This window comes from Pseudophryne corroboree, chromosome 2 (genome assembly GCF_028390025.1).
Source record: "Pseudophryne corroboree isolate aPseCor3 chromosome 2, aPseCor3.hap2, whole genome shotgun sequence".
NCBI lineage: Eukaryota > Metazoa > Chordata > Amphibia > Anura > Myobatrachidae > Pseudophryne > Pseudophryne corroboree.
In genome coordinates, this window is record NC_086445.1 from 968,571,512 (window position 1) to 968,859,869 (window position 288,358).

Consider the following 288,358-nt stretch of genomic DNA (forward strand, 5'->3'; position numbering starts at 1 on the left):
ATCTTACTCACACAGCTACCTCATTGCGCCTCTTTTTTTCTTTGTGTCATGTGCTGTTTGGGAAGGGTTTTTTGGAAGGGACATCCTGCGTGACACTGCAGTGCCACTCCTAGATGGGCCCGGTGTTTGTGTCGGCCACTAGGGTCGCTTATCTTACTCACACAGCTACCTCATTGCGCCTCTTTTTTTCTTTGCGTCATGTGCTGTTTGGGGAGGGTTTTTTGGAAGGGACATCCTGCGTGACACTGCAGTGCCACTCCTAGATGGGCCCGGTGTTTGTGTCGGCCACTAGGGTCGCTAATCTTACTCACACAGCTACCTCATTGCGCCTCTTTTTTTCTTTGCGTCATATGCTGTTTGTGGAGGGTTTTTTGGAAGGGACATCCTGCGTGACACTGCAGTGCCACTCCTAGATGGGCCAGGTGTTTGTGTCGGCCACTAGGGTCGCTTAGCTTAGTCATCCAGCGACCTCGGTGCAAATTTTAGGACTAAAAATAATATTGTGAGGTGTGAGGTATTCAGAATAGACTGAAAATGAGTGGAAATGATGGTTTTTGAGGTTAATAATACTTTGGGATCAAAATGACCCCCAAATTCTATGATTTAAGCTGTTTTTTAGGTTTTTTGGAAAAAAACACCCGAATCCAAAACACACCCGAATCCGACAAAAAAAATTCGGTTAGGTTTTGCCAAAATGCGGTCGAACCCAAAACACGGCCGCGGAACCGAACCCAAAACCAAAACACAAAACCCGAAAAATTTCCGGCGCTCATCTCTACTTTATACTCATTGAGCAACCCAAGTTAATCAACCATATTGACCCTCTTTGATCCTAGAATGCTCCTTCAATACTCGATCAAATCATATTATAAAAAATAGTCTCAAAATGCTAGAATTAGAGATGTGCACCGGACATTTTTTGGGTTTCGTGTTTTGGTTTTGGATTCGGTTTCGCGGCCATGTTTTGGATTCGGACGCGTTTTGGCAAAACCTCCCTGAAAATTTTCGGGTGTGTTTTGGATTCAGCGCTGGCTGAACAAAATAATGAAAAAGATGGTTTGCTCTATGTAAAAAATTGTTATGTTATTGTGATATGTCAATAAATTGTTGCTTTTTAACATAGAGCAAACCATCTTTTTCATTATTTTGTTCAGCCAGCGCTGGTATACATTTTCTTTCAACTATTTCGTTTTGAGGAATTGACCTTCCTCCTACCTGCTGCTGTTGGTCGCGCACCTGCTTATTTATTATTTGTGTTTTGGATTCGGGTGTTTTTTTTCAAAAACCCATCAAAAACAGCTTAAATCATGGAATTTGGGGGTAATTTTGATCCTATAGTATTATTAACCTCAATAACCACAATTTCCACTCATTTCTAGTCTATTCTGAACACCTCACACCTCACAATACTATTTTTAGTCCTAAAATTTGCACCGAGGTCACTGGATCACTAAGCAAAGCGACCCAAGAGGGCGGCACAAACACCTGGCACATCTAGGAGTGGCACTGCAGTGTCAGACAGGATGGCACTTAAAAAAATTGGCCCCAAACAGCACATGATGCAAAGAAAAGAGAAAAAGAGGTGCACTGTGGTCGCTGGACGGCTAAGCTAAGCGACACAAACACCTCAATATCACAGGAATTATTCGTTCTTCTAATCAATGGTATTATTGGTCCAAATCACTGGAAGAAAATGACAAAATCACTGGAATTATTTGTTCTAATCAATGATATTATGGGTCCAAATCACTGGAAGAAAATTACAAAATCACTGGAATTATTTGTTCTAATCAATGGTATTATTGGTCCAAATCACTGGAAGAAAATGACAAAATCACAGGAATTATTCATTCTAATCAATGGTATTATTGGTCCAAATCACTGGAAGAAAATGACAAAATCACAGGAATTATTCGTTCTAATCAATGGTATTATTGGTCTAAATCACTGGAAGAAGACTGACGTTTTTGGGATTATGGAGACATAATGTTTTTGAATATAAATCCTAAAGCAGGTGGTGTATTAGAGCAAAAGAGTGTAAGAGACCAGCCATGCAGTTTCTGAAATATTATGACAAAATGTTATTGTATTTCATAAGCACTCATTCCTATCTCTGCTAAGTACTGTTTGGTATACTGTATCTGTCTTCCATGAGGTAGTTGTCCATTATTTCAATTTCCATTGTCCTTTTTGAAAGCTGTAGAAGTTATCGATTCTTTTTTTTATTTTTATTTTCCCCTATTTTTAATTATCTCCTGCATAGCCCAGTAAAATGTTGCACTGTTAAGTATTGACTTGTGCCATCTGGGGGTCCACTTCTTCACCAAACCCAGCCAAATCTCATCCTAACCCTCTGTCCCACGTTCTCTATGTACCCCATCTATGTCACCCATGTCTGTCTACCCTTCCCCTTTAGATTGTAAGCTCTCACGAGTAGGGCCCTCTTCCCTCATGTGCTTATATACTGCTGGTCACCAAAATGCTGCACTGTAATACTATATATACTGCTCACAAAAATGCCGCACAGATATGGAATGGATACTTGCAGTGACACAGAGCTGCAAGATACAGCAATGGCCTACTGTACAACTATATACTGTTAGTCACCTAAATGCTGCACTGTAATACTATATATACTGCTCACAAAAATGCCGCACAGATATGGAATGGATACTTGCAGTGACACAGAGATGCAAGATACAGCAATGGCCTACTGTACAACTATATACTGTTAGTCACCTAAATGCTGCACTGTAATACTATATATACTGCTCACAAAAATTCCGCACAGATATGGAATGGATACTTGCAGTGACACAGAGCTGCAAGATACAGCAATGGCCTACTGTACAACTATATACTGTTAGTCACCTAAATGCTGCACTGTAATACTATATATACTGCTCACAAAAATGCCGCACAGATATGGAATGGACACTTGCAGTGACACAGAGCTGCAAGATACAGCAATGGCCTACTGTACTGTACTACTATAATTATTATATACTGGTGGTCCCCAGTCCCCACAATGCAGCACACTGATCAGATATTTGCAGCACACTGAGCACAGATATGGAGCGTTTTCAGGCAGAGCACAGATTATTTGCAGCACACTGAGCACAGATATTTGCAGCACACTGAGCACAGATTTTGAAACTTTTCAGGGAGAGAACGCTGCCACGTCCTCTCCGTTCAATCTCCAATGCACGAGTGAAAATGGCGGCGACGCACGGCTCCTTATATAGAATACGAATCTCGCGAGAATCCGACAGCGGGATGATGACGTTCGGGCGCGTTCTGGTTAACCGAGCAAGGCGGGAAGATCCGAGGCTGCCTCGGAACCGTGTAAAATAGGTGAAGTTCGTGGGGGTTCGGATTCCGAGGAACCGAACCCGCTCATCTCTAGCTAGAATTACATTTTTATTAAAGCTTAATACAGTAATTATGGAAATACTGTAAATAGTACGTGATGGAACTTTTTTTGCATGTTTTCTGAAAGTAGCACCCAAAAACCTTTAATAACAACTATTTTCCAGTGCAGGCCTGTGTTATCCATGATCTGATGCACTGTTGCCCATTGGTGATATTAAAAAAATCTGCCCATTCTCCGTTCCGCTTGGCTTCCAGTACCCATTTACGAGCACAGACCTTGCATTGCTCTTGAACAATACACCAGTGCAGCCATACTGCTAATGCTCGCATCACTCACACGCTCTTTAACACCAAAGAAGCCTATACAGGTCATAGTAATCGGTGCAGTACTTCTTTTTGGACTGGTTTGACGCTGTTTTTTAACTTCTATTTTCCTTCGGCTTTGAACTGAAAGATCATGTAGAGCAGTTAAAAATGACTAACATTGGGATCAGGTTTCAATTTAAGCTAAAACCAGAAGGATGATAAATAGTTGTTTCGTAGAAATCAAAACAATGTTGAAGTCCCTTGGTTCTAAACCTAAACCAATGGTTAGTAAACTTACCCCACAGTGTCCAATTACTTTTTAAATGAACATTCCACTATAAAACATGATGAAAACAAACTGACTGGCACACCTTTCATTTTTAATAAAAAAAAACAGCATTGACACCGATCGTCTTCTCTGCAGCACTAAAGGATAACTGTCTCTAGAGAGTTGTGCTTTTGTTGTAAAAAAGCAAAAACTTGTCCTGACTGCTGTGAAAATATTTTGTAGTACAGAGGAAATAAGAGGTCAGTCTGCTAGCTTCTCAAACTGATTGACGCAAGACACTGATTAGGAATGGCATAGGAGAAATAAACACAGCTTTGAGCATTGTTAGTATTGTCTAAGTGAGGGGAAATAGGTAAAGAAAAAAATAGTTTTAACAATGTGTTAAGCTTCAACAAGGAAGTGACTTTTTGGGGAATACTTGATATTTGAAGATTAAGAAATAATTTAATAAAAGTAGAGACTTGGTGAAGAAAATAAGTGCAGCAGAATCTCAAAGAAAGGAAAAGAAAATGTTGATATAGGATTAAAAAAAAGTTTGTTTTTAGAGAATAAAATGTATTAGTATAATTGTTCAAGGAGACAACTTAATGTCCTTATGTCCTTCTGACAATGTTGCTTTTAAACTCCTGGCAAACTCCTGGCAATGTTCCTCCTATAGTCTCACCCAGTGGAAATGACCTCCTATCCATCACGACGGGCTTTCTCCCATTTCTATGACATCCTTGGCTTCTCAAACATTGTCTTCCTGCTCTCTGACTGTCCACAACATCCTCTTCTTCTTCCACATCATGCCTCTTGCACAACCATCTGCATCCAAATCTGTGCACACACACACACACACACCAACTCTCATACAGACTTGTCCTGATCCTCTTCTTGGTCTCATTTGAACTGCTCACCTACCTCTACTCTTTCTAACCTGTCCCCCACTAATGCTGCCGTATTATTTTACACCATTGCAGCCCTACATAACACTGGCACTCAAACAGACCCTCAAATTGCAAAATTGCTTCCATACAGCTGAAACCCAGTGGAAAAAATATTGTTCTTATCTTACATTACAAATGTATCCTGTCTTCTTACTATGATTCCCTCTCTCATGCCAAACAAACCTTCAATTTGTTTGTCTGCCAACAAACACAGCTCATTCCCTCCGTTCCCACTGATCATGATGTCACTCATCATTTTTGAATTCTCTGTTGGTTTTTAAATAGTCAATCACCTTATTGACCCCTCTTCTTCTATGTTATCCCAAGTATCTCCTTCAGGAAGCTCTCTAAAGCTCAAAATGTCCAAAGCAGAGCTCATCATAGTCCACCCCCATGTGTCATTACCCTTTCTTTTACCTATCTGTGGTTGAGAACACTCTCCTGTTTTCCTCAGGCCCACTGCCTTGGTGTCAGTGCCCTTAGATTTACTAATCACATGCAGTTCCTTGTACTGTCTTGTTTGAATATTTGGCAAAATATGCCAAAAGTCTCACTCAGGACTAATGCAGAAAGAGTGGGTTCCAAAAGCTTGACGATCCATCCCCACCCTCTCTGAGCATCACTTCAAGACCATCCCAAACTAGAACATAGTTAAAAGGGCATAATCCCAGTGCACCAACCAGGCAACTCCCATAGTGGGGTTGACTGACATATAATAGGAAGCCAAGAAGACAGAGCAATACCAGTGGTCTGTGTGGGCAGGAAACAAGACCCAATACCCCCTAGCCACCTGATCCATATTGGAGTGTTAAAGCTTACAGAGCAATGAATCTGGACTAGCCAGGGCATCCATTAGAAGCACAATTCAAAACAGGGGCATTCACAAGTGCAGAACGTCCCAGCATAAGCCTTCACAAAAGCGAGGCTGAAAAGTGTGGACTTAAAATCATAAACCACCACAGCTGCCACCCTTTCAATCAATGCAGTCAGAAGCGGAATGCAAATGGGCTGCCACCTATCCGGCAATGGAGGGAGAAACCTTCAGGACTGCATACAGTTGTGTTCCCCATAAAGCTGTGGAAAAACTGCTATACCAGCCAACACTTTCAAGATTGCAATTCAGCACTTGCCACACTCATGCAGCCACCATAGAGAGGCAAGCATTGTCTCACACCCGCTCTTACCTTTGTGGCGACCGGAGTCCCTAGAGGACATCCAACCACACCAAGCAGCCCTGTAGGATTGCAGGGTATCTGGGGCAAATGCTTTCTACTCCAGATCCTCTATCCTTGCCTCTACATGCTACCAATAAACAAAACACTTGAATCCCTGAAGTGGGCAGTGTGAGGGACAAGCAAAGTGAGAAAGCATTCATAATGCAGTTATCTACACCAGTGACATGCTTATACAAGACGATGATGTTAAGACTCAAGCAGCGCAAGACTTAGTGCGCAAGCAGCAAGACAGCAAGGAGCAAAGAAGCTTTCTGTTGGTTGATTGATTGATTGATTGATTGGACAACACCCAAGTTGTCATACCAGAAGAAAATAACATTATCAAACAGCACTGCAAACCACCAACAGATGGGAAAATTTCAAGCAATAATTTTTTTTTTGTAAAACCATATGCCACCCAAGATGCTGTCCAAGGGGCAGTACACCAACTAACTTCCAAAAAAGCACCAAATTCCTATGAACCAGCTGCATGAACAACTAAAGCTGACCACTGGACCTTGGAGTGGAGCCCCAAATACGCACTCTAATGAATTCCACACTCTCAAATCCTACAGCAGCTCAGCAGGGAGACAAATTAAGTAGTAAAACCACATTACCCCCACCATTGCTCACTCCAGTTTGCTGTAAAGTATATGCCCCATGGGTATACACTTTGAGCAGATGCAGAATAGACTTAGTCTGGCACAGAGACACAGGGCCAGATTAACAATGGGGTGGATGGAGCGCCAGCTCCAGGCCTCCACATAAAAATAGGCCCATCATCATGGCAGCATTATGGTTACTAGCCACCAGCTGGCCACATGGTTGGCTATAAATCATATTTATTAAGATTGCATTTGTATTTTTTTTACAAATTTATGCAATTTTTTAGTATTTTTACATATTTAGGGAGACATTGGATCCGATAGTGTAGGTGATGTACACACCCACATGGCTCTGGCCACACTCACACAGTACTGATCACACCTCCCCTGTTTCTCACAATAGGTCCTTGAATATTTTCAGCTCCAGTCTCATGTGGCCCTTAATCTGACCCTGCTTGTCAGGATACACAAAATGAAGCAAACTGTGTCCTAAGCTTCAGTATCATTGTGACCGGCAAGTGGCAGCACCCAGTATGGATCTTGATCAAAAGACAGGTGAAACTGGTGGAAGGCCCTTCAGCATTTTACTGTGCAAAGGGAACACAGAAATGCCGGAAAAGGGACTGCACTAAAAAAGCCACTACGCACAACGTTCAGAGCCGCAGAGTGCCACCCACAAGAAATCGTCCATGTAATGCACCAAACTACACTTCCCTGTCCAGGGAATGATGCAAAACTGCAGGAAGAAACTGAAGCATTTGAGGAAAGTTAGAAATACAATGGGGATTAACCCCTGATGTCCCCCAGTACACAAAGCTGTACCTGTACCAAGACATGAAAGACTATATAATAGAAATCCATAGGTCTTAGTTACATACAGTTTGCAAATGTATGATAAGCTACCAGGCCCCGACAAGGCTCCTCTGATGCTGGTGGTTCCTAACTCTAGGTTTGGGCCTGGGGCGTAGAGCCCCACAAACCAGCAAAGGCTAGCTACCCCAGGGCAGCGCAATGCGTGAAGGTAAAGTGTTAGTATGTGTTAATAAAAAGAAAGCAAAATCTATATACAAAAATGTATATACTAGTGAAGGTGCAATTAAAAGACCAGAAGGATTAATAAATGTGTTAAGGGGGTGCTAAATAGGATCTTGCAGTGTGCTACCCCAAAGCAGCCCAGCCCCACCAATCCAGGGGGAACCGCAGTCCAGACTTGCCCCATTTACTAATAAGAATAACAACCCTTCCGGGGTAATATAACATAATGCCAAATGATAATGGCATCTGAGCAAACGTATCCTCTTTGATAGCTAACCTACATGAAGATACCCCTGGGATCTCCAAATGGCACTACAGAGACCAGCATACCCTCCCAACACTGGTGCCATCCATGCCCCTCATACTAACAGAACCAAGTGTAAGTTGCTCAAATCAATTAGGAAATACAATTCAGATGCATGAAAATGAGGGGGTAGTCTAAGCTAGAAATACATTGGGGATTAACCCCTGGTGTCCCCCAGCACACTGAGCTGTACCTGTACCAAGACATGAAAGACTATATAATAGAAATCCATAGGTCTTAGTTACATACAGTTTGCAAATGTATGATAAGCCACCAGGCCCCGACAAGGTTCCTCTGATGCTGGTGGTTCCTAACTCTAGGTCTGGGGTGCAGAATCCTACAAAACAGCAAAGGCTAGCTACCCCAGGGCAGCACAATGCGAGAAGGTAAAGTGTTAGTATATACAAACTCCACACAGTTAGGGCCATGGTGGAAATCGAACCCAAGACCTCAGCGCTGTGAGGCAGTAATGCAAACCATTACACCATCCGTACTGCCCGTAACTGACTGTGCCCCTAGGATTTCAGATATTTATGGTCCCCTCCGGCACTTCAATCATTCATCCCACTACAGCTGATGTTTGGTAAGTAGACCTTATGCCACTATTTATACTTGCAGTATTCACACGGACACCAGTGCCCAGTTTAAATAAAGTCTGCTGTCCTCTTTTCTCACAGCGCACTTGTTCTTCCTTTTTCTTTCTCTTTTGAAATCTTGGCCTGCGCTTGTACATGTTGACTGCCATTTGTTTCATGTAAAATTTATAAATAATCGCTGTTTTGGCTGGTCACAATGGCCTATGGGAACATTTGAGCATCAATCAAGGTCATGACTAGACTGTGTTGCTCATGGAGGTGTAATAAGGATGGAGGAAGTGGCAGGATGTCACAACCTGAAGCTAGTGCCCCATTGTCTCAAAATAAACCTCAACTGACTACGAGTGAGCCTTCCTATGGTGCAGAGTGCAATGTGCCTTTAACCATTGGAACCCTAGGGCACATGTAAAACAGTATGGTTAGGGTGTGTTCCAGAACAGGTGCTCAGCAGCTATGGTATAGCAGACCTCATGAGATGTCACCACATCTCCAAAACAACAAATACTACCACAAAATCAGAGATCTGTGTTTATAACCACAGCGCTTTAACACAAAATTATAGACAAATAAAAATCACCATAACGTCCCTTAATGAAGGTTTCTGTGATGGAGTCCTCAAAGCTAATGTTCTGATGGAATTTCTCCAGAGTATAGTAACATGTAAGGGAATAAAAATAAAGACCAATGTGTAGTAGATTCCTTTTATGTATCCACAGTTCTTAGTGTATTTTTTGTATGATAAAGAGGTGGCTTAGGAGCGTACCCCACTCACACTTTGATTAAGAAGCTATAAGCCCAGAAACCTTGATGGGCTTATAGCTTCTTAATCAAAGTGTGAGTGGGATACGCTCCTAAGCCACCTCTTTATCATATAAAAAATACACTAAGAACTGTGGATACATAAAAGGAATCTACTACACATTGGTCTTTATTTTTATTCCCTTACATGTTACTATACTCTGAAGAAATTCCATCAGAACATTCGCATTGAGGACTCCATCACAGGAACCTTCATTAAGGGACGTTATGGTGATTTTTATTTGTCTATAATTTTGTGTTAAAGCGCTGTGGTTATAAACACAGATCTCTGATTTTGTGGTAGTCCTAGGGCACATGTAACCGTGCTTCAGCAAAAAATAAATAAATGATGGGCCCCTAGTCCCTGCGGCTTCAGCCTAGTCAGTCTTCTAAATAATACGGCCCTGGTGGTAGTATTGGGTTTGATTCACAGATGTCCTGTATTCAGACCCAATTTTTACGCATCTTTGTATGCAGCTGCTGGGATTTGCAAAGCCACTGGTGGGTATCTCAATACTTATCCAAGTGGCAGCAACAGTTGCATATTTTCACACAGTCACTGCTTACAAAGACACAGTGGCTGTTCGTCCATCCCTGAATGAGACAATTTGAATATTCACAGATCTAAGAAACTAGGCAAAAAGCCTTTACTCTGGTGCAATGGCATCAAACCAAATTTATTAGACAAAGAATCATTCAATTATGATCACAATGAGAGAAATAAACCAGCTATGTACTACCAGACTCTAATAACTAATCACACAGGAAATAATAGTTGGTCACCTATATACTGTATTGATTACATTAAAGAATAACTCTGATGGTGGAAAGGGGGAAGCAAGCAGATTTGGCCACCACTCTGAAGCCCTGCAATCCAGCAGCGGTCTCCAATACATCAAGCAGGTGACATCAAATGGTTACCACCTTCTCCCTATTATAAAGCCTAATGGATGACCTACCCAGCAAAATGGTGCAGCTTACCAACAGTTACGGTCTAAGTCAGTCAATGCCCATCGGAGAAAGAGAGTATAACACTGTTAGCAGTGCATCATTTCTGATCTGACACGCGCTACTGCCACCAGGAAACAACCATAAAAAAATTTAAGGAGGAAGGGTGGGAATGTCTTTAATGAGGGTCTGCAGTCAGGGGCACAGTCAGTAATATAGAATCCATAACTAAAACCACTTTCTCTATCGTCCTAGTGGATGCTGGGGTTCCTGAAAGGACCATGGGGAATAGCGGCTCCGCAGGAGACAGGGCACAAAAAGTAAAGCTTTAGGATCAGGTGGTGTGCACTGGCTCCTCCCCCTATGACCCTCCTCCAAGCCTCAGTTAGATTTTTGTGCCCGGCCGAGAAGGGTGCAATCTAGGTGGCTCTCCTAAAGAGCTGCTTAGAAAAGTTTAGCTTAGGTTTTTTATTTTACAGTGAGTCCTGCTGGCAACAGGATCACTGCAACGAGGGACTTAGGGGAGAAGAAGTGAACTCACCTGCGTGCAGGATGGATTGGCTTCTTGGCTACTGGACATTAGCTCCAGAGGGACGATCACAGGTACAGCCTGGATGGTCACCGGAGCCTCGCCGCCGGCCCCCTTGCAGATGCTGAAACGAGAAGAGGTCCAGAATCGGCGGCAGAAGACTGCTCAGTCTTCTTAAGGTAGCGCACAGCACTGCAGCTGTGCGCCATTTTCCTCTCAGCACACTTCACACGGCAGTCACTGAGGGTGCAGGGCGCTGGGAGGGGGGCGCCCTGGGAGGCAAATGAAAACCTTTTTTGGCTAAAAATACCTCACATATAGCCTCCGGGGGCTATATGGAGATATTTAACCCCTGCCAGAATCCGTTAAGAGCGGGAGACGAGGCCGCCGAAAAAGGGGCGGGGCCTATCTCCTCAGCACACAGCGCCATTTTCCCTCACAGAAGGCTGGAGGGAAGGCTCCCAGGCTCTCCCCTGCACTGCACTACAGAAACAGGGTTAAAACAGAGAGGGGGGGCACTAATTTGGCGTTAGAAATATATAAAAAAGATGCTATAAGGGAAAACACTTATATAAGGTTGTCCCTATATAATTATAGCGTTTTTGGTGTGTGCTGGCAAACTCTCCCTCTGTCTCTCCAAAGGGCTAGTGGGTCCTGTCCTCTATCAGAGCATTCCCTGTGTGTGTGCTGTGTGTCGGTACGTGTGTGTCGACATGTATGAGGACGATGTTGGTGAGGAGGCGGAGCAATTGCCTGTAATGGTGATGTCACTCTCTAGGGAGTCGACACCGGAATGGATGGCTTATTTAGGGAATTACGTGATAATGTCAACACGCGCCAAGGTCGGTTGACGACATGAGACGGCCGACAAACAATTAGTACCGGTCCAGACGTCTCAAAAACACCGTCAGGGGTTTTAAAACGCCCGTTTACTTTAGTCGGTCGACACAGACACAGACAGGGACACTGAATCCAGTGTCGACGGTGAATAAACAAACGTATTCCTTATTAGGGCCACACGTTAAGGGCAATGAAGGAGGTGTTACATATTTCTGATACTACAAGTACCACAAAAGAGGGTATTATGTGGGATGTGAAAAAACTACCGTAGTTTTTCCTGAATCAGATAAATTAAATGAAGTGTGTGATGATGCGTGGGTTCCCCCCGATAGAAAATATGGGCGGTATACCCTTTCCCGCCAGAAGTTAGGGCGCGTTGGGAAACACCCCTTAGGGTGGATAAGGCGCTCACACGCTTATCAGAACAAGTGGCGGTACCGTCTATAGATAGGGCCGTCCTCAAGGAGCCAGCTGACAGGAGGCTGGAAAAATATCATAAAAAGTATATACACACATACTGGTGTTATACTGCGACCAGCGATCGCCTCAGCCTGGATGTGCAGAGCTGGGGTGGCTTGGTCGGATTCCCTGACTAAAAATATTGATACCCTTGACAGGGACAGTATTTTATTGACTATAGAGCATTTAAAGGATGTATTTCTATATATGCGAGATGCACAGAGGGATATTTGCACTCTGGCATCAAGAGTAAGTGCGATGTCCATATCTGCCAGAAGATGTTTATGGACACGACAGTGGTCAGGTGATGCAGATTCCAAACGGCACAAAGGTGTATTGCCGTATAAAGGAAGAGGAGTTATTTGGGGTCGGTCCATCGGACCTGGTGGCCACGGCAACTGCTGGAAAATCCACCGTTTTTACCCTAAGTCACATCTCTGCAGAAAAAGACACCGTCTTTTCAGCTTCAGTCCTTTCGTCCCTATAAGAGTCATATCTGCCCAGGGATAGAGGAAAGGGAAGAAGACTGCAGCAGGCAGCCCATTCCCAGGAACAGAAGCGTTCCACCGCTTCTGACAAGCTCTCAGCATGACGCTGAGACCGTACAGGACCCCTGGATCCTACAAGTAGTATCCCAGGGGTACAGTTTGGAATGTCGAGACGTTTCCCCTGTGCAGGCTCCTGAAGTCTGCTTTACCAAGGTCTCCCTCCGACAAGGAGGCAGTATGGGAAAAAATTCACGAGCTGTATTCCCAGCAGGTGATAATTAAATTACCCCTCCTACAACAAGAAAAGGGGTATTATTCCACACTATATTGTGGTACTGAAGCCAGAAGGCTAGGTGAGACCTATTCTAAATCTAAAAAAATTTGAACACTTACAAAGGTTCAAATCAAGATGGAGTCACTCAGAGCAGTGATAACGAACCGGGAAGAAGGGGACTATCTGGTGTCCCGAGACATCAGGGATGCTTACCTCCATGTCCCAAATTTGCCCTTATCACTAAGGGTACCTCAGGTTCGTGGTACAGAACTGTCACTATCAGTTTCAGACGCTGCCGTTTGGATTGTCTACGGCACCCCGGGTCTTTACCAAGGTAATGGCCGAAATGATGGTTCTTCTTCGAAGAAAAGGCGTCTTAATTATCCCTTACTTGGACGATCTCCTGATAAGGGCAAAGTCCAGGGAACAGTTGGAGGTCGGAGTAGCACTATCTCGGATACTGTTACAACAGCAGGGGTGGATTCTAAATATTCCAAAATCGCAGCTGATCCCGACAACAAGTCTCCTGTGCTTAGGGATGATTCTGGACACAGTCCAGAAAAAGGTGTTTCTCCCGGAAGAGAAAGCCAGGGAGTTATCCGAGCTAGTCAGGAACCTCCTAAAATCAGTGCATCATTGCACAAGGGCCATGGTAAAAAAATGGTGACTTCCTTCGAAGCAATTCCAGTTGGCAGATTTCATGCAAGAACTTTTCAGTGGGATCTGCTGGACAAATGGTCCGGATCGCATCTTCAGATGCATCAGCGGATAACCCTATATCCAAGGACAAGGGTGTCTCTCCTGTGGTGGTTACAGAGTGCTCATCTTCTAGAGGGCCGCAGATTCGGCATTCAGTTTTGGATGTTGGTGACCACGGAGGCCAGCCCGAGAGGCTGGGGAGCAGTCACACAAGGAAAAAATTTCCAGGGAGTGTGATCAAGTCTGGAGATTTTTCTCCACATAAATATAGCTAAGGGTAAATTTATAATGCTCTAAGCTTAGCAAGACCTCTGCTTCAAGGTCAGCCGCTATTGATCCAGTGGGATAAAACATCACGGCAGTCGCCCACGTAAATAGACAGGGCGGCACAAGAAGCAGGAGGGCAGTGGCAAAAACTGCAAGGACTTTTCGCTGGGCGGAAAATCATGTGATAGCACTGTCAGCAGTGTTTCATTCCGGGAATGGAAACTGGGAAGCAGACTTCCTCAGTAGGCACGACCTCCACCCGGCAGAGTGGGAACTTCATGGGGAAGTTTTCCACATAATTGTAAACCGTTGGGAATTACCAAAGGTGGACATGATGGCGTCCCGTCTGAACAAAAAACGGGACAGGTATTGCGCCAGGTTAAGAGACCCACAGGCAATAGCTGTGGACGTTCTGGTAACACCGTGGGTGTACCAGTCGGTGTATGTGTTCCATCCTCTGCTTTTCATACCTAAGGTACTGAGAATTATAAGACGTAGAGGAGTAAGAACTATACTCATGGCTCCGGATTGGCCAAGAAGGACTTGGTACCCGGAACTTCAAGAGATGCTCACAGAGGACTTATGGCCTCTGCCGCTAAGAAGGGACTTGTTTCAGCAAGTACCATGTCTGTTCCAAGACTTACCGCAGCTGCGTTTGACGGCATGGCGGTGGAACGCCGGATCCTAAGGGAAAAGGCATTCAGGAAGAGGTCATTCCTACCCTGGTCAAAGCCAGAAAGGAGGTGACCGCACAACATTATCACCACATGTGGCGAAAATATGTTGCGTGGTGTGAGGCCAGGAAGGCCCCACGAAGAAATTTCAACTCGGTCGATTCTTGCATTTCTTGCAAACAGGAGTGTCTATGGGCCTCAAATTGGGGTCCATTAAGGTTCAAATTTCGGCCCTGTCGATTTTTCTTCCAGAAAGAATTGGCTTCAGTTCCTGAAGTCCAGAAGTTTGTCAAGGGAGTATTGCATATACAACCCCCTTTTGTGCCTCCAGTGGCACTGTGGGATCTCAACGTAGTTCTGGGATTCCTCAAAACACATTGGTTTAAAACCAGTCAAATCTGTGGATTTGAAGCATCTCACATGAAAAGTGAACATGCTCTTGGACCTGGCCTGGACCAGGCGAGTGTCAAATTGGTGGTTTTTTTCTCAAAAAAGCCCATATCTGTTTGTCCATTCGGACAGGGCAGAGCTGCGGACTCGTCCCCAGTTCTCTCCCTAAGGTGGTGTCAGTGTTTCACCTGAACCAGCTTATTGTGGTGTCTTGCGCCTACTAGGGACTTGGAGGACTCCAAGTTGCTAGATGTGGTCAGGGCCCTGAAAATATAGGTTCCAGGACGGCTGGAGTCAGGAAAACTGACTTGCTGTTATCCTGTATGCACCCAACAAACTGGGTGCTCTTGCTTTTAAGCAGACTTTTGCTAGTTGGATGTGTAATACAATTCAGCTTGCACATTCTGTGGCAGGCCTGCCACAGCCAAAATATGTAAATGCCCATTCCACAAGGAAGGTGGGCTCATCTTGGGCGGCTGCCCGAGGGGTCTCGGCTTTACAACTTTGCCGAGCGGCTATTTAGTCAGGGGCAAACACGTTTGTAAAATCCTACAAATTTGATACCCTGGCTAAGGAGGACCTGGAGTTCTCTCATTCGGTGCTGCAGAGTCATCCGCACTCTCCCGCCCGTTTGGGAGCTTTGGTATAATCCCCATGGTCCTTTCAGGAACCCCAGCATCCACTAGGACGATAGAGAAAATAAGAATTTACTTACCGATAATTCTATTTCTCGGAGTCCGTAGTGGATGCTGGGCGCCCATCCCAAGTGCGGATTATCTGCATTACTTGTACATAGTTACAAAAATCGGGTTATTATTGTTGTGAGCCATCCTTTCAGAGGCTCCGCTGTTATCATACTGTTAACTGGGTTCAGATCACAGGTTGTACAGTGTGATTGGTGTGGCTGGTATGAGTCTTACCCGGGATTCATAAATCCTTCCTTATTGTGTACGCTCGTCCGGGCACAGTACCTAACTGAGGCTTGGAGGAGGGTCATAGGGGGAGGAGCCAGTGCACACCACCTGATCCTAAAGCTTTACTTTTTGTGCCCTGTCTCCTGCGGAGCCGCTATTCCCCATGGTCCTTTCAGGAACCCCAGCATCCACTACGGACTCCGAGAAATAGAATTATCGGTAAGTAAATTCTTATTTACTCTCCCTGCTCCTCACCCTAATTGGTTAACTAATCTAGTAAAGCCCTTTGTGTGACTTGTACCCAGCCCTCAGGGTTTACCCCACATCAGACTGACTACCCTTCTGTCAGCCATTTAAAAGTTTACCTGGTATCTCCAGGTCCTACTGGATATATCCCAAATGAGAGGGTCGATAATCCACAGAAAGCTAGGGAAATCCAAATAGCAGTTCTAATCCTCACATGATGCAAATTCACCAGATGTACAAAACACCAATGAGATATATACTGTATCTATATTGTGATGAAAGCAGCAGGATTGTGTTTGAAGGCAGGTATGTATGTCCAAGGTTTCTGTCCTATAAGTTTAAAACCACAGGAAAAGGTCAGTTTCTGCAAAACAGACTTAATGAGGGATAGCTAATTGATGCTAACACCTCCATGGGTGTAATAAAAGGCTGTCAATCTGAATTGGAAGTTGCTCATTGCCTGGGGAGCAAGCTGCTGGTTTGCAGAGAGAGACACCATTACTGGCTGAAGTCGAGTGCTGAAGTGAGTGCCTTGAGTCCTGTTTGGCGAAAGAGCGCTATATAAATACAATTATTATTATTATTTAACTGCTGTTTTGTTCAGCTTGACAGTACTGTATGTATGAGCCGCTCATGCCAAAGAACATGTCATCCACCATAAACAATTATGAGTGCTACACTACATATGAAGAACTGTCCGCGATAATGGACCACTTGAAAATGGCAGCCCCCACACTTCTGGGCATTCATTGAATGGTGGGACTATAACTTTCGGTCATGGAACCACAACTTCCGGTCGTGGAGATTATTACTTCCGGCCACGGAGATCCTAAGTGCTACATTACATACAAAGAGCTGTCTGTCCTAATGGACTACTTGAAAATGGCCGCCGCCAGACTTCCGAGGATTCGTTAAAATGGCGGGACCACAACTTCTGGCCACGAGATCAAAACTTCCGATCACGGGGATAGTGACTTTCTGTCATGGAGAACGTGACAGCCGGGACCTTAACAGCAGCAGGGCTCCTTCATATTTACAAAAAGGTGGATTTATAATTTTATAACTTGCAAATCCAACACAGCACAGAGTTCCATAATAAGTTTAAAACACTTTTTATACCAGTTTCCGGGATCACAGCACTGATGACGTCACTTCCGGCCATGGAAACAGCAAGTCAACACCACATGACTCTTTCAGCTATAAAAGGACCAATACTGCACAGGGGAGCACAAGCCTTGAAAAAGAGACTTAATGTCTCAAAACGCGTTGGCGCACTCCACCTGTGGACAATAGAAACTTTGTCTGGACTAAACTGTGGAATGGAGAAACCACCCACCGGTATAAGCCTAGGAGCCAAATGCAAGGTATACCGGGTACTCTGCAGTCCTTTCCAAAGACACCTGTGGCTCCTTCACACCAGATGCGGTATGCCTCATCTCCTATGACTCATATGTCTTTTTAAAATTATTTTTAAAGACCGCAATTTCTTTTATTTGTTTACTTGTTGTGATTTATATTAAAGAAGGTATTTTTTATTATATCTTATGTGATTGATTTCTGAACAGTAAACATATTGGTTCACTGAGTAGCGCCATTTGCATGACACGACCATCCATTGTTTACATTTAGTACTGTATGTAGGTACTTCTCACACAGAGAGAGGAAACCTTTGTGCATAGGGCATCCGGTCTCTAGGTCGACAGTAACTATGTCGACACTATCTAGGTCGACCACTATTGGTTGACAGTAACTAGGTTGACAGGGTTTCTAGGTTGACAGGGTCTCTAGGTCGACATGTTATAGGTCGACAGGTCAAAAGGTCGACATGAGTTTTTCACAATTTCTTTCTTTTTTTGAACCTTGGAACGTGGACTACAATTGGGAACGGTCACCTGCCTTGCCCGAAGCATGGCGAGCAAAGCGAGCCATGCAAGGGGACACGGTGCACTAATTGGGGTTCCCGGTCACTCTTCGAAGAAAACGACACAAAAAAACCATTAAAAACTCAGGTCGACCTTTTGACCTGTCGACCTAGACCCTGTCAACCTAAAGACCCTGTCGACCTAGAGACCCTGTCGACCTAGTTACTGTCGACCAATAGTGGTCGACCTAGACTCTGTCGACCTAGTTACTATCTACCTTCCATACCACACCCTGCGCATAGTTAGTGCCCAGACAGGCTAGGATTTATGTTTATGTTTTGTTTTACTTTTGCTGCAAATACAAACAGCTGGGGCCATTTGCACCCTGGAATGGCGTGTCATTATATATATATATATATATATATATATATATATATAAATTTGTTATACATCCTTAGCAACTAAACGTTTTTTTTATAGTTGGGCTCTGTAATAGTGCTGCAATTACATTGAAACCAGCATGGAGACTATTATTAATTTTGTACAGTACATACAATTATTATTATTATTTTTTAAATCCTGCAATGAGTTATAGAATAGAATTCAGCTTCACACAGCTACTGATTGCAAGATTGGTACAATTTACATAGCAGAACAGAAAAACAAAAAAAAACATGTATCCTTAAAGTGTAGAAGAGAAAGATTCAGTCACCAATCACTGCACAGGTTATTAAAAACAAGTGTCAGCGAAATTGATATATTGTCATCTTCTGTCTACAGTTTTGCAAAAGAAAGTTTCTACTCTTGACAGCTAGATATCACTTCAATATCCTTTATGCATTTTCTTTCCACTATCATTTTTATTGGGAAACCTAGCGTAACCTTCCCTGTACTGATTACTTTCCCATATCTTATTATCTTGAAATATATCACTAGTTTTATTCTTTGACAACACTCCCAGAACTGAAAAAGAGATACCTAAAGTTATAATGTTCTAGAATATTGTACTGGAAAAAGACTTAGGGGTTCACATAGATAACAAATTAAGCAGCAGTACCCAAAGTAGGAGTGCAGCAAAGAAGGCTAATAAGATATTAGCATACATAAAATGGGGAATTGATGCAAGGGACGAGAGTATTATACTCCCATCATATAAATCACTAGTGAGGCCACATCTTGAATACTGTGTGCAATTTTGGGCACCATATTACAAAAAGGATATCCTGGAGCTAGAAAAGGTTTAGAGGCGGGTGACAAAACTAATCAAGGGCATGGAGACGCTGGAATACGAGGAAAGACTTGCAAGGCTAGGCATGTTTACATTGGAAAAGAGGAGACTAAGAGGTGACATGATCAACATCTACAAATATATAAGGGGTCAATACACAGAGCTTGGGAGGGACCTGTTTTCTATAAGATCAGCACAGAGGACACGTGGTCACTCGCTCAGGTTAAGGAGAGGAGTTTCTGCACATTGAGGCGAAAAGGTTTTTTCACAGTAAGGACGATACGTGTTTGGAATTCCCTGCCTGAGAGAGTAGTAATGGCGGACTCAGTCAACACCTTTAAGAATGGGTTAGATAAATTCCTATTGGATAAAGATATTCAGGGTTATGGTGCGTAGGAACGCATTATAGTTAATATAACTAGACATAACATAAAAATAACTAGTCCTATAATAAGACTGCACAGGAGACCATAAATAGGTTGAACTCGATGGACAATTGTCTTTTTTCAACCTTAGTTACTATGTTACTATGTTACTATGTGTCGATATTCTTGTAGGAGATCACATGGAGCCTTTTCCTTCTAGTCTCTCCAGCCCACCTGTGTCTCTCCAGCCCCCAGTGTCTCTCCAGCACCAGCCAGTCCCGGGGCCAGATGTACTAAGCCAGGAAAAGTGATACATTTCAAGCTAATACAGTGCCAGCCAATCAGCTCCTAACTGCCATGTCACAGGATGGGTTTGAAAAATGTCAGTTAGGAGCTGGTTGGTTGGTACTTTATTACTGTGAAATTTATCACTTTGCAAGGCTTACTTCCACTGGCCCCAGTAAATTTCCAGCTTCAGCTCCCAGAGTCTCTCTAGCTCCAGACACTAATCTTCTTCTGTGTCTTCTGCCCACTCCTCTTAGTGCCAACGGCTGTACCATTTTTGGCCATTTTTTATGGTCTGTCCCTCTGTCCCACCCACGGATCACAGTGTCCCTGCGGTGGGGGGTGGGGGTGGGGGGCAGTTGTGAAATACCCAGCTGTCACTCACTGCTCTGATCAGAGCAGCAGTGAATAGATGCTGTGCACATGCGAACAGCATCTATTCCCTGGCAGAAAGGGACAGTGGCACTGGCGTATCTATAATGGGTGCAGTGTGTGCTGTGTACACGGGCCCCTGGGTCCAGAGGGGGCCCACACCGCACACACTGCACCCATTTCTTCTATACTTTCCGGCGTTTATCGGTGACTGTGTGTGGGCCCCCTCCTCTCCCGTAGCCGTCACCGCCACTGCTAGTGCACTGAGCACTAGAGACTCTGGCACAGTGCCAGAGTCTACAGCGCATGGGCAGGACTCCGGAAAAATGGCGCTGCGGCCATTTATTTTGAGTCCTGTGCATGCGCTGTAGACTCTGGCACCGTGCCAGAGTCTCAGCGCTGAGAGCGCTAGCAGCGGCGGTGACGGCTACAGGAGAGGAGCGGGCCCACACACAGAGTCTGCACACGGGTCCCCTCCTCTCTAGAAACGCCACTGGACAGTGGGCATGGCCAGCAGCTCACTTAACACTGTTCATGCCCCCATACTGATGAAAATGGGGGCGTGGCTTGCGATCACAGCACTTGCCATGAGGCTATGCCCCCTAACTGTGAGGCCACACCCCCTATCCGCGAAGCCACCCCCTGAATTCTGGTGCACGCCTCAAGTGCGTGAAGATGTCCCACCCCGGCGCAGAAAGAATTTGGGAGGTATGACACTGTGTTGCAATAAACAAAAAAACTTTATTACACCAGCCACTGGCAAGACAGAAGATCAAGTGACAACGGCTCTCAAGACCCCACAGATAAATCCATCTTTAACTGCTGCCTGTGCAGCTGCACTTATCAACAGGGTGCAGGCAGTGGTTATGAATGCATTTATCTGGGGACCCCCCTCCTGCGCCCCTTGTACCCCGTATCCCCAGGCTTTGCATTTTTGCTTATAAATTAGGGTATTGAATTGGTGTGAAGAGCTAGGGTTGGTGAAGGAGTTAAGGCTAGTTTAGCTTTAATACTTACTAAAAATTATACTTGAATGCAAACTATTTAATTTAGAAAAATATGATTTCATTTGTATCTGGCTCTGGAAAGTCCACAAATCATTATATTGCTATGCAAGAATCTGTGAAAGTGCTTGTGCGGTGCTAGAAATAGCTGAGTAACAGCTTTCTTTATGTCTGAAACAGCAAGAATGATGTAGGAGGTGATTCTGGATCTTCCCCATATCACTGCAGTATGCAGTTTTTTACTTCAAAACCCTAGGTCCAGTTGACACTGCAGCACTCCAGGGTGGACCAAGATGGCTGACATCACCTGACCTAAAATGACATATTACACCAGCCTGAAAAAGTTACTTTGGCATTCAAGCTAATGTTCCTCTCAATTATCATTGTGTTCCTAATAAAATAGCTTAATTATATGGAAAATGCAACACTATTGAGAATAAAAGACAAAATAAAACACTTTGCTTTCTGACTTATTGCAAATGATCCTTCTCCTGCTAATGCTATGAAATAAAAATAATTACAGCAAAGCATTTTAGCCAGATAAATTTCCCATTTTGCAAAAAACCACACACTGAAGAATCACTACAGTTTCTGGCAATGGATTAGTTTCTGGCAGTGAGTGTTCCAAATCTATGGTTTGCAGTGACCTGTTACTGGTCTGTTACATAAACCAGAAGCTTTGGGATTGGCTGCTACAGAATGGAATGGACAGAAATCAATAGCACTGGGATGAAGCTGGTTGCTGCAGAATCTTGAGGCACTCAGAAGCATTGCTCATTAAGGGAAAGCAGGCTGAGCTTAACATGACTTACGACAGCAAGTGAGCATAAGCTTTAAAGAGGAGAGATGTGAAGAACACTCTTTCATTTCCAACAGGATCAGAACTCAGGAGAACAGGGTCGGACACCCTTCCACTTCTTTTGCCCAGTTTTGGTTATATTAGTTGTCTCCCTTTTTTGGCTGTGATATCTCTTTTTTTTTTTCATTTTTTTTTTTTTTGGAGGTTTAGATTATCATGCACCCAATTCTGTGCTCAAACATGTTCCTGTTGCTGCTTGTAAACATCGTATGGGGGCACAGCTATTCAGACACACGTGTCGTTAGTGGTGAGTAGTGAGGTAGCATGTGGGTTGTGTTCTGCAAACTTTAAACAGTGATGTTGCATGAGTTGGATCAAAGCTTCTGGGAGGCAAAGGGAAATCTGCTGTTACTGTATTTCAGAGTAAAAAATGTGAAAATAATGCAATCATTGTCACTGAATGTATATATAGAGAGAGAGAGAGAGAGAGAGCGAGAGATACACACACGCACGTATAAATGGATAATTTTCTCCAAACATATTATATTACCATGCAGTGTCAGATGAATGTATTTTATTTTTGGTTTTGAACTGTGTTGCTAATTGCTCCATGAAAATATATATTTTTTTTAATGCAAAATGTTATTCATATATAGAGGACGCTAAGAAAAAAAGTTCAGTCAATCACTAATTTGTGAAGATAAATATTGAGCCATAATTTTGCAATAGACTTATATCTTGAATAATGTTTTATTTCTGCCAAACAGACTTGCAAACTTTTTATTTACTGTAGTTACGGAAAAAGAGTAATAATAGGTAACACAAGTCAAAAAGTATTACTGTAATTAGTCATGATCAAATGTCTTTTAGCTCGGACCTTAAAAAGTCAGAGTGCAGTTGTTCTTGGACCCCATTTTACTGTATAATTGTTCTGGGGTCCCGTTCTGTGTACTGTATATTTGTTCTGGGACTTGAAAAAGAGCAATATAATGTATTGCGTATCTGACAACTGGGAGACCCCAAAATCTGCAATCCTATTTAGGGTCCCTATACACAAGTTACTGGACTAGGTAAAGCATTTGCAAAGATGGGTTACAGTATGTCAAAAGTGTTTTACAGAGTTGATTTGTATTTAACATGTGCTATATCAGCTACCTTGTCACATCTACAAATAAAGCTGAGATGTAACTTGTTATATGAGAAGAGACAATCTCTGTCTTGTAAGCTAACATTGCATAATGATATGACAGATATATGTGTTAATTCATCGCTTTATCACAAATTGCATAATACAATGCTAAAATAAGACTCTAATGAAAATAAATGAATATTTCAATTTGTGACGTAGCAAACTCACAGAAAACTCATGTTTAATAATTTAAAAGCACACACAGGCTTAATAATAAGTTATTATTACTTGACTATATTATCTACTTTTAATAGCACTGTATTGAAACATATATTTAACTAACTAAATAATTAAATAATTTAATAAATAAATAAATAAGCATACTGTATATAACCAACTCTGGAAACCCTGAACAAAAGAGCTTGCAGTCTAGATTATGGCATGATCATCGTATTTGTAATGAGAATACAGATGCACTTACAGTAATGTAACATTTGGTACAGCTGCTGTGTTAGATAACCATAATGCAAAGTAATTGAATGAATCCAGATTGAACTCTACCACTTTGGGAAGTTGATACAAGTTTCTGTATTACAGAGTACATGGCGTAGATTTGGCCACGTTGTGAGAGTCACAGAGCTACTGTAAATGGATTAATTAATAAACTGCAGAACGCAGCACAACTGTCAAGTGATGTCAGCTCCAATTTTAAAATATATTTGGCTAGCCCACAAAGCTCTATGCATAATGTATAGGTAAAAGTGAGGTATTGTAATGATCTACTGGCCATCATTTTAAATTAAGTGAATTACTAGCCAAAATCTCATTTCTGCAGCGCCATAGTAAAATATTGCCAATTTACTGAGGCCAGCACTGCAATTACTGTACCTGCACATTCCAAATCTAATATATTATTCTATAGCTAGAACTAGTAAAACCGAAGTGCAATTTTTGGGGGGTCCGCAGTCATTAGATTAAAAAAAATGCATTTTGATTTCAATGGGCCATTTTTCCTTTGATACAGGAAGAATTGTCCATTATGTTTTCATTGATAAATCAATTTGCTATTACAGGTTCTTGTTTGAAAACTAGAGACTCATATAGTACAGTTTTGTGGACTCCGAAGTTGGTGCAACAGAGATAGGCACTCTGTAGCTTCCCATCTGTTATAGCACTACAAGTCCCAGCATGCTTTGTGACATGTGACTCCGCAGCAGCTGAAGAATGGCAGATTGTATAAATATTACAATAGAAAATCAAGTATACATTTATTATTATTATCCTTTATTTATATGGCGCCACAAGGGTTCCGCAGCGCCCAATTACAGAGTACATATGCACATAATCAAAACAGGAAAACAGTGACTTACAGTTGAAGACAATTTAGGACAAGTACAGGGTAACTAAGCATAACTACACCAGTAAATGACAGAGATAAGTTCCAGGTGGCCAAAAAACTGCACGATTTGGGCAGTTTAGGATTATTAAAGTAAGAAAAGGATAAGCACATGAGGGAAGAGGGCTCTGCTCGTGAGAGCTTACATATATAGTATTTTATATAGAAAATACTATATCATAAAGCAAATATAAAAGTATTGAGTTTCAGGAAAGGAACGTTATTCAGTGTGAACACACTGCTGTTTCTTTAATCCCAGATGCACAGATACACTGTTCCCATTGGGCCTCATTTGCATGAAAGAATACAGACATTAAATACACTCACTAAACAACCAAAATCGTGTACATATGCAAAGTTATTATGTTGGAATAAAAAATAATAATCTGGAATACAGAAGGTATATGTAAATATTCTTCTCAAGTATACAAAAAGAGAAATTATCTTGGTAAAATCCTGTATGCCCACAAACCCATATAACATGCACTACAAATATTCCTCCACTGACATATGCTGCATGTTTCATGAGGGTGTGTACCTGGGTAAATCTAGAGAGGGGTACTAGGTGCCACCTGTGTGCGTGTCTAGCACTGTGTGCATGTCATTAACCCCCCTCATCGTTATATGTCCCCAATATCAACTGATTTTGTGCCCCACCCAATCTCCCCCTACATGACCATATTTCCAATCTGTTTCCCCCTGATTCAGGTGCTGTTGTACTAAGCATAGCTGTTGTTTCATTGGGAGCAGCAGCGATGCTTACATACGGTAATGCAGCAGGAGGCGTCTGGTATTAGTAGACACCTCCTGCGTGTATGTGTGATCCGAGAATGTACCATTGGATCACTCTGCAACACCATAGGCCGGCTGAGTAATCCTGAGGTTCTGCAGATTGACTGTGGCAGCTCCATCACTGTGGCCAGGAAATCTCCATCGGAAGATGGAGACCTTTGCCTTGGCACTCCCACAAAACAGGGGCATCAATCCTCTGTCTTATGAAACAATCGTCGCCTCCCCCCCACCCCCAAATGGCTGCAGACTGTCAATCAGGTGAAGTCTGCAGCCGTACTGTGTCCGTGGATGCCAATATCGGTACATTGCGGCAGGAGGATCTGTACGCTTTGGGGAGACGTCTGGGATACCAACATAGGATCTGGACGGCGAATCCCGGGGACGCCTGGTGTTACCATCTTTAACTTTGCTGTTTTGTCTGCTTATTCAGCGGACCATTTCCTTTGGTGAGAGACCACCCTTATCCCCAAGTGTTTTTAAAGTGATGTTGTTGTGAAATAAATAGTGTTGCACTATTGGAGGTTTCTATCCTTCTCTTTTTTCTGGCCCATCACCGAGGAGAGGATTATAAGGGGACAGAATCCAGACTGGTGTGATTCCAGCTCCTATGAAAACGTGTTTGTCTACTCTTAAAACGGTAAACATATAATTTAGGTACAAGACCCACCTAAAGATTTCCCATTTTTTAATCACTCTTTTACATACATAATACACTATGATTGTTTATTCTGTTTATCTTTCGTGAGCGCCAGTGGATTCAAATGGTATTCTCTTTTGACTGCATCGATTTATGAAGTGTTGGTGACACTTTCTTTTCCATTTTGAAACCAGGAGGCAGCAAATATTTGGCGCACGGTATTTTAGCAACTTTTTATTTTTGTGCAGCCGTACTGTGTACGTGGATGCCAATATCGGTACATTGCGGCTTTTCCGGTACAGCGACCGGACCTTACTCAGGCCCATTGTGCTGGATTATGTTTGTTATATAAAACATATAATATACCAGTACAACCATATGTCCAAACCATGCGATTTCATCAGACCAGTCTCATTTTTCATGCACTGTCCTACTATCCCACCTGCGGCCAACAGCGTCCTATGGGCGGTTGGGTGGCTGGGAGACACTGGTGCTGCAGAGCAGTGGTGCATGGGCATGTTGGCCATTCAGTCCTGAGAGGAGGTGGGGAGCAGCTGCCAGAGGCTGGGCTCACACCTAGTATGATGGGCAATCAAAGCGTGACATGCGGTTGCACCCCCTAAAAAGTGACCTACTCTCCATGAGGACATACCCACTTTTGAATTGCACACCACAGGCGTGTGCATAAAGTCACACTGCAATGCTATGTGCTCAGCCACTCCAGGTACAGTATGGAGATCATGAGGTAATAGGTACAGAGATCTGCTAATGTGCTGATACATCTTGTGGGTCATTCTCTGGCATTGTCATTGTGGTAATGCTGGTGGTACAGCTACATTTGCTGACTAGCACAGAGGAGGTGCCCAACGTCAAAGTATGCCTTGACCCTAAATGCACATGGATATGTCAACTTCAGAGGTGACCCTACAATCAGCCAATCAGAATCTGTTAGCTAGTGCTGGCTACATTCATTATCATCAGCAGCCTTACCATTTGCCCTCAGCGGCATCTACCCTCAGGGCTACCTGCTCTTATTCATCTGCAATTGATGCAGTATGTCTCTGACAGGAGTATCTGCGTCTCTGTACAAGTCTGCATCTATTTGAAATGACGGATAAACCCCTTCTATACTTGGCCTAAATTACACTTCTCCATTATTCCTCGGTCCCATCTATTCAATCGCGTAGCAGACGCTAATGTCTGATGTGAACAAATCTGCACTCAGGTGTGGCCTGTTTTGTGGGTATGAGCCAACTTGCGCATCTACCTACCTCTGAGACTTTCATGTTCTGTATTACAGTTTAGGGTCAGGGAAGTGCAAAATTAATTTTTCCTTGCTGAGCAAGTGTAGTATGCCTAGGGCCTAATTCAGACCTGATCGCAGCAGCAAAATGTTTCTCTAATGGGCAAAACCATGTGCACTGCAGGTGGGGCAGATGTAACATGTGCAGAGAGAGTTAGATTTGGGTGGGGTGTGTTCAAACTGAAACCTAAAGTGCAGTGTAAAAAAAAAAAAGCAGCCAGTATTTACCCTGCACAGAGACAATATAACCCACCCAAATCTAATAGGCCATACATATTCAGCGACCCAACGCCGAGCAGCCCGACGGCCGATACGGCAGACGTGCGACCCAGCAGCGGGGGAAAGGTCACTTCCCCTGTCACCCAGCTCCATAGCAGTGCATGGTAATATGGACGAGATTATCCATATTGGCTTGCACGCATAAGCGACGCGACACCAGCGATGAACGAGGGCGGGGCCGTGTATCGTTCATTGTTGGTGTCTACACACTGAACGATATGAATGAGTTCTCGCCTAATGTGTAGGGTCTATTACTTTCTGTGCACATGTTATATTTGCCACACCTGCAGTGCACATGGTTTTGCCTCAAGAGGAAGATTTTGCTGCTGCGATCGGGTCTGAATTAGGACCCTAGACTATGGATTACTGAAATGTATCTCTCCTTTGTGCTTCTGTGCACTTGGGTGAAACTGCAGTCAGACTGGCTCACCGAGTTTTCTATTATCCACTGCCAGTCCGTGTAAAGGGGGGTACTTACGGAGCGATCGCTGCTTAAAATCTAAGCAATCTGACTAGATTGCTTAGATTTTAAGCAGGATCGCTCCATGTGTAGCCCCCACAGCGATAGCGATGCGCAGCCCCGCGCATCGCTATCGCTGGTTCTAGATTGGCCTGCATGCAGGCTCAATCTAGCAGGTCGCTCATTTCACCCGCTGGGAGAAATGAGCACCCCCCCGTCTCCCCCCGCACGCTCAGCACACATCGCGCTGTGCTGAGCGGCGGGAGAGATGTGTGCTGAGCGGTTCGCTCAGCACACATCTCTCCCACATCGGCCAATGAGTACTGGCCTTTAGTCAGGACAATGTTTAGAGGCACCTGATCTCTGCACTGGCACATTCTTACATCTTATTGTGACATCAGAGGTGCCAATTGTATGTGAGGGAACAGGTGCAGAGAGCCGGTTGCCCAGCAATACCATGGTCAGTCAGTACTACTCTGGCCGCAGAACATGGGAGGAATGAGGCAGGCTGATGACTATTGTAAGGGCTTGTGTAGATGCATCTTATACAGTATTAGGCAGCCTCATTTGTGTCTGTTAGTTAGCATATGTGTTGTGGCTGGCTCACCTGGTACCAGATTGGTGCTGATGAAGAACTTTATCATTATGGTCGTCAATTTACCTGTAAAAAATAAAATTAAAATAAAATTAAATAACAGAAAAAAAAAAAGAAAAGTATCAGGTTTGTAAAAATAATGGATAACCTGTTTCATCCCCATTGAAGGTAGAGCCACCTGTAGTGCTTACAGCCTAGGCTAAATCAGGGGGACACAAAGCATGTGGTCCACTCAAAATTGCGGCTACTACCACTACACCATGCCAGCAAGGGTTCTAGGCTGGTTAGTGCGGGAATGTATTCCGTAGGGGATATGGGGCTCACAAAAAAATACCAGCTACCTGCTGATAGAACTAGAGCTATTTCCAAATCCATGGGCAGGGGTGTGAGTTAATTATTGGTAAAAGAATTCTAAAACGATCATTTGTCCCTGGTGCATTAAAGGTTCCAGCAAGCTCTGGCTGCCTTGTTCTACAAGCTACTTAAAATGAATGAATAACAAGTGGTATAATACTTCTGTATACAGTATATTGGGGTTTGCAGTGATAAGATGTCAGGACCCCAGATGTGTTAAAAAAACAATTGTAGGGCTCTGTGCCATAGATGGTGAAACATGGGATCTCCACCATCGATATCAAAATCATCAGCCACTGATGGTTAGTCATGATGGTTGTTAACCACTGAATGTCATCAGCCATCCCTACTCTTAATACATCCTTGTAAATATTCTAGTACAAATTAGAAACACATTAGTTCTGTACTATAAATTTGATTGGGGTATGTCCCCTTATAAATGTTATTTGCGTGCATGCACAGGTCACGTCCTGCGCGTGCATGGGCAGTTAATGCAGCCTGCCCGCATTAACTGCAAATGCCTCTGCCTGATTGACAGACAAAGGCTTTTGAGGGGCAGGAGGCATTTCGGGGCAGTGCCGTGGTAATGGGAGCGTGTCGACTGTGTTTGTAGGGCCGCTCCGATCTAAAAAAAGACGGCAAGACTCCTGCCATCGCAGCCAGGCTGTGCAGCAGGACACTTCCATAGTTTCTGCGACCATGCTCTAATTGCATTGCAATTGCAATTAGAGTGTGATCGCAGTGGGTGGGTAGCATGTTGGGTGCCTTGCCCTGCGATGGGCGGATCCCAGCATGCGACTGAAAGGATTGCAGATACTGCTAAAAGCAGAATCTGCCATATTTAGTGAATAAAGTCCTACATTCGGAATAGAGGCGTCTTTACATCAGTTACATAAGTCTGGGGACAGAAGAAATGGGGCTAAAAAATCAGAAGCCTGTTTATCAAACCAAACTGATAGAATTCTAAATTGCTGTACCTTCATTATATACAATTATTAAACACTTCTAGGAATACGGACTTTTAAAATCATACAAATGGATCTTACAGTGGAACAGTTCCAACAGCCTGTTCCTGGCTTGTGCTTTTATCCTGGGAAATTAGGAAAAAAAACGTTTTTGCTCAAGGACTGGACCTGCCTGTTTATCTTGGACCAACCAAGTTCATACTGTAGCTCCCAACTGTTCCAAGTTATCAGGACAGTATAAAATTGGAGGCTACAGGACGTGGGTCTCCCAACTGCCTGTCACATAACCGCTTCCCATGGCAAACATGCCATGCTGTAAGGTATGTGGCATTCAATGGGAGGTTTTAGAGGGAAGTGAGCCTAGGGCCACTGGGCAGTCCAGTGTGTTGAAAGTATACATCGGTCTTCTATAGCTCCATAAACCCTTCATGTGGGCAGGCCGTCACACACACTTTTATCCCAATTACCCAACAAGAAAAGAGAGGAAAAAATATATATTGTTTATAAATGATGATTCAAACATCAGCAGCCACTGCCTGTGCTTAACTGTCAATAAAGTTTTAGCTAGAAAACTACTTGTATATGGTAAAATATAAGTAGGGGAAACACAAAAGAACTACTACATACAGTATAAGATAAGAAGATAAGGCAACGTTTGTATGGGTCTCACAATACTGTAGGCATAGTTTTTACTTCACAAGTGCATACTAACCAATCAGCAAGTAGCTTTTATCTATCTAATGCAATTTCCTCAGTATCTGTCATCTATGACCCATAACAAGTAGAAACTTTCATAGCTTCATAGCTTTAACTGCTCCTATTTGTCCGTCAAGCAAATTTCTGGGTGAATGCCAACTTCCTTGATCTTTCTGCTGTCTTCAGCATTGAAGATCACCCTCTTCCCCTGCACATTCTACACTTCATCTACTTGTGATCATCCTTCCCTCGTTCACTTAATAATAATTATTTTATTTCTACAGTGCTCTTTCACCAATTGGACAGTATTGTACAACTTGGGATCAGGCCATATATCCTTAATTTTATTTCACATATGTCTTAGCAGTAATACCCAGGACCTTCAGTCACATCCTCCTTTATGTAAAGCACACATTTCAATATACTGTCATACCCAGGATTCGAACCCAAGACCTTCCATATTGCAGTCAGACTCCTAACTCAGGAGGTTTTTGCTTCTATATGAGAAGTATGAGAGTATTTTGATGTCTGTTTTAAATAATGGAGTGTTTGTCTGAAAGTGCTTAAGGATGTGAGCGGGAGTTGGGGAAAGGGGAGGGGGGAGGGGTTTGGGGCAGGTGATGCCGGGGATTAAAAGTTGCAAGTGAGACTGGTTAAAACAGAAAATTGACAGGTGCTATAGATGGGATCCGGTCTGAAGGTCGACACTGTCTAGGTCGACAATGTTAAGGTCTACCACTATTGGCCGACAGTCATTAGGTCGACATGGTACCTTGGTCGGCATGTTCTAGGTCGACAGGTCGAAAGGTCGACACATATTTTCACATATTTTTTCTTTTTTTGAACTTTTTCATACTTAACGATCCACGTGGACTACGATTGGAATGGTAATCTGTGCTGAGTGAAGCGAGCAATGCGAGGGGACATGGTGCACTAATTGGACTTCCCAGTCACTGTACGGAGAAAATGACACAAAAAAACCATGAAAAACTCCTGTCGACCTTTTGAACTGTCGACCTAGAACCCCTGTTGACTTTCCAACCCTATCAACCTAGTGCCTGTCGACCTATAGTGGTCTTTTTTTTTGGGAAAAAGGACACAAGGTCCAAACAGACACTGCACAAGTGAATGGATGAAATTTTGAGGAGATATTAATTATGTAACCAACCAATTCAGGAAAATTCACAATAAAGGCCAAAAGGCCATCGCAAGAGTCAAATGGGGTTGGAGGTGCGCCACTAAGCTATTTAATAGTATTTTTTGGGGTGGGGGTTCTTAGTGTGAGCCACTAGTGGGCTCTCCACTAAAAAAGTGCTTATTGTGTGGCGCACTCTTTTATGAAATGATTATTGAATATTAAAAATTCATAAATCTTTATTTCATTATTTTAAAAAAAAATATATATCACAGAAAACAGGTATTTTGTCCTATCTGATAGCCTTAAAGTGCAGAAAGGAAAATAAGTGTTAAATAAAAGTATCAATACTCAATGCACAATAATATATAATGCAGTAAACTTCTATCTAAACCGATATTTAGAAAGAAAGACTGTTATTATAATGAAGTTAATAAAGCAGCCGTGAAATATTTTGTAAACTTGGTCAGTGCCAATAGGCTACTGTTTGGCTCATATGAGACACTAATTGTTGATACAATAATTCCTGTGTGGTAGTTATTTATGTGCTCTTTATTAGAGGAATATCTTTACGCACCCATGTATATACACTTAGTTGGTCCGCAAATGATTACCAGAGATGTTACTACCAGGAAAAGATAGGGGGAGGGAAAAGAGGTAGGGGAGACACTGAAAACTACTGTGTTGGTTTTTGTAACATATATGCACCCTTTGCATCAATCCACTTGTTCAGGATTGTAGCAACAGTGTTAATGTAGTTTGCTACAAATTCCACATCCACAGTTTAGCAACAGATGGTTAGACACCCAGTGCCAGAGAACAGATAATTGTTACACTGTCTCAGGCACTGTTTAAGTGTCCAGAATGGAAAAGACCTTAATTATTGCTGGTCTAACCCGTCTAGGACTCCTTTTTCAGGTACAATTACACAAGTATCATAATACAATATACCCATTGATTTGCTCTATTGAGAGCTGGGTATGGGAAGGTAAAATGACAGATTAAAGTTATATATATCCGTATTACGATATTTTATATCCAAGGTACAAGTAAGAATAAAAAGTAGCCCCAGGTGTGTGGAAACAGATTCCCTTTCTGCTTTTGTCCCATGTGTCCAATTTGGGCAGTGAATGGGAACAATGAGAGCAGGGAAGAGCCGTCCACCTGGGACTAGAAGGATAGAATAGTGCGGGCTGCTTCTACTGTCTAAGTTTGGTATCCCCCTCCCCTGTTGCATGGGAGCATTGCAGGGGGGCCGATAGATACCAACCTATAGATGAGAGGGCAGCCCTGAGTACCTGGTATTGAGCCTGTAGGGAATCCTGTTGGAGGGTGTGTGATCCGTCAGTAGAACCAGCTGAAAAGGGAATGGCTGGAGCAGAATGGCAGGTCAAGTGTCTCCAGTGTTTGGTATCCGAGTGACAAATCTGTGCTGATTGAAACAAGTTCTCTGTTTCACAGACCACTGTGGGAAGTGGGTGCCGGATCAGATGATTTCTAACTCTCCGTATTGGTGAATCATAAAGGTCCCACTGTGAAAAGTCTCCCTGTTACTGGAGCCGCTGCGGGTGATGGGCGCCGCGTCTGGTAGTGTCTGTACCTCCGTGCTAGTAGCTCGTCCGTGTCCCGCTATTAGTGGTCTCTGACTTACTTGAGCCGCAGCGGGAGGTGAGCGCCGGGTCGGATGATTTCCGAACCTCCGTGTGATTGACGCGTCCACGTCCCGCTGATTACGTTATGGATGACGTACGTTTCACTGTGTGCTTGTTCACATCCGTAACATGGTGGGAAATGAAGTTCTATTTAAGGGAGTGATGACTTAAGTGATAATTGATTAATTGTATGTTCACCTGGATATGTTAGTCCCTAAATTGCCCAATTTAGGGACTAACATATCCAGGTGAACATACAATTAATCAATTATCACTTAAGTCATCACTCCCTTAAATAGAACTTCATTTCCCACCATGTTACGGATGTGAACAAGCACACAGTGAAACGTACGTCATCCATAACGTAATCAGCGGGACGTGGACGCGTCAATCACACGGAGGTTCGGAAATCATCCGACCCGGCGCTCACCTCCCGCTGCGGCTCAAGTAAGTCAGAGACCACTAATAGCGGGACACGGACGAGCTACTAGCACGGAGGTACAGACACTACCAGACGCGGCGCCCATCACCCGCAGCGGCTCCAGTAACAGGGAGACTTTTCACAGTGGGACCTTTATGATTCACCAATACGGAGAGTTAGAAATCATCTGATCCGGCACCCACTTCCCACAGTGGTCTGTGAAACAGAGAACTTGTTTCAATCAGCACAGATTTGTCACTCGGATACCAAACACTGGAGACACTTGACCTGCCATTCTGCTCCAGCCATTCCCTTTTCAGCTGGTTCTACTGACGGATCACACACCCTCCAACAGGATTCCCTACAGGCTCAATACCAGGTACTCAGGGCTGCCCTCTCATCTATAGGTTGGTATCTATCGGCCCCCCTGCAATGCTCCCATGCAACAGGGGAGGGGGATACCAAACTTAGACAGTAGAAGCAGCCCGCACTATTCTATCCTTCTAGTCCCAGGTGGACGGCTCTTCCCTGCTCTCATTGTTCCCATTCACTGCCCAAATTGGACACATGGGACAAAAGCAGAAAGGGAATCTGTTTCCACACACCTGGGGCTACTTTTTATTCTTACTTGTACCTTGGATATAAAATATCGTAATACGGATATATATAACTTTAATCTGTCATTTTACCTTCCCATACCCAGCTCTCAATAGAGCAAATCAATGGGTATATTGTATTATGATACTTGTGTAATTGTACCTGAAAAAGGAGTCCTAGACGGGTTAGACCAGCAATAATTAAGGTCTTTTCCATTCTGGACACTTAAACAGTGCCTGAGACAGTGTAACAATTATCTGTTCTCTGGCACTGGGTGTCTAACCATCTGTTGCTAAACTGTGGATGTGGAATTTGTAGCAAACTACATTAACACTGTTGCTACAATCCTGAACAAGTGGATTGATGCAAAGGGTGCATATATGTTACAAAAACCAACACAGTAGTTTTCAGTGTCTCCCCTACCTCTTTTCCCTCCCCCTATCTTTTCCTGGTAGTAACATCTCTGGTAATCATTTGCGGACCAACTAAGTGTATATACATGGGTGCGTAAAGATATTCCTCTAATAAAGAGCACATAAATAACTACCACACAGGAATTATTGTATCAACAATTAGTGTCTCATATGAGCCAAACAGTAGCCTATTGGCACTGACCAAGTTTACAAAATATTTCACGGCTGCTTTATTAACTTCATTATAATAACAGTCTTTCTTTCTAAATATCGGTTTAGATAGAAGTTTACTGCATTATATATTATTGTGCATTGAGTATTGATACTTTTATTTAACACTTATTTTCCTTTCTGCACTTTAAGGCTATCAGATAGGACAAAATACCTGTTTTCTGTGATATATATATTTTTTTAAAATAATGAAATAAAGATTTATGAATTTTTAATATTCAATAATCATTTCATAAAAGAGTGCGCCACACAATAAGCACTTTTTTAGTGGAGAGCCCACTAGTGGCTCACACTAAGAACCCCCACCCCAAAAAAGACCTATAGTGGTCGACTGAAACATTGTCGACCTAGAACCTGTCGATGCAATGAGCCACACCCGCTGTAGATATGTATATACGGCCGTCGCTGGGCAACGACAAGAAGAATGAAGAAAGCTATCGCTGCCGCTATCACAAGAAGATTGACAGGAGGAAGGCATTCCGGGGCGTCAACTTACCATTTTCTGGGAGTGGACCAGTGCTCGTAGGCGTGTCCAGGCGTTTGCAGGGCGAGTATCTGATGTCAAATCCGGGACCTGACAGGCTGAAGACATCGCAGTGGGTGAGTAACTCCAGAGCTACTCAGAAACTGCACAAAATGTTTTTGCATAGCTCGGCTGCACAAGCGTTTGCAGCCTTGCTATGCACAAAAACCCTCCCCCATAGGCGGCATCTAGTTGATCGCACGGCCAGTAAAAAGTTGTTGCGTGCGATCAACTCGGAATGACCCTCATAGACCTGTCATTTTAATCAGCAGAGTCTGCTTGTATGTCTTATTTGCATAGCGATGCGAATAAGATGCACTTGCCACAAGAAAAGACGCCCGATGCTAATATAGTTGCACAGAACCTGTCAGCTCACTCATGCCAGGCATCTCGCTCTACGTGGTGTATTGAGGCTATATGTACAAGGACACATCTGTATGTGTGTATGTGTGCAGTGTTTGTATGTGTGCTGTGTTTATATGTGTGCAGTGTCTGTATGTGCAGTGCTAGTATGTGTACGTTGAAGATATATCATTTTTTTATTTTTTGAGAAGGCGGGCCTCCAATAATATTGCGTCTAGGGGTGGCCTGACACCTAAAACCCTCGGGGAGTGACGGCTTGGGATAATCCACCTAGTGCCTAACACTAACCACCCTTAGTGCCTAACACTAACACTCCGCCTCTGTGCCCTAAACCCCCAAACAGAACCACCATACTCAACTTCGGGATTTTGGCTGTCACTCACTGGGTGCCGGTCTCCTGAGTAATCTCTGGATTGCAATAGCCGGGATGCTAAATGCATCCTCCCACAAATAGTGGACAGCTTTAGCTAGGACACCCCCCCTCCCAATTTAAAATCTCTCTGCACACTGTAAATCTGCCCCACCTGCAGTGATAATTTGCTCCTCATCGCTTGCTCCCAACTGCGAATCAGCCCCTGTGTGTGTATCCATGTGCTGTACAAATTGCAGCTATTTGCCTTCTTTAATAATATAAATATAGAGTGAATAAATCCTGTATTTGTAGATAAACAGCTTTAGGTGTCTCCTGCAGACAGCTGTTGGCTGCAAATGTAAATCTGCTACATTTTTCTACCTCGACTGCAGTGATGTACCATGACATCATAAAGAGCCAGAAGTGATGATAATGCACTTTACAGAGATGCAATTACTTTAAGTATATATTGGGCAGGAAAGATGCAAGCTAATCTTGTTATCTACCATTTAACAACCAGTGTATTAATCATAGCCATTATACCTTAATGACTTCTGCTTACTGCATTCTGTTTTCTTTTTTTTTTAAGACAGCTGCTATTTATATTTATATGAACAATTGCAAATCCTTTTACTCCTCTATTACAAATCTATAAGTGCTCTTAGAGTTGCGCGTAGTGAGATTGTAGAATAAGACTCTGCTTGGCAAACATCCTAGATATGATCTATGCTTGATATTCTGTAATTCCATGTCCCTCTTTCTTTTGGTTGTCTCTATTGCCTCCAAAAACTGCCACTGCTGACACTAAATACAACAATAGTCCATTGATGTTGTTATTGCAGTTCTCTGTGATGTTAGAAAAGGTGAAACCAACTTCTGGCATAAATTTGGTCGCTCAACTTTTCCATGTGGAAGATGGTAGAAAGTGTTTGTAAATTATGGGCCTGGAGAAGAGTGGAACATATATATATGTGTGCTACGTGATCTAGGTTAGCACAGATCGCTAAGCACACATCGCTACACACCTCTATACACACAGCGATGTGTGCTGAGTGATCTGTGATAACGAGTTTTCTTTTCTAGGTGATCTGTCTAGATCTTGCCTGCATGCTTGAATGATATGAGCCGGCGTTAGCGACGCGTGGGGCCCCGCATTGCTATTGCAGGAATGTAGTTATGAGGAGACCGTCAGTCACAATACCGGCACGTACATCCCAGACCCTCACTATCCCGACGGTCGGCATGCTGACCAACAGGGACTATTCCCACTTGCGGATCTCGCCACCGATCGTGCAGCGTGGAGAGCGCAGCAAGCCCGCAAGGGGCTTTGTTGCACTCGACCACCCCTGTCGGCCATCTAAATGCCGGGATCCCACTGTTGGTATTGTGACCGGCGGTCTCCTGACCCCCGATCACACATACCCAACCCGTATCGCTATGGGGCATACACTCGGAGCGATTTGTGCTTAATTTATAAGCGATCTAGTCAGATTGCTTAGAAAATAGGTAAAAATCGCCCGAGTGTACCCCCATCAGGGTCATGGCCTAATCATGGAGATGTGGTCACGCACACATACCTCCCCCCCCAAACCCCCCCCCCCCCAGTGATGCAGGTGGGGCCATGCTCCCTCCTCGGCCAGCCGGCCACCCTGTGCCCTGCCCACCTGGAGTCTTGGGGGAACACTAACTGTTTCCATCTAAGGGGCTGTGCTGCTGTTACTGTGTCCATCTAAGGGGCTGTGTTGCTGTCACTGTGTCCTTCTAAGGGGCTGTGCTGCTGTTACTGTGTCCATCTAAGGGGCTGTGTTGCTGTCACTGTGTCCTTCTAAGGGGATGTGCTGCTGTCACTGTTTCATATAAGGGGCTTTTCTGTCGCTTTGTCCATCTAATTGGCTGTGCTGTGTCCAGTCCCCTTAGTCTAATTCCATCTTGGTGGTGCTGCACTGATTCTGCAGGCCCCACCCACTGTATTCACAGTGTGACTCCATATTTGTCAGCAAAAAAAAATAAAAAAAGTAAAAAAATAAATAAATTATATTTATGTTTGTACTGTGCACCGCACCCCAGTACGGTGTAGTATTCCAATGTGTGTGTGTGTGTGTGTGTGTGTGTGTGTGTGTGTGTGTGTGTGTGTGTGTGTAAAAAAACAGTCTGACTCCACACAGTGTGAGCTAAGCTGCCAGTTAAAAATAAGAATAAAACAATATTGTTGTATAATCTGTACTGTTCTGTGCACTGTACTTCAGTAAGCTGTAGTACCCCAGTGCAGATGCGTAAAAGCGGTCTGGCTCCACACAGTATGAGAGAAAGCTGCAAGATAAAAAAAGCAAAAAACCCCCACATATTTTGTTGTATAATGTCTTTGTACTTTTCTAAGCACTGAACCCCAGTTCACTGTAGTATCCCAGTGTGCGTGCTTAAAAGCTTGAGCCAAGCTACCAGTTAAAAAAAAAAGATAAAAAAAAATAGAATGTTATATAATTTGTTTGTACTGTCCTGTGTACTGCTCCCCGGTATACTGTACCCCAGTGCACATGCGGAACAGCAGTTTGACTCCACACAGTGTGAGCTGAGCTGCCAGTTAAAAAAAAATAATATATATATATATATATAGCTGTATAAGTTGTTTGTACTGTTCTGCGCACTTCACCCCAGTATGCTGTACATCAGTGCATATGCAGAAAAGTGGTCAGACTCCATGCAGTATGAGCTGAGTTGCCAGTTAAAAAATGAATAATGATTGTGCTGGAGTGGACTTGATCTCACCATAAAAATTCACATACTGTAACTAGAATTTTTTTTTTTAGAAAAGGGCACCTCCTGGTGAAATAAAATAAGAAACACCACCTGTGCTATAAATGATAAAAAAAAGTGTAGTGACCCCGTAGCATATTTCCACGGGCAATAACTGGGATAAAAAATAAAAAAAAACATGGAACATAGTGTAATCCAATTAAAAATAAACAAACTTCTGTCCATGAATTATAAAAACATCACGTACAGGAATAAGAACAAATAATAGTGCTTATCTGATCACTCCTGATGAAGTCATAGGATGGCCTATACAGCTGATCTGACTAAACGCCTTAACATTTCTTAACTGTATGTGTGTTTCTTAATGCCACTGAAAAGTGTACAATTATTATGCTGCCCGCCTCTCTGCTCCATCTCCTTTTCATGCCCGAGTTCTGACACTGTCACAGGAGGGGGAGAGGACACTGCAAGCTTTAATTGAAAACGTCCCTCCCAAAATGGCCGCCACCTCAGAGGAGACAGTTATTAAAGTTACTAGAGGAGTATCCTCTAGTATCTTTTTTTAATATACAATTTTATTATGATTTTATATAGAGATGAGCGGGTTCGGTTCGCCGAGAACCGAACCCTACCAAACTCCGCGTGTCAAACACGGTACCGAGCCCGGCTCGGTTATTCCCGCCTGACTCGGAAAACCCGAATGAGGCAAAATGTCATCATCCCACTGTCGGATTCTCGCAGGATTCGGATTCCATATAAAGTAGTGATGTGCAACGGAAATTTTTCGGGTTTTGTGTTTTGGTTTTGGATTCGGTTCTGCGGCCGTGTTTTGGATTCGGACGCGTTTTGGCAAAACCTCCCTGAAATTTTTTTGTCGGATTCGGGTGTGTTTTGGATTCGGGTGTTTTTTTAAAAAAAACCCTCAAAAACAGCTTAAATCATAGAATTTGGGGGTCATTTTGATCCCATAGTATTATTAACCTCAATAACCATAATTTACACTCATTTTCAGTCTATTCTGAACACCTCACAATATTATTTTTAGTCCTAAAATTTGCACCGAGGTCGCTGGATGGCTAAGCTAAGCGACACAAGTGGCCGACACAAACACCTGGCCCATCTAGGAGTGGCACTGCAGTGTCAGGCAGGATGGCACTTCAAAAAAATAGTCCCCAAACAGCACATGATGCAAAGAAAAAAAGAGGCGCAATGAGGTAGCTGTGTGACTAAGCTAAGCGACCCAAGTGGCTGACACAAACACCTGGCCCATCTAGGAGTGGCACTGCAGTGTCAGACAGGATGGCACTTCAAAAAAATAGTCCCCAAACAGCACATGATACAAAGAAAAAAAGAGGCGCACCAAGGTCGCTGTGTGACTAAGCTAAGAGACACAAGTGGCCGACACAAACACCTGGCCCATCTAGGAGTGGCACTGCAGTGTCAGACAGGATGGCACTTCAAAAAATAGTCCCCAAACAGCACATGATGCAAAGAAAAAAAGAGGCGCAATGAGGTAGCTGTGTGACTAAGCTAAGCGACCCAAGTGGCCGACACAAACACCTGGCCCATCTAGGAGTGGCACTGCAGTGTCAGACAGGATGGCACTTCAAAAAAATAGTCCCCAAACAGCACATGATACAAAGAAAAAAAGAGGCGCACCAAGGTCGCTGTGTGACTAAGCTAAGCGACACAAGTGGCTGACACAAACACCTGGCCCATATAGGAGTGGCACTGCAGTGTCAGGCAGGATGGCACTTCAAAAAATTGTCCCCAAACAGCACATGATGCAAAGAAAAAGAGAGGCGCAATGAGGTAGCTGTGTGACTAAGCTAAGCGACCCAAGTGGCTGACACAAACACCTGGCCCATCTAGGAGTGGCACTGCAGTGTCAGACAGGATGGCACTTCAAAAAAATAGTCCCCAAACAGCACATGATACAAAGAAAAAAAGAGGCGCACCAAGGTCGCTGTGTGACTAAGCTAAGCAACACAAGTGGCCGACACAAACACCTGGCCCATCTAGGAGTGGCACTGCAGTGTCAGACAGGAAGGCACTTCAAAAAAATAGTCCCCAAACAGCACATGATGCAAAGAAAGAAAGAAAAAAAAAGAGGCGCAATGAGGTAGCTGTGTGACTAAGCTAAGCGACCCAAGTGGCCGACACAAACACCTGGCCCATCTAGGAGTGGCACTGCAGTGTCAAACAGCACATGATGCAAAGAAAAATGAAAGAAAAAAGAGGTGCAAGATGGAATTGTCCTTGGGCCCTCCCACCCTTATGTTGTATAAACAGGACATGCACACTTTAACGAACCCATCATTTCAGCGACAGGGTCTGCCACACGACTGTGACTGAAATGACTGGTTGGTTTGGGCCTCCACCAAAAAAGAAGCAATCAATCTCTCCATGCACAAACTGGCTCTACAGAGGCAAGATGTCCACCTCATCATCATCCTCTGATTCCTCACCCCTTTCACTGTGTACATCCCCCTCCTCACAGATTATTAATTCGTCCCCACTGGAATCCACCATCTCAGATCCCTGTGTACTTTCTGGAGGCAATTGCTGCTGGTGAATGTCTCCACGGAGGAATTGATTATAATTCATTTTGATGAACATCATCTTCTCCACATTTTCTGGAAGTAACCTCGTACTCCGATTGCTGACAAGGTGAGCTGCTGCACTAAACACTCTTTCGGAGTACACACTGGAGGGAGGGCAACTTAGGTAGAATAAAGCCAGTTTGTGCAAGGGCCTCCAAATTGCCTCTTTTTCCTGCCAGTATACGTACGGACTGTCTGACGTGCCTACTTGGATGCGGTCACTCATATAATCCTCCACCATTCTTTCAATGGTGACAGAATCATATGCAATGACAGTAGACGACATGTCAGTAATCGTTGCCAGGTCCTTCAGTCCGGACCAGATGTCAGCACTCGCTCCAGACTGCCCTGCATCACCGCCAGCGGGTGGGCTCGGAATTCTTAGCCTTTTCCTCGCACCCCCAGTTGCGGGAGAATGTGGAGGAGCTGTTGACGGGTCACGTTCCGCTTGACTTGACAATTTTCTCACCAGCAGGTCTTTGAACCTCTGCAGACTTGTGTCTGCCGGAAAGAGAGATACAATGTAGGTTTTAAAATCTAGGATCGAGCACGGTGGCCAAAATGTAGTGCTCTGATTTCAACAGATTGACCACCCGTGAATCCTGGTTAAGCGAATTAAGGGCTCCATCCACAAGTCCCACATGCCTAGCGGAATCGCTCTGTTTTAGCTCCTCCTTCAATGTCTCCAGCTTCTTCTGCAAAAGCCTGATGAGGGGAATGACCTGACTCAGGCTGGCAGTGTCTGAACTGACTTCACGTGTGGCAAGTTCAAAGGGTTGCAGAACCTTGCACAATGTTGAAATCATTCTCCACTGCGCTTGAGTCAGGTGCATTCCCCCTCCTTTGCCTATATCGTGGGCAGATGTATAGGCTTGAATGGCCTTTTGCTGCTCCTCCATCCTTTGAAGCATATAGAGGGTTGAATTCCACCTCGTTACCACCTCTTGCTTCAGATGATGGCAGGGCAGGTTCAGGACTGTTTGCTGGTGCTCCAGTCTTCGGCACGCGGTGGCTGAATGCCTAAAGTGGCCCGCAATTCTTCGGGCCACCGACAGCATCTCTTGCACGCCCCTGTCGTTTTTTAAATAATTCTGCACCACCAAATTCAATGTATGTGCAAAACATGGGATGTGCTGGAATTTGCCCAGATGTAATGCACGCACAATATTGGTGGCGTTGTCCGATGTCACAAATCCCCAGGAGAGTCCAATTGTGGTAAGCCATTCTGCGATGATGTTCCTCAGTTTCCGTAAGAGGTTGTCAGCTGTGTGCCTCTTATGGAAAGCGGTGATACAAAGCGTAGCCTGCCTAGGAACGAGTTGGCGTTTGCGAGATGCTGCTACTGGTGCCGCCGCTGCTGTTCTTGCTGCGGGAGGCAATACATCTACCCAGTGGGCTGTCACAGTCATATAGTCCTGAGTCTGCCCTGCTCCACTTGTCCACATGTCCGTGGTTAAGTGGACATTGGGTACAACTGCATTTTTTAGGACACTGGTGACTCTTTTTCTGACGTCTGTGTACATTTTCGGTATCGCCTGCCTAGAGAAATGGAACCTAGATGGTATTTGGTACCGGGGACACAGTACCTCAAACAAGTCTCTAGTTGCCTGTGAATTAACGGTGGATACCGGAACCACGTTTCTCACCACCCAGGCTGACAAGACCTGAGTTATCCGCTTTGCAGCAGGATGACTGCTGTGATATTTCATCTTCCTCGCAAAGGACTGTTGGACAGTCAATTGCTTACTGGAAGTAGTACAAGTGGTCTTCCGACTTCCCCTCTGGGATGACGATCGACTCCCAGCAGCAACAACAGCAGCGCCAGCAGCAGTAGGCGTTACACTCAAGTATGCATCGGAGGAATCCCAGGCAGGAGAGGACTCGTCAAACTTGCCAGTGACATGGCCTGCAGGACTATTGGCTTTTCTGTGTAAGGTGGAAATTGACACTGAGGGAGTTGGTGGTGTGGTTTGCAGGAGCTTGGTTACAAGAGGAAGGGATTTAGTGAACAGTGGACTGCTTCCACTGTCATCCAAAGTTTTTGAACTTGTCACTGACTTCTGATGAATGCGGACCAGGTGACGTATAAGGGAGGATGTTCCTAGGTGGTTAACGTCCTTACCGCTACTTATTACAGCTTGACAAAGGCAACACACGGCTTGACACCTGTTGTCCGCATTTGTGTTGAAATAATTCCACACCGAAGAGCTGATTTTTTTTGTATTTTGACCAGGCATGTTAATGGCCATATTCGTCCCACGGACAACAGGTGTCTCCCCGGGTGCCTGACTTAAACAAACCACCTCACCATCAGAATCCTCCTTGTCAATTTCCTCCCCAGCGCCAGCAACACCCATATCCTCATCCTGGTGTACTTCAACAGTGACATCTTCAATTTGACTATCAGGAACTGGACTGCGGGTGCTCCTTCCAGCACTTGCAGGGGGCGTGCAAATGGTGGAAGGCGCAAGCTCTTCCCGTCCAGTTTTGGGAAGGTCAGGCATCGCAACCGACACAATTGGACTCTCCTTGGGGATTTGGGATTTAGAAGAACGCACAGTTCTTTGCTGTGCTTTTGCCAGCTTAAGTCTTTTCATTTTTCTAGCGAGAGGATGAGTGCTTCCATCCTCATGTGAATCTGAACCACTAGCCATGAACATAGGCCAGAGCCTCAGCCGTTCCTTGCCACTCCGTGTCGTAAATGGCATATTGGCAAGTTTACGCTTCTCATCAGACGCTTTCAATTTTTGATCTCTAGGACCCAAGGATCCAGGCCTGATTGAATCTAGACGTGACTGAAGATCCGCAGACGGCCCCCACCGGTCCGGACTCCCCCAGGGAAGTCCCAGCGTCATGCGGGGGACTTGGTAGAGGCAGGGAAGGACTTTTGGTCCTGGGCACCTGACACTGCAGGCGACTTCCTTCCCCTTCCTCTACCCTTTGAAGCGAGGAAGGACGAACCTTTTCCCCGCCTGTATTTATTTGGATGAAAGGACTGCATCTGCTGATGTGGTGCCTTTTTCTGTTGTGTGGGAACATAGCGAAGAAAAGACGACTTACCCGCAGTCGCGGTAGAAACCAGGTCAGCCAAGCCGTCCCCAAACAAGACATTACCTTTGAAGGGTAAAGCTTCCATAGCTCTCTTGGAGTCGGCATCAGCATTCCATTGATGGATCCACAGCGCCCTCCTGGCCGAGATCAACATGGCATTGGCTCTTGATCCCAAGAGACCAACATCCCTCGCCACATCCTTCAGGTAATCTGCAGCGTCCTTGATATAACCAAGAGTCAAAACAACAGTATCTTTATCAAGGGTATCCATATCAGTAGCTAAATTCTCAGCCCACTTAGCAATAGCACTACTCGCCCATACCGACGCCGCAGCAGGTCTGAGCAATGCACCCGTATTAGCGAAAATGGACTTCAGAGACGTCTCCAGCTTGCGATCCGCGCCGCATCCTTGAGAGCTGCCGTGTCAGGAGATGGAAGCGCCACCTTCTTAGACAAACGAGATAGAGCTTTGTCAACATTTGGAGACGCCTCCCATTTTTCCCTGTCATCAGAGGGGAAAGGATACGCCATGTAAATCCTCTTGGGAATCTGCCACCTCTTGTCCGGCGACTCCCAAGCCTTTTCACAAAGAGTATTCATTTCATGAGAGGGGGGAAACTTCACCTCAGGTTTTTTCCCTTTGAACAAACAAATCCTTGTTTCCTGCACTGCAGGTTCATCAGAAATGCGTAAAACATCTTTTATAGCCACAATCATGTATTGAATACTCGTGGATGTAAAGCAGCCTCAGTGAAATCGACCTCGGAATCAGAATCCGTGTCGGTATCAGTATCTACCTGGGTAAACGGCCGCTTTTGCGACCCCGATGGGGTCTGCACATGAGACAAAGCATCCTCCATGGATTTTCTCCACACCTGTGTCTGCGACTCTGATTTATCTAACTTCTTTGACAAAGAAGCCACATTCGTATTAAGTGTATTTAACAATGTGAATAACTCAGGAGTCGGCTGCGCCGACAGAGCCAATTCCAGGCCCGCATCTGCTCCCCCAGTAACCTCCCCTGGTGAATAGCATTCAGCCTCAGACATGCCGACACTGAGTATCGACACAGCAATACACACACACAATGCCTCAGCTAGGGGACAGGCCCACAAGGAAGCCCGGATAGAGGAACACGGAGGGAGTATGCCAGCTCACACCCCAGCGCCCATATATCACACCAATTAATATATGGAAAAAGTGCTGCTTTAAAACATTACATATGCACCATAAAACTGTGACACCCCCCCCCCCCCCCCCCCGATTAGCTCCCAGTTACTTGTAGTGGAGGTTTTGGAGGTCCCGGGCCAGCGTCTCATGCAGCCGCATGTATGAGGGAAAATGGCGCTGGTGAGCCGCGCGACTAAGCTCTTCAGCCTGCTAAATTTGAAAATGCCGGCGGGGTTTGAAAAACGGTGCCGAGGCACCGAAAAGCCTTCTGCCGGTATCCCAGACCTCAGTAGATTCTGCCCAGGGCAGAACACCACACGGTCTTAAAAATAAGTTTTATTAAACTGGATCTTCACCTGGGGGCGGCGGCCTTTAAGCTCTTTTGCATGGCCGCCGCCTTCCCAGGGCTTCCGGCGTTTTCACCTGGGGGGGCGCCACCTCCCCAGGGCTTCTGGGGTCTTCCTCCGGCGTCTTTACCTGGTGGGCGGCGGCTGCTAAGCTCTTTTGCATAGCCGCCGCCCATCCAGGGCTTCCACGACGTCTTCACCTGGGAGGCGGCGGCCTTTAAGCTCTTTTGCATGGCCGCCGCCTTCCCAGGACTTCCAGCATCTTCACCTGGTGAGCGGCGGCTGCTAAGCTCTTTTGCATAGCCGCCGCCCATCCAGGACTTCCACGGCGTCTTCAGTCTGTAGGAGCTCTTCTCCGCTCCTCCTCCGCCGTCGGACTGACAGCCGCTGCCTCGCGCTGACTTATATAAGTCAGCGGGAGGGGGCGGGGCGATGACGCGGCGAGCCATGATTGGCTCGCGGCGGCCATCTTGAATTTCAAAAATGACGCTGAGGCGCCATTTTTGAAATGGGTACCGCTTCCGCTGCCAAACTCTGCACAAGGAGCCTGAAAGCCGCGTCCCGCCGCCGCTACCGCCGCCCGCCTCTCCGCCGCCGCTACCGCCGCCCGCCTCTCCGCCGCCAGCACCTCCGCCTCCCGGCCCGCCGCATCCCACACCTCCGCCGCCCGCACCTCCGCTGGTACCGACGCCCACACAGTGATTGACAGCGGATCCAGTGACGGATCCGCTGGCCAATCACTGTGGCTTCACTCACAGGGACGTGCTTTCATAGGTTGAAAGCACGTCCCTGTAGGAAAGCGGCACCACTAATGGTGCCGCTTTCCCATGTTATTTCAATGGGCTTTTCCAGCCCATTGCTAGGCCCCGCCTGCGCCCGCCCCCCGCTCCCCATACCTTTCCCAATCACTACGGGAGGCACCACGATCGGTGCCTCCCAAACTGATTTTAACAGATATAATGATAGGTAAAATAATAAAGAAGATACTTATGTGTCATAAGTATCTTCTTTGTATTATTTTACTCATTAATGACAGGGGAGGCACTGCCTCCCCTGCCTCCCCTGACTGCACGTCCCTGCTACGATCAGCTTCCATGACATGCGGGGGGATGCCCAGCACAGGGCTAGTACGTGCTTCTGAAGAAGGACATCTGTCCGAAAGTGCTCAAGCAGGGAGACGGTGCAATACGAGGACCTGGAGATTGGAGCTGCGATTTCCAACTGTTGGGGACACCAGAGCTACCGGGGCTTGTGGTGATTATACCTTTTGCAGCAACTTTGTCCATGAGAATTTCCTTGGCACCTATATGTTGTTTTTTGTCGGATGTTTGTGAGTGCATTTTTGTTCATTAAAAATCTTTGTCTTAACGTCTAAGACGGTGTTGCACTATTACTACTACTTTTCTTTTAAGTGACATATGAATAAGGATTCTGCTATGGAGTACAAAGCTGTTTCATCTTAAAGATTGTTGAACCTCGATTCTCTACATGCAATAAGATCTTATATTTATGTGAGTGGATCTAAGCAAATACCCACATTATTGGTTTCCAACAGGGTTACGCTATGCCTCTATTTGTTTGTCTATTTTAGTGATGTTTCATCTATAAAATGAACTACCTGTGGAATTGAATCCTGCTGTATACTGATTGTGTAAGCAATTTTTTTTTTTGAGGGTGTGGAGTAGCGCCACGTGGAGTCACAACTATCTAGTATTGAATTCTGTTTGAATCACGGTGAAAGGTTCTTTTCTGCCTCCAAGGGCTGCTATTAATATTTAAGCGCACGAAGGGGACTGTTCTTTTCTCTTTACAGGGCTAGTACGCCCCACATGTCGGGCAAAACCCTTCCCCCCCGCAAAAGTACAAAAGCATCGCACAACGGCGAAGCTTTTGTACTTCAGGAGTAGCTCCCAACCAGCACAGGCCCTGCGTGCTGGCAAGGAGATACCCATCGCTGCTCGGGTCGTAGCGGTTGTGTGTGATGTCACGCAGCCACCGCGACCCCCCCCCCCCCCTCAATGGTTCGGGCACACCTGCATTCTGTTCTTGGGCCTCTTCTTTTCTCCCTCTACACATCCTCATTTGGTGAGCTCATTAGCTCTTTTGACTTACAATATTGTCTCTACACTGACGATACTCAAATCTACCTTTCCTCCCCTGACCTCTCCCCTGCTCTCCTCACTCGTATCTTCAACTCTCTGCTATCTCCTCCTGGATGTCCCAGCGCTTTTTTAAACTTAACATGTCTAAGACTGAGCTGATCATCTTCTCTACCTCCCTCATTATCCATTGATGGCACAACTATCTCCTCTAGCCCCCAAGTGCAATGTCTTGAAGTAATCCTTGACTCCTCCCTCTCCTTTAAAACCACTTAACTGACGATTTTACCCTTCAAAATCGTTCATAACATTGTTTTTTTTTTATATTTTTTTATTTAATATAGTTTAAAAAGTATTTTTTTTAAATATTTAAATATTATATTATGCACATCTGCAGATCGGATCTCCTTGTCAAAACCTGGGGGACGCAGTGGGGCGGCGCGGTTGCATGAGATCTGTCCATGCCAGTTAAGTTAAACCACACATTCAGCACCTCTCACAAACCTGCCGTTTCCATCTCAAAAATATCTCCATGATCAGACCCTTTCTCACCAAGGACGCTACTACGACCTCACCCACTCACTGGTCATCTCCATTTTGGACTACTGCAATCTCCTCCTATCTGGCCTCCCTCAAAAATGCCTTTCTCCACTCCAATCTATCCTCAATGCTGCTGCCCATCTCATCTTCCTCACCAAACGTACTACATCCACATCCCCTCTCTTGCAGGGCCTTCACTGGCTACCCTTCCCATACAGAATCAAATTCAAGCTTCTCACACTCACCTACAAAGCCCTCACACACTCTTTTCCCTCTTACATCTGTGACCTTATCTCTCTTTACAATCCCACCCGTCCTCTTCGCTCTGTTAATGCATGTCCTCTCTCCTGCCAACTGATTACCTCCTCCCACTCCTACCTACAAGATTTTGTTGATCCCTATCTCTGCTCTGGAATGCTCTACCTCTCCCCATCCGACTCTCCACCTCTCTGCAAAACTTCAAACGGGCTCTCAAGACCCACTTCTTCACCAAACCCAGCCAACTCTCCTCCTAACCCTCTTGTCTATGCTCACTGTCTACCCCTTCTGTGTCACCCCGGTCTGTTAGCCCTTCACTTTTTAAATTGTAAGCTCACAAGAGCAGGGACTTCTTTCCTCATGTGCCTTTCCTTTTCTTACTTACACTCTTACACTCCATACTCCCTTTTATGGCACCTAACCCCGTGTTTTCTATACCTGTCCTATATTGTCTTGAATTGTAAGTGCTGTTTTATTGTTTGCTTATTTGATTATGTACTGTGTAATGGGCGCTGCGGATCCCTTGCGGCGTCATATAAATAAAGGATAATAATAATAATAATAATAATTATTATTATTATTATTATTATTATAAAGATCAGACCAAATAAAGCAAAGTTAAATAAAAAAATAAAAAAAACGGAGACAATATGGGGGTGGGAGAAAGAAGGGGGTAGGCAGCTTGATGGGATCACATTTTAAAAAGGGGTGTGGTCTCACAAGAAATGGATGTGGCCACACAATAGTGCCCCCAAGGGTACAAGAAGTTAGTGTGGGGGAAAGAGGGGAGGGGAATGCACATGCACCTAGGTCAGTGAAGGGGAACCTTTGGCACTACAACTGTTGAACTATACATTCCAGCATGCCCTGCTACAGTTTTAGCATGGCCAAATAGCAAAACTGTAGCAGGGCATGCTGGGATGTGTAGTTGAACAACAGCTGGAGTGCCAAAGATTCCCCATCACAGGCCTAGGTGTTCACATTACGCCACACAGTATGAGCCAAAATTCACATTACTGCAAACAGTATGAGCTGAAATTTACATTACACAACACAGTATGAGCCGAAAATCACATTACCCCACACAGTATGAGCCAAAATTCACATTACACCACACAGTATGAGCCGAAATTCACATTACCCCACACAGTATGAGCCGGAATTCACATTACGCTACACAGTATGAGCCGAAATTCACATTACCCCGCACAGTATGAGCCAAAATTCACATTACCCCGCACAGTATGAGCCGAAATTCACATTACCCCGCACAGTATGAGCCGAAATTCACATTACCCCGCACAGTATGAGCCGAAATTCACATTACCCCGCACAGTATGAGCCGAAATTCACATTACTCCACACAGTATGAGCTGAAAATCACATTACTCCACACAGTATGAGCTGAAAATCACATTACTCCACACAGTATGAGCTGAAAATCACATTACGTCACATGGTATGAGACAAATTTCACATTATTCCACACTGTATGCGGGGCCCTGACGGTCTGGAACTGACACAATAGTCAGCCCTCCACCCCTGGCCGCCACTGTCCGGCCTCAGTCCCAGGGGCAAACACAGGATTTTTAGGAAGGGTTTTCCAGATGTGAGATATAGCGATACAGAGATATAGAAATATTTATTGAGAGAGAGAAAGGCTTTGGGGGGGTTGGGGGGGGCACAAGGAGAGAGAGGTATGAACAGTGAGAGGGGCATTAGGACAGAGGGGGGGCATGGGAAGAGAGAGGGGCATGGACAGAATGAGAGGCATGGAGAGTGGGGGGCATGAAGGGTGAGGGGACATGGGGAGAGAGAGAGGCAAGGAGAGGGGAGGCATGGGGAGAGAGAGGCATGGGGGGGAGAGAGGGACATGGGAGGGAGGGAGTGGGAGAGCAGTTTAACTGGAAGTTGAGAGGAGACTTTGCGGACCCTCCAGTCAGGCACTTTGGTGGGGAGTGTAGTGTCTCCGGCGGGGTCACTACAGCTGCCGGGGGAGAGACGCAGGAGGAGGGAGGGAAATCAGAGATGCAGGAGCCCCTCCTCCTGCATCTGAAACGCTGTATCTGTAAATCCGTGCTGCCAGTAGCTGCCACTCTCTACTCTTGTGCTGACCCCGCGTAACGGGCAGGCTGGCCCTGCTAGCACCCCTCCTGCCCAGTGCCCATCACTGAGGGACAATTACTGGGGCGTTCTCCCGGCGTACACCCAGCTTTTCTGTAACAGGCAGAATATCTGTTTATGCAAATGAGGCAGAATGGTATTTTATTTGCTCATTATAGTCATGTTATATCATGTAACGTGACTATAATGAATAAATAAAATACCATTCTGCCTCATTTGCATAAATGGGAGCATTATGTGTATAAGCAGCACCGCTACTTATATTAACATGGTGCAAGGGTCATAATATGGTGTTACTCCGTAACTGCACAGGATTTATTATTATTATTTTTATATATATACTTACTTTATATATACAGTATATATATATATATATATATATTTATTGGGGGGAAGCTGCCTATTCTGTCAGTCCCGGGCCTCACGATTTCTGATGTTTCTGTTGCTGTTCCACATATAAGTGTAAGTGATCCCTTTTATCCTAATTAAATGTGAAGGCATTGTACTATTACGTTACTTCTTTGTAGATTAAATAAAATTTGCTTCTTGCCTGAGAGCAGGCTTGGACTGGCCCACAGGGGTATAGGGGAAACCACCGGTGGGCCCTACTTCCTGGGGGCCCACCTCCTGCTCTAAGTATCAGGTTCCAGACTGTGCACTTGAATTATACATTATACATATGTTACCTTATACTGGACTATGGTGTATTTTCTAGTGATGAGCGGGTTCGGTTCCTCGGAATCCGAACCCCCCGAACTTCAGCCTTTTTACACGGATCCGAGACAGACTCGGATCTTCCCGCCTTGCTCGGCTAACCCGAGCGCGCCCGAACGTCATCATCCCGCTGTCGGATTCTCGCGAGGCTCGGATTCTATCGCGAGACTCGGATTCTATATAAGGAGCCACGCGTCGCCGCCATTTTCACACGTGCATTGAGATTCATAGGGAGAGGACGTGGCTGGCGTCCTCTCCATTTAGATTAGAAGAGAGAGAGTGAGAGTGAGACACTTGATTTACTGGAGCTTAGGAGTACTCAGAGAGTGCAGAGTTTACTAGTGACTGACCAGTGACCACCAGTGCAGTTTTTTTATTATATTATTATTTAATATAATCCGTTCTCTGCCTGAAAAAAAACGATACACAGTGACACAGTAACAGTATACCATATCTGTGCTCAGCCTCAGTGTGCTGCATCATCTATGTATATCTGACTGTGCTGAGTGCTCAGTGCTCACACAGCTTAATTGTGGGGGAGACTGGGGAGCAGTAGCAGGAGTACATATTATTTAACAGTGCACACTTTTGCTGCCAGAGTGCCACTGCCAGTGTGACTGACCAGTGACCACTGTCTGACCACCAGTATATTGTGATTGTCTGCCTGAAAAAGTTAAACACTCGTCGTGTGGTGTTTTTATTCTACAAACGCATTCTGCTGACAGTGTCCAGCAGGTCCGTCATTAATTATATAATATATAACTGTCCGGCTGCAGTAGTGATATATATATATATTTTTTATATCATTATCATCCAGTCTATATTAGCAGCAGACGCAGTACGGTAGTCCAGGGCTGTTGCTACCGCTGTGTCGGCAGTCGCTCGTCCATCCATAATTGTATACCACCTACCTGTGGTGGGTTTTTTTTTTCTATCTTCTTGATACTAGTAGCTTACTTTAGGAGTCTGCAGTGCTGACAGTGTCCAGCAGGTCCGTCATTATAATATATACCTGTCCGGCTGCAGTAGTGATATATATATATTTTTTATATCATTATCATCCAGTCTATATTAGCAGCAGACGCAGTACGGTAGTCCACGGCTGTAGCTACCTCTGTGTCGGCAGTCGCTCGTCCATCCATAATTGTATACCACCTACCTGTGGTGTTTTTTTTTTTTTTTCTATCCTCTTGATACTACTAGTAGCTTACTTTAGGAGTCTGCAGTGCTGCTGACAGTGTCCAGCAGGTCCGTCATTATATAATATATACCTGTCCGGCTGCAGTAGTGATATATATATATTTTTTATATCATTATCATCCAGTCTATATTAGCAGCAGATGCAGTACGGTAGTCCACGGCAGTAGCTACCTCTGTGTCGGCAGTCGCTCGTCCATCCATAATTGTATACCACCTACCTGTGGTGGGTTTTTTTTTCTATCTTCTTGATACTACTAGTAGCTTACTTTAGGAGTCTGCAGTGCTGCTGACAGTGTCCAGCAGGTCCGTCATTATATAATATATACCTGTTTGGGGAGTGTTTTTTGGAAGGGCCATCCTGCGTGACACTGCAGTGCCACTCCTAGATGGGCCAGGTGTTTGTGTCGGCCACTTGGGTCGCTTATCTTACTCACACAGCTACCTAATTGCGCCTCTTTTTTTCTTTGCATCATGTGCTGTTTGGGGAGTGTTTTTTGGAAGGGCCATCCTGCGTGACACTGCAGTGCCACTCCTAGATGGGCCAGGTGTTTGTGTCGGCCACTTGGGTCGCTTATCTTACTCACACAGCTACCTAATTGCGCCTCTTTTTTTCTTTGCGTCATGTGCTGTTTGGGGAGTGTTTTTTGGAAGGGCCATCCTGCGTGACACTGCAGTACCACTCCTAGATGGGCCAGGTGTTTGTGTCGGCCACTTGGGTCGCTTATCTTACTCACACAGCTACCTCATTGCGCCTCTTTTTTTCTTTGCGTCATGTGCTGTTTGGGGAGTGTTTTTTGGAAGGGCCATCCTGCGTGACACTGCAGTGCCACTCCTAGATGGGCCAGGTGTTTGTGTCGGCCACTTGGGTCGCTGAGCTTAGTCATCCAGCGACCTCGGTGCAAATTTTAGGACTAAAAATAATATTGTGAGGTGTTCAGAATAGACTGAAAATGAATGGAAATAATGGTTATTGAGGTTAATAATACTTTGGGATCAAAATGACCCCCAAATTCTATGATTTAAGCTGTTTTTTAGGGTTTTTTGAAAAAAAAAAAAAAAAAAAAAAAAAAAAAAACGAATCCAAAACACACCCGAATCCGACAAAAAAAATTCGGTGAGGTTTTGCCAAAACGCGTTCGAACCCAAAACACGGCCGCGGAACCGAACCCAAAACCAAAACACAAAACCCGAAAAATTTCCGGTGCTCATCACTAGTATTTTCTACAGTGCATTGCTGTTATTACTCTGGTACATTATCATGCATGCAGCAGCTGAATTCACTGTATATATTTATGAAGGGGCCCAGACGTTGCACTCTCTAATGGTTGGTCAAACCAATGAGGTGGCAGGCCACACCCCCTCTGCAGACTGGCCACACACCTATCATAGGTATCTACCACTGCATTCCCCCGGTGGGATCTACATGCCCCAGCCCGACACTGCCTGAGAGTACAAGTGTTTTCTTTGGAATGGTAGCATCTACGGAAAGACAGACTGATACAGATGTGTCCTCATACACTTAGCATTTATACGACATTCGTCACAGGATGCCCGGTGCAACTGAAATGCTCTGAGAGGAATGGCATACGCTTTTTCTCTTTACATTTTGCATCTTATAGAAACTGCAGAATCATGATAAGCCGCTCCCAGTGTACTAGCAATGCTGGGCAGCAACTTTACTGCACAGGAAAGGAATTGGTGTTACACACGTACAGAGTAACAGATCAAGCACAATGGAACGTGGTGTAAGGAATAGCAGTGAGTGCTCGCAGCAGAACCATACTCAGTCTCAAACTGACCAGTGTAATCTAGCAATGTAGTTCTCTGGCTCCCACTTGATTTATTTATGCGAATAAGACCCACATTTTAAGCGAGAAAGATGCTTGGCGCAGCTGAGTGGCCCCTGACTGATTGGTGTGACTGAAGCCATAGTCTAAAAGGATACATATGGAAGTCTTGACATTACCAACCCAGGGCAAGTACGCACAATTATAAATGTCCCACGTGGGGTGGGTATGAAATGCCGGTGGTCAGGAGACAAACAGCGGCATCCCGACAGTCGAAATACCGAAAATGGGCACTAAGTAGTCGAACCCACCCCCGTACCCTACCCCTCCCTTTTAGGTGCCTAACCCTAACCCAACCCCCCACCCCCACAGCCTATCCCTAACCCCCCAGAGCGGCACCTAAACCTACCCCCACCCCTCCCCACGCCCTAAAACTAACCATGTTCCCCAGCTGCCTAACTCTAACCCCACCCTGGTGGTGCCTATCCCTAACCCCCCCTTTCTGCACCCTAAACCTAACCCTCTCACCCAACAGCCTATCCCTAAATCCCCCGGTGTCACCTAAACCTAAACCCCCCCCCCCCTCCCATCTACCCCGGCATAGTACGTACCCGTCCCGCTGTCTCAACGATCGGAATCCCAACAGTTGGGACTCCGGCATAGAAGTCCTGTTCCCTCTTGGAATTCCGGTGTCGGCATTCAGTCGTATGTCGGAATTCCAGCTCGGGTATCTCATGTGCCACGATCCTGACTGGCGGGATTGTATCCGCATCCCCTCCTATGTTATACGTGTGTTTAAATAGATTACACTATTGTTGTTAACTGTTTTCTCTACCTTTTTGTGGTCCACTGTGGTGAGGGATAAATATTTTTTAACACTACTGGAGACAAGATAATTCAAGTCCATTATCGGCACTAACTGGGACAGTTTATAGTGTGGCAGAGACAGCATTTTTTCATGTGAAAGTAATGTGGAGGATCCAGACCAGGTTTTGGAAGCAGTAGCAGAATCCCAGGTGTGTGATCAGCAGCACCTGGGATTTCCTGATATAAGGGTTTCCAGGGCAGAGTCACCTTGCTCTTGATGGTGAAATAGCTACCCAAGTGATAGGCTGGGTTGTGTGGGTTAGACTAGGGACCACTGGAGCCTATCAAGAGTCTGCCATGCTGAGAGTGCCTGTATGCTACTCATACTTGCCTATTCTCCCGGAATGGCCGGGACTCTCACGAAAATCGGGTGACCCTCCCGGCCCCCCGGAAGAGCAGGCAAGTCTCCCGATTTCAGGTGTCCCCCCTGCCCGGCCACCCACTTAGCGAGTAAAGTGGGTGGGGTGGCAGGTGATGACGTGATTCTTGTTGAATCGCATCATCATAGCCACGCACCATGCTGTATAATGCCGGCAATAGCGGCATTACACAGCGGGGCGTGGCTTACATGACCCAATCCCGCAGCCACACCCCCATCCCACCTCCACCACGCCCCCGTTCTGCCTCTGGCCTGCCCCCTCTGCACACACGTCACTGTCCACCCCCTTGTTGAGCCGACCTGGCTGCTCTCTCCCAGGAGAGCAGCCTTAAAGTCGGCAAGTATGATGCTACTGCCTGTAATACCGACTGTATATGGATTTAACTTGCTATGTTGTGACCTGCTGTTCAAAATAAACACCGAAAGTGTTCATCTAAGTACCCGTGTTTGTGATCCTTGTCAAAATAGCAACTAATAAAAAACGCTTTTGCTGCTATTTGATATATAGGTTGCAATCACCTGGCCTTTAGCAACATCTATAACCATTGAAGCATTCAGTGCAGTCGACTTTTTGTTCTCCATTTCAGACAATGCTCCTAAGGAATGGTCATTTTTTTTCTTTACCACACTTTCTTACAAAGAATATATCTCAGTTTTGTAAATTAGAAGTAACCCACAAAGGTGTATTCTTACTAAACTGCAATAAATTGGTAAAATACTAGTTTGTAGTTAAAAATCAATAAGCTGTCTCATGAACAGTGATGTTAACCTGAAGAGAGCTGACATCACGCTGTAGTTCAGCATGGTAACAGGACTCTATGGTGCAATTAACTCTAGTTTCGGCCACAGTGTAATCTCACAATGAAATGTTCCATATTTCACTATATGTGTGACAGTTCTAGAATACTTCTGTGTTGGGCTGTATCATATGCAGCCTTTTGTAATCTAGGACTTATAGAATTGTCAATGCAGTAGACCTGGACCCGGATGTACTAACCTCAAAAATGCGGTATGCCACAATATCCATATGCATTAAAGTGGTCAGCAGCACATACTGGAGATATCCGCTGTAGCCTGGCGGCACTGCAGTCCAGGGCAGACATTTTGGGGCCCGGTACAGTGATATTTCTGGGGCCCCCTTAGATTATGATTGATATATATATATATATATATATATATATATATATATATATATATATTGTCCAGGGTCTGGAACTCCAAACTTAGAAGCATGGCTTTTCTGGTGCATTCTCAAAATTAATGAATAAAGTATGCAGTGGTGCGGTACTATAGCTGTTTAGAAATCACACGAAGCAGAGAATTTGTTACTCAACGTTTCATATTGTCATCAGGACACCGCTGCTCCTTCCTCCCACACACCCCACAGTCTGTCTCTCCCCAATGACCCCATGCTGCATTCCCAGCTCTCCTCCCCCATCCCGAAGCCCTGTATTCCCTCACCAGGTCACTCTTACCATGGGGAGAGACTCACCTGAGCTGCACTCCCCAGTACCCAGACCTGAACACTGCCCAGCAGGTACCATACGGTCCTCACACCCCACCGGAAAAGTCCGGAATAGTGCATGGGAATCCTGGACAGCAGAGCTGCTGCCATTTTCGGTAACTGCCTGCAACAGAGCTGGACCCGGAAGAGCTGGTGCACACTCACGCTGCACAGTCACTGTGTGTGAGAGTCTCCTGTCACTCTGAGGCTGCGCCCACACCGCCTAAAGGAAGCTGCCCTATTTGGACAGGATGGCTCACATCCCTGCCGGGCACTAAGCTGCGTATCCTTGGGGCCTCTCTGATCATTGGGGGCGGGCCCAGTACAGTTGTCCCCTTTGTACCCCCCTGTCGCCAGCTCGGCTGCAGTCCCCATAGAATCTATACGTGGCATTAGCAGGTGCGCTCACTTTCTAGGCTTTGCTGAGACCCTGCCAGGTGACAATGTAATGTGCGTGCACGGATGTCCATCATTCATGTGCATTACTCAGCAGCCTGATGCTAGCAGCGGATGGAGCAGCTGAGGAGGGGGGCACTGTGGGACAATGCCGGAGAGGTAAGTGATGTTAAATACATAATATTTGTTAATTTCACTGTGATACCAAACCAAACATGCTGCTCATTATCATTATAAGGATTATTATTAAATGGAGCCCTACAGATTACAGCCTGCGTGAACAGTGCTGATCATGGTTGTTAGTGGGTGGGACAGCTGGACAGTGTCCGAATAGCGGGACTGTCTCGCTGGAATCGGGACAGTTCGGAGGTATTTACATTTACCAGGCAAAACCATGCTTTGTAAGTGATTAGCCCTAAAAAAAAAAAAAGGGATTGACCAACAACCCGCAACTTCGGCAATCTCGGACTCCATTACATCCCAGCATTGGTGTTTGGTGAACTGTGCATATATTTATTTGGGCCATACAAACGGCATGATAGTCATGATAATTACATCCTGCCACAAGTATTTTCATTTATCACTTAGGGGGTCATTCCGACCTGATCGCATGCTAGCTATTTTTTGCAGCGCTGCGATCAGGTCAAAACTCGGCAAAACTGCGCATGCATATGCACCGCAATGTGCAGGCGCGTCGTACGGGTACAAAGCGGATCGGTGCTGGGCGATGGATTTAATGTAGAATCCATTCGCACAGCCGATCGCAAGAACATTGGCCGGAAGAAGGCGTTTATGGGTGTCAACTGACCGTTTTCTGGGTGTGTCCAAGCATTTGCAGGGCGGGTGTCTGACGTCAATTCCGGGACCGGACAGGCTGAAGTGATCGCAGCAGCTGAGTAAGTTCAGACCTACTCAGAAATTGCACAAAACTTTTTTGTACCACTCGGCTGCACAAGCATTCACACACTTGCAAAGCGAAAATACACTCCCCTATAGGTGGCGACTATCTGATCACAGTGCTGCAAAAAATAGCTAGCGAGCGATCAACTCGGAATGACCCCCTTAAATAGATACATTGTATACATTATATAGGAAACTTTGAAAATAGCATTTGGTGATTGTAAGTATATGATCACATATATGCAAACAAGGATTGTTGCTATATATATATCGTTGTTACTAAATAAATGAAAACATTTAACTTTTAGACATTAGTGGTTAATAAATTATAAACAATTGCAACACAATGAACAAATGCAAATGAAACAATAATTTTTCATAACCAAAAAACATATATATTTATTTATTTATTTATTTTTTGGGGGGGCGGTTGTTTGAATGGTAACAAAAGATCTGTAAATGTAATAACTAGAAAAAAAATATCAAACTATTGGCCTAAAATTGCACATCATCGCGGCCTTTGGGAGATTCACTTATCCCACAGGAAGTCATTTTGCACCTAAATAATACTGTACCCACAATAATCCATGTGTCAATCTATTCTCCATTGTGGGATGTAGTTATGTGACTGGCGGTCAGGAGACCTCTGGTCACAATACCAGCACCTACATCCCGCCCCCTGAACATCCCGACAGTCGGCATGCCAATTAACAGGGACTATTCCCACTCATGGGTGTCCACGTCACCCATAGAGTGAGAATAGTACCTGTTGCGAGTATAGCTCGCCACAGAGCCCGCATGGGGCTTCGTGGTGCTCACCCCCCTGCCAGCATTCTGCCGGGGGAAACAGCCCTAACCCTCCATTGTCTTAGCCTCATACACACTAGACGAGAAAGTGAAAGACCTCGCTCAGAAGGGCCGATCCGAGCGAGATCTTTTACAATCCCGTCCAGTGTGTACAGGGCTGCCAAGAGAAATCCTGGGCCCCAGTACAACAACTTCCTGGGCCCCAGCGCCACCCCTGCAGGGGGTGTGACCACAGCATGCTGAGGGCATGGCCACACCTCTTTGGGGGGCATGTCTAGCACATGAGAAGCAACCACTCACAGGAGCATGGCATGTAGAGAGCCTGACTGGGTCCAGGTCCTTTTTAGGGGGTATGGCCTAATCACAGGAAGCGTGGCCATGCACCCTTAGAAAAAAATACAGAAACAAATTGCATTTTAAGCACTTCCCTGGCCACACTGCAGCCCAGCATACAGCAGCGTGTGCTGGGCTGAGAAGAAGAGCTGCAGCTAATGCTTCCAGGTGAGAAGGGAATGGGGACCTGGGCCCCCACCGAGCCCCTCCATCAGACCTGGGCCCAGGTAATTTGTACCCTCCCCCCCCCCCCTCTTTCAGCGCCACTGAGTGTGTACACTCGATGTTGTTAACGATGCGTGCTCCCACGCATCATTAACGACCCCCTCCTTTGTCTCAACATGTACAGACGAGGGAGGTCCTCGTTAACGACAGCCGCCGTCGTTGCCCCTGCCGCCCCCCCCCCCCCCCCCCCCCCCTCGCCGTAGCTCCCTTCCCAGACGGCATCGGCAAGTGTGTATGCACTTGCCTATGCTGGCACCCCACCGGGTCCCCACTGACGCCAATATCGGCGTTGGCGGGAATCGCCTAGTGTGTACTGGGCTTTACAGTGGTTCTTCTATCACTTTTTCTCCTCCGTATAGAAGTGCTCATATGAGAAAGTATAGCTGAAACTACTAAACCACTACAGTATTCATGTATTACACTATCACATGTTATGAAATGTAATTAGTTGGAATGAGTTATTAAACATTCTTAAAAAGTATATCAGATATACCGCTTCAGCTCCTGTGTAGGTGCAGGCTTTTTAATAAATAGTAAATTATTATTTTTTTATCATGCATAATATTGGAAGTGATAGATATAATAATAATGATTGGTGAAGGGAGCCAGGCTGCCAGCTTCTTATCCAATAAATGCCTGCATACTTTTACGCTGATTTATATAAGATCCCTGCCCACAGGCTTAGGTAGGTGCAATGTATTCCACTTTATTTGCTCAGTTTTATTTGACTAGTCACCAGTGATTTCTAGCAGTAGGGAATTGTTGCATGCTACTAGATAAAATATACAGATAAAATAAATAATATCTGGCCCATATTAATTTTATTATCTAGTAGCAAAAGTGTTGAGCACTGGCAAATAGTAATTGCAGTCATTACAATATATCTGATTATGAGTATTTGTGGAAATCTATTACTCGAGTCATGTAAGGCAAAGTTTGCAGCCACCACAATGAGACCTGGCCATTGGTCAGTGAATTTGAATGAATTAAGCTTTACTCTAAAGGGGTGATTCAGAGCTGACCGTAGATGCGCTAAATTTAGCACATCTACGATCACTTTCTCTGACATGCAGGGGGACACCCAGCATAAGGCTAGTCTGTCCCGCATGTCACGCACGACCCCCCCACCACTGCACAGGTGTGAAAGCATCACACAGCAGCAATGCTTTCGCACCAGCCAAGAAGCTCCCTGTCTGGGTCACAGCGACTGCGTTTGACGTTACATAGCCGCCGCAGCCGCCCTCACAATGGTGCGGACATGCCTGCATTGTCCAGACATGCCTGCGTTGTCCAGACCGCACCCCACCAATGGCGTTCTAAAGCTATTGGTACGCCCCCCTTCCACCCCGTAACCACCTCTGCCTGATTGAATCTTACTGGGACTTACTGGGTGTGCACGTGCAGTGCGCCCGCTGTGCAAAAGCACTCCACAAAAGACTTCAGAGGGCAATCGCTGCTATGTACTCTCAATCACCCCCTAAGTTGTTACCTGTGAGACATGGGATGTAAATTTATTAAAGGTGAAAAGCCCTCTTATGGGCGAAAATTGGCTTTTTTCCACTTGTTGGAAATTATGTATGTGTAAGTGTTGATATTGCAGGGTTATATAGGAACACACCAGCAGATGACTCAAACTGTGGGGGTCATTCAGATCTGATCGCTGGGCTGATAAATTTGCTGTGCTGCGTTCAGATAGTCGCTGCCTCCAGGAGGAGTGTAAATTCGCTGTGCAAGTGTGCGATCCTATGTGTACGCCGAGCTGCTAAAATCCACTTTGTGCAGCCTCTGCACAGCCCAGCACTTACTCCTCTAGTGCGATCACATCAGGCTGATCGGGCCGGAGCTGACGTCGGGCACCCCCCCTGAAAACGCTTGGGCACGCCTGCGTTTTTCAGAACACTCCCAGTAAACGGTCAGTTTCTACCAACAAACGGCTTCCTCCTGTCAATCATCTTGCGAACGCCTGTGCAAAAGGAATTCTTGCACCATCCCATCGCTGACCGGCAATGCCCATTGTTGTTGTGGTGCATGCACAGTTAGTACCTGATCGCCATCTGTGCAAAAATGCACAGCAGTGATCAGATATGAATGACCCCCTATGAACGCCCCAGTTTTTTAACCTGCGGTGTTAGTTTATTGATAGATAGCAGGTACAACTGTACTCACTGTTACATGTACACTGGTGATGGAGCGTAGCTCAATATGACTACTAAACATGATCAGTAAAGATGTTGATAGCCATCTTGGGATAGGGCATGATGCTTTCCTGGAGGACAGTAAGTCTGGAGTCTGCACAGTAGCACACTCCTATTTTGTAAGAAAGGGTTCCCAAGAGCAATAGCACTGCTATCATTGGCAGATTTGCTGGCCTGCCACAATATTTGTTCTATTATCGCCACCTCAAGATGGCAATAATAGATGAACATTTTTTATTTGTTTTATCATATGAATAAAGTATTGCATTTTTTACACTATGTATGTCTAACACCCCAGGGTGGGCAGATATGTCTAAGAGGTTGGAAGATGTATCACAGATGTTCGGTAGCTGTGTGACATACCTTTTCCCTGAAAAGTATTCTTACCTGTACCTTGTCCATAGTACCATTCTCAAAGAGGTAGGATAGATTGATACAGACAGCAGTTCTAACTGGATGTCTTTTTATTGAGCTGCAATGAACTCTGGATTTAATGTGGATAATTGGCTATTTGGCAAAAAATAGACAATCACAAGAATAAGATGATATTGAAGAAGATTTGCAAATCACAACTGACCATAGCTTACAATGCACTGAAACATTTAGTAATTAAATGAGACAACCAATCTAATCACATTTCAATAACAAACAATAATGTGGGTGATGAGAAGAGTGATGAAAAATACAATTCTCAATGACAGGTGCTAAATTCCTAACTTTCCCTAATAATGATGTTTCAATCTTCACGGGCAAATTAAGTTGGAGCTCACTTTTGATCCTTAAGTGCTACAGTGTTGTTAAGGAGTATTGGCGGCACATGTAAAGCAAATTAGGATTGTCACTGTGAGTCAATTATGCAAAGATGATGTAAATAGTGAAGGTAACCTAGTGTCTCTAACAAAAGCAGTTTACTCTATAGTAAGGGTTCCTTGAATGGGTTAACTCAGTCTATCTTTCTAAAGTAGCTCAATATTCCTTAGGTAATTTACTCTGTACTCCTTAAATGGCTAAATGTCTCCCAAGCTCTTCTTAGGATGTGTACAGTATTTCTGTCCTGACAATTGTATTCAAATGAGGGCTGGTTTGTAAGCTGCTAACATAGGGCCTGGTGACAACTCTGTGTATATTACCAAAGGATAACAAGGCCTGGCACTTGCTTGCTTGCAACTTTCCACACCAACAGTCTCTGTGTACTCACTCCGATCATCTGTTGTAGCTGCTTCAACTGACTGGACCTGTCTCAGTGGTTCCCAGCGTTACAAGATGGTTGTGGCGTCCACACCTTTCAATAGGCCTGGTGGTGTCTGGTTAATAAAAAAGCAAACACATGTGTAGAAAAGTCTTAAAGTTCAAAAACAGAAGTGTTCTTTGTGATTCTAATGTTTACAAAGTGCTAAATAAATGTGATAGGGCGTACCCCAACTCACAATTCAAAAGGTGTACATATGTACAATATTTATTTATTACCAGTTATTTATATAGAAGGTCATTCCGAGTTGTTCGCTCGGTAAAAATCTTCGCATCGCAGCGATTTTCCGCTTAATGCGCATGCGCAATGTCCGCACTGCGACTGTGCTAAGTAAATTTGCTATGCAGTTAGGATTTTTACTCACGGCTTTTTCATCGTTCTGGCGATCGTAATGTGATTGACAGGAAATGGGTGTTACTGGGCGGAAACAGGCCGTTTTATGGGCGTGTGGGAAAAAACGCTACCGTTTCCGGAAAAAACGCAGGAATGGCCGGAGAAACGGAGGAGTGTCTGAGCGAACGCTGGGTGTGTTTGTGACGTCAAACCAGGAATGACAAGCACTGAACTGATCGCAGATGCCGAGTAAGTCTGGAGATACTCAGAAACTGCTAAGAGGTGTGTAATTGCAATATTGCGAATACATCGTTCGCATTTTTAAGATGCTAAGATTCACTCCCAGTAGGCGGCGGCTTAGCATGAGCAAATCTGCTAAAATCCGCTTGCGAGCGAACAACTCGGAATGAGGGCCATAGTGCACACATATTCCTCAGCGCTTTACAGAGAATATTTCCCATTCACATCAGTCCCTGCCCCAGTGGAGCTTACAATCTAGATTCCCTATCACATGTACTCACCGACACATTCACGCTAGGGTTAATTTTTGTTGGCTGCCAATTAACCTACCAGTATATTTTTGGATTGTGGGAGGAAACCGGAGTACCCGGAGGAAACCCACCCAAGTACGGGGAGAATATACAAACTCCACACAGTTAGGGCCATGGTGGGAATCGAACCAATGACCTCAGTGCTGTGAGGCAGTAATGCTAACCATTACACTATCCGTACAATACAAGGTTTCTTTTAAATTAGTGACCCTGAACGTTATCTAATCATGAACTTCTGCATAAAGCTATCTCCATGATATCAAATGGGCATACCCAACTCACTGTGACTGTAGAATGAGTGAAGCATGTAAAGGTATCTTTAACACCTGAGTAAAGTAGAAGAGCGTACCCCACTCACGATAGTATAGATGATGTGAAGCCCATAAAGGTATCTTTCATTTTTGATCATCTCAATCAGCAGTCTAGAGGTTTTTGCTGCAAACTCTGTTTATGGGGCACCTTATACTCAACTCCAAGATCGTAAACGTGTAAATAAAGAAAGAAATTCCAATGTGTTTAGCAATATATTGAAGTAGGGTATATACAGTATTTTATATGATACTGAAATTGTACTCAAACTCACATTTCCGAAAAATAAGGCTGTGTATATCAAGGTTTCTTTTGTACAGCTATACATAAGCCAGTAACCACCCTTCTATTTTATGGCACAAGGAAAGTAGAAGAGCGTACCCCACTTACGGCAGTATAGATGTTATGAAGCACATAAAGGTATCTTTTAAAGTTGATTGTCACGGCCAATTGGCAACAAATCTTTATACAGTAGTAGACTCTATTTGCAGAAAACTTTATGTTCAACTCTGTAAAGGCAATGTCATACATATATGAATAGAGAGAAGAATGCCAATGTGTGGAACAGTATACCAGACAATAACACATACAGGATATTATGGAGTTATTCTAGGGGCGTACCAGACTCCCATTCCAAAAAGATACATTTGTGTATATCAAGGTTTCTTTTGTATAACTGTTCATGGGTCCAACATCCCTATAGTGATAAATAAGTGTACCCCACTCATTGTATGTATAGGTGATAATGTGCACATAAAGTAGAGATGAGCGGGTTCGGATTTAACGCCAGAATTAACGACAGTTCGGTTTTATCCGGATTTTTTCTATTGGCTATCCAAAACACGTGACATCCGTGAGCCAATAAGATGCCGTTTTGAGAACCGAGTAAATCCGAGTAAAACCGAACCCGCTCATCTCTAACATAAAGGTATCTTTTTATATATCAGATGAATATATCAGCATGCGTACCCCACTCACAAATATGTAGAGAGTTCCGAAGCACATAAAGGTATGTTTCACTCCATGGAGAATTCCCAGCCATATCCACATATACTGTATATGGGCAGAAAGATATGGTGTCCACATGATCATAAAAGCCAAAAAGAGTGTTTTATTCCAAAAAAACCCCAACCAAAATGGGCATGATAAAAACATTCATTTAAAAACAACAATGTCCAAATACTGTAGATAAAAAGCCACAATGTCCAAGAACATAAAAAGTCCTTCCAGAGGTGATGTTACAATAAAGACCATTTAGGTTACCTCTTGGAAGATGCAGCGGTGGAAAAACGGCTGCACACACTCTGTCAACACTTTTCGGTCAGCATTGGACCTTTATCAAGACATGGATGTCTTGATAAACTATGACAAGAGTTTTGCCTTTAATTTTTAGGTTCACCATATTTGTCCCAACTTTAGATGATGTGAGGACTTTGTTCCCAATTCCTCTGAGTTTAACCATTTCTCATTTCAACAAAAATGTCTGGTGGTCCCTGAGTCCATATACTAGCAGTCTCTCCTATGGTTTTTCTGCATACCACTTTGGTCTTTAAGGGATATATTTAATAAGCCTTGGATGGAGATAAAGTACCAGCCAATCAGCTCCTAACTGCCATGTTACAGGCTGTGTTTGAAAAATAACAGTTAGTAGCTGAGTGGCTGGTACTTTATCTCCATCCACTTTATCTCCACCAAGTCTTATTAAATATATCCCTAAGTCTGCAATCTGAAGCCTTGTGCCCTACTTTGTAACAATTAAAGCATTTGTGCTTTGGTCTTTTGAACTTTGTGTTTTTAGGGCATGATTCATATTTGTATGCAAACTCGATAGTTTGCATACAAATACAATGTTTGGGGGTCTGCACATGTGCAGAACAGGTCTTGCGATGTCACTTGCAGTGCTGTCAGCTGCAACATGATTGACATTCTAAGGCATTTGTGGGGTGGCACTCGGAAACGTTCTTCAAAACAGAGGCATCTCACCCCTGGTTTGAAGACGTGATGAGTCAAGGGTCTGCTTCCTTGGATGCAGACTTCTTGGTTCCCTGTGTCCAGATCCTACGGGCAACCTGAGCAAGCCTCAGCTTATGCAGTGTGGCAGGTGCCTTTATCCATTTAATTGCATTGCAGCTATCAAAAATAATATTCTGTATACTGTATCTGAAGGGTGGTAATTTTTACTACAGATTTGAGGGAGGCCCAACACAGTATGTTACAAGAAGGGCACTGCTGTGGCCCATGGGAGTGATCTTGCGGTCTGCGACTTCCGATATCACTCTTACAGTCATGAGGAGAGGAACGTCATTCTCCCAGCACAACTATACTGTTCTCTGTGTGTGCAGAGATCAAATGCAGCAAGGGAAACTGATGGTCAGTCCCCCCTGCCCTAAGATCCATTATTAGGTGTGGGGGCCAGGCTATGTAACAGGGGATAATCTTGTGGCACTCGGGGTGGGATTGCTACACCACAAATAGGTTATTTTGACCATGGGGTTGGATATATTTAAATTAATATATTACAAGTATAGTGACGCATGGGGAGGGGATGCAGTAAACAGTGGAGGCCAATGAAACTGGGGGTGAGGGTGGAAGCTCGGACACCGGGCTCTATTCCTACCAGGGGTGTAGGGCTTGATAATACTTGGGATAATTTTCACCTTGGGAGGGGTGGGGGGTATTTTTGATGGGGGGTATATTTTTTAAATAAAATATTTAAATATATTATTAAAATATGTTTTAAAGTTTATTAAATAAACTAAGAAAAATTTAAATTTCTGAGTGGTTTTTGGGGAAAAAATTGTCAGTTACAAGGTTAACCTTTCCATAGGAACTTTAAATATATTTATTAACTGTGTTTAAAAATCATTTGATATTTGCTCATAAATAACATGTGTTTGTGGCATAATGTATTTTCCTTTCACTGGTGCCATGCGGCAATATTATTACCTGTAACTATGGCATTTTATTTTTATAACAGAAAACAACATAATGACCACCTAGCATGGACTGTGTGAAGTAATCAGCATTTAAGAGGCAATACAATAGCCATAAGGGGACAATTTATATGCAAATCGTCTTCTATAATCTATTATATTAAGTGCTCTTGTGATCTTTTATATGCAGAGGGAACAACAAAGAGCTAAGGACAGGATATTTTCTCAGAAACCTGCCATTAGGTATAAGTATAGACAGATAAAGTAGTTCACACACGCTTTGTACGGCCACACTGTAATTCATCTTACATTTCAGATTTGTAAATCAATCCCTAGGCCCACAGAATAGGTGATAGGGAGAAAACGTTACTGAGGTATTTTTAGACTAGGACCTCGGAAGCCAAGTCTTACCATGACCTAAATCATGACTTAGGAGTCTATTCGTGAAGCAGTGAAATGTGTGGAGAAGTAAGCCAGTGGAGAAGTTGCCTATGGCAACCAATCAGCATTGAATTTGTACAAAGCAGCTGGTTGGTTAAATAGGCAACTTCTCCACAGGCTCGCTTCTCCACGCTTTTCACTGCATCATGAATAGACCCCTTAATCCTTTTTCCTTTTATTGAAGTATAAGAATATACTTCCAGTTTCATTTAGCTTTGTTTAATATATTTATTTTTTTGCTTTCTGGCTTTTCCGGCTCGGGACTTCCCGGCAGACTCGGACACCAGAACGAGGCAAAACATCATCATCCCGCTGTCGGATTCTCGCGGGTTTTGGATTCCATTTAAGGAGCCAGGCATCGCCGCCATTTTTACTCCAGTCCTGGAGAGTGTAGCGAGAGGACGTGTCTCTCTCCTCAGTGTCTGTCTGTGTGGGAAAGTGGTGTGGCGACCTGCTCTGTCTTATGTGTGTCATTCCAGTGCTGTATTGTGCTGCATCATTCCAGTGGTGGTGTCTTGTGCTGCATCAGTCCAGCCACAGTGGTGGTACCCTCTGCTACCATATGTCCAGTGCTGCTATATAAGTCCAGTCCATTGCAGTGGTGCTGTGTTGTCCTGCATCAGTCCAGTGGTGGTGTCCCTGTGCTGCTGTATAAGTCCAGTGATACTGCTGTATAAGTCCAGTGATACTGCTGTATAAGTCCAGTGGTACTGCCGTATAAGTTCAGTGATACTGCTATATACTGTATGTCCAGTGGTACTGCCGTATAAATCCAATCCAGTGGTACTGCCGTATATGTCCAGTGGTACTGTCGTATAAGTCCAGTGATACTGGCGAATAAATCCAGTCCAGTGGTACTGCCGTATAAGTCCAGTGATACTGCCGTATATGTCTAGTGGTACTGTCGTATAAGTCCAGTGATACTGTCGTATAAGTCCAGTGATACTGCCGTATAAGTCCAGTGATACTGCCGTATAAGTCCAGTGATACTGCCGTATAATTCCAGTGATACTGCCATATATATACAGTGGTACTGCAGTATAAGTCTAGTGATACTGCCGTATAAGTCCAGTGGTACTGCTGTATATGTCCAGTGGTACTGCCGTATATGTCCAGTGGTACTGTCGTATAAGTCCAGTGATACTGCCGTATATGTCCAGTGGTACTGCCGTATAAGTCCAGTGGTACTGCCATATAAGTCCAGTGATACTGCTGTATATGTCCAGTGATACTGCCGTAAAAATCCAGTCCAGTGGTACTGCCGTATAAGTCCAGTGATACTGCCGTATAAGTCCAGTGGTACTGCCGTATAAGTCCAGTGATATTGCCGTAGAAGTCCAGTGATAATGCTGTATAAGTCCAGTGGTACTGCCGTATAAGTCCAGTGGTACTGCCGTATAAGTCCAGTGGTACTGCCGTATAAGTCCAGTGATAATGCCGTATAAGTCCAGTGGTACTGCCGTATATGTCCAGTGGTACTGCTGTATATGTCCAGTGGTACTGCCGTATAAGTAGTGCTACTCCTAGATGGGCCAGGTGTTTGTACCGCACACTTGTGTCGCTTAGCTTAGTCATACAACTACCTTGGTACAACTTTTAGGCCTAAAAACAATATTGTGAGGTGTGAGGTGTGAGGTGTTCAGAATAGACTGGAAATGAGTGGAAATGAATGTTACTTAGGTTAATAATAATGTAGGATCAAAATTACCCCCAAATTCTGTGATTTTAGCTATTTTTATGTTCTTTTCAAAAATCATCCAGATCCAAAACCAAAACCCGCAAGGGTGGACTTGGCAAAACCTATCTAGATCCAAAACACGAGCGGGGATCTAGATCCAAACCAAAACACAAAATACGAAAAGTGCCCGACGCACATCTCTAACATTTATCTCTCCATTTTCACACTGTCATTATTATATAGTTTGTTTTACAATAGTTAAACAACTACAGGTACATTTGGAACTATAGGAATCTCTCTTACAAAATAAATTTAATACAATTATAAATCATAAATATTCTCGTCCAAATGTGATGAATTCTGCAACATGCCAAATTCGGTTGCTCATCTCTGCTCATTAGCCCCGGTATGTGTTTGATGAGTTTTCATGTATCAAATCGTTAATGTTTTGATTCCATTGAAGTTTTATTACTACATCACTTAGATGGATTACACACATTCTGTTCAGTCTGTGTAATGTGTTCTTGTAAGTTATCCCTGTATATTTCTGCCTTTCATTTGCTGAATAATTACCTGGGAGACTCAAGATTGACTTTGATGCGTCCATTGATTTTTAACATATTACTGAATGCCATTTGTTTTCTGTCTCATTTATCAGTTCCTCAATACCTCTCTGGTTTCTGTCCTTTGGCTTGGAGTTTTAGTCATCTTCCACAAAGCTGCAAATGCTTTCAACACATTAGGGGCATATTTATCACAATCCGCATCTCATGTGATAAATTCTCCCCAATCCGCAATGTGATAACTGAGTATATTGCAGGGATGTATCGATTATCCCATGCAGAGACAGAGCTTGGGAGAAAATTCGGTCCCTGCGAATCCACTTACTCAGTACCTCCCCATTGTGCCCCCTCCCATTACACTTACCTGTAGCCAAGACCAGTAATCGGTGATCCAGGAGGGCAGCAGATCCTGTGCTCTGCTGTTACCACTGGTGCTGTTAAGTGAGATGCCACTTTGCAGCATCACTTTATTGCATCGGGGGTCACAGACTAAGCACAGGGATCACCGATCACTGGTCTCTGGGTGCAGGTATTATTATTATTATTTTATTTTTGTACCCAGTGATCACCCTGTGTGTCTATGAGACACACATGGCTGATCACAGGGGACATGTCCGAGCAAGGCTTATACTGACAGGCAGAGATAGCTGTGCAAGAGCCAGGGAACCAGGGGGAACACCAGATAATGTTCTCTCAAGATAGCCATATTATCACAAGGCTCCTTCCTGTATTTGTATACAATTTTGTTTAGTAAATTCGGGCAGCTTGCATTTCCCATGACAAGTTTGGCAAATGTGATCTGGAATTCAAATTTAAAGGCTTAGGTGGTCATTCTGAGTTGATCGCAGCCAGCAACTTTATGCTGCTGATGCGATCAACTAGTACACGCCTATGGAAGAGTGTATTTTAGCTTAACAGGGCTGCTAAGCTAAAAAATTTCACGAAGAACAAGATTAGCCCTATACCTACTTACCCTGTGCGACGATCTCTGCGATGCTGGAGCCGTCTTTGACGTCAGACATCCGCCCTCCGTTCTTCTGGACACGCCTGCGTTTTCCTTACCACTCACCGAAAACGACAACCAATGGTCCGGATCCAACCAGGAACGCCTTCTTCTTGCCAATCTTCTTTGCAGTCAGCTCTGCGACTGCTTCCATCATAGGACGCGACGTAACCCGGTGACCGCTGTCACCGGGCAACGTCACGCACGCGCAGTGCGGCCACCGCGCATGCGCATTCCAGTCCCATTTGCACCGCAGCGATAAACCGCTGCATGCGAACGGGTCAGAATTACCCCCTTAGAGGAGAATTCTGCTGATTTTCCTCCAATTGCCCTTTAATTCATATCTTGTGATACTAAAAAATGTGAAAAGGGTGTGAAAGAGTTTTATGTGCATTTATTTGCATAAATAAGCAATAAGCAATTCTGTACTGTGCATGCTGACAAAATAAATGTGTATGTTTTACGTCTGCATCCAAATTCATTGTTTTATATGTTACACTAACAACTCCTGACAGCTGGTGAGCTAGAAGGGTAGGGTGTTGGGGCGGGTGCAGGACGTATATATTAAGGGCTTGTTCTCCAAATCTGCTACTAAAGAGGACTTAAGGGGGGTACACAGGGCCGGTGCAAGGTCTCTATGCATCCTAGGCAAATCTCCAGCCTAGCACCCCCTAACCTGCAAACGCCCACCCCCTTTCGGCGGGGTAATGCAGGTGGCCACTAGGTGGACTAGGGTATATTGCATTATTACCCATATACAGAAAGTAGAAACAACACTCATGAACTTTTAAAGTGAAAAAATAAGAATTTACTCACCGGTAATTCTATTTCTCGTAGTCCGTAGTGGATGCTGGGACTCCGTAAGGACCATGGGGAATAGCGGCTCCGCAGGAGACTGGGCACAACTATAAAGAAAGCTTTAGACTACTGGTGTGCACTGGCTCCTCCCACTATGACCCTCCTCCAGACTTCAGTTAGGATACTGTGCCCGGAAGAGCTGACACAATAAGGAAAGGATTTTGAATCCCGGGTAAGACTCATACCAGCCACACCAATCACACCGTATAACTCGTGATACAATACCCAGTTAACAGTATGATAACAACTGAGCCTCTCAACAGATGGCTCAACAATAACCCTTTAGTTAAACAATAAATATATACAAGTATTGCAGACAATCCGCACGTGGGATGGGCGCCCAGCATCCACTACGGACTACGAGAAATAGAATTACCGGTGAGTAAATTCTTATTTTCTCTGACGTCCTAAGTGGATGCTGGGACTCCGTAAGGACCATGGGGATTATACCAAAGCTCCCAAACGGGCGGGAGAGTGCGGATGACTCTGCAGCACCGAATGGGCAAACTCTAGGTCCTCCTCAGCCAGGGTGTCAAACTTGTAGAATTTAGCAAATGTGTTTGACCCCGACCAAGTAGCTGCTCGGCAAAGTTGTAGAGCCGAGACACCTCGGGCAGCCGCCCAAGAAGAGCCCACCTTCCTTGTGGAATGGGCTTTCACTGATTTAGGATGCGGCAGTCCAGCCGCAGAATGTGCAAGCTGAATCGTCCTACAGATCCAGCGAGCAATAGTCTGCTTTGAAGCAGGTGCACCCAACTTGTTGGGCGCATACAGGATAAATAGCGAGTCAGTCTTTCTGACTCCAGCTGTCCTGGAAACATAGACTTTCAGGGCCCTGACTACGTCCAACAACTTGGAAGCCTCCAAGTCTTTAGTAGCCGCAGGCACCACGATAGGTTGGCTCAGATGAAAAGCTGATACCACTTTAGGGAGAAACTGGGGACAAGTCCTCAATTCTGCCCTATCCATATGGAAAATCAGATAAGGGCTTTTACATGACAAAGCCGCCAATTCTGATACACGTCTGGCCGAAGCCAAGGCCAACAACATGACCACTTTCCACGTGAGATATTTCAAATCCACGGTTTTTAGTGGCTCAAACCAATGTGACTTTAGGAAATCCAACACCACGTTAAGATCCCAAGGTGCCACTGGAGGCACAAAAGGGGGCTGAAGATGCAGCACTCCCTTAACAAAAGTCTGAACTTCAGGTAGTGAAGCCAGTTCTCTCTGGAAGAAAATCGATAGAGCCGAAATCTGGACCTTAATGGAACCCAATTTTAGGCCCATAGTCACCCCTGACTGCAGGAAGTGCAGAAATCGACCTAGCTGAAATTCCTCCGTTGGGGCCTTCCTGGCCTCACACCACGCAACATATTTTCGCCAAATGCGGTGATAATGGTTTGCGGTAACTTCTTTCCTAGCTTTAATCAGCGTAGGAATTACTTCCTCCGGAATGCCCTTTTCCTTCAGGATCCGGTGTTCAACCACCATGCCGTCAAACGCAGCCGCGGTAAGTCTTGGAACAGACAGGGCCTATGCTGTAGCAGGTCCTGTCTGAGTGGCAGAGGCCATGGGTCCTCTGAGATCATTTCTTGAAGTTCCGGGTACCAAGCTCTTCTTGGCCAATCCGGAACAATGAGTATAGTTCTTACTCCTCTTCTCCTTATTATCCTCAGTACCTTTGGTATGAGAGGAAGAGGAGGGAACACATAAACTGACCGGTATACCCACGGTGTCACTAGAGCGTCCACAGCTATCGCCTGAGGGTCTCTCGACCTGGCGCAATATCTTTCTAGCTTTTTGTTTAGGTGGGACGCCATCATGTCCACCTGTGGCCTTTCCCAACGGTTTACAATCATTTGGAAGACTTCTGGATGAAGTCCCCACTCTCCCGGGTGGAGGTCGTGCCTGCTGAGGAAGTCTGCTTCCCAGTTGTCCACTCCCAGAATGAACACTGCTGACAGTGCTAACACATGATATTCCGCCCATCGGAGAATCCTTGTGGCTTCTGCCATTGCCGTCCTGCTTCTCGTGCCGCCCTGTCGGTTTACATGGGCGACCGCCGTGATGTTGTCTGACTGGATCAGTACCGGCTGGTTTTGAAGCAGGGGTTTTGCCTGACTTAGGGCATTGTAAATGGCCCTCAGTTCCAGAATATTTATGTGCAGGGAAGTCTCCTGACTTGACCATAGTCCTTGGAAGTTTCTTCCCTGTGTGACTGCCCCCCAGCCTCGAAGGCTGGCATCCGTGGTCACCAGGACCCAGTCCTGTATGCCGAATCTGCGGCCCTCTTGAAGATGAGCACTCTGCAGCCACCACAGCAGAGACACCCTGGTCCTTGGAGACAGGGTTATCAGCCGATGCATCTGAAGATGCGATCCGGACAACTTGTCCAATAGGTCCCACTGAAAGGTTCTTGCATGGAACCTGCCGAATGGAATTGCTTCGTAGGAAGCTACCATCTTTCCCAGGATCCGCGTGCAGTGATGCACCGACACCTGTTTTGGTTTTAGGAGGCCTCTGACTAGAGATGACAGCTCCTTGGCCTTCTCCTCCGGGAGAAACACTTTTTTCTGTTCTGTGTCCAGAACCATCCCCAGGAACAGTAGACGTGTCGTAGGGATCAGCTGTGACTTTGGATATTTAGAACCCAGCCGTGCTGTTGTAGCACCTCCCGAGATAGTGCTACCCCGACCAACAACTGCTCCCTGGACCTCGCCTTTATCAGGAGATCGTCCAAGTACGGGATAATTAAAACTCCCTTCTTTCGAAGGAGTATCATCATTTCGGCCATTACCTTGGTAAAGACCCTCGGAGCCGTGGATAAACCGAATGGCAACATCTGGAATTGGTAATGACAATCCTGTACCACAAATCTGAGGTACTCCTGGTGAGGATGGTAAATGGGGACATGCAGGTAAGCATCCTTGATGTCCAGTGATACCATGTAATCCCCCTCGTCCAGGCTTGCAATAATCGCCCTGAGCGATTCCATCTTGAACTTGAATTTTTTTATATATGTGTTCAAGGATTTCAAATTTAAAATGGGTCTCACCGAACCGTCCGGTTTCGGTACCACAAACATTGTGGAATAGTAACCCCGTCCTTGTTGAAGTAGGGGCACCTTTACTATCACCTGTTGTGAATACAGCTTGTGAATTGCCTGTAACACTGCCTCCCTGCCTGAGGGAGTGGTTGGAAAGGCAGATTTGAGGAAACGGCGGAGGGGAGACGTCTCGAATTCCAGCTTGTACCCCTGAGATACTATTTGAAAGATCCAGGGATCCACCCGTGAGCGAGCCCACTAATTGCTGAAATATTTGAGACGGGCCCCCACCGTACCTGGCTCCGCCTGTGGAGCCCCAGAGTCATGCTGTGGACTTAGAGGAAGCGGGGGAGGACTTTTGCTTCTGGGAACTGGCTGTATGCTGCAGCTTTTTCCCCCTACCTCTGCCTCTGGGCAGAAAGGACGCGCCCTTAACCCGCTTGCCCCTATTGGGCCGAAAGGACTGTACCTGATAATACGGTGCTTTCTTTGGCTATGAGGGAACATGGGGTAAAAATGTAGACTTCCCAGCTGTTGCTGTGGAAACGAGGTCCGAGAGACCATCCCCGAACAACTCCTCACCCTTATAAGGCAGAACTTCCATGTGCCTTTTGGAATCTGCATCTCCTGTCCACTGCCGAGTCCATAACCCTCTCCTGGCAGAAATGGACATTGCACTAATTTTGGATGCCAGCCGGCAAATATCCCTCTGTGCATCTCTCATGTATAAAAGTGCGTCTTTAATATGCTCTACAGTTAGCAATATAGTGTCCCTGTCTAGGGTATCAATATTTTCCGACAGGGAATCTGACCACGCAGCTGCAGCACTGCACATCCATGCTGACGCAATAGCTGGCCTCAGTATAACACCTGTGTGTGTATATATAGACTTCAGGATAGCCTCCTGCTTTCTATCAGCAGATTCCTTCAGGGCGGCCGTATCCGGAGACGGTAGTGCCACCTTCTTTGACAAGCGTGTGAGCGCTGTATCCACCCTAGGGGATGTTTCCCAGCGTGACCTATCCTCTGGCGGGAAAGGGTACGCCATTAGTAACCTCTTAGAAATTACCAGTTTCTTATCAGGAGAAGCCCACGCTTCTTCACACACGTCATTTAACTCCTCAGATGGAGGAAAAGCTACTGGTAGTTTTTTCTCTCCAAACATAATACCCTTTTTTGTGGTACCGGGGGTAACATCAGAAATGTGCAACACATTTTTCATTGCCTCAATCATGTAACGTGTGGCCCTATTGGAAGTTACATTAGTCTCATCGTCGTCGACACTGGAGTCAGTATCCGTGTCGACATCTGTGTCTGCCATCTGAGGTAGCGGGCGTTTTAGAGCCCCTGATGGCTTTTGAGACGCCTGGGCAGGCACAGGCTGAGAAGCCGGCTGTCCCATAGTAGGTATGTCGTCAAACCTTTTATGCAAGGAGTCGACACTGTCGCGTAATTCCTTCCACAGAACCATCCACTCAGGTGTCGACCCCGCAGGGGGTGACATCACATTTACAGGCATTTGCTCCGCCTCCACATAAGCCTCCTCATCAAACATGTCGACACAGCCGTACCGACACACCGCATACACACAGGGAATGCTCTGACAGAGGACAGGACCCCACAAAGCCCTTTGGGGAGACAGAGAGAGAGTATGCCAGTACACACCAGAGCGCTATATAATACAGGGACTAACTGAATTATATCCCCTTATAGCTGCTATATATATATATACTGCGCCTAAATTTAGTGCCCCCCCTCTCTTTTTTACCCTTCTGTAGCTTGTAGACTGCAGGGGAGAGCCAGGGAGCTTCCTTCCAGCGGAGCTGTGAGGGAAAAATGGCGCCAGTGTGCTGAGGGAGTTAGCCCCATCCCTTTTTCGGCGGACTTCTCCCGCGTTTTTGAAACTCTGGCAGGGGTATTAATTCACACCTATATAGCCTCTGGGACTATATATGGTGTATATTTGCCAGCCAAGGTGTGTAATATTGCCCTCAGGGCGCCCCCCCCCAGCGCCCTGCACCCATCAGTGACCGGAGTGTGAGGTGTACATGAGGAGCAATGGCGCACAGCTGCAGTGCTGTGCGCTACCTTGGTGAAGACCGAAGTCTTCTGCCGCCGATTTTCCGGACCTCTTCATGTTTCCGGCTCTGTAAGGGGGACGGTGGCGCGGCTCCGGGAACGAACATCAAGGTCGGGTCCTGCGGTCGATCCCTCTGGAGCTAATGGTGTCCAGTAGCCTAAGAAGCCCAAACTACCACCTGTTAGGTAGGTTCGCTTCTTCTCCCCTTAGTCCCTCGCTGCAGTGAGTCTTTTGCCAGCAGATCTCACTGTAAAATAAAAAACCTAAAATATACTTTCTTTCTAGGAGCTCAGGAGAGCCCCTAGTGTGCATCCAGCTCAGCCGGGCACAAGATTCTAACTGAAGTCTGGAGGAGGGTCATAGTGGGAGGAGCCAGTGCACACCAGTAGTCTAAAGCTTTCTTTATAGTTGTGCCCAGTCTCCTGCGGAGCCGCTATTCCCCATGGTCCTTACGGAGTCCCAGCATCTACTTAGGACGTCAGAGAAAGTATATTTTCGGGACTTTGTTCACAATATACAGTACTTTTACCTTCAAATCCTTGAGTGATGACCGTTCTTGCTGCCTATGTATACATGCTAGCTGACATGTTGGCAATTGTATAGGACACTGAGGCCAATTTAAATTTTTTTGCTGAGTTCTATCTATCTATCTATCTATCTATCTATCTATCTATCTATCTATCTATCCTGTATACCAGGGGTGGGCAATTATTTCAGCTGAGGGGCCACTTGACATTTCCTGTCAGTATCCGAGGGCCACATACAAAATAGCAGCTCGCCCCACTTGCCAAAAATATAGGGACGTGGCTTCATGTGGAAGGGGTGTGGGCAAAAAATAATATAGATTCATATTAGGCTGCACAATAGTCTCCATTATTCAAATTGCGCCACACAGTAGCGCCACTTACACACATTACACCAGGTAGAGCCCCTTTTACACACATTACGGCAGGTAGAGAGCCTTTTTACACATTAACATTTTATTTAGGATAATTATTGTGCAGCAAGCAAATTATCCAGTGTCTTATGGCCCCTGGGGAAAGGTGTGACACAGTGACAGAACATGGGGGGGTGACATAGTGACAGAACATGGGGGTGACATGGTGACAGAACATGGGGGTGACATGGTGACAGAACACGGGAGGGGTTGGTACAGCGAGAGCTAAAGATCTCTCCCCCAAACCTAAAAACAGTCTGACGTCACTGCCCGCACACACAAATATATGCACACTATCACACGCACACACTTTCACTTTTCCCTCTTTCAATTTTCCCATTTACTTACTGATCTGGCTGGCAGTGGCAGGAAGGATGGATCTGTAGCAGTCTGGCTCTTGTCCCGTGTAGCCCCGCCCCCTGAGGACCCGTGTAGCCCCGCCCCCTCACCGACACGTAGCCCCGCCCCCTTCTCGGCTGAACACAGCCGTTGTCACTGGGGACTCTGGAGGAGGCTGCTACAACGCAGCAGCAGGGGAGAGAGACGCCGCTGGCAGCTTGGAGGTACTGCAGTGCAGAGCAATGACAAGCTGCTCAGCCGGTCGGGCCGCTTGTCATTGCTCGCTGGTGGGAGGCAGTGGGCCGGGCAGGATCGGTTTGCGGGCCGCATCCGGCCCGCGGGCCGTATTTTGCCCACCCCTACTGTATACACTGCATTTGTATATGGGGTCTGGTGGGATATTTAATTGTATGTGTATACATACAGTATTATATACATATATACATATATTTGTATGGTCCTTATTGTGTTCCATCCCCCCATCTGTAAGTTAATTACTGACCTCCCCTCCTCCATTTGTACTGTATTGTACCCCTGTGCCTGTGTTTCCCTATTATGCTGTTTACAAGTGCAAACCACCCACCAGGCTGTAAGATGTCTGTGGTCCTGTAGAAATCCCCATGGGTTACGTACCTAATAGTTGTTTCCTTGTTTTCCCTCACAATTGGTATGGCTCCTCTTAAAGCTGGCAGCAGCATTAAAGCGACGCTGCAGGTACAGACAGACATGTAGTCAGGTGCTGCTTGCTGCTAGAGAGTCGGGATCAGGACTATGAGCAGCGGCCGTGGGGGCGCCCCTTGTGGAGCCATAGTTACATCCGCCTCCTATGTGCCTTCATATGACATGATATTACACTTGTTAGCACGTAGGAAGTGCTGAGGCACTCTGTGGTACAGCCTGATAGCGCCGGCTGCACCTGATTAGACCCGAAGCAGCAGCCAGTGCAGTGTAAGGAGGAGGCCGCACACAGAGTCATCCTTCAGTTTTTTGCTAGATGAATTTAGTGGCGCCCGCCAGGAGCCGGCGCCCCTAGGCAGCCGCCTAAAGCTGCCTAATGGTAGAGCCGGCCCTGGGGGTACTCACGGAGCGATCGCTGCTTAAAATCTAAGCAATCTGACTAGATTGCTTAGATTTTAAGCAGCGATTACTGTGTGTGTACTCCTCACAGCGATAGCGATGTGCAGCCTCCTCGCATCGCTATCGCTGGTGCTAGATTGGCCTGCATGCAGGCCAATCTAGCGGGTCGCTCATTTCACCCGCTGGGTGAAATGAGCGCCCTTCTCCCCCCGCACGCTCAGCACACATCACGCTGTGCTGAGTGGGGGGAGAGATGTGTGCTGAGCGGTTCGCTCAGCACACATCTCTCATTACTTCTGCCCGTGAATACGGGCCTTTAGGCAGAGGCTCATATACACCTGCCAGATGTCAGATACAGATATTGGCATAAGATCTGCACACGCACAGTTCAATACATTTGTTTGTAAGACAGTGCAAACCAACCCCTGTCTTGTCAGTGCATGGAATGCTGCTTCTATGACAGAATGAAAATATCAGAGTAGCTTTCCTTCCAAGTTGCGAATGCACCTTGTAGCTATGATATCTGCATTGGGATGGTTTTGACTACTCATGGGGCCCAACACACTGGTATCTATGGGAACTATTAAAAGGGGATCCGGTCTTTAGGTCGACTGCACTTAGGTTGACACTCATTAGGTCAACTACTATTGGTCAACATGCATTAAGTCGACATGGTCTATAAGTAGACACGGTCGGTCACTAGGTTGACATGAAAAAGGTCTATATGAGTTTTTCACTTTTTTATTCTTTTTTTTTTTACTTTTTCATGCTCTACGATCCACGTGGACTATGATTGGGAATAGTAACCTTGCCCGAAGCTTGTGAGCCATGCGAGGGGATAAAGTGCACTAATTACGGTTCCCGGTCAATTTACGAAGAAAACTACACCAATTTTTTTTTAAACACACGTCGACCATGTTCATGTTGACATATTTCAGGTGTCGACCTAGTCACTGTCGACCAATAGTGACTGTCGACCTAGTTACTGTTGCCCCTATGATCCACACCCATTAAAAGTATAGAGTGAGACCCACTGTCGTCCAGCTCTGAGATTTTCCAGAATGGTGGAGTAGGGAATGACCGCAGCGTGCACCCCTGTACCTCCTCATTACCATAATCACGCTCCGCAAATTGAGACACACCCAGTGTTGGACTGGGACATGATGGGCCCACCGGGGGGATGCAGTTATAGGGGCCCATACTTAGGGGTGTAGCCAGCCTACAAAGGGGGTGTGGTCAGCCTCCACAGAGGCTTGAAATACACAATAGTCTAGTGCAGTGTAATGCAACATATCTACCATGTGTAATACAAGTGCACAGTCTGGAGGAAGGAGTGCATCCCTAGAGGAAGGAGTGGGCCCTCAGGCAGTGGGGCCTACCGGTGGTTTCCCTGGTACCCCTGTGGGCCAGTCCGACCCTGGACACACCCATGTGCTTACTCTGCTCTTCACTAGGAATGTCCTTACTACACCCAACTCTACCCTGTCCCTGTGCATGCTTTAGTAAATACTGTATTCAAGTGCATTTGTGGTGCAGAGGTAATATTTTGCATTTAATAAACAACCTTCATAATATGTTCAAAATAAACATATTTTTAGCTAAAAGTTCCTGTTTAATCGCTGGGATGTGGGAAATACAACCAGACACTGGGGAGCACAGAGAGCTGTAACATGACAACCGAACGCACACAAATGTGCTTTCCTGACTTATTAAGAATTAGTGTCAGCCTAAATGGGATAGCTTATTGTCAAATGCATTTGAATAATGTGAAAGGATCTGTTCTTGTTTTCACGTATGATGACTATGAATAAATTACTTTATGATGTAGAAATCGTCTGACAGGGCTGAGTATATTCTAGCAATTTCTGGCTCCCCAGTGAGCGCTCGGCAGAGATTGGACGTGCCAATTATAGCGCCATTAAATATATGTATCTTTCGGGATATGATGTATTACGTCCTCCTTTTTCTTTCAGCCCCGTGTGCAGCTGACATGGTTTGCTGTATACATTCTCGTCGAGCACACCTCAGCTGATAATACTGATCAACAGGAGACGTGTCATTATGGAGGGTCTCACATGGCTGTTATTGCCTTATTAACGTATTACAGGCAGTAAAAGGAAGATTAACGGCAAAATAGATATCACTACATCACTTAGATGGATTACACACCTTCTGTTCAGTCTGGGTAATGTGGAACCACTGGCCTAGCCTATCCCAATCATCTATGGGATCTGACCAATGCCGACAGCCGACATCCCGAAGGTAAGTACCGGGGTAACTGTTAGGGACAGGGCCCAGGGGAGGGTTAGGGTTAGGCACTAGGGAGGGGGAAAGCCCTAGCCGTCACCCCCAGAGAGTTAGGGTTAGGGCTAAGGTAAGGGAGGGGGGTAAAAATACTTACGCCCTCTAACATCGGGATCTTCAATGTAGGGATGCCGGTGTCAGTCATGTGACCACCGGCATCCTGACGAGTGGTATTTCATACCGAACCCCCATTTACAATGCTATTTGTCATCCCATAGCAGTAATCATGTTTTACAACACGGGGGGGTAATTCCAAGTTGATCGCAGCAGGAATTTTGTTAGCAGTTGGGCAAAACCATGTGCACTGCAGGAGAGGCAGATATAACATGTGCAGAGAGAGTTAGATTTGGGTGTGGTGAGTTCAATCTGCAATCTAAATTGCAGTGTAAAAATAAAGCAGCCAGTATTTACCCTGCACAGAAACAAAATAACCCACCCAAATCTAACTCTCTCTGCACATGTTATATCTGTCCCCCTGCAGTGCACATGGTTTTGGCCAACTGCTAAAAAATATCCTGCTGCGATCAACATGGAATTACCCCCATGGTCTCTTATATCACGGTCATCTAATTCTGATTCATCATGATGTCACATTGCCATTTACCGGCTTTATGTCCTGCAGGTGTGCTTCATGCTTATTAGCTCCTTACAGACACTTATATTGTGTTGTAAGCTATATGAATAATGTACAAATGTTAAAGAGTGGAACACAGACATTTTATTTGCCTCTCTATGAAAATACTATACTTGCCTATAATGCGGTATGTGTATTTCCCTTTGATTAACTGAAAGTGCTTCCAAGAGTTTTGTTATGTTGTACCACTCTCATTTGCTACTTGTTCAGACTAGTAAAAGCATGTACACATGTATGGGAAGGGGGCCTACTGGTTCCAATGACCCCATAGGTTTTTCTGATTATGATGTATGGGCCATACATCACAATCAGAAAAAAAGATTCAACGATTCTGCTCCCCCCCCAATTTAACGATTCTTTAAACCACCAACATGCGATCATACATTGCAGATACTTTTCAGTAATTCACAGACAACTTTCATCCAAAACTCTGGTCTGCGAACCATCCTAGTGCCCATTTTATTAGTAATAGTCTGCAGTCGGCTGATCGTTACTATACATGAACAACCTGATTTACCCAATCAGATCACTTTTTGGTCAGAATCGGTGATTGGTGTACCTCAAACATTGCTAATTTTGTAACACAATCATTTGCAAATTGCAGAATTTCCTCAATTGATTGCTAATGTATGATGACCTTTAGATACAACTCAAAATCTCACGGAAGTGAGTTACTGTAAAGGGGTTACATACGATATCCCGGCGGTAGGGATGCTGGCAGTCCAAATACCGACTGCAGCGGGAATCCTGACACCAAAGCAGTGAGGTACCTAACCCTAATACCTAATGCCTAACCCTATCTGTACACAGCCTCAACCTAACCCTTCCCCACCCGCAGCCTATCCCTAACCCTCTGTGGTGGTGCATAACCCTAACCCCCCTTCCCACAGCCTAACCCTTCCCCACCTGCAGCCTAACCCTAACCCTCTGTGGTGGTGCATAGCCCTAACCCCCCTTCCCACAGCCAAACCCTTCCCCACCCGCAGCCTATCCCTAACCCTCTGTTGTGGTGCATAACCCTAACCCCCTTCCCACAGCCTACCCCTTCCCCACCTGCAGCCTAACCCTAACCCTCTGTGGTGGTGCATAACCCTAACCCCCTTCCCACAGCCTAACCCTTCCTCACCTGCAGCCTAACCCTAACCCTCTGTGGTGGTGCATAGCCCTAACCCCCTTCCCACAGCCTACCCCTTCCCCACCTGCAGCCTAACCCTCTGTGGTGGTGCATAACCCTAACCCCCTTCCCACAGCCTAACCCTTCCCCACCTGCAGCCTAACCCTAACCCTCTGTGGTGGTGCATAGCCCTAACCCCCCTTCCCACAGCCTACCCCTTCCCCACCTGCAGCCTAACCCTAACCCTCTGTGGTGGTGCATAACCCTAACCCCCTTACCACAGCATAACCCTTCCCCACCTGCAGCCTAACCCTAACCCTCTGTGGTGGTGCATAACCCTAACCCCCTTCCCACTGCCTAACCCTTTCCCACCTGCAGCCTAACCCTAACCCTCTGTGGTGGTGCAAAGCCCTAACCCCCCTTCCCACAGCCTACCCCTTCCCAACCTGCAGCCTAACCCTTACCCTCTGTGGTGGTGCATAACACTAACCCCCTTCCCACTGCCTAACCCTTTCCCACCTGCAGCCTAACACTCTGTGGTGGTGCATAGCCCTAACCCCCCTTCCCACAGCCTACCCCTTCCCCACCTGCAGCCTAACCCTTACCCTCCGTGGTGGTGCATAACACTAACCCCCTTCCCATAGCCTAACCCTTCCCCATCTGCAGCCTAACCCTAACCCTCTGTGGTGGTACATAACCCTAACCACCCTTCCCACAGCCTAACCCTTCCCCACCTGCAGCCTAACCCTAACCCTCTGTGGTGGTGCATAACCCTAACCCCCCTTCCCACAGCCTAAACATCCTCCCCCCCGCTGCTTACCTGCCCTGAGTGGCGGCAGTTCCTCATTTGGGATCACGGCATTCGGGATATCTGCGCCGACATTGGTATTCTGATCAGTGTCGGTATTCCTACATTGGTATTCCGAATGCTGGGATTTCGAACACCAGGATCCTGACCACATCCCATATTAAAACATTTCAAAACCACTGTAATTCAGCAGAAGCCATGGCTTTACATTCATTATATATGGATAAAGAATCACATTTTTACAGTGTAAAATAAATTCCAAATAATTACTTACAACCACCAAGTACAGTAAATATATAAAGAGCGATCTCCCTGCCGGGGGGGCCAAGGTAATTTTCAGTAAAAAAAAAACTATGGAGTTGATTTACCAAACAGTGAAAAGAGTGGAGAAGTGGACTAGTGGAGATTTTGCTTTTTGTGACCAATCTGCTTTGAGGTAGCGTTTATCAAGAACATTCTATAAAATTATAGGTTGAAGCTGGTTGGTTGCTATGGGCAACTTCTCCATTGGTCCACTTCTCATTGGTTGATATACTGTATCAAGCCCTATATGATTTTTCTTGGAATTGGCATTCCATTATTCTAGTTGGCATATACACAACAAGCAGAGCTAAATGTCGATTATCTTTACAGGAATAAAAGCTATACCTTAAACACACCTTAAATACACTTTAAACCTTTAGCCGCTGTGGCCGCTATACTTAATTCACACTACGCACCTTTTACGCTATTAGCGTAAAAGGGCTCCGTAGTGTACGGACTTTGCGTACACACGCCGCGCTGGCGGTACAAAGTACTCGCAGCGCATACACACTCAGAGATACACTTTAAACCTTCACAGTAATGCAATGCAATGATATTACACTCTAAACCCTATGCAGCAATGCAGTGTGATGCTATTACACTTTAAACCTTATGCAAAAATGCAGTGAGATGCTATTACACTTTAAACCTTAGCAGGGCAATGAGCACATGACACCAATTGTGATTAACCGCTGGGTTCCGACACCACAGTGGATTATTTCTGAAAGGGGGTTTACAATACAAATTATACACTACAATACAAGACAATATATATAACAGAATAATGGCTACAGTCAATGTACATACGTGAGAATATTCGCGTGCGCTTCCTGGTCCAGTCCTCCGTAATCAAATAGATAACGTTGTGAGTCTTGTGGCTGGCCGGCCTGCAGCAGGCTTTATTTATACAAGTCTCCCAACAGCAATACAATGGATACTGTTCCCTTTGTCCATTGGACACAGGGATGCACTTTTATAGTACAGGAGAGGTCATAGGTTGATTTGAAAAGGTAGGCGATGTCTTTCTCAACTGCTCTTGTGGATGGTCTCCTCTGGATTCCCGCCGCATACATAATATACAGTAAATACAGTTTATATCTATATTCTGCTTCTGCACATAACTATCCGCAGGAACATGCGATCTTCCGCAGACCAACACCGGAATGTTTCCCTTAAAATACCCTACAGCTGGATACCAAATATCACCTTATAACCTTAGTCTGTTCCCTCTTATCCTGTAAAGGTGAATCCCTTTGTTCTGCAACCATTTAAACAGCTATAACTTTCTGATGTGATGCCAGGAGACTATGTGTACATTGTGCACTATTTGGATTAAATATGTAATGTGTTCTAATGGCCCTCCATACGTACACAAACTCTTCCGTAAATACCCATACCACGCGCCGATGCGCAGGACCGCGGGAGCGACCATACGCAAAGTGTGTACATGTGCACGCACTGCAGAACAAGTGCACGCGCAGTGGGCATGTGTGTGCAGTTTATACGTGCTGTGTGTTCTGCAATATTTTTCGACTTTGACAGGACCTACTTGGTGTTTCCACAAATATAGCATGTACACTGTATAAGTGTGACTATTCTTCACTGTACCTTCGTCTTTGGTAGCCACTGTTGACAAAGTTACATGTATTTGATGGCTGTTCTTTTTTTTTCTTTTTGTACCTGCCTCCTCCTGTTTTTAATCTAACTTCTTAACTTCTAACAGCACATTTCGGAATTCCATTTATGTAAATTCTCATCGGCAGCCACCATTAACTTTCTTCCGAGGTGATTAGTCACAGCTGTGCTCAATCCTATATTAATGTAGTGTTACACATTAAATTTCATGGGGTAATGTACAACCGAACTTCAAGAAGCCACGGTATCAGCTTGAATCACTTATTTTACAATGTACCCCCCGCTTCCGTGGAGCATGATAAGCCTCCCCGTTTCATACACAACAGCCTCTGGTGAATAGTCTGTCACAATGAGCTGAGTCATAAAGTTCATTATAGCTTTAGCAAAAAAAAAAGAAGAAAAGTGGAGAAAATACATTTTATGTGCTGGCGAGGCATTAGCCATGGATGTGAAGAGGCCAGATGAAATAAAAATATAGTAATTGGACACTGAGCTAAATTACAGTGTAGAATCCATTTTCCGAGATCAATGTGTAATATACAGTATGGAACAGGCGCCAACGATAGGGACATTTTTTCCACTTAAAAGCTACTGTAAAACTGCCATGACTAAGACTCTTGGCTAGGAAGCTTTTGTCATATAACACGCTGAAGATGTTTCCCAGATAGTAATACTTGGCGAGAGATATGCACTCTCATTTGCAAAAATGCTGAAGCTCATAACTGGTTGTTATTGCTATATTAACAATAATTGGCATGAGACAAAGTGCTGGGAGAGGTTTATTCCTGGACCGGAAGCATTTGTGCTATGTCAGTTTGCTTGGTATTCAGATTTAGGTTAGACCATAAGTACTGTAGCTTAATGGGCTCTGTTTAACAACTCCACGGAAAACAACTGCATTCTGCTACTATTTGATATTATATTATAAACTGTTAAAAGGATGCTTTACCTTTAGAATGTAGTATCTAATGCATTTGTGTGACATTGCTGTATCCTTATAGCCAGGGGGCTGTATCTGTCTGACATTTATTTGTATAATCAGGCAGAGTTGTACTGTGCTACAGTATCTGCGCTGTAAATAATTATACAATTGCATCATAGTTGTCTACCCTCCTGCATTCTGCAGGAGACTACTTGAAATAGCAGCAAACTCCCTCACTCCCTGAATAGTTCACCAATCTCCCTGATTGCACCTTACCCCCATTATGTAACTGTTACATTCTTGGGGAGGGGGAATCAGAGATACGTACATTCCTTATAACCATTTCCTTGCATTTGTTATAAGCCACAGTGGGGCAGATGAACAGTATTAACCTGGAGAAAGCATAAAGAAGTGACAAACCAGTGATAAGTGCAAGGTGATAAATGCACCAGCTAATCAGCTCCAATATGTAAATAAACAGGAGCTGATTGGCCGGTGCATTTATCACTTTACACTTATCACTGGTTTATCACTTCCTTATGCTGTCTCCAGGCTTAAAACATCTGCCCCAATGATCCCTATGGCTACATGCATTTTAAATAAGGTTTCTCGTGGCCACTTACAGTACTGTATATGGAATCTCTTGTAAAACACAATACAGGAACAAATCCTGAAAAATACAGTATCCGTGTTTTTTCTCCAACAAGTAAATCTTATTAACTTTGGGGCTCATTTCCATTTAGATGTAAGTCATTTTTATGACTTAGGGGTATATTTACTAAGCAGTGATAAGAGCAGAGAAGTGAGCCAGTGGAGAAGTCGCTGAAGTAACATCTGTAATTTGCATACTATAAAATGATACAGAGCTGCTGACTGGTTGATGGGGCCACTTCTCCACTGGCTCACTTCTCCGCTTTTATCACTGCTTAGTACATGCCCCCCTTAGTTTCGCAATTTCCCTGAAATGCTTTTTTGGAATTGCGTACCTGCCAACAATTGCTATTGGTGAATTAAGACAGGAGAGCATGCAATCACTATAAGCGTCATGTCCAGTCCACCCTACTATGCTGAGCTGCAGTGAATGGGTCATACCTCCCAAACTCTGGCCCAATCCAGACAAAGCTGTTTGGAAAGGGACATAGCACCTATATTGGGATTGTCATTCTTAAATTGGAACAGCTGGGAAATAATAAGAATTTACTCACCGGTAATTCTATTTCTCGTAGTCCGTAGTGGATGCTGGGAACTCCGAAAGGACCATGGGGAATAGCGGGCTCCGAAGGAGGCTGGGCACTCTAGAAAGATTTAGGACTACCTATGTGTCCAGAATCATTCCCAGGAACATTAGACTTGTCGTCGGGACCAGCTGTGACTTTGGGATATTCAGAATCCAGCCGTGCTGGCGCAGCACTTCCTGAGATAGTGCTACTCCCACTAACAACTGTTCCTTGGATCGTGCCTTTATTAGGAGATCGTCCAAGTATGGGATAATTAAAACTCCCTTTTTTCGAAGGAGTATCATCATTTCCGCCATAACCTTGGTAAATACCCTCGGTGCCGTGGAGAGTCCAAACGGCAGCGTCTGGAATTGGTAATGGCAATCCTGTACCACAAATCTGAGGTACTCCTGGTGAGGATGGTAAATGGGGACATGCAGGTAAGCATCCTTGATGTCCAGGGATACCATGTAATCCCCCTCCTCCAGGCTTGCAATAACCGCCCTGAGCTATTCCATCTTGAACTTGAATTTTTTTATGTATGTGTTCAAGGATTTCAAATTTAAAATGGGTCTCACCGAACCGTCCGAAATAGTGTGGAATGGTAACCCCGGCCTTGTTGAAGTAGGGGTACCTTGATTATCACCTGCTGGGAATACAGCTTGTGAATCGCTGCTAGCACCGCCTCCCTGTCTGAGGGAGCAATCGGCAAGGCAGATTTTAGGAACCGGTGGGGTGGAGCCGCCTCGAATTCCAGCTTGTACCCCTGAGATACTATTTGAAGGATCCAGGGATCCACCTGTGAGCGAGCCCACTGATCGCTGAATTTCATGAGGCGGGCCCCCACCGTACCTGGCTCCGCCTGTGGAGCCCCACCGTCATGCGGCGGACTTGGAAGAGGAAGCGGGGGAGGACTTTTGCTCCTGGGAACCTGCTGTTTGTTGCAGCCTTTTTCCCCTACCTCTGCCTCTAGAGAGAAAAGACCCTCCTTTTCCCCGCTTGTTTTTCTGGGTCCGAAAGGACTGAACCTGATAAAATGGCGCCTTCTTAGGCTGTGAGGGGACATGGTGTAAAAATGCTGACTTCCCAGACGTTGCTGTGGAAACTAGGTCGGAGAGACCATCCCCAAATAATTCCTCCCCCTTATAAGGCAAAACTTCCATGTGCCTTTTGGAATCTGCATCTCCAGTCCACTGGCGAGTCCATAAGCATCTCCTAGCAGAGATGGACAATGCACTTATTTTAGATGCCAGCCGGCAGACTTCCCTCTGTGCATCTCTCATATATAAGACTGAGTCTTTGATATGGTCAATTGTTAGCAGAATCGTGTCTCTGTCTAGTGTGTCAATATTTTCTGACAGTTTATCCGACCATGCAGCGGCAGCACTGCACATCCATGCTGACGCAATAGCTGGTCTAAGTATAATGCCTGAGTGTGTATATACAGACTTCAGGATCGCCTCCTGCTTTCTATCAGCAGGTTCCTTAAGGGCGGCCGTATCCTGAGACGGTAGTGCCACCTTTTTAGACAAACGTGTGAGCGCTTTATCCACCCTAGGAGGTGTTTCCCAACGTAACCTATCCTCTGGCGGGAAAGGGAACGCCATTAGTACCTTCTTAGGAATTACCAATTTCTTATCAGGGGAAGCCCACGCTTCTTCACACACTTCATTTAATTCATCTGACGGGGGAAAAACTACAGGTAGTTTTTTCTCCCCAAACATAATACCCTTTTTTGTGGTACCTGGATGTAAATCAGAGTTATTTAACACCTCTTTCATTGCCTCAATCATGCAGTGAATGGCCTTAATGGGCATTAAATTTGACTCCTCGTCGTCGACACTGGTGTCAGTATCCGTGTCGACATCTACTTGTGCCATCTGAGATAGCGGGCGTTTCAGAGCCCCTGATGACTTTTGAGACACCTGGACAGGCACGAGCTGAGAACTCGGCTGTCCCGCAGTCGGCATGTCGTCAAATTTCTTATGTAATGAGTCTATACGTGCACTCATTTCTTTCCATAAGCACATCCACTCAGGTGTCTGCCCCCCAGGGGGTGACATCCCTTCTAAAGGCATCTGCTCCGCCTCCACCTCATTATCCTCATCAAACATGTCGACACAGCCGTACCGACACACTCCACACACACAGGGAATGCTCAATATAGAGGACAGGACCCACAAAAGCCCTTTGGGGGGACAGAGTGAGAGTATGCCAGCACACACCAGAGCGCTATATAAGGCAGGGACTAACTGAGTTATGTCCCTTATAGCTGCTTTTTATATAAACTATATACTGCGCCAATATAAATGCCCCCCCTCTCTCTTTTTTACCCTTTTCTGTAGAGTAGTCTGCAGGGGAGAGCCAGGGAGCTTCCTTCCAGCGGAACTGTGAGGGAAAAATGGCGCCCAGTGTGCTGAGGGAGATAGCTCCGCCCCTTTTCCGCGGCCTATTCTCCCGCTTTTTTCTGGATTCTGGCAGGGGTATTTACCTCATATATAGCCCCTGGGGCTATATATTGAGGTATTTTTGCCAGCCAAGGTGTTTTTATTGCTGCCTCAGGGCGCCCCCCCCAGCGCCCTGCACCCTCATTGACCGGAGTGTGAAGTGTGAGAGGAGCAATGGCGCACAGCTGCAGTGCTGTGCGCTACCTTGGTGAAGACTGATGTCTTCATGCCGCCGATTTTCCGGACCATCTTCTTGCTTCTGGCTCTGTAAGGGGGACGGCGGCGCGGCTCCGGGACCGAACATCAAGGCTGAGCCTGCGGTCGATCCCTCTGGAGCTAATGGTGTCCAGTAGCCTAAGAAGCCCAATCCGGCTGCAAGCAGGCGAGTTCGCTTCTTCTACCCTTAGTCCCTCGCTGCAGTGAGCCTGTTGCCAGCAGGTCTCACTGAAAATAATAAACCTAAGACTATCTTTCTTCTAAGAGCTCAGGAGAGCCCCTAGTGTGCATCCAACCTCGGCCGGGCACAAAATCTAACTGAGGCTTGGAGGAGGGTCATAGTGGGAGGAGCCAGTGCACACCAGGTAGTCCTAAATCTTTCTAGAGTGCCCAGCCTCCTTCGGAGCCCGCTATTCCCCATGGTCGTTTCGGAGTTCCCAGCATCCACTAGGATGTATAATTAAATCCGGGGGTGGATTAAAGGTAAGATCTTCTAGGCAGGAACCTAGCCCCCTTGTGGACCCTAGGGGCCAGTCTACCAATTCTGGCCATTTATCTGACCTTTTGAAAAACAAAAAAATCCAAATGCTTTATGCAAGTAGTGCCCGGATTTTAAGTGTAGGTGTAGTGGGAGGGTGGATGCCTACCAACAACGGCATCCCAAATATGGTCACAATCCCGGCGCCGGAATCCCGACAGCCAGGATCCCGTACTAGCGTCTCCCAGCATGATTGACAGGTAAACCACTGGGAAGGAGATTAGGTTTAGGCTGTGGGAGGAGGGTCAAGGTTAACCTGTGGCGCAAGGGGGTTAGGTTTAGACTGCAGGGAGGAGGGGGCGAAGGTGTTAGGTTCAGGCACCCCCGGGGAGGGTAAGGATTAGGCTGTGGGGCAAGGGGGGATGATTAGGTAGGGGGGTAGGTTTAGGCACCACCAGGGAGGGTTAGGTTTAGTCTGTGGGGGGAGGGGAAGGGGGAGGTGCTGAATTAGGCTGCTAGTATGGAGGTTTAGGTTTGGGGGGACATTGCGGGAGGGTAAGCATACATACCTGTCAGTATTCTGAACACTGGGATGACACGGTCGGTACTCTGACCGCTGCCATCCTAACCGCCCGCATTTTAATCCCAACCCCTTTTCAGGTCCTGCCAATTGTGACAGTTGACAAGGGGAGTGTGCCGAGCCATCATTGGAGGAGCTCAGCACATGATTCTTTGATCTCTGGAATGAGCAGAATGGAGCTATTTGCTGACTCCACACTTCTCACTCCAGACCCCAGCTGAAGAGAAGAATACTGGAGCCCTAGATACGGAAATGTAAGTAACTGTATACATAAATTGCTACTTAAAAAAGCAATATACAGTATTGCATCAGACCAATGCGATATATAGTGAAATGTAACATTTTGAATTTTATTTTCTACATGAATAGACAGTTTAGAACAGGGGCATTTTAGGAGTTGAAGGGACTCGCATGCAGCCTCCGTCATGGGCCCCCTCCTCTCTGGCAGCTAGAAGATCTGACTTAAAACCCGCTCCTTGTTCCCGGGTACACCTCCAGTGCTCATAAGCAAATCACTCCAAGTGAAATGCCAAGTGGTATTTTCCAAGTGATTTGTGTCCGCAATGAAGAGTGACAGCTGTCGCGGTGAGAGCTGTCCTTTGCGATGATAGAACTTTCCCAGAGTCCAATCTGCACATGTGTCTCCCCTCTCAGTGGGGTAATGTGAAAGAAACCTATAGGCTTCTATAGGGCAATGCCATCTAAATATGGCATCCAAGCAAGGTACAGTAGCTCTGAGGAATGGGGGCAAAGGATTCTCCCTAGCTTGGGTGATGGGGGGGGGGGGGGGTTGAAGAACCCAGCCCCCTTAAAGTGGTAATATAGCTCTGGAGGCTGAGCAGAAATGGGGCCTTTCTCCATGGAGAGAGGTTAAAAGACTCAAGCCCACTGCACTAGCCCAGTACTCAGTGGTTTTCAACATGCATCTTGGGTATCCATTAAAAAAAGGAGATTTATGGTAGACTTACCATGGTTAAATCTCTTTCTGTGAGGTACACTGAATTCCACAGGGAATATATGGGGGTGTAGAGTTGGATCTTGATCCGAGGCACCAACAGGCTAAAGCTTTGACTGTTCCCAGGATGCATTGCACCGCCTCTTCTATAACCCCGCCTCCAGGCACTGAAGCTCAGTTTCGTTAACCACTCCAATGCAGTAGCAGGTAAAAGAGACGGTAGATGTTAGTCACATAGAACCACATTCTCACGACAGGAGAAGGGTGGTCTAATGCCATACAAACCCAAAGAAGCTAAGTGCGTAAGGGTGGACGCCCTGTGGAATCCAGTGTACCACACAGAAAGAGATTTAACCATGGTAAGTCTACCATAAATCTCCTTTTCTGCAGCGGGGTACACTGGGATTCCACAGGGAATACATCTGGGATGTCCTAAAGCAGTTCCTCATGGGAGGGGACACACCGTAGCGGGCACAAGAACCCGGCGTCCGAAGAAAGCATCCTGGGAGGAGGAAGTATCAAATGCATAAAACCTAATGAACATGTTCACTGAGGACCACGTAGACACCTTGCACAATTGTTCAGTGGACGCGCCTCAGAGGGCCGCCCAAGAAGGTCCAACAGACCGAGTAGAATGGGCTTTAATAGCAGCAGGAGCTGGAAGACAAGACTGTGCATACGCGTGTGCAATCACCATTCTAATCCATCTGGCCAAGGTTTGCAAATTCGCAGGCCAGCCACGTTTTAGAAATCCAAAAAGTACAAACAGGGTATCTGACCTCCTGATAGAGGCAGTCCTCTCCACGTAGATACGGAGAGCCCATACCACATCCAAAGACCACTCTTTGGAAGACAAACCAGAAGAGATAAAAGCCCGAACCACAATCTCTTAGTTAAGATGGAAAGAAGATATCAGTTTAGGTAGATAACCGGGACGAGTTTGAAGAGCTGCCCGGTCACGGTGAAAAATCAAAAAGGGTGGATGACAGGACAATGCGCCTAAGTCCGACAACCTCCTAGCAGAGGCAATAGCCAACAGAAACACGGCCTTAAGCGTAAGGCATTTAAGGTCCACAGACAAGTGGTTCAAATGGAGACTCTAGTAGGGCATTTCAGACAACAGACAGATTCCATTGAGCCACAGGAGGGACATAGGGAGGCTGAATCCATAAAACACCCTGAGTGAAAGTATGAATGTCAGGAATAGACGCAATTTTTTTCTGAAACACTGACAAGGCAGATTATATGAACCTTGAGGGAGGCCAGATGATGGCCTAAATCTAGGCCTTGTTGCAGAAAAGCCAATAGCCTGGAAGTTCTGAATGAATAGGCATCATAATTCTTAGCAGCACAGCATGTGAAGCAAGAGTTCCAGACTCTGTAATAAATCCGTGCAGAAGCCGGTTTGCGGGCCTTCAACATATTTTGAATAACCACCTCAGAGAATCCTTTGGCCGCCAGGAGTGAAGCTTCAAGAGCCACACCATCAAAGCCAGCCTGGCCAGGTCTGGATAGACACAACGGTCCTGAATGAGGAGGTCTGGGCATTGAGAAAGTAGAAGAGGCGCTTGATCGATAATCCCTGCAGGTCTGAGAACAAATGCTGTCTGGGCCACGCTGGAGCGACTAGAAGTAGTATTCCTCTTTCTTGCTTAAACTTCTGTAGTACCCTGGGCAGGAGTGACACTGGAGGGAACACGTATGGCAACCGAAAGTTCCATACGTGGAATTGCCAGTGCGTCCACGAATGCTGTTTGAGGAACCCTTGTCCTTGATCCGAAGGACGGTACCTTGTGAATGTGTCGAGACGCCATCAGGTCTACATCTGGTAGGCCCCACTTGTCCACTAGGAGTTGAAAGACTTCCGGATGAAGACTCCACTCTCTGGCGTGAACGTCCTGACAACTGAGGAAATCTGCTTCCCAGTTGAGGACTCCAGGAATGAACACTGACGATATTGCTGGCAGATGGCGCTCCACCCAATTGAGGATTTTTGATACTTCCAGCATTGCCATGCGGATTCGAGTGCTGCCTTGATGATTTATGTATGCCACCGCGGTGGCGTTATCTGATTGGACTTGAATGGGTCTGTTCTGTACTAGAGGCAGGGACAGTGTCAACGCATTGAACACTGCCCGCAATTCCAGAATGTTTACCGGGAGGAGAGATTCCTCCCTGGTCCATCGACCCTGGAGAGAGTGTTGCTCCAACACCACGCCCCCAACCCCGCAGACTGGCATCCGTTGTAAGGATAACCCACTTGGCGATCCAGAAGGGACGACCTCTGCTCAACTGTTGGTCCTGTAGCCACCAGCTCAGTTACAGACGAACCTCCGGAGACAAGGAGATCATTTGAGACCTGATCCGATGAGGTAGGCCATCTCACTTGGAAAGGATTAACCTCTGCAGCGGGTGGGAATGAAATCGAGTGTACGCTACCATATCGAAAGCCGACACCATGAGGCTTAGTACTTACATCGCCGAGTGTATCGACACTCTTGGGTGAGAGAGGAAATATCTGATCCTGTCCTGAAGTTTCAGGACTTTCTCTGGATACAAAAACAATAATTGACTGTGTGTGTCCAGCAGTGCCCCCAGGTGCACCATGCTCCGAACAGTGACCAGCGAGGACTTTTTCCAGTTGGTGAGCCACCCGTGGGCTTGTAGGAATTGAAATGTCTGTTCCAGAAGACTGAGGAGAACCTCTTGGGAGTTCCTCAGGATCAGTAAGTCGTCCAGATGCGGCAGGATCCTGATTCCCTGATGGCGGAGAAGGGCAGTCATTACAGCTATGACCTTGGTGAAGTTCCGAGGGGCCGTGGTCAATTCAAAAGGCAAGGCCCAGAATTGATAATGTAGGTTGCCAATACAAACTGCAGATATTGCTGATGTGACATGGCAATAGGTATGTGCAGGTAAGCATCCTGTATGTCCAGGAATATAGTCTTCGGGCCAGCACAATGGAGCACAGAGTTTTCATATAGAATTTGGATACTCTCACAAACTTATTCAATGATTTGAGGTTGAGTATAAGCCGGAAGGACCCATTTGGTTTCGGAACTAGAAACAGGGTCGAATAGTATCCCCTGCCTCTCTGAGACAGAGGTACCGGCACTACCAATCCTGTGTCCAGGAGGGATTGTACAACCATGTGTAGAGCTTGCGCTTTTACTGATACGAAGGGATAACCGTCTTGCAGAATTGGCGAGGGGGACGTCTCTTGAAAGAGATTGCGTACCCGTGGGAGACAACTTCACGCACCCAGGCATCCGAAATGGTCTTTAACCAGGCCTGGGCGAACTGCAGAAGTTGGCTTCCAACCCTGGGGTCCCCCAGGGGAAGGCCTGCTCCGTCATGCAGCAGGCTTGTCTTGCTTGGAAGCAGGCTGATGGACGGCTCAGGATTGTTTAGAGTTGGGCTTAGTGGTTTTGGGGTACGCCTGAGCTTTTGCTTTCCCTGGAGGTCGAAAGGAATGAAAAGTGGTACTCTTAGCCTTCGGAGCAAAAGTATTAGTACTTGGGAGAAACGCAGTCTTGGCAGTTGCCAAGTCAGTCACAATCTTGTTCAGTTCCTCCCCAAATAGGATGTCTCCTTTAAAAGGGAGCACCTCCAAGGTCTTTTTGGAGTCCAGGTCCACCTTCCAGGACCTCAACCACAGAATTCGGCGAGCCAGGATAGACGTAGTAGGTGCATTGGCCGCCATTAAAGCTGCATCAAAGGCTGCCTCCTGAATATTGTGGGAGGATGTGGTAATATAAGACAAATATTGTCTGGCAATGTTAGAAAAATCCTGAGGCAGCTCATCCTCAATTGCCTGAACCCATGCTTCAATTCCTTTTGCAGCCCAGTAGGCTGCCATAGTGGGTCTATGTGCAGCACCAGTAAGAGAGTAAATAGACTTCAGGCAACCCTCCACTTGCTTATCCGTCGGTTCCTTCAGTGAGGTGACAGTGGTGACAGGCAGAGTAGATGACACCACAAGACGTGCAACATGAGAGTCCACAGGCGGTGGAGTTTCCCACTTGTTACTCAACTTCGCTGGGATAGGATAACGAGCTTGCTTCTTTTTAGACAGGGAAAACTTATTTCCTGGAGACGACCAGGAATCCTGACATATATCAATTAAATGGTCAGAATGTGGTAAGACTACTTTAGTAACCTTCTGACATTTGAACTTATCAGGTTTCTTAGACGTAGTAGTAGGCTTGATCTCATCATCTATTTGGAGAATCAGCTTAAAAGCCTCCACTATGTCAGGAACATCAACCTGGGTTGTAGATTCCTCATCAGAAGCAACTGTATCAGTGTCTGATGGATCAGTATATTCCCCATCCTCATCAGAAGAATTATCCGAAATATTAGTGGATTATGAGGAAGAAATGGCCTGCTTATATGACCCCTTGGCCCCAGTGTGTCTAACCAAAGACTGATTTAATTGTTGTAACTGGGCAAATTAACTACAGAGACAATACGTTGCTGTAATGACACAGGAGATTCCACAGGGAGCGTAAGACGTGTTATAAGTGTATTCATCATACTTGAGAATGCTGCCCAAGGTGGGTCCTGTTTGGCCACAGGTGCTGCGGGTTGACTGGGAGGTGTATGGCACCCAGTTACTGAACCAGCAGCTAACACTTCCCCCTCAGGTAAATCCATGGTGCCAGCACTGCAGAATGCAGGAGCGTCCGTGGATTTCCCGCCCTGTGTGGCAGACATTATGGGGAATGTAGCCTTAGAGCATAACAGTACAATATAGCCAGACAAACAATACCTACAAATAACCCCCTGTGTTATGCGACAGTAAATACAGGGCACAAACAGAGGATTTAAGCGGTATGAGGTGACTGAAATACACAGTAAAAAATACCAAACCGTATACACTGTGTTGCACTCTATATATATTGTAACACTGTAGGGGTGCAAGGCGCCTTTTCCTGGGGAATATGGTAGCACGCAGCAGCTGAGGAACAACACAAGTCCAGTTTCTGGTACCACTGACCCCGGCCAGTTTTATTGAAACAGAAAATAAAACAAACCCCAAAATAAAAATACCTTGCCTGTCCGGCACTAACTAAACATAAGATATTCCTAACTGTCACTAAACAAAACACAGAGTTCTTCAGTACATACTGTATAGCTCACTTGCATCAGAAAGCGTGTCTCTCACACACAGATCCCTCAGCCTTCCCAGGCAGTCTGCCCATACTAATCAGGTTAGCAGCACTATAACACACTTACACAGCTGAAACCCTGATTAGCCCTCTGTGAGGCCAAAGACCCGAACTGGGCCCAATGTCTAGAACTCGCCTTATCTCTCTCTCAGAGCCTTTACCCAGCTTTTACAGCAAACTGAAAAGGTTCAGACAAAACAAAAAGCATTTTTCCTAGAAGTTAACATTTTCTAAAACATGTAAGACAAGAACCTGGGACAAATATACCTGCCCTCAAACACTATCCCAGTGTTCTTGTCACATATCCCCCTCCCCTGTTTCGACCTAGGGGCCGGAACACTTGTAGCCCCCAAACAGAAGATGCGAGACAATGCATCTGCGTTGGCCAATTGTGTTCCCGGTCTATGTTCGACAGTAAACTTAAAGTCCTGCAACGCTAGAAACCATCTAGTTACACGAGCATTCTTGCCTCTATTTACATACATCCATTTTAAAGGGGCATGGTCTGTCACTAGTCTGAATTGTCTACCCAAGAGGTAATATCTCAAGGTATCTAGTGCCCACTTAATGGCCAAAGCCTCCTTTTCCACAATGGCATACCTTTTTTCATGCTCATTGAGTTTCCTACTCAAATAAATGATAGGGTGTTCGTCCCCATCTCTGGTTTGGGACAGCACAGCACCTATCCCTACCTCTGAGGCATCTGTCTGTACCACAAATTCTTTTGAAAAATCTGGTGTTATCAACACTGGTTGTGAACACAAAGCCACTTTTAACGCTTGGAACGCCTTTTCTGCATCAGGGTTCCATTTCACCACATTTGACTGCTTCCCTTTGGTAAGGTCTGACAACGGCACCGCTATGGTCGCAAAATTAGGAATAAACCGTCTATAGTACCCAGTAATTCCCAAAAAAGCCCTTACCTGTTTTTTATTCACTGGACGAGGCCAGTTTTGAATAGCATCAACTTTATTCAATTGGGGCCTAATCAGTATTTGACCTCCTCCATTGCGAGGCAGCACTTCTTTGGGTTAGCAGTTAACCCTGCCTCTCTGATTGAGTCCAGTACTGCTTGTACTTTAACCAAATGGGACCCCCAGTCTGTACTGTGAATTACCACATCATCCAAATAGGCAGCTGCATATTTTCTATGGGGCCTCAAAATTTTATCCATCGCCCGTTGAAAGGTTGCTGGAGCCCCATGCAACCCAAAGGGTAACATCTTATACTGGTACAGCCCCTCCGGAACCGAAAAGGCTGTTTTTTCTTTGGCGCTATCAGATAAAGGTATTTGCCAGTAACCTTTGGTCAGGTCCAATGTGGTGAGAAACCTGGCTGTTCCCAGCCTTTCTACAAGCTCATCCACACGGGGCATGGGGTATGCGTCAAACTTGGACACCTCATTTAACTTACGAAAGTCATTACAGAAGCGTATGCTACCGTCGGGCTTCGGGATGAGCACTATGGGACTGGACCACTCACTGTTAGACTCCTCTATGACTCCAAGTTCTAACATGGTTTTAACTTCCTTAGAAATAGCTTCTCGCTGAGCTTCAGGAATCCTATATGGCTTTAAATGAACCCTGACCCCTGGTTCTGTGACAATGTCATGTTTTATTATGGTCGTTCGGCCAGGCAGCTCTGAAAATACCTCCCTATTTTGGATGAGAAATTCTTTAACCTGATTGTTCTGATCAGCTGATAATGTCTCTGACACCTTCACTGCGGGAAGCAACCGGGGTGAAGACACCGAAGGCCAAGGCTCCGCTGATAGAGACAACCTATCTTTCCAGGGTTTGATTAAGTTAACATGGTAAATCTGTTCGGGTTTTCTCTTTCCCGGCTGGTATACTTTGTAATTAACCTCATTCACTTTTTCCCTAATCTCAAATGGACCCTGCCATTTAGCTAGGAATTTGCTTTCCACAGTGGGTACCAAAACAAGAACTCTATCTCCAGGAGCAAATTCCCGTATCTTGGCACTCCGGTTATAGACCCTCTGTTGAGCACTTTGGGCCTGTTCCATGTGCTCTCTGACAACAGGTACCACGGCTGCAATCCTATCCTGCATTTGTGTTACATGCTCAATAACGCTTCTATAAGGAGTGGGCTGTCCTTCCCACGTCTCTTTGGCAATATCCAACAGCCCTCTGGGGTGTCTACCATACAACAAATCAAATGGAGAAAACCCCGTAGAGGACTGAGGAACTTCTCTGATGGCCATTAACAAGTAGGGCAACAAACAATCCCAGTTTTTCCCATCTCTCTCAACAACCTTTTTTAACATACTTTTTAATGTTTTATTAAACCTTTCCACCAACCCGTCAGTTTGGGGATGGTAGATGGACGTCCTGAGGTGAGTGACCTTAAATAACTTGCACAATTCTTTCATGATCCTTGACATAAATGGAGTACCTTGGTCAGTCAAAATTTCTTTTGGTATTCCCACTCTACTAAATACCTGCACCAGCTCCTTAGCTATCGCCTTGGTTGTGATAGTGCGTAAAGGGACAGCCTCAGGATATCGAGTGGTATAGTCCATAATTACCAGGATATACTGATGGCCCCGAGCAGACTTTAACAAGGGCCCCACGAGATCCATGGCTATTCTGTCAAACGGGACCTCTATAATAGGCATGGGAACTAGTGGGCTCCTGAAATGGGGTCTAGGGGCATGATACTGGCATTCAGGACAGGAAGAACAATATTCAGACACTTCTTTACAAACCCCTGGCCAAAAGAACCTTTGTAAAACTCTTTCAGTGGTTTTTTCTGCCCCTAAATGTCCTGCGGTAACGTGACTATGAGCTAAATCTAGTACCGTTCTCCGATAAGGCTGGGGAACTACCAGCTGTTCTACCACATCCTCACCCCTTTTGACAATGTGGTACAAGAGCTCATTACAGATGGCCATGTGGGGATACGTAACCCTGTCACCTGGTACCACAGGTTCCCCATTAACAATCTTAACATTCTCTCTAGCCTTTATTAAGGTAGGATCCTTTAACTGTTCAGACGCAAACAGATCCTTCTTTACCTCCAGGTCAGGCACGCTTTCAGTTCTAACTACTATGTCTCTGTTCCCGGCAAGAGGGTCCTCACTGGACTCCCCATCTGTCACTTCCCCAGCCAAACTAGCAAAAGGCAAAGGGCCAGAAAGTTCCGAAGACCCACGTACATCCATAAAATCACCGGTATTATCAACTGGCTTTTTACTTCTCACATCTGTTGATAACCGTGATTCCCACAGTTTCCAAAAATGAGGAAAATTCCTCCCTATTATGGCCTCATGCACCAAGGTAGTGTTATGCACACCAGTGCCTGCAGGAATGTACTGGTGTTTGAACTGTTATGCAAAACAAATGGACTCACAGACAAACTGGGGAATATGACATAACGTACACAGAAGGTGATAGGGTAACAAAATACACACACAGTGAACAGAGAAGCCCAGAGGCTAAGGAACTGGGTATCTCCCTTGTATTAGAACTGCTCAGATGTAAAAAGCAAGATGTTGTGTTTTAATACGTAGAGAACCCGAAATGCTGTTGCTAAGGGCAACAGCAAAACCCTAAAGGGTTACCAACGGGTGTGGCAGTAAACTCCTTGGTCAGAGATGGAATGATAGACACAAGGAGAGCCTCCACAATCCTGATTCTCACTTGCAGTGCACAGGTTTAAGCTTACTGCCACTAAACTGACCCCTGACACCTAGCACAGTGAGACAGGATTAGACAGGCAAGTGTTAGAATACAGCCGCAAACTTGCTAAGTTCACAGAGTAATAACAGAACCCCAGCAAGCTAAACGACTGACTCCAGTCTTACTGCTAGGTCTGGATTGGCAGAGTGTAATACCAAATCCCCAGGCCTATTTGCAGTAAGCAACAAACAAATACAAAGCTACACAGTACTGGCTAACTTTCATGAACTGACTAACCAACAGAGATTCAGCAGCATCTGCTTACCCTGAAAAGAGGCCTTATAAAGCAGGTGCTGTCCACGCCCCACTCAGACCTCACAGACTGTGAGCACAAAAACCAGCACCGGATCCCCTGCCGTGCACAGAGCCTATAACCACTGCACAGCAAAAGACCCGAACCGGAGTATCAGCTGCGCTCAGGTTACTCCACTAGCACTTGTCTCCCGGTTGCCATGACGACGTGGCAGCACAGGGCAGGAGACCCTAACAGTACCCCCCCTCTGACGAGGGGTCAAAGAACCCCTACCACCGGGTTTATCGGGGAACTGCGAGAAGAAAGAGCGTATCAGTCTGGGGGCATGAAGATCACAACTGCGCACCCACGACCGCTCCTCCGGGCCATACCCCTTCCAGTGCACCAAAAATGACAGCCGACCCCGAACCACCTTGGAGTCAAGAATCCTTTCAACAACAAACTCCCTCTTGCCACGTATCAGAAGAGGGGAAGGTCTTCCACTGGAAGAAGGATTACTAATCGCCCGTTTTAAAAGGGAACAATGAAATGTTTTATTGATACCCAAAGAACGGGGCAGATCTAACTGAAATGCCACCGGATTGATAACCCTGGTGATCTTATAAGGGCCGATGAACCGGGGCCCTAACTTATGAGATGGCTGTCTCAACTTCAAATTCTTGGTAGACAACCAGACGAAGTCTCCTAATTTGAAGCTGCAGGGTCTTTTCCGCTTATCAAAAACCCTTTTGGTCACTAATGACACAGACACAAGGGCTTTCTTCACTTTCCGCCAAATACCTCTAAGGACCGAAACCACAGAGGAACCACCAGGCGTGGAGTCCAGGGGGTCAAAAGAATTGGCCTTAGGATGATGCCCATACACACAAAGGAAGGGAGAGATCCCTGTAGCAGAGTGAGCCGCGTTGTTATAGGCAAACTCCGCCATGGACAGATGAGCAACCCAGTCAGTCTGACACTTGGAGACATAACACCTGAGGAACTGCTCCAAGGACTGGTTCACCCTTTCAGTCTGCCCATTAGACTGCGGATGGTAGCCTGACGACAAGCTGACAGAAATCTGGAGATCGGAACAAAATGCCCTCCAGAATTTGGCCACAAACTGGGATCCGCGGTCAGAGACCACATCAAGTGGCAACCCGTGGAGACGCACAACATGCAGCATAAATAATTCAGACAGGCGTCTGGCTGATGGCAGCCCAACCAGTGGAACGAAGTGCGCCATCTTCGAAAACCTGTCAACGACAACCCAGATGGCTGTCATCCCCGAGGATTTGGGCAAGTCCACCACAAAATCCATTGAAATGTGGGTCCATGGCTTAGATGGGATAGAGAGTGGATGTAATGGGCCAACAGGAACCCCTCTAGGAGTCTTATTTCGGGCACAGATGTCACATGCCCGAACCCACTGATCCACATCCTTAGCCACCGAGGGCCACCACACCGCCCTAGATAGCAACTCCCGAGTTCTGGCAATACCCGGGTGACCTGCCGACTTCTTGGCATGGAATTCCAGGAACACTCGCTGTCTTAACCTAGGAGGCACAAACAAAAGACCTACCGGAAGGTCTGGAGGAGCCTGCTCCTGTGCTCTAAGGACTAATGATAAGAGGTCCTGGGTAATGCCCACTTTAATACATGATGGGGAAACAATGGGCAACGGCTCCTCGGTGGTCTCCTGGATTGGAGCAAAACTCCGCGAGAGCGCATCAGCCTTGATGTTTTTTGACCCAGGGCGATATGTTATCAAAAAATTAAAGCGAGCAAAAAACAAAGCCCATCGTGCCTGCCTGGCATTGAGACGCTTCGCTGACTCTAAATATGCCAGATTCTTATGGTCAGTGAGAATTGAGACCACAAACTTAGCCCCCTCAAGCCAGTGTCTCCACTCCTCGAGTGCATCCTTAATAGCCAACAATTCCCGGTTACCCACGTCATAATTCATCTCGGCAGGCGAAAATTTACGGGAAAAGTAAGCACAGGGATGAAGGCGATTATCAGACACTCCCATCTGAGAAAGCACTGCCCCAATACCCATCTCAGAGGCATCCACCTCCACCACAAAAGGACGCTCTGGATCTGGGTGTCGCAGCACCTTGGCCGAAACAAATGCCCTTTTGAGACGGGCAAAAGCCGCTTTAGCCTCACAAGACCAGTGAGCAACATCCGCCCCTTTCTTAGTGAGTGCCACCAAGGGCGCCACTATAGACGAAAATCCAGCGATAAATCGTCTATAAAAATTCGCAAAGCCCAGGAAACGCTGAAGCGCCTTCAAACTAGTGGGCTGCACCCAATCCAGGACTGCCTGTACCTTGGAACCCTCCATTTGGAAACCTTCTGGGGAGATAATATATCCTAGAAATGCGATTTGCTGAACTTCAAATTCGCACTTCTCCAGCTTCGCCCCAAGCCGGTGGTCTCTGAGTTTCTGGAGGACTAAGCGTACATGCTTCCGATGTTCCTCCAGGGAATGGGAGAAGATTAGGATGTCATCTAAGTATACAACTAAGAATCTATCCAAATATTCCCTGAGCACATCATTCATGAAATCCTGGAAGACTGCCGGGGCATTACAGAGCCCAAAAGGCATCACCAAATATTCATAATGCCCTGAGTGGGTATTAAAGGCAGTCTTCCATTCATCCCCCTCTCTTATTCGGATTAGATTGTACGCACCGCGTAGGTCAATCTTAGAAAAAATGGTGGCAGTACGAAGCTGGTCAAACAAGACCGAAATGAGAGGCAGTGGGTATGAGTTTTTAATCGTGATACGGTTCAATTCCCTGAAGTCGATGCAGGGTCGCAACGAACCGTCCTTTTTACCCACGAAGAAGAACCCCGACCCAACTGGAGACTGTGAAGGTCTGATAAATCCCTTAGCCAAGTTCTCCTGAATGTACTCTGCCATAGCCTGAGTCTCAGGACGTGACAGGGAGTACAACCTGCTCTTGGGAAGCTTAGCATTTGGCAACAAATCAATGGCACAGTCATAGGGGCGATGGGGAGGTAGTACCTCTGCAACTTTTTTGGAGAACACGTCCGCAAAATCTGCATAACACCCTGGCAATCCTGGCAAACTTAGCTGCGAGAGCCTGACTGGAAGGCTCAAGCAACTCCTGAAACAATCAGTACCCCAACTAAGAATCTCCCCAGAGACCCAGTCAAATTGAGGATTGTGGGCCCTTAACCAGGGTAACCCCAACACCAATGGGGCAAAAGTACAGACAGTCACATAAAAGGACAACTCCTCAGAGTGTGTGGCTCCAATAAACAAAGAAATCTGGCTAGTGCAAGAGGTAATTTTACCTTGGGATAATGGTTCCCCGTTTAACCCACAAATCTCAATTTCCGATGCCAAGGGTACTAAGGGAACAGAGTGTTTTAGGGCGAATTGGCGGTCCATAAAAACCCCGTCGGCCCCACTGTCCACAAAGGCCTCAGTCTTGACAGTTTGACCGAGGATCTTCAAGGTCACCGGAATGATAAAAGTCTTCTTGGGAAATTCTGACTTCTGGCCTGACAGGATATTTCCCATCACCCTCAGGCCCTGAAGTTTTCCGGCTTTTCTGGGCATGATACTACCACATGACCTTTATTCCCACAGTACAAACACAACCCCTGCTGTCTCCTCCGCGTCTTCTCACGCGAGGAGAGGCGGGTAGCCCCAATCTGCATAGGCTCCTCAGAAAATTCCTCAGAGTCTGAGGTTCCCTTGGGAAGGAAGGAAATCTCAGTCTCCCTTTCAAGCCTACGCTCTCTCAGCCGTCTATCCACCCGGATGGATAACTGCATGAGCTGATCCAAGCTATCAGGCAAGGGATATTGTACCAGTTGGTCCTTTATCTGGTTAGAAAGACCTCTTCGGTACTGGTGTCTCAGGGCTGGGTCATTCCACTGGGTATCATGGGCCAACCTCCGAAACTCCGTACAGTAAACCTCAACTGGCCTTCGCCCTTGCTTAAGGATCGAAATCTGAGCCTCGGCTGAGGCCGTCTTGTCAGGGTCATCATACAACATGCCCAGTGCCGTAAAAAAAGCATCAACACTTTTAAGCGACGGACAGTCAGGCTGCAACCCATATGCCCAGACCTGTGGGTCTCCTTGTAGCAAGGAAATCACTATGCCCACCCGCTGAATCTCCGACCCAGAAGACTGAGGCCTAAGCCGGAAGTATAGCTTGCAGCTCTCCTTGAAACAAAAGAACTGCGAGCGATCTCCAGAAAAACAATCCGGGAGATTTACTTTCGGCTCCTTAACCCCTGCAGGTGCTGCTGCTGCGGGAGCTCCGCCAGCAGCCTGGGAGGTGTGCATTTTAATGGACAAATCATTAAATTGCCGAGTCAGGACCTGCACCTGATCGACCACCTGTTGCAACGTATTTTGAGGGGTATGCTCCATATTCCCACAAAATTTCAACAGGAGTATTGGGCTGCTGAATATGTTATGCACACCAGTGCCTGCAGGAATGTACTGGTGTTTGAACTGTTATGCAAAACAAATGGACTCACAGACAAACTGGGGAATATGACATAACGTACACAGAAGGTGATAGGGTAACAAAATACACACACAGTGAACAGAGAAGCCCAGAGGCTAAGGAACTGGGTATCTCCCTTGTATTAGAACTGCTCAGATGTAAAAAGCAAGATGTTGTGTTTTAATACGTAGAGAACCCGAAATGCTGTTGCTAAGGGCAACAGCAAAACCCTAAAGGGTTACCAACGGGTGTGGCAGTAAACTCCTTGGTCAGAGATGGAATGATAGACACAAGGAGAGCCTCCACAATCCTGATTCTCACTTGCAGTGCACAGGTTTAAGCTTACTGCCACTAAACTGACCCCTGACACCTAGCACAGTGAGACAGGATTAGACAGGCAAGTGTTAGAATACAGCCGCAAACTTGCTAAGTTCACAGAGTAATAACAGAACCCCAGCAAGCTAAACGACTGACTCCAGTCTTACTGCTAGGTCTGGATTGGCAGAGTGTAATACCAAATCCCCAGGCCTATTTGCAGTAAGCAACAAACAAATACAAAGCTACACAGTACTGGCTAACTTTCATGAACTGACTAACCAGCAGAGATTCAGCAGCATCTGCTTACCCTGAAAAGAGGCCTTATAAAGCAGGTGCTGTCCACGCCCCACTCAGACCTCACAGACTGTGAGCACAAAAACCAGCACCGGATCCCCTGCCGTGCACAGAGCCTATAACCACTGCACAGCAAAAGACCCGAACCGGAGTATCAGCTGCGCTCAGGTTACTCCACTAGCACTTGTCTCCCGGTTGCCATGACGACGTGGCAGCACAGGGCAGGAGACCCTAACAGGTAGGGACCAGTCCCACTTTAACCATTGCTGACCCACAACAAGTTTCTATATTCACCTCAGCAGTGGCATAATGTTGGGTATCCCCATGTATGCAAGTTACCCCAATAGGTATTTGCTGGACCTTTAAGGGTTTCACTAACCCAGCTTTCACGAGGGTAACTAAACTTCCTGAATCTAGCAAGGCCTCTACCCGGTTACCCTCTAAGAACACATCACACATTTGTTTTTCCAGCTCAGGTGAAGGTACCACAGTACAGGCTAACCTAGCAAAGAAAGACATTCTGCGACATTCAAAGGCAGCATCACATTGCATGGGTTCTTGCATGACTGGGCAATTGGCAACAACATGACCTGGCATACCACATCTAAAACATTTAACCACACAATTATCAACCCGTTTGGGCAACATAGACCGTTCTAGCCCCATTGGCCTGTCTCCAGGGCCAGTGTTTACAGTCTCTCCAGCCTTGCGTTCTCTTAACCGCCCAGCAACGTTTTCCCACGGAACAGTCTTACCAGTCTTTACTGAAGGGCGCTGTCGAGGATCTATGGGTTGCTGGGTGGTCATCAGTAGTTCCTCTGCTGCCAAATACCGCTCTACCATGTCTACTAATTGGTCAGCAGTACCCGGGTTTCCATGGCTCACCCACTTGCGCAGGACCATGGGCAAAGATCTCAAGTAGCGGTCCATGACGACTCTTTCAACCATCTGGGGACCAGTTAATGTCTCTGGCTGTAGCCATTTTTTTGTTAGCTGAATAAGGTCGTGCATCTGAGAGCGCGGAGGCTTCTCCATGGCGTACACCCAACGGTGCACCCGTTGTGCTCGTACTGACAGCGTGACTCCCAGGCGGGTCAGGATCTCAGTCTTTAGTTTATCATAGTCCCGAGCCTCAGCAGGGCTTAAATCAAAGTACGCTTTTTGGGGCTCACCTGACAGAAAAGGTGCCAGCAGACTGGCCCACTGTGCTTTTGGCCAGTTCTCACGCTCTGCAGTCCTTTCAAACGTGGTCAAGTAGGCCTCCACATCGTCAGCCTCTGTCATTTTCTGCAAGAAGTGACTGGCCCGTATAGAACTAGAGCTGGTCGGAGCACTGACGGCCACATCTCCAATCCGGGCTGCAAGGCTCTGCACCACTTCTGTTAAGGCCTCTCTATCCTGACGCTGTTGCCGGTAAAGTTCGTCAATAGCCACCTGCTGCTGTCTCCTATTTTCCTCCATTGCCACCTGCTGCTGTCGGTTGGCCTCCTGCTGAGCCGCTGTAGCTTGCAGCAAGGCTTTAAGCAGATCCTCCATGTCGACAGATTTTTCAGGCGGCTTTGTAGCTGCTTTCACCCAAGACATATATCAAACCCTCAGGGGTGAGTCTCAGTAACTTCACACTGGGCTGTATCTGCATAAACCACCGTTTTCTGCAGGCCTCACAAAGCTGCTGCTTTCACTTATGCGCAGAACGGGGTTGCTCGCATTCTCCACCAAGTTGTAACACTGTAGGGGTGCAAGGCGCCTTTTCCTGGGGAATATGGTAGCACGCAGCAGCTGAGGAACAACACAAGTCCAGTTTCTGGTACCACTGACCCCGGCCAGTTTTATTGAAACAGAAAATAAAACAAACCCCAAAATAAAAATACCTTGCCTGTCCGGCACTAACTAAACATAAGATATTCCTAACTGTCACTAAACAAAACACAGAGTTCTTCAGTACATACTGTATAGCTCACTTGCATCAGAAAGCGTGTCTCTCACACACAGATCCCTCAGCCTTCCCAGGCAGTCTGCCCATACTAATCAGGTTAGCAGCACTATAAACACACTTACACAGCTGAAACCCTGATTAGCCCTCTGTGAGGCCAAAGACCCGAACTGGGCCCAATGTCTAGAACTCGCCTTATCTCTCTCTCAGAGCCTTTACCCAGCTTTTACAGCAAACTGAAAAGGTTCAGACAAAACAAAAAGCATTTTTCCTAGAAGTTAACATTTTCTAAAACATGTAAGACAAGAACCTGGGACAAATATACCTGCCCTCAAACACTATCCCAGTGTTCTTGTCACAATATATATAGATAGATAGATAGATAGATAGATAGATAGATAGATAGATAGATAGATAGATAGATAGATAGATAGATAGATAGATATACACATATACATAAATATATATATATATATATATATATATATATATATATATATACACAACAGAATTCCAAGTGCGCACAACAGACTTTTTTAAAATAAAATAACTGATTGTCACTCGGCATGCAAATCCGTCCCCATAGCAACTAATAAACATAAACAAAACACGACATTAATGTTATGAAAAACACGATCACTATGATCCAAACAATTAAAATATACATGAATAAAGATGTTTAAAAAGTGTGATTAAAAAACAACACAGGGTGATGGACTACAAATGTCTCCCCAGAGTATGCAGAAAAAGATGTATAGGTTAATGTTTTTAACAGCACATACCGATAATTTGTTCATTCATCACATGTATCAAGTTAAACTTTCTGTGAAACATTTTATAAACACTAGTACAGACATAGGGGTATATTTACTAACATTCGTAATTCTCCCGATTTGGTGGGAGAATAATCACGAATGACATCGAAAGTGTAAAACTGCAACTTTTTGAATTTATTACGACTAATTTACTAAGCTGCCGTATTCTGCATTTTCGGGTTTTCCGATGTCGATGTCATTCGTTTTTTAAGGCAGTGTTTTACGTGAGTGACTTGTAAAACACTGCCGACTTTAATACAATGAATCTCGGCCGGATCTGAGAGATCCGTGCTGGGCTTCATTGTGCACTTTGTTAAACAAAAAAATTAAGTTTAAATGTAAAAAAAAAATTGCGTGGGGTCCCCCCTCCTAAGGCAAACCAGCCTCGGGCTCTTTGAGCCGATCCTGGTTGCAGAAATATGGGGAAAAAATGGACAGGGGTTCCCCCATATTTAAGCAACCAGCATCGGGCTCTGCGCCTGGTCCTGGTTCCAAAAATACGGGGGACAAAAAGCGTAGGGGTCCCCCGTATTTTTGAAACCAGCACCGGGCTCCACTAGCTGGACAGATAATGCCACAGCCGGGGGTCACTTTTATACAGTGCCTTGCGTCCGTGGCATCAAATATCCAACTAGTCACCCCTGGCCGGGGTACCCTGGGGGAGTGGGGACCCCTTCAATCAAGGGGTCCACCCCCCCCAGCCACCCAAGGGCCAGGGGTGAAGCCCGAGGCTGTCCCCCCCATCCAATAGGCTGCGGATGGGGGGCTGATAGCCTTTTTGTAAAAGTGATTGATATTGTTTTTAGTAGCAGTACTACAAGGCCCAGCAAGCCTCCCCCGCATGCTGGTACTTGGAGAACCACAAGTACCAGCATGCGGCGGAAAAACGGGCCCGCTGGTACCTGTAGTGCTATTACTAAAAAAATACCCAAAAAAAGACAATACACACACACCTTGAAAGTAAAGTTTTATTACATCCATCCACACAAACATACATACATACTTACCTTATGTTCACACGCAGGTCGGTCCTCTTGTCCAGTAGAATCCATGGGGTACCTGTTGAATAAATTATACTCACCAGATCCAGGGTACCAGGCTCCTCGGATAATCCTTTTGTAATCCACGTACTTGATTAAAAAAATAAAACGGAGACCCGAGCCACGCACTGAAAGGGGACCCATGTTTTCACATGGGCCCCCTTTCCCCGAATGCCAGAAACCCACTCTGACTTCTGTCTAAGTGGGTTTCTTCAGCCAATCAGGGAGCGCCACGTTGTAGCACCCTCCTGATCGGCTGTGTGCTCCTGTACTGTATGACAGGCGGCACACGGCAGTGTTACAATGTAGCGCCTATGCGCTCCATTGTAACCAATGGTGGGAACTTTCTGCTCAGCGGTTGACCGAAAGTGACCTCACCGCTGAGCAGAAAGTTCCCACCATTGGTTACAATGGAGCGCATAGGCGCTACATAGTAACACTGCCGTGTGCCGCCTGTCAGTCAGTACAGGAGCACACAGTCGATCAGGAGGGTGCTACAACATGGCGCTCCCTGATTGGCTGAAGAAACCCACTTAGACAGAAGTCAGAGTGGGTTTCTGGCATTCGTGGAAAGGGGGCCCATGTGAAAACATGGGTCCCCTTTCAGTGCGTGGCTCGGGTCTCCGTTTTATTTTTTTAATCAAGTACGTGGATTACAAAAGGATTATCCGAGGAGCCTGGTACCCTGGATCTGGTGATTATAATTTATTCAACAGGTACCCCATGGATTCTACTGGACAAGAGGACCGACCTGCGTGTGAACATAAGGTAAGTATGTATGTATGTTTGTGTGGATGGATGTAATAAAACTTTACTTTCAAGGTGTGTGTGTGTATTGTCTTTTTTTGGGTATTTTTTTAGTAGTAGTACTACAGGTACCAGCGGGCCCGTTTTTCCGCCGCATGCTGGTACTTGTGGTTCTCCAAGTACCAACATGCGGGGGAGGCTTGCTGGGCCTTGTAGTACTGCTACTAAAAACAATATCTTACACTTTTACAAAAAGGCTATCAGCCCCCCATCCGCAGCCCATTGGATGGGGGGGACAGCCTCGGGCTTCACCCCTGGCCCTTGGGTGGCTGGGGGGGTGGACCCCTTGATTGAAGGGGTCCCCACTCCCCCAGGGTACCCCGGCCAGGTGTGACTAGTTGGATATTTGATGCCACGGCCGCAGGGCACTGTATAAAAGTGACCTCCGGCTGTGGCATTATCTGTCCAGCTAGTGGAGCCCGGTGCTGGTTTTAAAAATACGGGGGACCCCTACGCTTTTTGTCCCCCGTATTTTTGGAACCAGGACCAGGCGCAGAGCCCGATGCTGGTTGCTTAAATATGGGGGAACCCCTGTCATTATCTTTCCCATATTTCTGCAACCAGGATCGGCTCAAAGAGCCCGAGGCTGGTTATGCTTAGGAGGGGGGACCCCACGCAATTTTTTTCCAAAAAATTAACACTTTCCCACCCCTTCCAACTGATATACATGCACGGATCTCATGGATCCGTGCATGCCTATCCAATCACGGCTCAAAAAAGCAGGTCTGGTTTTTTTTAGCACTTTTTTACGAGTTGTATTTTTTCACGGCAGTGTTTTTTTTTTTTTTTTGCTTTGCACTTCTTAGTAAATGACCGAGATTCATACTTAAACAGCCGCGTTTTGACCGATGGTGTAGTCATTCGTATTTTTTTGTTGGACTTCAAAAAAAATACGAATGCCCTCATCACTGCCGAGATTTGAGTTTAGTAAATGACCGAGATGACACTTTGAAGAAAAAAACGGCATCTCGGTCAAAATCGGGACCTTAGTAAATATACCCCATAGTATCCACTTAAATCCATAATGACATTATAGGAAACAGTGCAAGCCCAGAACCTCATTTAGACCCTTAGGGGCAAGAGTATCCAGTCTGTTAATCCACCTGCTCTCCAATTGTAGGAGTTTTTTTTTACCTCTATTACCCCCACGATTGGAGGCAGGGACATGATCTATCAATTTGCAGCAGATACTTGCTATGCTGTGTGCAGCTTGCACACAATGACGGGCTACAGGTTGATCACTTTTACCAGTTTCTAATGCCGCTCTAATGGCGGATCGGTGATTGGCCATCCTCTCCCTAAATTGACATTCTGTCTTGCCTGCATGCACCAACTTACAAACTGAGCTCCAGTGCCTGGAGGCGGGGTTATAGAGGAGGCTGTACAATGCATCCTGGGAACAGTCAAAGCTTTAGCCTGTTGGTACCTCAGATCAAGATCCAACTCTACACCCCAGTGTATTTCCTGTGGAATCCAAGTGTACCCCGCTGCAGAAATAAACAAAATATGTAATTGTTTTTTTTCTTCCAAAAAACACTGCAAGGTAAATACTGTAAGATTATTGAAATTTAAGGGATCAATAAGGTTCATTTCAGGGCAAGTGGGTATTAGGAGGTTTCAATAAATGACAATGCAAAGGTAATATTAATATCACTGCCTGTAATGATCAGGTAAAATAATAAGACTGTAGTACTAAATATAAAGGTAAATTCAATATAGCTGCTTGTTCTGAAATGGTTATTTATACCATTGCCATTAATTTCTGAATTAATGTAATTAAATGCATCTTCTTAGCTGGACCGGGCATCTGAAGCTGAATCACAGTGACATCACTCATTCCTGGATTATCCTGATCTAATGATGAGAATTGCAGTCAGCAAGATGGCTGTAATCATTATTATAGGATTACACTCATTAAAAACCTTTCTGTTATTTTTTTTTTTTTTTGGGGGGGGGGCAATGATGTTAATTAATGATACTTTTAGGATATTAAAATTAAAAGTAATCTTCTTAATTAACCTTTTGATCACCGTCACTGATTCTCCTTTCTCTGTTTCCTTTGATAGACTACTGACACCCAAAATGCCTTGTTAATAGACTGTAGACAATAGTTGAAAGGAAAACTGTAATGTATAATTGTATCTTTAGAAATATAAAAACATTTCTTATGTGATCTTGTGCTGTATTTTGAAGGATCAGATTTATAAAAGGAGGAAAGAGATTTGATAATTATTTAATGCGCATGACTATGCTTTTATTATATACACACACACACAAGTTTTTTTTACTGACAATGGGGGACATTCCGACCCGATTGCTCGCCTCAGTTTATCGCCGGAGCATGCCAGCCGCCGTTGCCTAGCGATCGCCTCTGAAGCAGAGGCGGTCGCTGGGCCAGAGGGGGGCTGGACAACCGCGTTAAGCCGCCATTTAGGGGCGTTTAGGCATGGCCGCACCATTGGGGGGCGGGCCACGGCGGCTGCGTGACGTCACATGCAGCTGCTGCGACCCGGGGCAGCGAAGAGGTTCTCCCGGCTAGCTGCAGGAGCTGTGCTGGCCGGGAGTTACTCCTGAAAAGCAAAAGCATCACCGCTGTTCTTTTGCATTTCTGCGTGCGGTGGGGGGGGAGGGAGGGGGGTGCACTGCCATGCTGACATACCCCCTGATCGTAGCTGTGCTAAATTTAGCACAGCTACGATCAACTCTGAATGACCCCCAATGGGTAGATGTTGATAGTTTTCTATAAGAATATAAAAAGGAAAGCACCCTCTAGTGTTGTAATTAGAGTATTTCATATACATTTTGTGAAGCTTAAAAACAATTTCATAATCATACATAAAATGCACAAGTACAATAAAGATAAAAATATAAAGGTTATCTAATGTGCTAAGATCCTTTCTTTAAGGAATATAGGAGGTCATTCCGAGTTGATCGCTAGCAGAAAATGTTCGCTGTGCAGCGATGAGGCAAAAAAATGGCACTTATGCGTATGCGGCACAATGCGCACGTGCAATGTACTTTCACAAAGGCCGATGTAGTTTCACACAAGGTCTAGCGAAGCTTTTCAGTCGCACTGCTGGCCGCAGAGTGATTGACATGAAGTGGGCGTTACTGGGTGTCAACTGACCGTTTTCAGGGAGTGTTCTGATAAACGCAGGCGTGCCAGGAATAATGCAGGTGTGCTGGGCGAACGCAGGGCGTGTTCATGATGTCAAAACAGGAACTGAACAGTCTGAAGTCATCGCAAGCGCTGAGTAGGTCTGAAGCTACTCTGAAACTGCACAAAATTATTTTGTAGCTGCTCTGCGATCCTTTCATTCGCACTTCTGCTAAGCTAAAATACACTCCCAGTGGGAGGCGGCATAGCGGTTGCATGGCTGCAAAAACAGCTAGCGAGCGATCAACTCGGAATGACCCCATAGTTCCCAGTCTAGAATGTTCCACAAGGTATGTATAAAGTCCCAGTAATCCAAGGAGTACATTCCATATGGTCCCGGAAAAGAGTGCAATGTCCTCAAGAGATTAAGAGGTGATGTACTAAGCAGTGAAAAGAAAGGAGAAGTGAGCCAGTGGAGAAGTTTCCTATGGCAACCAATTAGCTGCTCTGTATAATTTTATAGTATGAAAATTATAAATGTTATGCTGATTGGTTGCCATGGGCAACTTCTCCACTGGCTCGCCTCTCCACTCTTTTCACTGCTTAGTACATCTCCCCCTAACTGACCAACGCATTTCATTAATTTAAAGTTTTCATTAGAGCATGGCCATATAGCACCACTAAAATGTATTTAAAACACCGTAAATTTGTCCAAATTATATCCAATTAGTACCATAAATGATGGACACAGTTTCAGGAAGCTGACTTCTGTTTCAGTGGAACACACACGTCATTTCACGTTACTTTTGGCAAAAAGTGTAAAGAATATGCTTATATTTAATAACATTATTTATATGCTAAAGTTCAATCAATGACAAATTAAAATAAAAGCTGTCTGGCATCCTACAGTAAATAGAGAAGTAATGTAATGAAAATGACTAATAACGTATTCACACTCAAAATGTAGCACACACGTCACTTCTGTTATAGTTCAGAACTGCACAGTTATGCAAATGTCCCACATTAGCTAGAATACAGTATTTAAATATAATTGTGTAAATGCAGATTCTGTGTAATTAATTCAACTGTTCTTCACCCCGGTTGCCACTAGATGGCGCCCAGCGGAGCACTTCACTTGTTGCTCTGTTCGGGCGCATATGTAGCTGGGCGGGGGGGGAGTGGGCACATTTCAGCTTGCAGTGTCCTGAGGCATGAGCTGAAATGTGCGTAAAAAAATGTGGTTTGGTTGCCAAACGGGAGTCTGAGTGCCCTAGTCTGGACTTTAGACGGGTTTATCCACCTTGAGTGGATAAACCTGGTGCCAGTGGCTGAACAATTGAATACTATAGCTCTGTTGGGTTCCCATTACATCTACTGTATAAGTCCTGTGATCCACGCCGTGTGTGGCAATGTTTCATAGATGTGCTATAAACTGCCTTGTGTTTGTGCTGCTGCTCTGTCCCTTTATTATCCAGCCAGCTCGCTGCAGCCTTTGGCGAATATTGGTGTAAACAATATTGTGAGCTGTGAGGTGGTCAAAATTAACTGGAAATGATGGGAAATTAATGTTATTGAGGTTAATAATGCTCTAGGAACAAAAAAAGGCCCAAATTATGTGACTCACTTTTTTTGTAAATTTTTGAAAAAAAAATCCAAATCCAAACCCAGTCACGACAGTTTGGCGAATCCAAATCCAAAGCTGGACGACAAATCAGAGCCAAATCCAGCAAAAATGGTCCGGCACACATCTCTAACTAATACAGATGGAGCCGTGCTCATCTGAGGCGGCTCCATCGCAGGTGTGCACTCCCAGCTTGACTAGGCGATCCGTCTGCCTAGTCACGCTGGAAGTGCACAGAGATGCTCCAAAACTGAGCGCCTCTGTCCGCGTGCATGGACGGAAATGCTCTCCATTCAATTGAATGGGGCGTGTCTCCATTGTGGGCGCACGCACCCGGCCTTCCGGAGATGCTCTCGGCGCATGCCTAGTCACAGACGGATCCACTGCTAGCGTGGCTCCATCTGTATGTTGTTCAACAGATTGAGACCCAGATTTATCAACCCTTGGAGAGTGATGATTGCACGGTAAATAATTACCAACCAATCAGCACTGTAATTTTTCAAAAACAACCTGTAACATGTCAGTTAGGAGCGGATTGGCTTGTACTTTATCACCATTCAATTTATCACTCACCAAGGCTTGATAAATCTGTCCAGAAATACCTCATCACTGCCCATCCCTCATCCCTCCAAACCTCGTACAAAGCAGGAGAACACAATTCTAATATGTTGCAAGATGAGCTCAGCGCAATCTCCAGTGATAGAGAAGCAGCGAGTCTGACTTGTTGTAGGCATAACCTTCAACCATTGATTGTTTGCTACTGATGGTCTATGGTTTTGCCATAGATGGTAGAGATCCGATGGTTCGCCACCATTGGCGACAGGCTAGGAGCTAATAGTTTTTTTGTTTATTTTATCAGTTGGCAACTGCAGCAGTCATGTGACAAATCAGCAGGAAGTAATTTAATTCTGTTCAGAAACTACTAGGTGGGAGGAGCGGGAGCCAGATGTGCCAGTATTAGGTTAGAGGAGCGGCAGCTGTGGACGGTCAGGGGCTGCGCATCATAGGAATAGACTGCACGGCCCCTGCATTGCACGGAGGAGGTGTAAGGTGCAGTCTTTTTAGTTAATAGACTGCACATTACACCACTTCCTATGTGCAGTGCAGGGGCGCAGGGGCTATAATGCACACCACTGCCTCCTGCATGACTGTCGTGCCGCCTACTTCTGTGGAGGTACCGTCCCTCCTCTTCTGCCATTGTTGCAGCCTCCTCCTCCCCCGTGGTACCGCGTCTGCCTCCTTGGTGGTCCCATCCTTGTCCTCATCCATGGGTGCCAAAGTCAAATTATATCTTGCCCCCACAACATAAAAACGTTCTGATTCCCCTGACTGCAGTTACACATCATTCATCATTTCAATGGAAATTTATTTATAATTATTTATTACCAGTTATTTATATAGCGCACACATATTCTGCAGCACTTTATAGAGAGTATTTGGCCATTCACATCAGCCCCTGCCCCAGTGGAGCTTACAGTCTATGGGGGTCATTCTGAGTTGATCGTAGCTGTGCTAAATTTATCACAGCTACGATCTTCATCCCTGACATGCGGGGGGACGCCCAGCACAGGGCTAGCCCGCCCTGCATGTCAGTCTGGCCCGCCCTCGCAGAAGTGCGAAGTCATCGCACAGCGGCGATGCCTTTGCACTTGAAGAGTAGCTCCCGGCCAGCGCAGCTTTAGCGTACTGGCCAGGAGCTACTCATCGCTCCCCGGTCTGCAGCGGCTGCATGTGATGTCACGCAGCCGCTGTGGCCCGCCCCTCGTTCGGTCCGGTCACGTCTGCGCTGGCCGGACCAAACCCACGAAACGGCAGCCAAACGCCTCGGTTCTGCCCCCTCCCACCCAGCCATCGCCTCTGTCTGTCAGTCAGGCAGAGGCGATCGTATCCCTGCTACGGCCTTCGGCCGTCTGGCATGCGCCAGCGTATGCGCAGTAGGGACCCGTTCGCTCTGCTGCGTTAAAACGCAGCAAGCTGGTCAGAATGACCCCCAATATTCCCTACCACATGTACACACACACATACACACTAGGGTTTATTTTTGTTGGGAGCCAATTAATCTACAAGTATATATTTGGATTGTGGGAAAAAAATTGAGTATCTGGAGGAAATCCGCGCAAGCACGGGGAGAATATACAAACTCCACATATGTAAAGGTCAGAGTTGGAATTGAACCTATGACCTCAGTGCTGTGAGGCAGCAATGCTAACCATTATACTATTCATGCTGCCCTAGATAAATACATCTCAGATATTATCTTGCTTACACTTTTAAATATTGAATCCCAGAAATGTAAAATTATGTCTCCATGTTTGGCAGAAAGTACAAAGAATTATTAACATGTCAGAAACATAATAAATTGAATTCCCAGAAGGAAATGTAATATTCTAATTGATTTGTGGCATGTTATAAGGGTTCCATTGTTTTCAGATCAAATTTCCCAGTTTATTTCTCTCAAGACGGCACAGTGGTTTGGTGTAGATCCAGAAGCCAAATCATTTATATTTGATAATACACCAGAGATCTCTTCTCAGTTTATTGGTAGAAGTAATTCTGACAGTAAAGAAATTTTATACAAGGACGGACAATGGCCCTTAACATATAGGTGCAGAAAACTCACATTTAGATTTTCATTGCTGAGAATCCTAAAACAGAAGGTCTCAATAAATTAAGCATGATTGTCTGAGATGAAAGCTTAAATATATTCCAAGAAAAAGGTTTATTATTCACTTTGTTAAACATCATCGAATAAATTATTGGAAACTGGAACTAATAGCAAGCAGATATTTTCCTTATTTTGTTAACTTGTGCTGGAAAATTAAGTGAATTTATCAGAGAATATTTGTGGGATATCCCCTGAAAACACCCATTAGGGTCCCCGCAAATATTAAGGATCCCTGGGATACATGTACAGGGACCAGAACAGATTTCAGAAATACAGTGTCTGCTGTGATCCTCATTTTTGAGTTCGACCGCTGCTCATATGTCAAATTTACCAAGCTTCAGAAAGTGTTAGCCATTGTATCATATGGACAAATATTCCCAATAGGTACCAATAGCAATGGCCTTTCACACATGTGGGGTCTGATGACCATGCATGCACAGTTAAGTCACTTAAGTCAAGTGGTTCCACTGATTAGCTGGCCAAACTTTCTTCTGCAATCTTGAGATGGAGTTATCCTATCGGGGGCAAGTTCAAAAACATTTTGCATTCCAGAGCTTGGTAAATCTCCCAGATTTTCAGCCCCCCAGAGAAAACTATGGGGGCTCGTGCTGCAGCTGTTGTCGGAAATGTGGGGATATTTGAGAAACCTCCTGTGATCCCCCATAGTACGTTTGGGGTAACCTTAATATTTGCAGGTAAAGTCTGTTTTTTCATGAACTATCCCACAAATATTATTTGATTAATATGCCCCTTAAACTGTAGATAAAATTGTAAAAAGGCAAAACAAACAGTTAAAAAAGTAAATATAAAAACTAGTAAAAGCCAAGCATGTCCTCCCAGGGGTTGAACTTTAAATACCGGCGGTTGGGATGGCGTTGATCAGAATCCCAAAAGGGGAAGTTAAGTAAGTGTACTTCCTATACTCCCACAGCCTTACCCTAACCCTCCCAGGTGGTGCCTAGACCTAAACCCCCTCCCCGCAGCCTAAACTTTGCCCTCCCTGGGAGTGGCTAAACCTACCCTACCTGCAGCCTAAGTTTAACTTCCCAGGGGCTGCAGCCTAATACTAACCCTCCTCCCCCTACCCACAGTTTAAACCCAATCTCCCCCCACAGTCGGGAATCCGGCGCCGGGCTGGTGACCCTGTTCGGGATGCTGGTGTTGGCATTCCGAGTAGTGTCAAGATTCTGACTGCTGGGATCCCAACCGCCAGGATCTTGACTGGATCTCATTCCCAGCATTAGAACCATGTTTCTCATATTAAGATATAGCAGAAACTGCAATAAAATGTAGTATAAAACAGGGTTTCCCAAATTCAGTCCTTAAGGTACCCTAACAATCCAGGATTTAAGGATATCCATGCTTGTGGTATAATCAAACTGAGGTAATAATTAAGATAACATAAAGTTATTTTGGGAAGGACCAGAAGTACTCATTTTTTAGGGCACACTTTAACCACTAGCCTGGCATGATCGCATAAGATGTGACCACACCAGCAAGTGTTTTATCTGACCTGGACGCACAGGATGCGACCAGTCAGATAAACAGTGCTGCTGCTGTCAGAGGGACCGGAACCTCTGTCTCCCTGCACCCCCCCCCTTCCCTGTGTCTGCCGTGCTGCCGATCATTGCTTATTGGTCAGCATGGCAGGACCCCCCACCCAGCAGCTGTTGACACTAGCAGTCACTGGGAAAGTGTAATCCCCCCCCCCCAAGCCCCCTCTGTGTACCTGGCAGCTGTCAGAGGTGTTAAAAGTAAAATTGCGATGGTCGCGATGTTACCGATATTCCAATGTTACCGACCTTCTCGACCGATGTTCCGATGTTTGAGAAAAAATATATTTTTTTTTAAATAAGAATTTTTTTCTTTTTTTTTCTTTTTTACTAAAATAATTTTGGATAAGGTTAAATTCATGTTCTTCACCTTATTCACTCACAAAAAAACCCAACAATTGCTGAGCAGTTTTTTTGGGGGGGAAAATCATCAGTTAAGTTGTCATTTTGACAAATATAAAATCTAATTTTTTTTTATTCAATATTAAGTTTTTATTGAATATGCCAAAAATGTATACATGGGGTACAGAAAAGAAAAGGGTGGGGTATGTAAAAGTTGATTTACATACAGGACAAAAAGCAACACTTTAAAAAGACATTCAATACACTTTAAATGGAGCCACTGCGGCTGCTGTAATCAATCATTAGCCTACGTACTTTTTACACCATTAGCGTACAAAGCCCCGTACCGTGTACGTACTTTGCGTACAAACGCGGCACTGGCCGAACAAAGTACACGCAGTGCGTACACACCCAAGGATACTCCATGAACACTTAGCAGCTACACATGTGACTGAGATACACTTATAACCTTAGCAGGGAAAGGAGACATGACACCAGAATGTATTTAAAATGCCGGGTTCCGACACACCAACATATAATTGCTGAAAGGTGGGTTACGATAACAATACAATACAATAGAAAAATGGCTACAGTCAATGGTACATAAGTTTTAGTTTCGCCTGCGCTTCCCGTCCCGGTCCTCAGTCATCAGGGTAGATGACCTTCAGAGTCTGTGTGTGACCGAGCATGCAGCTGGCTTTTTATACAATAGTCCAAACCTAACACAATTGAAACTGTAATCTCTATGTCCATTGGACACAGGGATGGTCATTTACAGTACAGGAGAGGTCATAGGTCGGTTTGAATAGGTGGGCAATGTCTGTTCCAGGTGCACTTGCAGGTGGTCTCCTCTGGGTTCCTGCCGCATACCAAATGTACAGTAAATACAGTTAATATTTATAGTCTGCTCCTGCACATAACTATTCGCAGGAACGTGCGTTCTTCTGCAAACCAACACTGGAATATTGCCCTTAATATACCCTACAGCTGGATACCAAACATCACCTTATAACCTAGTTCTGTCCCCTCCTATCCTGTAAAGGTGAATCCCTTTTTTCTGATACCATTTAAACTAGAGTAACTTGCTGGTGTGGTGCAGGGAGACTATGTGTACATTGTGCACTATTTGGATTAAATATGTAATGTGTTTTTATGGCTTTTCCATGCGATCACAAACTCTACCGTAATTACCCATACCACACGCTAATACACAGGACTGCGGGAGCGACCATATGCAAATTGCGAATATGTGCACGCACGGCAGAACAAGTACGTGCACGGATGCCATCTGTGTGTAGTTTGTTCGTGATGTGTGTACTGCAATATTTTTCGACTTCGACATTCCACCCTTTGGCAGTCATCAATAACTGCCACTAACTAATCAATAAACAGAAAAATATCTATACATTATATACAGGAGCTTGGATGATCGGGGAAGAGTTGTAGGTGGGAAATGTATTACCTAGTGGGATAGTAAAAAAACATGTATGTATGAATCAATGTCTGAGGGGCATGTATCATCGTGCCGTATATGTTCTAAATAAGCTTCGAGGTATTGCGAAGTATACATTAAATCCTTCTCATCCCGTATTAAGGGTCTGTAAATGGGCCTATAAACACTACCGAGTTCTTTTCGGCTTCTTGTTTCAACAAATGGGGTGCACATTTAAACATAGAAACATAGAATTTGACGGCAGATAAGAACCACTTGGCCCATCTAGTCTGCCCCTTTTTTATTTTATCCTTTAGGCAATCTCAACCCTTTTTTAACCTTAATTCTTTGTAAGGATATTCATATGCCTGTCCCAAGCATGTTTAAATTGCCCTACAGTCTTAGCCTCTACCACCTCTGATGGGAGGCTATTCCACTTATCCACTACCCTTTCTGTGAAGTAATTTTTCCTTAAATTTCCCCTGAACCTCCTCCCCCTCCAGTCTCAATGTATGCCCTCGAGTTCTAATACTTCTCTTCCTTTGAAGAATGTTTCCCTCCTGAACTTTGTTAAGATCCTTGATATATTTGAAAGTTTCTATCATGTCCCCCCTTTCCCTTCTCTCCTCCAAACTATACATGTTAAGATCTTTTAGCCTTTCCGGGTAAGTTTTGTGATGTAGGCCATGCACCATTTTAGTTGCCCTTCTTTGTACACTCTCTAATGTATTTATATCCTTCTGGAGATAGGGTCTCCAGAACTGGACACAGTATTCCAGATGGGGCCGTACCAATGACCTATACAGTGGCATTATCACTTCTTTTTTCCTGCTACTGATTCCTCTCCCTATGCAACCAAGCATCTGACTTGCCTTTCTCATTGCTTTGTTGCATTGCTTTCCTGCCTTCAAGTCACTTGAAATAGTGACTCCTAAATCTCTTTCCTCCTCAGTAGTTTCCATTATAGTACCCTTGATACTATACTTAGCCTTTGGGTTTTTGAGACCCAAGTGCATGATTTTGCATTTTTTTAGCATTAAACTGTAGTTGCCACGTTCTTGACCATTTCTCAAGCCTACCTAGGTCATTAATCATTTGTTTGACCCCTCCCGGTGTGTCTACCCTGTTGCATATCTTTGTATCATCTGCAAAAAGGCATATCTTCCCTTCAATACCATCTGCAATGTCACCAACAAAGATATTAAAGAGAACTGGACCAAGTACAGAACCCTGGGGTACTCCACTGGTAACATTTCCCTCCATAGATTGCACTCCATTAACTACGACTGTCTGTTTCCTATCCTGCAACCAGGTTCTTATCCATTTAACTGATTTATAATCCACCCCCAGGCTTTCAAGTTTATTTAGCAGTCTGCAATGTGGGACAGTGTCAAATGCCTTACTAAAGTCTAGATATGCTACATCTACAGCTCCCCCTTGATCTATTATTTTCATCACAGAGTCAAAAAAAGTCAATAAGATTTGTTTGGCATGATCTCCCACCAGTAAATCCATGCTGTTTTTGATCCTGTAAGTTGTTTGATTTAAGATATTCCACTACTCTTTCTTTTAATAGTTTTTCCATTACTTTCCCTACTACTGATGTAAGGCTTACTGGTCTGTAGTTACTTGGTTCTTCCTTGCTTCCACTTTTGTGCAGTGGAACTAAATTTGCTCTTTTCCAGTCCTCTGGAATAGCACCTGTATTTAGTGACTGGTTAAATAATTCTGTTAAAGGTGTAACCAGCACATATTTTAGCTCTCTGAGTATCCTTGGGTGTATCCCATCTGGTCCCATTGATTTATCCTCTTTTAGTTTTGAAAGTTCTGTTAGGACCTTCTCCTCTGTAAATGTATTTTCATCTACCTTATTTTTATGAATGTCCTTGCAACTTAACTGTGGCCCCATCCCTTCTTCTGTAGTAAATACTGAGCAAAAATAATTATTTAGGTGATCTGCTATTGACTTGTCTCCCTCCACCAAATGCCCACTCTCTGTCTTAAGTCTTATTATTCCTCCATTTGATTTTCTCCTTTCACTTGTATACTTAAAAAAGTTTTGCCCCCTTTATCTACTGACTGGGCCATTTTCTCCTCAGCTTCTGCCTTTGCACGTTTGATCACTTTCTTAGCATCCTTCCGTCTGTCCAGATACACCTCTTTGTCGTTATTATTTTGAGTCTGTTTGTATTTCCTAAAAGCCATCTTTTTTGCTTTCACACTAGTTGATACTTCTTTTGTGAACCACACTGGCTTCCTTTTCCTGGTGCTTTTCCTAACCATTTTGATACAAAGGTCTGTTGCACTTAGCATTGCACTTTTCAGTTTTTTCCACCTCTCCTGCACTCCTTCCAAGTACCTCCAGTCTGCCAATGAATCACTTAAACATCTCCCCATTTTTGCAAAGTCAGCATTTCTAAAATCCAACACCTTTGTTTTTGTGTGACAGGAGTTGGATCCTGTCTTTATACTAAACCATACTGCTTGATGATCACTGGATTCCAGGTGCTCATCCACATATATCAGATATCCTATCACCATTTGTAAGAATTAGATCTAATATTGAGTCTTTGCGAGTGGGCTCCCTCACCAATTGCTTGAGAGATGCTCCCTGTCTGGAATGTAAAAATTTGCCACTTGTAGCTGAACTTGCAAAAGACCCCTCCCAATTTACATCAGGTAAATTAAAGTCTCCCGTGATTATGACTTCTCCCTTAAAAGCCATTTTAGAGATGTCCAACAATAGGTTCCTGTCCAAATCCTGCCCCTGGCCTGGTGGTCTATAGATCACCCCAATGCGAATAATGTCCTTCTTCCCAGTTTCTATGGTGACCCAAAGGGCCTCAGTTTTGGCTTCAATATTTTGTATTAAAGTAGCATTTATGCTTTTTTTCACATACATTGCTACCCCTCCTCCTATTCTTCCTATTCTATCTTTCCTAAATAAATTGTATCCTGGTATAGCTAAGTCCCAGTCATGATTCTCATTGCACCAAGACTCTGTAATTGCCACAAAATCCAGGTTATCCCTTGTCATTATTGCAATTAGCTCTGGAATTTTGTCTCCTAAGCTCCTAGCATTTGCACACATAGCTTTAAGAATTTTGTCTGTGCATTTGTTATTAGTAGCCATGTCCAGAGACATGTACAAGTACAACTTAAATGACAAGTTTAAAGTTGAAATTACCTGTTTGGGGATGTTGCTCAGTATTTGTTTTCTTTTACTAATCGGTAATCATACTCTGTCCTTTACACCGTGACTACATCTTACTAAATATAAAGATATAGTACACCTGACCACAATGGTAAATGTAGTTGATGATACATGGAGGGGGAACATACGTGAGTGCTAGTATATGTGGATATCACCTGTTGACTATGTGTGCCATTAACTGGAGGTTGCAGAGATGAAGATAAGACACATATATAAAAATACATTCACATAAACACTTTTGGGTAGGGCTGATGTCTTTTCCGGTTGGATGTATCTGGGCAGAGGGGGAGATAAAGAAAAACGGGTGAAAGAAACAGGCCATGAAATTCATTTGCAATCCTTATAACACTGTCTCTATGGATGGATCATAAATTAAATCTGCTGCTGTAACAGCATCCTCACTCCTTAGACTCATCAAATTTGTCCCGCGCTTGCGCCGTGTTAGAATTTGAACACACCTAAATATCAAACCAATTATTATGATGACTCCCAGGATACAAAGGAGAAACTTCCCCACACTCATAATTACATTTTGAGCCCACTCTCCTAAACCTGGGAACCATTTGCGTGGGTTCAAACATGAGACCCAGCCGGTCAGTTCATTACCCACAGTCGCTAAGGTAAGGTTGTGCTTCCTCCTCAACTCCCACTTCAACTGCAAGATCTTGTCCATCTTCTGATCGATGATCTCCGTGGGGTCGTCAGTGCTGTTCGTAATATATGTACAGCACTTCACACCATATTAAGTTGCCAGAGTAACACAGTACCCACCTGTTACGGCTGTGACGTAATTAAGGTCCATCCTGTGCTGGATCAGTTCCTTCTTGTAGGCTTGTAACTCCCTTCCAGTATACCTGAAGGTGTCATCATACATCTCAGTGATATTATCTATCAAGTTCGCTAGCGCATGGATATACCTATAATTTATAGTTCCTCTGGCAGTACAGGTGATGTCTAATGCGAGAAGGAACTGAATCCCGGTGGATTTGTGGATCAAATCAGAGGCTGCGTGCTCTGCCCTATCTATGAGGTATCTCTTGATGATGTGTTCATAGTGAGTATGAGTATAAGGAGTCTGAGCACTGTGGTGAACGTCTTTCATTTTATCGTGGGTTATGGTCATGACCTCCGGTAGTTCTCTCCCAATATAACACAATTCCTTAGAGCTCGGGGCAAGCCACTTGTACGCTTTCCTCCCACATATGAAATAGGCATCATCTGGGAGAACATAGGGGACAAAATGTGACATCACCATATTGCAAACTTTCCAATAGAGAAAACAATCCCTAGTTCTCCCATTTGCTCAGTACAAGTATCGGGCTGGATGATATGGGCACAACACCCTGACGGGTATACCTATACCGAAAATACCTCCCACTGTTGGCTATTTGGCGTACAAGTTCAGAGTCTATGGGTATCTTATCAGCTCTGTGTGAAAAGGTCATTGTCTGGTTATACTACGTCACTTCCCAATTTCCTGGTTTTCGGTAATATTAAAACACAATAAGGACCTGTCTACATGATACTGGTGGAGCTTCAAGCTAGGGGGCCTGGGGATATTGAATTTCTTGTCCACCGGTCTCCCACCCCATAATTTGAGTACCTCATCTATTGCTAAAGGGTATGGTACTAATCCTGACTTACTCTGACCTTGAGGTACCTGTGAGCACACCCAGCATTCTGTCTGGTTTAAGACATTACCCACTAGTGAGTGGTAATCACTCAACGGATGGCGGTCCATGTCGATATTAAGGTTGGACTGACATCTCTGGATGCACCCATCTTCTACTATATTCTCACAATACCTACAAATACAATATTCATCAGACAATAACCCTTCACAGTGCCTCCGAGCTCCATGACTACCAGAGCCCTTTCTGATACCAGCCTTTACTCGAGTGATGTGCTGTTCCTGAGATCCTACAAATTTGTACTCGCCATCAGAACCCATTCCAGATTCCAGATCCCTGTTCGACCTCTCTGGGACCCTCCCCAAAACAAATTGTCCTGATCAAAAACAGAATTACTAGTAAAACCCGAAACGCAGTCTCTTGTGATAGATCCATTTCGTTAGGGAAAGAAGGAAAATGGGGTGAAAAAAAAATGGTGCAACAACCGTCTTAGATCTTGTTGCTCTCCGTGCTCAGGTGCCTTTCAACAGTCCTGCCTCTCAACTTTCCCCGAACAAACACTCTAGTGATACGAGGTTCTCTACACCCTGCTCTTTGTCATGAGTTCTCTCCAGGTCAGCGACCTTCTTGCAGTGGGACGAGTAGACCAAAGTCTCTCTTTCGGCGACCTTCAATGCTGTCATGCTGTTTAACAAGACTTTGTATGGTCCTTCCCACCTGTCTACGAGACAACCTGAGCGTAAGAAATTTCGAATCATCACATAATCCCCAGGCTCAATGTCATGACAATTACTGTTCGGTAGGTCAGGAATCACCAGCTTTAGATTTCTTTGTTGATTTCTCAGCTGCTGGCTCATCCCAACCAAATATTTCTCAGTCACTTCATTATTTCATTTCAAATCATCCTGGGGGTCTATCATTACATGAGGTTGTCGACCAAAAAGAATTTCAAAGGGTGATAAGTTAAGTGGAGACCTGGGAGTGGTTCTGATGCTGTACAACACTAGTGGTAAAGCTTCTGGCCACAGCAATCCAGTTTCAGCCATCACTTTGCTCAGCTTGTTCTTAATAGTGCTGTTCACTCTCTCTACCTTTGCACTCGCCTGTGGCCGGTACGGAGTATGCAGCTTGCTATTAATTCCCATCAGTTTGCACATGACCTGAATGACTTCACCTGTAAAATGGGTACCCCTATCACTTTCAATTATTCTAGGGATACCATATCTACACACAAATTCCTGCACAATTTTCTTTGCAGTGAACGTAGCAGTATTTGTGGCAGCAGGGAACGCTTCTACCCAGTTGAAAAATACATCAATACATACTAACACATATTTCAAATTCCTATAGGGTGGTAACTGTATGAAGTCGATTTGTATTACCTGAAAAGGTCCGTCTGTTGGAGGGATATGGGATGGCTCTGTTGGTATTGTCTTACCAATATTCTTCCTCAAGCAAGTAAAACATGTCATTGCTCTCTTACCTGCATGAGAAGAGAATCCTGGCGCACACCAGTAGGCTCTTACCAGCTTGCACATACCCTCTTTGCCCAGATGAGTCAGACCATGTGCCGCCTCAGCTAGACTTGGAAGATATGCTCTGGGGGCCACCGGCTTACCGTATCCACCTATCCAAAGTCCTGAGGACTCCTGGCCATACCCCTTTGACCTCCAGACTGCCTTTTCCTGTAGGGAACACAAATTTTGCATTTCAATTAACTGTTGTGTGTTGACCGTGTTATATGTCATCAGTGATGTGATGTTCGTTTGTATGGGGGTGCTTGCTGCTGATTTAGCAGCTTCGTCTGCCCGGCTGTTACCAAGTGAAATTGGGTCTTGGTTGTAAGTGTGTGCTTTGCACTTGATAACAGCCACTCTGTCTGGTTCTTGTATTGCTGTCAAAAGTCTTTTGATGTGGAACGCATGTGCTACAGGTGTGCCAGCTGCCGTCATGAAATTTCTGAGGTGCCATAGGGCCCCAAAATCATACACCACTCCAAAGGCGTACCTAGAGCCTGTGTATATATTAGCTGACTTACCCTTGGCCAATTCACATGCTCTGGTTAGGGCGACCAACTCAGCAACTTGTGCTGAGTGCGGTGGGCCAAAGGGTTCAGCTTCTATGATACCTTCGTCATCTACAACTGCATATCCAGTGCACAAGTCTCCCGATTCTGTCTGTCTGTGGCAACTACCGTCAGTGTAGAAGGTAAAGTCTTCTCCTTCCAGTGGGTTGTCACTGATGTCAGGTCTCGCCGTGAAAGTCTGATTCAGCAATTCCATACAATCATGCATATCAGTATCTGCACTAAATCCTCCTTCACCATTATTCTCATCCTCCACCCTTTGTGCCTGTCCAGGCACACTTGGCAAGTAGGTTGCAGGATTTAGTGAGCTGCAGCTCTTAATGGTGATGTTTACCGGGGCCATCAGTGATAATTCCCACTTTGTAAACCGAGCAGATGAGACATGTCTGGTTTGGGCGGAGTTCAGTAAGGCTGATACTGCATGAGGTGTATGAATGGTCAGGTCAGGTCCTAACACTGCATCTTCGCTTTTACTTACCAGCAAAGCTATCGCTGCAACACTTCGCAAGCAAGTGGGGAGAGACCACGCTACAGTGTCCAACTGTGCACTGTAGTAGGCTACCGGTCTGCTGGCATCACCATGTCTCTGTGTTAAGACACCTGCTGCGCACCCAGCACTTTCAGTACCGTACAATTCAAAAGGTTTCTCATAATCTGGCATACCTAATACAGGTGCCTGTGATAGACACTGTTTGAGGCTCTCAAATGCCAGTTCGGACTCATCTGTGTGAGAGATCCGTTCCGGTTTGTTCGAAGAGACCATTTATTGTAAAGGTAAAGCCAGTATAGAGAACCCTGGAATCCAGTTTCGACAGTGCCCACTCATTCCAAGGAAAGTGCGGATCTGTTGCTGAGTTTGTGGTAGAGTCAGGACGCGAATCGCCTGTATTCTATCAGCGATGAGGTGTCTAAGTCCTTGAGTCAAGCAGTGTCCCAAATATTTGACCCTGGTCTGGCACAATTGCAACTTATCCTTTGAAACCTTGTGTCCTGTATGGGAAAGATGAAACAGAAGTTGTTTCGTGTCTTTCAAGGTTGATTCGAGTGACTCAGAACACAACAATAAGTTATCAACATACTGTATTAGTACTGATCCACTCTCAGGTTGAAAGGATTGTAAACAGTCATGCAAGGCCTGGTAGAAAATACTCGGGCTGTCAATTAAACCTTGGGGGAGACGAGTCCAGGTGTACTGTACTCCCCTGTATGTAAAAGCGAAGAGGTATTGGCTGTCAGGGTGAAGAGGGACAGAAAAGAAAGCAGAACAGAGGTCAATGACAGTGAAGTATTTTGCAGTAGAGGGAATTTGCATGAGGATGACAGCTGGATTGGGCACTACGGGGAATTTGCTCTCAACTATCTTGTTTATCCCCCTTAGATCCTGCACTAGCCTGTAACCCCTCCCCCCACTATTTTTCACAGGGAAGATGGGACTATTGGCAGTGCTGGACGTCCTGACTAGGATGCCCTGCTGTAGCAGCCGCTCTATGACAGGGTACACTCCTAACTCTACCTCTGGCTTCAGAGGATACTGAGAGATTTTTGGAGCTATCCTACCATCTTTTACTTGTACTGCTACTGGAGCTACATATGCCATCAATCCAGTGTCCTGTCCATCTTTGGTCCAAAGGGAACCCGGTATTTGCGAGATCATTTCCTCTACCTTTGATGGACACGTATCTATAACAGTAGAATGCGACATTAGCCTTTGAGGGGTGTCTAGTATATCTTGTACTTCTTGAGCATGGTTCTCAGGTATATCTAAAAAGACATCCTCAGAAGTACAGTATATGACACACCACATTTTACACAATAGATCTCTGCCGAGTAGATTAGTCGGAGCCGATGCAGCCAGCAGAAAAGAATGTTTGGTTTGCAAGGGCCCTATCGTAATCTCTGCAGGTCTACTCAAAGGGTATTGTTGCACCGTTCCTGTTACTCCCATTGCCGAAATCATTTTTCCCGTGTTCTTTACACCTGATGTGGAATTCAACACTGACCTTGCCGCCCCTGTATCTACAAAAAATGGTAATGATACACCAGCTACATCAACCGTGACCTCAGGTTCACTACCAAGGCTAGCAATCAACTTCACTGGCTGCAGACTACAGGTGTGGCCCAACCCCTATTGTGTAGTGGGACCCTCTAGCAACGCATTGGCAGCTATGATATGTGAGAGGGATAACTGAGAGTTTTCTGAGGTCTGCCAGTCCCTCCTAGGTGGATACCTCCGTGTTTCCCCTCTGTGTGGTCCCTGTTCCCAATTATGTGTGTTATAGCGTGGTTCATATCCTGGTCTAGGGGGTCGGTATACATTATGTGTGTAACGAAACGAGATGGACTTGGACTGAGAACCTTTTTATTCATCACTCATTTCTCACAGTTTAATGTACTTTTTAATCCTTGGCCCAGTCTAGGTATATACACCAGAGCGTAGGTGTATCATGTATACTGTTATTTCATGTTATTAGGTATTCATTGCCCTTGCTATTACCTGCAATATGGTATGTATTGGAGATATAAAGACAATTGCCATATGTGTGACTATAGCAGGACAGGCCATAGTGTGTGACAGGAGGAGAGCCAGGCAGCTGTGCTAGCTCATTACCATTTGTATCACATATGTGAGTCCATTGTGTGAGGTGTGATAGGTGTTGATGGTAATGTAATCAGAACAATGGCTGAGTGACTGGTAAGATAGCTGCCAGCCCAAATTATTTATCTAGGTCATCAGGTCATCTAGGAGGTAATTAGATTAGAACTCCCAGAGGATGTACAATGGGTCTCCACAGCACTATACTGGCTGAAATAGCCTTGGGATATCCTGACCCAACCTCCTGAGTAGACTGTTTGGCACCAGAGGGGAGCTGCCAGTCAGGTATATAAGGAAAGCAGGTCTCAATGGAAGAGAGTCTATTGTGGTGGATCCTGTGAATCAGACATCAGCAGGAAACACTCTGAGCTGGGCATCGCTGTGCCACCAGAGGAAACCCTACCAGGACAGGGTCAGTGTGAGCCAGTACCCCAGGCTGGGGGATACAGGACTGTTTAGCAAGAGGTAGTGGTAAGGATGCAGATTATTGCTACTTATGGATGCTGACTGCAAGAGGCTGCTGGAGGATACGTGCTACCAATTACCCTGTAACATGTGACTATTTTATGGTGTTGTGCTGTCATAATAAAGACTTATTTTTTATATATTCTGATCTGCCCGAGTGAATTGAATCCCACAGAGGGTAACCACCATCCCAGCGAAGAGTGGTTTCCTCACAATTGGCGGCAGCAGTGGGATCACTCAGTCCGGTATCACAAGAACCGGGAGGCTGCGAGGAATGCAAGCGTTTGCAGTCCAAGAGCCTTGCAGGGACAGCACAACACGGAAAACACAGCTCTCAGAGAAAGCCAGTCAGAGGACTTATAAGAAATGTGAGCCATGAAGAGATACAGCTCCCTATACCTGTAGAAGATCCAGGAAATATGCCGGGCAAGGGAAATTTCTACTAACCGTGATGACTCCAGGACACAGCTAGTGGGAAAACTACACCAATGGGACATGTCCCTACTCGATGAGGCAATCGGTATGAAAACAGTGGAGGTCCCAGCAATAGAATTCTCTAATGTTGGGACTCATGTAGCAGAGATTCTGGATGCCAGGCAATCAGGTGTGCACCAGGAGCAACCCCGTATGTTGGTACTGAGTGATGGGGCCATGCTATTTGCAAAACCATCTGAGGTGAGCGTTATTAAGGAAAGGCAGGAGAACTTCCCAGAAATGGTGGGGGAATGGTCCAAGGAAACTGGGGTGAGTTACTACACCATCTCAATACCTGAGGAGCAGATGCCACTGGAGTCCACAGACCTGGCACTATTCTTTCAGGAACAGCCAGTAAAGATTCCTGAGATCGCAGCTACCGTGCAGACCAAACCCACCACAGGCCAGTCAGCAGTGCGCAGTGGAAGCTGTGACTACGATCAGCTTTGCCGAGACCTGCAGGAAGTTCTGAGTCGGTGGATCTTGAAAAAAGGTCTTGGGTCAGTAAAAGCATGGCTGCCTGACATTTTACTCAACCTTCAGGATTGGGTGGCCAAGTGGAAGCCACAGTCCCAGGAAAAGCCACAAAAGGTACAGAAGGAAGGCCCAATGCGACCCAGCAACCGAGGACACTTGGGAAAAGTCTGGAAGCAGTGCCATCGATGTGGACATTGGGGGCATCTCCGTCGGGAGTGTCCCAGAAAGTTAGGGTCAATTGGATCAATCCCAACCCATGGGTGTTGTTGGCAGGAGCCACTGTTTGAAAAACAAACATTACCCCCCTGATGCGCCAGAGGCGAGGGGGGTAAATGCCACTTGCAATGTTATTGTTGGTGAAAAGCAAAGCAACAGGCAAAGGAAGAACTTTCACCACTACACACCAGTGACAACTGGGTATCAGCAACCCATTTTCCCCACCTCCGGACCTCTGAGGGTGAGTAGCCAAGACCATCCTGAGGGGGTATTAGTCCTAGGGGAGGAGGCTAAGTCTAGACTGCAAGAAGCCCAGTTACTAGATCCAGAACTAGATGGGATGCGGGCAATTGCAGATAGGGCATATGAGACAGGGATGCCAGAGGAATGTGTTTGGATGGATGGATTACTGCATACCGTGTCCAGTCCAAATCATAAGTACAGGCTGGTAGTCCCACCCGAATATCGGGGTCTGTTCCTAGCTCAGGCCCATAGGGCAGGTACCAGTCACTGGGGAAAACGAAGAACAAGAGCCCGGCTCAGGCAGCATTTCATGTGGTTAGGTTTAGCAAGGGATGTAGATCGCTACACAGCCAACTGTGCAGATTGCCAGAATAAGTTACAGCACGGCTGCATCAGTGACAGTCAGACACAGGAGGAGGGTAGGCAGCATAGACAGCAAGACATTGAGGACTGTGTGCTATCACTGTCAGTAGTCCCTGGGGGAAGTAAAGAGCAGCAGGAATCCTGCAGGCAGTCAGTCCATAAGCGGGCGCAGACTGGGGAAATAAGTAACCCCAGGACAGATAGGAACTGGGGGAGGTGGAGGCGAAGCCATGCAGGGCCCCAGGCAACCAAGGAAAGGCAGTGGGTAGGTCACTCAGACAGTAGGGCTCAGACAAGCTACTGGAGACGGAGACAGAGACTTCCTTCAGAGGTTCGGGGAACTGACTGGTGCTGGTGGTTACAAGAGAACAACATGGGACAACAAGTAAACGCTGGAAGTGGTGCACAGACCAGCAGGAATTGTTTCAACATGCGGAGGTCAACATACAACCTGCAGTAGTATCTGCAGAAGAGACTGGCGCTTAAGTTTAAAAAGTGGGGGAGGTATATGTAACGAAACGAGATGGACTTGGACTGAGAACCTTTTTATTCATCACTCATTTCTCACAGTTTAATGTACTTTTTAATCCTTGGCCCAGTCTAGGTATATACACCAGAGCGTAGGTGTATCATGTATACTGTTATTTCATGTTATTAGGTATTCATTGCCCTTGCTATTACCTGCAATATGGTATGTATTGGAGATATAAAGACAATTGCCATATTGTGTGACTATAGCAGGACAGGCCATAGTGTGTGACAGGAGGAGAGCCAGGCAGCTGTGCTAGCTCATTACCATTTGTATCACATATATGAGTCCATTGTGTGAGGTGTGATAGGTGTTGCTGGTAATGTAATCAGAACAATGACTGAGTGACTGGTAAGATAGCTGCCAGCCCAAATTATTTATCTAGGTCATCAGGTCATCTGGGAGGTAATTAGGTTAGAACTCCCAGAGGATGTACAATGGGTCTCCACAGCAGGATACTGGCTGAAATAGCCTTGGGATATCCTGACCCAACCTCCTGAGTAGACTGATTGGCACCAGAGGGGAGCTGCCAGTCAGGTATATAAGGAAAGCAGGTCTCAATGGAGGAGAGTCTATTGTGGTGGATCCTGTGAATCAGACATCAGCAGGAAACACTCTGAGCTGGGCATCGCTGTGCCACCAGAGGAAACCCTACCAGGACAGGGTCAGTGTGAGCCAGTACCCCAGGCTGGGGGATACAGGACTGTCTAGCAAGAGGTAGTGGTAAGGATACAGATTATTGCTATTGCTACTTATGGATGCTGACTGCAAGAGGCTGCTGGGGGATATGTGCTACCAATTACCCTGTAACATGTGACTATTTTTTGGTGTTGTGCTATCATAATAAAGACTTATTTTTTATATATTCTGATCTGCCCGAGTGAATTGAATCCCACAGAGGGTAACCACCATCCCAGCGAAGCGTGGTTTCCTCACAATGTGTACCTTTATTCATACATTCCCTTGCATAATGTCCTTCCTTTCGACAATTATAGCATATTACTACACGTGACTTACTATCAGGGGTCTGGGGTCTTGGCTGATGTGATTTTGTTGTAAGAGCCTGTATACTTACTGTCATTAGCTTATCCCCCTGTGACTCCCTGTGCTTACTGATGTTCCTATCGTGCTCGATAGCGGTCTCTCTCAATGCAGCCACCGAGATACCTCTCCAGTTAGGTAGAGAGGTCTGTACTCTTGTTCTCAGTTCCTGTTTTAACCCGTCCATTAATACTGAAACAGCTACCTCCCTATGGTGAGCATTATCTTTAATATCCTCGATCCCAGTGTATCTAGCCATTTCCTGCAGTGCCCGATGGAAATATTCGGATGCCATTTCACCTTCCTTTTGTCTTATGGAGAAGATTTTATTCCATTTGACAACAGTAGGGAAATATACTCCTAATTGCAGATTGATTTGCCGTACATTCTCCTGATTGTATTCATCAGTGAGAGGTACCTCTGTGTCTAATTTACAATCTGTTATGAATTTTGTGTTGTCAATATTTGAGGGTAAACACACCCGTAGCACTGTTCGCCAATCTTTATTTGTGGGCTCATGGGCGTTACCTAACTCTTTAATGAACTTCTGGCATCCGACTAGATCTTTTCTGGGATTGGGAAATTCTGACATAATTGACCTTAACTCTGCTCGGGACCAAGGATAATGCATGGCAATGTTCCTGATGGGAGTAACTCCCTGAGCGTCAGTCTTCCCATTGGGGACTGCAATCACCCTGACAGGATTTAATTCAATTACATCATTCTGGTTTGACTCTATAATGTGAGGAGCTATTGTTTCTGCATAGTGTATGGTACCGTACTTACCTGTGGACACGACCTCACTTATCCCTCCGCTAGGGGGCATTGCTACAACCCTTGGTGGTTGGGCCGTGCCCACCTGAGTATCCTGAGTATTCTGTATGGTGGCTGCTAGGTTTGGACCCTGCTGTGCGAGCTTGTTCCCTTTGCACATCACCCTCTTGCTGCCATAGATTTAAACAATCCGTATGTCTAATCCTTTGTTTTCTGGATTTTATCAGACATATCCTTATCCTTAAGTTCTGCATTACATCTTGCTCAAAGCTGCCCACCCTAGGGAATGATACCCTATCTTTGTCAGTCATACGTACCCATTCGTCACAATAAACTTCAGCGTGTGGACTATATTTCTCACACATTATAAACCCCGCAACTCTTCTGCCTGAACCCTAGCTACCATACGTCTCTTAGTTGAGCAACTGGCTCCCGTAATTGTGGGCTTTTTCCCACAAACACCAAAATACTCAATATAAGCAGACGGTGAAAGAACACTTTCACCCACTCCTTCTCCGCTGATGTACCACGACTCACTCCAATAGTGACCACCGCATACCCAGTGAGGTTCGTAATTGGTTTCTGTTTCACTGGAAGTGTAAGGAGTGATTTACCTTTTCCAGTTAATATCTACCGTTGAAGATTTTCCTGAGAGAGACCACTTATACACAAATCACGCTTGCTTATGCTCTACACGGCGCTAATGATACCGCGATTTTACGCAAAAGCTTGTAAAAGGGGTATCAAGTTGCACTATGTATCACACCCACAAACATGCGGTCCAATCGCACAGCGTATAGGTACTTGTTACCTATCCGCCCTACGATCACTGGAATCGAATCACAAGCTGTGAAACCTCAGCCGGAGCATATAAAAAAACTATATGGGTCACAACACAATTCCCTACCACACTCCTGTGTAAGTCTCCTCACGACTTACGTATTCCAATCTATACTAGAGTCAGATGCCTCACGCCGCCAAGCACACAATGGAAACTGTAATCTCTATGTCCATTGGACACAGGGATGGTCATTTACAGTACAGGAGAGGTCATAGGTCAGTTTGAATAGGTGGGCGATGTCTGTTCCAGGTGCACTTGCAGGTGGTCTCCTCTGGGTTCCCGCCGCATACCAAATGTACAGTAAATACAGTTAATATTTATATTCTGCTCCTGCACAAAACTATTCGCAGGAACGTGCGATCTTCTGCAAACCAACACCGGAATATTGCCCTTAATATACCCTACAGCTGGATACCAAACACCATCTTATAACCTAGTTCTGTACCCTCCTATACTGTAAAGGTGAATCCCTTTGTTCTGATACCATTTAAACTAGTGTAACTTGCTGGTGTGGTGCAGGGAGACTATGTGTACATTGTGCACTATTTGGATTAAATATGTAATGTGTTTTTATGGCTTTTCCATGCGATCACAAACTCTACCGTAATTACCCATACCACGCGCTAATACGCAGGACCGCGGGAGCGACCATATGCAAATTGCAAATATGTGCACGCACGGCAGAACAAGTACGCGCACGGATGCCATCTGTGTGTAGTTTGTACGTGATGTGTGTACCGTGATATTTTTCGACTTCGACAGGTACAAAATAAAATGGAGGAAAAAGATGACAAGACACTCATAAGTAAGTACGACAATAGGCTTCAACAAACAAAATAATAATTTGAAGACAAGGTTTCGTAGGTACAAAAAGTGGAAGAGAGGTATTACAGTACAAAAATAGTCATGAGGGGAGGAGCTAGAGGGCTCAATCAGCCTAGAGATCAGGTTCAGAGGAGGGAGACTCATTCAGGTTACATGGAAGAGGGCAGGGAAGCTCCATGGTCTAGTAGGGGGCACGCTCACCCTCAGTAACATTACAAGTGTAAAGGGTACCATTTCACGAAGGGTATGAAGAGTTAGTCATAGAATAGGGAACCTTTCAAGTCTCCATTTCAAAATGAAATTGAGTTTTATAAAATATAACTTTTAATGCATATTGCTTAAAAGAATGAGGCTACACATTTTCTATACACTAACATATGAAATAAAAATGTAAAAATCAAATTCACAAAATGCACAGGTGATCGTGGCAAAATATATTAAATACAATAGGTGAAGAAGGTGAAATAGTGAAAACAACACTTAATATATAGGATCTCACCACAGTCTCATAAATGGTAATCTAGTGGGTAATCCATTATCTAGTCCAGCGAGATCAAATATAGGGGTAAATGCAGGATTTCTGGAGTGGGGTTTCTCATGAAGAATGCATGATTACAGTAGCATGTAACAAGCTGTAATCTGCCTAAAACAAAGCGCAGTTTATGTAATAAAGTAATCAGACATATGTAGGCCCAATGATTACAGTATGCCACTTAGCAGATTCTCTCTCTGGTGTGATGATTGAGCACTCAGGGGTCTATTCATGAAGCAGTGAAAAGTGTGGAGAAGTGAGCCAGTGGAGAAGCCTCCCATGGCAACCACTCAGCATTAAAGTAACATTTATAATTTCCATATTATAAATATATACAAATCTGCCTATTGGTTGCCATGGACAACTTCTCCACTGACTCACCTCTCCACACTTTTCACTGCTTCATGAATAGACCCCTCAGATACACACACACACACACACACACACACACACACACACACACACGCACACACACACACACACACACACACACACACCAGCTTTAGTTTGCTACTACTGGACATGTGCATCAGCTCCATTCTGCCCTTTACACTGCATGTAGTGGCTGCTAGCCAGGCTGTGGGGAAATGGGGGATTCCCCCTCCCCTGCATTTGACTACAAAACAAATTGAGGTGGTGGTGGTTTTGAGGACGGGGAACTTAAAAATTAAAAGTAGTATAGCGACTGCTGCGGTCCCCTTTTGCCACAGGGACAGTGGACAGGGGATGAGAAAGTCAAAAAACACACCACTAAAAGAGATAGGGCAGGTGACGGGTTATACACAGTCATTTCAGCTCTCTGTCATTTTGCAGTGCATTAAGTGGTGGGTGAGAGAGTAATTCTGCATGATAATAAAGGGATATATAGGGTCCATATGGAATTGAAGAGTCACTTCTGTTGTTCTCTGTTTGTCACTGACATTAGATGGCAAGTGTGAGAGATACAAATTCATATGCAACATACCAGAATTAGACGTTGTAAGGTAGAAATTAATTTTTAGCCATTTAAAAGTCTCTGAGTAAGAAATGAAAGACCAATGTTTCTCAACTTCTGTCCTCTAGGAATACTAACAATCCAGGTTTAGTGATATCAATGCTTGAGAACACATGGTTAAATCAAAATAACTGAGGTATAAATTAGCCACCTCAGCCTGTGCTCAAGTATGGCTATCCGTAAAACATGCACAGTTTGGTGTGCTTTTAGGACTGTGGCTGGGAACCCCTATAATAGACACTATCAGCAGCCACAAAATGTCGAGCAAGTATATCACTTAATGGTAAAAGTGAAAAAAAAAAGCACAAAAAAGACAGTAATAAGGTCACTTAGGTTAATTAATTTCATCAGGTTCGAAATTCTGGGCTATTTCACATAAACATTGAGTCATGTTAAGTCAAAGTACTGTAATACACTTTGTAAGTACTAAAAGTCCTATAAATAATGAGTTATAAAACCACTGAATTGGCATAATACTTAATGATGCCCAAAGTAAAAGACAGCAGCCGTTATACCTCTGTGTCAAACATACAATGTTACTATTTTCAGAGGAACTTAATGGTACAGGGTAGAACTGCAGCTGAAATATGAACACTGTTGTCCGACATGTAGATACTGTAGATACAATGTTTCATCTTTCAGAGGAAGCCCAATAGCATAGGGCAGAGAAGCTGCTGAGATATTAACCCTGTTGTAGCCAGAAACAATCTAGGCAGAGGAAAATGTTATAACACAAATTGTGAAGCATACAGTACTAAAGGTGGGTACACACTCGAGCGACGGGGATTTGTTCCAACGTCAGAATGAATACCTGTCAGCCCTAGATCGTGTGTACACACTGTGGCAATGCTAATGAAGGTCGGAACAAACATGTTCCGTCCTTCATAGCACAATACAGGACGCTAGCGATGGACGCTTGGTTCTATGTGCAGTACATAGAACCAAGCGTCCATCGCTAGCGTCCGCCGGAGCGCGCAATTCCCCATACACACTGAGTGATGTAGGTAATATGTTGTTACATAACGGCGTATTGTGCCAGCATCGCTGTAGTGTGTACCCAACTTAAAAAGTAGCGGAAGCCTGATGTTGGTTAGCCTGAAAGGAATTGATCATAGAAATGCACATACAGTATGCATATCCAGGGCTGGATTAATAATGGGGCGGATGGAGCTGCAGCTCCAGGCCCCCAGTAAAAATAGGCCCACATGATCCACAGCAGTGTCGACAGAATTTTTTTTCCTGTCACCACTAGCAGCAGCCATCAAAAGAACGTCAGCCCATTCACCCTTGGCCATTCAAAGCTCCACGCCAGGGGGCCGAAAGGAAACTGCAAACATTTACCCCAGGCTGTACGACAGAAAGCCTGCCCACTAACTTTGCCTTTTCAAAGTCACACCCCCAGCTGACACCCATTTCCCCGGCACTGCCAAAGCTCTGCCCCTCTGGCTGCTCTAAGCCCTGTCACAGCCTCCCAAAGCTCCTCCACAGCCACTCAAAGCTCCGCCACAACCACCTGAAGACCTGCCTATTCATTTTGTCTGCTGAAAGACCTGTATCAGCTATTACTGCCCCAAAGCTCCGCCCACCAAAACCAGAGTTCATAGCCCTGCCCCCGGCTACCCAAAGCACCGCCCCTTTACCTTATAGCAAGTGAGAGGATACTGGCTAGGTGCTGAAATACTGCGAAGTGATAGAGCTGCTTGAAGAGCCACAGTGGGCTGTAGCAGGAGGGAAGTGAGGTGACATGAAGTTTACACGCATTACCAAAGAACCTATTCACAGGTCAGTGCATAGTGACGACTGCTCGGGGCAGCCAGGTCTTTGAGGCAAGGTGCATTGGGCAGCAGAAGTGGACAGCATGAGGGCACGATGGTGTGAACGTGTCATCATGGCCCCACCACCTGCTTTACAATGCAAATATTTCCAGCATTGTAAAGGGGGATGGGGCCATGATGATGTAATTCAGCTTGTTTTGTATCATTATATAATGACATTTTCTAATGGAGCAAGCTATCATGAACTTTCCATTTTGATTGGCTGCTGTAAGAAACACTTGATGATGTCACATCACTTCCGGGATAGAGCCTAGTGATGCGTTGTACACATGTGGAGTCTTCAGCACTGTAATACCACTTTCAGACAGCAAATGACGAGTCGCACCCGGGTTTTGTACACAAGTCCTTCTTCGGTGCGACTTGGTGAGACCCCTATCAGACCGGCACCCTGACCCGGCTTAGTGCTGGGTTGGTGACGTCACTTTGTGATGACGACCACTGTTCAACACTGCTCGCTACTCAAGTTGAAATACAGAGTCACTAAACCCAGATTATTTCAACTGGCTCCTTTTAGACTGCACCGCAGCCCAGGTTGCTGCACATTCACATGCAATAACCCGTGTTACTGCTGCCAGGCTGAAAGTGGTATTAGCTTGATTGATTCTTACCTCTGCAGGCCGTCCCACTGGTCCTTTATAAGACAGCTATAGTTCATTCTGGTGCATGAAGCCCTTGACAAAGGTGCATTGTGCCACCAAAACTAGTGTTGAGCCTGTGGTTAATGCAGTTACTGTATAGCTGTTTACTCTTTACTTTTACACAGTATAGATGGGTGGCAAATTGATTTTTCAAAATGAGTGTGTCCTAATAAATGGGGCCAATATGTTCTGGCTAGCTGTGTCAGTCCCCATCCAGTCACCGCTCCCAGCGACCTTCCAGCTTTGACATTATCCAACTGCTTCCACCACCCCATCAAGGGACCAGTGCTTCTGCAGAGAAGCAGCATTAACCGGCTTACAACAGTATAAAATCAACTTCAAGTAACAGAACGGATGGTGTAGTGGGGGGAATTACTGCCTCACAGCACTGAGGTCATGGGTTCGATTCCCACTTTGGCCCTGTGTGGAGTTTGTACATTCTCCCCATACTTGGGTTGGTTTCCTCCTACACCCCAAAAATATATGGGTAGGTTAAATGGCTTTCAACAATGGTCTAGTGCAGGCATTTTCAACCGGTGTGCCGCGGCACACTAGTGTGCCGAGACTGGTTGTAAGGTGTACAAAAAAAGGAGGAATGGTTCCCGTATAGTACCGGAGCCAAAAGAAAAAAGAAAGACTATATATCTTTTCTGGGGCACACTTGTAAATATGATGAAATGATGAGTTTCATTAAAATATAACTTTTATTGTCAACCTTAATAAAATATAGACTATAGGCAAAGGGAGGGGGGCGGGGAAACACTGATAGTTACAAATATTGATTGAAAGGCTATAGTCTAAATAACTAAGAAAATGACAGAAACAAATTGGCATAATGGTTCTGTGAGCAAAATTATATAGGTGTCTCCAAGTAATTACAGTGGTAGAAACCATGTATGTGAGTGTGAAGTTTTCTCCCTATAATTATAATAATTAAATAGGTATTGAAAGTATCACTGGAAGAAAAATGTCAATAAATAACAAATGACCAATTGGTGAGTTGTGCCTGGCTCAGCACCAATTTCTGAATGTATCTTACAGGGGAAAAAAAGGGGGAGAAAGAGTTTCTCGGTCCTGTGTCCTGTGTTAGGATAAAAATACCTGCAGTACCCGGTATTCCCTGGTGGTCTCCCAACCAGGTACTGACCTGGCCCACAGTGCTTGGCTTCCAAGATCAGACGAGGTTGGGCATACTCAGTATGGTCTGACCGCAGGTAGATATATCCCACACCTGATGACACCAGGAACTTTGTGTACTCGATTATGTGAGAGTTTCACAAAGTTTTCTTGTAGAGGCCCATAGTCAGGATGATGATATGATGAGCACTCATGAATCTTGGAAAAAAGTGGTGTCCAATGTACTCCAATATTCTCCCACACCTGAAGGATAGCGTGAAGTCCGCCAGATCAAATCAAGATTTCAAGGACGGAATATTTCAGTGCCACCTTTTTTAGTGAAGTGGCTGCAAGTCCTCTTTTTTGTAGAAACTGTCACGGATTCTTATGTCAAAAAATAATGATATAGGTCCCAAAATGATTTGATGGGGTCCCCCAGGTTGATGGAAGTACTGAGGCTTATTAAAGGTGTGGCCCTGCTGTATATGAAATGGGCAAAGACTGAAAGGTGATAGAAAGAAAGTGAGAGAAAGAAATGGAAGAACAAAGGGGATCAGGTACAGTAACCCACCACTTCTGCTGTTTTATCATCTGCCTCGGCATCGAATGAAAAAATGAGAGGGTGGTGTGGAACGACACTGATGCCGAAGAAAGTTAGAGGAACACTTCTGCTGTCCTGTTTTATAACTAAAAATGGTGCCCTGTTGCCAGATTGCATTGCAGAGTCACCAAGATTGTTTAACAGAATGAGAGGGTGTTCCAGAAATGGGTTTGCTTTGGAAGATATATAGTAGTTACTTCAAATAATTAATAAGTATGTTAGCAAAAATACTACAGTATTACATTCAGGTAGATCATGGGTGCAACCCATTTCAGATGCGTACTGTGTCCCAAAAAAGTCCCCTATGTGTGAGAAGAAGATGCATGAGAAATATATATATATGTAATATATAATATATATAATATAATATAAATGATGACCGGACCCTCCTGCTGCTTAGATGTTGTAATTTCCCTGGCTTGTCAACCTGATTGTCACTGAAAGCCTTGGATGCTTCTAATGGATGCTGGTTTGTTTTTATATTCTGCAGCAAACAAATAAATAATTGTCCGTGATACTTGGAAATACAGTCAGTTTCAGAAACAAAACCAGGGACCTACTGTTCCGTTGAAAAATACAGAAACCTTAATGGTAGCTGATCACAGCTTCAGGGAGTCCGTGAGGAAGGGTGAGCCAGGCGTGGAGACGCCGGTGTCCGCGGTCCGCCGACCGGAAGTTCGGAACACCGGACCGGAAGTGACGTACGTTTCGCTCTACGGAGCTTGTTCACTAGATGCCTGATCCCTAGCTCCCTGGTACTTCCCTTTATACGCATATTGGGTCCAATCAGTACACAATTAGACTGGTAATTGACTAGTTAAGTATCAATTAAGTCCCATAGTATGAAAAGAGAACATGTAAAAAGACGTATAGAAATATATATATGTAGAATAAGGTATTAGATGAAAAGTGAAATCTGTGCAGAGTATTAAGGTTTTTAGAAAAGATCAATTGACCTGAAATTATGAGATCATGTAATTAATTGTAAATAATAAAACACAATAGAATACCAGGCGTTGAACTGATTACTATTGGAACAGAAATAGAGATGACACGCAGCAGAATAAATTAAAATAGATGCATGCAAAACTGAAGCTGTATTATAATACGTGGTTTGGACTAGAGATCAGCCTCCCTTATTGTGGAAAAGGGGATTGACATGTATTATATTATTATTATTGTTGTGTTAAATTATAGATATGAAGGAGAAAAAGATTTTTTTATATAATAATAATAACCTATATAGCCAGAAAAATGGAATGTATTAATCCTTATAAAAGTGACATGATAGAATGTGTGAGAATATTGAATGAGTACTTTAAGTGAGTAAATATAATAGATGCAAAAAGATAGAGAAAATTATATGAAAAAATATAAAAAATTATAAATATATAGATAAAATGAAAAAAATATATATAAAAAATAATAATAAGAAAAAAAGAAAGAAAAAAGAGAGAAAAGAAGGAAAAAAGTAAAGAGGAGGAAAAAAGTGTGAAAACTTGTGAAAACATGTAATAGTGGGTATAGACATTTTTAATATGAAGATATTTAATTTAGTGTATAATAGAAGTGTGCCAATGTTGTTGTGACGGAAAGGAAAAGTTGGGGGGTTGGGGGAAGGGGATTCAACAACCTGGAGTGAAAGCAAGCAGGGATTGTGAATGTGAAAACGACAGAAGTGATGAGTGGGTGTGGATGTGAATATAGGTGGAAATAAAGGGGGACAAAGAAAGTGAGAAAAGGGGGGGGGGAGGGGAAGGAAAGAAAAGGAGAATTGGGAAAGGAAGGGAAGAATTGTGTTAGTTTCTGTGGGGAATTCTACAGGGGTCTGATATAGTGAGTGTAGGTATAAACATTAAGGGGGAATGGTCTTGATCTAATAACGTGGGCATGGGTATGGGGTTAAAAGGTGGGTGTGAAGAGCAAAGAACTAATGATGAGAGAAAAAGAAAAAGAGAAACAATATATATGTGAAGAAAGAAAGAAAGAAAGAAAGAAAGAAAGAAAGAAAGAAAGAAAGAGAAAAAAGAAAAGAGAAAGAAGAAAGAGAAGAAAGATAAGAAAAATAGGAAAAATACCCCTAGGAAAAAGGTGATGGGTGATGTGACTCACCGTAGTAGGGTGATGCCACTCTGAAGATTGCTTGTGGTGAGTAAATTATTACCTAGTTAGGTGGAAATTGATGCTGTACATGGGGTGTGAAACTCAAGATATGGTGAAATGAGTAAGAGAAATGAAGGACAGGGGATAATCCCTGTGGGTGATATAGAATGTATGTGTCTGTGTGTGGTAAAGTTTATAAGAAAACACTGTAGCTGATGTATTCATTAAGTCCTTTGGGGGCTAATGTATCCAATCTGAAAGTCCATTCACTTTCTTTTTTAAGGAGTGTGGACATGGTATCTCCTCCTCTGGTTCCCATTTTAATTTGTTCCAAACCGCAAATTTTTAACTCCTGTGGGGAACACGAGTGCTTCTGTAAGAAGTGTCTGGAGACCGTGGTTAATTGCTTCATTCTTTGATGGTCCCTGCTCGCATTCCTGATGTTACTCATGTGCTCTAAGGCCCTCTGTTTTAGCATGCGTGTAGTAATTCCTATGTATTTAAGATTACACGGACACGAGATGCAATACACAACATTAGTACTCTTGCAGTTAAAAAAATCTTTGATTTTTATGGCATCCCCATACTTATCCGTGATAGTCTGCAGATTTACTATGTGTTAGGCGCCGGGGTCCGCTTCATGGTTTGCGCGGCCCGGCGCCTAGCAACTAGAGACGCCGTGCACGTACAGCCGCCGGCTCCCTAGCAACGCTAGACGCTGGGCGCGCTGAGCCGCACGGACCCTAGCAACGGGGACGCCACTGGCGGACCGCGTTCCCCGTTGCTAGGCTTTAGGAAATTAGATATTCACCTGCTCTCTGGCCGTGCAGCAAGGCAGCTGCACGGCATTTATTCTAATAAGCCTTTAGCAGCTGATTGGAGGACTCCTTGTTAAATACACTCCCAGGGCTTCTCACAGACGCCGGTAATAGCTTCCTGCATGCTGCCTTTGTTTGCTGAGAGTCTGTTTCCAGTCCTGCTGTATCCGGTCATTCCAGTCCTCAGAATTCCGGTATTCGGGAGTTGTCATCTCATCCCAAGAGGTCGTTTGGTTCCCTGGAGTCCTGACTGATCACCGTTTTATATCCAGTGGTGTTCGCGAGTTGCGGCTCTGCCGTGTGTTGCGGCTTAGCCGCTTTACCTTTTATATTTTGTGTTTGGAGCATTTGCGGAGGGTTCCGCTTCCACAAGTCCTCTCTGGTACTCGGCGGTGCCGGGTAGGAGAATTGGACAAGTGGATATTTTGGTTGTCCTTTTCCCTGGCGGTTTCTCCGCACATATTATAGTTTTGAGTATGCTTAGCCCCTGGCCTGGTTGTTTAGTTTGAGGGCCACTTGTTATCACCCTGTCTCGGGTTTCCCTTTGTCTCTCATTAAGACCGGGGGGCATCGAAGTTGGGCAGACATAATCCGCCCTTCAAACGCGGCTGCCAAGGGCTCAAGAAACCATAGTCTCACAGGGGATTTCTGACTACACGGGTGAGACAACAGAGTTAGGGCGCCAGGGGCTATTTTCCTGTCCTGCTCCCTTCCCCAGCATTCCGTTCCAGTGCTCCGGTCCTTGCCATAAGATCTCCTCTGACCAGAGTGCTGGAATCATAACACTATGTGCTCGCAAATTTTGCAACTGCCGCATGGGTAACTTCCTATTAGGACCGGTTCTCGTGCAGGTCTTGATAAAAAATGACTTCTAACAAAATGGTCTCTTAGATTCGGAGAGCGTCTCCAACTGACATCTATTGTGTTATTCAGTTGTTGTGATAGGTCATCATCCGACAGCAAAATGGACCAATGTCGTTGTAAGATGGATTTAATTTCTTTCCACTCCTCACAAAAGTCGCCCACAAATCGAATTGTCTTCTTGTCCTTGGTGATCTTAGGTTCCTGAAAGATTAATGTCTCTCTCGGAGTCTGGGAGACCGTTTTTTTGGCTTTTTTAATAGATCTTGTACTGTAGCCTCGTTCTTTTAGTCTCTGTGACAATTCCTTGCTTCGTTGAGCAAAGGTTTCTTCGTTCGAACAGTTCCTTGTAGACGTAAGAATTCACCTTTGGGGATATTGGTGATTGTAGGAGGGAAATGTGAACTAGTCTGATGTAGTAAGGTGTTGGTGGAGGTGCTCTTGCGAAAAAAATTTCAGTTGAAAGCATATTCTCTTCATCTCTATAAATTCGGAGATCCAGGAAGGATATGCTGTTTGTGTCGCATTCAAAGGTAAACTTAAGATTTAGGTCATTGTTGTTCAAATGATTAATGAAGGTCCCAAGTTCCTCAGATGTTCCACTCCAGATCAGAAGGATATCGTCAATGTACCGGGTCCACAATATGACGTGTTTGATATATTCTTTCATCCTGTCCGTAAAGACGTACTCTATCTCCCACCACCCCAGGAAGAGGTTCGCATAGGTGGGGGCACATGCTGCCCCCATTGCTGTCCCCCTTACCTGGGTATAGTAGAGGTTGTTGAAGGTAAAATAATTGTGGTGTAAAACAAAATGTAGTAGTTGGAGCAGAAAGTGATGGAATTCTGTCATTTCTTCCATTTTAAGAAAGTATTCCACCGCCCTTATACCCAGACCGTGTTGGATACACGTGTAAAGAGCTTCTACATCTAAGCTTACTAAAAGATGTGTTTCCTCCAGTTGTATGGTATTGATTTTTCATAGGACATCTGTGGTATCTTTCGTATAAGAGGGAAGGCTCATTACATGATCTCTGAGATGTGTGTCCAAAAAGATGCAAGCTTTCTCCAGTAATCCTCCATTGCCCGATACTATCGGCCGCCCTGGAGGATTAACGAGGTTTTTGTGCACCTTCGGTAGGAGGTAGAATGTAGGGATTCTGGGGTTAGTAACGGATAGATATTCATACTCAGTTTTGGTGATTGTACTCGATTGAAATGCTTGGTCTATGATCCTCATATATTGTTGCGTGTAATTAGCAGTAGGATCAAAAATACTTTTTTTGTAACAAGATTGATCGTCTAGTTGTTTATTTGCTTCAATCAAATACATTTCTACTGGCCAAATCACTATATGCCCCCCTTTATCTGAGGGTTTAATCAGGGTTTCCTTCCATGCTTGAATCTCTCTTATGGCTTTCCTTTCCTTCCTGGAAAGATTCCCTAATGGTTTTGAGAATTTTCTTTTTCGATACAGTTTATCCAAGTCCCGAGAAACCAGGTTAGTGAATACTGTGACCTCCGGGCATGTGTTATCCTTGGGAAAGAAGGTGGATTTTTTCTTAAGTGTCGTCCTTTTTGATTGTGCAGGTACTGAAATATCTGCAAGTTCTTCGAGAGCTTCCAAAGCTTCTTGTTCCTGGGGTGACATCATAGCCATAGATGGTTGATCAAACTCAGAATCACCTATAAGTGGTTGTTTGGAAAAATATTTGGCAAGTAATAGTTTCCGACCAAAAAGTTGCAAGTTCACCTGCCATTGAAATCTATTGAATTTAGCTGTGGGTGAGAAGCTGAGGCCTTTCCCAAGGACTGTTTTTTGATCTTCCGTTATGACACTTTGAGATAAATTGATAATCTGCAAAAGAGTCGAATTGTGGTCTATTTCTGGTTCCTGCAGTTTGGGTATCTGTTGGGAGATGGAGACCCCCATTTTTCTCGACCTCTTCTTCTTACTCCGCCTTGTTTTTCTTTTCTTTTCGTGGTGAAATCCCGGGCACCCCGGGCTTGTTCTAAAAAAACGGATACCGTGCTTTTTTCACGTCTGGAGGTGGTGTTGTTTCTGGAGTCCCGCTCCGAGTTATCGTGTTCCTCTAAACTTGAGAGTTCTGTTTCTGAAGATGATGGAGTATGAGGTTGTCCTGATATGCGTCCTTTCCTGATGGGTCTAGTCCAATGAAAGACTCTGTTGTTAATGAAATCCCTTTTGTCCCTTGAGAACTTATTCTTTTTACGATCTATGATGGTCTGCTCATAGACCTGCAGGTCTTTCTTAATATTCTCGAATTTGTTCTGGAAACTGGAATTTTGTTCCCACTGTTCCAAATTCTTACCTAATTTCTCAATTTCTTTTGAGCAGTCGTCTAGGACAAAATTATTATGCTTAATCAGTATACAGATCAAGTCTTGTGAACATTTCAACAACGTTGTTTTCCATTCTTGTTTCAAATTTTCTGTGAATAATTCATAAGATGGGAAAAGTTTTGGTCTAAGACCTCTTGGTACTATTTTTTGTTTGTGATAATTTTCCAAACTTGTGAGATCCCAATTTACTCTGGTCTGGCGTTACAATAAGTATTTAAGTTTTTAATGAAACTCATCATTTCATCATATTTACAAGTGTGCCCCAGAAAAGATAAATAGTCTTTCTTTTTTCTTTTGGCTCCGGTACTATACGGGAACCATTCCTCCTTTTTTTGTATATCAGTTTACTGAACTATCTCTGGGAGCACCACCAACCTAGCGCCTAATATTAATTAATTTTTTGTTTGTATATTGGCCGGATGTTGGTTCACATATTAGAGCTTTTGCTCTAACAACTTCAATTCATAACATTTATTACCCTTATTGAGTGATCTTGTGCAGACTCTACCATATTCATTTTTCTGTGTACTGAGTATACTGAGTTTGTCTCAGTTTTCCTGAGTCTGGCACGGATCCACTGTGATTATCACTGAGATATATATATATATATATATTTATTTTTTTTCCCCTCCTTTTTTCTTATTTACTGTTGGCAATTCCCTTGTTGATTATGACTAGTTTCAGTCTCAAAAATGAACCAAGCACAAGACGTAGAACGGAAGATCTAGAAAATATCTTTCCCACGAATATAAGTTCTGACACTGTAGATCAGAACTGGGAAGAAGATTGTCTAAAACTTAAATACTTATTGCAACGCCAGAGCAGAGTAAATTGGGATCTCACAAGTTTGGAAAATTATCACAAACAAAAAATAGTACCAAGAGGTCTTAGACCAAAACTTTTCCCCTCTTATGAATTATTCACAGAAAATTTGAAACAAGAATGGGAAACAACGTTGTTGAAATGTTCACAAGACTTGATCTGTATACTGATTAAGCATAATAATTTTGTCCTAGACGACTGCTCAAAAGAAATTGAGAAATTAGGTAAGAATTTGGAACAGTGGGAACAAAATTCCAGTTTCCAGAACAAATTCGAGAATATTAAGAAAGACCTGCAGGTCTATGAGCAGACCATCATAGATCGTAAAAAGAATAAGTTCTCAAGGGACAAAAGGGATTTCATTAACAACAGAGTCTTTCATTGGACTAGACCCATCAGGAAAGGACGCATATCAGGACAACCTCATACTCCATCATCTTCAGAAACAGAATTCTCAAGTTTAGAGGAACACGATAACTCGGAGCGGGACTCCAGAAACAACACCACCTCCAGACGTGAAAAAAGCACGGTATCCGGTTTTTTAGAACAAGCCCGGGGTGCCCGGGATTTCTCCACGAAAAGAAAAGAAAAACAAGGCGGAGTAAGAAGAAGAGGTCGAGAAAAATGGGGGTCTCCATCTCCCAACAGATACCCAAACCGCAGGAACCAGAAATAGACCACAATTCGACTCTTTTGCAGATTATCAATTTATCTCAACGTGTCATAACGGAAGATCAAAAAACAGTCCTTGGGAAAGGCCTTAGCTTCTCACCCACAGCTAAATTCAATAGATTTCAATGGCAGGTGAACTTGCAACTTTTTGGTCGGAAACTATTACTTGCCAAATATTTTTCCAAACAACCACTTATAGGTGATTCTGAGTTTGATCAACCATCTATGGCTATGATGTCACCCCAGGAACAAGAAGCTTTGGAAGCTCTTGAAGAACTTGCAGATATTTCAGTACCTGCACAATCAAAAAGGACGACACCTAAGAAAAATCCACCTTCTTTCCCAAGGATAACACATGCCCGGAGGTCACAGTATTCACTAACCTGGTTTCTCGGGACTTGGATAAACTGTATCGAAAAAGAAAATTCTCAAAACCATTAGGGAATCTTTCCAGGAAGGAAAGGAAAGCCATAAGAGAGATTCAAGCATGGAAGGAAACCCTGATTAAACCCTCAGATAAAGGGGGGAATGTAGTGATTTGGCCAGTAGAAATGTATTTGATTGAAGCAAATAAACAACTAGACGATCAATCTTGTTACAAAAAAAGTATTTTTGATCCTACTGCTAATTACACGCAACAATATATGAGGATCATAGACCAAGCATTTCAATCGAGTACAATCACCAAAACTGAGTATGAATATCTATCCGTTACTAACCCCAGAATCCCTACATTCTACCTCCTACCGAAGGTGCACAAAAACCTCGTTAATCCTCCAGGGCGGCGATAGTATCGGGCAATGGAGGATTACTGGAGAAAGCTTGCATCTTTTTGGACACACATCTCAGAGATCATGTAATGAGCCTTCCCTCTTATACGAAAGATACCACAGATGTCCTACGAAAAATCAATACCATACAACTGGAGGAAACACATCTTTTAGTAAGCTTAGATGTAGAAGCTCTTTACACGTGTATCCAACACGGTCTGGGTATAAGGGCGGTGGAATACTTTCTTAAAATGGAAGAAATGACAGAATTCCATCACTTTCTGCTCCAACTACTACATTTTGTTTTATACCACAATTATTTTACCTTCAACAACCTCTACTATACCCAGGTAAGGGGGACAGCAATGGGGGCAGCATGTGCCCCCACCTATGCGAACCTCTTCCTGGGGTGGTGGGAGAGAGAGTACGTCTTTACGGACAGGATGGAAGAATATATCAAACACGTCATATTGTGGACCCGGTACATTGACGATATCCTTCTGATCTGGAGTGGAACATCTGAGGAACTTGGGACCTTCATTAATCATTTGAACAACAATGACCTAAATCTTAAGTTTACCTTTTAATGCGACACAAACAGCATATCCTTCCTGGATCTCCGAATTTATAGAGATGAAGAGAATATGCTTTCAACTGAAATTTTTCGCAAGAGCACCTCCACCAACACCTTACTACATCAGACTAGTTCACATTTCCCTCCTACAATCACCAATATCCCCAAAGGTGAATTCTTACGTCTAGGAAGGAACTGTTCGAACGAAGAAACCTTTGCTCAACGAAGCAAGGAATTGTCACAGAGACTAAAAGAACGAGGCTACAGTACAAGATCTATTAAAAAAGCCAAAAAAACGGTCTCCCAGACTCCGAGAGAGACATTAATCTTTCAGGAACCTAAGATCACCAAGGACATGAAGACAATTCGATTTGTGGGCGACTTTTGTGAGGAGTGGAAAGAAATTAAATCCATCTTACAACGACATTGGTCCATTTTGCTGTCGGATGATGACCTATCACAACAACTGAATAACACAATAGATGTCAGTTGGAGACGCTCTCCGAATCTGAGAGACCATTTTGTTAGAAGTCATTTTTTATCAAGACCTGCACGAGAACCGGTCCTAATAGGAAGTTACCCATGCGGCAGTTGCAAAATTTGCGAGCACATAGTAAATCTGCAGACTTTCACGGATAAGTATGGGGATGCCATAAAAATCAAAGATTTTTTTAACTGCAAGAGTACTAATGTTGTGTATTGCATCTCGTGTCCGTGTAATCTTAAATACGTAGGAATTACTACACGCATGCTAAAACAGAGGGCCTTAGAGCACATGAGTAACATCAGGAATGCGAGCAGGGACCATCAAAGAATGAAGCAATTAACCACGGTCTCCAGACACTTCTTACAAAAGCACTCGTGTTCCCCACAGGAGTTAAAAATTTGCGGTTTGGAACAAATTAAAATGGGAACCAGAGGAGGAGATACCATGTCCACACTCCTTAAAAAAGAAAGTGAATGGACTTTCAGATTGGATACATTAGCCCCCAAAGGACTTAATGAATACATCAGCTACAGTGTTTTCTAATAAACTTTACCACACACAGACACATACATTCTATATCACCCACAGGGATTATCCCCTGTCCTTCATTTCTCTTACTCATTTCACCATATCTTGAGTTTTACACCCCATGTACAGCATCAATTTCCACCTAACTAGGTAATAATTTACTCACCACAAGCAATCTTCAGAGTGGCATCACCCTACTACGGTGAGTCACATCACCCATCACCTTTTTCCTAGGGGTATTTTTCCTATTTTTCTTATCTTTCTCCTCTTTCTTCTTTCTCTTTTCTTTTTTCTCTTTCTTTCTTTCTTTCTTTCTTTCTTTCTTTCTTTCTTTCTTTCTTTCTTTCTTTCTTTCTTTCTTTCTTTCTTCACATATATATTTTTTCTCTTTTTCTTTTTCTTTTTCTCTCATCATTAGTTCTTTGCTCTTCACACCCACCTTTTAACCCCATACCCATGCCCACGTTATTAGATCAAGACCATTCCCCCTTAATGTTTATACCTACACTCACTATATCAGACCCCTGTAGAATTCCCCACAGAAACTAACACAATTCTTCCCTTCCTTTCCCAATTCTCCTTTTCTTTCCTTCCCCTCCCCCCCCCCTTTTCTCACTTTCTTTGTCCCCCTTTATTTCCACCTATATTCACATCCACACCCACTCATCACTTCTGTCGTTTTCACATTCACAATCCCTGCTTGCTTTCACTCCAGGTTGTTGAATCCCCTTCCCCCCAACCCCCCAACTTTTCCTTTCCGTCACAACAACATTGGCACACTTCTATTATACACTAAATTAAATATCTTCATATTAAAAATGTCTATACCCACTATTACATGTTTTCACAAGTTTTCACACTTTTTTCCTCCTCTTTACTTTTTTCCTTCTTTTCTCTCTTTTTTCTTTCTTTTTTTCTTATTATTATTTTTTATATATTTTTTTTTCATTTTATCTATATATTTATAATTTTTTATATTTTTTCATATAATTTTCTCTATCTTTTTGCATCTATTATATTTACTCACTTAAAGTACTCATTCAATATTCTCACACATTCTATCATGTCACTTTTATAAGGATTAATACATTCCATTTTTCTGGCTATATAGGTTATTATTATTATATAAAAAAATCTTTTTCTCCTTCATATCTATAATTTAACACAACAATAATAATAATATAATACATGTCAATCCCCTTTTCCACAATAAGGGAGGCTGATCTCTAGTCCAAACCACGTATTATAATACAGCTTCAGTTTTGCATGCATCTATTTTAATTTATTCTGCTGCGTGTCATCTCTATTTCTGTTCCAATAGTAATCAGTTCAACGCCTTGTATTCTATTGTGTTTTATTATTTACAATTAATTACATGATCTCATAATTTCAGGTCAATTGATCTTTTCTAAAAACCTTAATACTCTGCACAGATTTCACTTTTCATCTAATACCTTATTCTACATATATATATTTCTATACGTCTTTTTACATGTTCTTTTCATACTATGGGACTTAATTGATACTTAACTAGTCAATTACCAGTCTAATTGTGTACTGATTGGACCCAATATGCGTATAAAGGGAAGTACCAGGGAGCTAGGGATCAGGCATCTAGTGAACAAGCTCCGTAGTAGGGATGGACATCGATGGTCGATGTTTCCGAACCATCGATGTTTTCATTTCGATGGTAGTGTTTTTAGCATTTAATGGTGCCCTCCCGATGTTTTTCACCATCGAATGATAGTCATTCGATGTTCTTCCGATGGTGGCTTGTTTTTTTCTAATTCCAAATAGCTATGCCTCCTCTTGCTGCTGTGTCTATCAGGGAAACTTCCTAAGTCCATTGGAGGCTGTCTGTTTCAGACATGAGCCTGCTCAGCCAGACCCCTCACCCCCTCCCCTCTCTAGGCTGCTGCTAGGCAACAGGGCCCACTGCAAGCTCTGATTGGCTCTCACTGACTCAGAGAGCCAATCAGATCCCAGACCTTACCCTGCAGCAGCAGAAGCCACAGACACTCGGAGCTCAGGAGGATTCAGAGGAGACAGAGTGACCTCACTGATATTTATATCACTCCAGCTATACACCACCATTGATCAGATTCAGGGGGAATAATTTAGGATGGCTATGGACAAAGTCCTTGCTTGAGTATGTTTTGGACTGTGGGAAAAACCAAGAGAAAACACAAAACCATGGAAAGAACATACAAACTCCACACCATAATCATCGGAATTGGTCCCATGTGAGACAGCAAAGCAAACCGTGCACTGAGCAAGTTGCCATCCACATTATTGTAAGAAATTCCCAGCCGGTACGCCGTACCACCGGGTCGTCCACAATACTGCATTCCGCTGGCTTCGTTCTGTGTGAGGGGAGGAGAGCGCAGCGCAGTGCCTCTACTGCCCCTCAATTCTCTTGGATGCCCAGTCTCACTCTCCAACGGCGGCGGCGCGGTCAATCTGAATAAGGTACCGGTTTACTAGCCAATCAGAGCTTATGGACCGGCAGCCGCGGCTCCTGATTGGCTGCCGGTCCGCGAGCTCTGATTGGCTAACGAACCGGCGCATCATTTCAGATAGACCCCGCCGCCATTGGAGAGTGAGACCGGGCATCAAAGAGAATTGAGGGGCAAGAGAGACACTATGCTACGCTCTCCTCCCCTCACATAGAAGAAACAGCCAGCGGTAAGGGGTGGGGGGCAATGAGCACACAGTGGGACAATGTATATCTGCCACAGGGGGGCATTGTATATCTGACACAGTGGGGGCATTGTATATCTGACACAGTGGGGGCATTGTATATCTGACACAGTGGGGGCAATGTATATCTGGCACTGTGGGGGCATTGCATATCTGGCACTGTGGGGGCATTGTATATCTGGCACTGTGGGGGCATTGTATATCTGGCACTGCGGGGGCATTGTATATCTGGCACTGTGGGGGCAATGTATATCTGGCACTGTGGGGGCAATGTATATCTGGCACTGTGGGGGCATTGTATATCTGGCACTGTGGGGGCAATGTATATCTGGCACTGTGGGGGCATTGCATATCTGGCACAGTGGGGGCATTGTATATCTGGCACAGTGGGGGCATTGTATATCTGGCACAGTGGGGGCATTGTATATCTGGCACAGTGGGGGCATTGTATATCTGGCACAGTGGGGGCAATGTATCTCTGGCACTGTGGGGGCAATGTATCTCTGGCACTGTGGGGGCATTGTATATCTGGCACAGTGGGGGCATTGTATATCTGGCACAGTGGGGGCATTTCATATCTGGCACAGTGGGGGCATTGTATATCTGGCACAGTGGGGGCATTGTATCTCTGGCACTGTGGGGGCATTGTATATCTGGCACAGTGGGGGCAATGTATCTCTGGCACTGTGGGGGCATTGTATATCTGGCACAGTGGGGGCATTGTATATTTGGCACTGATGGGGTAATGTTACTTCATCATTGGGCATTGTGTGTGTATATTATATATGTATATTATACACACAATGTCCAGTGATAAAGTAATATGTTGCTCAGAGTCTGGCCCTGCCCCCGATCCCAATTCCCACATTGCAAACGAAAATACAGGCTTTTGCGCATGAACTAGTCATATAAATAGTTTTCACCATCGAATACTTTTGATGTGATGGTTAGTAACCATTGCATCGAAAGTTTCAATGGTAGAACATTGCCATCATATGATGGTTTGCTTTCGATGTCCATCCCTACTCCGTAGAGCGAAACGTACGTCACTTCCGGTCCGGTGTTCCGAACTTCCGGTCGGCGGACCGCGGACACCGGCGTCTCCACGCCTGGCTCACCCTTCCTCACGGACTCCCTGAAACTGTGATCAGCTACCATTAAGGTTTCTGTATTTTTCAACGGAACAGTAGGTCCCTGGTTTTGTTTCTGAAACTGACTGTATTTACAAGTATCACGGACAATTATTTATTTGTTTGCTGCAGAATATAAAAACAAACCAGCATCCATTAGAAGCATCCAAGGCTTTCAGTGACAATCAGGTTGACAAGCCAGGGAAATTACAACATCTAAGCAGCAGGAGGGTCCGGTCATCATTTATATTATATTATATATATTATATATTACATATATATATATTTCTCATGCATCTTCTTCTCACACATAGGGGACTTTTTGGGGACACAGTACGCATCTGAAATGGGTTGCACCCATGATCTACCTAAATGTAATACTGTAGTATTTTTGCTAACACACTTATTAATTATTTGAAGTAACTACTATATATCTTCCAAAGCAAACCCATTTCTGGAACACCCTCTCATTCTGTTAAACAATCTTGGTGACTCTGCAATGCAATCTGGCAACAGGGCACAATTTTTAGTTATAAAACAGGACAGCAGAAGTGTTCCTCTAACTTTCTTCGGCATCAGTGTCGTTCCACACCACCCTCTCATTTTTTCATTCGATGCCGAGGCAGATGATAAAACAGCAGAAGTGGTGGGTTACTGTACCTGATCCCCTTTGTTCTTCCATTTCTTTCTCTCACTTTCTTTCTATCACCTTTCAGTCTTTGCCCATTTCATATACAGCAGGGCCACACCTTTAATAAGCCTCAGTACTTCCATCAACCTGGGGGACCCCATCAAATCATTTTGGGACCTATATCATTATTTTTTGACATAAGAATCCGTGACAGTTTCTACAAAAAAGAGGACTTGCAGCCACCTCACTAAAAAAGGTGGCACTGAAATATTCCGTCCTTGAAATCTTGATTTGATCTGGCGGACTTCACGCTATCCTTCAGGTGTGGGAGAATATTGGAGTACATTGGACACCACTTTTTTCCAAGATTCATGAGTGCTCATCATATCATCATCCTGACTATGGGCCTCTACAAGAAAACTTTGTGAAACTCTCACATAATCGAGTACACAAAGTTCCTGGTGTCATCAGGTGTGGGATATATCTACCTGCGGTCAGACCATACTGAGTATGCCCAACCTCGTCTGATCTTGGAAGCCAAGCACTGTGGGCCAGGTCAGTACCTGGTTGGGAGACCACCAGGGAATACCGGGTACTGCAGGTATTTTTATCCTAACACAGGACACAGGACCGAGAAACTCTTTCTCCCCCTTTTTTTCCCCTGTAAGATACATTCAGAAATTGGTGCTGAGCCAGGCACAACTCACCAATTGGTCATTTGTTATTTATTGACATTTTTCTTCCAGTGATACTTTCAATACCTATTTAATTATTATAATTATAGGGAGAAAACTTCACACTCACATACATGGTTTCTACCACTGTAATTACTTGGAGACACCCATATAATTTTGCTCACAGAACCATTATGCCAATTTGTTTCTGTCATTTTCTTAGTTATTTAGACTATAGCCTTTCAATCAATATTTGTAACTATCAGTGTTCCCCCCCCCCTCCCTTTGCCTATAGTCTATATTTTATTAAGGTTGACAATAAAAGTTATATTTTAATGAAACTCATCATTTCATCATATTTACAGGTGTGCCCCAGAAAAGATATATAGTCTTTCTTTTTTCTTTTGGCTCCGGTACTATACGGGAACCATTCCTCCTTTTTTTGTATATCAGTTTACTGAACTATCTCTGGGAGCACCACCAACCTAGCGCCTAATATTAATTAATTTTTTGTTTGTATATTGGCCGGATGTTGGTTCACATATTAGAGCTTTTGCTCTAACAACTTCAATTCATAACATTTATTACCCTTATTGAGTGATCTTGTGCAGACTCTACCATATTCCTTTTTCTGGTTGTAAGGTGTGCCGCGGAGCTAGAACCGCTGCCGTACCTTCAAAACAAACTGTGAGCCCAGGTAGCAGCAGCACTGGGATCCTCTGGGAGGCACAGACTCAAGCGCACATGGGCCGTGACCTATGCCATGGAGATGCAGCAGTGACATCATAGGTCACGCCCGCCGCATCATCGGTCATTCCACAAGCCAGGCAGCCCGCCCGCATCCACACCTACCCTCCCTCCTGCCCGCCACGCTCCCGCATCCACACCTGCCCTGCCTCCTGCCCGCCACCCTCCCGCATCCGCACCTGCCGCCCGCATGCAGGCACCCACAGCTGTCCGCCTGCTGCTCAGTGCTCACAGCACTGTATGCAACCCCCGCCATTGAGGGACAGACAAGGAGGAGGACAGATGACGGTAGGGGCTAATATTTGTGGGGAATAAAGTATGGGGGGACCAATGTAACTTATGTGGGGGGCACTGTAACTTATTTGGGGAGGAATATATTGTATGTAGGGAGCAATGTAATTTATGTGGGGAGCAAAATGGTTTATGTCGGGTGCAATGTGATTGTTTTTTCTATGGGGAATAATGTAATCGTTTTTTTCTGTGGAGGCCAATGTGTGTGTGTGTGTGGGGGGGGGGGGGGGGGGGAGGGCTTTTTGCTTTACTGTGGGGGGCCAACGTCTTTGTTTTTTTCCCCGTGGGGGACTGATGGTGTGCCTTGGCAATTTAAAAATATTGTTCGGTGTGCCACGAGTTAAAAAAGGTTGAAAATCACTGGTCTAGTGTGTGTGTGTACATGGGAAGACTAGACGGGCCAAGTGGTTCTTATTTGCCATCTAATTCTCTATTACTATGACCAGGGTGACGGCTCAATCCAGTTGTGGTCTAAAAGTGTGATGAGTGTGGTACCCTCTAGGGTACATACTTGGGAAAGCTTTAAGCTTGTATCCCACACCAAGCCCTCCTTACCCACACGCAGATACGCACCACTGCAAGTGGCTGAGATGTGTGCCAAATGCTGGCATTCTGGCTGATGCCCTGCAGATCTGTTGTGATAACCAATTCCAGAACATCTGAGTGTGGGGCTCTAACTTGGACTGATAAAGCAAATCTGCTGATAACGTGGCTTCTGCTTTTCAATGTGACTTACTGTAATGTGTATCGCTAGCACTACAATGTGGCATACTGTATATCGGCAGCACTATGATATGGCATAGTGTGTATCGGGGTACTACATTGTGACATGGGGGGGTCATTTAGATGTGGATGGAGGCACGCTATCATGTGCAAAGTACCGATTATCTGTAATCTGCACATGCCCAGGACCCGTTACGCACATATGCAAACGGGTCTTGCGATGAAGGTAGGATCTCAGTGTTTAGGGGGTGGACAGAGGCCAGGGATCTCCATCGATGGACAGAAATTTCCTGGTCTCTGTGACACATGGCTTGCGCAGCACCTAGGATGCAGCTTGGATCACTTCTGCAGCAGGAGACGACTTGCTATCACTGCTGCTTCCAAGGTCGCTAGTGACGGCAGGCACGCACATTTCGGGCATACACACTGCCCGATATGCGCTGAATTGAGCAAAATGTCGGTCAGATCTGCTGGATCAGATGACATAGCGCTCAGTGTGTACCCAGCTTAACTGTCCCCTTGTACTTTAAGAAAAAAAATATTTAGTGCTCAACAATACAAGTGGTGCATACTACATTTAGGCAGAGTGGGGAAAGAGATTGAAGTGGTGGATGGTAGGCGTTACGATGCCCTCCATGATGCTACCCACACCCAATGGTACAGACCACTACCCCACATCAGAAGTCACTCCCCCACAGTGCTAGTCACCCCAGGGAAGAGATGAAGGTCCCAAATGCCCAGATCACTCATCTCCCCCCACCCTCCACATCCACCACTTTGATGTTGACTGGTATCATAGCAAGCTTGCACATAGGGAAGTCGACATCCAGCGGGAGCAACAGATATCCAAATTACATCCCGAATTACACAAATGGGAGTGGATCTTGCAGGGAAAAGTGTTTTTTAGGCTTATCCATGCCACCTGCGGTGGTGCCATGCTCTTCAGCCCGGGACCTGCTTTTGCTTTTTAAAAGCTAAGCCCACCGCAGCTTCTTCAAATGGTGAGAGACCCATTACATGGACATAAACTCCATATCTACACAGTGTCACCTTATGCACTTGTATGTATGTTTTTAAAGAAAAAGGTTTTATATGCACTTTATACTAATAAATTTTAATTGTAAAATGCATGTCCTCAATTTATAAATAGAGTTTAATTTGGGAAAACATTTTTTATGGGAATAAACGCAGTTACATATACAAAAACTACTGGCCTTTCTATAATATAAGGCAGTCCTGTCCACTCCCCACCCACCCAAAATAATAAATCCTATTGTGTATAAAAAAAAGGGTGTGCGGGGGGGCTAGGGGGGCATCGGGGGAAAGGGGGGGGGGGTTTGGGGCAAACCAGTATCTTGCCTAGGGCCCCATCTGTATGCTCTACAACATCTGTATGCAGATGCTGCAGAGCTAAAAGCAATGGCATGCCCTGACATCCAAGACTTCCTGCTACCTGTAGTGCATCATTACAAAACCACTGTGAAAAGAGATCATAAAGAGATCAAAGAGATCATAAAGCAGCAGTCCAAATGCTGTGCTATAGGTCACATTATTCACATTATACATATAAGAGAAGTCCAACCTTCGTAATACTTAGCAGAATAGGTTGCATTAGTCCTAATAAACACTAATAATATCAGGACTATCTAATTACACTCAATAACATCACAATTCACCGTGTAAGCCAACACATGTATTTACTGCACTATAACACGACACTGAATTTAAATATTACAGGCAATGATAGCAATGTGCTGCTTAGAGGCACTTGTCCAGCACTGTACTAAAGTTAATAGCGACATTAGTCTGGCATTTTACCAGTGGACATTATCACAATTCATCACTGGTGAGTTTTTATGGCATTAGTGTTAATAATTATGAGACGTATAGTAGCGATAGGGAGGATCATTAAAGTTAATGCTCTGCCAAAGGGTAGAGAGAAAGAACCACTACTTGTTTCTAAAGGGGGTGGATTGAGATTTGGGCTAATTCAAATATCATGACAAATGTTGAAAATTTACCGCACAACACTTGGGGGTGAATCTGCAATTGTCTAGCACTTGCAAATTCTTTTTTTAAAGTCTTAATATGTTTATTTCATAAATTCTATTATTACATTCGTTGGTCATAGTATTTTGTGTAAAGTGTTATTATTGCGTGATCATTTTGAAACTACATCTGTAGCAGATGTTAACTTGTCTATATTAGGGGGAGGGGCCTGTACTGCATTATGTATATGATGTATAATTATTACATTTATTATAATTCAAATTGTTGTATGGTACCCCTGCTCTCTTGTTTCAATGTTAACATGTCACCAGGCGCATCACTTGTCATTACAGTAATTTGCTAGTTTTAAGTCTAATAGTTTTTTGTTGCAGTACTTGTTTCCACCAGTAGATGTCATTTCACTGCATTTTATAATGACTTGCTATGAAAGTCATTAATTCATAAAATCCAGTTTCCCAATTAAAATGAATACATAAACAGACAGCAGCAATACTCATACTGTAGCTTGGCCTGGCCGCCGCTAATGACCAGGACTGCATGTGGTTCCCAGGCAAAGTAGCAGCCACCAACAGGCTGTAACCAAGGTACAGTATAAAAAGGCGGGCAGCACTACGACATAGGGTAAAGTATACCAATCAAATATACACAAAAGTTAAAATGATATATTTAATCTAGTATACTGTATTGCAACACAAATCAAAACTGAGGAAACCCTATTTGTGCAGGAGATGGACAATAAGTACAAGGAGAATTGCAAATTACAAACAGATGTAGTAATATCCACAGATACAGTAGGAAGAATGGGGAAGAGGTGTACACAAAGAAACATAGAATTTTAAGAAGAAAAAACAATTATTAGTAAATTCAGTTTGCCCATTTCAGTCCAATTTCTTGTATCATTCTAATGTATATTTTGGTCTTTTTATTTTTTATTATTTTAGGGGTTGGGTAAGTGGTAATTTTTAGTTTTGCCATCATTCTCAGAATAGGAGCAAGGATTGTCTAAAAAGCAGTGGTACAAGTAGAAATTGTTTCTTAGTGGTACTGATAGTAAAAATGGGCGTGATCATGTGCCATGAGGTGGCGTGGTCACCCAAAACTAGGGGAGTGTCTACATGACAATAGGGGAATGGCCACATTATGCCACAAACTGTAATGTTTATTATACATTATGCCATACACCGTAATGCTTATTACACATTATGCCACACACCGTAATGCTTATTACACATTATGCCACACACCATAATGCCCATTACACATTATGCCACACACCATAATGCCCATTACACATTATGCCAGACACCGTAACACCCATTACACATTATGCCACACACTGTAATGCCTATTACATATTACACCACACACCTTAATGCCTATTACATATTATACCACACACCGTAATGCCTATTACATATTATGCCACACACAGTTATGCCACTGACACCATTTTACAAAAATCCCCCTTATAAATTATACCCAGCAGTGGGCTGGTGGTACTGCATATTTCTTAATGGTACCCCGTAGTACCCCATACTACCCTACTTTCAGCACTGCTAAAAAGTATACTTTCACCATAAACAACTTTCCAAGTACTTAGATCTTGTGTAATGTTTTGATCTAATATTCCCATTTTGTTGCTTTTATATTTCCATAGAACATATTTCTCTACATTTGCTTTAGATGATTTTTTCTAGTACTGTATAAATAAAATATGAAAACCGAATAAAGTCAGTTATCATATTATTACAATTGTGCCACTAAATCCCCTAAAATGATATGGCCTTTGCTGTACTCTGATACAGTATAGATCATTTTGGGTAAATGCTCACAGCTATGTATAAGGCACTTTTTTAAAATCTAAAACCTCTTGTTGAAGTTTCTATTCTCTGCACAGTATCAAAGGATTGAATATTTGTCAGACATAACACACACTGTCAGGAAATCAGAGATGCCTTTTGCAATTCACAAAAGAAGCTAGTAACACAGCAACCCTTGAATTATGTATATCACATTTACTCCGAGATATCTAAGAATCATGCACACACACAAATAGCTATCATCAATGTGGGGGCCACTGTTGCATAATGCGACCTTGGGGCATACATTTGTGGTACTGGGAGTATTTACACTTTTAATAGCATTGCCAGTGTATTATTCGTACAACTTTGTTGGTAAGGGCCGCCACAAACTTTAATCCAGCCCTGGGTGATTTATAGTCTGCAAAATATGTGTGCAGGACATACCGTTCCATTTGCACAGATGTGCTTACTTGCTTAATAAAGACAAAGGCAACTCCGACATTGCTGTTTTTGGATCTGACCCATAAAAACCTGCATCATGGGCAGATCTACCTGTCCTGGAGTCAGGTTCCATTAGTAGAGGAGTACATCTAGGAAGGTGCTTACCTGGAGCCACAGCTCCAAAGGATACAGAGTGCATGCTAAGAATTGTGTAGGCAGCAAGAAAAGACGGGAAGGTGGTTGAGATCAGCTCCAAGCACCCACTGAATGCCGGAATACCCGGGTCACTTGAAGACCCAGTTCCAGTGTGAGTGAGGACTACCTGGGAATAATCCAGATTGTAGCCCATCTATGAAAGGGGTTGCCCCAGCTTCAACCCATGCTCTGTGTCCCGGGCCCAAGGTGGTTGAAGCAAGGACTTTATGTCTGAAAGTGAGTCTAAAATGCTGAATTGAATTTGGTAAACATGGAATATATTGCTGTAGTTGATTATCTGTAGAGTGCCACCAACTTACTCAGTGCTGAACATATGTCATTCATGTCAGTCTTGGCCCCACTGGAGTTTGCAGTCCAACATAATGTACATGCATGCACACACGCCATGATCACAGTGCGTCCCACTGGCTATATTGTAACAGTGGTGGATGATATACACGACACCTCCAATGTAAGGCATTTACTGTAGGTATAAAGAGCACTGGACCCTTCATTTTTAAAAGGACATGCCTGAAAGTGGATGCATCACTAAATTAACTGAGACATACTGTGCTAATTAATCAGGTCTAATTCTATGGCTTTCCTGAATCAATAATCAGTAATTGTAGGTCTGATATATTATCCCCAGTGGTACTTTTAAAACCGTATTAAATCAATTGTTGAATAATATTTGCTTTCTCTCCGGATGGGTCACATTCCTGGCAGTTGCCCATATCCTGAGCATGCTGTTAGAAAGTAAATCCCATTTATTGGTGGCCGTGCATTGCTGCATTGCTTCTCATGTATATTTATAAAGGTTACAAAATAAGAGCATTAGATTGGTTATTGTGGGAAGAACCAGGCATATAAAAGCCAATATCTGCAGAAGGCGGCCTGCTCTTGAAATCAGCCCTGTCTAATAACTAACACCATCTCTGCTACTTGTGGCCAGGACAGAGAATAGAGCAGTACAGAACACTGGAGGATAAAATAGTTTTTGTGCCAAGAATAATCTGTATGTAGCCAGATCGGCTAACTAATACTATGTATGTCTAATTTTATTAATGAAAATGCCCGTATGTATGTCTATTGGTTGTATATGGTGTGGACTAGAGCACGGAGATGTGCAAGAGATGTGAGGTGGGGAGAACAGTGGTGCTTATGAAGCTTTGGGCAGCTATGTGGTTAGGGAAGCTTCTAGAGCTTCCACTCGCTCAGCCGTTGAGGGGGTCCTCATGTGCTACCAGCAGGAAAATTGACAGTACGTGCTGTCAGGGAGAGTATAAAAGGAGTGCAGGAAGTTGTGCCGTGAGAGACTGCTGTTCCCCTGTCGAGTGCATATCTCTGGTCACACTGGCCGCCGCCACATAAAAACTGGCTGTAATCATTGTGGTGACCAAGGAGTCTATTCATGAAGCAGTGAAAAGAGTGGAGAAGTGAGCCTGTGGAGAAGTTGCCCATGGCAGCCAATCAGCTGCTCCGAACAATTGTATAGTATGCAAATTTATAAATGTTACTTCAGTGCTGATAGGCTGCCATGGGCAACTTCTCCACTGACTCACTTCTCCACCCTTTTCACTGCTTCATGTGTCGACACCAGGCTTTTCTGTGGGCATAGTGTCAGTGGAAGCTGGGAGTGGAGCAATGTGCTTACCTGCCGGCTCTGAGTGTACCCCATCCGCTGATAGATGTGAGCCTACCCATGCAGCACAGAGAGCACAGTATCACAGCAAGGAGGGGAGAGAGCGAGTGTGGCTTCTGGCTAGAAGCAGTCAGAGTTTTAATAGCAAGCCCCCTATGAGAGTCCTGAGAGTAGCCAGACCAGAAGCAGTGGAGGTAGCAGCTGACAAGGGTGTGCATGGCCAGTGGTGAGACCTGTTTATGTGTACTGCACCATACATTAATACAAGTTGAGTATACCATATCCAAAATGCTCGGGACCAGAAGTATTTTGGATATTGGATTTTTCCGTATTTTGGAATAATTGCGTACCATAATGAGATATCATGGTGATGGGACACAGGTCTAAGCACTGAATGCATTTATGTGTCATATACACCTTATACACACAGCCTGAAGGTCATTTTCGTCAAAATGTTTTTATAACTTTTTGCATTAAACAAAGTTTGTGTACATACATACAATTCATTTATGTTTCATATGTACCTTATACACACAGCCTGAAGGTCATTTAATACAATATTTTTAATAACTTTGTGTTTTAAACAAAGTTTGTCTACATTGAGCCATCAAAAAACAAAGGTTTCACTATCTCAGTCTTACTCAAAAAATTCTGTATTTCGGAATATTTGGATATGGGATACTCAACCTGTATATAAAGACATTGCTCAGACTTACCGCCCTGATTAAGGAAGCACTGATAAAAGTCTACCTCAGCAAAGAGTAATATTATAGGGCAAGCTGTGAGGCATTGCCTGGGTTAGCGGCCATTGCCTGGGAAAGCAGCCAAGCCAGTTGTCAAAACGGTCAAGAAATGGACCAGTGAGGCTAAGCTGAAGCTACAGGCCTGCTTCGCCTGCACGGACTGGGAGGTCTTCGCAGCTATGGCATCCGACCTGAATGAACTGATGGATACCACAACATCCTACATCAGATTCTGCAAGGACATGTGTCTACCTATCAATACTTACTGCATCTACAATAACAACAAGCCATGGTTCAAGGCCCAGCTGAGGAAACTTCGCCGGGCCAAAGAGAAGGCCTATAGCTGTGAAGACAAAGTGCTATACGACCGCGCTAGGAACTCCCTAACGAAAGGAATCAGGCAGGAAAAAAAGCAGTTCTCGAACAAGCTGGCAAAAGATCTCTCAACCAAGGACCATGTATCCGTATGGAAAGGTATGAAGGCCTTAACCAACTACAAGACACCCCCAAAGCACTCTGCCATGAACCAGAGGCTAACAAACGTGCTGAACCTATTCTACTGCAGGTTTGACAAAGAACTGTGAACCACACCAACTCCTCCCCACTGCCCTCACCGCTGATTGTCAACCTCAAGCACTGCAGATTGCCCATGAGGAGGTGGAGGAGATGTTCAAGAGGATCATTCCAAGGAAGGCACCCGGTCCTGACGGAGTATCCCCATCTACCCTGAGGGCATGCGCCGGTCAGCTAGCACCCATATTCTCCAAAATATTTAATAAATTGCTAGAAATATGCAAAGTTCCCTCCTGCTTCAAAATCTCCACAATCGTTCCAATCCCCAAGAAACCTACTATCACAAGTCTGAATGACTACAGACCTATTGCATTGACGTCTGTGGTCATGAAAGTGTTCGAGCGCCTGGTTCTAAACCCCCTTAAAGCTGTGACCAGCCCCCATCTAGACCCCCTTCAGTTTGCCTACCGAGCAAATCGATGCATTGAGGATGCTGTCAACCTGGACCTGCACCACATGCGGCGGCATCTGGACACGCCCGGAACCTACGCGAGGATCCTGTTTTGTAGACTTCAGCTCGGCCTTCAATACAATCTCCCCCAACATTCTGTACCACAAACTACTCCATCAAGGGGTCCTGGAAGCAACCTGTTCCTGGCTCATGGACTTTCTGACCGACAGTATACAGGTGGTCAAAGCGGGGGGGGGGGGATTCACCTCCCAAGCTCGGTCCATCAATTCTGGGGCACCCCAGGGCTGTGTCCTCTCACACCTGCTTCTCTGTGTACACTAATGACTGTTCCTCTGAGTCCCAGTCGGTAAAAATCATTAAATTCGCTGACGACACCACCGTCATCGGCCTCATAAAAGAAGGGGACGAATCAGAGTATAGACGGGAAGTGAATCGGTTGGCCCGGTGGTGTAGCTGTAACAACCTTGAGCTCAACCCACTTAAAACTGTCAAGATGGTAGTAGACTTTAGGAAGAACCCAGCGGAAGCACCCCCACTAATCATAGCCGATACTGTGGTGTCGCTAGTGGACTCCTTCAAGTTCCTGGGGACCATGATCTCTAGAGACCTCAAGTAGGGACAAAATGCAGATGCAGGTGCAGCAGAGGCTGTTCTTCCTATGGCAACTTAAGAAGTTTAACATTCCACAGAATCTCCTGCTCCTCTTCTACTCCGTAATTGTAGAATCTGTTCTGTGCTCCTCAATTATCGTCTGGTATAGCTCGCCAGTGAGAGAGACAAATGCAGTCTCCAAAGAGTGGTAAGGTTTGCTGAGAAGTTCATCGGAGTTGACCTCCCGCCTGTGCACGACCTGTACCGGTCCAGAGCCAAAAAAACGGCGACCAGGATAGTCATTGATCCGCTTCACTCGGGCTATGGCAAGCTCAACCTGCTGCCATCAGGAAAAAGATACAGGGCCATTCCCACCATAATCAATAGAAGCCTCAAAAGCTTCTTTCCTCAAGCAGTCCACCTGCTGAACTCCTGACAAAACACCGGGTTGACTGTCCAGTGGCTCTACTCCGATCTTCTGATTGTAACGAACTCTGTGTACTTTTACTTATGCTGTATACTGCATATATTCCCATTCCCCATCCCCCCCTCTTGTCTACGTGTTCCCCTCTGGCTGCTGCACTGTAAACCGAAACCAAATTCCTAGTATACACAAGTATATCTGGCCAATAAAGCTGATTCTGATTCTGATTAATATCTGCAGATCCCTAAGTCAGTAGTCGGGGAAGCAAAAAAACTTCTTATCAAGAAGAACAGGCGCTCAATAATAGTTGCTACACCAAGCAGCTGCCAAGAAACCAGGAAAGTCACTCCTGAAGATATAGAAAAGATAGACGAATAGGCAGCGCTGCATATGAAGTGATTGGAATAAACATTAATAAAATTTTATACCAATTTATTAAAAAAACATTAAAAAACTGTTTGTATTATTCTTATTCTCTCCTCAGAATTAGTGATAAAATACATGCACCTTAATCAGTTCATACACATCTGCATATAATTAGACCAATTTGTGTCTGTTCCTGAATATGTACCCAGGTAAGTCCACAAGTCCCACAGAGGATTTATAGTATATCAGCACAGTTCGGTTGTTGAATATTTACTGATCACCGTATTAGAGGTGGAAAGGCTTCCATATATGAAATTCCATGTTGGATAATGATGTCCTCATTTATGGCGGTGGTTGCTGTTAATGTCCTCTTACTGATGCACTGGGAGTTGGTGGTGGATCCGGGGTTGGTTCAGACACTAAGTTGAAGTCTTTAAAAACTGAAGTGGTGCAGAGCAGGGGTTCTGACGCGTTTCGCTGCTCCCCAAAAGATTGCAGCTTTATCAAAGGATACCATACAATAGATGATTGGGGTTTATATACCCTTCTTAATGAGGAGGATTAGTGACACTTGTAACAGGAAGTTAATCCAATCACTTCTAATATTATCTAAATCGTGTGTATAATGTTAAGAAGGCAGACCTATTTTATACATTTAATGTATATACCCACTTTGATCTTATTATTAGAATCTGTTCAGTATATAAACTTTAATTAAGCTAGTTCAAGGAAATACAAGTGGAGCGATTTTTAGCCAATGAGTGAAGTTGTTTGTATTCTGTTCCTATGGTAACTATGTAATGTCCACCCCTATTGGTAGCACAATTAGTTGGATGAAAATTGTGACCTTTCGGAGCATCTCGCTTTTAACTGGTCGATCGCGGTCACATGACCGCAAGTATTCCATATCACTGCCAAGTCCTTCTTAATATGGACTCACCTCCGGGTCATGTGACGCACGCCGGTCACGCGACAAGTCACTTGCTTTGGCGTCCACCAACAACCGGGAAGTGGACCAACATTCACACAAGGAAGGGTTTTTTTGGGGGATCGTTAGGAAAGCTTGTCATTTTGAGAGAGTATTGTTTGTATATAATACAGTCATAACTATGATGCATCGATAATCTAAATTAATTCAGTGCAGTCTTACTTCCGGGTCACGTGACGCACGCCGGTCACGCGGCCGGTCACGTGTCCTGGCGTCGACCTGCAGCCGGGAAGCAAGAAAACACTTATAAAAGACAGAGTTCAATCTAACACAATACTTTACTTATACAAAGCGATTTATGTCCAACTTTATAAAGGTAGCAAAAGAGAAAGGAAGGCAAGGAAATTTCATTATATAAACTTATAAAGTGTCACATGACTCTAATTAGTCCGGTCATGTGACCTTAGTGGGAGTTGTCAATCCACTGAACAATCTCATCACATGACTATAGTGTTGTATGACTTCAGATCATGCGGCACTAATAAAGACTAAAATCTTATTTGGGCACTTTCCTCACTTGGTTGAGAATAGCCAATCTTGATATTTTCAGGTTGTGTCCAAAAAAATATACAAATTGATTCACAGCTGTATTTTAACACACTTTGATGATATATGTAAAAGAGACATATTTATCAAAGAAAAAAAAAATAATAAAATAAAAAAATTACACATAAAGGATCCACTAATGTAAATCCCTAAAAAATATTATTTTAATAAATGATACCAATTTATTAATGGTCAATTATTCTCATCCATTATAAAAAAAAACACTATGGTCTCTTTTACATATATTGATAGTTAATAAAATATACTGAAAAATATGGATTGAATTCAGCACCACAATTTCAGTGTATATTATAGTAGGACATTTAGTTCTACTGCTTCATTCAATCCTTCCGGATAAATCAAACCTATTTTATGCATCCAGTAAATTTCTTGTCTGCAAAGCTTCTTAAAGCGATCCCCTCCTCTACTGGTGGTTGGTATATACTCTACTCCCACCACTTTTAGGCTCCCTGGATCGCTGTTGTGATGGTCAAAAAAATGCTTAGATACACTATGTGTAAATAATCGATTTAAAATGTTCCTACGATGTTCTAAGAATCTAACCCGTAATTTTCTAGTTGTTCGACCTACGTATCTCTGATTACAGCCACAGGTAAGTACATATATGACATAGGAGCTGTTACAATTAATGAAACTCCTAATGTCCCAAGAATCTTGATGGTTGTTATTGGGTTTCAATTTTGTTTCTTGTACATGTTTGCATGTAATGCATTTGTTCCCACCACATTTGTAGAAGCCTTTTGGTTTGGGTAGAAGCCAAGAAAGATTGGCTTCACGTTGTATACTTCTATCTTCACTTTTAAGAAAGCTGGGTGCTAATAGGTTCTTTAAGGATAATTTTTTTTTGAAAATGAAGCAGGGTTTTATTGGTTTGTCTTCTATTAGTAAATGATCCTGCCGTAAGATACTATAATTCTTCTTTATGATACGTGTGATCTCAGAACACTGGCCATAATAGGTAGATATAAAAGCTACCTGTTTACTTGGCTGTTCAAGAGATTTGTTTTTTTGGACCAATAACTCATCCCTCTCCATTAGCAGTACTTCTTTGAAGGCCTACTGGAGAGTCATGGTTGGATAACCCCTCTGTTCAAAGGAGTCTAACATAACTTTTGCTTGTTTGACAAAGTCTTTTTTCTCCGTGCAATATCGCCTCAATCTAATTAATTGCCCTTTCTGAATATTTTGCTTCCACGGTGGGTAGTGGGCACTTCTGTAATGCAAATAAGCATTAGCACCCACTTCCTTTGTGTAATTAGTAGAAATGATAGTGCCATCTTGCACTGTTAGGGTCAGGTCCAAAAAGTGAATTGTAGAGGGGTGAAACAAATATGTGAACTGTAAATTATAAGAATTGTGATTTAAGTGATCAATAAAAGGAAGTGCCGATTGAACATCCCCATACCAAATAATAAATAAGTCGTCAATGTAGCGTCCATAGAGGACCAGGTTTGTGCCAAAGCCCCCCCCCCCCCCAAATGAGGGTGTCTTCCACCTCCCCCATAAAAAGGTTGGCATAGCCTGGTGCAAACCTGGTCCCCATGGCTGTCCCCATGGTTTGTATATAATGAGTGTCTAAAAATAAAAAGTGGTTGTGACGAACTAAGTCAGTAGTCGGGGAAGCGCCAGCCTAAACAGCAGAGTCTAATGTAACATAACTAGAACAGTGTAGGTGTGATTCCATACACCAACCGCTTACATTACAGGCACAGAAATAGTAAGGGGATGTTGACTGTTTTCTTCAAGTGAACCATATTACTAAGGGAAGTAGAGAAATTTTAACAGCGGACATAAGAATACTGCTGTATGTTATTGCATCCATCGCTAGTGAATATTATAACTAAAGGTGGGTACACACTAGGCGCAACATCACCTAGTGTGTTCCCTTCCCTGCCGGGGCGGTCGGTGGCAGTGCATACACACTGAGCAATATGACGATATCGCTCAGTGACATCATGCCGCGGCTGGGCCATGCATGCAGCTTTTGGACGTCAGTCCAAATTGAGCTGCATGCAGAGCCGACAGCGAGGGTTGTTAAGGACCCGCAGGGGCACGCATCACTCGGCGGTGGCGCCATACACACTGGCCAACATAGTAAACAACGTTGCTCAGGAAGGGCAAAATGAGCAACGTCATTTACTATTATTGCCTAGTGTGTGCACCTTAACTTTGGCAATGATAGAAGTGTACAGCAATCATCAGCAAGAGCTGCTCAATATAACAAACCTCTGGTATTAGGCAGTAGGAACATCTACTAAAGTAGACATGGGTTTATTGCAGCTATTGAAAACTAAGCTGATAAAATGGAGACAATTGGAACAATAATGTATTGCTACATATTAAATGAACAAGTCTGAATCATCTTGACAGGAGGATTACACATGTAACCAGAGGGTAAATAAGGACTAATCTAAAGGACTATCCAGGTGATGAGTGTTGTTTTAATATTTAGTACTAGCTATTGCAATAATAGGATTTGTTCAGTATCAACTGCAGCAAAAGGGGGAAGCCTATAACCTTTAATGTTTTAAGCAACATTCGAAGTACGATTGTTACTTTGAAAGGATCCCAATTTATCCAGTATAAATATAAAGTATCACAAATATGTGTCCCACCGCGTGCCATCGTAGGTACTGCAGTATCTATGACTATTCCTATTGACCAGGGTCATTATATTTTTCTTTACCTTTCTTTTGTATTGCATGCAATGGTCGCTGTATAGGATATATATATATATATATATCGAATCCAACAGAAGCGGCACTGAGAGACTTTTTAAAGTTGAAGATACGTGCTTTAATGCAACATCATCATCTACGTTTTGGGGTCACAGCCATCCTGACGAAGGGGCTGTGACCCCGAAATGTAGATAATGATGTTGCATTAAAGCACATTTCTTCAACTTTAAAAAGTCTCTCAGTGCCGCCTCTGTTGGATTTGATGTATATGGGAGAACATACTCCTGATTAAGAAGGCACGGGAGCAGGTGATTCTACACTGGGGAGCATTAGGAGTGCCGGGCCATTTGGAATTGTGTGTATATATATATATATATATATATATATATATAAATGAATAGCTTGGACTGGCACTCCCACTATAGAAGAATAGTGGGCCCTGGTGCCCTCTGAAGTGATTGAGTATATCAAGAAGCAGTAAAGCAGTCAGCGGCACTCAGGGTCTTAAAGAATCAAGTGTATTAAAAATCACTCCAAGTTTCCAACGTTTCGGGACGCACAGGTCCCTTTGTCAAGGTGAGTAACAAAACAGAGAGAAAGAGACATACCTTTATAACCGTGAAGAGGAAAGCGCCAGGTGCTGGTGCGTGCGGCGCCGCCCGTTCGTCCCGGCGTCTTCCGTCGACGTCATCACGTGGCGTCAGTCGGAGCCATGGAGACCGGGTGACGCCGGCGCTCCAGGTGACGTGTGACAATAAACAATGCTAAAAAGAAAAAGAGAGACCACTCATCGGTAGGTTGGCAAGGCTTGGAGGACGTAGTTGTCGGGCCCCAGTATTGCGGACCTAGACAGAGTAAAGACCTGTGGTGTCAGTGTTGCTCCACGGCTGTGTAACAGGATGCAATAAAGTAATGTCATAATGGTGCATACGAGCAGTGTAAAACACGCTGTATATACAGACGTGTGGGTGCCATGATGGTGCAAGTTAATATAGTGACAAGGATGAATTATAGCTCTCATAGGGATAAATGCAGGGAATGAAGGACGAAGTGAGAGGGATAGGGAACAACTCTGGGGATAAGGGACTGTGAGCCAAGCCTGCCGTGTGTGGTGAGTGATGTTAATAGTGAGTAGATCGTGAGGTGTAAAATAGAGAAGAGTAGGTTAAATGAGTACTGACCCTGGAACCAGAGGTAGGAAGACGACAGGTAGCTGGAAGGGGTCATGCTGATACAAAGGCAAATATACACATACATTTTAAAAAAATTAAGCAGCATGCCACAAGCTAAAGAGGTTAGTGGTCCTAAGGTGAGCAGAGATGTAAGTGAGGTTCAGAAGTTAAAGGTTCTTGTGAGGATTATTCCGCGGTGGATTCTTTCACTTGTGCAGAAACAGATTCCAAGGCATCATTTCATTCAGCCCTCTAGGACTGATGGTGTCGAGTCTGAAAATCCATTTGGCCTCTATGCGCAATAAATTTCTTTCTCTATCTCCACCCCGCAAGGTTCTAGGCACATGGTCGATCAAGATATGTTTGAAATCATTCATAGAGTGTCCCTTTTCCGCGAAATGCCTCGCGACTGGTTGGTCAGAAGACTTCCCCTGTAGTGCCTGTTTTATAGCTGACCGATGGAGAGCCATCCTTTCTCTGGCTGTCCTAATGGATTTACCAACGTAGTATAGATTGCATGGACATATAATTAAATAGATGATATAGGAGGACGTGCAAGACAGTACATGTTGAATCCTCAGTGTTATGTCCTTGTGTGGATGTTTAAATGTAGGACCTGTCATCATGTGTCCACACGTGGTACATTTCGGGCACTTATAGCAACCCGGCAATCTAGATAGAAACCCTTTCGGTCGTTGGGTATGTTGTCTGAAACCAGTGACATCGGTATGGACTATTATGTCCTTAATATTGCGACCCCTGGTGTAACAGGTCAAAGGGCGCCGATCCTTGAATACAGGCAGGGACTTGTCAGTGGCAACTATAGGCCACAATGCTCTGGAGGCCCGGGGAATGACGGGACTTGCAGTGTTGTACCTAGTCACAAACGGGATGGTATTTTCTTGAGATTTGGTTCTGGTACTCATTAGGCTGCTTCTTGGTAGTTGGAGTACTTAGTTCTTGTGTTGTAGAAGCAGTTTCCGATCATAGCCCCGTTGTACGAATTTGTCAACTAGTTTGTCGAGTTCACCTTCTATGGTTGATCTGTCACTGGTTATCCTGGAAACACGGATCATTTGGGACCTTGGAAGTCCCCTAATGAGGCCCCTCGGGTGGTGGCTATTGGCCCTTAGGATGGTGTTTTGGTCCGTTGGTTTAACAATTTATTGCGCATAGAGGCCAAATGGATTTTCAGACTCGACACCATCAGTCCTAGAGGGCTGAATGAAATGATGCCTTGGAATCTGTTTCTGCACAAGTGAAAGAATCCACCGCGATATAATCCTCACAAGAACCTTTAACTTCTGAACCTCACTTACATCTCTGCTCACCTTAGGACCACTAACCTCTTTAGCTTGTGGCATGCTGCTTAATTTTTTTAAAATGTATGTGTATATTTGCCTTTGTATCAGCATGACCCCTTCCAGCTACCTGTCGTCTTCCTACCTCTGGTTCCAGGGTCAGTACTCATTTAACCTACTCTTCTCTATTTTACACCTCACGATCTACTCACTATTAACATCACTCACCACACACGGCAGGCTTGGCTCACAGTCCCTTATCCCCAGAGTAGTTCCCTATCCCTCTCACTTCGTCCTTCATTCCCTGCATTTATCCCTATGAGAGCTATAATTCATCCTTGTCACTATATTAACTTGCACCATCATGGCACCCACACGTCTGTATATACAGCGTGTTTTACACTGCTCGTATGCACCATTATGACATTACTTTATTGCATCCTGTTACACAGCCGTGGAGCAACACTGACACCACAGGTCTTTACTCTGTCTAGGTCCGCAATACTGGGGCCCGACAACTACGTCCTCCAAGCCTTGCCAACCTACCGATGAGTGGTCTCTCTTTTTCTTTTTAGCATTGTTTATTGTCACACGTCACCTGGAGCGCCGGCGTCACCCGGTCTCCATGGCTCCGACTGACGCCGCGTGATGACGTCGACGGAAGACGCCGGGAACAGCCGGGACGAACGGGCGGCGCCGCACGCACCAGCACCTGGTGCTTTCCTCTTCACGGGTATAAAGGTATGTCTCTTTCTCTCTTTTTTGTTACTCACCTTGACAAAGGGACCTGTGCGTCCCGAAACGTTGGAAACTTGGAGTGATTTTTAATACACTTGATTCTTTAAGACCCTGAGTGCCGCTGACTGCTTTACTGCTTCTTGATATATATATATATATATATATATATATACAGCAAGTGCTGGCTCTCTGGGATGGATTACTGCTCCTCTCCTCTTTGCATAAAGAACCAGGCGGCACTCCACGTATTTAAATAAATGAAAAATGTATTCAAAATAAATCAAGCAATGACAAGCATAGTGGACACCAACGTTTCAACGCCTCCTGGGCGTTCTTGTCAAGGTGCTACGCTGTGGTTTTTGTTTTACACTACACAGCGTAGCACCTTGACAAAAACGCCCAGGAAGCGTTGAAACGTTGGTGTCCACTATGCTTGTCATTGCTTGATTTATTTTGAATACATTTTTCATTTATTTAAATACGTGGAGTGCCGCCTGGTTCTTTATGCAAAGAGGAGAGGAGCAGTAATCCATCCCAGAGAGCCAGCACTTGCTGTATATATATATATATATATATATCAAGAAGCAGTAAAGCAGTCAGCGGCACTCAGGGTCTTAAAGAATCAAGTGTATTAAAAATCACTCCAAGTTTCCAACGTTTCGGGACGCACAGGTCCCTTTGTCAAGGTGAGTAACAAAACAGAGAGAAAGAGACATACCTTTATACCCGTGAAGAGGAAAGCGCCAGGTGCTGGTGCGTGCGGCGCCGCCCGTTCGTCCCGGCGTCTTCCGTCGACGTCATCACGTGGCGTCAGTCGGAGCCATGGAGACCGGGTGACGCCGGCGCTCCAGGTGACGTGTGACAATAAACAATGCTAAAAAGAAAAAGAGAGACCACTCATCGGTAGGTTGGCAAGGCTTGGAGGACGTAGTTGTCGGGCCCCAGTATTGCGGTCCTAGACAGAGTAAAGACCTGTGGTGTCAGTGTTGCTCCACGGCTGTGTAACAGGATGCAATAAAGTAATGTCATAATGGTGCACACGAGCAGTGTAAAACACGCTGTATATACAGACGTGTGGGTGCCATGATGGTGCAAGTTAATATAGTGACAAGGATGAATTATAGCTCTCATAGGGATAAATGCAGGGAATGAAGGACGAAGTGAGAGGGATAGGGAACAACTCTGGGGATAAGGGACTGTGAGCCAAGCCTGCCGTGTGTGGTGAGTGATGTTAATAGTGAGTAGATCGTGAGGTGTAAAATAGAGAAGAGTAGGTTAAATGAGTACTGACCCTGGAACCAGAGGTAGGAAGACGACAGGTAGCTGGAAGGGGTCATGCTGATACAAAGGCAAATATACACATACATTTTAAAAAAATTAAGCAGCATGCCACAAGCTAAAGAGGTTAGTGGTCCTAAGGTGAGCAGAGATGTAAGTGAGGTTCAGAAGTTAAAGGTTCTTGTGAGGATTATTCCGCGGTGGATTCTTTCACTTGTGCAGAAACAGATTCCAAGGCATCATTTCATTCAGCCCTCTAGGACTGATGGTGTCGAGTCTGAAAATCCATTTGGCCTCTATGCGCAATAAATTTCTTTCTCTATCTCCACCCCGCAAGGTTCTAGGCACATGGTCGATCAAGATATGTTTGAAATCATTCATAGAGTGTCCCTTTTCCGCGAAATGCCTCGCGACTGGTTGGTCAGAAGACTTCCCCTGTAGTGCCTGTTTTATAGCTGACCGATGGAGAGCCATCATTTCTCTGGCTGTCCTAATGGATTTACCAACGTAGTATAGATTGCATGGACATATAATTAAATAGATGATATAGGAGGACGTGCAAGACAGTACATGTTGAATCCTCAGTGTTATGTCCTTGTGTGGATGTTTAAATGTAGGACCTGTCATCATGTGTCCACACGTGGTACATTTCGGGCACTTATAGCAACCCGGCAATATAGATAGAAACCCTTTCGGTCGTTGGGTATGTTGTCTGAAACCAGTGACATCGGTATGGACTATTATGTCCTTAATATTGCGACCCCTGGTGTAACAGGTCAAAGGGCGCCGATCCTTGAATACAGGCAGGGACTTGTCAGTGGCAACTATAGGCCACAATGCTCTGGAGGCCCGGGGAATGACGGGACTTGCAGTGTTGTACCTAGTCACAAACGGGATGGTATTTTCTTGAGATTTGGTTCTGGTACTCATTAGGCTGCTTCTTGGTAGTTGGAGTACTTCGTTCTTGTGTTGTAGAAGCAGTTTCCGATCATAGCCCCGTTGTACGAATTTGTCAACTAGTTTGTCGAGTTCACCTTCTATGGTTGATCTGTCACTGGTTATCCTGGAAACACGGATCATTTGGGACCTTGGAAGTCCCCTAATGAGGCCCCTCGGGTGGTGGCTATTGGCCCTTAGGATGGTGTTTTGGTCCGTTGGTTTAACAATTTATTGCGCATAGAGGCCAAATGGATTTTCAGACTCGACACCATCAGTCCTAGAGGGCTGAATGAAATGATGCCTTGGAATCTGTTTCTGCACAAGTGAAAGAATCCACCGCGGAATAATCCTCACAAGAACCTTTAACTTCTGAACCTCACTTACATCTCTGCTCACCTTAGGACCACTAACCTCTTTAGCTTGTGGCATGCTGCTTAATTTTTTTAAAATGTATGTGTATATTTGCCTTTGTATCAGCATGACCCCTTCCAGCTACCTGTCGTCTTCCTACCTCTGGTTCCAGGGTCAGTACTCATTTAACCTACTCTTCTCTATTTTACACCTCACGATCTACTCACTATTAACATCACTCACCACACACGGCAGGCTTGGCTCACAGTCCCTTATCCCCAGAGTTGTTCCCTATCCCTCTCACTTCGTCCTTCATTCCCTGCATTTATCCCTATGAGAGCTATAATTCATCCTTGTCACTATATTAACTTGCACCATCATGGCACCCACACGTCTGTATATACAGCGTGTTTTACACTGCTCGTATGCACCATTATGACATTACTTTATTGCATCCTGTTACACAGCCGTGGAGCAACACTGACACCACAGGTCTTTACTCTGTCTAGGTCCGCAATACTGGGGCCCGACAACTACGTCCTCCAAGCCTTGCCAACCTACCGATGAGTGGTCTCTCTTTTTCTTTTTAGCATTGTTTATTGTCACACGTCACCTGGAGCGCCGGCGTCACCCGGTCTCCATGGCTCCGACTGACGCCGCGTGATGACGTCGACGGAAGACGCCGGGAACAGCCGGGACGAACGGGCGGCGCCGCACGCACCAGCACCTGGTGCTTTCCTCTTCACGGGTATAAAGGTATGTCTCTTTCTCTCTTTTTTGTTACTCACCTTGACAAAGGGACCTGTGCGTCCCGAAACGTTGGAAACTTGGAGTGATTTTTAATACACTTGATTCTTTAAGACCCTGAGTGCCGCTGACTGCTTTACTGCTTCTTGATAGATATATATATATATATATATATATACAGCAAGTGCTGGCTCTCTGGGATGGATTACTGCTCCTCTCCTCTTTGCATAAAGAACCAGGCGGCACTCCACGTATTTAAATAAATGAAAAATGTATTCAAAATAAATCAAGCAATGACAAGCATAGTGGACACCAACGTTTCAACGCCTCCTGGGCGTTTTTGTCAAGGTGCTACGCTGTGGTTTTTGTTTTACACTACACAGCGTAGCACCTTGACAAAAACGCCCAGGAAGCGTTGAAACGTTGGTGTCCACTATGCTTGTCATTGCTTGATTTATTTTGAATACATTTTTCATTTATTTAAATCCGTGGAGTGCCGCCTGGTTCTTTATGCATAGAGGAGAGGAGCAGTAATCCATCCCAGAGAGCCAGCACTTGCTATACTATGGAAGGAGGGCACCCCGGTGGTCGATAAAAGGACAGTGAGTGCCATTATATACACATGGATATATATATATATATATATACTGTATATATATATATATATATATATATACCTTATTTTACTCACCTGTTAAATAAAGTTCCAGTGTGACGTTCTTCGCAGGTCCTGTGAAAGGAAAGGAAAAAATTGTATAATTATACACATACATACAAACAATTAAAGAAATTTAAAAGTATTATTTATTAAGTAGGAATTTTATTACCTGGGTACTATTAACTATTACCATATTAAGAATAACAACAAGGCTGACCCAAGCAAACCTAGCATCAAGACTTTAGCATTAGCTTGGGTGGAGGCACGATTTCTGTAGTAATAGCCCCTGGGTGGTAAAGGGAGGTTACATGTAATATACAATACTGTGCTGTTACGTACAAGGGGTGGTTTGGGCCATCATGTACTGTTTTACTCCAGACTATCTTAGTGGTAGAATGTATATTGCAAACAAGAATGGAGTCGGAACTGGTAGACAGACTTGGTTGGAAGTAGAGATGTGCGGCAGGCACTTTTCATGTTTTGTGTTTTGGTTTCGGATCAGGGTCCCCGCTCGTGTTTCGGATCTGGATTGGTTTTGCCAAAACCACCCTTTCGGGTTTTGGTTTTGGATCTGGATGGTTTTTGAAAAAAACAGAAAAACAGCTAAAATCACAGAATTTGGGGGTAATTTTGATCCTACTGTCTATTCTGAACACTGAACACCTCACAATATTGTTTTTAGGGCAACATTTTGCACCGAGGTAGCTGGGTGACTTTGCTAAGCGACAGAAGTGTGTGGCACAAACACCTGGCCCATCTAGGAGTGGCACTGCAGTGGCAGACAGGATGAAATTTTTAAAAACTAGGCCCGAAATAGCACATGATGCAAAGATGAAAAAGAGGTGCAATGAGGTAGCTAGATGACTTTGCTAAGCGACACAAGTGTGCGGCACAAACACCTGGCCCATCTAGGAGTGGCACCGCAGTGTCAGACAGGATGGCACTTTTAAAAACTAGGCCCCAAACAGCACATCATGCAAAGAAGAAAAAAGGTGCAATGAGGTAGTTGGATGACTTTGCTAAGCGACACAAGTGTGCGGCACAAACACCTGGTCCATAAAGGACTGGCGCTGCAGTGTCAGACAGGATGGCAGATTTAAAAACTAGGCCCCAAACAGCACATGATGCAAAGAAAAAAAAGAGGTACACCGAGGTTGCTGGATGGCAAACACCTGGCCCATCTAAGAGTGGCACTGCAGTGTCAGACAGGATGGCAGATTTAAAAAATAGGCCCTAAACAGCACATGATGCAAAGAAAAAAAAGAGGTGCACCGAGGTTGCTGGATGACTAAGCTAAACATGAGAAGCTGAGCCACCAGTCATGAACATAGGCCAAGGCCTTAGCCTTTCCTTGCCACTTCGTGTAGTGAATGGCATACAGTATTGCCAATTTTACATTTCTCATCAGATAATTTCTTTTTTTTCTTCTGATTATTAATTTTTGCTTCTTGGATTTTACACACCCTCTATGACATTGCGCATCAGCCTTAGCAGATGACGTTGATGGAATTGCATTGTCAATGTCATGACTGGTGGCAGCAGCAGCTTCAGCACTAGCACTAGGAACTGGAAGTGGTTCCTGATCTTCCACTATTGTTTCCTCCAAATTGTTGTTCTCCATTTCACAGGACAGCACCCCTTTATTATTACAACACACAGAACAGTGCCCCTTTATTTTCACAGTGCCCCTGTATTCTTACAGCATACAGGACCAGTGTAATGGTATTTTAACAGCAGCAGCATTCCTGAATATATACAACATACAGGGCAAGTGTAATGTTATTAAGACATCAGCACCCCTATATTTCACAGCATACAGGAGCAGTGTGCTTTTAATTTGTAAGAACTTCACCCAAAGTTTTATAGCAGACCGGGCTAGTGTAATGTTATTAAGACATCAGCACCCCTATTTTTCACAGCATACAGAAACAGTGTGCTTTTAATTTTTAACTGCACCCAAACTTTTATAGCAGAAAAGGCCAGTGTAATGTTATTAAGACATCAGCACCCCTATATTTCACAGCATACACGAACAGTGTGCTTTTAATTTTTAACTGCACCCAAGTATTTAGAGCCTACTGGGCCAGTGTAATGTTATTAAGACATCAGCACCCCTATATTTCACAGCTTACAGGAACAGTGTGCTTTTAATTTTTAACTGCACTCAAACTTTTATAGCAGACAGGGCCAGTGTAATGTTATAAAGACATCAGCACCCCTATATTTCCCAGCATACAGGAGTAGTGTGCTTTTAATTTTTAACTGCACCCAAATTTTTATAGCAGACAGGGCAAGTGTAATGTTATTAAGACATCAGCACCCCTATATTTCACAGTGCTCCTGTCCCCTGTACAACACAGTGACAGCCAAGACAGCAACACACATGTACAGCTGCAGCACCCGGCAGTAACACCAGTGACAGCCAGTACAGCAGGGGCAGCCAGGACAGCACCCATACACCACAGTGACTGAAGCAGCACCCCAACAGAGCACATACTAACCCCACGCCACCACCCACAGAGAGACAGAGGTGTGTCTCCCTCACTCTCCAAGTCCGGAGTGAAAATGGCGGCGACGCGCGGCTGTTTATATGAGATTCAAACCCCTTGAGAATCCAACAGCGGGATGATGATGTTTTGCCTCATTCTGGTTTCCGAGGCTGGCGGGAAGTCCCGAGCCGGGCTCGGATCCGGGCTCGGGACGTGAAGTTTGCGGGGGTTCGGTTCTCAGGGAACCAAACCCGCTCATCCCTAGTTAGAAGTGTGTGCTCCTTGCATATTTTATTTCATGACCAGCTAGCTGAAGGCTAAATCCACACAATTTAAGATTTTTACTGAAATTCCATAATTTAAACATGAAAGCAAAACAGTAGTTAGCTGGGGAAAAGCATTGCATCCAAGCTTGCAGATCCTCCAGTGTCTGCCATGATCCAAAGATGCACTCCTTGAGCCTTCCGTCAATTTGTTGGACAACACACTGTTTATCTGAGAGCAGTCTGTCATGGCAGTAGCCACCAGAACCATTGCAGGACATCAGAGAATGTTCCCTACTGTGGACAAACCCTTTTTTGCTACTGTATGCTAGCATGTTGTCCAATGAAAACAGGACCAAGGAGAGAAATGAGCAGACTAAGGTAGATATCAGGAGATGTTGGCTCAGATGGAATGCTGGACCCCGTGGTATAGCCAGCTTTTGACAAGAGAGGGAGCAAATGTGGGTAATTCGTTTAAAAGCAGAACCAGGTTGATTTTGCCTTTAAACTAATTGCCTCTTTAAATCTAATAACTATCTTGCCAGAATTGCACCAGATCCCACAAATCATGGGCTATTACATTTGGCCTATAGTGTATTAGAATGCTTTGTCTTAAGAATTGATTATGAGGGGTAAATTTACTAAAACTTCTAAAACAGAGAATTGACGATGTTGCCCATAGCAACCAATAAGATGCTATCTATCATTTTCTAAAAGGCAATAGAGAAATGATAGACAGCATCTGATTGGTTGCTATGGGTAATATCACCAATTCTCTGTTTTAGAAGCTTTAGTAAATTTACCACTAAGTGTTGACTAACAAGGGTAAAAATGCACCAACATTCTATATTTTTAAACTTGTTTGAGTATCTGATAATTTTTCAAAATATTCTGTTAAAACTGGACAATTACATGCTTAATATAATTATAATTATAATATAATATATAATGATATAAACCCTACCTGTAATTTAAACATGGCATTATGCACATGAATCTCATATTACATCAGGGTTTGGATGTGGTTGACTACATCCTCTGGACAAGAAATAAATATAGAATTGAAATATTAGCAAAAATAATTCAGTGTTTTTTGTGTATTACAAAAATATTCTGAATAATTTTAATTTTTTTTACCTATTCTTACATTTGTTTCTTCTTCTTCTTCTTCTTCTTCTTCTTCTTCTTCTTCTTCTTCTTCTTCTTCTTCTTCTTCTTTATCATATTTATATATATATTTATTTCAGGACGGAAACTTTGCTATGCCGATTACAAGCATCCATGCTACAAGATTGCTTATTTCCAAGACTTAACAGCACGGGTAGGGTATCAGCAAGCATATCAGGTCTGTGATGGGGAAGGCGGACATCTTTTAAGCATTGAAAGTGAAGCTGAGCAAAAACTAATTGAAAGAATGCTGCAAAATCTCACAAATTCAGGCTCTGGGAAATCTGATGGAGATTTTTGGATCGGGCTCTCAAGAAACTTAGAATCAATGGCGTCATCAGGAGCTTGTCCAGATCTCTACAAGTGGGATGACGGGAGCACCTCCCAGTTCAAGTAATTATAAGTCATCTTAATCATGTCTGAATGTTTATTCAGTGCAAAGTAATAATTTGATCAAGTATATTATAGGAAGTTAATAAGATAGTAATATAATTGAACGCCTGGATATGCTCAAGATAGAAATATATTGGCATATTCAAAGATAATCCAAAACACACTTGTCTATTTTCAGCATAATTGAATAAAATTATGTTCTTAGTTTTACAATGAGCAACTGAGCAATCAGAGAGAAATTAAAAGACACTCAAAGATTGTTCATTTTATACAGTTGATAAATGACCACATAAAAAAACTACAGTTTCTTTTCCTACTTTTTTATAGCATGACATATATACACTGTATATACAGGGGCAGATTTATACAGGGGAAATTTATGTAAGCAGCCCTAGTGGGAGTGCAGTCTGATGAGGGGGTGGTATCTGTCGAGGGGGCGGGATCCCTCCTCATACTGCCTAATTGTATGCAGTTGCGGCCTTCTTTGCATCTTTTGCTGCTGTTGTGTCTGAGACCAGGGGCAGATTGGGAACTAAAAGTGGCCTGACATGGGCAGCACAAGAGGTATAACATACTGTGTAGCCATGGCAGCATCACTAGATGGCACAGTTGCTGTAGAGATGTAATAAGAGAATTAATAGAGTCAATGCAGTGTACTGCATGTGGTGGGCTGCCTGTCATGTGGGTGTTGGGGGCCACATGACAACACACAAAGCATGCCTTTCAGGAATCTTCCTGGTGAGCCTTGTGGCCAATCCGCCCCTGTATATATTTTGTAATAATAAAGCTGTAATATTGGACATTTGGGAGCATATTCATCAAGATTCTGTGCTAAATGGTGACCAGTTTTTTTTAACACTGCTCATTCCAGTGATTGATTATCACTTATCACCATAACTAATAAAATCTCACCTGCCAGAGCGATACTGGCTGGGAGTGATGAAGCTTTAATTTACCCTTCCTCCCCCCCTCCCCCCCCCCCCCCTCCCCCCCCCCAATAAAAAAAAAAAATTTGAATTAACAAAAAATTATTTGAACTTGATTTAAATATTGAACTTTGAAATTAAAATACTACTGTGTAAAATATTACTATTTAAGTTACAGGTTGTTCATAATATATTGCCATTTTGAATATAAAACAAAAAATGCTACCTTCTTTATATGTTCCTGGTAGGAACTGGTATGCTGATGAACCATCGTGTGGTAGTGAAGCATGTGTAGTTATGTACCATCAGCCGACTGCTAATCCGGGAATAGGCGGACCATACCTGTATCAGTGGAATGATGACAGATGTAACATGAAGCACAATTTTATATGTAAATACCCTCCAGGTAGGTGAATTATCTCACGCTGTACTTTTTTGCAGATTTATACATTTTCTTCATTACTTCTATGTTCTACAATAACTTATATACTCTATATCCCTCAAACATATCTATCTGTATATATTTGATAATCACCACAGAGCACGAAATAGAACAGTAAATAAAAAGACAAAAGATATTCCTGAGTGTATTATATTCAGCAGTTTTAAACAGGTGTATGATGGTAGTTTGATGATAGCATGAGTTATTAAATAGACAAGTTTTACCACAAACAACCTCAACATTAATTAATAGTAATCACATTTAATAAATACACACATTTCTTCCCAGCCAGCCCTGACATAAAATTAACAGTACTAATGTATAATAAATAAACTATCCCCCCAAATAGCCCCAATATTAAATAATTATTATTCACATTAAATAATGTCTTTCTCCCTACAAACTCAGGGGCAGATGTATTAACCCAGGAGAGGGCATAAGGAAGTGATAAACCAGTGACATGTGCAAGGTGAAAACGCACCAGCCAATCAGTTCCAATATGTAAATTAACAGTTAGGAGCTGATTGGCTGGTGTGTTTACCACCTTGCACATATCACTGGTTTATCACTTCCTTATGCTGTCTCCAGGCTTAATACATCTGCCCCTCAGCACCAAATTCTGTTAATAACTCTGAAATCATTACAGATTTAAATGAATAGTCCCATCACCCCACTTTAATAATCATTGGCTTGACAACACTGATATACAGGTTGAGTATCCCTTATCCAAATATTCCGAAATACGGAATATTCCGAAATACGGACTTTTTTGAGTGAGAGTGAAATAGTGAAACCTTTGTTTTTTGATGGCTCAATGTGCACAAACTTTGTTTAATACACAAATTTATTAAAAATATTGTATTAAATGACCTTCAGGCTGTGTGTATTAGGTGTATATGAAACATAAATGAATTGTGTAAATGTACACACACTTTGTTTAATGCACAAAGTTATAAAAAATATTGGCTATAATTACCTTCAGGCTGTGTGTATAAGGTGTATATGTAACATAAATGCAGTCTGTGCTTAGATTTAGGTCCCATCACCATGATATCTCATTATGGTATGCAATTATTCCAAAATACGGAAAAATCCGATATCCAAAATACCTCTGGTCCCAAGCATTTTGGATAAGGGATACTCAACCTGTATTTAACATCAACAACCACCAACCAAGCAGCTAATGAATGATTTCCAATTGCCACTGAATGATTACACCATTAAAATGTTAGAGTCTGTAATGAGGCATCACCTGAGGCAGTATTATGCATGGGTAATGAAATGTTGTAGCTGCATAGGAAGTTTCATTATCATATGACCCATGTAGCAAACTACAGTTAATGTACCTATTACAGTACTTAAAGTGACACTGGTTGCCTAATGGGCCTTATATAATCGCTGTGGCACAATGCTCCGTAAACAGTGGTATCAGAATGTTTTTAGGCTAGGCTAAAAAAAAATTTTTGGGCCCCCATATATAAAAAATAATTAATTTCTGTCCAGATGTATTACAAATCACATTCACGGACAGATACTCCAATAGGAGCCTGTCCCTGTGATGTATAAAGTAGTGATTGCATTAGTGATTGGTTTACTTTACGTTGAGGACTTACGCCACACGCGTGGTCATTAGACTGCGCAAGCGCCAGTGGTTGTCATCGGGTAGGGGTCCAGAGGATGCCTCTCCTGGAAAAATATGCAGTATGTAGCCCTTAGGCTGTAATGTCTAACAACATCGCTATTGCGAACGGAAACAGGGAGATATATTCAGGAGATACTTACACTATGGTGGTCATTCCGAGTTGTTCGCTCGCTAGCTGTTTTTAGCAGCCGTGCAAACGCTATGCCGCCTCCCACTGGGAGTGTATTTTAGCTTAGCAGAAGTGCGAACGAAAGGATCGCAGAGCAGCGGCAAAGTTTTTTTGTGCAGTTTTAGAGTAGCTCAATACCTACTCAGCGCTTGCGATCACTTCAGACCCTTCAGTTCCTGTTTTGACATCACAAACATGCCCTGTGTTCGCCCAGCCACGCCTGCGTTTATCTTGGCACGCCTGCGTTTTTCCAAACACTCCCTGAAAACGGTCAGTTGACACCCAGAAACGCCCACTTCATGTCAATCACTCTGCAGTCAGCAGTGCGACTGAAAAGCTTCGCTAGACCCTGTGTGAAACTACATCGGCCGTTGTAAAAGTACGTCGCACGTGCGCATTGCGCCACATACGCATGCACAGAAGTGCCGTTTTTTTGCCTCATCGCTGCACAGCGAACAAATGCAGCTAGCGATCAACTCGGAATGACCACCTATGTACTGTAAGTATCCCCTCAAAAACGTTAGTTTTCAGGGTATTTCCCACAAAATGTATATAATGAATACGCTCCTAAAACATAACTGTAACATGTGAGTTACTTACCTTCATAAGGAAGATGAAGAGATGGGATCCACTCATAGCTCCAACCATGGCTGAGATTGTGCATAGAGGATAATGACACTTAGCTTTTCTTCCCACTTACCGCTTACACAGTTTATTTTTTTCCTGAACACACTGGGAAATGGGTGGGAGGGTTCTGTTGGTGCCACAAAGGGGGAGGGGGTTTGAGTACAAGGTTTGGAATGAGGAAGGAACATATGAAGTTGGAGGTGAGCAGGCAAGTGCTTGTCCCAAAGGCAGAGCCAGCCCACAGTAACTAGACACATACTACATCAGTCAGAGTTAGGTGCAGGGAGGAGGAGGACTAAGAAGGTGGAAGGGTAAAGGCTGTGGGGAGGAAGGAGATGGAGCAGCAGGAAATGGCACTGTCTTCAATCAGAGGCTGCAGGCACGCTTCCTGTGGTAACCCTAGATGGCAGCTGCACTGTGCACCTCAACTCAGTACATTGACTTGCACCTCTCAAATATTGGGGATGAAAGGTGCCCCCCCCCCCATTCCATTACCTATGGGGGTAAACTTTTAGCTGATGCCTCCATGCCTTTACATTAAGTGCCCTCTATATCCTCACACTTGCCTTCTTCAATCTGTTGCTGTAGATTTTACAGGTAGACTCTTCTGTCTGCTTATCTTGCTGCCTGGACACATGACAAGATAAGCATGCCAAATGGTGTGAACCCCAAGTGTTTAAGTTGTCTGCAGGAGAGAGAAGGGAGAGAAAGAGGGAGGGGGGATGATCTGTGGTAGAATACAGTAAACTGGCTATTCCCAGTGTAGGGGCTATTCAAAAGAAAGCAAACCAAGCTCCAGCAAAGGAATGGACCGCATAGCAACAGTAGTTCCCCAGTTTATTTTAGCCACCTATTAGAGATCTACTTCAAGTATGCCACACAATGCCACAGTTCACATTTTGCTACATTGAAGTGCCCCAGTTCATATTATGCCATAGACTACCCAGGGCAGTAGGTAGGCCCTGGACAAAGCAATGCACTGGGGCCCCTACCCACTCATTCACAGGAATACATTAAAAATATCATAACTTACCACTCCCTTGGATCCTTGTGCCTTCTCTCCACATGCTTCATACAGTGAATGACTGTCAGCACTGTAATAGCTCCAGCCATCCACCAATCAGCAAGGTGACAGCCATTCACTGTCTAGATGCAGGCTAGAAGACAGGTAGAGAATGCTGCCCCTTTATTAATATGGCCCTGCAGGTACAGTATTCTATAATGGAGGTCAGTGTGCATGAGACTGAGGAAGACCATATGGCGATTGAACACATTTGGGGCGGTATCCTATTACCCACGGTAAAACATTGGACGCAAAAAACTAATGTTTTTTGTGATTTATCCTGATATTTCACAGATTTTTTTTTTTTTTACAGGCTATCCTATTAGATCATCTGTAAAAACATGCCCTTTCTCCCAAAAACACACAGGTTCAGTGAAACCAGTGTATTTTCGTGAGAAACAATCCTGTTTTAGCTTGAAAATGGGGCTGTTTCTGGGGATTTGGTTTCACCTGCCTGAGGCAGGATGAAACAAAATCCCTGAGAAGCCAAGGCGAACTGCAGTGCCTAATGCAGCAGCAGGCTGGGTCCGCAGTGAAGGTGCCGTGTCTCAGGAACTGGCACTCAGTGCCGGGACCCCCAGCGACGAAGCCGCAGCAGTGCCGCAGCCACCTCTTCTCCTGACCCCATCAGTGGTCACATGACGGGGGAGGTCAGCGCTACTCCAGGTGCTGTCAGGAGTTGGCAGCCGGTGCAGCACCAGAAGTCCCGATAATCCGCTGCTCGTGCCGGCTTATCGAGGCCAATAGGATAGCCCCTGGCTGAACAATTAGCCTCAGTGAAATACCGGGGCTAATTGGATATCCCCCTTGATCTACTGTACATGGAAACCAAGGAAGGAAGAAGTCTATAGTCTACTAAGAAGAAGACACATTTTAATTGAGTATTACCTGAGAACAATTCACTATTATGTTTGGCACCAGGCAAGGGCGATTTTCAGAAAGTCTTGTAGCACAGGTGGTGACATTCCGACACCAGCTTACAAATCTGCAGAAAGGGCACAAAAACATCTGTTTTTAATGTTATCAGTTATAAAGAGACTTGACTTCTTTCATAGCAGAAATACAACCGAGGCACAGATCAAAACTGCCACCTATCAATAAGTATGAGAAAAATGGCACTCACAGGTCTTCTTCAGAGGTTTAATAAAAAAAATCTTCAGCAATATTTCTGAACACTCATATTGAAACATCGCTGCAGGAACTTGTTTTCAGTATACTCACCTCCGTGATCAGCTGACCTGATTCCACCAAAACATGAATATAAATGGTCGATTGTAATATTTCCCAAACTCTCTTGATTCACATCCAACGTAGTTTTCATGGCACCCCTAGGTCAAGAAAAACACTAACCGCTTGTTAAGTAGTTAGGTACAAACAACGTTTACTAAATTATTTCACTTATTTATTACATAACACCAACTTTGTGTTTGAATTATCTGTCCTTTATTTTATCAATGATGTATCTCCTTTATAATAGCCCAGATCTGTGACTCTGTGTCTGTGTGTCTAACGCTGGGCGTGGCTAGGAGATCTCATTGGGTTAGCAGCAGGTCCATCACAACCAGTCCACAGCTGATTGGGCGAGAAACGCCCTCCCACACAGGTTACATCCAATAGGAGGCTCTGCCCTTTGGCTGCTGTGTGTTCCCAGAGCAGGATTAACAATGGGGCTGATGGAGCTGCAGCTCCAGGTCCACACCCCAAAATAGGCCCACTGCATCTGCAGCAACATACCCTCCAACAATTTACACAAAAACATTGGCACACATTCGTAAAGGGGGCGTGGTCACGTGTAAAGTGCCTTGACCACGCCCCTTTCCCTATACTTTCAATGGGAGTTTGGAGAGTCAGAAATCGGTACAGACCATAAAAAAAGGTATTGTACCTGCCAAAAAGGTGCAGCTGGAGGGTATGCCACTGTATCTGCAGCAAGTCTCTGCGCTGTAGATAGGGGGGAAAAATAATTTTACTGCAGCGTCCTATGGGGGTCATTCTGACTCGTTCGCACGCTACACTTTTTCGCATGCGAACGGGTCAGAACTGCGCATGCACGCAAGCGGCAATGCACAGGCGCAACGCTGCCTGGCAATGGGCGTCGCCGGGCAGCGACAAGAATAACGAAGAAAGCGTTTGCAGCGCCGAACACAAAAAGATTGACAGGAAGAGGCCGTCAACTGACCGTTTTCAGGGAGTGTCCGTCCCAACGCAGGCATGCCCAGCCGTTTCCTAGGAGGGATCCTGAAGTCAGCTCCGTCCTGGATGATCGCAGCTGGTGAGCAAGTCCTGAGCTGTGCAGAGACTGCAAACACTTTTGTTTGTGCAGCTCTCTGCACAAGCGTTTGCAGCCCTGCACAGCGATTCCCCCCTTCCCTGTAGGCGGCGACTACCTGATCGCAGCAGTGCTAAAAGTAGCCAGCTAGCGATCAGGTCGGAATGACCCCCTATGTCCTGCTGCCAGTCCACCTGTCCCCTCCGGCATAAAAAATCCCCACTCCCTAGCCGCGGCGCAGGTGGAACAAAAGCTGCTGTGACCACCGGCATAGATGTGTATGAAAGCGGTGCAGCGGAAGGCTTTCAGAGCACTCCCTGCACCGCATACTCTCTGAGCCCCGGAGCCTCCTCTGCGCGTGATGTCACAGAAGTGCCTCCCCACCACAGCCGCACCCAGATCCCCAGAGGCCCTGACTCCGCAACACAGCACCTGGGCTGCCGGCCTGGGAGCCCCGAGATGGCTAATGTAACGGATAGAGTGGGTGATATGGCAGAGGGTAATGTCTGGATGCTGAATCAATGTAAAAGGTGACCATGCTGTGCAGTGCAGTGGGTGTGCAGTGTCAATGACACTGCACAGCACTCTCACCTTTTACATTGATTCAGCGAGTCAGTCAGTTCTGCCAGCTAGTCACTATTGTTAGCACCGGTGTCCCAACGTGCCACATTACAGGTAAGTAGAAGCACTAAATAAACTATAGCTCCCAGCAGCCCCTAGCGCCGAAGCATTCTGGCGCTAAAAGCTGCTGAAAGCTGTAGTTTATTGAGAGCATCTTCTTCCCTGAAATGCGGTGCGTTGGGACACCGGCGCTAACAATAGTGATTGGCTGCTTGGCTGCTGTGCAAGTTTCTGGGAGAGCCACTGCCAAAGGGAGGACAGCAGCTTAGCTGCTTCCAAGAGGAGAAGCAGGAGAAGTATTACCCGCCCCTCCCCCACTCGCAGTACCTCCGGGGCCCATCCGCGGCACCCCCACACCCCCCCTTCACCACCCGCAGTGGCTCCGGACCCCCTTCCCCACCTGCAGCACCCCCACACATGCCCCTACCCCACCCGAGGCACCACTGCACCCACCCCTCCCTCGACACTCCCGCAACCACTCCTCCCCCACCCGCGGTGGTTCCGGACCCCCACCCGTGGCACCGACGCACCTGCCTCTCCCCCACCCGCGCCACCACCGCACCAGTCCCACCTGCGGCACCACTGCAATCGCCCCTCCCCCACCCGGCACCCCTGGACCCCTCCCCATCCACGTCTCACCCACCACTACCCCAACCACAGCACCTACTAGGTGATTCATCAGGCCCTGCATGCACTGTTCACGCCTTTACAAGGGGCTACGACCCCTTAACCATTGCACGCCCTTTGTCCGTGCAATATTTACCCACTCACACAATTATGATTGGAGGTAATATTCCATATAATACAAATATTGCATGCCACAAGGGTGTGCAAGGGTTAAGGGGGAGCAGCCCCTTATGACGGTGTGAAGAGCGCCCGTAGGGCGCGATGAATCACCTAGTTCTTTTACAATAATTAATATAATCACCTGTGTTAAAGTTTGTATCCTTATACATGATGGGCCTGGTTCTGAGGTACTGTATATACAAATCTGAATGCGTCCACATCTCGTATTTTTTAGCAAACTGCGCATGCGTTGCGACCTGCACCCTTCGCATGCATTAGCTATGGGTAAAGGCACCCATACTTTCCCTTATAATGCAGCAATGTCCCGATCCCCTGACAGCTGGGTCGACGAATCAGGAATATTAAACATGTTCAATCCTTAAGCAAAAGTAGAGTTTACACCATTTTCAGTCACATCTTCAATCATGTGCAAGCATGGGCCTTTATGAGTGATGATGGCAGTCCTTGTGGCCAGAGGCTGGTGATGATGCAATTGCATACAGTAGATGTGACACAGAATACAGGAGAGTGTTCACATACTGTAGGACTTTCAAAGCTGGCACAATAGCAACCACAGTACATGCTACTTAGGATTAGGCCCTTATCTTTATTTCATATACTGTATCTATAACCATATAACAGTATCATTACCATGGTTCCCAATCCACCCTTCCCCACATACCAGAGCTGAATATGCAGTGTCAGCACCTACAGAAATCAGTATCAAACAGACAGCAGTTGGCACTCAACAACTGGGAAAAATTTAATGGTAAAAAAAACATTCAAGATACCTATTGTAAAGTGACAGTGACACCACAGGTCTTCAGTCGGGACTAGCAAGCAAGCTTCACAAAGCTAATTACCTCAAACTTTAGCTTGGAGTCTGAAGAAAGACACTAAGGGGTGTATTCAATACCTGTCGGAAACTGCCGTCAGGTCGGAAAGATGTCAGTTTCTGACAGATTTTGGTCGGAAGGGGTTCTGACCTATTCTATGCAGCCCCGTTTTTTTCCGACAAGCCGGGAAATCCGACTTGTCGGAAAGCTGTCGGAATGCACGTATTCCACCGATCCGCATGCTTCTGTCGGAAAGGGGACCAAATCTGACAGGTTTTGGTCCCGTTTCTGACAATGTCAATCCGACTTTGTAAAAACTCGGATTGACGTTGCCACCGCTTCCTCCATTCACCTTGAGGGGAGCAGTGCCAGGGTCAGGAGTGGCGGCGGTATGAGGAGAGTGGCGCCAGGGTGAGGCGGAGTGGCGCCGGGTTGAGTGGAGCGATGAGGGGTTAGGAGAGCAGTGCCGTGGTTAGGGGAGCGGCACCAGGGTGAGGGGAGTGGTGAGGGGGTTAGGAGAGCGGCGCCGGGGTCAGGGGAGCGGTGCCGAGGTGAGGGGAGCGGTGAGGTGAGCAGCAGCAGCCAAATCCGACAGTCGAATTTGGCAACTCTTTGAATAGGGGTTGTCGGATCCATTCTGACAAATTCATGCCGGAATGGATCCGACTCTTACTGAATACACCCCATAGAGGTGATGAAGGAGGAGAAAAGACAGGGAACGGAAGAGAGGGCCAGGGCTACACATTTAGCAACATAGCCGGACACTACAGGATGTAGGCTGTGAAAGTGGCCGCATGTTGCCTCTAAGGCTGTAGGCAGTGCGTGAACATCCTGAAAACTTACTATGGAATCACCTGCCAGTGACACCTATGCCGGTGTTCTGCGCAGTGTCATAACTAGGCATTTTAGCGCTGTGTACAAGAAACGGCATTGGGGCCCTCCCCATGCAAGACAGGGGCAGTGCGCGCTGCAGGTGCACAAAAATATATATAGAGGCGTGGCTTCATGGAGAAGGGGCGTGACCACAAAATAATAGCAATTCATACTACGGTGCACAGTAGTCTTTATTATTCAAATTATGCTGCACAGTAGCGCCACTACACCAGGTAGAGCCCCTTTTACACATTACAGCAGACAGTCCCCCTTTTTACACATTACGGCAGACAGCGTCCCCTTTTTACACATTACGGCAGACAGCGTCCCCTTTTTACACATTACGGCAGACAGCGTCCCCTTTTTTTTTTACACATTACAGCAGACAGCGTACCCCTTTTTTACACATTACAGCAGACAGCGTCCCCTTTTTACACATTACGGCAGACAGCGTCCCTTTTTTACACATTATGGCAGACAGCGTCCCCTTTTTTTACACATTACGGCAGACAGCGTCCCTTTTTTAAACATTACGGCAGACAGCGTCCCCCTTTTTTACACATTACAGCAGGCAGCATCCCCTTTTTTTACACATTACGGCAGACAGCGTCCCCTTTTTTTACACATTTCGTCAGACAGCAGCCCCTTTTTTACAAATTACGCCAGACAGCGTCACCTTTTTTACACATTACGGCAGACAGCGTCCCCTTTTTACACATTACGGCAGACAGCGTCCCTTTTTTACACATTATGGCAGACAGCGTCCCCTTTTTTTACACATTACGGCAGACAGCGTCCCCTTTTTACACATTACGGCAGACAGCGTCCCCATATTTACACAGTACGGCAGACAGCGTCCCCCTTTTTACACATTACGGCAGACAGCGTCCCCTTTTTACACATTACAGCAGACAGCGTCCCCATTTACACAGTACGGCTGACAGCGTCCCCCTTTTTACACATTACGGCAAATGGTGTCCCCCTTTATACACATTGCAGCAGCCAGCGTCCCCCTTTTTACACATTGTGGCAGCCAGTCCCCCTTTTTACACATTACGGCAGACAGTCCCCCTTTTTACACATAACGGCAGACTGTGTTCCCCTTTTTACACATTGTGGCAGCCAGTCCCCCTTTTTACACTTTATGGCAGACGGTGTCCCCCAGAGAGAGAGAGAGAGATACTTACCATCTCCCCGCTGACAGTCAGGCTCCTCGTGCTGGCAGCTCCCTCGGTGCAGGCATCGGAGAAGGAGGAGGAGGGAGCGGGACTGGAGCCGCAGCAGCGCTATGTCATTGGTAGTACAGCAGTCCCCTCTTCTTCCATATAGGCTGCCCGGCGCCACTGTGATTGCTCGGATGGAGGAAGCGCATCCCAGCATTCACAGCAGCGCCGGGCAGCCTATACGGAAGGAGAGGGGACTGCTGCAGCGGCGCTTACTACCAATGACATAGCGCTGCTGCGGCTCCAGTCCCCCTCCCTCCTCCTCCTTCACCGCTACCCGGCGCGGCTGCTGCTCTCTCCTCCCCAGCGCGGCACACGGCACACAGCAGAGGCGGCATGTAATGAGTCAATTTGACTCATTACATGCTGCTGGCCGTTGCGCCCTCAGGGCAACTGCGCTGTGTGCCAGGCACACCTGGCACACATGTAGTTACGGCCCTGGCTCTGCGACACACAGTTTGGGAACTACTGGCATATTGAGAACTTTTACAGCTTGAAGTGTGATCAATATTATTATTATTGTCAATATTCTATTACTTTAGTGAGTGTCCTGGGTTGGATTTGGGAGACCGGCAGTCAGGATGCCAGCGGGTGAAAATAGAAGCAATCCCTAACACTCCCCCTAACCCTCCCTCCTTGTAGCCTAACCTTAACTCTCCCCCCACCACAGCCTAACCATAATCCCCCCCACAGCCTAACCCTCCCCCCGCAGCCAAACCCTAACCGCCCCCGCAGCCTAACACTAACTTCCCCCAGATACTTACATTCGGGATTCCGACGCTGGCATTCTGACAAGTGTTGGTATTCTGGTGCCGTCATCCTGAGCACTGGCGTCCCATATGCCAACTACATTCCAGTAACCTAACTTAAAGTCTAAGATTCTTTGTGAAAACAAATGATATATCTGTGTGAGTGTATTTTGTACTAATAAAACATATTCATCGTCTTTCTGTGGGTAAACAACATGGTATCCGGACTACAGATCGACACACCTTAGGTCAACACCAATTGGTCGTCATGCCTTATGTCGACACCTGCTATAGGTCAACATGGACAAAAGTTCGACATGTACTAGGTCGACATGGAAAAAGGTTGAAATTAGTTTTTTAATTTTTTTAAAATAATTTGAAGTTTTTCGTACTTTACGATCCATGTGGACTACGACTGAGAACGGTAACCTGTGCCGAGCGAAGTGGTAGCGGAGCGAGGCACCTTTGCGAGGGGACTCGGTGCACTAATTGGGTTTCCCGTCACCTGGCGCAGAAAACTACACAAATCCCCCCCATTAAAAATGCACGTCGACCCTTTCCATGTCGACATTGTTCATGTCGACATTTTGTCCATGTCGACCTATTTCAGGTGTTGACCTAAGGTGTGTCGACTGTCGACCAATTGGTGTCGACCTTTTTGGTGTTGACCTGGAGTCCCATACCCAACAACACAATAACAATTTTAAATTCCTGGACATTTTGAAGTGAATGTGTTTAGGAAACATGTTATTCCCATATCATGACTCTAGTCCACGTTCTATTCAGTTTGGCAGTAAAATGCCCTATATTGTCCAATGATATGTCATTTTACATTTACAGTAACACTGATGTGTCTTGTTATACTGTTGTTGTTTTTTTTGTAAACACATTTTATTGTATTTTCAAAGGTGAATATATTTTACAATCACAATGGGAGACACTCCCTGTAATAGGTAAAAGTAAACCAAACAACAGGACATATATTTAAGGAGTGAGAGAGAGTAACATATACCCTTCAAACTGCGGATTTGTTAAGACAATACAGACAAACCAAAAGATGAGACAGGAACAAAAGGAATTAGAACTAGAGGCGGGGGGGGGGGGGGACTAAGATAGATTGGGAAGGGGGGGGGGAGGAGGAGGGTTAGACCAAGGATACCAGTGTACAGTGTATTATAAGCAAATGAATGACAGATGGATACAATCTTAAACTGTAAAGGAGAGGAAGCGTTTGCCGGAGTACATATGTCCATAATATTGTAACAGATTCCAGATAATGGTACCACACAAGGAGGTGGAATAGCAGGAGGCCTTCAGCAAACAAAGTGGGATTTTATTCTGGACCAGTCTTGGTTCCCAAAGTATAGCGAAAATGTTCGTTTTGATTGAGTGTCCAACGAGCACATAAACGAGTCCCATTTATTGTGGTATGAGGATAAGGACAATGGTTCATTGAGAAGCAAAGATCTCATGTCAAAATACATTAACTGGAGAAGATGAGATTTCAACTCTTGTATAGTGGGAGCCGTTTTTTTAATCCAATGGAGTAGTACTAACTTTTTTGCCAGAGCTAAAATAATGACAAGGAAGGGGATTCGTGTATGGGGTCGAGGACCCAGCACCCAACCGTCAAACCAAAATAATAAACATGCTTCAGGTGAGGGTGAGAGCGAGACATTAAGAATTTCGTTGATATAACCCATTAACTTACACCAGAATCTATATATGTTGGAACAACCCCAAAAACAGTGAAAAAACTTTGCATTAGACATAGAGCATTTCATACAGACACCTAGTTCATTACCGGACATGTGTTTCCTCTGGGCGGGAGAGATGTAGGCCCTATGAATAAATCTAAAGTGGGTCTCCTGTAAGTAGGCAGATTGCAAATGTTTAGAGTATGAGAAGTATCGGGAAAACAGGAGATCAGAGCATGTAGTGAGGGAAGGTATATCCGCGACCCAGCTGCAGAGTATTTTCTTCGAAAGTAGGGTGACCTCTAGTTTGGCAGAAATGAGCCGGGGATAGACGTAATGAAGTCTGTATCCTATGGCTGAACGGGACTGTAGGAGGTGGAGAATGATGTGTGTGTTGGTCGGAGGGGGGACTGGGTGGGGGAGTGATTGCGCATAATGTCTGACCTGGAGGTATAGCTAAAACATGCTGTTGGGAAGAGAGAACTGTTGCTGGATATCAGCGAAGGGGAGGACATTGCCACCTGGGTCGAATACCTTGTTCACGAGAGCCACACCCTTTTGTCTCCAAACCCGGAACGCAGGGTTGTTCAGGGAGGGGGAGAAGTCAGGGTTACCCCAGAGGGGGAGATACGGGGAGAACCGAAAATCCCTTTTCAGCTTCTTGTGAAGACTTGGGAGAATGCAGGAATAGGTGCGCCAAATAAACAATAATTACAAATAGATGTTTGGTATAATAATTTTCAGACTAGTGACCATATAGTTTTAAATTGTATCTTTTATTCAAAATGATGTTGTGTCTGCATCTGCTGCATTCATATATGAGCTTATGCAGTTCTTAAAAAGTGGTTGTGGTTAGAATGGGGAGGGGGACGGGGCGGTGGGGAATGGGGGGGAAAAATGCGTCTGTGTATCTGGAGATACAGTGGCAAGTCCGTTTAAGTGAAAGTAGAGACACTCAGATAGGTGGCGTCCCACCTCTGTAGTGTCTGTAGTTCTGCTATAATAACCAGAGCCTCTGGTGGGTGTCTGTAATAATGTCCAATATGGAAAGAGTTCAAAAAACAAATAGGGGTACCCCCGGAGGGCCGCTATCGGCACGGGATCCTGATGGTGGCTACTAGTCAGGTAATGAGGGCTCCGGACATACCGTCCACTCCTGTGCTCTGACAAAACGCGGTGTCGCTCTTATGAGCGCAGCGTGGTTGTCTGTGCGATTAGGGAAGCGGTTACCGTCTTGGAGAGGGAGGAAGACAACTGCTTCTAGCCCTGCTGGGCTGTCTGCCGTGTCTTCTCCTCTCCTACAGAGTCCCTTACCTTGTCCTCGTAGCTCCGTCTTGTTTCCTCTTGCCGGCGGCCTGCTCCGTTCTTCCTAGTCGATGGTGTCCTTCTTTTGCTTCTGGGTTGTTCCGGTCACGTGACCGCGGTGTTCCCTCGGTAAAGTGGCTGTTCTTTTTCACCCGTCCTCGTTTTTCTCTCCCTTAGGCTCTGTTGAAGTTAAAGGGGATGAGTAAAGTATTCTGTGGTGCTGTGTTCTTCCAACGCGTATCGGCCCGTTACGGCCTTCGTCAGGGTATCTATTTCGGCCATGTTTGATGTGGGCTGTTATAGCCCATCTTTGAAAAAAGTCTCTGTCTCATTGGTTCTCTGTGCAATTAGGGGCGGGGTAGGGGGCGGGTTAGAGGGGGAATGGTGCATCCCCCACATTTTTGCCGGATATGCAACAATATTGTTTCATTCATTCTGTCTTTTTCAAATGTGCTATTCCTCTGAATGCACCATTCCCCCTCTAACCAGTCACCAGCATAGCGGAAGAAAACAGAAGTGGTATAAGATTTGAAATCAGGAATCCCCAGGCCTCCCAATTTTTTAGGAAGCATAAATTTGGCCAGAGCAATTCGGGGGCGCCTTCCATTCCATAGCAACGAGGAGATGGCGGAGTTGATGGAGAGGATATCACCATTGGTGAGGACAACAGGCAGCATTTGAATCATATAAAATATTTTAGGGAATATAACGGTCTTAACCGCCGACGCCCTCCCCAATAGAGATAAAGGAAGATGGTTCCACAACAGCATCAAGGCAGTCACTTTTTGAATAATGTGGGAGAAATTTGCCTTATATAAGTCTTCTACCCTGCTGGTGACATGGACCCCAAGATATTTGATTTGAGACAAATTAATCTGAAACCAGGAGAAAGCAGGAGCAGAGGATAGATCTAAGGAATATGAACCTATCGGCATCAATTCCGATTTTTCTACATTTACTTTATAGCCGGAAACTGAGCCGAAGGCTTCGATCAGGGTCATAATGTGTGGGATCGAGGTAAGTGGGTCAGTGATGAAGAGTAGCATATCATCTGCATAGAGGGAAACTTTTAATACACAGTTGGAGATTGTTATACCCTTAATTCCAGATGAGTTGCGTAATAGGATGGCAAGTGGCTCGATGGCAATTGCAAAGAGGAGAGGGGAAAGAGGGCACCCCTGTCACGTACCCCTGTATAAGGGGATGCGGTCCGAAATCTGGCCGTTACATAGTATCTGAGAGATGGGATTGGAGTATAAAAGTTTAATAGAAGAGATGAAGGTAGAGGAAAACACAAAATTAGACATGGTATTAAAAAGGTATGGCCACAGAACAAGGTCACAGGCCTTTTCTGCGTCTAGTGACAGGATGACGCCTGGTGGGGAAGAGCCTGAGGTGTGTTGTAAATGTTGTATTGCCGATATGACCTTCCGTACATTCAGGACCGAGTGCCTACCTGAAATAAACCCGGTTTGATCCGGATGTATAATAGAAGGTAAAATATTTTTAAGCCTTTCAGACAAAATCTTAGTAAGACTCTTATAATCTGAGTTCAACAAGGAAATCGGCCTATAAGAGGCTGGCAGGGTCAGATCCCGCCCTGGCTTAGGTAAAATCCTGATATAAGCGGCATTAAAATATAAAGGGGCCTGACCCGACCGCAATATGTGATTAAAAAAGAGCACCAATGTGTCCTGAATGCACGGAAGCATCAGCTTGTAGAAGCTACTACCAAACCCATCGGGGCCCGGGGCTGTGCCGAGACTTCCGCTGGGCTTATGGGGGCCGTCAAATCTGTATCTAGTGTCGTGGATAATCTAGGGGGAACGTATTCAGAATCAGGGAGAGACATGGAGGAGGTGAATGTGTCATTCTCAGGGGAGAGAGAAGGGCCAGGTGAGTAAAGGGAAGCATAGAAGTCCTTGAGGACAGAGACAATTTGGACATTGGAGGATGTCAGGGATCCGTCTGGTTTCCTTAGGGGGTGAACTAAAGAGGAGGGTCTCGTGCCATTTAACGTTAGTTAGCAGTTTACCGGACTTGTTCCCAAACCGGTGGTAGCGATAATTAACCGCATATAAGGATTTATTACCTCTACTGTTTAAGTATTCGTTGAAGTGAGTCTTAGCAGTGAGGTATACTTGCTTATTGGTCACCGTAGGGCTTTGGCAATAAGCTGAGTAGGCAGTGGATAGCAGACTTTGCAATGATAAATAAGTGGCGGCGTAAGATTTGTTTAGACGGGCCACATATGAAAGAATGTTTCCCCGTAGGACCAACTTAGCCGCTTGCCAAAATAGAGGGGGATTGACAATCGCGTGGGACCGATTATTTGCGTGGTGTTCCTCCCAACTAGTTTGAAGCATAGATTTAAATTCCAAGGAGGTCAAAAGGTGGGATGGGAAACACCATATGACTTTGTTTAGGGGTTCGTCAGAAACGTGTAAAGAGAACCACTGCAGAGAGTGATCCGAGACAGATATCGGCTCAATCTCCATGTACGAGACTCTCGTGAACAAGGCCAGGGACAGCAACAGGTAGTCTATGCGGGACAGGGTGTGATAGGCTGCAGACATACAGGTATACATTTTGACAGTGGGATTTATAACTCTCCAGATGTCCACTAGGGACAATTGTGTGGTAAAATGGGGAATACCGTACTTGGGAAGTGAGAAAGAGTTTGAGGGGGCAGATGACCTGTCCAGGAAAACATCTGAGATGAGGTTAAAATCACCGCAGACCATCAGACCCTCATCCATATAAGGTGTCAATAGCGTAATCAATTTCACAAAGAAGTGTCTTTTGTATACTGTCGGGGCATATACATTACATAAAGTGTATAGTTTGGAGTGTAGTGTAATGTGTGCGATGACAAACCTGCCTTCCGTGTCAGGAATCATTTTTAGAAACTCGCAGGGGAGCTGACGTTTAATCAATATGGCTACTCCACGGGACCTGGAATTAAAAGAAGCACTAGCTAATAATTGACACCCCAACATTTGTAGTTTCAACATTTCCGCAGGAACCAAGTGTGCCTCCTGAACAAAAACAATATCTAAATGTAATCTATTACAGTACAGCCAAATTTTCCTCCGCTTCGCAGGGGAGTTAAAGCCCCCCACATTTAAGGACCCAATCTTAATTTCAGCCATATTGTATACACATGCATTGTAATCTGAATTGTAAGGTATCCAGGGAGAAGGAGCGTGGAACTAGTAGAGTCCATAGAGGGGCAGGGAGGAGGTGGGACACTGGGGAAACAACAGAGGGGGGGGGACACAAAGACAAGGACAAAACACTAAAGAACCCGCCTAGCGCGTTAAGGACAGCTATGAAACATTCACATAACTTCCGGAAGCCCGGAAAAATTTGGAGAACCCATAGGTACAGAGACCAAACCAACATAAACCTGGAGCATTACTCCCTCCGTGCCCGGGGAGAATTGAGATCATGAAACCTCATCTTAAGGCGGGACAACATGTAATGGAGCAGGAACCATGTATGAACATAAAGAACAAAAATTGCAAAGACTTGAGCCTCAAACTTTGGGACAAAGCAGTTTGCATGCGGTGAGCAGCAACAGCAAAGCGATGAAAACTGGTGAGATCCGCAGGGTCAATTAGGGTCAGAGATGTCCGCATCTGAGCGAGAGCGACCTTCGCAGAAGAAATCAGCAGCGTCATCCGGGGTGGTAAAGTCATAATGTCTATCCTTGTCGAAGATCCTTAACTTAGCGGGATATATCAGTGCAAATTTTCTCTTGTCGGCAATGAGCCGGGAGCAGATAGGGGAGAAGGCACGTCGTGCTTTCGTCAATTCGGCAGAAAAGTCTTGAAAAAGTCTGAGATTTTTGCCTTCCCAATTCAGGACAACCATATTTCCAACTTATGTGTGTAACTCAGAAATTTAAAGATGGTCACTCTGGGGCGGGTGTCAGTCTGGCGGGGAGGGGGGCCAATACGATGCACCCGTTCTATAACCATATCTTTACAGGCATCCTGGATGCCAAGGAGTGTGGGTAATGTGTTAGTGACAAAATTCTCCAAGGAGGCCCCTTTTAGGGATTCAGGCAAACCCACGATTCTGATGTTATTTCGTCTGGAACGATTTTCGATTTCCTCCAGCTTATTAATAAAGGCATAATTGTCTTTTTCAAGACGTTTAATTTCACACTGCATATCAGCAATATTGTGAGCCATGGAGCCTATCCTGTTCTCCGCTGTGGAGACCCGTGTGTTTAAGTGCTGCAGCTGTGCTGTAATATCACTCACCGCCTTGGTCAGCAGCGGGCCCATGGTGGATGAGATGGCGTCCACCAGATCCCCATACAGAAGCGGGCTGTCACGGTGCCTGGGTGAGGATGTCGGGTCAGAGTCCTGCGTATCCGCCACAGACTTCTTGGACGCCGGGGTGTGATCGAGGGAGACGCCGTCCGGCGTCATGACAGGAACCGCTCCTCTCTTTACTTGTAGCAGCGCCTTCTGCTGTGAGCGCGGCGGCTGCGTGGCTGTTACAAATTTGTCCATCACAGGTAGACCCCAGGTGGGGAGGGTTAAAGAGGTGAAGTTTGGAGGTGGCAAGGCCTTGTAAAAGTGCCAAATTAGCCGGGCACGGAGCGGAGCTGTGAGATGGAGCAGCTCACTCCATGCACCCGGAACCGGAAGTGGTCTTGTTGTACTGTTAATATGTGCATATACTGTAGCCTGTACCCAGAGGCGTAACAAGGGTAGGGAGAGTAGGGCTCATGCCCTGGGCACTGTGGCAAATCCACCTGAGGGGGGTACCGCTGGCGAGGATCGTGTCACTGTCATCCCAGCAGAGTACTCCCGGCGCCCACTCAGCGGAGTAGACCCCCCCAAATAAATTATCTTTGTAGCAGTAGCTGGCCGACAGTGGCACCATCATCCCCGCCTCCCCTTGCCCGTGGAGAGATGAGGAAGTTTGAGGATCACCTGAGGCTGCCTGCTCTGCTCTCACGTCCCCTGCACGCCATTGAGCGGAGCGGGTGGAGCCAGGTGGCCGTGGATGCAGTGGGAATGGAGGCTACAAGATGTTTATGGCGGAGGGTCTCAGAGAATAGAGTGCGGGCTGCCCCTGGAAGCAGGTTCCGGGAGCAGGAACAGTGCAGCACCGGCCCGTCTGTCCTGTGCTGCTGCCGCCAGGTATCTGATTCCAGGGTCAGGGGTTGTGCACTATTGGGCATGATTCTGCAGTGTGCACTGTATTTACAGTTCATGTGATCACTGCTGTCTGACTGTGCACTTGTCACTAGGGCTCTGTCTATATAAACTGTACTGTACATACATTGAAAATGAAAACTGACCTTTGTCCATATAATATACATATACTATGCATAAGTGTGTGCAATGTCCGGCTCCCGCCGAGCGTGCTGATCAATTCCTCCCACATGATTCCTCCCCTATGCTGCGCCTGGCCTTTTCTAATTTAGTGTCGGGCGTCAACTAATCGGAGCTCACGGACCAACAGCGTCGGCTCCTGATTCGCTGCCAGACTACAAGCTTTGATTGGCTCATGAGCCGGCGCCATATTTCAAATGGCCCCTGGAGGACTTTAGTGAAGGGCAGGACTCAGGAGAGGCACACGCTCCCCTCAAACAGGAGCAGTAGCAGAAGCCTAGCAGCAGTTAGCACTACTGGGGGTATTACGTGTATTTGGCACTGCTGGGAGCATTTCATGTATCTGGCAATGCTGGGGGTATTACGTGTAACTGCCACTGCTTGGGGCATAACGCTTGTCAAGCATGGCTAGGGGTATTATGTGTACCTGGCACTGCTGTAGGCATAATGTGTATCAAGCACGGCTGGGGGTATTATGTGTATCTGGCACTGTTGGGGGCATACCGCATGGCATAATGTGAATTTGGCTCATACCGTGTGGCTTAATGTGAATTTGGATCATACCGTGTGGCATAATGTGAATTTGGCTCATACTGTGTGGCGTAGTGTGAACTTCGGCTTATGCTGTGTGGCGCAACATGAAATTCAGCTCATGCCGTGTGGCATAATGTGAATTTGGCTCATACTGTGTGGCGTAGTGTGAATTTCGGCTTATGCTGTGTGGCATACAATCAATTTTGGCTCATACCATGTGATGTAATGTGAAGTTCAGCTCATATCGTGTTGCGTAATGTGAATTTCGGCTCATACCGTGTGGCTTAATTTAAATTTGGCTTGTCAAAGTCGAAAAATATTGTAATGCATGCCCCATGTACTAACCCCATGCACATGCCCGCTGCGCGTGCACTCAGTCTGCCGTGCGTGCACATATCCGCAATTTGCGTAAAGTAGCTTTCCACGGTCATGCGCTTTAGAGCGTGGTATGCACATTTACGGTAGAGTTTGTGAGCGCATAGAGGGTTATTAGAACATTACATATTTAACCCAAATAGTGTACATTTTAGATATAGTTCCCCTAGACCGCATCAGCGAGTATCAATAGTTTAAACAGTTCCAGGACTAAGGGATTCGCCTTTGCATGATAGGAAGGGTCAGACAAAGGTTAGAAGGTGATGTCTAGTATCCAGCTGTAGGGTATTTTAAGGTTAACATTCCGGTGTTAGTTAGAGAAAGATCGCATGATCCTGCGTATAGTTATGTACAGAAGTAGAATATAGATATTAACTGTATTTACTGTATATTATGTATGCGGCGGGAATCCAGAGGATACCACCCACAAGAGCAGTTGGGGAAAGACATCGCCCATCTATTCAAATCAACCTATAACCTCTTCTGTAATGTAAAGACACATCCCTGTGTCCAATGGACAATGAGATTACAGTGACCATTGTATTGTGTATGCATGTTGTGTATAAAAAACCCATTGTTGCCTGGCCGGTCAGAAGACTCTGAACGCTATCTGTATGACCAGCGGAGGACCGGCCGGGTTGCACTTGCGAACATTCTCACGTATGTACATTCTTTGTAGCCATTATTCTGTTTAGATTTATCTTGTTAGCCTGTAGTGTATGATTTGTACTGTTTTACCTTTTGGAATTAATCCACTGTGGCCTTAGAACCCTGTAGTTTCAACTACAAATCAGTGTTGTGTCTTCACTTTCCTGCAAGGGTTTTAAAGTGTATTTATCTGTATAAGGTGTATAAGTATTGATAAGGTGTACGCACTGCGGGTACTTTATACCGTCAGCGATACTTAAGGTTTAAGGTATAACATCGATTGCAGTACTTTGCTGTTAAGGGTTTAAAGTGTAATCATATCATTGCATTGTATCATTAACAAGGTTTAAAAGTTATCAATTGTGTGTGCGCACGCTGTGTGTACTCTGTACACTCAGCGCGGCGTGTGTATGCCAAGTACGTACCACGTGCGGGACTCTGTACGCAAATAGCGTACAAAGTGCGTAGCACGTTTATTCAGTCTAGCGGCCATAGCGGCTCCACGGTAATAGTGTATCTAGAGGTATAGCTTTTCGGTCTAAGATAATATCAGCATTATCAGGCTCATACTGTGTGGTGTAGTGTGATTTTCAGCTCATACGGTGAATTATGGTTCATACCATGTGGCGTAATGTGAATTTCATCTCATACCATGTGGCATAATGTATATTTTGGCTCAAACTGTTTAGCATACTATACATTTTGACTCATACCGCGTGGCATAATGTGAATTTTGGCTCATACTGTGTGGCACAATATATATTTCGGCTCATACTGTGATGCGTAATATGCATTTTTACTCATACAGTATGGCGTAATATGAATTTTGGCTCATACAATGTCACGTAATGTGAATTTCGCCTCCTGCTGCGTGGTGTTAATTTCAGCTCATACTGTGTGGCATAATATGCATATTGACTGTGTGGCGTAATGTGAATTTCGGCTCATACTGTGCGGCATAATGTAAATTTCAGCTCAAACTGTGTGGAGTAATGTGAATTTCGGCTCATACTGTGTGATGTAATGTGATTTCGGCTCATACTGTGTGACATTATGTGAATTTCGACTCATACTGTGTGGCATAATGTTAATTTCAGCTCATACTGTGTGGAGTAATGTGAATTTCGGCTCATACTGTGTGGAGTAATGTGAATTTCGGCTCATACTGTGTGGAGTAATGTGAATTTCGGCTCATACTGTATGCGGTAATGTGAATTTGGCTGTGTGGCATAAAGTGAATTTCGGCTCATACTGTGTGGCGTAATGTGAATTTCGGCTCGTACTGTGTGGCGTAATGTGAATTTCGGCTCATACTGTGTAGCGTAATGTGAATTCGGCTCATACTCTGTAACGTAATGTGAATTTTGGCTCATACTATGTGACGTAATGTTAATTTTGGCTCATACTGTGTGGGGTAATGCGAATTTCGGCTCATACTGTGTGGGGTAATGTGAATTCGGCTCATACTGTGTGGTATAATGTAAATTTTGGCTCATACTGTGTGGCGTAATGTGAATTTTATACAAAAATGTGTAATGCGCTTGATGTATAAATATTAAGATTTAAATTGTCAAAAATGAATATAGAGGTGTCTGCTTGTATCAAATTCAACACACATGGAACTTGCTAGTATATTTAAATAAAAACAAATTTATTAACACATACATTTAAAACCAATATATATAGAAGCTCAGGCACACTAATAGAACGTTCAAATTTCTTTGCCACTTTATAGTTGGAATTGAAACAGTGTAGCTTGTAAGCTGCCACACAGACCTGTCTGGTCTATTGAATCATTGAACAGATTGCAACAGTTACTACAGCCTTTAAGGAAGTCCCGAGCTGTGACGGGACGAAACGCGTTGACGTCATCCCCTTGCTCAGTCTGCACACGCACAGATTGCTGTCTGTTGAATCCGCATTTAGCGGTCACTTTGGGACCAGCCTTGGAGCTTCCTTACTGGTACGCCAGGTTAGCAAACCTCCGGAGCGTCCGTATCCGCCCGCCAGGACAGTAACATCTGCACCGTGATAGTGCCGGCGGCGGACGTTGTGAAGATACTCCCGTGACTCCTGCGCTGCAAGACTGAACATTCCCGCAGGTCGGGTAATTATAACCAGCAGCACTTGCTCTGCACTGGGACGCCAGTAGCATAGAGGACGGGAGCTACAATGTTTCTTTAAAGGCTGTAGTAACTGTTGCAATCTGTTCAATGATTCAATAGACCAGACAGGTCTGTGTGGCAGCTTACAAGCTACACTGTTTCAATTCCAACTATAAAGTGGCAAAGAAATTTGAACGTTCTATTAGTGTGCCTGAGCTTCTATATATATTGGTTTTAAATGTATGTGTTAATAAATTTGTTTTTATTTAAATATACTAGCAAGTTCCATGTGTGTTGAATTTGATACAAGCAGACACCTGTATATTAATTTTTGACAATTTAAATCTTAATATTTATACATCAAGCGCATTACACATTTTTGTATATTTCTTGTCCTTTTTGTTTGGGGGAATTGGCTAACCCTCAGTGGTTGCAGCTGATGTATATATAATTAATTTATTTTTAATTATTTGCGCCAGGAGTTGGAGTGGTTAAACACTCTAAATAAGTAATGTGAATTTTGACTCATTATGTAAGGCATAATGTGAATAAGGGCCAATACTGTCAGTAGCTGGTGAGCACGGGGACATGTGTGACAAATGCTGGTGTCCTGCGGAGGAGGGGTCTGATAGCATAAAAAGAGGCAAATGTGGATCCAATGGCACATGTGTAAATTTTAACTTTACTTGTGTTATATTAAAACTCAAATGTTCGGCCCCCTAGATCTACCGTTCTTTTCAGAGTGGCCCACTCTAAGTCAGGGTGTAGGTGCTGGGGAATGCAAGCTGTGCGGTGTGTGTATGTGGGGAGGGGTGGGGGGATTGGGGAAGGGGATATTTTCACCTTGTGGAAAGGACCTGGATTTGAAATTAGATGAGGGTGGAATTTCTCTTCTGCCCTTAAAGCATGTTAATGTTTTTTTGAATCTCCATTTGTGGTAGGGCATTTTGTCTTATTTATGCTGCCTCGTACCCTCGCGGGCTCGCTTCGCTCACCACGCTTCAGGTCTCTCTTTCTGTGCCCCTTGTCTCTCCCTCTGCACCTGGTCTGTCTGTCTCTCCCTGCCCTCTCCCTCTTTGCCCTTGCCTCTCTCTCTCTCTTCTTCTGCTCCTGGTTTCTCTCTGTCACTGCATCTGATCTCGGTCTGTCCCTGCTCTCCCTCCACCCCTGGTCTGTCCGTCTCTCTCCCTCCCTCTGCCCCTGGTCTGTTTCTCTGTCTCCCTCTGCTCCTGGTCTTTCTCTCCCTCAGCCCCTGGTCTCTCTCTTTCTGCCTATGCCCCTAGTGTGACTCTCCCTCTACCTGCTGTTCTCTTTCTCTCACTCTGCCCATGATTTCTCTCTCTCTAATCCTCTGCCCCAGGTCTACCCCTCCCCCTCTCTGATCCTAGTATCTCTCTCTCCCACTGCCCCAGTTGCTCTCTCTGCCATGGTCTCTATCTCTCTGCTCCTGGTCTCTCTCTCTCTATCACTGCCCCTGGTCTCTCTCCCTCTACCTTGGTCTGTCTCTCTCTCCCTCTGCCCCTGGCCTGTCTTCTATCTCTCTGCCCCTGGTCTCTCTCTCTCTATCCTTCTGATCCTGGTCTCTCTCTCTCTCTCTCTCTCTCTCTCACTGACCCTGGTCTCTCTCCCTCTACCCTGTTATGTCTTCTCTCTCTCTGCCCCTGGTCTCTCTCTCACAGTTACTTAGCCTATTCCCCTAGTCTGTTTCTCCCTCTACCTGCTGTTCTCTTTCTCTCACTCTGCCCCTGATTTCTCTCTCTCTATCCCTCTGCTCCTGGTCTCTCTCTCTCCCACTGCCCCGGTCACTCTCTCTCTGCCATGGTCTCTCTCTCTCTATCCTTCTGATCCTGGTCTCTCTCTCTCTCTCACTGACCCTGGTCTCTCTCCCTCTACCCTGTTATGTCTTCTCTCTCTCTCTGCCCCTGGTCTCTCTCTCACAGTTACCTAACCAAAAAGTGAAACCATGCCCCTTGCCAGTCGACCATGCCCCTTTCTGGAGCACGCAGGGATCATTTTTTTTATTGGGGGGGCGCCATTCTTCATCTTGCCCTGTGCGCCAAAGACCCTAGTTACACCTCTGCCTGTACCGCACTGCAGAAAATAAATATAAAGTATAATAATTGTCCCTGATGTAAACAAGTTGACTTTGGCCAGAGGCAGTTCATTTGCTTCATCTTGACTGTATCACATTATTGTCAGGACTGAGATCGTGGAGATCACCAAGTCCTGATGCAATGAGCTCCCCTAACACTCCATGGGGGTCATTCTGACCTGAATGCTTGCTGCAGTTCTTCACAGCACAGCGATCAAGTCAGAACTGCGCATGCACCGGTGCCGCAGTGTTCCGTCACATGGCTGACAGCCAATGGCTGTCATTGCGTAGCGATCGCCTCTGCCTGATTGACAGGCAAAGGTGGTCGCTGGGTGGTCGGGGTGGCACAGCGGTGTTTGCCCGTCATTTTGTGGGTGTGGTGCGGCCAACGCAGTCGTGGCCGGACCATGCAGGAGGCAAGCCGTCACACGCAGCCACTGTGAGACAGGCAGTGACGAGTAGCTCCCGGCCAGCATGCAAAAGCTGTGCTGGCCGGGAGCTACTCCTGAAGAAAAAAAGCATCGCCACTGTGCGATGCTTTTGTACTTCAGCGATGGGGCAGGGAATGACATGCGGGGCGGACTAGCCCTGTGCTGGACGTGCCCCCACATGTCAGTGTGCCTGATCGTAGCTGTGCTAAATTTAGCACAGCTACGATCAAGTCAGAATCACCCCCTATGACAATTGTGCATTCTCAGCAAGACAAACTACCACACACTTAGTTAGGTCACCCCCTGCTTCTAGCAATAAATAACATTTCTCCAGACTGGGTTCTGGAGTGTATATGAAATAGGCTAATAAAGAACAATTCATTTCTAAAGTACAATGCTTAGTTACAGAAATGTTGTAAAGAAACAAAAGGGTTACAGGATACACAGATAAACATTTAGTAATTTCTAGATAAAAATGAGAAACTATGTATCTTATTGTGGTCGGAAGGAATGGCAGGAAAGGCAGGTACAGGCTTCAACTTATACCCCTTTTCCACTGGTGATGCAGGTCACAGCCGGGAGCCTGACATGGGTGCTACTCAGCTGCGACCCGCATCAGAACCCCCTTTCCCATTGCACTCACCAACCCGCTGTATTGCTGGGTTGGTGGCGCGGCAGGGGCGGCGCTGGGAGATCACATGATTTCCCAGCACCGCCCTTCCATACACAGTGTGAACGGGAGCCATGTCGCATCGACACGGCTTCTGTTTACACTGCACAGCTTACCGGTTTGATTGAGCCGTTTCCTCTAGCAAAAAACACGGGTAAATCCGCGTACCCGTGCATTTACCCGTGTTTTTTGAGCTAGTGGAAAAGGGGTATTAGAAATTGATCCCCCAGACACAGAACAAAAGACTCTCATACCTTTTCTCAGCTTACTGTACCTCCCACCCCATAGATGATGTCATGTCCAAGACTCTGATGACTGGCTGGTTTTTATAATTAACTAAGGGTCTATCCCAGAACTGCACACGTAACTTTTAACATACAGTAATTACAATTAACTGTACATAACTTCCCCAGTGTGATTACTACACAAAATATGTTATGCTCAAATTAATCTGCATTATTTAAGATGCTGTATAAATTTAGACACAATTGTTTTGTGATGTGTGATTGGTTAGATACCGCATTACTCCAACAGTATAAGTCATAGTGATTCCTAAAGTACACCTAACCTCTGTATAAACTTCAGATATATCCCTTGGGAGTAGATTTACTAAAGCTTCTAAAACAGACAGGTAGTGGGGTTGCCTAGAGCAACCAATCAGATTATGTCTATCATTTTCTAGAATGCAATAGGGAAATGATAGGTAGAATCTGGTTGCTATGGGTAACCACCACTTGTCTGTTTTAGAAGCTCTAGTACATCTACCTCTAGGATTTGGGTATTTTGGGGATCCCTAGCTGTTGGAAGTCCATGCAACTGAATGTGCAAAGCTTATTCTACCCACTGTGTTAGTGTCTGTGTACACAGCCTTTATCATTAGGGTCTGATTTATGAATGAGTTTTATGATACGCAACACATTCTAAAACTTGTTGCATGTGATAAATGGTGCTCCAGCCAATTAGCTCCTGTCATGTGTTTGAAAAATGACAGTTGGCAGCTGATTTAGTGGAGCACCATTTATCATATGTTATGAGTTTTAAACTTCATCGCATATGATAAAACTTGTTAATAAATCAGCTACTTAGATGCTCAATTTTTTATGAGTGATAAAACTTGCGAATGATAAAACTCGTTGCATATGGTAAATGGTGCTCCAGACAATCAGTTCCCAACTGCCATTTGTTCAGCTCACAACTGTCATGTGTTTGAAAAATTACAGTTGATAGCTGATTAGCTGAATCACAATTTATCATACACAACAAGTTTTAACATTCACAACGAGTTTTATCACTCGATAAATGGGCTCCTTATTAGTATCTGAATGTCTGTCAGCCCCAAGCTTGGTGTAAATTATCTGCATGAGGAGTCGGATTACCGTGTGACTGCTACAAAAATACATTTTCATACATTTCCTATGGAAACAATCTTTACCGTGCGACTCAGTACTCCCCACCCAGCTTCTGCCCATTTTACACAGACCTGTTACAGCTTGCAAGCACACACATGCAGAGATACATATGACACCTAATTTGAGGCACTCACAAAGCATAATTTTGGACAATGATGTATAAGCAGATTCCATGCCAGAACTACGCTGTCGTCCGACTAGGTCTTTGAGTTTTGAGCAGTCTTTGTCTACATATAATGGAACCAATATACATGACTAGATAAGCAGAAATTCACTGGGAGCAAGTAGCACCACAGGGCTGCCATAAGAAATTGTGGGGTCCAGGACTGACAAAATAAAACATTTCTATGCACACATGGAGCACCACCATATTATGCACCTTAAACCATATTAAGTCTCCACAGTTATGCCCCAGTCACCATATTATGCCCCACACAGTAATGCCTCTGACACAATATTATTCCCCCCACATTAATGCCCTTGTCACCATATTATGGCCACACAATAATTATTCAAGTACCTGCTCAGTGTCAAGGGTACTGCTCATTGTCAGGGGTTCTATTTGTTGTCAGGGGATTCCTTCTACCCTCCCACCAGTCGCTGCTGCTGTGGGTCTGCTGCTGAGGGTCTGCTGTCTGCCTCTTTCCTGCTACATGCTTCAATCTATTGAAAACGTCCCTCCAGAAATGGTGGAGACAGAATTTCAAGATACTAAAGGGCTGTCCCTCTGTGGCGGTGGCCATTATGGGAGGGACAATTTCAATTAAAAAAAAGCATGAGCGGCCTGGGCGCTCCCCTCTTTGTCAGAGAGGCAGGGCGCGGGACAGCTGTGCCCCCAGTACCCCCCTGATGGTGGTCCTGGGCACCACTGAAGCATGAATCTTACAAACAATTCTGCAACTGTTTACCTTCACTGTGTTTAGGTGCCACTTAAATGTTAGTCATGGGAAGGGGAATACATGTATTTGATTGGGTCACCCACTGTCATAATTGATTATTTGGGATGTAGTTAATATACTGGCTGTCAGGATCCCAGCGTTCAGGATCCCAAAGTTGGTAAAATGCAGGCAGTCGGACTACCGACTGCCCCAAAGTATTCCAACTTGGGTGGTGGATCCACGCCACCACCCGAGGGAGAAGAGAACCCATGGTGAGTGAAGCGTGTCCTTGAGGGGACTCACTATGCTCGCTTCTGGTATTATGTCTGTCTGGATCCTGACAGCCGTCATCCCATCAGCCAGGGTATCATACTGAACCTGATTATTCTTTTTGAATGTCCAGCAGATTAAGAGGAGACCTTAGGTGGCCCTTTTAGAAAAGAAAATTTAGAAGGGCTGGTTGACATTAATTGTGTAAATTCACCATTGCCAATCAATGTATGGTGAGGTGGGTGTGGCTTAATGACATGATTGTCTGCCCATTCCTGGTATAAAACCCCACCAATCTCTAATTTTTGAATTGCACCTCTGCATCTTGTGGGCACGAGGCAGAAAAATAAGACAAGAATGTTCATTGTGCGTTGAGTTTTACTTCAGAATCAAGGCACAATTAGCATACCTACCAAGCTCATAATTCAGCAAAGCTATTGCCTATTGTAGCATGCACAAAGAGATCCAATATATTTGGCAGAATACAGTAAGTGTAACAGAAATAAGTACATGTGTTAGATAACTCAACTCTACAACTCTTGGACTATTTTCCTTTCCTTAACAGAAAATACCATAGAGAAAGACTTAGGAGACAGAGCAGAGCCAGATTATGGTAAGAAACTACAGTATAAAGCCTTCCAGTTGTACGGCAAATATCCAGACACCAGACAAAAGGAGTAACTCAATTATAAAGGACATTTTTATGGTAGTATATAAAGATGGAAAAATAATCTAGTAGAAGATAATAATAATGGTGCATGGTTCTGAAATGTTCCCTTCTGTTTCATTGTAATTTGATTTCCAGACATGATGCAATGTTACCGTGCACATATCATGAATTCAGATGTTCATAGTTTGCTTATGTACTTAGACACATACATGTATTAAACATATGTTTCGCTAAAGTAAGAGGTAAATAAGAAGCTGACTGGAAAAATGTCATCAGGGCATGTTACACTCATTTATAGAGCAGATGTTTATGTAACAAAGGTCATTCAAGACCATTTAAAATGGATGACTGAAAAGGTAGCACAAAAGTGTTTTCACAGTAGGGGCTTATTTATTAACCTTATAAAAATCCCTATCTCTTTGCATGATTAATTTACACTGGAGAAAGCTGACATATCTCTTCAGAGGCTACCAACATGCTTTTGCCCTCAGTAGACCCTGCCAATGAAAAGATTTGCCGGACTTCTTCAGCAAAAGAAATAGGCATTCAATTAACAAAATTCTTTGGGCCTAATTCAGCATGGATCGCTATTCAGAGAAATTGCAGTTGTCTGTAAGTAGAAAGGCGCCACCCCAACAAGAAGAAAAAACGCCCTGTGCAAAATTGTGAATGCATTTTAGATCACTATCTTCTCGCAGATGCATACGCAATTCCCAGAACATCGAAGAATCTTTGCCATCTGAGCAGATGTGAGTACTGTAGATCTGAGGCTGCCACTAATCTGCAACTGAGATGGCCTGGAAGTGATCTGCACTGATGTCAGAGACCCTCCCCCAAATCACCTGGGCACACCTGCGTTTTTTCTAACAAACCCAAAAAATGGCTATTACCCCTCATGCGTATGCAATGCAAATGTTATGCATGCACAGTCGTTCAATGATCGCTTGATTTGTGATTTCTCTGAATAGCGATCAATGCTGAATTAGGCCCATTATTCATTATTTATATTTTCTTTTTTCTAGAGATGTGTGGTTCCACTCTCCAGAAACTTGAATCCACGTGAATTTTGTGGTTCCAACCCAACCAAAACCTGGTTCAAATCTCCCGGGGAGATCTGAGCCGAGTGCCCTTTCAGATTTTCCATGCAGTTTGGATTTCAGATTTTAAATCCAAATTTTGGGTTTCGGATTGCAAAAAGTACATGTTTCTATCATTTTTTATTGATTTTTTTTGGACTATCAATTTTTTTAAAATTGTTTTTAAACCGAGCCAAAAGCCGAATCCAAACCAAAACACTTGAGGATTTTTTTTTGTCAAAACCAAAACCAAAACAATGATTAATTAGAACTAAAACCAAAATCAAAACAAGGGAGTCAGCGCACATATCTACTTTTTACCAATAAAAAGTGCATCAAAACATTCAGTTCCTCTGCGTATGCATGGACCGGCTAGCTGTGTTATGCATGTACATACAGATGTAGTCACACTCATCGTTGCTGCTGCTGCACCATGCATGGGTCCTAGTTGCACCATAAAAATAGTGCAGGTTGGCAAAGTAAGGCATGATAAGGAACAATAGGTTCCACAGCATGCAATACATAGCTTCACCACTGGGTGGCGATTGCTCCACTTATGAAAACTACAGTACAGTGTTGAATAGGAGGGTATGGATATGGCACTGTAGAATGCTGTACAATGTATCAAGCCCTGACAAGTGAGTCAGTGCACAGTAATTACAGTAGTACTTGTTTTAGTACAATAATAGTACAGGGCAGATTATGAAGTCACTGGAATGGCAGGTACCCATTGACAACATGCCTTACAACTGAATGCTCCCCTGGTGAGCTATTTAATATGATCCTACATTAAATAGAAATGGGAACACAGAAAGGTTTTCTCAGTGTCTCCAATGCTCACAAAGAAAAGTACAGTTGAGAGTTCTACACAGCTCTCTAAAATAGCAAAAAGTCATTACAGTCAGCGATGTAGTTGAGACACACAGCACTATAAAAAAAATTACAATGAGCGACATCACTATGTCACTGCAGGTTTCAGTTACCTGTCTCTGTGGTTCTCATGGCATAGTGGTATCACCGATAGTTACCATGTCTGTGAGCTATGGTTCGATTCCCGCAAAGTACACACTTGTATTGTATATGTGTAAAAAGTAGCTTCCACAGCTTTTTTCTAATTTTCCCAAAACAAGTTCTGTCGCGCTTCATATAGATATACAGTCAAAATTAGATAAAAGCTGTGAATGCTACTTTTTATACAGATATACAAGTGTGGCTTTTCAAATCACGAGAGTCTTATCTTTATGAGACTGAGTTTATGTACTTCTTCCCGGGCCTCCCCATTACTTTATAAGGCAGCCTCCCCCACCCACTAATCCCACCCCTGTGGACTTGTTATTTAACGGACTGTGGGGGTCATTCCGAGTTGATCGCATGCTGCAACTTTTTGCAGCCCATGCGATCAACTAGACGCCGCTATGGTGGAGTGTATTTCTGTATAGCAGGGTTGCGATCACTTGTGCAGGCCTGCTATGCAAAAAAAGTTTTGTGTAGAACAAGACCAGGGTAATTTACTTACCCTGTGCGATGAATCCAGCGTTGCAGGTCCCGGAACTGACAAGAAAGAAAAGAAAAAATTGGCTGCGCTTATAGTGTTGTTAATAAGCCATATTTATGGAGAGCTGACAAACGAAATATATGAAATATATTTATTAAAATAATAACACACCAATAAAAACTGTTGTACAATATATAGAAACATTATAAAATTGTATATACTCTGAAAAAACCATAAATGTATTTGATAAACAGTATCCACAAATTAAGGTGATTATACCAATATATAGAGTATTAAATCAGTGCAGATATAGATTTGTAATACTGTTTAAAAAATGTATCATTACTATGGCTGCTTACTAAAATTGTATCACTTCAAGAATTTATCTTGGTAACAAATAATCTTACTATAAGTGCAGAGGCAACATGCACTCTATAGCTAGTGAAACGTAGAAGTCCCAACAGTAGGTAGAATAACAGTTATTGATAGTGTATAATTACCTCTCCTGGGGCTATGAACACCGAGCGTCCTCGGTGGAGTCCACTATAGCCCACTAATTGATTGAAAAAGGAAAGGAAGTGAGCTGAATTGCTCTAACAGAGACTGCTACTGTGTAATGACCGGCGTCTTTATGATAGTTACCAAGACATTCATGTGATCTCCCGAGGGCTGGAGAAAGTCCTTTAAATGCCCACTTGAATGAAGGAGAAAAGTATAATGTCCAGTATTCCCAGTCAGAGGTGCTGCTAGTGGCCGCTGTTAGCTGAGTGCGCCGTGCAATGGCGCTGGACGGGGCTGCCGTTGATTGCAAGAGGAATCATCTAATGGCTGTGAGCGCCGTATGATAGCGCTGGCCGTAGCCGCCCTTAATTGCAAGGGGAGTCCTCTGTTGGCTGAAGGCGCCGTGCAATGGCGCTGGCCGGAGCCGCTGTTAGTTGCAGAAGTTCCACCAAAGTGATGACAGCCACTGGAAATGAAGAAAAGGCGCTATGCAGTAGCGCTAGCCGGAGCAGCCTCTATTGATTGGAGGAATCTTCTATTGAGTAGCGGCATGGCGCCTTCAGCCAACAGAGGACCTTCCGGGTGCAGGGGGGAGGAGGAGGCGCTAGGGACAGCCTGCTTCCTTGTTCCCGGCAGCTGAGGAGAGGGAGAGTCCAGGGAGGTGACGGAGACCCCCCGCACACCACCTCACAGGTATCGCGGGTGCCTCCGTCACCGCATTGCGATGTTGATCGCATATGTTAGTACATATGTGATCAACATCGCTGTGATGGATGGCGGGTCGTGGCGATGTATGTTAATACATCCCGCCCAAAGTCACAGATGAAGCACAACAGAACTTGGCATGAGAAAATGTTGTGGCCGCTGCATCATTGAACTGCGTATACAGATTCAGAATCATTCACACACAGGTGTACAAGCATCACACATCAAATGTATCAGTATGATCTAGCAAAGTAGTTATGTCTCTGTTAGTTGTTTTATTTATACAAAAAAGATGGAAATTTTGAATGAGAAAAACGCTTAGCATGGGTGAATCGTCCTGGACCTGTGGCGCTGAGAGGGGTTGTTTGGCGCGACTGAAGCTACAATGTATAAGTCCCGGGTGCTGCATGGATACTGAAGTACACACCGCTGCTGATCCCTGGGGGAACCAGCCAGCACATATATTACATATAGCATAACATATATGCGTAACATAGTCCCCCTGCACTGTGATGAGGACACAGGACTGTGTACACTTCAAGCTTTTCATAGAAACCTTACTCAGTGCTTCAAAATCTGAGACTTTGAATGTGCAAAAGCATTTTTAAAGAGTGTTGCCAAGCTTTTTTATAATTCCATTTATCGAAGAATATCATAGTAACTGTACACATGTACAGGGTATGCCGCACCAGATACCTTTTATGGCCCTAGGCAGTACCCAGCTTTGGAGTCTGGACCACCTCCTGTCCCCGATTTTTGTAAAACAATAAAAAAATAAAAAACTGCAACACACTCATTGAAACAGTTTATGATAATATGCACCCCTCAATGCCCACTGAGCCCTAGGCATCGTGTCAGACTGGGGCAAGAAGGACCCACCAGGGAATGCAGTGATACGGGCCCATGTTTAGGGGTGTGGCCAGTTTGCAGAGGGGGTGTGAAAACTACCACAGAGGTTTGGCTAACCATTAGAGAGTGCCTGGTCTGGGCCCATTTATATATATTCATAGTAAATACTGCTACTGTATGCATAATAATGTACCAGAGTAATTATGGCAGTGCACTGAAGAAAATAAGCAGTCGTCATGCACAGTATAATATAACATATATATATAATGTATAATTCAAGAGCTCTGTCTGAAACCTGGTCCCAAGAAGAAGAAGAGGTGGGCACCCAGCCAGTGGGGTACACCGGGGGTTTCCCTGTGGGCAAGTCCAACACTGCCTACTAGGTAGGTAACTATATTGCCTAATAAATGATCGAGCTGTCTGTGCCACTAGGCTGGTAGGCTGGGGGAGACATGGATGTACTGGGGGTGACAGAGATGCATCTGCTGTAGGTATATACAGACATCACCTTAAACACAGCAGAAAGACTCAACCCATAATAATAATAATAATAATAATAATAATAATAATAGTACAAAACAACAATAAAACCAATAATAATATAAATAACAATAACTTTTTCTTGTGATTTCCAGACCCACTGTCTCCTGTGACAACTGACACACCATTTGCAACAGAGCGGCCAGAGGACTCGTCTCGTGTAGTCCTGGCAGAAACAGGTGATTTATTTGTATTAACATGAAACCACTCAGCTAAAATTCATTTGTGAGGGCGGACGGCTTACTTTATTTTCCAATAAGACCAGCAGCATGCAGTAAATATTCCCGTAATATAGTTGTCAAGCTGAAGAAAACCAGCAGCGTGTGCTGTATTTCAAAGCAGTAATTAAGGCTCTGAGAGTAGCCGATCATTTATTAATTATCAATACTTTGAAATGCTGACGTAAATACGTTTATATTGTTGTTTAAGCAGAGAACATTGTATATGAAATGTAAACTGTGACCGTGTAATACTCAATACATTGATTTCTCTTCTCTGTTTATCTTGCTGTATTCCAGGAATAATGCCAAATTTAATCTATGTTATTATACCTACCATCCCATTGCTGCTGCTGATACTGGTGGCTTTCGGAACCTGCTGTTTCCAAATGTTGCATAAAAGGTAAAGTTGACTCTTCCACAATTGTGCATCATAACACTGGGTATTAATATTCCAAGTGAGAGTTTTCGCTCTTAGGGGCCGATTCAGACTTGATCGCTGCTGTGCGTTTTCGCAGGGGTACAAAGCGGATCACCGCTCAACAATGGGTTTGTGCGATGGATTCGTTCGCACGGGCGATCGCAAGGAGATTGACAGGAAGAAGGCGTTTGTGTGTGTCAATTGACCGTTTTCAGGGAGTGTTTGGAAAAACGCAGGCGTGTCCATACGTATTGCAGGGAGGGTTCCTGACGTAAATTCCGGTCCCGGACAGGCTCATGTGATCGCAGCGGCTGAGTGAGTCCTGGACAGCGCAGAAACTGCACAAAATCTGTTTGCACAGTTCTGCTACACATGCGATCACACACTTGCACAGCTAAAATGCAAGCCCCCTGTAGGCGGCGACTATCCAATCGCAGGGCTGCAAAAATCGTTGCCCAGCGATCAGGTCTGAATTAGCCCCTTGGTTTAATATACTGAGATATCTATAGTTAAATCCAGTGACACATTTCTACATTTTTGTTATGGGCATATGTTATGATCAGGGAATGAATGGAATATTTGCAATATGCCAAACAGGCACATGATAGGACTAAAGGCCCCCATACACCTAATGATTGATTGCCCGTTCCTCCAAACAGATCGGAAATGCTGATCTGCCAGTTGGAAATGACCATCGATGAACGCCAATCCTTCTGAGGATCGGCTAAATTCTATATATAAATAATGACCGAGTTCCTAATCACAATCTTATTTTGATCATGATCTGCAAATCTGTGAAATTCAACATGTTTGATTTCACTGATCTAACAACCCCAGCATCTGGGGATCGCTGAATTGCGACAATCCGTTAGTGACGTATGGGGCCCTTAAATATTAGCCTAGTCCTGTCTGAGGATGATGATCCAAGGAAATTACGAGAATCTGTAGTCTCTGTGTCTTATTTTCTGGGCAACGGGATATACCTAAATTAACTGGTTAGTTTATCACAGAAGATCAGCAATTAGACTTACAACAGGACATGCTCCACCCACCGCTGCCAAACTTTGTCAGGCCGCACCTTCGGGCGGGTCTTCCTGGGATTGATGCTGTCAAAAGGCTGGCGCTGAGGAGAATAATCTGCCTCCTTCTCTGCCCCATCCCGGCTCTGATGCTGCCCTGCTCAGTGCTGTAAATCCTGGGACAACAGGCCAAGCTCCGCCTGCTGAATGTTAAATATGTAAGGTTTGCAGGCAGACTCTATTCCAAAGGGCCCTAGGTCTCCTTGCTTAGCTTCTCGCTCTCCTTAGGAGTGTTTAGGGGTGGCAGTTGTTGTGGCTCCCCTTTTTGAATAATGGACTGCTGTGCAACTGCCACTGTCAAGGAAGTCCAGGAACAAAGCATTGTGTCCTACCCCCTCCACGACTTGGTATTGCCGACACCATGCATTCTTTATAGCCCCGGCTGGGTAGGCTGTCTTACCTCTCCCCTATGAGGGGGGAATTCCCAATAATGATCTCACCCCTTTTAACCCCTTTGAAGGTGGAATTTTGAAAAATCCCTTATTAGTGGGTGCCTACGTCACAAAAGCAAGCTACAGTACTGTCAAATGTAAATGTGAATTTCCTAGTATCAAAATAGGATATGCTGTGTTCAGTTGGGATTGAAATGCGGGCGGATGGATGCCGGTGATCAGAATACTGACCATGGCATCATGGCAGTCACAATCCTGACAGGGGATGGTAAGTATACTTACCTTCCCCCAAAGGACCCCTCACCCTAACCCACCCTTCTTGTAGCCTAAACCTACTCCCCTTCCCCCCCACAGCCTAACCCTAACCCTCCCCGGTGGTGCCTAAACCTAACCTTCCCACCTCTGCAGCCTAACCCTCCCCAGGGGTGTCTGAACCTAACCCAACCTCCCTGCAGGTTAACCCTTAACCCCCATCCCTCAGCTTAACCCTAACCCTCCCCCTGTAGCCTAAACCTAACCCTCTCCCCGACCCCCATGTGGCTTACCTCTCTGGCAGCCTGGCAGTGACTCAATCGGGATTCTGGGTGTCAGGATTTCGGCTCCAGCAATCATTGTCAGGATTCTGGCATCAGGATTCTGACAGCCGAGTTTTCTGACCACTGGGATCCTGACCGGATCCCGCTATGCCTTCCTCTTCTGAACCTGCTGTTATCCTGATGCTTATCCCCCAAAGTATTGAGTCTGTAGTTTCCCATCACTTGAAGGCCAAAAACAGTAAGTGACGTTTGTCCCAACCCAAGTTTTGCAGAGCTCAAAGACGGCAAGATAGGGAGTACTCTTTGATAATATCGCTTATACTCATAAACAACATTATTGGTTGATAAATTTGTGACCTTTAATATTAAAAACAATTCTCAAAAAATGCAAAAAAAAAAAAAGAAGTGATTTCTATATTTAATTGGTATTTAATCAAATCTATGCAGAATGGGAAGATTATATGTTGGATTTTAGCGACATTACTATCAGAGTTGATTTTTGGCATATCCCCATTGAAATGGGTGTATTTGGGGGGATATGACACAAATATTCCATGATAAATAGTTTCCATAGTCTCATCAAATACAGTGTGTAACTCTGCATCAGCGCAGTAACACAATTGTGAAGTGCAAAATACAGAATGTGCACATAGGGGGTCATTCCGACCCGATCACTCGCTGCAGTTTGTTGCAGCGCAGCGATTAGGTCGGAACTGTGCATGCACCAGCGCCGCAGTGCGCCGGCGCATGGCAGCCGTAGGTGCCTAGTGATCGTCTCTGAGACAGAGGCGGTCGCTGGGTGGGAGGGGGCTGAACGGCGGCATTAAGCCGCTGTTTAGGGGAAGCGGTCCGGCCAACGCAGGCGTGGACGGACCGTTGGGGGGGAGGTCCGCGGTGGCTGCGTGATGTCACACGCAGCCGCTGCGGGCCGGGGAGCAGAAAAGTAGCTCCCGGCCAGCACGCTAAAGCTGCGCTGGCCGAGAGCTACACTTGAAGTGCAAAGGCATCGCCGCTGTGTGATGCCTTTGCACTTCTGCGGGGGGGCCGACACTGACATGTGGGGCGGACTAGCCCTGTGCTGGGCGTCCCCCCGCATGTCAGTGTGAATGATCGTAGCTGTGCTAAATTTAGCACAGCTACGATCAACTCGGAATGACCCCCATAGTTTTGCCACTGCTGGGATATACTGTATTACAGAGGAACTTTATAAAAAAGTTATAGCTGTAGAAATGACACTTTTTAAAGTTTATTAAATCAGATAGACTCACTATTCACTATTTTATGCAGACATTTATTTAAATAATTGCAAAGAGTAACTCCATATAACCCAATAAAAAAGGGCAGTGGCAGCGCTGTATCTCCTAACCAGTAGTTAGGAACATTGAACAATGAAAATAATATTCTGCCGTGTGTAATTACAATAAACATAATAATTCATAGTATTCTATAGGTTGAAAAAAAAATCAAGGATTAAGTATCCTAGAATAAAAGTTATTGTATATAAAAATAAACTTGCTTAAAGTATCCTACATACTTTAGAATGACTGAAAAATCTGAGGCCGATGCATCACAGCCAGGGGTTAAAGTGAGGGGGAATGAGGTGGAACTGGGTTCCCCCACCTCTAATGGTAGGGGGAACTAGTTCCACCATCTTCATTTCCCTGCACAGTAATTCCAACAGAAAAACCTGCCCCATCACCTATGTCAATAGATGTGTTACTAATAAGTAGCAGCCACCTCCCCCTTCCTCAGGTCCTGGTGGCTCAATGGTCCTCTATCTACATCCCACCCCTCCTGGTACTCACAAATGCTATGTCTGTTGGACAGCATTCATCCCCTCCTCAGGGCCCGGTAACTTCCTTTTCCATCATGGCGTATGTGAGGTCATGCTGTCACCGCTGCTGAAGTGAAGAGGAGCCATGAAGAGGAGCAGGTTCTGTGCATCTTGAAGTCAAGATGAGAAGGGGCTGGAGTGACAATAGAAGTGGGGAAGCTGCTGGAGGGATACAGGGCATGGAGCTGCTGGAGGGACACAGGTGGTGAGCTGCTGGCGTGACAGAGGCAGAGATGTGTATAAGGGGCACTACTATTGTGGGCATTATGTGTAAGAGGCACTACTTCTGTGGGAATTCTGTATATAAGTGGCACTACTACTTTGAGCATTATGTTTAAGGGGCACAACTACTGTGGGCATTCCATATATAAGTAGCATTACCACTGTGGGCATTTTGTGAATAAGCGGTACTTCTGTGGCCATTATGTGTATAAGTGGTGCTACTGTGGTCATTTAGTGTAAGGGGCACTATTACTGTGGGAATTGTGTATAAGGGGCACTATTGTGGGTACTGTATGTAAGGGACAATACTGTGTGGCATAACATGTATAGAGGGTACCACTGTGTAGTGCAATGTGCATAAAGGGCACTACTGAGTGATGTAAACTGAATAAGGGGCATTACTATGTGGTGTTATCTGAATAAAATTGTGCTACCGTGTTGTGCAATTTGAATTGAAAATACTATTATGTGACCATGTTGCTTCTTTGTGAGATTAATGTCCCCATATAAAGTATGGGAAGTAGGCACTGATTTATGGTTTGCAGGGGGGTGTCAAAAACATTAGCACTGGCCCTGGCTCCGCTTAATGTGAGGGGGGATGGGGTGGCGGGTGGCTGAGTAAATGAGTTCTACCACCTCTCCATGACCACTTTAAGCCCTGGTCATAGCTCTTCGTTTACAGATTCGGGGGGGAAATTACTTAGAATTGTGTTTGGAAGACTATACAAATCGTCCATATTTGCCCTTTATCACCCCAAAATGCCAGAACAAAAATCGTACACTTACTAACAAGTGTTTTAACTTACGGAATGTCTTTCGATGGTGTATGTAGTTGAATTTTGGCGTGTGCGATTTGTGTCAATTTTGCGGTTTTCTCCTGGAAGTCGCTTTAGAAGTCGCACTTGAATGCAATATACTGTGAGTAGCAATACATTTGCAATAGAATGCCTCAGAAGTCACATGCCAGTACAAACCAACTCATGCCTCGATTTTCATCTTAATTCTCACCACGAGTTGCCGAAAAACGTCAGAATCCCCAAACACATTCTGACCTGCTGATTCCTCTGTTCTGTTTCTTGGTCATGGGCCCTTTCAGTTGGGTTGGGTCTGATATGACGGCGGTCAGAATACCGAACGTGGCATCCTGATGATGAGAATCCTGGCAGGGGCAAGATTAGTATACTTAACTTTCAGCAATGCCCTCCTAACCCTCACCCCTCAGCCTACACTTACCTCTCCCACACTCCGCAGCTTACCTCTCCTGCGGGCCAGCAAACACTCGTTCGGGATCCCAGCGGTTGGAATTCCGTTACTCGGATTGTGATCCCAGTTGGGATGCCAGCGCCGGCATTCAATGTCAGGATTCCGGCGTCAGTATTTCGACTGCTGGGATCCCGGCCGCTGGGATCCTGACCGGATCTCCTTTCAGTCAGCTTGTGTAGGCCACATGAAATCACTGCCTGCATCCAGGCCACACCAAATCCTACCTCAGTCATGGTTGAGAGCAGAAAGTGCTGCTGGTAACTTAACGGCTTTTATTAGCACTGTAATTGATTTAGTCTTAATTATAATGCTCTTTACATGGTGCTCTTTGGAAGTGGTGCATTGTGGTGCGATTTATGTGCATTTTGGTGGAGCAGGAGCTTTGGATGGGACTTAGGTAAAAAAAGTGGTTTTCACATGTCCACCACCTCAGTGATTTCGTGCATTGAGGTGTGATTTTGATGCGATTTTGGGTGCAGATTTGAATGATTTGCAGAGATGATTCTTAGTAAATTTGCGATTTCCATTGATACCAATGTTATTTTGACATTGTTTGTACCGATGGTGGTTTGCTACGATTTGAAGTGCAAAGTCGCATATTGCTTACTTTTTTTTTACATTTTTGCTAAATTGTAAATGCCCCTTTCTTATTTCTGTATCATCATTATCATCTTTTCCCACAGTCCATTCAAAAAGCCACAGATAGAAATTGATGATGATGATGATGATGATGATGATGATGATGATGCTCTCTCTACAATGTACAGTACATCAAAGTTTTCCAAACTCCACCATTACATTCCAGGTTTTAAGGATATCCATGCTTGAGCACAGATGACTTAATTAGTAGCTCAATTTGATTTAACCATCTGGTCTCAAGCATGGATATCTTAAATCCTGGACTCTAATGCTAGAGTTTGGGAAATATACATTCTTTGTTTTCTTTAAGCTACCATTAATGGTTTACAACTTGATACAGTAAGTGTCACATGACTACCATATCATATGACATATTAATAGAAGTGGGATGTATCAAGCCTTGGAGATAGCTATAGTGGAGTATTTGCCCAAACCAACCTATAAGTTTTTGTCATTTCAAAGACTGAGCTACATATATGACAGAAGCAGAGTAATTTGTGATTACAGATTTAAATGGATTCAGTATGATATACTGATTGACGGGATGCCAACGGTCAGAATACCGACACCGGCATCTCAACCATCAGAATACCGTCAGCCCCCCAAAAAGAACCCTATCCCTACCCTGCCCAATAACCTGGTGCCTAACCCTAACCGTCCTTGGTGGAGCCTAACCCTAACCCTCCCTTTCCCGCTGCCTAACCCTAACCTCCCCTTGTAAGTGCCTAACACTTCACCCCCTCTTCGGTACCTAACTACCCCCTTCCCGCCCCTGCACCCTAACCCCCTTCTAATGCCTAAACCTAACCTCCCCCCTGTGAGTGTGTCCCGCTAAAAGAACGTTCGCGATTCCTGGCGACGGTATTTTGACACCAGGATCCCAATCCCCGTCAGGATTTTGATGCCAGCACTATGCCGCCGGTTGGGATTCCAGCGTCGGTATGTCGGCCACCAGGTTCCCGTCCGGCGGCATTGTAACTACATCCTCTTTAAATGATATTAGTATATTGTATAGTTTATTGTATATTATGGTACTAGTATAGTATGGTATAATGTTTCCTACATTTCTATTTCATTTATAGCAAAGAACGTTCAAAGACCAGCCCTACTCAGTCTACATTGTGGATTTCAAAAGCCCCAAGAAGCGATATAACTATGGAGGTTTAGCAAAACAATGACTTCACTTATCACCAAAATGCAAGAAAAATATATCAGACTTATTATTTTTTTTCCCCGGATCACTAAACTTTAAAGCTTCAGCTTGGAATGACTCTTTCATGGCATCAGCATTCAGTTCAGCAACAAGAACTAATGGCTCCCCCTTGAGGCACATTTTAAGAACAATTTTGTAATACTCATGTCTGATTCATAAGTAAACTGGAATCCGTGTCTTGCTACATTATGAAAAATAATAAAATAAAAAATATATGCTTTTTTTTGCTGGTTGAAACTCTTCAATTACCATGCAATTGAGGAAATGGACAATTTCTCTTCCAATTTAAATGGAGAAATGTTAGGTATGTTTGACATTGTTTGCAATAAGAATGATCGATTTGACTATAAATGTTCTGACTCCTCCTGTATTGTACTTTTTTTGATGTACATTAAAGTGTATTGCTATGGATGTTTATTGTTAAAAACTAATTTATCTTTGCATAAAGGTTTGATAGAAAAATACACATTTAATGTTTACCTGTCTGTCTTTATTACATTACAGGATGTGAAGACTGAGTATTGTCAGAATCTATATATACTGATAAAATATATTACATTGCTTGGGGACACAGGAAAACGCTTTACCATTTTAAATATAAAGCGCATCTGCTATACAATCTTACCTTATCTGCCACCGTATACTGTACATTTAAACTGTTTTGTATTGTTGCAATATTCATTATTTTTTATCTTTAAATGATTACCTTGTTCTGTCTGGGAACATACTGATTCTCTGACATCACAACACCTACTCTTTCAAACAAATGGTAATACAGTAACTAAAAAAAATTGATGGAATGTTAAATGGGAAGATTTATGTAAAAGACTCTGGGGAAGATTTATCAAAGCAGAGGGAGAGATGAAGTGGAGAGAGATACACTACCAACCAATCAATCAGCTCCTAACTGTAATTTTTCAAACACAGCCTTTAACATGACAATTAGTAGCTGATTTTGTAGTACTTTATCACTCTACACTTTGGGCCTAATTCAGATCTGATCACAGAAGCAAATTTGTTAGCTAATGGGCAAAACCATGTGGACTGCAGGGGAGGGGGCAGGTCTCTGAAAAAATGGCTGCCGCATTTTTTTCGGAGACTTGTGCATGCGCTGTAGACTCTGGCACTATGCCAGAGTCTCTAGTGCTCAGACAGAGCGCTAACAGTGTTGCTGCGGCTGCCAGCTACGGGACGGTAGAGGAGAGGGCCCACACCCGGAGACTGCACACGGGTCCCCTCCTCTCTAGATACGCCCCTGAATATAACCCACCCAAATCTAACTCTCTCTGCAAATGTTATATCTTCGCCCCCCTGCAGTGCAGTGTTTTGCCCATTAGCTTACAAATTTGCTGCTGCGATCAGATCTGAATTACCTCCTTTATCTCTCTACAACCTAAGAGAAATCTCCACTTCTTACTGTTGAACTGAAGATGAGTGGCTATTTTGTTCTTCACACCTAAACAAAAAGCTATTGAATCTCAAATTCTCTATGGTACAGCCCATTTGCTATGAATCTCCTTCAAAATATGGATGGTCACAGACTATGAATGGGTAGTGACCATCCACACCAATGGTAAGTAGTTTGGATGTCGACCGATGGTGATCATCGCCATGTAGATCATACATTGACCGTGAACTGCACAAGCGTGACCACGGTTTGCACGTGTGTTTCGGGAGCCATCAACAAATCAACCATCAAGTTTTCCTCCTGATGGTTAAAAGCTAGCAAACATCAACGGATAAGCCATCAATGGCCATCCCTACTACAAAAATCACCATGCACTCGGTTCCTGCTACTCTCTGCTATTGGGTCACAGCTTGTCCATAACTGGAAATACTCCATTCCCAAGAAAGAGCTCATCCTGGCTCATGGGGTAAGCAAAGTACCAGCTGCTGCTGAAGCTCCTCTTGAAAGCTCCTACAGTTTGACCAGATTAATCGCTATTAGCATCAGCCAGTGTGACATCTTCCAAATCTGTTTTTGCCTCTTCTCTCCGACATGGCTGCAAGCTCCATTGGTCTCAGTACTTGGGGTTCAGGTTTCCCTCCCTGATTAAATGGGCTGCAGAAGCCATCAGCCATTAGACATCACAGAGGCATCTAGAGGTTGGGTTCATATTATGAGCAAACACAAGTTCAAAGGAAAGTAATACATATAAGGTGCACATAGCTGAGCTTAGCACTACATTTTCAATTTTAATCGGAATTTTTCTTTCTCATTAATCAGTTCTGAGAGAATTCTTGGTTATTAAGGAATTACTCGCCCCATTAGCTAACTACAGGGCTTATAAATCTGGAACCCCTTTTGATTGATGCTCTCACCATGCCTCTGACACTAGTTGAATACTGTTAGCATTGCAAGGGTAAACAGGTTACTGATTGGACAGTTAGATGCAGGGCAGTGATGTTTTTCATCTGATAATGTGTACCTGCAATTGACCTGGTACAAGTGTGTCTGATGAGTGATGATGCGACCAACCCAGATGCACCACGTATTATTACAGCATTATTACAGAATCTATACAAGCTCTCAGTCCTTGCACATTCGGATGCAAGAATGTTAATCTGGGAAGGACCTTGTAATAGCATTTGTATAAAGTCTCAGATGTGACTGCAGTAGAAGACAGACACGGAAAAGGAATCAGGCCCATAGCAGGAAGGCTATGCATACATGTTACATGTTATTCTATTAACTGGCAGCTACAAGTTAATAAATCATGCAAATAAAGACATCTACAAGAACAGTGAGCAAATGTGGACACAGAAGCAGAAAATAAATGCATGGATGCAATCAGCAGCAAACCACTTAGCATACAGAAGCAATTCTGCATAGGAAAGGTCAGGAACAGGGGAAGACAGAGTGCACAGACATGAGACATATAACATTACATTCTAGAGGGGGAGGTCTATGAGACACAATAGAAACTAAGGGGACATTAAACTTAGTGGCCCATGCAGTTAGCTGAGGAGATGGAGGATAAACAGTTGAGGTGTACGGATGGTTTGGGAACGTTATGTCAGCAGTCATAATGTTAACATTCATCATGTGACCCTCACTTCCATGTCAGACCTCCGGTGTTCCAGTAAGTATTTCTCTGCTATAACTAACCCTAATCCCTATCCCTAACCATCCCTCTAGTGCCTAACTTTAAAATCCCCCTGCATCCTAATCCTAATTCCCCCATTCTAACCCTCCTGCCCATAGGCTAACCCTAATGTCGACATTCAGACGATCTCAACAATGTCGATATCATGCCTGTTGTGCTGAAATTATGAATGTCAAATGGTAATGGCGATCTTTTGACAACATCCCAGAAGGAGGATATATAATAGAGCATAGTACTGCTTCTCTTCTCCCTCCTGCTGGGTATCAGTCATTAGTATCTGATATGGATAGGCTTACACAAAGGTTGTGCTAGGTACAACAGAAGAGCAGGGCTCACTGATGGCCTGTGTCCAGCCCCTGTACCGGTGACATCACATGGAGGGGAGGGGTCGGTGGCAGTATAAAGTGGAGTAATGCCCATTCAAGAAACCCTGTTAGCCAGATGCAAGGTCCATGGGAAAGTGACGGTCTCGCCGCCAGGGCCTTGCACTTTCTATCTCTAGCTAAGAGGTTTAATGGAAAATAAACAATTACTGTAAAATCAGAAATCTTAAATTGTGATATTAATATCCACCATAATCTATCAGACATTTAAGTCTCATTTTTCAAAATAGAAATGTTACTGTACTTAAAGTATATCCCCAAATGTATTGTTCCTAGTTTTCCTTGATGCATGCCAATAACCAGCTCAGATCTCATGTTGAGCTGGAACTTAGCAGTCATGTGGTTGATTCTTTGAATATGGATGTTCTATCTTTCTAACCACAGGAGTGAGAATGCGACTCTGGGAGCGGTAGTACAGGGGACCTCTTTTCATCACAGATGGTTCCATAACAAATTTATCCATGCAATTATATGTTTATAAGATAAATGTGGTTCAAATCACCACATTTATCATTCAAGCTAATGGGCTGGATGTAATGACGTCCGAGTTGGCCAGTGGTGTGGGTTACCAGCCAAACTCGGAAGTTTTTTTAAAGCGGCAATCATTTACAAGGCATGCTTTTGCCTTGTAAATGATTGACACTTTAAAAAAATGCCCGAGTTCAGCCGGCATCCCGCAGCTCAGGCCAACTAGGACAGCATTATATCCAGCCCCATAAATCAGATTGCTACTAATGCAATTATGGGATGTAGTTATGTGAATAGCAGTCTCCATTACCTCCCCTTACATTGTGCCTCCTCACAATCCTGATGGTCGGCATGCCGACCACCGGGAACTATTCCCACTCGTGGGTGTTCTCGACAGCCATAGAGTGGGAATAGAACCACACCACGGAGTCCACAAGGGGCTTGAAGTGCATGCCCATCCCCCCCCCCAGCGTGCCAGCATTCTGTGGCTGGAATACCGGCATCGGGATGCTGACCACTGCCAATATCCCAAACACCAGCATCCTTATACACACTCGCAATTATTACTGTAACTTCACTTTAGTGTGAAGTTTGTTTAACTTACATTGAAATGATATACCATACAATACACTGGTTCGGGCTGCTGAGGCCGCTGAATGCAGATAATACCCCTACAACGTGAATGCACGTAGCGTATGCACGCCGACATGCTATGCGCACTATACAGTGACATGTGTGGCTGAATATACTTCAATACCCAAACAAGAATGGAATGCGACACCAGTAGTATATGTTATGTTGTGGTCCAGCGCAGCAACAAATATTTACTAAAAGGTATATACACAGAAATACAACAATATTACAAGAGAAGAGCTACAACCAATAGTACATACGTTTGTTCGCCTGCGCCTCCCGGATCCGGTCCTCAGTCAATCTTAGCAAGATGACCTTCAGAGAATAGACCGTGGCCGGCCAGGAGGCCCTGCTTTTATACAATGGTCCAAAACACAATACAAAGGAAACTGGAAGATCTTCTTCCATAGGTCAAGGGGCAGGTCATTTACAGTACATGAGGGGTCATAGGTTGGTTTGAATAGGTTGGCGATGCTTGGTCCAGGTGTACTTGCAGATGTCCTCCACCGGGTTCCCGCCGAATATCATGAGTATAGTAATTACAGTAAGATATGAATATTGTATTCCTGCGCATATCTATGCACAGGAGCATGCTATAATCTGCAAACTGCGATCGGAATGTAGCCTTTGAAATACTGTATATCTGAATACCAAACACTATGTCCTAACCTAATTCTTTCCCCTCACATCCTGTAAAGCTGGGTATCTTTATTGTTCTATTTCTTAAGTAAATGTAACTTGCTGGTGTGGTGTGTGTAGAGTAGACTATGTGTAAATTATGCACTTTGTGGATAAAATATCAGATATGTATTTGTGGCTGTTCTATGCGAATGCGTATGCTACCGTATTTACTCATACCACGCGCTAATACGCAGGGCTTTGTGAGCCAATGTACGCAGCGTGCTGGTATGCACACGCACGGCAGAACACGTGCACGCACAGAGGCCACTCTGTGTGGTGTTTGCACATGTTGGATGTGGATTTAATATTTTCGACTTCGACATTAGGAAAGTGGTAGAAGATGGAGCAAATATCACAGTTGGTAGAACTTTGTGATCACACACCCTATCACAGTTTGGTATTCGGACATTAGTAATTTTTGGAGGAGCCTCTATCCATGCCATATTTTTACAGAAGAGGCTGCAATCTTAATAATAATAATAATAATAATAATAATAATAATAATAATAATAATTTATTGTCATCAATAGTTCAAGAAAAAAATACATGAACAATCAACGAAACTAAAAGCAAGCATATACAGAGACCATAAGAACAGAACAGAAAGAACACTCCTGAAACCAAGACATTCTCAATTATCACTTTATCTCGGTCCTATCCGGTTTAACATGTTTACTGCTGTTGGGAAAAAACTACCCTTTAACCGATTAGTCCGAAAGAGAATAGAACGATAACGCCTATTAGATGGCAACACAGAAAATATCCCTACATTAGGATGAGATATATCTCCCAAAATACTTCTCACCTTAGTGAGGAGCCTTTTTTCATATATATCCTGAATACAGGGCAAACTAACTCCAATAACTCTACTCGCAGTTTTAACCACTCTCTGAAGGGACTTATGTTCTACGGCAGTACAGTTACCGAACCATACCATAATCCCGTATGTAAGGACACTCTCTAAGATGGCCGAATAAAAATTTACTAAAATCTCCTTACGTATTCCCGCCATACGCATTTTCCTCAGTAAAAACAAGCGTTGTTGGGCCTTTTTAACAACACATCGTGTATGAGTACCCCAGGACAAATCACTGGAGATGTTAATACCCAGGAATTTAAAAGACTCAACTGTCTCCACTACCTGGTTATTTACAACTATAGAACAAAAGGGCTGCTTATGTATTTTCCTAAAATCTACAATCATTTCTTTCGTTTTTTTTACGTTTAGGATTAAATGATTTGTTTGACTCCAAGCTTCTAACCTAGCAACCTCAGATCTATATTCTGACTCATCGTCATCGTCCTCATCTTAAAGTAATATAAGATGGATATAGGACACATGCAATCAACTGATAGTACAGCACAGTCTCTACTGTAACCCACTCATTATTCCAAATATTTAAAAGTGCAAAATTGGGACAAAACAAGATACACCCCATACAGTATGTGTCTAAACTCCTTCCAGATTCATCTCATCCCTTCAGATTCCTAATTTATTATTTATTTATTATTAGCAGTTTCTTATATAGCGCGGCATATTCCGTTGCGCTTTACAGTTAGAACAACAGTTATAAAACAAAACTGGGTAAAGACAGACAGATATAGAGGTAGGAAGGCCCTGCTCACAAGCTTACAATCTATAGGGAAATAGGCATTGATACACAAGGATAGATGCTACCTGTTGCATAATGGTCCACCTGATTTCTAGGTTCTTAATGGGTTGTATGATATGATCACCCTGCAATGTTGGCCAAGTGTCAGGAAGGTGTGAGAGTAAAGAAAGACAAGATATGTGATGTTATTTGTACCGTACAGAGAGGATGTAATTGGATAGGAAAGCACTGAAGGTTATGTGGGTGGGTCTGGAATTTGATAGGCTTGTCTGAAGAGATGAGTTTTCAGGGATTGTTTAAAGGTTTGGAGACTAGAGGAGAGTCTTATTGTGTGTGGGAGGGCATTCCACAGAGTGGGTGAAGCCCGGATAAAGTCCTATAATTTTGAGTGGGAACAAGTAATACATGTGGATGAGATATGCAGATCTTGTGCAGAGCGGAGAGGTCTGGTAGGGAGATATTTTGAGATGAGTGAGCAGATGTATGATGGTAGAGTTTGGTTAACAGCCTTGTATTTAAGTAAAAGTATTTTATATTTAACACGGTAGAATACCGGTAACCAATGGAGGGACTGACAGAGCGGATCAGCAGAAGAAGAACGTCTAGCAAGGAAGATTAGCCTCGCAACTGCATTTAAAATGGATTGTGGTGAGAGCCTATGTTTGGGAAGACTAGTAAGGAGACTATTGCAATAATCAATGCGGGAGATGATGAGTGCATGGATTACAGTTTTTGCAGTGTTTTGTGTAAGATAAGGACGTATTTTGGATAGGTTTTATAGGTGCATGTAACATGGGTGGTCATTCCGAGTTGTTCGCTCGTTGCCGATTTTCGCTATATTTCGATTAGTCGCTTACTGCGCATGCGCAAGGTTCGTAGAGCGCATGCGCTTAGTTATTTTACACAAAAGTTAGGTATTTTACTCACGGCATAACGAGGTTTTTTCATCGTTCTGGTGATCGTACTGTGATTGACAGGAAGTGGGTGTTTCTGGGTGGAAACTTGCCGTTTTCTGGGCGTGTGCGTAAAAACGCTGGCGTTTCTGGGAAAAACGCGGGAGTGTCTGAAGAAACAGGGGAGTGTCTGGGCGAACGCTGGGTGTGTTTGGGACGTCAAACCAGGAACGAAAATGACTGAACTGATCGCAATGGCTGAGTAACTCTCGAGCTACTCAGAAACTGCTAAGAAATTTCTATTCGCAATTCTGCTAATCTTTCATTCGCAATTCTGCTATGCTAAGATACACTCCCATAGGGCGGCGGCTTAGCGTGTGCAATGCTGCTAAAAGCAGCTAGCGAGCGAACAACTCGGAATGAGGGCCATGATTTAGAGACAGATTGAATGTGTGGAATAAAGGACAGTTCAGAGACAAGGGTGACACCTAGGCATCGAGCTTGTGGGGTAGGGTGGATAGTCGCATTGTAACCAGTTATGCAGATATCAGGTTGGTAACTACTCTTGGCTAGGGGGAAATAATTAATTCTGTTTTGGAAATGGCAGAAAGGCAGTGCCAATACAGATGGTGATAAATCTGGGGAGGATAGGTAGATTTGAGTATCATCAGCAAAATTATTCCACCCATATTTTTCTTTGTCACAGGCACCCCCTTTGGAATCCACAAATAAGGACAAATGTGGGACTTGTGGGAGGAATGCCTTACATAGAACCTTAGAATTTGACAGCAGATAAGAACCACTTGGCCCATCTAGTCTGCCAATGTATGCACACTTACACACTAAGGTTCATTTTTGTTGGGAGCCAATTAACCTACCAGAATATATTTAGATTGTGGGAGGAGACTGAAGTATCCAGATATCCAGAAGAAACCCACACAAGTATGGGGAGAATATACAAACTCCACACAGTTAGGGCCATGGTGGGTAATGAACCCATGACCTCAGTGCTGTGAGGCAGTTATGCTACTACTGTGAGGCAGTAATGCTAACCATTACATGTCCGTACTACCTTCTGTCATGAGCAGAATTACAGAAGGGACTCAGTCACTCAGCTTTGGCCTAGAGGTGAGGGTATCTCAGCAATTTTGTGATACTCCCCTTCCATATGCAGGCCAGTGATACACTGTTGTGTCCCTACCTCTCACCTATCACTGTACTCTTGGTGAGTCAGATAACAGGCACCAATATTGCTACATGTCTAGGATGTGAAATTAACATTGTCAAGCCTTTAAATGTGTCAGATGCAGCAGTACCACGGCTCTTATGATTGCATTAGATATGTATGGCATGGTTCTCTCTTTCTATGTTTGTCTAAACTCTTCTAAACTGATTGAGAGTGGCATCTCCCAAAGAGAAATGTAAATGGACTAGAGGAATATTGATTTCGGATAAACCAGAAGCGCTGAGGATTTTTGCATTTACTTTCCATTGCACGTTTTGATTTGGCTTTCGGAGAAACACATGAGCCAAAATATCAAATATGAGGCTTATATTGTGCAAAATAAATAAAAATTAAAAGACTTCCTCCTTCTGTACACCATCCATTTCTATGGAAATAATAGTAAAAAGTTGTAGTGTTTCCGTCTACGGCTTGCATACATAGGTATTCTGAAAGGTGTTATAGGATAACATATTAATAAGTGCTGACTTCTTTCCAGGAGCTGATGGGTTAAATGTGGCACTCTGTGTAACCTATATTAACATTGTATGGGAGCTCCCTTAATACATCTAAATGTGCTGCAATATATAGGATAATAGGCCATGTCAGTTATAGACAACCTGACCTGCATACGTATGTGGGGAACTGGTCACATGGTCGACAGTAGCCATTTCAACATTCAAAATGTTGACAACACAATCAGGGCCGCAGAGAGAGCCACACGGGGCCCGGTAAAGGGGCGCAGCTTAAAAAAGGGGCGTGATAAGGCACTTTGCTATTAAAATATTAATACAAAAAAATAATTGCTGGGCCGCTTTGCTCCACAGACAGGCACGATTTTAATGTAGGTCCCTCCGTCCCGGCCAGCGCCATCTTCCCAGTGATATTTGGGAAGATGATGCAGGCCACTAGAGAGCAAAGACTCTGGCACATTGCCAGAGTTTTTGCTTTCTATGTGCGGCGCCATCTTTCCGAAGAGATCACCGGGAAGATGGTGCCACTGATGCTGGCAACAGGTATACTGAGGCAGGGGGAGATTGGACCTGGGCCTGGGTAATTTGTACATGCCCACCTCCCACCTCTCGGTGCTACTGACCTTAATATAAACATCAGAATGTCAAAATAGTCACAATGTCAACAGTTACCCTGTCTCCATGGGAAATGTGAGCATTCTGAGGATGCCAGTGGTTAGTGTTACATGGCGCTAGGGAGGTAAGGCTGATAAATATTGCTTTCTTATTCTATTGCAGTCTATGACACAGAAATAAACAATGCTTAGAATAGTATGATTTATTAGGCTGGATCCCTCCTCCTGTGTGCATTTTGACAGAAATAACACAATGTAATGTTTATCACATCCAGTGAGTTTACAACCACTCAATTAGCATAATGATATACTGAGTAACTCTTTTAGATACACAAATAACAATGTACTGTATGCAGGAATAGTAACCTTTTGGGAAAACGTTTCCTTTACAGAAAATTATTCATTTACATTAGAGTAATGCTTTATGTCTTCATGCGCTGAGGCTGAGTACACATCTGGCCAACCGCTGACCTATCTAATGATTAGTAAATGCATATACACTTACCTATCATCCACCCAATGTGTGGCATTTACATTTTCCCGGCCCAGGTGAGATGTCAGTCACCGGTGGACCCTGATTATAATGGGAATCAATGTATAACCATTTAAGAACAGCAGTCAAGGGGGTGCATAATGACTGAATGATAGCACATTTAATTTATTGAATATATTGAATAGCATTTTCTAATTTGTGATATTTAAGCTTTTCTGTTTGTATATTTGTTTTCATGCCTGCTGTGGGTATATAGGACTTTCATGTCATGTTATACATTTTTGTTGTTGTTAGTTTTTTAGTGCATGCATAACACATTTTAGACTTTAATGAAATCAGTTTCTATTTAATTTATTTGTTAGTTGGATTAGCTGCGCGGCTGCGCCCAAGGTCCATTCAATCTGCCAGTGTGTTTACCCATCTTAAAAATCTCTAAACAGAAAAATGTGACCTACAGTAGATGGCTTTATTATTCAGTGCCCTACATGCAAAAAATTATACGAAACATTTATGAGTGGTCCTGCGCACACCCGGAGCTGCAGATCTGTATGTGATAAATGTAAAACACCCTTTTACATAATAGAACAACACAATACAAATACAAATGGTTACCACATATTAACCGGCGGTCACAAGTCTAAAGTCTTATTAGGATACTTATGGTGCCCACACACTTGTGCGATGCCCCACGCGATGAAATCGCACCTGAACTGTCAAAAAGATTACCATGCGATCATGCGATAGAACGCATGGTAATCACGTGATGGGCACGTCGCCGCCGAGTGGGAGCGGCCTCCGGCCGCTCCTGGTGGGTGCCCATCGCACATCGCAGTGCGATATATAGCATGTGTTTCTAGAAACACATGCGATCACACTGCGATTCGATAAATATTATGTGCAGCACATAATATCTTGAGACGCGATATTCGACCGGCGTGCCCGTGCATCGCGTCAAAAGGTACTAAAATCTGCATACAATCCTTCAATTTCTCTCACAGATGTGGTCGAAATCGAAGGCTAGTACAGATAATCTCATAAGTTTATGGGCACCATTAGGGTGGTATTAAAACGTCCTTCTGAATTGAAGTCCACCCGATGGGACCTTCCTGTACATCCTTGACCGCCCAACGATGATGAACATGTAACAGGAGGAAAAGAGATACAATAGTGTAATAAGTCTTAAAAAAGGAAGTTTCACGCCCCCTTGATGGTAAACACAGTTCTAGATACTGGGTAGTTAAAACTCTTGATCCTCCACTATATGACATTAATTGGGTAGCATACCATACTAGATAAATGTTCACACATAAAGGTATCTTTACATGGCAGCACACCTTCCCTCTTCCCTGTGCTCACTAGGGTCACCGCAGGGACTGTCTGTAAGAAATGAATATAGGAACGTACCCAAACTTACAAGTTTAGATGCATTCTTAAACGTGTAAAGGGTTCTTTTACAAGGATCCTTTCTGGTGTGTCCCCGGCTGGCTTCTCCTCATATATTCACAGGTTCCGTGATAATACCTTTTATATAATGTTTGCTTTATTCTTTTACATTTACAAGTTTTCAAAATCTGTGCCAAGATTTCACCCTGTAAGATTCAGCAAAGTCTCTAGGCACGTGATGTCCTCAAAAGATTTCTGGGAGAGAGGAGGAGAGCAAGGCCCAGACACACCTGTGCGTACTGCACACATCCGCTCCCGTTGGGAGGTTAAGGACATATAGGAAGGTCCCATCCGGGTGGACTTCAATTCAGAAGGACGTTTGAATACCACCCTAAATATCCTAATAAGACGTGGTATCAATCAACGTGGTCGTCGATCAATACTAGAGATGTGCACTTGAAATTTTTCGGGTTTTGTGTTTTGATTTTGGGTTCGGTTCCGCGGCCGTGTTTTGGGTTCGACCGCGTTTTGGCAAAACCTCACCGAATTTTTTTTGTCGGATTCGGGTGTTTTTTTCAAAAAAACCCTAAAAAACAGCTTAAATCATATAATTTGGGGGTCATTTTGATCCCAAAGTATTATTAACCTCAAAAACCATAATTTCCACTCATTTTCAGTCTATTCTGAATACCTCACACCTCACAATATTACTTTTAGTCCTAAAATTTGCACCGAGGTCGCTGGATGACTAAGCTAAGCGACCCTAGTGGCCGACACAAACACCTGGCCCATCTAGGAGTGGCACTGCAGTGTCACGCAGGATGTCCCTTCCAAAAAACACTCCCCAAACAGCACATGACGCAAAGAAGAAAAAAAGAGGCGCAATAAGGTAGCTGTGTGAGTAAGCTAAGCGACCCTAGTGGCCGACACAAACACCTGGCCCATCTAGGAGTGGCACTGCAGTGTCACGCAGGATGTCCCTTCCAAAAAACCCTCCCCAAACAGCACATGACGCAAAGAAAAAAAGAGGCGCAATGAGGTAGCTGTGTGAGTAAGATAAGCGACCCTAGTGGCCGACACAAACACCGGGCCCATCTAGGAGTGGCACTGCAGTGTCACGCAGGATGGCCCTTCCAAAAAACACTCCCCAAACAGCACATGACGCAAATAAAAATGAAAGAAAAAAAGAGGTGCAAGATGGAATTGTCCTTGGGCCCTCCCACCCACCCTTATGTTGTATAAACAGGACATGCACACTTTAACCAACCCATCATTTCAGTGTCAGGGTCTGCCACACGACTGTGACTGAAATGACGGGTTGGTTTGGACCCCCACCTAAAAAGAAGCAATTAATCTCTCCTTGCACAAACTGGCTCTACAGAGGCAAGATGTCCACCTCATCATCATCCTCCGATATATCACCGTGTACATCCCCCTCCTCACAGATTATCAATTCGTCCCCACTGGAATCCACCATCTCAGCTCCCTGTGTACTTTGTGGAGGCAATTGCTGCTGGTCAATGTCTCCACGGAGGAATTGATTATAATTCATTTTAATGAACATCATCTTCTCCACATTTTCTGGATGTAACCTCGTACGCCGATTGCTGACAAGGTGAGCGGCGGCACTAAACACTCTTTCGGAGTACACACTTGTGGGAGGGCAACTTAGGTAGAATAAAGCCAGTTTGTGCAAGGGCCTCCAAATTGCCTCTTTTTCCTGCCAGTATAAGTACGGACTGTGTGACGTGCCTACTTGGATGCGGTCACTCATATAATCCTCCACCATTCTTTCAATGGTGAGAGAATCATATGCAGTGACAGTAGACGACATGTCCGTAATCGTTGTCAGGTCCTTCAGTCCGGACCAGATGTCAGCATCAGCAGTCGCTCCAGACTGCCCTGCATCACCGCCAGCGGGTGGGCTCGGAATTCTGAGCCTTTTCCTCGCACCCCCAGTTGCGGGAGAATGTGAAGGAGGAGATGTTGACAGGTCGCGTTCCGCTTGACTTGACAATTTTCTCACCAGCAGGTCTTTGAACCCCAGCAGACTTGTGTCTGCCGGAAAGAGAGATCCAAGGTAGGCTTTAAATCTAGGATCGAGCATGGTGGCCAAAATGTAGTGCTCTGATTTCAACAGATTGACCACCCGTGAATCCTTATTAAGCGAATTAAGGGCTCCATCCACAAGTCCCACATGCCTAGCGGAATCGCTCTGTGTTAGCTACTCCTTCAATGTCTCCAGCTTCTTCTGCAAAAGCCTGATGAGGGGAATGACCTGACTCAGGCTGGCAGTGTCTGAACTGACTTCACGTGTGGCAAGTTCAAAGGGCATCAGAACCTTGCACAACGTTGAAATCATTCTCCACTGCGCTTGAGACAGGTGCATTCCACCTCCTATATCGTGCTGAATTGTATAGGCTTGAATGGCCTTTTGCTGCTCCTCCAACCTCTGAAGCATATAGAGGGTTGAATTCCACCTCGTTACCACTTCTTGCTTCAGATGATGGCAGGGCAGGTTCAGTTGTTTTTGGTGGTGCTCCAGTCTTCTGTACGTGGTGCCTGTACGCCGAAAGTGTCCCGCAATTCTTCTGGCCACCGACAGCATCTCTTGCACACCCCTGTCGTTTTTTAAAAAATTCTGCACCACCAAATTCAAGGTATGTGCAAAACATGGGACGTGCTGGAATTTGCCCATATTTAATGCACACACAATATTGCTGGCGTTGTCCGATGCCACAAATCCACAGGAGAGTCCAATTGGGGTAAGCCATTCCGCGATGATCTTCCTCAGTTGCCGTAAGAGGTTTTCAGCTGTGTGCGTATTCTGGAAAGCGGTGATACAAAGCGTAGCCTGCCTAGGAAAGAGTTGGCGTTTGCGAGATGCTGCTACTGGTGCCGCCGCTGCTGTTCTTGTGGCGGGAGTCCATACATCTACCCAGTGGGCTGTCACAGTCATATAGTCCTGACCCCGCCCTGCTCCACTTGTCCACATGTCCGTGGTTAAGTGGACATTGGGTACAACTGCATTTTTTAGGACACTGGTGAGTCTTTTTCTGACGTCCGTGTACATTCTCGGTATCGCCTGCCTAGAGAAGTGGAACCTAGATGGTATTTGGTAACGGGGGCACACTGCCTCAATAAATTGTCTAGTTCCCTGTGAACTAACGGCGGATACCGGACGCACGTCTAACACCAACATAGTTGTCAAGGCCTCAGTTATCCGCTTTGCAGCAGGATGACTGCTGTGATATTTCATCTTCCTCGCAAAGGACTGTTGGACAGTCAATTGCTTACTGGAAGTAGTACAAGTGGTCTTCCGACTTCCCCTCTGGGATGACGATCGACTCCCAGCAGCAACAACAGCAGCGCCAGCAGCAGTAGGCATTACACTCAAGGATGCATCGGAGGAATCCCAGGCAGGAGAGGACTCGTCAGAATTGCCAGTGACATGGCCTGCAGGACTATTGGCATTCCTGGGTAAGGAGGAAATTGACACTGAGGGAGTTGGTGGGGTGGTTTGCGTGAGCTTGGTTACAAGAGGAAGGGATTTACTGGTCAGTGGACTGCTTCCGCTGTCACCCAAAGTTTTTGAACTTGTCACTGACTTATTATGAATGCGCTGCAGGTGACGTATAAGGGAGGATGTTCCGAGGTGGTTAACGTCCTTACCCCTACTTATTACAGCTTGACAAAGGCAACACACGGCTTGACACCTGTTGTCCGCATTTCTGTTGAAATACTTCCACACACCGAAGAGCTGATTTTTTTGGTATTTTCACCAGGCATGTCAATGGCCATATTCCTCCCACGGACAACAGGTGTCTCCCCGGGTGCCTGACTTAAACAAACCACCTCACCATCAGAATCCTCCTGGTCAATTTCCTCCCCAGCGCCAGCAACACCCATATCCTCCTCATTCTGGTGTACTTCAACACTGACATCTTCAATCTGACTATCAGGAACTGGACTGCGGGTGCTCCTTCCAGCACTTGCAGGGGGCGTGCAAATGGTGGAAGGCGCATGCTCTTCACGTCCAGTGTTGGGAAGGTCAGGCATCGCAACCGACACAATTGGACTCTCCTTGTGGATTTGGGATTTCGAAGAACGCACAGTTCTTTGCGGTGCTTTTGCCAGCTTGAGTCTTTTCATTTTTCTAGCGAGAGGCTGAGTGCTTCCATCCTCATGTGAAGCTGAACCACTAGCCATGAACATAGGCCAGGGCCTCAGCCGTTCCTTGCCACTCCGTGTGGTAAATGGCATATTGGCAAGTTTACGCTTCTCCTCCGACAATTTTATTTTAGGTTTTGGAGTCCTTTTTTTACTGATATTTGGTGTTTTGGATTTGACATGCTCTGTACTATGACATTGGGCATCGGCCTTGGCAGACGACGTTGCTGGCATTTCATCGTCTCGGCCATGACTAGTGGCAGCAGCTTCAGCACGAGGTGGAAGTGGATCTTGATCTTTCCCTAATTTTGGAACCTCAACATTTTTGTTCTCCATATTTTAATAGGGACAACTAAAAGGCACCTCAGGTAAACAATGGAGATGGATGGATACTAGTATACTTATGGATGGACAGCCGAGTGCCGACACAGAGGTAGCTACAGCCGTGGACTAACGTACTGTGTCTGCTGCTAATATAGACTGGATGATAATGAGATGAAATCAATATATATGTATATATAATATCACTAGTACTGCAGCCGGACAGGTATATATTATATATTTATTATGTAATGACTGATGACGGACCTGCTGCACACTGTCAGCTCAGCAGCACCGCAGACTGCTACAGTAAGCTACTATAGTAGTATGTATAAAGAAGAAAGAAAAAAACAACAACCACGGGTAGGTGGTATACAATTATGGATGGACTGCCGAGTGCCGACACAGAGGTAGCTACAGCCGTGGACTAACGTACTGTGTCTGCTGCTAATATAGACTGGATGATAATGAGATGAAATCAATATATATGTATATATAATATCACTAGTACTGCAGCCGGACAGGTATATATTATATATTTATTATGTAATGACTGATGACGGACCTGCTGGACACTGTCAGCTCAGCAGCACCGCAGACTGCTACAGTAAGCTACTATAGTAGTATGTATAAAGAAGAAAGAAAAAAACAACAACCATGGGTAGGTGGTATACAATTATGGATGGACTGCCGAGTGCCGACACAGAGGTAGCTACAGCCGTGGACTAACGTACTGTGTCTGCTGCTAATATAGACTGGATGATAATGAGATGAAATCAATATATATGTATATATAATATCACTAGTACTGCAGCCGGACAGGTATATATTATATATTTATTATGTAATGACTGATGACGGACCTGCTGGACACTGTCAGCTCAGCAGCACCGCAGACTGCTACAGTAAGCTACTATAGTAGTATGTATAAAGAAGAAAGAAAAAAACAACAACCACGGGTAGGTGGTATACAATTATGGATGGACTGCCGAGTGCCGATACAGAGGTAGCTACAGCCGTGGACTAACGTACTGTGTCTGCTGCTAATATAGACTGGATGATAATGAGATGAAATCAATATATATGTATATATAATATCACTAGTACTGCAGCCGGACAGGTATATATTATATATTTATTATGTAATGACTGATGACGGACCTGCTGGACACTGTCAGCTCAGCAGCACCGCAGACTGCTACAGTAAGCTACTATAGTAGTATGTATAAAGAAGAAAGAAAAAAACAACAACCACGGGTAGGTGGTATACAATTATGGATGGACTGCTGAGTGCCGACACAGAGGTAGCTACAGCCGTGGACTAACGTACTGTGTCTGCTGCTAATATAGACTGGATGATAATGAGATTAAATCAATATATATGTATATATAATATCACTAGTACTGCAGCCGGACAGGTATATATTATATATTTATTATGTAATGACTGATGACGGACCTGCTGGATACTGTCAGCTCAGCAGCACCGCAGACTGCTACAGTAAGCTACTATAGTAGTATGTATAAAGAAGAAAGAAAAAAACAACAACCACGGGTAGGTGGTATACAATTATGGATGGACTGCCGAGTGCCGACACAGAGGTAGCTACAGCCGTGGACTAACGTACTGTGTCTGCTGCTAATATAGACTGGATGATAATCAGATGAAATCAATATATATGTATATATAATATCACTAGTACTGCAGCCGGACAGGTATATATTATATATTTATTATGTAATGACTGATGACGGACCTGCTGGACACTGTCAGCTCAGCAGCACCACAGACTGCTACAGTAAGCTACTATAGTAGTATGTATAAAGAAGAAAGAAAAAAAAAAAAAAACACGGGTAGGTGCTAGGTGGTATACAATATTATATATATATTATATACAATTATATATATATATATAATATATATTAAACTCATAAACTGGTGGTGATTTATTAAACTGGTGGTCAGGTCACTGGTCACACTATCAGCAACTTGCAAGTAGTACTCCTGAGTCCTAAGCAGACAATCACAATATATATTATACTGGTGGTCAGTGTGGTCACAAACAATGGCAGTGTGGCTGGCACTCTGGCAGCAAAAGTGTGCACTGTACGTTATATGTACTCCTGAGTACTGAGTCCTGCTCTCAGACTCTAACTGCTCCCCACTGTCAGTGTCTCCCCCACAAGTCAGATAATACAGTCACACTATCTCTCTCTATCACTTCAGCAAGTACTAGTAGTAGTAGTACTCCTCCTAATGCTCCCCAAATTACTACTGTGTCTCTCTCTGTCTCACTCTCTTCTCGAATCTCTATAAACGGAGAGGACGCCAGACACGTCCTCTCCCTATGAATCTCAATGCACGTGTGAAAAATGGCGGCGACGCGCGGCTCCTTATATAGAATCCGAGTCTCGCGATAGAATCCGAGCCTCGCGAGAATCCGACAGCGTGATGATGACGTTCGGGCGCGCTCGGGTTAACCGAGCAAGGCGGGAAGATCCGAGTCGCTCGGACCCGTGTAAAAAAACATGAAGTTCGGGCGGGTTCGGATTCCGAGGAACCGAACCCGCTCATCTCTAGTTTTTGTGTTGATATTAGTTGATAGGTGATTGAAGTTTGTCAATCAAATAAGTTATCCAATGAGAAGGGTTTAGGTAGGCGGGTTATATTAGTTTATTTAAGTGAGGGCTGAGGTAATCTGATTCCTCTTGCCATTTTTGTGATCCCACCGACCCACCCGGCAATTTTAACTTCGGTCTAAAAATTAAAAGTTTTGGTTTTCTTTTTTGAAACTTTACGTTGGAATAATGAGTTATTATTATTCCAGCAAGTGCGAGGCGCAGCGGGCGGAAAGCAGTGCTATTCGGCGGCTTAATTTAGCGCAGCAGAGCTTGGCTAGCATTTCCCCTTTGAGAAAAGGCGAGTCGGTCACTACCTCAGGGGAGGACCAGGTCACCATCTTATGGAGGGACCAGCACTGTGCTAATTAAGGGGAGATGGTTCTACCCAGGACGGATTGCGCAAGGGGCGGAAACTCCGCCCCATTTGTTTAAAAATTAAAGTTTTAAGCCATGGCCGAGTTGACACTGCTTTTTCGCCACCGGTGAATAATATTTTCAATTCTGATTAGAATTTAATAAATCTGGCTGTGACCTCCATTTTTTCCAATTTATACAGTTGTCTGTGTCATTATTTCTAGGTTTATTGGTTCTAGTTTGTGTAATAAATAAAACATATGGGTGACTTAAGATAGGCAGACAACCTTCTTTATCTTTCTCACAAAACTATCAATATTTACTTATAAACAGTACTGGTGTCAACTAAACCTTATATTAAGACATTTTCATTTCTCTTGGCCAAACATTTGGTGGTGCACAAACTTTTATTTTGCAAATCTGAACTTGGCTAGGTCCCTCAGTTTTGGAGCAGGGACATAACCCCCCCCCCTGTAAAGTAAGGTAGCACTACACACTGCTGAGTGGCACAATGGTCCTATTTAGAGACTGCCAGCTACTCAGGTCCAACTCATCCTTCAGCCAACTGCTGTGGAGATACCACCTTGTCTATTCCTCCAGACTGTGGAACCACCCAGTGCAGTGGTCACTAGTGCTGTGCGCTCCTCCTCAAAGACTGCCAGCAGCTGTTCAAGTAACACTTCTCCTCTCTGGAATGCACTGAAAAACTCTGGCCAGACAAAGCTGCTCTGCCTTCAGATGTCGCTGCGGACCATCCACAGTCACATGCACTCAGTGGTGCTACTGTTTCTTTAGCAGACCAGAGAGATCCAATGAACTTCCCTCCTTGGAATGCCTCTTTAATGACCTCTCTTTTTTGTCCTTGGGGCTCTAATACCTAATCCTCGAGCTCCCTTCTACCACCATCAGTGCTGGCATGTCGGATTTCTAGTGTGAGAACTTGAAGGCTGTTGGCATTCTTCTCTTTTAAGTTCACCAGAAAATGTGCACAGTGTCCTACAACTAAATGCAGTCACTTTAGGTTTCTAACCAAGATCTCTGACAGCAAATTTTATGTAATTGCATATATTGCACACTTTAGTGATAGTAAAACAAGCATAAAAGTAACTATGTAGATAATACTTAGTACCTATTGGGGGAGTAACAAAAGCAAGTAAATGTGCACCTAGACAAACCATGTTACAATGCATAGGGCGAAAAGACATTTGTTATTTCTGCATGCAGGGCAAATACTGGCTACTTTTGTATGTAGTCAACATATGCTGGACAGCTTTACTTTTACACTGCAATTTAGAATTCAACTTGTTCCTGTTTTTTTTTTCTTTTTTTGCTCCCAAATCTGAATCAGGCCCATGGGGGTAATTCAAACTGAGATCGCAGTCTGAATTACTATGCGCACGCGCGGTGGGCACACTGCGCATGTGCAGCCAGTGAGATGCGAAAGCATCTCACTAGAGCGAGCGCCTCTGCCTGGATGACAGAGAGAGGCGGTTGCGGGGCAGGAGGGGGCGTGCCAACGGCATTAGAACGTGCAATCATTTTGTACCTGTGCAGGGGTGGGGGTTGGACCTGACATGCAGGGCGGATTATCCCTGTGCTGGGCTTTTCCCCACATGTCAGAGAATCTGATCGCAGATGTGCTAAATTTAGCACTTCTACGATCAGGTCTGAATTATCCCCTATGATGGACCAACGTCGTTGGTGTTACAACTAAGTGATTATTGGTAGACTGCACATGCACTAACAGTGAGGAAACAGTCTCAGAGTGATTGACATGGAGAAAAAACGTTCAGTGGAGGTAATGGGGAAAGTTTGCAGAAACGCAGGCATGTTGTGACCATTGTCAGGCTGTGTCTCGGCGTGTGACTGCGATCTTGTACCCATAAAGCATGACACCAGCATAGCAGCTCCCACGTCAAGTCTGCGTGCCCATGAAGGCACTCAGTAAGTCGATGTTCTTTGCATCTGCATCGTGGTAGTGGTGGAGTACGCAGTTACTGAGAATGTATGAGATGGCTCTGATGGATGTCTCTGTTCACTCGTGGTTGGCTGCTACACTTGCGTTGCCACGCAGTTCCAGCACTAAAATAGATCGCTGCTGCATTGTCATTGCAACCGCATCTGAATTAGGCCCAGTATGTGAGAATAATAGGATTTTAATTACCTACCGGTAAATCCTTTTCTCGTAGTCAGTAGAGGATGCTGGGGTCCATTTTAGTACCATGGGGTATAGGCCCTCATTCCGAGTTGTCCGCTCACTAGCTGCTTTTAGCAACCGTGCAAATGCTAAGCCGCCGCTCTCTGGGAGTGTATTTTAGCTTAGCAGAAGTGCAAACGAAAGGATCGCAGAGCGGCTACAAAATAATTTTGTGCAGTGTCAGAGTAGCTCCAGACCTACTCAGCGCTAGCGATCACTTCAGACTCAGTTCCTGATTTGACGTCACGAACATGCCATGCGTTCGGCCAGCCACGCCTGCATTTCCCCAACCACGCCTGCATTTTTCCGAACACTCCCGGAAACGGTCAGTTGACACCCAGAAACGCCCACTTCCTGTCAATCACTCTGCCGCCAGCAGTGCGACTGAAATGCTTTGCTAGACCTTGTGTGAAACTGCATCGTTCGTTGTAATAGTACGATGTGCATGCGCATTACGGCGCATACGCATTTGCAGAAGTGCCTTTTCTTGCCTGATCGCTGCGCTGCGACCAAAATCTGCTAACGAACAACTCGGAATGACCCCCATAGATGGTTACGCAGGAGCCTTCGGCACTTTAAGACTTTTCAACAGTGTGAACTGGCTCCTCCCTCTATGCCCCTTCTCCAGACCTCAGTATAGGAACTGTGCCCGTGGAGACGGACAACTTCGAGAGAAGAATTTACATTAAACTAGTGGCGAGATTCACACCAGCTCACACCATACAAAACATGCCGCCTAACATGGCTTTCAACATAACCCATGCTAACGTGCATGCATAACACAACAGCAACAGCTGTGAACATCTTAACACATGAGAACCTGTGTAAAAAGATAAAATGTAATTCTGCAGGAAAAATGAGCACTGGGCGGGCACCCAGCATCCTCTATGGACTACGAGAAAAGGATTTACCGGTAGGTAATTAAAATCCTATTTTCTCTAACGTCCTAGTGGATGCTTGGGACTCCGTAAGGACCATGGGGATAGACGGGCTCCGCAGGAGACTGGGCACTCTAAAGAAAGATTTAGTACTACCTGGTGTGCACTGGCTCCTCCCTCTATGCCCCTCCTCCAGACCTCAGTTAGAATCTGTGCCCGGCCAGAGCTAGGTGCTTTTAGTGAGCTCTCCTGAGCTTGCTAATAAGAAAGTATTTTAGTTAGGTTTTTTTATTTTCAGAGAGCTTCTGCTGGCAACAGACTCTCTGCTACGTGGGACTGAGGGGAGAGAAGCAAACCTACTAACTGCGGCTAGGTTGCGCTTCTTAGGCTACTGGACACAATTAGCTCCAGAGGGATTGAACACAGGACCTGACCTTGTCGTCCGTTCCCGGAGCCGCGCCGCCGTCCCCCTCGCAGAGCCAGAAGTCAGAAGCCGGCAGAAGCAAGAAGACATCGAAATCGGCAGCAGAAGACTCCTGTCTTCACATGAGGTAGCGCACAGCACTGCAGCTGTGCGCCATTGCGCCCACACTACCCACACACTCCGGTCACTGTAGGGTGCAGGGCGCAGGGGGGGGCGCCCTGGGCAGCAATTAGGATACCTCTTGGCAAAAAGACACATATATACAGCTGGGCACTGTATATATGTACGAGCCCCCGCCATTTTATTACACAGACCCGGGACAGAAGCCCGCCGCTGAGGGGGCGGGGCCTTCTTCCTCAGCACTAACCAGCGCCATTTTCTCTTCACAGCTCCGCTGAGAGGAAGCTCCCCAGGCTCTCCCCTGCAGTATCAAGGTAGAAAAAGGGTAAAAAGAGAGGGGGGACACATAAATTTAGGCGCAAATTATCATAAACAGCAGCTACTGGGTAAACACTAAGTTACTGTGTAATCCCTGGGATATATAGCGCTGGGGTGTGTGCTGGCATACTTTCTCTCTGTCTCCCCAAAAGGCCTTGTGGGGTCCTGTCCTCAATTAGAGCATTCCCTGTGTGTGTGCGGTGTGTCGGTATGTTTGTGTCGACATGTTTGACGAGGACGGTTACGTGGAGGCAGAACAAGTGCAAGTGACTGTGGTGTCGCCGCCGACACCTGATTGGATGGATATGTGGAAGGTGTTAAATGATAACGTAAGCTCCTTGCATAAAAGGTTGGATAATCAGTCAGGGTCTCAACCCGTGTCTGATTCTGCGGCTCAGAGGCCGTCAGGGTCTCAAAAGCGCCCACTATCCCAGTTGGTTGACACAGATGTCGACACGGATTCTGACTCCAGTGTCGATGACGATGAAGCAAAGTTGCAGCCTAAAATGACTAAAGCCATCCGATACATGATTATAGCAATGAAGGATGTATTGCACATATCGGAGGAAAACCCTGTCCCTGACAAAAGGGTGTATATGTATGGGGAGAAAAAGCAAGAACTGACTTTTCCCCCTTCACATGAGTTAAATGAATTATGTGAAAAAGCATGGGATTCCCCCGATAAGAAAGTGCCGATTTCCAAAAGGTTACTTATGGCGTACCCTTTCCCGCCAACGGACAGGATGCGCTGGGAATCCTCCCCTAGGGTAGATAAAGCTCTGACACGCTTATCTAAAAAGGTGGCCCTGCCGTCACAGGATACGGCCGCCCTAAAGAATCCTGCAGATAGGAAGCAGGAAAGTATCCTGAAGTCTGTTTATGCACACTCAGGTACTATACTGAGGCCGGCTATTGCGTCGGCCTGGATGTGTAGTGCTGTAGCAGCATGGACAGATAATCTGAGGAAATGGATACCTTAGACAAGGATACCATTTTACTGACCCTGGGGCATATAAAAGACGCTGTCCTATATATGAGGGATGCCCAGAGGGACATTTGCCTACTGGGCTCTAGAATAAATGCAATGTCAATTTCTGCCAGAAGGGTCCTGTGGACTCGGCAATGGACAGGTGATGCCGACTCCAAAAAGCACATGGAGGTGTTACCTTACAAGGGTGAGGAATTGTTTGGGGATGGTCTCTCTGACCTAGTTTCCACAGCTACGGCTGGGAAGTCAAACTTTTTGCCATATATTCCCTCACAGCCTAAGAAAGCACCGTATTACCAAATGCAGTCCTTTCGATCACAGAGAAGCAAGAAGGTCAGAGGTGCGTCCTTTCTGCCCAGAGGCAGGGGTAGAGGAAAGAAGCAGCACCATTCAGCTAGTTCCCAGGAACAGAAGTCCTCCCCGGCTTCCACTAAATCCACCGCATGACGCTGGGGCTCCACAGGAGCCAGGAGCGGTGGGGGCGCGTCTCCGAAATTTCAGCCACCAGTGGGTTCGCTCACAGGTGGATCCCTGGGCTATACAGATTGTGTCTCAGGGATACAAGTTGGAATTCGAAGTGATGCCCCCTCACCGTTACCTCAAATCGGCCCTGCCAGCTTCCCCCATAGAAAGGGAAGTAGTGTTAGCGGCAATTCACAAGTTATATCTCCAGCAGGTGGTGGTAAAGGTTCCCCTCCTTCAACAAGGAAGTGGATACTATTCCACAATGTTTGTGGTACCGAAACCGGACGGTTCGGTCAGACCCATATTGAATTTAAAATCCCTGAACATTTATCTGAAAAGATTCAAGTTCAAAATGGAATCGCTCAGAGCGGTCATTGCAAGCCTGGAAGAGGGGGATTTTATGGTGTCTCTGGACATCAAGGATGCGTACTTGCATGTCCCCATTTATCCACCTCATCAGGAGTACCTCAGGTTTGTGGTACAGGACTGTCATTACCAATTCCAGACGTTGCCGTTTGGCCTGTCCACGGTACCGAGAATATTTACCAAGGTGATGGTGGAAATGATGGTGCTCCTTCGGAAGCAAGGGGTTACGATTATCCCATACTTGGACGATCTCCTCATAAAGGCACTCAGGAAGTGTTGCAACAGCACGGCTGGATTCTGAATATTCCAAAGTCGCAGCTGATTCCTACGACGCGTCTGCCCTTCCTGGGCATGATTCTGGACACAAACCAGAAAAAGGTGTTTCTCCCAGAGGAGGAGGCTCAGGAGCTCGTGACTCTGGTCAGAGGCCTCCTAAAACCAAAACAGGTATCGGTGCATCACTGCACGCGAGTCCTGGGAAAGATGGTGGCGTCATACGAAGCCATTCCCTTCGGCAGGTTCCATGCGAGGATCTTTCAGTGGGATCTGTTGGACAAGTGGTCCGGATTGCATCTTCAGATGCATCGGCTGATCACCCTGTCCCCCAGGGTCAGGGTGTCTCTTCTGTGGTGGCTGCAAAGTGCTCACCTCCTCGAGGGCCGCTGGTTCGGCATACAGGACTGGGTCCTGGTGACCACGGATGCAAGCCTCCGAGGATGGGGGGCAGTCACTCAAGGAAGAAACTTCCAGGGGCTGTGGTCAAGTCAGGAGACTTGTCTGCACATCAATATCCTGGAACTAAGGGCCATATACAATGCCCTGAGTCAAGCGGAGGCTCTGCTTCGAAACCAACCAGTGCTGAGTCAGTCAGACAACATCACGGCAGTGGCCCATGTGAACCGCCAGGGCGGCACAAGAAGCAGGGTGGCAATGGCAGAAGCCACCAGGATTCTTCGTTGGGCGGAGAATCACATACTAGCACTGTCAGCAGTGTTCATTCCGGGAGTGGACAACTGGGAAGCAGACTTCCTCAGCAGGCACGACCTCCACCCGGGAGAGTGGGGACTTCATCAAGAAGTCTTCACACAGATTGCAAATCGATGGGAACTGCCACAGGTGGACATGATGGCGTCCCGTCTCAACAAAAAGCTAAAAAGATATTGCGCCAGGTCAAGGGACCCTCAGGCGATAGCTGTGGACGCACTAGTAACACCATGGGTGTTCCAGTCGGTCTATGTGTTTCCTCCTCTTCCTCTCATACCAAAGGTGCTGAGAATTGTAAGAAAAAGAGGAGTGAGAACAATACTCATTGTTCCGGATTGGCCAAGAAGGACTTGGTACCCGGAATTGCAAGAAATGTTCACAGAGGACCCGTGGCCTCTGCCTCTCAGACTGGACCTGTTACAACAAGGGCCCTGTCTGTTCCAAGACTTACCGCGGCTGCGTTTAACGGCATGGCGGTTGAACGCCGGATCCTAGCGGAAAAAGGCATTCCGGATGAAGTTATTCCTATGCTGATAAAGGCTAGGAAGGATGTGACAGCAAAGCATTATCACCGTATATGGCGAAAATATGTTGCTTGGTGTGAGGCCAGGAAGGCCCCTACAGAGGAATTCCAGCTGGGTCGATTCCTGCACTTCCTACAGTCAGGAGTGACTATGGGCCTGAAATTAGGGTCCATAAAGGTCCAGATTTCGGCCCTATCCATTTTCTTCCAAAAAGAACTGGCTTCACTGCCTGAGGTTCAGACGTTTGTTAAGGGAGTGCTGCATATTCAGCCCCCTTTTGTGCCACCAGTGGCACCTTGGGATCTTAACGTGGTGTTGAGTTTCCTGAAATCTCACTGGTGTGAGCCACTTAAGACCGTGGAGCTAAAGTATCTCACGTGGAAAGTGGTCATGCTATTGGCCTTAGCTTCGGCTAGGCGTGTGTCAGAATTGGCGGCTTTGTCATGTAAAAACCCCTACCTGGTTTTCCATATGGACAGGGCAGAATTACGGACTCGTCCGCAATTTCTGCCGAAGGTGGTGTCATCTTTTCATTTGAACCAACCTATTGTGGTGCCTGCGGCTACTCGTGACTTGGAGGACTCTAAGTTGCTTGATGTAGTCAGGGCTTTGAAGATTTATGTAGCCAGGACGGCTGGAGTCAGGAAAACTGACTCGCTGTTTATCCAGTATGCATCCAATAAGCTGGGTGCTCCTGCTTCAAAGCAGACTATTGCTCGCTGGATCTGTAACACGATTCAGCAGGCTCATTCTGCGGCTGGTTTGCCGCATCCAATATCAGTGAAAGCCCATTCCACAAGGAAGGTGGGCTCTTCTTGGGCGGCTGCCCGAGGGGTCTCGGCATTACAACTTTGCCTAGCAGCTACTTGGTCGGGTTCAAACACCTTTGCAAAGTTCTATAAGTTTGATACCCTGGCTGAGGAGGACCTTGTGTTTGCCCATTCGGTGCTGCAGAGTCATCCACACTCTCCCGCCCATTTGGGAGCTTTGGTATAATCCCCATGGTCCTTACGGAGTCCCCAGCATCCACTAGGACGTTAGAGAAAAATAAGATTTTACTCACCGGTAAATCTATTTCTTGTAGTCCGTAGTGGATGCTGGGAACTCCGAAAGGACCATGGGGAATAGCGGCTCCGCAGGAGTCTGGGCACAACTAAAAGAAAGCTTTTAGACTACCTGGTGTGCACTGGCTCCTCCCACTATGACCCTCCTCCAAGCCTCAGTTAGGATACTGTGCCCGGAAGAGCTGACACAATAAGGAAAGATTTTGAATCCCGGGTAAGACTCATACCAGCCTCACCAATCACACCGTACAACACGTGATACCATATCCAGTTAAGAGATGAGCGCCGGAAATTTTTCGGGTTTTGTGTTTTGGTTTTGGGTTCGGTTCCGCGGCCGTGTTTTGGGTTCGACCGCGTTTTGGCAAAACCTCACCGAATTTTTTTTGTCGGATTCGGGTGTGTTTTGGATTTGGGTGTTTTTTTTTAAAAACACTAAAAAACAGCTTAAATCATAGAATTTGGGGGTCATTTTGATCCCAAAGTATTATTAACCTCAAAAACCATAATTTACACTCATTTTCAGTCTATTCTGAATACCTCACACCTCACAATATTATTTTTAGTCCTAAAATTTGCACCTAGGTAGCTGTGTGAGTAAGATAAGCGACCCTAGTGGCCGACACAAACACCGGGCCCATCTAGGAGTGGCACTGCAGTGTCACGCAGGATGTCCCTTCCAAAAAACCCTCCCCAAACAGCACATGACGCAAAGAAAAAAAGAGGCGCAATGAGGTAGCTGTGTGAGTAAGATAAGCGACCCTAGTGGCCGACACAAACACCGGGCCCATCTAGGAGTGGCACTGCAGTGTCACGCAGGATGGCCCTTCCAAAAAACCCTCCCCAAACAGCACATGACGCAAAGAAAAAAAGAGGCGCAATGAGGTAGCTGTGTGAGTAAGATAAGCGACCCTAGTGGCCGACACAAACACCGGGCCCATCTAGGAGTGGCACTGCAGTGTCACGCAGGATGTCCCTTCCAAAAAACCCTCCCCAAACAGCACATGACGCAAAGAAAAAAAGAGGCGCAATGAGGTAGCTGTGTGAGTAAGATAAGCGACCCTAGTGGCCGACACAAACACCGGGCCCATCTAGGAGTGGCACTGCAGTGTCACGCAGGATGGCCCTTCCAAAAAACCCTCCCCAAACAGCACATGACGCAAAGAAAAAAATAGGCGCAATGAGGTAGCTGTGTGAGTAAGATAAGCGACCCTAGTGGCCGACACAAACACCGGGCCCATCTAGGAGTGGCACTGCAGTGTCACGCAGGATGGCCCTTCCAAAAAACCCTCCCCAAACAGCACATGACGCAAAGAAAAAAAGAGGCGCAATGAGGTAGCTGTGTGAGTAAGATAAGCGACCCTAGTGGCCGACACAAACACCGGGCCCATCTAGGAGTGGCACTGCAGTGTCACGCAGGATGTCCCTTCCAAAAAACCCTCCCCAAACAGCACATGACGCAAAGAAAAAAAGAGGCGCAATGAGGTAGCTGTGTGAGTAAGATAAGCGACCCTAGTGGCCGACACAAACACCGGGCCCATCTAGGAGTGGCACTGCAGTGTCACGCAGGATGTCCCTTCCAAAAAACCCTCCCCAAACAGCACATGACGCAAAGAAAAAAAGAGGCGCAATGAGGTAGCTGTGTGAGTAAGATAAGCGACCCTAGTGGCCGACACAAACACCGGGCCCATCTAGGAGTGGCACTGCAGTGTCACGCAGGATGGCCCTTCCAAAAAACATTCCACAAACAGCACATGACGCAAAGAAAAATTAAAGAAAAAAGAGGTGCAAGATGGAATTGTCCTTGGGCCCTCCCACCCACCCTTATGTTGTATAAACAGGACATGCACACTTTAACCAACCCATCATTTCAGTGACAGGGTCTGCCACACGACTGTGACTGAAATTACGGGTTGGTTTGGACCCCCACCAAAAAAGAAGCAATTAATCTCTCCTTGCACAAACTGGCTCTACAGAGGCAAGATGTCCACCTCATCATCATCCTCCGATATATCACCGTGTACATCCCCCTCCTCACAGATTATCAATTCGTCCCCACTGGAATCCACCATCTCAGCTCCCTGTGTACTTTGTGGAGGCAATTGCTGCTGGTCAATGTCTCCACGGAGGAATTGATTATAATTCATTTTAATGAACATCATCTTCTCCACATTTTCTGGATGTAACCTCGTACGCCGATTGCTGACAAGGTGAGCGGCGGCACTAAACACTCTTTCGGAGTACACACTTGTGGGAGGACAACTTAGGTAGAATAAAGCCAGTTTGTGCAAGGGCCTCCAAATTGCCTCTTTTTCCTGCCAGTATAAGTACGGACTGTGTGACGTGCCTACTTGGATGCGGTCACTCATATAATCCTCAACCATTCTTTCAATGTTGAGAGAATCATATGCAGTGACAGTAGACGACATGTCCGTAATCGTTGTCAGGTCCTTCAGTCCGGACCAGATGTCAGCATCAGCAGTCGCTCCAGACTGCCCTGCATCACCGCCAGCGGGTGGGCTCGGAATTCTGAGCCTTTTCCTCGCACCCCCAGTTGCGGGAGAATGTGAAGGAGGAGATGTTGACAGGTCGCGTTCCGCTTGACTTGACAATTTTCTCACCAGCAGGTCTTTCAACCCCAGCAGACTTGTGTCTGCCGGAAAGAGAGATCCAAGGTAGGCTTTAAATCTAGGATCGAGCACGGTGGCCAAAATGTAGTGCTCTGATTTCAACAGATTGACCACCCGTGAATCCTTGTTAAGCGAATTAAGGGCTCCATCCACAAGTCCCACATGCCTAGCGGAATCGCTCCGTGTTAGCTCCTCCTTCAATGTCTCCAGCTTCTTCTGCAAAAGCCTGATGAGGGGAATGACCTGACTCAGGCTGGCAGTGTCTGAACTGACTTCACGTGTGGCAAGTTCAAAGGGCATCAGAACCTTGCACAACGTTGAAATCATTCTCCACTGCGCTTGAGACAGGTGCATTCCACCTCCTATATCGTGCTCAATTGTATAGGCTTGAATGGCCTTTTGCTGCTCCTCCAACCTCTGAAGCATATAGAGGGTTGAATTCCACCTCGTTACCACTTCTTGCTTCAGATGATGGCAGGGCAGGTTCAGTAGTTTTTGGTGGTGCTCCAGTCTTCTGTACGTGGTGCCTGTACGCCGAAAGTGTCCCGCAATTCTTCTGGCCACCGACAGCATCTCTTGCACGCCCCTGTCGTTTTTTAAATAATTCTGCACCACCAAATTCAAGGTATGTGCAAAACATGGGACGTGCTGGAATTTGCCCATATTTAATGCACACACAATATTGCTGGCGTTGTCCGATGCCACAAATCCACAGGAGAGTCCAATTGGGGTAAGCCATTCCGCGATGATCCTCCTCAGTTGCCGTAAGAGGTTTTCAGCTGTGTGCGTATTCTGGAAACCGGTGATACAAAGCGTAGCCTGCCTAGGAAAGAGTTGGCGTTTGCGAGATGCTGCTACTGGTGCCGCCGCTGCTGTTCTTGCGGCGGGAGTCCATACATCTACCCAGTGGGCTGTCACAGTCATATAGTCCTGACCCTGCCCTGCTCCACTTGTCCACATGTCCGTGGTTAAGTGGACATTGGGTACAGCTGCATTTTTTAGGACACTGGTGACTCTTTTTCTGAGGTCTGTGTACATTTTCGGTATCGCCTGCCTAGAGAAATGGAACCTAGATGGTATTTGGTACCGGGGACACAGTACCTCCAACAAGTCTCTAGTTGGCTCTGCAGTAATGATGGATACCGGAACCACGTTTCTCACCACCCAGGATGCCAAGGCCTCAGTTATCCGCTTTGCAGTAGGATGACTGCTGTGATATTTCATCTTCCTCGCAAAGGACTGTTGGACAGTCAATTGCTTGGTGGAAGTAGTAAAAGTGGTCTTACGACTTCCCCTCTGGGATGACCATCGACTCCCAGCAGCAACAACAGCAGCGCCAGCAGCAGTAGGCGTTACACGCAAGGATGCATCGGAGGAATCCCAGGCAGGAGAGGAATCGTCAGAATTGCCAGTGACATGGCCTGCAGGACTATTGGCATTCCTGGGGAAGGAGGAAATTGACACTGAGGGAGTTGGTGGGGTGGTTTGCGTGAGCTTGGTTACAAGAGGAAGGGATTTACTGGTCAGTGGACTGCTTCCGCTGTCACCCAAAGTTTTTGAACTTGTCACTGACTTATTATGAATGCGCTGCAGGTGACGTATAAGGGAGGATGTTCCGAGGTGGTTAACGTCCTTACCCCTACTTATTACAGCTTGACAAAGGCAACACACGGCTTGACACCTGTTGTCCGCATTTCTGTTGAAATACTTCCACACCGAAGAGCTGATTTTTTTGGTATTTTCACCAGGCATGTCAGTGGCCATATTCCTCCCACGGACAACAGGTGTCTCCCCGGGTGCCTGACTTAAACAAACCACCTCACCATCAGAATCCTCCTGGTCAATTTCCTCCCCAGCGCCAGCAACACCCATATCCTCCTCATCCTGGTGTACTTCAACACTGACATCTTCAATCTGACTATCAGGAACTGGACTGCGGGTGCTCCTTCCAGCACTTGCAGGGGGCGTGCAAATGGTGGAAGGCGCATGCTCTTCACGTCCAGTGTTGGGAAGGTCAGGCATCGCAACCGACACAATTGGAGTCGGACTCTCCTTGTGGATTTGGGATTTCGAAGAACGCACAGTTCTTTGCGGTGCTACTGCTTTTGCCAGCTTGAGTCTTTTCATTTTTCTAGCGAGAGGCTGAGTGCTTCCATCCTCATGTGAAGCTGAACCACTAGCCATGAACATAGGCCAGGGCCTCAGCCGTTCCTTGCCACTCCGTGTGGTAAATGGCATATTGGCTAGTTTAGCTTCTCCTCCGACAATTTTATTTTAGGTTTTGGAGTCCTTTTTTTACTGATATTTGGTGTTTTGGATTTGACATGCTCTGTACTATGACATTGGGCATCGGCCTTGGCAGACGACGTTGCTGGCATTTCATCGTCTCGGCCATGACTAGTGGCAGCAGCTTCAGCACGAGGTGGAAGTGGATCTTGATCTTTCCCTAATTTTGGAACCTCAACATTTTTGTTCTCCATATTTTAATAGGCACAACTAAAAGGCACCTCAGGTAAACAATGGAGATGGATGGATACTAGTATACTTATGGATGGACTGCCGAGTGCCGACACAGAGGTAGCTACAGCCGTGGACTAACGTACTGTGTCTGCTGCTAATATAGACTGGATGATAATGATATGAAATCAATATATATATGTATGTATATATAATATCACTAGTACTGCAGCCGGACAGGTAGATAATATATTTATTAGGTAATGATGACTGATGACGGACCTGCTGGACACTGTCAGCTCAGCAGCACCGCAGACTGCTACAGTAAGCTACTATACTATAGTAGTATGTACAAAGAAGAAAGAAAAAAAAAAACCACGGGTAGGTGGTATACAATTATGGATGGACTGCCGAGTGCCGACACAGAGGTAGCTACAGCCGTGGACTAACATACTGTGTCTGCTGCTAATATAGACTGGATGATAATGATATGAAATCAATATATATATGTATGTATATATAATATCACTAGTACTGCAGCCGGACAGGTAGATAATATATTTATTAGGTAATGATGACTGATGACGGACCTGCTGGACACTGTCAGCTCAGCAGCACCGCAGACTGCTACAGTAAGCTACTATACTATAGTAGTATGTACAAAGAAGAAAGAAAAAAAAAAAACCACGGGTAGGTGGTATACAATTATGGATGGACTGCCGAGTGCCGACACAGAGGTAGCTACAGCCGTGGACTAACGTACTGTGTCTGCTGCTAATATAGACTGGATGATAATGATATGAAATCAATATATATATGTATGTATATATAATATCACTAGTACTGCAGCCGGACAGGTAGATAATATATTTATTAGGTAATGATGACTGATGACGGACCTGCTGGACACTGTCAGCTCAGCAGCACCGCAGACTGCTACAGTAAGCTACTATACTATAGTAGTATGTACAAAGAAGAAAGAAAAAAAAAAACCACGGGTAGGTGGTATACAATTATGGATGGACTGCCGAGTGCCGACACAGAGGTAGCTACAGCCGTGGACTAACTTACTGTGTCTGCTGCTAATATAGACTGGATGATAATGATATGAAATCAATATATATATGTATGTATATATAATATCACTAGTACTGCAGCCGGACAGGTAGATAATATATTTATTAGGTAATGATGACTGATGACGGACCTGCTGGACACTGTCAGCTCAGCAGCACCGCAGACTGCTACAGTAAGCTACTATACTATAGTAGTATGTACAAAGAAGAAAGAAAAAAAAAACCACGGGTAGGTGGTATACAATTATGGATGGACTGCCGAGTGCCGACACAGAGGTAGCTACAGCCGTGGACTAACGTACTGTGTCTGCTGCTAATATAGAGACTAGACTGGATGATAAATTATTGATAATGAGATGAAATCAATATAATATCACTAGTACTGCAGCCGGACAGGTACTATATATATTTATTATGTAATGACTGATGACGGACCTGCTGGACACTGTCAGGTCAGCAGCACCGCAGACTGCTACAGTAAGCTACTATAGTAGTATGTATAAAGAAGAATGAAAAAAAAAAAACCACGGGTAGGTGGTATACAATATTATATATATATATATATATTATATACAATTATATATATATATATATATATATATATATATATATATTAAACTGGTGGTGATTGATTATTAAACTGGTGGTCAGGTCACTCACGTTGCAACTTGCAACTAGTACTCCGAGTCCTAAGCAGACAATCACAAAATATATTATTATACTGGTGGTCAGTGTGGTCACAACAATGGCAGTGTGGCACTGACTCTGGCAGCAAAAGTGTGCACTGTACGTTATATGTACTCCTGAGTCCTGCTCTCAGACTTTAACTGCTCCCCACTGTCAGTGTCTCCCCCACAAGTCAGATAATACAATACACTTACAGTCACACTATCTAATCTATATCACTTCAGCAAGTAGTATAGTAGTATAGTAGTACTCCTCCTAATAATGCTCCCCAAAATTACTACTACTGTGTCTCTCTCTTCTCTAAACGGAGAGGACGCCAGCCACGTCCTCTCCCTATGACTCTCAATGCACGTGTGAAAATGGCGGCGACGCGCGGCTCCTTATATAGAATCCGAGTCTCGCGATAGAATCCGAGCCTCGCGAGAATCCGACAGCGGGATGATGACGTTCGGGGGCGCTCGGGTTAACCGAGCAAGGCGGGAAGATCCGAGTCGCTCGGACCCGTGAAAAAAAACATGAAGTTCGGGCGGGTTCGGATTCAGAGGAACCGAACCCGCTCATCTCTAGTTAACAGTATGAAACAAAACTGAGCCTCTCAACAGATGGCTCATAACAATAACCCGTTATTAAACAATAACTATGTACAATTATTGCAGACAATCTGCACTAGGGACGGGCGCCCAGCATCCACTACGGACTACGAGAAATAGATTTACCGGTGAGTAAAATCTTATTTTCTCTAACGTCCTAGTGGATGCTGGGAACTCCGAAAGGACCATGGGGATTATACCAAAGCTCCCAAACGGGCGGGAGAGTGCGGATGACTCTGCAGCACCGAATGAGAGAACTCAAGGTCCTCCTCAGCCAGGGTATCAAATTTGTAGAATTTTGCAAACGTGTTTGCCCCTGACCAAGTAGCAGCTCGGCAAAGTTGTAAAGCTGAGACCCCTCGGGCAGCCGCCCAAGATGAGCCCACCTTCCTTGTAGAATGGGCTTTAACTGATTTAGGACGCGGCAGTCCAACTGCAGAATGCGTCAGCTGAATTGTGCTACAAATCCAGCGAGCAATAGTCTGCTTAGAAGCAGGAGCACCCAGTTTGTTGGATGCATACAGGATAAATAGCGAGTCAGTTTTCCTGACTCCAGCCGTCCTGGAAACATAAATTTTCAAGGCCCTGACTACGTCCAGCAACTTGGAATCCTCCATGTTACTAGTAGCCGCAGGCACTACAATAGGTTGGTTCAAGTGAAAAGCTGATACCACCTTAGGGAGAAACTGGGGACGAGTCCTCAATTCTGCCCTATCCATATGGAAAATCAGATAAGGGCTTTTGCATGACAAAGCCGCCAATTCTGAAACACGCCTGGCCGAAGCCAAGGCCAATAACATGACCACTTTCCACGTGAGATATTTAAGATCCACGGTCTTCAGTGGTTCAAACCAATGTGATTTTAGGAAATTCAACACCACGTTGAGATCCCAGGGTGCCACTGGAGGCACAAAAGGGGGCTGAATATGCAGCACTCCTTTTACAAATGTCTGAACTTCAGGTAGTGAAGCTAGTTCTTTTTGGAAGAAAATCGACAGAGCCGATATCTGCACCTTAATGGAGCCTAATTTTAGGCCCATAGACACTCCTGTCTGTAGGAAGTGCAGAAATCGACCCAGCTGAAATTCCTCTGTTGGGGCCTTATTGGCCTCACACCAAGCAACATATTTCCGCCATATGCGGTGATAATGTTTTACAGTCACATCTTTCCTGGCTTTAATCAGCGTAGGAATGACATCCTCCGGAATGCCTTTCTCCTTTAGGATCCGGTGTTCAACCGCCATGCCGTCAAACGCAGCCGCGGTAAGTCTTGGAACAGACAGGGCCCCTGCTGCAGCAGGTCCTGTCTGAGCGGCAGAGGCCATGGGTCCTCTGAGATCATCTCTTGAAGTTCCGGGTACCACGCTCTTCTTGGCCAATCCGGAACCACGAGAATTGTCCTTACTCCTCGTTTTCTTATTATTCTCAGTACCTTTGGTATGAGAGGCAGAGGAGGGAACACATAAACCGACTGGTACACCCACGGTGTCACTAGAGCGTCCACCGCTATCGCCTGAGGTCCCTTGACCTGGCGCAATATCTCTCTAGTTTTTTGTTTAGGCGGGACGCCATCATGTCCACCTGTGGCCGTTCCCAACGATTTACAATCAGTGTGAAGACTTCTGGATGAAGTCCCCACTCTCCCGGGTGGAGATCGTGTCTGCTGAGGAAGTCTGCTTCCCAGTTGTCCACTCCTGGAATGAACACTGCTGACAGTGCTAACACGTGATTTTCCGCCCATCGGAGAATCCTTGTGGCTTCTGCCATCGCCGTCCTGCTTCTTGTGCCGCCCTGTCGGTTTACATGGGCGACTGCCGTGATGTTGTCTGATTGGATCAGTACCGGCTGGTTTTGAAGCAGGGATTTTGCCTGACTTAGGGCATTGTAAATGGCCCTCAGTTCTAGAATATTTATGTGTAGGGAAGTCTCCTGACTCGACCATAGTCCTTGGAAGTTTCTTCCCTGTGTGACTGCCCCCCAGCCTCGAAGGCTGGCATCCGTGGTCACCAGGACCCAGTCCTGTATGCCGAATCTGCGGCCCTCTAGAAGATGAGCACTCTGCAGCCACCACAGTAGAGACACCCTGGTTCTTGGAGACAGGGTTATTAGCCGATGCATCTGAAGATGCGATCCGGACCATTGGTCCAACAGGTCCCACTGAAAGATTCTGGCATGGAACCTGCCAAAAGGAATTGCTTCGTAAGAAGCCACCATCTTTCCCAGGACTCGCGTGCAGTGATGCACCGACACCTGTTTTGGTTTCAGGAGGTTTCTGACTAGAGACGACAGCTCCATGGCTTTTTCCTCTGGGAGAAACATTTTTTTCTGGACTGTGTCCAGAATCATTCCCAGGAACAGTAGACGTGTCGTCGGAACCAGCTGTGACTTTGGAATATTTAGAATCCAACCGTGCTGGTGAGATAGTGCTACTCCTACCAACAACTGCTCCTTGGATCTCGCCTTTATTAGGAGATCGTCCAAGTATGGGATAATTAAAACTCCCTTTTTTCGAAGGAGTATCATCATTTCCGCCATTACCTTGGTAAACACCCTCGGTGCCGTGGACTGTTATGATTCCAGCACTCTGGTCAGAGGAGATCTTATGGCAAGGACCGGAGCACTGGAACGGAATGCTGGGGAAGGGAGCAGGACAGGAAAATAGCCCCTGGCGCCCTAACTCTGTTGTCTCACCGTGTTGTCAGAAATCCCCTGCGAGACTATGGTTTCTTGAGCCCTTGGCAGCCGCGTTTGAAGGGCGGATTATGTCTGCCCAACTTCGATGCCCCCCGGTCTTAATGAGAGACAAAGGGAAACCCGAGACAGGGTGATAACAAGAGGCCCTCTAACTAAACAACCAGGCCAGGGGCGAAGCAAACTCAAAACTATAATATGTGCGGAGAAACCGCCAGGGAAAAGGACAACCAAAATATCCACTTGTCCAATTCTCCTACCCAGCACCGCCGAGTACCAGAGAGAACTTGTGGAAGCGGAACCCTCCGCAAATGCTCCAAACACAAAATATAAAAGGTAAAGCGGCTGAGCCGCAACACACGGCAGAGCCGCAACTCACGAACACCACTGGATATAAAACGGTGATCAGTCAGGACTCCAGGGAACCAAACGACCTCTTGGGATGAGATGACAACTCCCGAATACCGGACTTCTGAGGACTGGAATGACCGGATACAGCAGGACTGGAAACAGACTCTCAGCAAACAAAGGCAGCATGCAGGAAGCTATTACCGGCGTCTGTGAGAAGCCCTGGGAGTGTATTTAACAAGGAGTCCTCCAATCAGCTGCTAAAGGCTGATTAGAATAAATGCCGTGCAGCTGCCTTGCTGCACGGCCAGAGAGCAGGTGAATATCTTAATTTCCTAAAGCCTAGCAACGGGGAACGCGGTCCGCCAGTGGCGTCCCCGTTGCTAGGGTCCGTGCGGCTCAGCGCGCCCGGCGTCTAGCGTTGCTAGGGAGCCGGCGGCTGTACGTGCACGGCGTCTCTAGTTGCTAGGCGCCGGGCCGCGCAGACAAGCGGACCCCGGCGCCTAACATGGACAGACCAAACGGCAGCGTCTGGAATTGGTAATGGCAATTCTGTACCGCAAATCTGAGGTACTCCTGGTGAGGATGGTAAATGGGGACATGCAGGTAAGCATCCTTGATGTCCAGGGATACCATGTAATCCCCCTCGTCTAGACTTGCAATAACCGCCCTGAGCGATTCCATCTTGAACTTGAATTTTTTTTATGTATGTGTTCAAGGATTTCAAATTTAAAATGGGTCTCACCGAACCGTCCGGTTTCGGTACCACAAACAGTGTGGAATAGTAACCCCGTCCTTGTTGAAGTAGGGGCACCTTGACTATCACGCGCTGGGAATACAGCTTGTGAATTGCCTCTAGCACAGCCTCCCTGTCCGAGGGAGTTGCTGGCAAGGCTGATTTGAGGAAACGGCGGGGGGGAGACGCCTCGAATTCCAGCTTGTACCCCTGAGATACTACTTGAAAGATCCAGGGATCCACCTGTGAGCGAGCCCACTGATCGCTGAAATTTTTGAGGCGGCCCCCCACCGTACCTGGCTCCGCCTGTGGAGCCCCACCGTCATGCGGCGGACTTGGAAGAAGCGGGGGAGGACTTTTGCTCCTGGGAACTAGCTGTTTGTTGCAGCCTTTTCCCCCTACCTCTGCCTCTGGACAGAGAAGACCCGCCTTTTCCTCGCCTGTTTTTCTGGGTCCGAAAGGACTGTACCTGATAAAACGGCGCTTTTTTAGGCTGTGAGGGAACATGGGGTAAAAATGCTGACTTCCCAGCTGTCGCTGTGGAAACGAGGTCCGAGAGACCATCCCCGAATAACTCCTCACCCTTATAAGGCAAAACTTCCATGTGCCTTTTGGAATCTGCATCCCCTGTCCACTGCCGGGTCCATAAGCCTCTCCTAGCAGAAATGGACAATGCACTTATTTTAGATGCCAGCCGGCAGATCTCCCTCTGTGCATCTCTCATTTTCTGACAGGGAATCTGACCACGCAGCGGCAGCACTGCACATCCATGCTGACGCAATAGCTGGTCTAAGTATAATGCCTGTGTGTGTATATATAGACTTCAGGATTGCCTCCTGTTTTCTATCCGCAGGCTCCTTCAGGGCGGCCGTATCCGGAGACGGAAGTGCCACCTTTTTAGACAAACGTGTGAGCGCTTTATCCACCCTAGGAGGTGTTTCCCAACGTGCCCTGTCCTCTGGCGGGAAAGGGAACGCCATTAGTAATTTTTTTGAGATTATCAATCTTTTATCAAGGAAAGCCCACGCTTCTTCACACACTTCATTTAATTCTTCAGATGGGGGAAAAACTACGGGTAGTTTTTTCTCCCCAAACATAATACCCTTTTTTGTGGTACCTGGGTTTAAATCTGAAATGTGTAACACCTCTTTCATTGCCTCAATCATGCAGCGAATGGCCTTAGTGGACATTAGATTAGACTCATCGTCGTCGACACTGGTATCAGTATCCGTGTCGACATCTGGGTCTGCCCTCTGAGGTAGCGGGCGTTTTAGAGCCCCTGATGGCCTTTGAGACACCTGGGCAGGCACAAGCTGAGAAGCCGGCTGTCCCGCATTTGGCATGTCGTCAAATTTTTTGTGTAAGGAGTTGACACTTGCACGTAATTCCTTCCATAAAACCATCCACTCAGGTGTCTGCCCCGCAGGGGGTGACATCACTTCTACAGGCATCTGCTCCGCCTCCACATAATTTTCCTCCTCAAACATGTCGACACAGCCGTACCGACACACCGCACACACACCGGGAATGCTCTAAACAGAGGACAGGACCCCACAGAAGCCCTTTGGGGAGACAGAGAGAGAGTATGCCAGCACACACCAGAGCGCTATATACTGCAGGGACTAACTGAATTATGTCCCCTATAGCTGCAATAATATTTACTGCGCCTAAATTTAGTGCCCCCCCTCTCTTTTTTACCCTTTTTCTGTAGTGTAGACTGCAGGGGAGAGCCAGGGAGCTTCCTTCCAGCGGAACTATGAGGGAAAAATGGCGCCAGTGTGCTGAGGGGGATAGCTCCGCCCCTTTTTCGCGGACTATTCTCCCGCTTTTTTAAGGATTCTGGCAGGGTTAATTATCACATATATAGCCTCTGGGGCTATATATTGTGATTGTTTTGCCAGCCAAGGTGTTTTTATTGCTGCTCAGGGCGCCCCCCCCCCCCCCCCAGCGCCCTGCACCCTCAGTGACCGGAGTGTGAAGTGTGTATGAGAAGCAATGGCGCACAGCTGCAGTGCTGTGCGCTACCTTGGAGAAGACAGAAGTCTTCATGCCGCCGATTTTCCGGACTTCTTCTTGCTTCAGGCTCTGTAAGGGGGACGGCGGCGCGGCTCCGGGACCGAACACCAAGGCCAGTTCCATGCGGTCGGACCCTCTGGAGCTAATGGTGTCCAGTAGCCTAAGAAGCCCAAGCTAGCTGCAAGCAGGTAGGTTCGCTTCTTCTCCCCTTAGTCCCTCGTTGCAGTGAGCCTGTTGCCAGCAGGTCTCACTGTAAAATAAAAAACCTAAAATATACTTTCTTCTAAGAGCTCAGGAGAGCCCCTAGTGTGCATCCAGCTCGGCCGGGCACAAAAATCTAACTGAGGCTTGGAGGAGGGTCATAGTGGGAGGAGCCAGTGCACACCAGGTAGTCTAAAAGCTTTCTTTTAGTTGTGCCCAGACTCCTGCAGAGCCGCTATTCCCCATGGTCCTTTCGGAGTTCCCAGCATCCACTAGGACGTTAGAGAAATAAAATTTTACTCACCGGTAAATCTATTTCTCGTAGTCCGTAGTGGATGCTGGGCGCCCGTCCCAAGTGCGGACTTCTTCTGCAATACTTGTATATAGTTATTGCTTAACTAAGAGTTATGTTATGTTTGCATCAGGTTGTCTGATGCTCTGTTATTGTTTATACTGTTAACTGGATAAGTTTATCACAAGTTATACGGTGTGATTGGTGTGGCTGGTATGAGTCTTACCCTGGATTCCAAAATCCTTTCCTTGTAATGTCAGCTCTTCCGGGCACAGTTTCCTTAACTGAGGTCTGGAGGAGGGGCCTAGAGGGAGGAGCCAGTGCACACCAGGTAGTACTAAATCTTTCTTTAGAGTGCCCAGTCTCCTGCGGAGCCCATCTATCCCCATGGTCCTTACGGAGTCCCCAGCATCCACTACGGACTACGAGAAATAGATTTACCGGTGAGTAAAATCTTATTTTCTTTTACGTCCTAGAGGATGCTGGGGTCCATTTTAGTACCATGGGGATGTACCAAAGCTCCCAGTATGGGCGGGAAAGTGCTAATGTTCCTGTAGAACTGACTGACCAAACTGAAGGTCGTCAGCAGCCAAGGTGTCAAACCAGTAAAACTTAGCAAACGTGTTTGCCCCTGACCAAGTAGCTGCTCAGCAAATTTGTAACGCCGAGACACACCGGGCAGCCGCCCAGGAAGAACCCACTTTCCTTGTAGAGTGGGCCTTTACCAAACTCGGTAACGGCAATCCTGCTGTGGAATAAGCGTGCTGAATGGTACCTCTGATCCAGCGCATAATAGTCTGCTTAGAAGCAGGACCACCAATCTTGTTGGGGTCATAGAGGACAAACAAAGATTCTGTTTTCCTTATCCGAGCCGTTCTTGCAACATAAGTCCTCAACGCTCTGATGACATCCAAGGACTTTTGAAATGGCTGAGGTGTCAGAAGCCACTGGCACCACCACAGGTTGGTTGATATGGAAATAAGACACAACCTTTGGAAGAAAATGCTGACGCGTCCGCAGTTCAGCTCTATCTTCATGAAAAATCAAATAAGCACTCTAGTCTGCCTGAGGCCAAGGCCAACAGCATGACCACTCTCCAAGTGAGAAAGTTCAACTCTACCTCTTGTAGCGGCTCAAACCAGTCCGATTTAAGGAACTGCAACAGCACATTAAGATCCCATGGTGCCGCAGGAGGCACAAAGGGAGGTTGGATGCGCAGAACCCCCTTCACGAACGTCTGGACCTCAGGAAGGTTAGCCAACTGTTTCTGAAAGAAAATGGACAAGGCCGAAATTTGGACCTTGATAGACCCTAATCTCAAGCCAGCATCCACACCCGCCTGTAGAAATAGGAGAACCCATGTTCTTCTGATGATCTTGAGAACTTTTGGTATTAGTGAAAGTGGAGGGAACAGATACACCGACTGAAACACCCACTGGGTCACCAGTGCATCCACTGCTATTGCTTGTGTGTCTCTCGACCTGGAACAATATTTCTGAAGCTTCTTGTTGAGACATGATGCCATCATATCTACTTTAGGAACGCCCCAACGATCTTCTACCTCTGCAAAGACTTCTGGGTGGAGGCCTTATTCTCCTGGATAGAGATCGTGTCTGCTGAGGAAGTCTGCTTCCCAGTTGTCCACTCCCGGGAAGGAAAATTGCCGACAGAGATTTTGCATGTCTTTCTGCCCAGAGGAGTATCTTTGTCACCTCTGCCATTGCCGCTCTGCTTTTTGTTCCACCCTGGCAGTTTATGTAAGCTACTGCCGTTACATTGTCTGACTGGATCTGTATGGGACAACCTTGAAGAAGGTGTCCCACTTGATGAAGGCTGTTGTACACAGCTCTCAATTCCAGAATGTGTATGTGAAGGAGTACTTCTTGACTTGACCATCGTCCTTGGAAGCTTTCCCCTTGCGTGACTGCTCCCCATCCTCAGAGGCTTGCATCTGTGGTCACCAGGATCCAAGTCTGAATCCCGAACCTGCATCCATCCAGGAGGTGAGAACTTTGAAGCCACCACAAGAGTGAAATACTGGCTTTTGTTGACAGGATTATCCTCTGGTGCATGTGTAGGTGCGATCCGGACCACTTGTCCAGTAGGTCCCATTGGAACACCCTGGCGTGGAATCGGCCAAATTGTAGAGCCTCGTAGGCCGCTACCATCTTCCCCAGCAGGCGGATGCACTGATGAATCAATACGCGTGCTGGTTTTAAAACTTGCTTGACCATCCTCTGGATCTCCAGAGCCTTTTCTACTGGTAGGAATACTTTCTGTGCTTCCGTGTCCAATATCATTCCCAGAAATGATAACCTCATTGTGGGTTTCAATTGTGATTTTGGAAGGTTTATGATCCAACCGTGCTGTTGAAGCACCTTCAGGGAAAGTGCAATGTTCTGCACTAGTTTCTCCCTGGATCTCGCTCTTATGAGGAGATCGTCCAAGCATGGGATGACTTTGACTCCTTTTTTGCGAAGAAGAACCATCATCTCCGCCATCACCCTGGTGAATATTCTCGGAGCCGTGGAGAGCCCGAAAGGCAATGTTTGGAACTGGTTGTGGCAGTCCTGCACTGCAAACCTCAGGTATGCCTGATGCGGCGGGTAGATGGGAACATGTAAATAAGCATATTTGATGTCCATCGATACCAGAAATTCCTTTTCCTCCAAGCTGGAGATCACCGCTCTCAGGGGTTCCATCTTGAATTTGAACCTTTTCAAATAAAGGTTCAGAGTCTTTAGGTTTAAAATCGGTCTGACCGAGCCATCCGGTTTCGGCACTACAAACAGGCTTGAATAAAACCCTTTTTCCTGTTGTGACACAGGAACTAAGGAAATTACGTTGTCTTGACATACAGTAATTTCTGTATTGCGTTCAGCACTTTTGCTCTGTCCTGAACTGAAGCTGGTAAGGCTGATTTGAAAAATCGGCATGGAGGAAGGTCCTGAAATTCCAATTTGTACCCTTGGGATACTATCTGCAATACCCAAGGATCCAGATCTGAGTGAACCTAGACCTGGCTGAAAGACAGTAGACATGCCCCCACCCGATCGTACTCCCGCAAGGGAGCCCCAGCGTCATGCTGAGGTTTTAGCAGAAGTAGCTGTTGACTTCTGCTCCTGCAAGCCTGATGGTGTTGTAGGTTTTTTAGCTCTTCCTCGACCTCTTCCTGCGAATAAGGGAGTACCCTTTGCCTTTTTGGACTTGTTGGGCCGAAAGGATTGCATCAAATGAGAATTAAATCCTTTCCTAGGTGGAGCAGCTGCGGAAGGCAGAAATGCTGACTTGCCTAATGTAGTTGTTGAAATCATGGCATCCAGCTTGTCTCCAAAGAGGGCTTCTCCATTGTAAGTAAGCGCCTCAATATTCTTTTTTGATTCCGCATCAGCATTATATTGGCGGATCCACAACGCCCAGCGGGCTGAAATCGCCATACTTGAACTCAGCAACCCAATATCCTTCTAAGCTTCAACTAAGTAACCTGCAGCATCTTTGATATGGCCGAGAGTTAGGACTATTTCATCCCTGTCAACTGTGTCTATGTTAACAAGCAAGTTGTCAGACCATTTTTCCACAGCGTCACCTACCCACGCACAAGCAAAGGTGGGCCTGAGCACCGTTCCGTTAGCCGTATATATGGATTTTAGGGTTGTTTCTAATTTACGGTCAGCTGGATCTTTTAAAAGGGCTGAACCAGGGGCAGTCAAAACTGTTTTCTTAGACAGCTGAGAAACTGAGGTGTCTATCACTGGGGGTGTCTCCCATTTGTGCCTATCTTCCTCAGGGAAAGGGTACGCTACCCGTATCCTTCTGGGAAGGGTACATTTCTTCTCAGGGTTAGCCCAGCATTCTTCAAAGGACGCATTCAAATCCTTTGAAGGAGGAAAAGTCACAACCTGCTTTTTATTTAATGTAAACTAATCCTTTTCCTCTGGGACCAGTGTTGTTTCAGGAAACTCCAACACTTCCTTTATAGTAACAATCATACATTGTATGCTTTTGACTAATTTGGGGTCTACCCCTCTCAAATCCCCAGTGTCAACGTCAGAGTCGGAATCTGTGTCTGTGTCCCCTTGCATTATCTGGGCCAGACACCTTTTCTGGGAACTGGATGGGACCCGAGTGGATGATATGGAGGGGTCAGTAAACAGTGCATCCTCCAAAGACTGCCTCCAATATTTAGTCTGTTGTATAGACTCAGAGAATTTCTTTGCAAGCATTGACATTCTTTTGCAACATTCTCACCCACTCCGGCTCCTTCTGAGAGGGAAGGGCCACCACATTACCCTCTTGTGCATCTAAAATGGGTTCTTCCTGGGAAGAACCCTCCCCAATGTCTGACATGTTACACACTTGTACACACACACACACACACACACACACACACACACACACACACACACGGAAGCTATTGGGGACAGACCCACACTAAAGTCTGTCAGAGAGATACAGAGGGATTTGTCAGTCCACACACTGCACCTTATTGTGAATTGTGGAAATATTACCCACTTACAGCACATATACCAATAATAGGCCCACAGTTCTAATTATAATGAACACTCTCTGCCCCTTCTATAACACCCTGTACTTATATCAGCGTTGTCATGAGGAGAAACAGCGTTCAGGAGCTTCACACTGGAGTTTCTGCAGGAGAAAATGGCACCCAGTGAGTGTTCTGGCAAGTCTGAGAAGAAGCTCCGCCCTTCAGCCTCAGCAATGTAATAATTATACTTGCTGGGGATGGCACATCAGCGGCTGTACATGTATGTACCCTTTTTGCCAGTGAGAGTAAGGTTTTAAAACATGCCCTCAGAGCGCACCCCCCCCCCCCCCGCGCTCTGCACCCTTGTTCTGAGAGACATGGCGGGCGCTGCGCATGTACCTGTATGCCGCCAACGATGACCGGAGGATTCCCTCTGCAGGACTCCGGTAATATACTCACCAGCAGTGCTGCGGGAGTGAACGCTGGCCAGGCTTGGGCTGTGTTCAGTACCATTCAGGAGCTAATGGTGTCCTGTCAGTGAATGCAGAACCATTAACTAATTGAGAAGTTGGTTCCTACTTCCCCCCCCTAAGTCAGACTTGCCAGAACACTCACTGGGTGCCATTTTCTCCTGCAGAAACTCCAGTGTGAAGCTCCTGAATGCTGTTTCTCCTCATGACAACGCTGATACAAGTACAAGGTGTTATAGAAGGGGCAGAGAGTGTTCATTATAATTAGGTCTGTGGGCAGCTTCCCTGTAAAATAAAAAACCTAAGAAAGTATTTTTCCAGCAAAGCTCTGTAGAGCTCCACTAGTGTGCATCCAGTCTCCTGGGCAAATTTTCTAAACTGAGGTCTGGAGGAGGGGCATAGAGGGAGGAGCCAGTTCACACTGTTGAAAAGTCTTAAAGTGCCGAAGGCTCCTGCGTAACCATCTATACCCCATGGTACTAAAATGTACCCCAGCATCCTCTAGGACGTAAGAGAAAGATAATTTTGTAATGATTTACACATAGATGCTAGAAGATGCAAGTATTAAAACTCAAGGGAGGTCTTAGGCAAAGTTCTGGTTCAGGACCACCTCCAATCTATCCCTGCATAAATAACTTTAAAGACAAACTGCCTATGTACATGAAAACCGTTATAAGCAAAGTTTTCCTGCACTGATAGCCCATGTAGAATCTACCCCTTTCAATTTAAAACTACTGTCAATTTAACTGGGTGTAGTAGGGTATGCCGGCGGCCGGGCTCCCGGCGGCCAGCATACCGGCGACGGAATCCTGACTGCTGGCATACCGACAGATGGGCGAGCGAAAACATACCGGCGCCGGAATCCTGACCGCCGGCATACCGACAGCTGGGCGAGCGCAAATGAGCCCCTTGCGGGCTCACTGCGGGCACGTTGGCGTGCTTCCCTCATCCCAGCATTCACAGCGGCGTCCCTGTAGTAAAGTCGTATTTAATGTATCAGGGGAATTAATATTTAAATCAACCACCAAAAAGTTAGATTACTTATTTAGAGTTAGACGGCACAAGAGACTATGGGGCCTATGTATGATTTATTGCAATTTAAATCCATAAATTTACATCATTTTTTGCATTTTACTTATCGTGAAATGTATTTAAAGAAAATGTGATTTCTTAATTACTTTCGAAAACATTGTCGTTTCGCAATGTATTGTTTTGTGATATTTAAAAAATGTAGTAATAAGGTGCTATTATTGCATTTTGATTATTTTGTACTTCGCATGCAGTCTCTTCTTTTTATTGATCAAATACATTTTACGCTTTCTACAGCTACCATTAAATATATATATAAAATGTTGCAATACAAATTGGGCTGGATTAATTGATACATATGATTTATATCCCATTCAGTAGACTCCAATGGGTCTGGAATGCTTTTTGCGATAAGTGAAAATCAGATTTTTATCTCCCCAAAAAATTGGATAAAAATCTGATTAACAGCTTGTTACATAAAATCGAAAACAAAATATTGCAATAAGCATGTTTATCTGGAAAAATAACTATGGAAACACCTTGATACATCAGCCCCTTGACCTGCAGTATACGGTGCTTTAACCCGATGCTACTATTGGACACACAAAACACACGCCTACGGGGCCCATTTTTCAAAAAAATTTTATGGCAATTTTCCCCAAAACACACACTTTCGGGAGTTAGCCACAAATATTAAGTATCCCCCCAATGTAAGAAACAGTGCGATCCTGGGCGCTAATATCACATCTAGAACGCATGGCAAATGCTATCATTGATAGATGGGCACCTAAGATATATGCTAGCCATAAGCTGTCTATCGTGATGCAATCAATGCAATTAACCAGGGATGGACTGGGGCTGCTTTTGGCCCTGGCATTTATGTGCACATGCACAGTTAAGGGGGCATGGGCACTGCTCACAGCAGTGTGGCCCCAGTATTATGCTTTGCGTGCCTCAGGCACGTGAAGCATAATCCCTGATAAACAGATACCAGATCCGCGATAACACATGGGATACGGGACTTATCCCCAATACCATGGGTGAGATTCAAATGACATATCACGCCCAATTTCCTTCTAAAATGATCTCCGTTATTGTGCATATTGCGCCCATAGTGATCAGATTTAGCTGTGTAAAGGGTTGGGTGCCTCCCTACTCCGGAGGTAGCAAGCTGAAATAATGATACCATGCCCCTGAGGGCAGAAACAGAATGGGTGTGAAAAGGGGTGAAAAGAATTGAATCTCCCCCCATGTGTTTTCGTGCAATCATAAGTCCAATTTCAGTCATTAAAAACTGTGATAATATCCATCGGTCATTAATCATGAAATCTGCCAATTTTTAACGTCTGAAATTTCATGGGGGCTAATTGGATACCGCCACAAAAAAAACATTTGCAGTACTACTTACACTTCTTGACGACAACAAAGTTTTCTGACCACTACCAGGTCTAACTTTTGCAATTGTCATATCTTCTCAAATATGTCTAAAGTTGAACTAGAAAAACATGCAGCGTTAATCTGCTGATATAAATGCATCAATCGCCTGTAAGAATAGAATTGGACCTGGTAAGAATTGGTAAGAATATTATTTGTACGATTATTTGTATTTTCTGTCTGTCTAAAAGAGACTTTTGTAACAGATTATCTTAGTGCTATTACACGCGCAGGTGATAGAGGACAATGAGACTGTATCTGTGTGCTATATAACTGATTACCTGCAGGGCCGGCAACAGAAATCTTGGGGCCCCATACAGTGATATCTCTGGGGCCCCTAACAAATTATTATATAGTGCAGCAAATTTTGGTGCGCATATATATATATATATATATATATATATTAGTGATGAGCGGGTTCGGTTCCTCGGAAACCGAACCCCACCGAACTTCACCCATTTTACACGGGTCCGAGGCATACTCGGATTCTCCCGTATGGCTCGGGTAACCCGAGCGCGCCCGAACGTCATCATCCCGCTGTCGGATTCTCGCGAGATTCGGATTCTATATAAGCAGCCGCGCGTCGCCGCCATTTTCACTCGTGCATTGGAAATGTTAGGGAGAGGACATGGCTGGCGTCCTCTCCGTTATTGTTGAACTTGATTGTGCACTATTGCTTAATTGTGGGGAGGGCTGGGGAGCAGCTGTATAATATAGGAGGAGTACAGTGCAGAGTTTTGCTGACCAGTGACCACCAGTTATCCGTTCTCTGCCTGAAAAAAACGCTCCATATCTGTGCTCAGTGTGCTGCATATATCTGTGCTCACACTGCTTAATTGTGGGGACTGGGGAGCAGCTGTATTATATAGCAGGAGTACAGTGCAGAGTTTTGTTGACAGTGACCACCAGTATACGTTGTCTGCCTGAAAAACACTCCATATCTGTGCTCAGTGTGCTGCTTTATTGTGGGGACTGGGGACCACCAGTATAATATTATATAGGAGGAGTACAGTGCAGAGTTTTGCTGACCAGTGACCACCAGTATATAATATATAGCATTACGGTACAGTAGGCCACTGCTGTACCTACCATTGTGTGGTAATTAAGTATACTATCCATCTAGATTCTATACCTGTGGTGCATTTCAGTTGTGCAGTTTGCTGACACAGTGACCACCAGTATATATAGCAGTACGGTATGGAAGGCCACTGCTGTACCTACCTCTGTGTCGTCATTAAGTATACTATCCATCTACATTCTATACCTGTGGTGCATTTTAGTTTTGCAGTTTGCTGACACAGTGACCACCAGTATACTATATATAGCAGTACGGTACGGAAGGCCACTGCTGTACCTACCTCTGTGTCATCATTAAGTATACTATCCATCTACATTCTATACCTGTGGTGCATTTTAGTTTTGCAGTTTGCTGACACAGTGACCACCAGTATACTATATATAGCAGTACGGAAGGCCACTGCTGTACCTACCTCTGTGTCGTCATTAAGTATACTATCCATCTACATTCTATACCTGTGGTGCATTTTAGTTTTGCAGTTTGCTGACACAGTGACCACCAGTATACTATATATAGCAGTACGGAAGGCCACTGCTGTACCTACCTCTGTGTCGTCATTAAGTATACTATCCATCTACATTCTATACCTGTGGTGCATTTTAGTTTTGCAGTTTGCTGACACAGTAACCACCAGTATACTATATATAGCAGTACGGTACGGAAGGCCACTGCTGTACCTACCTCTGTGTCGTCATTAAGTATACTATCCATCTACATTCTATACCTGTGGTGCATTTTAGTTTTGCAGTTTGCTGACACAGTGACCACCAGTATACTATATATAGCAGTACGGAATGCCACTGCTGTACCTACCTCTGTGTCGTCATTAAGTATACTTTCCATCTACATTCTATACCTGTGGTGCATTTTAGTTTTGCAGTTTGCTGACACAGTGACCACCAGTATACAATATATAGCATTACGGTACGGAAGGCCACTGCTGTACCTACCTCTGTGTCGTCATTAAGTATACTATTCATCTACATTCTATACCTGTGGTGCATTTTAGTTTTGCAGTTTGCTGACACAGTGACCACCAGTATACTATATATAGCAGTACGGTACGGAAGGCCACTGCTGTACCTACCTCTGTGTCGTCATTAAGTATACTATCCATCTACATTCTATACCTGTGGTGCATTTTAGTTTTGCAGATTGCTGACAGTGACCACCAGTATATATAGCAGTACGGTACAGAAGGCCACTGCTCTACTTACCTCTGTGTCGTCAAGTATACTATCCATCCATACCTGTGGTGCATTTCAGTTGTGCGCAGTATATATAGTAGTAGGCCATTGCTATTGATAGTTACTGGCATATAATTCCACACATTAAAAAATGGAGAACAAAAATGTGGAGGTTAAAATAGGGAAAGATCAAGATCCACTTCCACCTCGTACTGAAGCTGCTGCCACTAGTCATGGCCGAGACGATGAAATGCCATCAACGTCGTCTGCCAAGGCCGATGCCCAATGTCATAGTAGAGAGCATGTAAAATCCAAAAAACAAAAGTTCAGTAATATGACCCAAAAATCAAAATTAAATGCGTCTGAGGAGAAGCGTAAACTTGCCAATATGCCATTTACGACACGGAGTGGCAAGGAACGGCTGAGGCCCTGGCCTATGTTCTGGCTCACCTTGTCAGCAATCGGCGTACGAGGTTACTTCCAGAAAATGTGGAGAAGATGATGTTCATCAAAATGAATTATAATCAATTCCTCCGTGGAGACATTCACCAGCAGCAATTGCCTCCACAAACTACACAGGGACCTGAGATGGTGGATTCCAGTGGGGACGAATTAATAATCCGTGAGGAGGGGGATGTACACAGTGAAAGGGGTGAGGAATCGGAGGATGATGATGAGGTGGACATCTTGCCTCTGTAGAGCCAGTTTGTGCAAGGAGAGATTGATTGCTTCTTTTTTTGGTGGGGGCCCAAACCAACCAGTCATTTCAGTCACAGTCGTGTGGCAGACACTGTCGCTGAAATGATGGGTTCGTTAAAGTGTGCATGTCCTGTTTATACAACATAAGGGTGGGTGGGAGGGCCCAAGGACAATTCCATCTTGCACCTCTTTTTTCTTTCATTTTTCTTTGCATCATGTGCTGTTTGAGGACAATTTTTTTGAAGTGCCATCCTGCCTGACACTGCAGTGCCACTCCTAGATGGGCCAGGTGTTTGTGTCGGCCACTTGTGTCGCTTAGCTTAGTCACACAGCGACCTTGGTGCACCTCATTTTTTCTTTGCATCATGTGCTGTTTGGGGACAATTTTTTTGAAGTGCCATCCTGCCTGACACTGCAGTGCCACTCCTAGATGGGCCAGGTGTTTGTGTCGGCCACTTGTGTCGCTTAGCTTAGTCACACAGCGACCTTGGTGCGCCTCTTTTTTTCTTTGCATCATGTGCTGTTTGGGGACTATTTTTTTGAAGTGCCATCCTGCCTGACACTGCAGTGCCAGTCCTAGATGGGCCAGGTGTTTGTGTCGGCCACTTGTGTCGCTTAGCTTAGTCACACAGCGACCTTGGTGCGCCTCTTTTTTTCTTTGCATCATGTGCTGTTTGGGGACTATTTTTTTGAAGTGCCATCCTGCCTGACACTGCAGTGCCACTCCTAGATGGGCCAGGTGTTTGTGTCGGCCATTTGTGTCGCTTAGCTTAGCCATCCAGCGACCTCGGTGCAAATTTTAGGACAAAAATAATATTGTGAGGTGTGAGGTGTTCAGAATAGACTGGAAATGAGTGGAAATCATGGTTATTGAGGTTAATAAAACTATGGGATCAAAATGACCCCCAAATTCTATGATTTAACCTGTTTTTTAGGGTTTTTTGTAAAAAACACCCGAATCCAAAACACACCCGAATCCGACAAAAAATTTTCGGTGAGGTTTTGCCAAAACGCGTCCGAATCCAAAACACGGCCGTGGAACCGAATCCAAAACCAAAACACAAAACCCGAAAAATGTCCGGTGCACATCACTAATATATATATATATATATATATATATATATCAAAATAGGTGAAGTGGCACTCACTGAAAATACAAAGTTGTCTGCTGGGGTGTCCAAAATTCTAGAGAAACTTGTTTCCACAAGGTCCCATAGTATATCCAATGTTTAAAGAAGGCACTCACCAGACTGTAGTTGAAATGCAAAAAGGCGTTTATCAAGTTTCACATCAAAATTAATGCATGGTTGGTCGACGTTTCGGTCCTAGCCGGACCTTCTTCCAGACCAGAGTATACAACCGTCACAATCACATATGTGATTGTGACGGTTGTATACTCTGGTCTGGAAGAAGGTCCGGCTAGGACCGAAACGTCGACCAACCATGCATTAATTTTGATGTGAAACTTGATAAACGCCTTTTTGCATTTCAACTACAGTCTGGTGAGTGCCTTCTTTAAACATTGGATATATATATATATATATATATATATATATATCTTCAAGAAATAAGGATGCACTCACCAGACTTCTTCAAAAGTACAAAAACGAGCCTTTAATGTCACCAGCACATACTCACAAGGTCATGGTCAACGTTTCGGCTCACCACAGAGCCTTTTTCAAGACCAGATTACCAGATGCCATCTCCCTTGCACTGATCTAAATGCATGGGCATTATATACCCTCACTGTGGTCACACCCCCTCACTCACCAATTAACTCCAAAAGTTATCAATCTCTAGGGTTAAAGATGCCAGCAGCATAGCACACTAAGAGCAATCCAGCACAGATTTCCACATATGTCAAAAACCCAGAGCGGGCTCAAAAAAACACCTTGTTGCCAGTTAAAACATTCAAAGTCCGCCGGTGGAACGCACGCCGGACTCCTGGAACGCACCAGACTTCTGGTCCGGTGCGCGTCACTTCCTGTGTCTGATCATGTAAACCCGGTGGAACGCACGCGCGGGCTGTGAGGCGCATCGCGCTTCCTATCCAGCCAGCGTCACTTCCTTTATGTAATAAACTATCTCATCAGCGTTGCTAGGTAACGGTCCGGCCGGTAATAAACATGAATGATGTCACTTTATAAGTTAATAGCATACCTAAAATATAAATAAATACTGGACTACCCATTACAATCTTATTCATAGTGCCGAACAAAGTGACTAATGTTTAAAGATATGGAAACCATTACTGGGCTGTTTAGTCTATAACCACATATATATACCAAACCTCCTCTATTACTTATATAATAAGGCTATGAAGGTAGCTGCCAACCTCATACATATAATCGACCCGCCTGCAGATAGTACTCCTTAATGCTGGCAACTAGTGTATAATGCCTGGACCAAACTACTCTATGTGCTTTGCTGCTTATATCACTGAATCATAATCAAAGCCTTGCTATAGCAACCCAGTGATCCACAAGCGTGGTATATATGGCCCTATCAGGACAATGGTCACAAACATGAAAGTATTATGCTAATTGAATTAACACCAAACATAGAACACATATTAGGTGCACAAAAAATATATGTACAATGCACATTATTGTGAATAAATCACATCAATACATAAAAAACAAAAACAAAAACATGGATCAGAGGATATGACAGCCGACACACTACAATGGTCAGAACACCCCAGCACTGTCAAAAACCAAAAAAATGAAAAAATGAAAAAGAGAAAAAGAGAAAAAGATTATACATAAACCCTAGTTAAACTAGGGGTTATCAAAAAACATGAAAATATGAAAATTACGGCTAATCAGAAGAACAATCTGAACAACCATCATAGAAACATGTGTAACGGGTTCTGTTCATTTAAGCCCTTTGGTGATAATGTCCCCAATAAATGGGGACATTTAGCAGCACCTTATCCCTATCACCTCCCCTAGGCAAAGGGGGGACCCAGTCGATCATCATGGAACGCAGGGTAGAGGGTTGATGTTTATGTTGCAGGAAATGTGCAGCAACTGGTTTATCAGTCTTGCCTGTAGAATATGCCAAATGGATGGACGACCGGTGCTGATTCATTCTTTCACGGAACGTCCGGACCGTCTTGCCAATATACATTTTCCCGCATGGGCAAACCAGATAATAAACAACATGATCCATACCAGATGATGTCTTAATTTTATCTTTGTCCCATACAGTGGGTGGTTGAAGAATTGTCCCGTAACCATGGATCTGCACGTAGTGCATTGGAGGCACTTAAAACAACCAGGGCGTTTATCAAGCCATCGAGTACGGTCCACTGGGCCAGGCTTCATCGTCGGTCTTAGTAGTATGTCTTTCAGGTTCTGACCCCATCGTATACTAAACAGGGGAGGCATCGGTCCGAGAGATTTAAATCTTAGATCAGAACAGACAATCGGACAATTTTTCTTAACCGACTTTTGCACTGCCCTTAGTCTGGTGCTGCAGCTGGTTTTAAAAATCAGACGACTAGACTCACTGGCTTGTTTAGATGAATTCTCGCCCACAGAATAGATTCTACGTGCCTTCGCAAGGCACCTCAAGACATCATTTTTCTTATATCCATGGCTCAGGAATCTCTCAGCACACTCCTGTAATTGACACTCAGTTCTTTCAGCGTCAGAATTGTTCCTCAGAACCCAAAGAAATTGTGAGACTGGTAAATTGGATTTTAGTTTATCTGGGTGATGGCTCGTAGCCCACAGCAGCGTATTCCTGTCAGTTGGTTTACGGTACAAGGTAAACTCCAAATGGGGGGGCTTAATGAAAACAGTGACATCCAAAAAGTTAATCGTGTTGTTACTAATGCTAGCAGTGAATCTAATAGGGGTGTTCAAACCATTGAGTGTGTCAACCATAGCATAGAATGAAGTTGTTGTGCCTTTCCAAATCATGAAAAGATCATCTATAAATCTTTTGTAATATACTAGCTGATCAGCGTAAACTGGAACAATAAATTCATTCTCGTACTTTGCCATATATAAATTAGCGAACCCCGGGGCCAAATTTGACCCCATCGCTGTCCCAGTACGCTGCATAAAATATCTGCCCTGATATCGAAAATGGTTAAGAGACAGCACTAAACGAATCAAATCCAGCAAAAACTCAATGGGGGGCCCTTCATAAGGCCCTTTCAACAAAGCTTCACGTACTGCCGCTAAACCCCCTTCATGAGGGATCACCGTATACAATGAGCTGACGTCAAGAGTCGCCAACAAACAATCAGAGGAGATATTGTTCAGAGCACTTATCCCTCCCAGAAAGTCATTGGTATCACATAATAGCTCCTTGTGTTCTTTACACACAGTTGCAAAAAATGATCCACAAAAATCGCCAATGGCTGCAAAAGGGAGCCCCGCGCTGAAATAATGGGGCGTCCAAGCGGCTTAGTCAACGATTTATGGACTTTCGGGAGGGTATAAATTATCGGACACACTGGAAATTCAACAGTAAGATAGTTGTACACATCCTCATTAATCCAGTTATGTTGAAAGGCTGAACTAAGTACAGAATCAACCTCCTTCTTAATACCCGGAATAGGATTGAACTCAACAGATTCATAGGTATCTTTATCAGCCAATTGTGAACAGATCTCCTTATCATAGTCAGCGAAATTCTGCAGTACTACTGACCCGCCCTTGTCGGCGTTCCGTATAACAAGATTATTATTGTTCCTTAGGTCTCGTAAGGCCACCCATTCATTGCTGGAAAGATTCGAATAGTGCCTATCATCTTTGGGTGTTACTTGTGTCACATCAGAATTTACCAGCCTCATGAAAGTCCGTAGACTTGCATTGTTGGAAACCGGATCAAAATTACTTGGATTCCAAAATACCTTGGATACAGTAGAAACAGTTTCTTTACGGTTAAATCCTGACCTATCAGGTTGGTTATAAAAAAACTCACGTAGCCTAAGTTGTCTACCCATTTTGTAATGTTCAACAGACCACTCAAACTAATTAAATTTGTTGGTCGGTACAAAGGACAAACCTTTAGTGAGTAAAGATGTTTCAGCTTCAGTAAGCTTCCTGCTCCTTCCCTGACTTTTTTGATTTTTTGTGCCCCCCCCCTCCCCCGCCGCGGGTGGGGCCTCCCGTACCCTTCTCTAATTTGGATCTTGTGTCTGGGCCTAAAAAAGAGGACGATGATGATGTCCCAGAGGGTGACAAAGTATCAGCAAAATCTGAGTCAGAAGAGGAATATGATTTATGTTTAAAAGTACCATCAAATCGGGGCGTGGCCACGGCAGCACAGGAGTAGGAAGCAGATCCCGGGAGCTCCCTGGATTAAACATCCTCCTGTAATATCCTGGCCCCTTTGGTGTGCTTGAATACCCTGCTTTTCTTCCCTACGCTGCAAGGCACCGGCAGGCGATTTCCCCGCTCTCCCCGGGGTCTGTACGGCCGAGGAGACATACTTCCGGATTTGCGGCCTATACCTCCTCCGGATCCCCGGCCTCAATTTTGGAGATTCCCGGCCCCACTGCTCTGGACTGCTGCTTCCAGTCATAGAGGGAACACTCTCACTTAAAGGCTGACTGATATGTAACTGGTGAGTGACTTCTACCTCCTGGGATCAAATTACACTTTGACTTCAGTTGCTGTCTTATTTTACATACTAAATAACTGCATCGCTCCTGCTCTCACCTATATTCTGGGACGCTGCCAGTACTTTCTTTTACATTTGCCTACTACTTTGGAGACCAGCTGCGGATGTGTTTCTGCTTATTACAACCCTAAAATTCACTCATTGCTGAAGTCTCCTTCTACGCTTTTGACCTGAGATTATACCGGAGTGTCTGTTACTACCTATTGTCCGTCATGGTTCAGGACGGCCAGCGCACGGCTGCGGCGAAGCTGGAGAAATTTGCCAGACAACCTAACCCACTAAACCAACGGGCCTCGCAGGCCGCTTCGCAGGGGGCCTCTCCGTCCCACTCCTACTCCCCATCTGCAACAGCTGCTGAATCCCCTAACACACCCGCAGCTCCATCTCTTCAACAAGTGCTGGAGGCAATAGCTGGATCGGAACAGCGTCTTTCAGATAAGATGGAGAAAGTGCAGTGTGATCTCTCACTGCTTCGGCAGGACGTCCAGCGCATACGAGAGAGAGTGGGAGAGGCAGAAACCCGTGTCTCGAATCTGGAGGATATGTGCGGTCCTATGAAACAATCTATTTCCACGGTAACCCAGCAAGTAACATCCCTTCAATCCAAATTACTAGACATGGAGGGTCGGCTGCGTAGAAATAATGTGCGATTTGTGGGCCTGCCGGAGAAGGAGGAGGGCTCCCAGCCTGAGGTCTTCCTGGAGTCATGGCTTAAGGAACTGT

The 288,358-nt window shown here is 45.0% G+C and overlaps 1 protein-coding gene and 2 pseudogenes across 2 annotated transcripts; 2 read left to right on the plus strand and 1 right to left on the minus strand.

The window, feature by feature from the left end:
* The first annotated feature begins 22,013 nt into the window (after positions 1 to 22,013).
* Positions 22,014 to 230,536, plus strand: CHODL (chondrolectin). 2 transcript variants are annotated; one of them, XM_063950488.1, is made up of 7 exons: positions 22,014 to 22,398; positions 186,168 to 186,480; positions 187,655 to 187,812; positions 217,043 to 217,090; positions 222,409 to 222,492; positions 222,832 to 222,934; positions 230,000 to 230,536. In XM_063950488.1, exons 1-7 carry the CDS (start codon positions 22,308 to 22,310, stop codon positions 230,082 to 230,084), a joined length of 882 nt encoding a protein of 293 aa, XP_063806558.1. In that variant the 5' UTR covers positions 22,014 to 22,307; the 3' UTR covers positions 230,085 to 230,536. The 2 variants fall into 2 exon arrangements, with proteins under 2 accessions (XP_063806558.1, XP_063806564.1); XM_063950494.1 differs by lacking the exon at positions 217,043 to 217,090 and having other exon boundaries at positions 22,016 to 22,398.
* LOC135051942 (5S ribosomal RNA) lies at positions 144,039 to 144,156 on the minus strand (annotated as a pseudogene).
* LOC135051943 (5S ribosomal RNA) lies at positions 159,604 to 159,721 on the plus strand (annotated as a pseudogene).
* Positions 230,537 to 288,358: the final 57,822 nt, after the last annotated feature.

Coding starts and splice junctions, on each gene's coding strand:
- CHODL (XM_063950488.1), top strand. CDS start 22,308: ATGCACCCAATTCTGTGCTCAAACATGTTCCTGTTGCTGCTTGTAAAC. Junction 22,399..186,167: donor AGACACACGTGTCGTTAGTG/GTGAGTAGTGAG, acceptor TATTTATTTCAG/GACGGAAACTTTGCTATGCC. Junction 222,935..229,999: donor TTCCAAATGTTGCATAAAAG/GTAAAGTTGACT, acceptor TTTCATTTATAG/CAAAGAACGTTCAAAGACCA.